The 288,358-nt window shown below is 45.5% G+C and overlaps 1 protein-coding gene and 1 long non-coding RNA gene across 2 annotated transcripts; one reads left to right on the top strand and one right to left on the bottom strand.

Moving 5' to 3' along the window:
• The first annotated feature begins 52,597 nt into the window (after window positions 1-52,597).
• On the top strand, window positions 52,598-163,275 carry HUNK (hormonally up-regulated Neu-associated kinase). The gene is made up of 11 exons (XM_059065651.2): window positions 52,598-52,873; window positions 96,821-97,113; window positions 108,478-108,533; window positions 114,037-114,172; window positions 126,865-126,992; window positions 135,377-135,512; window positions 140,566-140,728; window positions 144,856-144,939; window positions 150,632-150,679; window positions 156,646-156,826; window positions 159,950-163,275. Exons 1-11 carry the CDS (start codon window positions 52,613-52,615, stop codon window positions 160,606-160,608), a joined length of 2,145 nt encoding a protein of 714 aa, XP_058921634.1. The 5' UTR covers window positions 52,598-52,612; the 3' UTR covers window positions 160,609-163,275.
• LOC136794278 (uncharacterized) lies at window positions 120,493-136,753 on the bottom strand. Its single transcript, XR_010840831.1, has 3 exons — window positions 136,392-136,753; window positions 134,070-134,169; window positions 120,493-123,212 (listed from the first exon to the last, which is right to left on the bottom strand). It is a non-coding gene; the product is annotated as an uncharacterized lncRNA (long non-coding RNA).
• Window positions 163,276-288,358: the final 125,083 nt, after the last annotated feature.

Below are 288,358 nucleotides of genomic sequence, written 5' to 3' on the forward strand. Positions count from 1 at the left end.
ATGTTCATTGCAGAAATATTTACAGTATCATGAAAATTCAGAGGCAGATTAAATGTACCATAATAGGAGTAGGTAAAGTAAGTTGTTGTTCTACATAATAAAAATAAGTATAACACATTTATGTAATATGAGATTTGTGATAGATTTTTACTGACCTGGGGAAAGGCACACAATGTTAACAAAGAAAAGCAGGATATAAAACCTTGAAGTATAATCACAATTTAAATATCCTCTCCCCCTCACACCCACCTATAGATAAAATTCCTGAAGGAGATGCACTAAAATTGTCTCTGGGTAGCAATATTGCGGATGGTTTTTGCTTTCCTGTTTATTCTTTTACCCCCAAATTTTCCTAACTTTTTACAATAACCACAATTAGCTTTTTAACCCCCCAAAGAATACCTTTTTAAAAGACCGTTACCCAGATTGGTGAAAATACTGATTCACTAATCATCAGCTACTAGATGTCTGCTCTTGCATGGTACTGGTCTCCTGCTTGTTCATATGTTCACACATTTGTCCGGTGTATGTTTAGTTTTGGTCACAACTCTTTGCTCCCTCCCTGGAGGTGGAGGATACGGACAGACTCAGCCATGCGACTTGCTGTAGCTAGTGGAATGTGAGCAGACAAGATGGAGGCCACTTCAGAGCAGAAGCTTTAGATGCAATTGTGTGGTTTGGCTTGGCCACTGGTGCCCTGCCTTCTGCAAGAGAACAGCATGATGCGTGGGACCGTTTCTCCATTCTGGGTCCCAGAGTGAGAAGACATGTGAAGCAAACCTGAAGTCATCCTGCCTGAACTGCAGCCCTCCTACAACAGGAGTGAGAAATAAAGGTTTGATGCTGGAAGCCTCTGAAATTTGGGAGATTGTTTGTTATGCAGCAAAAGCTGACCACTTCATATTGTCTATATAGATTGTAAGCTCTCAGACAGCAGGGACCAAAGTATAGCATAGCATAGCAGTGTGTGTGCCACAAAATCTAGAATCCAAGTCAAGAGTCTCTGATGCCTTAAACTCCACATGATGGGGTAGAGATATGTGGATGAGGGGTAAGGGTTTAGGCGGGGTGTAGCAATACTTAAAGATGCCTCTAAAAGGGAGAAGGAAAAAGAAAAGAGAGAAAGAAACCAAAATTTTGGAAATGGGGTCGTGGGAGGACAGAAGGAAGTGAGATTGTAGAGATGGAAAGAAGTGGGTGAAGATGAAGAGGAAAGGGAGATACATATAATCAACAAGTGGTCAAGAAATTCTTTCCATCTCGGCCACCACAGGTATTCTTTCTCTGCTTAAAAATGGTGCTGGGATCATTTCCTCCTCAAATGCACCTTTCACCTCATTTTCTCAGCCAGAAAGTGGAAAATGCTCCAATGTAGGTTTTGATGAAAGTGTCTGCTGTCCTAGCAGCTCAGGGTACCAAGGGACCTATGTTTCTTTTCTTTCCAAATGAGAGCTTCCTTTTAGGTTCTCTTGTGTACAGTGCTTTTTCTGGGTACCTGCCTCTGAATTTTCCTTTTTTCTTAACCTGCAGGTCTCCAGTTCAGGTCTACTCTGTGTGCTTAACTTCTCCCAGGAAGATATCACATCTTCATCTTCATACATGGCACCTGTCCGCCTTTCTTGGAGGACAGGATTATTTGATGTTGAGCGCCCAAGAAACTTCACTGAACATTGAGATGTAGGTGGCAAGAATTTAAATTTTCGTATTTAATAACCAGCTCATCTTTTTTTAATACCTAAAGACTTTTTTTTCCAAAAGAAAAAATATCCTAATTATGCACAAAAGAAATTCACTGGGAATTAAATTGAAAAAAAGGTAAAGATGTTAACTATCCTTTAAAAAAAATAATTCAAATTAGAAACACTAATTATAGGAACTCCTTTATATAACATGAAACCTCAGTTCTCTGAGGCATGGGAAAGAGGGATGGTTGTAAAGCAGACTTGAAGAAAACAAAGTTTCTGATTTATGGGGGAATTTGTGTGAATGAGGAATAAAATTTCCCTTGAGGAAGTACTGCCCCATTCTGCTGATAATCTGTATGATTTCTTCTGGGGAGACTAAAGGATATAGAAGGACCAACATTTAATTCTGGAATCAGGATCTAAGGGTTCACCATCTTGGACTTACAAAACCAGGAAGGAAGGAAGCCAGAATATTTCAGTGGTCCCTCTGGTCAGATCAGGACCACGCAGTGAGTGAGTGGTAAAGCTGGGATTTCTAACTGGGTGTGACTCACCCAAAGCTTTCGCTGTTTTCACTTCTCCCTAAGGATGGGCGAGGATCACGATCAGGATCTGAGGGCTGTGTTTTCTGACTCTTTATCAAGGTTTTATTTGCCAATCATCAGACCACAGAGTAACGCCAAGATGTTAAATGGTGTTTTTCAAACTCTGGGTTGTGTCCCGTTATTGAGTCATGAAATCAAATTTTAGAGCATCTCACCACGTAGTTTTGAAAAACAGAACAGAATACAAAATAACAGACTGCACTGGATGCATACAGAAAGAGTGTTGCGGGCCGAACTGTGTCCCTCCAAAATTCATGTGTTGAAGTCCTAACCCCCAGCACTTCAGAAAGTGACTATATTCAGAGACAGAGTGTATTTTTTTCTTTTTTTTTTTGGCCGCACAGCATATGGGATCATAGCTCCCCGACCAGGGATGGAACCCATGCCCCAGGCAATAGAAGCATAGAGTCTTAACCATTGGACCACCAGGGAAGTCCTGGAGATAATCTTTAAAGTGGTAATTAAGATAACACACCACCATTAGAGTGTGTCCTAGTCCAATATTTGGGTATACTTAGAAGAAACCAACTCTGTCAACATCTTGATGTTAACTTCTAGGCTCCAGAACTGTGGAGAAAATAAATTTCTTTTGTTTAAACCACCCAGTCTGTGGAACTTTGTTATGGCAGACCTAACAAATTAATACAAGGGTTAAGAATTATTTTGTGGTATTTTAATTTCAGTCACCCTCCCCCCCCCCCCCACACAGTCACACTCTTAATATAGATTTATAGCCTAAAATTCTTGAAGAACGCTGAGTTAGAGTGAGGCAACATTTCCATAACCAGGGAGTCAGCCATGGAGAACATCTGCGGCCATGCTGTGACGATAGGGCACAGACCCAGTGCCCAAGCAAGCAAAGGCTGCCTGGATCCTCACGAGCAAGAGAGAGAAGCCCTTGGCTTGGCAGAGGGAAATCTCCTACCCCTAACTGAAATTTTACCATGGCAAAAGAATGTGTGTTAGAACAAAGCAGTGCTCTCTAAGTGCAAATTATTTACATCGATTTTTTTTTTTTTCCCTTAAGGGAGCCACTCATCACCCTGTGAGCTCAGCCATTTGGAATTAACCCAGAATCCTTGAAGAAAGCTGGACACTTTATAAGTCAGTAAGCTTCAATCTCACAAAATCCATGCCCAGAAGTTTACCAGCTGTGTTCACAGGAAAGCTCCTCTGGTTCTCATTCCGTCTCTCCCTTCTTATTTTAGACCCTAATAGTTGAAAAATAAGCGTTATTTTAACTTTCAAACATTAAAAAGGCCCTGCATTTGTTGACCAAAATCAAGAGTGGATCTTCTCCTTTGATTCAAGTCTAATTCTTGGTGATGACATCAATCAATATTTCAGGACACCTAGGATCCTCAAAGAGTCATTTTGCTTTCCCCTTATTTTCTATTCAAAAAATATAATACATCTTTTAGATATAATCAAGCAGTCTTCTGTTCTGTTGGTGAGATGATTTATGTTTGCACGGGTCTGAGCAGAGCAGGACCGTCCTACTTGCAGAGGACCCTACAACTGCTCAGCAGGAGGAGAAAGTGTGGGACCTTTCACGGCCTCTCTTGGTGCAAATGTGACTGACAGCAAAAACGTCCAATCACATCTCCATTGCCTGATTGGGGCAGGCCTAATGGGCCCTCCCCTTTCAGTTCTTTGGAGCAGTTCTCTTGCAAAAGGTTTGCAAGCATCCATGTATTTAATTTGTTGCAATGCTGTGAAATTTACAACTCTGAAGGAGATAACGCCCAGCTTTTATTTCTTGAATATAACACTTATGGATATTGGGTTTTTTTTTTTCTCCCAGAAGGAAGGAGTAAAATTATAAATGGAGAGGAGGAGTAGTGCCAGGTTTTTAAAAGGGATTTTGACCAGAGATCTCCCAGAACAATAAACCAGCATTCTAGCATTCTAGTCCCACTATTCTAATTAGAAATATTTCACTCAAAGCTGGCAGTCTGGCTCCCTAGTTTACAGCAGACTCGAAGCAGCAAATAGGAAGGGCAAGTGGGATGAGAAGCACAAAAATGACAGCTAACAGAATAATAAGGATAGTGACAATCAAAATATTAGAGGTAGACGTGAGAATTTGGAAGCCATCTCCTGGGCACACTTGGTGAAGGAACATCCCACCCAGCATAACTTAATAGCCCCTGGCTGTGTTTCAGACCAGATTGACACCACGGAGTAATCCTGAAGACAAACTATGATTCCGCTGAGGAATGACAAAGATTCTCGCTTTGACCAAACTTTAGTTGGGCTCCTCTGAGGCTTCTTCTCAGCTGGACCTCCACCTTGACCCCTCTCCCCTCAGGGTTTGCATAGCCTAGCTGTAGCAAGAATCCTGCTAAGTCAGTTTAAAGAGAATCTCTCTACTCGATATCTTGATATCACTCCTGATATGTGATCCAATTCTTCATCCCCCACCCTTGATATCTGATCACCTTGGTTACCTGCAGCAAGAACCCCTTACTCTTGATGTCTCCTTTTATAATTTCCCATCCACTGGCCCCCTTACCCTGGTCCTTGCCTGTAACTGGCCCCCTTACCCTGGCCCTTGCCTATAAGTTCCAGCCCATCTTTGCCTTCAGAGTTGAGCCCAGTCTCTCTCCCTTGTTGTGATAGTGTTGACACCTATTGCAATAACCCTAAATAAAGTCTTCCTTACTGTTTTAACAAGTGTCAGAGTGATTTGTTCTTTAACGGTCATCAAGAAGACAAGCCTTTCATAGCAGCTTGGATGTAGATGCCTCAGCTGTTTGCTGTCCTGCTCCCAGGAAGTTTAGGCACTAGCTCCTGCCCACTTTACTCTGGGGAGCCCAAAATCTGAGAGAAGGAGCTAAAATGATTATTATTTTGGTGGGTTTATACCAAAGGCAGGGGTGTGTAAGTTGCTTCCTTTCCCAGCTGAACCCCAGCCCACATCTGCTTGGCAAGTGTCTCACCCTTGTATGGGGTTGTATCCCCAGAGTAAGGGATGCCTTTTTCTACTCTTTACAGGGCCCCCTGTAAACTGTGTACCTGTTGGGCTCATCTACCTGGAGGGTTACATTGAAACACTTGTCAGAGGTGTGGTTTGGAAAAATAGTCTGAACACAGGTGTGGGATGGTAACAAGGCAAAAGATAATTTTGTCCGAATACATTCAGTAGCAAATCAGCTGTAACAGAAAGAAAAACAAATACGGTTGACCCTTGAACAACATGAGTTTGAACTGAGTGGGTCCACTTACACAGGGATTTTTTTTCAATAGTAAATACTACAGTACTGCATGATCCACTGGTTGGTTGAAACTGCAGAGGCCGAACTGTGGATATGGAGAACCATGTATATGGAGGGTTTACTATAAATGGAGGGTGGCACTCCTAACCCCCATGTTGTTCAAGTTTCAACTGTCTCTGCAGGTTGAGTCTCTACTTGAGAGGCCAGTGGTTCTCCAACCTCATTGGGCACCAGAATCATGGGGGAGGAGCTTCCCAGGCCACACCCACCAGCAACTGGATTCAGTAGCACTGGGCTGGGGGCCTGGGAATCTGTGTTTTAAATAAATGCTTATGTGATTCAGATCCTTGAGGTTCACAAGAATCTGCCCAAGGAAAGAATTGCTTTCATAGGCAGATGTTTGTTGTCTAAGGCAAAGTCTGAATAAAGTCTGGAAGAGGAGTTGTGAACAGTGATGGAGGTGTATCGTTATGTGTAATCAAATAGCAGGAATCTGGAAATTGCTAGAAGCCTGTAAGGGAAGAGGTTCTAGAAAGATGGAGAAGGCTTCTCTCATGAGAGGAGGGGTCCAGCGACTTGGTAAGAGCTAGGGCCTGAGGAGAAGATGGGCCGAGCAAAGTTCCCAGTGGTGAGAATAAACAAGGAACATTCCAGAACACTGATGTCAAGTATTTAATTTTAAGTTGCTTATACAGGTTATAATCCCTTTCTATTGCCCTTGAACCCTCAGTAATTCTGTTATGAAAACTGGTTTTGTGCCATTAGTCATTTGTGGATAAAGAAGAGGCCCAGCCCAAGGGCCAGCATGGGAAGGGGGTCAAGAGCTTCAGTTATGAAAAGGAAGCAGAACAAAATCCACTTTCCGTCTCTGTGAAGTTTCCTATTTTAGGTACCTCATATGAGTGGAATCATAAAATATGTGTCCATAGCAAACCCCAACTCAGAAGGCATGGGCCGCAAATCCTTCCCCCAAAGGTCCTAAAGCCTTGGTGTCCTACCCTTTTTGAGCAAATACGTTTATCACTAAGGAAAAATTGTAAGCATGCCCCTCTGATATATATGTATATTTATTTTTGTCAATAATATACATGTGCTACTATACTAATATATTATCAACATTACAAAACACATATAAAAATCGAGGTTAAAAAGGAAGAGATGGGAAATTAATACAAGAGTTCTAATAATTTACTCTCCCCTGTCTCCCTGCAACCATGGGCTAGGTCTAGTGGCCACTAGAGCACATGGGCTCCACGTCGGAAGGCCTGCTGAAAGGAAGGTGACATTTAAGTAAGGGAAGGACAGACCTTGCTGCTCTGTGGGTGAGGCCTATTTAGTTGGCAGTCACTTGGTTTACTCAGCCACCCGAATTATAGGAGAATGGTAAGGAAGGAGACAAGAATCTATGCTCAGGTAAAAGGAAGGTGCTTTATGTGCTTCTCAGACTGTGGTCAGTAAATCCTCTCTCAGAGAAAAGCCATGGGAAAAGATACCTTCGTTATAACCAGCTGTGGTCACTAATTAAAAGGGGGAGGGAAAAACCAACTTCCTCAAGGCAGTGACCTTGAACCAGTCAATTTTTGGTTGCTGAGCAGGTATTCCAGGGCTCTTGTTCAGGAATCTTTGGGTTCTCATAGGACCAAGAGGAAGATGAATGTGACTCCCTTCACCAGGGCTCTGGGCCCCAGCTCTTTTTGTGTGTGTGTGTGAAGGTAAGCTATCTACTTTTTTTTTTTTTTTTTTGCGTTACGCGGGCCTCTCACTGTTGTGGCCTCTCCCGTTGCGGAGCACAGGCTCCAGACGCGCAGGCTCAGCGGCCATGGCTCACGGGCCCAGCCGCTCCACGGCATGTGGGATCCTCCCGGACCGGGGCACGAACCCGCGTCCCCTGCATTGGCAGGCAGACTCTCAACCACTGCGCCACCAGGGAAGCCCTCTACTTTTCTTAAAAGAAATTTTTTTTATTGGAGTGTCGTTGATTTACAGTGTTGTGTTAGTTTCAGGTGTACAGCAAAGTGAATCAGTTGTATACATACATATATTCACTCTTTTTTTTTTTTTTATCCCCTCTTTTAAAGATTCTTTGACCGTATAGTGGGCCTCAGCTCTTGCTTCTTCAATTTAATTTAATTTTTAAAAATTGCGGTAAAATATATAAAACATAAAATTTGCCATTTAACCACTTTAAGGTTGCACGAGGTACATTCACAAAGTTGTGCAACCATGGCTAGCATCTGGCTCCAAAACTTTTTCATCACCCCACACAGAGACTCTGTACCCATTTGTTGGAGGAGGTCATTGAGAGCATGTGACCACCAGCTGAACCATGAGCTAGACCTGGGCAGTCAGAGGCATCTCACCTCCTCCCCTGTCCTCGGAAGGTACGTTCTGCCCACTGTTCTCAGCCTGGGAACTACTTTGAAGGATGCAGCCTTGAAAGAGCAATGTGTTGTTGGGACCATGTGGACGGTTTATATGTGACTGAACCCTGTTAAGTCCTCTCTATAAACTTTTAAGATTCTGGCAGATGGGTGCAGAGATCTACTGGTTTTGTAGTGGCCCAAGAAAAATCTCTTGCTTATTAAAACCGCCACCTACTGATCTGGAATGATCTGCCTCTTCCTTGGTTTCTCCCTGCCCTCTGTGTACAGGGGCCAGTTTTACCTGGGAAGCTCCTGAGATTTTGAACCAGTACCATTAAGCAATAACTTTCCATTCTGTCCTCCCAACGGTCCTCATTCACCTCTAAGAGTGGAATTGCTGGGTTAAATGGTAATTATATGCTTAGATTTTTGGAGAAACTACTAAACTGTTTTCCACGGTGGCCACACCAGTTTACATTTTCAACATCGATGTGTGGAGCTTCCAATTTCTCCACGTTTTTACCAACACTTGTTAATTTCTGTTTTTGTTTTTATAGTCATCCTATTAAGTGTGAAGTGGTATCTCATTATGGTTTTCATTTGCATTTCCCTCGTGACTAATGATGTTTGAGCATCTTTTCATGTGCTTATTGGCCATTTGTGTATCTTCTCTTGTTCATTGTAAAATTGGGTTGTTTGTTTTGTTGTTGAGTTGTAGGAGCTCTTTATATATTCTGGATATAAAATCCTTATCAGATATAGGATTGACAAATATTTTCTCTCATTCTGTAGGTCGTCTTTTTGTCTTTTGATGGAAAAAATGTTTTCATTTTAATCAAGTCCAGTTTATGTATGTTTTCTTTTGTGGATTGTGCTTTCGTGTTATATCTAAGAATCTGAGAATTGCCAAATCGAAGGTTATGAAGTTACCTCTACGTTTCCTTTTAAGACTTCTACGATTTTAATTATTATATTTAGGTCATTGATTCCTTTTGAGTTAATTTTTGTATATAGTATAAACTACATGTCCAACTTTATTCTTTTGCATATGAAAATCCAGTTGTCTCAGCACCATCGGTTGAAGAGACTGTTCTTTTCCCACTGAATGGTCTTGAACCCTGGTCAAGAGTCAGTTGATCCATATATGTATGGGTTTATTTCTGGACTCTCAATTCTTTTCTGTCTATCCTTATGCCAATACTACACTTTGGAGATTACTTTCTCTTTGTAGTAAGTTTTTTTTTTTTTTTTTTTTTTTTTTTTTTTTTTTTTTTTGCGGTACGTGGGCCTCTCACTGCTGTGGCCTCTCCCGTTGCGGAGCACAGGCTCTGGACGCGCAGGCTCAGCGGCCATGGCTCACGGGCCCAGCCACTCCGCGGCATGTGGGATCCTCCCGGACGGGGGCACGAACCCGTGTTCCCTGCATCGGCATGCGGACTCTCAACCACTGTGCCACCAGGGAAGCCCTGTTTTGAAATTGAGAAGTGTTGAGTTCTCCGACTTTGTTCTTTTTCAAGATTGCTTTGGCTATTCAGACTTCCCCCCAACCTTCACCAACTCTATAGGAATTTGAGAGTTGTCTTTCTCATTTTTCAAAAGAAAAAGTTGTTGGAATTTTGATAGGGATTGTGTTGAATTTGTAGATCACTTTGAGTCCAGCTCTGGCTTTTTTCTGGAACTATGAGGACTATTGAGAAGCTTCTCACCTGATTCCAGAGGGTTTAACCTTGGAACTTCTTAGCCAGGAGGCTCAGCAACTTCCCAGCACTCTGTCCATGGTGAGTTGGTGAGTCTGGAACAGTGAAACCAGTCAGAACATTCAGTGCCTGTCTTTCCTCCTAGTACTTGCTAAGTACATCACTCAAAACACCAACACATCTCTCTCTTGCATTTGTTCCAGCCTGGAGACCACACTTTAGAACCCACTGTCTTAGTGGGTTGATGAATCAGCACCCAACTGAGGAAGTGGAATTGGACCAGCTGGGTGTTCGGAGGCTAATTGAGACACAGACATTGAACTAACTCTGAGTTTTCCAGTAACTCTTCTCCTTTTATGAATGTATTTTAGTACTTTTGTACTTAAACATATTTTGTAACCTATATACATATTGGTTAGGAATGCATTCAGTTGCATGTAACAAAAGATTTACTTTTCTCATACAATAAGAAGTCCTTACGTAGGTGGTTCCTGGCATTAGTTCAGGCATTCAAAGATTGCAGGGCTGGCATCTTGGCAGTTCTTTTTGCCTTTCACTCACAATCTCAAGATGGCTTCACCACTCCAAATATCACATTTACATTCATAACAGGAAAGGGTGGGAGGGGTACCTCAGAGCTTATATCAAGGAGACAGAAGCTTTTCTAGAAGCCCACAGAAGTCTTCCTATTATATTTGTTAGCTAGAATTGTGTCCCATGGCTCTCTGTAGTTGCAAGAGATCTGGGAATTTAGGGAGCAGGATTGCCATGACTGGCTTCAATCCTGATCCATTGCTCAGAGCTGGGTACGTTACCTTCCTAAACAAAACTGGGATTCTGTGGGCAAGGAATGAGAAGGAGTAAGATATCAGTACAGTGTATACTCGTACATGCAAATACATAGTTGTAGTTATTTTATTATGTGTCCTTAATATGTTCTACCTCGTGTGAGCTTGTTCTCATCCCCAATATTCTAATACCAGAAGTCATCTCATCTTCTTTATTTCTCTGTTGGGCCTACACAGTGGTTTGATACATTGTGTTTACACAGTAAATAAGGGGTGATCTCACCAACAGACAAGCTGGAAAGTTACCCTGTTTAAGAGAATATGCACAAGAGAGGGCTGGAAGGTGCTGTTCCTTTTCTGTTGATGAAAGTCTGATAAGGTGAGTGTAGGGAAAGCAGGATGTGCTCATCTTGTCAGACTGTAAGCAAATTCACCAGAGTTACAGGCTCTGTGTCTTTAAGGCCATGAGTTCACACTGTCCATGATAGGCTTCCTAATTATATACTTTAAACGTTAAAAACACTTTCTTTTCTTGCCCTTTAGGGGAAAAAAAGCAATGTTTCCAAAAAAGCATCTCATCAATGATTCAATCAAAGAAATATCTTAATGAGAAGACAAATAGGAAAAAATTCCCAACATTGTATTTGGGTAGATTTTGATAGTTAATTTAGATTTCCCAATGTGAATGTAAATTAAGAGGCTAAATACTTGAAAGTCAAAAATTTCCCATATTTGAAATTAAAGTCAATGAATTGATCACATTCGTTGAATGTAGCTAGTAAAAAGTGTTAATTTATGGCTAAGTAATTAAACAGGGAGACAGATGGAGAATCAAATGAGTTTTCCTCACATCCAAATTTGCATACTGTTTCTGATGGTGCATACTCTTACTGCTCTATATGGTGCCCTCCAGTATTGGAAGCACGTGGAGAGCTATTCATGTCAGTTTTGCTCATGCATCCCCAAAGAAAGAAAAGGGACTTAGATAAAATGCAGAGCTCAGTTATGTTCTCTCCTGTTTCTCACTCATTCATCCCTTTTGCTTCCATTTCATGGTGGGGAGAATAAGCAACTGCGAAATCATGAAATTCTCTCTATTCTCCATTGTGTAATGGAAAATGCACTGGTTTAAGAATCAGAAGACTAGCTTATTCTACCTTTTTCAATAACTAGCTGTGTGACATTGGGCAACTCTCTTCTCTCTAGTCCCCAGTTGCCTCATTAGCCATTAGAGCTTGCTGTTGACTAGAATATCTCTAGAAAGTATGGCATCGTGGAGAAAGCGATGGTTCTTCTTTTGTTCTTGGATCAACCCCATACCAGCTGAGTCAACTTGGACAAGTTACCTTGACCACAGTGTGCTATATCCAATGCTTGGTAGAGAGGACCTAGGAGTCTATGTCCCTGGGATGGCACGAAGAAATACAACTCTGTGACATAGACTTGAGCTGTCAGACACCACTCCTCCCCCGCAGACATTAATGCAGAGCTGTGCAAAGGAGGGAAGCAATTTCTTTATCATTGTTTACAGAGATTCACTTTGAACCTTTCACTGGATTTTTAACCTCTCGCGGATGGCAAAGACCCAATGACCAGGTGCCAGTTAGTTTTACAGTCCATTTCATTTTCATTTTTGTGTTGTAGCCAGTTGTTTGGGATTACAAAAGTACTAAAGTCTTTTTTTTTTAAGGTTCTAAAAGATGTCCTTGGTGGGTATCACTCTCTGGAAACCAGGTTGCCTTATTTTCCTCAAAGTACCTTGATTTACTTCTTAATATCTTAATGTGATAGCAAATCAATATACTCTGCCCTTCCCTACCCAAGAGGTAAGAACCAGATCCAAACTGGGCAACTTGGATTCTCCTCTAACTTAAATCTTATGCAAAATGAATTAAGAATGGGTACTGTGCATTCTTCCTTTGTCTCTACGGTTCTGCTCCCCAGCCATCTACGCGGCTCAGTATCTTGGAAAGTTGATCCTTACAGAGTCCATCAGTGGATTTCCTTGACCTCTGGATTCCATTTGTGTTTGGCCATTGGAAGGCACTGGCGGGAGGCCAGAAGGTAGAAGAAGGGTGAACCTGGGGTCTCTTTTCATCTTCTTCCCTACCTGCCAGGCACTGTGGGCTGGCTCTTTTCCCTTTACTATTGCCTCAGCTCCATGTATCCGCCCTAGAAATTAATAATTTTTTTCCAGTTTAGTACCACCACAAGTGGCAGTCCTGTTCATTACTCTTTAAAAACTAGTATCAGTGTGAATTGAGAACTGGAAGCTCTGCAGTTGTGTGTGTGTGTGTATTTTTAAACATCAGAATTAATTTATAACCTCTTTCTTTTCTTGGCAAACATTTTTCAATCAAAGCATTATTGTATTTAACGTTGTCTGTTTCCTCATTCATAGTTGTTAATCATAAAAAAAATTAGATACAATTAACATATCATAAAATTCACCCTTTTAAAGTGTACAATTGAGTGGCTTTAGGTTTATTTACAAAATTGTGCAATTATCTCCACTATCTAACTTCAGAACATTTCTATCATTCCAACAAGAAATCCCATACCCATTAAGCATTCATTCCCCATTCCTCTCTGACAACCACTGATTTACTTTCTGTCTCTATGTATTTGCCTATTTTGGATATTTCATGTAAATAGAGTTATGGATTATGTGGTCTTTTGTGACTGGCTTCTTTCACATAGCATAATACTTTCAACATTCATCCAGGTTGTAGCATGTTTTAGTATTCCTTTTTATGGCCAGAAAAATATTCCATTGTATGAATATACTACATTTTGTTTATCCATTCATCAGTTGATGGACATTTTGGTTATTTCTACTTTTTTGGTTATTATGAATATTAGTGCTATGAGTATTCATGCACACATTTTTATTCAAACGTCTGTTTTCAGTTCTTTTGGGTGGATACCAAGAAGAGGAATTACTAGATCATATGGTAATTCTGTGCTTGTTTTTGAGGAATTATCAAACTGTTTTCGAAAGTGGCACTACCGTTTTACAATCCCATCAGCTATGTATGTGGATTCTAATTTCTCCACATCCTCACCAACACTTGTTATTGTCTGTCTTTTTGATTGTAGTCATCCTGGTGGGTGTATCTCACTGTGGTTTTGATTTGCATTCGCTAATGACTAATACTGTTGAACATCTTTTTATGTAGTTATTCTCCATTTTTATGTTTTCTTTGGAGAAATATCTACTCAGATCATTTGCTTACTTTTTAATTGGGTTGTCTTTTTATTGTTGAGTTGTAACTTTTTTACATTGTAGGTGCAAGCCACTTATCAGATATATGAATTACAAATATTTTCTCCCATTCTGTGGATGGTCTTTTCACATTCTTGATGGTGTTCTTTGAGACATAAAAGTTTTTAATTTTGATGAAGTCCAATTTATCTATTTTTTCTTGAGTTGCTTGTGCTTTTAGTGTCATATTTAAGACACCAAGATCCTAGAAAATATTTTATATTGCAATATTTCCTCTCTCCCATGAAATTCTGAGAAACTATATTAGATATTCTAACTTTATCCTACAAGTCTCTTTTAAAAAAATATTTATTTAATTAATTTATTATTTATTTATTTATTTTGACTGCACCAGGTCTTAGTTGTGGCAAATGGGATCTTCATTGCAGCATGCAAGATCTTTCTTAGTTGTGGCATGTCAACTTCTTAGTTGTGGCATGCAGACTTCTTAGTTGCGTCATGCATGCGGGATCTAGTTCCCCAGCCAGGAATCAAACCTGGGCCCCCTGCATTGGGAGCGTGGAGTCTTACCCCCTGGACCACCAGGGAAGCCCCCATCCTACAAGTCTCTTAACCACTCTTCCATCTGTTTTTCTTTCTTTCTTTCTTTCATTTCTTTTTCCAGTTTTACTGAGACATAATTGACATGCATCACTGTGTAAGTTTAAGGCATACAGCATGATGGGTTACATGACTTACATATATTGTGTAAATATTTACATATATCAATATTTAAAGATTTACAAATATTTATATATATTGATTTACATATTTTGTGAAATGATTACCACAATATAGTTAACTAACATCTATCTTATCATATGGATACAATAAAAAGAAAAAAAATGAAGAAAAAAGGACAAAAAATTCTCTTTGTGATGAGAACTCTTAGAATTTATTCTCTTAATGTCTTTCCTGTGTATCATACAGCAGTGTTAGCTATAGCCTTCATGTTGTACATTACATCCCTAGTATTTCCTTATGTTATAACTGAAGTTTGTACTTTTGACCACCTTCCTCTAATTCCCCCTTCCCCCACCCTCTGCCTCTGGTAGCCACAAGTCTGATCCCTTTTTCTATGTGTTTGACTTTTTAATTTTAGATTTCACGTATAAGTGAGATCATACAGTATTTGTCTTTCTCTGTCTGACTTATTTCACTCAGCGTAATGCCTTCATTGCTCATCCATGTTATCTCAAATGATAGGATTTCCTCATTTTCATGGCCAAATAATATTCTGTTATACATGTATATGTATAATTTCTTTACCCAATTTCTTTATCCATTCATCCATTGATGGACACTTAGGTTATTTCCATGTCTTGGCTACTATAAATAATGCTGTGAACATGGGGGTGCAGACATCTTTTGGAGTTAGTGTTTTCATTTCCTTTGGATATATTCCCAGAAGTGGAATTGCTGGATCATGTGGTAGTTCTATCTTTAATTTTTTGAGAATCCTCCATACTGTGTCCCATAGTGGCTGTAGTACTTTTTTTGTTTGTTTGTTTTCCTGTATTTCATTCTGAGTAATTTCACCATATCTATCTTCCATTGCATCAATTCTCTTTTTAGCTGTGTCTAACCTGCTGCTTTTCTGTTTATTGACATTTAATGTCATTTAATATATTTTGCATTTCTGGAATTTCTATTTGCTTTTTTTTTTTTTTTCAAATCTCCTTGTTCTCGTTTATAGTTATCTGTTCACTTTTTAGGGTTTCATATCCCCTATTTAATTCTACTTTTTTTAGGCATATTTAATTTGTATTATTTTCCAGATTATTGATTTTAAAAATCTTAAAGTTTTAGGGTCTCTAATCCTCTTATTTATATTGCAATATTTGTCTTATGTTTCCTGTGGATTGTATGTGTGTGTGTGTTTATATACATACGTATATATGAATATATGTATATATAATATATAATGTAATATATTTATAAGTTCGTCTTTAGCAAGGCTTCTATATTGTGGCAGTCGGCAGTCTAGTGTGGCTTTCTTTGCAGAGAATCTAAGAGATCATCTTGTATTTTCTTCTCCCCTGTTTTTTTTTCCCGGTCCAGGACCATTTTTTTTTTTTTTTTTTTCAGTACGTGGGCCTCTCACTGTTGTGGCCTCTCCCATTGTGGAGCACAGGCTCCAGATGTGCAGGCTCAGCGGCCATGGCTCACGGGCCCAGCCACTCTGTGGCATGTGGGATCTTCCCGGACTGGGGCACGAACCCGTGTCCCCTGCATTGGCAGGCGGACTCTCAACCACTGTGCCACCAGAGAAGCCCCGAGGACCAATTTTTATATTAATTTCCAATTTGATGTTTCCTAGACTCTACAATTAGTAAAATTATAATCTCAGATACGTGAAGCAATGGCTTAAAGTTTTAATTTTCTTTTCTTTTTTACCCAGAGCCCAAGCAGAAAACAGACGAGCTTTCTTCCCTAACTACTGGCTGTGCTGATGGATGAATTTTTCTGGTCCACTCTTTTGCTGAGGTTGCAGCTATTTGACAAGTAAACTCCATGTGGGGTTTTTCACTCTTCCTTCTTCATCTCACCCTGGGCCTCAACTCCTTTCCCCACATGAACATTGAAACTCAAGTCCTTTGGTCATTTAGACCAGACTTCACCCACCTGCCCTTGTATCTGCAGTGTCAGCTCACATAGCAGTTTTCAGTTCTCTCTTCTACATGGCCCTGGGACTTCTCCTTTCTTTCTGGTGAGCTCAACTATAACATTTAAAAAGGTTTTTAAAAACTATATTTTAGGGACTTCCCTGGTAGCACAGTGGTTAAGAATCTGCCTGCCAATGCAGGGGACATGGGTTTGATCCCTGGTCTGGGAAGATCCCACATGCCATGGAGCAACTAAGCCTGTGTGCCACAACTGCTGAGCCCGCGTTCTAGAGCCTGCAAGCCACAACTACTGAGCTCGTGTGCCACAACTACTGAAGCCCACATGCCTAGAGTCCACGCTCCACAGCAAGAGAAGCCACCCAGTGAGAAGCCCGCACACCACAAGTAAGAGTAACCCCTTCTTGCTGCAACTAGAGAAAGCTTACACACAGCAACGAAGACCCAACACAGCCATAAATAAATAAATAAATAAACAAAACAAAAAACCCATTAAAAACCCCTATATTTTAGGCAGCATATCTAGGAGGTTTTTTTTTTTTTTTTTTTTTTTTTTTTTTTTGTGTGTGTGTGTGTGTGTGTGAGATACGTTGGCCTCTCACCGTTGTGGCCTCTCCCGTTGTGGAGCACAGGCTCCGGACGCCCAGGCTCAGCGGCCATGGCTCACGGGCCCAGCCACTCCGTGGCATGTGGGATCTTCCCAGACCGGAGCACGAACTCGTGTCCCCTGCATCGGCAGGCGGACTCTCAACCACTGCGCCACCAGGGAAGCCCTCTAGGAGTTTTTTGAGGGGGGTTTATTTTATCTCAGCATGTCATCTTGACAGTACAGCTTGCCCCCTCCCATTGTTGTTTTTAAAAAGTCTTTTGCTGAGAGATCACTATTACTGGAATAATATGAGCATTAGGCTCGTATGTCTAGCAGGCTACCCTTATGGGAAGAGAGAGAAAGAGAGAGAGTTAGTAAGGAAAGAAATTCTTGTTACATTGAAAGTAGCATTTTGAGCCAGTTCACTAAACTTATCAGTTTTTTAGAGACTTCCCTAACATGCAGTCTGAACACAGGGTGTTGAATTATTGTTTTAGGACTAATTACTCAATGTGTGAATTATTAGTTTTTTTTTTTTATGTGGTACGTGGGCGTCTCACTGTTGTGGCCTCTCCTGTTGCGGAGCACAGGCTTCGGACGTGCAGGCTCAGCGGTCATGGCTCACGGGCCCACCTGCTCCGCGGCATGTGGGATCTTCCCAGACCGGGGCACGAACCTGTATCCCCTGCATCGGCAGGCGGACTCTCAACCACTGCACCACCAGGGAAGCCCTAGATATTTTTTATTTGTTTTTTTCCCTTCTATTTATTAGCATCTCTTCTGTTGGCTGGATCATAGAAAAGATGTCATAGAAAACCCTTAACAAAGCTATTTAATAACAATCATTAGCATCTCTGATAGAACTGTGATAGGAAAGGCATAGAAACAATTGGCTGAAATAAAATCAGAATTTTTACCATCTCTGCTCTTGTCCTGTTAGTCTGTATACAGGAATCTGACAACTAATTCTGAAACTTCCTATAAGACCATACTGTTACTATGGAAATTTTATACTCTACTCTATGGACCTATATAGAGTTCCCCAGAGAGTCCTCAAAGAATTCTGCAGGAAGCTGCTATAACAAATGACCCCCAAATCTCAGTGGCTTACAACACAAAAGATTTATTTCTTGCTTATATATATATTTAATTAAATTTTTATTGACGTATAGTTGATTTACAATGTTGTGTTAGTTTCAGGTGTACAGCAAAGCGAATCATTTAGACATATACACATATCCACACTTTTTTTAGATTCTTTTCCCATATAGGCCATTACAGAGTATTGAGGAGAGTTCTCTGTGTTACATAGTGGGTTCTTATTAGTTATCTATTTTATATATAGTAGCGTGTATATGTCAATCCCTCAGTTTATCCCTCCTCCCTTTCACCCTTGGTAACCGTAAGTTTGTTTTCTACATTTGTGACTCTATTTCTGTTTTGTAAATAAGTTCATTTGTACCATTTTTTTTAGATTCCACATATGCACACTATCATATGATATTTGTCTTTGTCTGTCTGACTTACCTCCCTCAGTATGACAATTGTGAGGTCCATTATTTCTTGCTGATATTGTATGTCCATTGCACATCTTTTGTGGCTCTGTTTACATATCCTCCTACTTCGAGACTCAAGCTGACAGAGCATGTTTAGCCTCAAGCTAAAACATTGCTGGCCCATGGCTGTGGTATAAACAGAACATGGCGAAACTTACATTGCTTCTTACAGCTTCTGCTTGGAAATGACATGTCACTGCTACAGACTTTTCACTGGCTAAAGCAAGTTATATGGCTTCACCTGATGTCACTGGCACAGGGAAATATAATCTTTCCATAGGGAGGGGCAGCAAATGTTTGAGAATGATCATGCAAAGTGCCATAGTATTCAGTAAATCTTTGTCAATTAAACAACTGCATACAATAAATAATCACATATTAATGCATTCTCAAATCCCAACCCTATAAGCCATTCTCTCTGAGTTGAAGTCCACGATTGTGTGCTTTTTTGAATTATGAGAAAAGCTGAAATGAGGTGAAAATAATCTTGAGACTTTTATTGCTGCAACTCAGTAAGAACTTCCCCCCATCGTTGGGTAAAGAAACCACAATATCCATTCCCTCAACCCCACATCTATTGTGTCTTTTCAAAATATATTCTATAGTATTAGAAGGAAAGATGTCTGGAACTTGTAAAGATTTAGAAGAAATTCACATCAGCAGAAAGCCAGGCTGTAAGTCCCAATGAACGGAGGAGCTTAGTCCCAGAGCCAGATTGTATAAGACGGGGCTTAAAAAGTAATCTGAAGCTATCCTATGTAAAACTCACTGTCTGCCAAGAGGAAGCCTCAAAGGGGGTTGCAGAGAATGAAGTAATGAAATGGATTCCAGACTGCCAGGAGGATTTTCTTCATTCAAACAAGACCAACTTACCAAACCTTGCTCTGTGTGAATCTATGATTTCCCTCTTTCTACAGAAAAATGAAGGAAGGCATATAGATATTCTTGCTGGAGCTGGAATACATAGAGAAAAGATGCTTATCTGTGCAAAAAGATAGATAAAGGAAAGCTATGACTGGACTCTGCAGTGCAAATGGCAGAAATTAGATTCAAACTACTTTTAGAGAAAGGGAATAATACTGGTTCTCAAAGCTGAAAAGCCCAGAGATGGATTTAGCTTTAGGTATGGCTGAATCCAGAGTCCCAGGTCATACTGTGTCATCTCTGTCTCTTGTCTCTCCTTGTTTCTGTTTGGCTTTATTCTACAGGCTGGGTTATCCCCATCTACAGGCTGGGTTACCACCTGCCTTGGCTGAGCATTCAGACATCTCTGGAGCTACGTGCAGCCGAATCAGGTCTTTAGCCTGCTGCTAGCCTGTGTCTATCCTTCCTTTGCAGCTGACCTGGGCCTCTTTGTGAGCGTCCACTGAGGTGCTCTAGCTCTCACGCTCTGCCATTTGCTGCTGGTTTCCAGCCATCTGTCTCTTCTTCTGCAGGGCCTCAGCGTGACTTAGCATAACTCAGCCAATGCTGCTGTCTCTGTAGGCTTTCCCCACAGGTTTTTCATATGCCTGCATCATTGCCCCTGCCAGAGCACGCCCGACCACCAGGATACTTTCCCAGGCCACCACCAGTGAAATCTTTAGCAACTGAGCTGCTGCTTTGTGACCTACCGACCCAGACAGCATCCTGTTTGCCCACCACGTGGTGGATGAGGTCATCGCAAAGCCCCATCTTTCGGCCTGTATTGTCTGACCTCCTTTGGCATCACTTGAGCTTCCTCCCAGAAGCAGACACTGAAATGGGCTTAAGCAGGCAAGGTTTTTATTAGGGCAGATGCCTGTGAGAAAATGGGGAAGGCAGCCAGGAAAATTCAGGAGAGCCAGCAGACCTCAAGAGAAGAAGGGAGGGAGGGTTGGGTGGAAAGGTCCCAGACCGACAAGCAGTTTAAGGAAGACTCTGCAAGGATGCCAGGTAGTTCTTGAGCCCACCTGGGGGTCACCCATCTCTCAGGCAAGACCAGCTACATCATATGTAGGGCCCGGTGTGAAACGAACATGCAGGACCTCTTGTTAACAAATTTTTAACAGCAGAGCGTTCAACCAAGTAGGGGGCCCTTATGAGCGGAAGGTTCTGTGTGACTGCGTGTGGGTCTTGTGCCGGGGAAGCCAGCCCTGCTCCCAGGCTGCTATAGTATCCCCACTGTGCTCAGTCACTGCCTGGGAGTAGCTCACGGGAAAAAGGGGGGCCTCAGTACCACACAGTGATAGATTTCAGAGCCCAGGGGGTGCGGCCCTTTCTGTGTATGTGTGGATTTTTACTCTTATCTCTTAAGAAGGCTGAGGATGAACGTGTTATCCTCTATTTCCAGCTAATACTTGAAAATGGAACTTTAATCCTGATGCAATTTATTTGTGTGAATGCTGTGAAGTGGGGATTTAAGTTTTGCCCTTAGTTGAAAACGATGTGTCCCATCATTATTTATTGAATGGCTGGTCTTTTCTGATTTAAATGCCCATTGTGTCAAATGTTAAATTCGCATCTATACGTGGGTGACAGGAAGTGATAATGGAGTTGTTTTCATCTTATTTTAGCTGGGTTCTCAAGAGATGCCATGTCCCACTTTCCAAGTGGGTGGACCAGGAAGGGTTGGCAGAAGGCTTTTAAGACTCTTAGTTTCTCGAAAATACAGGGTGCACGAAAGAACTAAGAGGGACTCTAGAGGAGGATTTTCCTTAGAGAGGGTGGTTGACGAATTCGGGGTCCCTTCACCCCAAAAGGGAGGTAGGGGTGCTTGCCCTTCTTCCTACGTCTAGGGAAAGGGGATCCCGTGGGACCACCCAGAGAGCTTGCTGTGCGTGTCCCACAGCTGGGGTGACGTGGTAGGCTGGTGTTTGACTCGTTCCAGAAAAATCTTAAGCTCAAGGATCTGCAGCTGCTCCGTGTGGCAAGGGCAGGTGGCCACCCTGCCCCGTTTCCCCCTCCTTCCCCTCCCAGGGCTGCCCTCAGCATCTCCACCCTCCTGGGCATCACAGAAGCCAACTTCTCAAACGGCCCCAACTTGGCTCCTTGGCCTCTGGATTCCCACTGGGTCTGGGCATCCGGAGGCCCCAGCAGAGGGGAGAGTGGACAGGCAGACACAGGTGGGAGCATGTACCCCCCGCCGCCTCGCTGCTGGGCACGGTTTGTGGAAGGGCTGCAGTTCACAGCTCCACACCCCTGCTGCCTCTCCCTCCTCCAGGCCCAGGGGTGAGAGGTGCTCCTGCTTTCCCGAGCTCAGAAGCCTTCCCTTCTCTGCTGGTTTCCCTCAACGCTGCCCACACTTTATTGGCTCTTCCTGCCTTCATTGAATCAGCTTGCATTTCCCTTCCGAGTGGGCCATCTGTGTCCCATGGGGAGGAACCTCGATGCCATGGCTTTTGATCTTTTGGAAGAAGATCTTTGTTCATTTCTTTTTCCTAATTCAACCTTTTTTATGCTGAGTGCAGAAAACTTGGAAATTAGAAGTGCATTGGAGAAAAGTTGGAGGGCTTAGCCTGACTGTTCTGTTTTCTCCATTCTACCCCAGTTCCTGGGTGATCTCATCCAGGCCCAGAGCTTCAATTCATCTGTATGCTATGGATCCCCCAATTTATATCCTCACCCATTCTTCTCCTCTGAGTTCCAGGTTTGTGTGTCCAAAAACCTATTTACTATGTCCACCTGGTGTCTGCCAGAGCTCCTGATCTTCCCGCGCACCCAGCCGCCTGCGCCCCAGATTTGGAGCCACTGAGGACTGTTTTCTCATTACTCCCCTCTCCTCCTTTCCTTCACCCCCCACTTTGAATCCATAATCAAGTCCTGCTGTCCAACTTCCAAAATAGACGTCAAATCCGTGCCCCTCTCTCCACATTGTGGCCATGCCACTTGCCCAAGAGACCTTTGTCACTTGTCTGCACAGTAGCTTTCGTAGGGTCTTCCTGCTTCCGTCTTCTTCCAAAAAGTCAGAGTTGTGTTACTAAAGTGCAAATCAACAGTCGTCACCCTCACGCGTCCCAGGATGAAGTCCAAACTCCTTACAGTGAGCTGGAAGCGGGCCCACTGGATCCAGTGGGGCAGTTTGCGTCCTGCTCTGGGCTCCCGGCCACCATGTCCGAGGGCTGATATATGGCCTGAGCCTGGGTCTGTGTCCTGCCACAGGAAGAAACTCTGCTCCGAGGAGAGGGTGCGTTTCTCCAATCTGTGCAAAGGTTCCCTGACTGCTGGGCTCTAATGGCCTGGTTTCTGCTGCCTGTCTAGCATCACATCTTATTGCTCTGCCCCTTGTTTCCGGGACTTCAGCCACAGCGAATTCCCTCCCTCTATGAACATGCTTGTCCCCAGATATGTGCAGTAGCAGGTGTGGGTCTCTGCTTCTTGACTGTCCTTCATTCTCAGTCTTTGGGTCTCTGTCCAAATATTGCTCCTTCAGAGAGGTCTTCCCTGACCACTTGAGTAAAGTGACAGCCCCAGTCAATTCACACACTTACCTAGTGATTCCATAAATATTTAACGAGTGCCTGCTAAGTGCCAGGCATTGTTCCATGTGTTGGAACGATGAGAATTCCTGCCCACATGGAGGTTATGTTCCAGTGGTGAGAATCAAAGATGAGATGAAACGGTGCATTTTTTGTGTTAACTTGGCTAGGTCATGGTAGCCAGTGTTTGGTCAAATGCCAGTCTAGATGTTGCCCTGAAGGTATTTTTTTGATGTAATTAAGATTTCAGTCAGTAGACTTTGAAAAAAGAGGATTGTCCTCTGCTGTGTCAGTGGGCCTTGATCAGTCAGTTGACAGCCTTAAGAGACAAGACTTGAGAGGTCTCCCGAGGAAGAAGGAATTCTGCTTCCTGCCTGCCTTAAGACTAGAGACTCCAACGTCTCCTCTTTCATGGGTCTCCAGCCTGCTGGCCTGCCTTACAGATGTAAGCCTTGCCAAGCACCCAGTCGCGTGAGCTAATTCCTTAAAATCACTCTCTCTCTCTTTCTAGGTATATCTCCTATTGGTTCTGTTTCTTTGGGGAACACTGATTAATACGATAGACAAGATAAAGAAGTAAAATAGATTACATATACAGCAGGTAGTAATAAAAAAGAAACAAAAAAAACAATGGAGAAAAACCCATAATCTTATTTATTATTCTTCACTGTCTCATGCTGTTCTGGTTATCTTTGCTGTGTAACAAAGCACCCCGAACTTAGTGGCATTAAACAGCAATTATTTTATTGTGCTAACACATTCTGAGGGTGAGGAATTTGGAAAGGGCGCCATGCGGATGAATATTCTCTACTCCAGGATGTCTTGGTCTCAGCTGGCAAGACTCGAGGTGGAAAGAGCAGAGGCTGCAGGAACCATATCTTGGGTGGCCCCTTCACTGACCTGCCTGGGGCCTAGGCTGGGCTGGCTGAGGGCCGGGCTCCACTGAGACTGTTGACCCCAGCACCTCCACGTGCCTCGCCTGTGAGTTGGGTGTCTCACTGCACAGTGATTGGGTTCAGGGTGGGAGCATCCAAGGGGAGTGTTTGGGCAATGAGCATTCTGAGAACTCCAGGTGGAAGAGGCTTGGTTAACTGGGTGGTTAGGGGAGGTGGGGTAAGGAAATGTGTGAAGGCGGTCAAAGGCTTCAATCTTCCAGTTATAAGATGCATGAGTTCTGAACCCCGAATGGACAGCACGGTGACTATAGTTAACAATACTGTATTGCATACTTGAAAGTTGCTAAGAGGGTACACCTTAAATGTTCTTACCACAGACACACACACACACACAGCACACAAAAGTTAACTATGTGAGAGAATAGATGTGCTAACTGACCGTATTGTGGTAATCATGTCACCATATATGCATATATGAAATCATCACGCTGTATACCTTAAATTTATACAATGTTATATGTCAAATATATCCCACTAAAACTGAAGAAAAAATTAAGACGATGTTTTCAAACCATCTCACACATTCAGCACCTAACACAGTTCCTAGCACACAGAAGATAATCAACGAGCGTTTATTGATTGCATAAACAGAAAAGCCCAAGCCAAACAAAAGAAATATCACACTTATTCTACTACCTAGAGATAATCACTATTAAAATAATGCTTCTGCTAATTTTTTTCAATGCAGGGACTGTATACACATATGTCCTTTTTACTCAACCATCACTTCTATAAGTACCCTTAACGTTATAATATTTTCCACTTAATATTAAAACTTTCCCATGCCCATAAATATTCTTCTGCACCACAATATGGCTGTGTAGTTGCACATTTTCAGAGGTACTGGACTTTACGTATTTGATCTTGTAGTATTAGGTAATCGGATGTTTCCCAGTATTTTGCTGTAAGTAAATACTGCAATAAACATATTTGTGTGTATGTCTTTACACATTTTTGTTAATAATTCTTTTAAGGATAAATTCCTAGAAGTAAAATTGTGGGTCAAAAGTATATACACTTTCAAGATCTTTCACACATATTCATTCATTATGATTTTCTCATTTCTGAGAAACCGAAACTGAACAGTCAACAAAATCTTTCTTGCATGTTTTAAATTAGATTTATTTTCTTTAGAACAATAAAGCATACTTTTTTTTTTTTTTTTTTGGTCTATTCTAAATGTAGATCTTTATGGCTTTTGCTGTTTTTTTTTTTTTTTTTTTTTTTTGCAGTACGCGGGCCTCTCACTGTTGTGGCCTCTCCCGTTGAGGAGCACAGGCTCCGGACGCGCAGGCCTAGTGGCCATGGCTCACGGGCCCAGCCGCTCTGCGGCACGTGGGATCTTCCCGGACCGGGGCACGAACCCGTGTCCCCTGCATCGGCAGGCGGACTCTCAACCACTGCGCCCCCAGGGAAGCCCAACTTTTGCTTTTTTGATTTCAATAAAATCAGTAGTGCTTCTGAAAAGAAGTATTAGGAGGCTTTCTAAAAATATTCATCTTTGCAAAAATGTTCAGATTTGAAAGTGAAATGTGTCCCTAGTAATTGAATCCCCCTGCAAACCAATTCATCTCAGTTCTATGTAGCAAAGAAAATTGCAGGGTGAGAGGCGTGACTATAGCACATTACTTGTGCTACATGACTTGCAAACTTGCTTGAACAAAAACCTGGAGCCTAGATGTACACAAAGAGAAGAGTTTAATTTTTAGTGATAATGATATGACATTTCATCTTTTAGAAACGATTGTTCTGTGAGTTTTAATCCTCTTAGCGACCATCTCGTCTCTTTCATTTTGGCACACCTTTAGTTATATTAATGATGGCTGTTATACTGATGCATAATCTAACTTTTATAGTCTCACTAAAGTTGCAGAGTAAAGAAACAGGCTATCATATCACATAATGCAGCCGTAGCTGCATTTACAATTTATCATCTATGTATAATCAAGCTCTCTCTGAGCTTGTATTGTAAGTTGTGCATATGCTTAAATGTTGCACATTCTATGAACCGGTTGGTTTCATGGTATCTCACATCTAGGTTAGCCAGTGTGATGGCCAACTACCTCAACCTTATCAGGAAGATGGCCTGTAAAACATACATTTATCTGTTTGTGTCTCTATCTCCCTCAGAGCAAATGCTATCAGTAGAATAAAATATTAAAGCTTCTAATTTTTAGATTAAAAATAAAGTGATTTGTAGTAATTTTCTCCCCCCCACTTTGATTGAAATATAACCAGCATATAATATTGTATTAGTTTAAACTGTACAACATAATGTTTTGATACTTGTATATATTGTTAAATGATTATCACGTTAAGTTTATTCAATATCCATTACCTCATACAATTACAATTTTTTAATCTTACAATGACAAGTTTTAAGATCTACTCTTTTAGCAATTTTCAAATATACAATACAGTATTGCAGTCATGATACTGTACATTACATCCTCAGAACTTATTTATCTGGTAAGTGGGATTTTGTACTTTTTGACCACCTCCACCCCTCCCTTCTACAACTCTGGCAACTACCAATGTAGTCTCTGTTTCTATAAATTTGGTTTCTGTCGATTCCACATAGGTGATGTCATACAGTATTTTCTTTCTCTGACTTATTTCCCTTACTATAATGTCTTCAAGGTCCATCCATGTTGTCCCAAATGGCAGGATTTCCTTCTTTTTATGACTGATTAATATTCCATTGCATATATACACACATTTTCTTTATCTATGCACCTGTTGATGGACACTTAGGTTGCTTCCATGTCTTGGCTATTGTAAGTAATGCTGCAATGAACATGGGGTGCAGATATCTCTTCAAGATAGTCTTTTTGTTTCCTTCAGATATATACTCAGAAGTGGAATTGCAGGGTTATACGGTAGTTCTATTTTTATTTTGAGGAATCTCCATACTGTTTTCCAAGGTGGCTGTACCAATTTACATTCTTACTACCAGTGCACAAGGGTTCCCGTTTCCCTCAAGCCTTGCCAACACTTGTTATCTCGTGTCTTTTTTTTTTTTTTTCGGTATGCGGGCCTCTCACTGCTGTGGCCTCTCCCGTTGCGGAGCACAGGCTCCGGATGTGCAGGCTCAGCGGCCATGGCTCACGGGCCCAGCCGCTCCGTGGCATGTGGGATCTTCCCGGACCAGGGCACGAACCCGTGTCCTCTGCATCAGCAGACGGACTCTCAACCACTGCACCACCAGGGAAGCCCTCTTGTCTTTATGATGATAGCCATTCTAACAGGCTTCAGGTGATACCTCACTGTGGTTTTGATTTGCATTTTCCTGAAGATTAGTGATGTTAAATATCTTTTCATGTACCTGTTGGCCTTGTATCTGTCTTCTATGAAAAACATCTATTCAGTTCCCCTGCCCATTTAAAAATCAGATTGTTTGTAGTTTTACTATTCAGTTGTATGAGTTCTTTATATATTTTGGATATTAACCTCTTAGCTGATGTATCATTTGCAAATATTTTCTCCCATTCTGTAGATATCTTTTCATTTTGTTGATGGCTTCCTTTGCTCTACAGAAGCTTTTTAGTTTTAGTTTGATGTAGTCCCACCTTTAATTTTGCTTGTGTTACCTTTGTTTTTGATGTCAAATCCAAAAACTAAATTGCCAAGATTGATGTTAAAGTTGTTATTGTCTATGTTTTCTTCTAGGAGTTTTATGATTTCAGGTCTTATGTTCAAGTCTTTAATCCATTTTGAGTTGACTGTTGTCTATGGTGTGAGATGGGGGTCCAGTTTCATTCTTTTGCATGTGCTGTCCAGTTTTCCCAACACTATTTATTGAAGCCATTATCCTTTCCCTATTGTATATTCTCCTTTGTCATAAATTGATTGACCATACATGCATGGGTTTATTTCTGGGCTCTCTATTCTGTTCCACTGATCAATGTGCCTGTTTTTATGCCAATATTGTACTGCTTTGATTACTATAGCTTTGTAATATAGTTTGAAATTAGGGAGTGTGATGCCTCCAGCTTTGTTCTTCTTTCTCAAGATTGCTTTAGCTATTCAAGGTCTTTGTGGTTACATACAAATTTTAGGACTGTTTTTCCATTTCTGTGAAAAATGCCATGGAATTCTGATAGGAATTACATTGAATCTATAGATTGCTTTGGGTGGTATGGGCATTTTAACAATATTAATTCTTCCAATCCACAAGCATGGGATATCTTTCCATTTATTTGTGTTTTATTTAATTTCCTTCAGCAAAGTGTTATAGTTTTCAGCGTACAAATCTTTCACTTCTTGGTTAAATTTATACCTTGGTATTTTATTATTTTTGGTGCACTTGAAAATGGGATTGTTTTCTTAATTTCTCTTGATGATTTTTCATTGTTAGTGTATAGAAGTGCAATTGATTTTTATAAATTTTGTATCCTGCAATTTTATTGAATTTATTAGTTCTAACAGTTTTTTAAGGGAGTCTTTAGTGTTTTATATATATAGGTTCATACCATTTGCAAATAGAAACAGTTTTACTTTTGCCTTTTTGATTTGGATGCTTTTTATTTCTTTTTCTTGCTTATTGCTCTGGCTAGGACTTTCAGTACTATGTTTAATAAAAGTGGTGAGAGTGGGGATCTTTGTTCCTTGTTCCTAATCTTAGAGGAAAAGTTTTCAGCTTTTCACCATTGAGTATGACGGTATCTGTGGGCTTATCATATATGGCCTTCATTATGTTAGTATGCTCTTTCTATACCCAGATTGTTGAGAGTTTTTATCATGAATGGATGTTGAATTTTGTCAAATGCTTTTTCTGCATCCATTGAGAGGAATTATAGTAATTTTCTTTGGCAATGTTATAGTAGCAGCAGATTACTATCCTGTAGCAGGGTTTATTTGCAATGACATTGTCACTATTACTGATGTTAGCTTCTAATGAACAATACTGAGATCTTTGTTAGCAGTGGTTTCCTACTATATCTTTCTAAGTTCTTGCCAATTTAACATATCCTCTTCCTATGTCTATTAAGTGACCTCCAGAATCATGAGGAATTCTTTGAAATTAGTTTGAATCTTGGTCCAGCCACAGCTTTACATCCTTGAGTATATGATGATGGGCTCAAACCTTGCTTCCTCATTAGGGATACTGGCACTTTCTCCCAGTTGCTTCTCTGTGCTCTGGGAAGAAGATGAACATTTGTACCTGAAGGGGGAACGCACTGAGTTTAAAAAGATAACATAACTAACCATTTAAGATTTTATTATTATTATTATTTTTGTGGTACACGGGCCTCTCACTGTAGTGGCCTCTCCCATTGCAGAGCACAGGCTCCGGACGTGCAGGCTCAGTGGCCATGGCTCATGGGCCCAGCCGCTCTGCAGCATGTGGGATCTTCCTGGACCAGGGCACGAACCTGTGTCCCCTGCATCGGCAGGCAGACTCTCAACCACTGAGCCACCAGGGAAGCCCTAAGATCTTTTTTTAAAAAGTTAATAAACAAATTTTTACAGATGTGAAATTAGCTCATATAAGTTCATTTAACAGATTCAGTCCACATTTTGTTTTCACTGGACCCAGAACATTTTTGTTATACCAAGGTATTTGTACTTTGTATTAGCTAAGATTTGGGGGGCTTAAATTATTCAAGAATTATGCATTTGTAACAGGAGTCCTAGTTGTGTAAGGTCAACAGGGTTCCAGAGATGTCTCAGCCCTGAAATATAACACTGGACACTTAAGACTGTCTGTATTATTTTCTGCCATTTTTATGAGGTCCAGAAGATCCTTGATAAAGGAGTTTACCCCTGTTGTTGGTGGTCTGTATCCATCATTCAGAGTGTCATGAGACGTTGCAACCTAGGGGGAAAGTTGTCAGCTTTTTACCATTGATTATGAGGGTGAAGAATTCCTGCCACCTGTGAAGAATTCCAGATATTTCCATAGTCCCCACACAAAGTCTCAGGTCCACATCAGAGTTGTCTGATTCTATTAGAGTTTGCAGAAATTGTGAAAAATATCCCCAAGATATTTTTATTCTTAATTAAAATCCAAGGAAGAGGAGTGGCCAAGATGGCGGAGTAGTTAGACCCTGAGCTCATCTCCTCCCATGGCCACACCAAGGTTACGACTATTTACAGAGCAACTATAAGTAAAATAAAATAACTAAATTTAGTTTTTTAACTAAAATAAAACCAGAAGATTAGCAGAAAAGATCTCTAACCAAAGACATAAAGAAGAAACCACAATGAGACAGGTAGGAGGGGTGGAGATGTGGTTTAGTCAAGATCCATACCCCCCCAAAGGTGACCTACAACAGAAGGATAATTACACCTGCAGAAGTTCTCCCCAAGGAGTGAGGGGTCTGAGCCCCACATCGGGTTCCACAGTCCAGGGGTCCTGCACCTGGAAGATAAGCCCTCAGAACATTCAGCTTTGAAGGCCAGTGGGGTTTATTTTCAGGAGATCTGGGGGCTGTGGGAAATAGAGACTCCACTCTTAAAGGGCGCACACAAAATCTCACGTGCTCTGAGATCCAGGGCAGAAGCAGTAATTTGAAAGGAACCGGGGTCAGACCCACCTGCTGATCCTGGAGAATCTCCTGGAGAGGCAGGAGGCAACTGCAGCGCACCCTGGGGACATAGACACTGGCAGCATCTCTTCTGGGAAGCTAGTTCTACCATGTGGACACTGATGTTGGCAAGGACAACTTTGGAATCCTCCCTCTAGCTTACTGGCACCAAAACCTGGCCCCATACACCAGCCTTTCTGCACTAGTACTGGGAGGCCTCAGGCCAAGATACTGGCTGGGCAGAGACATAGCCCCACCCACCAGCATGTCTGCTGTCCTAAGCACTCCCTGAGCCCACAACTGCCCCGGCATCCAGCCCTGTCCACCAGAGACTCAGGACCTGGCTCCACCCAACAGTGAGCCCTGGGATCCCCTGGGCCTCAGCCCTGTCCAGCAGGCTGATACCAGCACTGAGACACTCTGGACCCCTCAGCCAGCTGCCCCAGGATCCAACCCCACTCACCAACAGGCCAACACCTGATCTGGGACATCCCAGACACCACAGCCAGCTGTTTTCAGGAACTGGGCCCACTCACCAGTAGTCCTACACTAGTTCCGGGTTCCCTGGCCTCACAACCACCCTCCCCAGAGTCTAGTTCTGGCCACCATTGGGCCAGCACTAGCCCTGGGAACCCTAGGACCACACAACCCACAGCCGCATGACCTGGCCCCAGAAACCAGCCTCTGCACAAGGCAGGACCTGGCAACCAACCAGACTGGAGGCCAGTCATGCCTACCAGACCACCCGCGGTGGTCAGCCTGCAACAACAGAACGATAGCTCACGTAGGGGGCACTCCTAGAGTATATGGCTTTGGTGACCAGAGGGTAGTGCACTGTTGAGATGCACAGAACGTCTCCTACAAAAGAGGAGAATGCCACTTCTCCAGGGTTGGGAAACGTCACCAACCTACCAGATACGTAGAAATTAAAAAGATCAAATTAAGTAAAATGAGATGCCAGAGGAACATGTTCTAAACAAAGAAACAAGATAAAACCCCAGAAGGAGAACTTAGTGAAGTGGAGTAAGCAGTCTACCTGATAAAGACTTCAAGGTAATGATCATAAAGATTTTCAAAGAATTTGGGAGAAGAATGGCTGAAGAGAGTGAGAAGTTGGAAGGTTTTAACAATGAGTTGGAAAATATAAAGAAGAACCAAACAGAGATGAAGAATACAATAACTGAAATGAAAACTACACGGGAAGGAATCAACAGTAGAATAGATGATACAGAGGAACGGATCAGCAAGCTGAAAAACAGAGTAGTGGAAATCACTGATGCCGAACAGAAAAAAAATTTTTAAAGAATAAAAAGAAATGAGGACAGTTTAAGAGACCTTTGGGACAATATCAAGCACACTAACATTCACTTTATAGGGGTCCCAGAAGGAGAGGAGAGAGGGGTGTGGGCAGAGAACATTTTTGGAGATATAATAGCTGAAAACTTCCCTAACCTGGGAAAGGAAAAGACTTCCAGGTCCAGAAAGCAGAGAGAGTCCCAAACAGGATGAACCCAAAGAGGAACACACCAAAGCACATTGGAATTAAAATGGCAAAAATTAAAGAGACAGTATTAAGAGCAGCAAGGGGAAAGCAACAAGTTACATACAAAGGAACTCCCATAAAGCTGGCGGCTGACTTTTCAGCAGAAACTTTGGAGGCGAGTAGAGAGGGGCACAATATATTTAAAGTGATGAAAGGCAAAAACCTACAACCAAGAATACTCCACCTGGCAAGGCTTTCACTCAGATTTGAAGGAGTGATCAAAAGTTTCACAGAGGGGCTTCCCTGGTGGCGCAGTGGTTGAGAGTCTGCCTGCCGATGCAGGGGACACGGGTTCGTGCCCCCGTCCGGGAGGATCCCACATGCCGCGGAGCAGCTGGGCCTGTGACCCATGGCCGCTGAGCCTGTGCGTCCGGAGCCTGTGCTCCGCAACGGGAGGGGCCACAACAGTGAGGGGCCCGTGTACCTCAAAAAAAAAAAAAAAGTTTTACAGAGAAGCAAAAGCTAAGAGAGTTCAGCACCACAAAACCAGCTTTACAAGAAATGTTAGAGGGACTTCTCTATGCATAAAAGAAAGGGCCACGACTAGTAACATGAAAATTACAAGGCAAATATACAGTAAAGATAGTAAATCATTCGCGCCCAAAGCTAGTAGGGAAGGTTAAAGACAAAAGTAGTAAAATCATCTGTATCCACAAGAAGTAGTTAATGCATTCACAAAACAAAAAGATGTAAAATATGATGTCAAAAACAGTAAACATGGGTGGGGGGGTGAATAAAATGCAGGACTGTTATAATGAGTCTGAACTTAAGAGATCAGCAACTTGAGATACATAGATAGATAGAGGTATACATTGCTAGGTACAGTGTGGGGAATGTAGTCGATAGCTATGTTAATATCTTCGTATGGTGACATATCATGACTAAACTTATCATGGTGATCATTTTGATATGTACAGAAATATCAAATCACTATGTTGTATAACAGGGACCAACATAGAGTTGTAGGTCAGTTTTACTTCAAAAACAAGCAAACAAACTCATAGAAAAAGCGATCAGATTTGTGGTCACCAGAGGTGGGGGGTAGGGGTAGGAGGAATTGGATGAAGGCGGTCAAAAGGTACAAACTTCCAGTTATAAGATAAATAAGCACAAGGGATGTAATACACAACATGGTAAATATAATTAACACTGCCGTATGTTATATATATGAAAGTTAAGAGAGTAAATGCTGAGTTCTCATCACAAGGAAAAATATTTTCTATTTCTTTAATTTTATATGTATATGAGATGATGGTGTTCACTAAACTTACTGTCGTAATCATTGCATGATGTATGTTAAGTCAAATCACTATGTTGTACACTTTAAACTTATACAGTGCTCTATGTCGATTACATCTTAACAAAACGGGAAGAAAAAAAAATCCCAGGAAGTCCAGAAACTCATCGATAGCATAAGTAAATTGAAATAGAAATACTTCACTATCTCAGCTCATCAATGACATCTTACATTTCTTTTTTCCTGAGCATTAAATGGAAAAAAAAAAAAAAAGCCCAGTGGTTTCTCTTAGAATATTTCCATCGAGTTGTTGTTTTCACCTTGGTGCCTGGGTTTTTTCTTCCTTGGCAGTCTTCAGCATTCTCTTGGAAGTGAAGGCACACCATAAGTCAGTTGCCGAAGCTTTATTTTTATGCCTGTTTTCTTTTGCACAGTGTAATGTATCACCAAAAAAGCTATAATTTTGACTTTAATTAAGGTGGACCTCATTGAAACTTTTTACTACATTTTTGGTACAAGTCTGGACTCTGAGTTTGTTATTGTGCATTTAGATTTGTTTGTATAAGCTTAAATGTGCATATTCTTTATTGCTTTTCTTTTGAGATTGGTTTGTATTTTTTTTTCTTTTTTTGCGGTACGCAGGCTCCTCACTGTTTTGGCCTCTCCCGTTGCGGAGCACAGGCTCCGGACGCACAGGCTCAGCGGCCATGGCTCACGGGCCCAGGCGCTCCACGGCATGTGGGATCTTCCCAGACAGGGGCACGAACCCGTGTCCCCTGCATTGGCAGGCGGACTCTCAACCACTGCGCCACCAGGGAAGCCCCAAGATTGGTTTGTATTTTAAGTCTTATGCTTTTGACCTAAAAGTAGCATTTCGCTTTCACCTTTCTTTTACTTTGAAAATAATTTATTTTATTGAAGTATAGTTGATTTACAGTGTTGTGTTAATTTCTACTGTACAGTGATTCCGTTGTAGATATATATACATTCTTTTTCATATTCTTTTCCATTATGGTTTATCACAAGATATTGAATATAGTTCTCTGTGCTATGTAGTAGGACCTTGTTGTTTATCCATTCTACATATAATAGTTTGCATCGGCTAATCCCAAACTCCCAATCCATCCTTCCCCCACCCACCCCACCCCTTGGCAACCACAAGCCTGTTCTCTACATCTGTGAGTCTATTTCTGTTTCATAGATAAGTTCATTTGTGTCATATATTAGATTCCACATATAAGTGATATCATATGGTATTTGTCTTTCTCTTTCTGACCTACTTCACTTAGTATGATAATCTCTAAGTCCATCCATGTTGCTGCAAATGGCATTATTTCATTTTTTTATGGCTGAGTATTATTCCATTGTGTATATATATGCACACACCACATCTTCTTTATCCATTCATCTGTTATTCATTCAAATGTCATCTGACACTTAGGTTGCTTCCATGTCTTGGCTATTGTAAATAGTGCCACAATTAACACTGAAGTGAATGTATCTTTTCAAATTATAGTTTTCTCCATATATATTGCATTTCTTTTACTTTTCATGTCCATCTTGACAACGGAGAACTCACTTTTCTTTACTATTATAGTCTCATCTCCCTGTTAAGGGCTAGCACCTTCTTGCTTGGGCATGGTGCAGAGGTCTTGGTCCAACCTCCCCTCCTGGCCAAGAGGGCAATAGTTAGGATTAAGTCACAACATAACACAGCCGGTAAAGTGCTGGTCTGAATAAGGGAAGAATGCAACCATATGCTGCAGGACCCAGCCAACAAGTCCTGGCAGAAGTGGACAAAGAACAGAAGGAACTGAATTCTCAGATGCTGGATGAAGGGGTATGGAATATAAAGTTGGATAAAGGAGAGCCTATCAATTTGTGAGTATTCTCCTGGCATGTAGGATCTAACAAGCTGGGCAATATATATTTTTTAATCTGACACCAAAAGCAAAAATAGATAAGTGGCCGATGCAGGGGACACAGGTTCGTGCCCCGGTCCGGGAGGATCCCACATGCCGCGGAGCGGCTGGGCCCGTGAGCCATGGCCGCTGAGCCTGCGCGTCCGGAGCCTGTGCTCCGCAACGGGAGAGGCCACAACAGTGAGAGGCCCGCATACTGCAAAAATTTTAAAAAAAAAAAAAAAAAAAAAAAAAAAAAGATAAGTGGGATTGCATCAAAATGAAAATCTTCTTCACAGCAAAATAAACAACCAACAGAATGAAAAGGCAACCTACAGAATAGGAGAAGATATTTGCAAACCACACATCTGCTAAGGGGTTAATATCCAAAATATATAAGAAACTCATGTAACAATAGCAAAAAACCAGATAACCATATTGATAAATGGGCAAAGGACCTGAATAGACATTTCTCAAAAGAAGATACACAGATGGCCAGCAGGTACATGAAAAGGTGCTCAACTTCACCAACCATCAGGGAAGTGCACATAAAAACCACAATGAGAAGAGACCTTCAAGATGGCAGAGGAGTAAGACGTGGAGATCACCTCCCTCCCCACAAATACATCAGAAATACATCTATATGTGGAACAACTCCTACAGAACACCCACCGAACGCTGGCAGAAGACCTCAGACCTCCCAAAAGGCAAGAAACTCCCCACGTACCTGGGTAGGGCAAAAGAAAAAAGAAAAAACAAAGACAAAAGAATAGGGATGGGACCCGCACCAGTGGGAGGGAGCTGTGAAGTTGGAAAGGTTCCCACACACTAGAAGCCCCTTCGTGGGCGGAGACTGCGGGTGGCTGGGTGGAAGCTTCAGAGCCGCGGAGCAGTGCACAGCCACAGGGGTGCGGAGGGTAAAGTGGAGAGATTCCCGCAGAGGATTGGTGCCGACCGGCACTCACCAGCCCGAGAGGCTTGTCTGCTCACCCGCCGGGACGGGCGGGGCTGGGAGCTGAGCCTCGGGCTTTGGAGGTAGGATCCCAGGGAGAGGACTGGGGTTGGCGGCGTGAACACAGCCTGAAGGGGCTAGTGTGCCACGGCTAGCCGGGAGGGAGACCGGGAAAAACTCTGGACCTGCCTAAGAGGCAAGAGACCATTGTTTCGGGGTGCATGAGGAGAGGGGATTTGGAGCACTGCCCAAACGAGCTCCAGAGATGGGTGTGAGCCACAGCTATCAGCATGGAACCCAGAGACGGGCATGAGACGCTAAGGCTGCTGCTGAGCCACCAAGAAGCCTGTGTGTGAGCACAGGTCACTGTCCACACCTCCCCTGCTGGGAGCCTGTGCAGCCCGCCACTGCCAGGGTGCTGTGATCCAGGGACAACTTCCCCAGGAGAACGCACAGCACGCCTCCGGCTGGTGCAACATCACGCCAGCCTCTGCCACCGCAGGCTCACCCTGCATCCGTGCCCCTCCCTCCCCCCGGCCTGAGTGAGCCAGAGTTCCCGAATCAGCTGCTCTTTTAACCCCGTCCTGTCTGGGCGGGGAACAGACACCCTCAGGCAACCTACATGCCAAGGTTCAATCTAAAACTGAACCCCAAGAGCTGTGCGAACAAAGAAGAGAAAGGGAAATCTCTCCCAGCAGCCTCAGGAGCAGCAGATTAAATCTCCACAATCAACTTGCTGTACCCTGCATCTGTGGAATACCTGAATAGACAACGAATCATCCCAAATTGAGGTAGTGGACTTTGAGAGCAACTGTAGACTTGGGATTTGCTTTCTGCATCTAATTTGTTTCTAGTTTTATGTTTATCTTAGATTAATATTTACAGTTTATTATCATTGATACATTTGTTTTTTGTTTTGGTTGCTCTCTTCCTCTTCTTTTTTTAAATATATATAAATATATATATATTTTTCCTTTTTCTCTTTTTGTGAGTGTGTATGTGTATGCTTCTTTGTGTGATTTTGTCTGTATAGCTTTGCTTTTACCATTTGTCCTAGGGTCCTGTCTGTCCATTTTTTTTTTTTTTAGTATAATTTTTAGCTCTTGTTATCATTCGTGGATTTGTTTTTTGGTTTGGTTGCTCTCTTCTTTCTTTCTTTTTCTTTTTTAAATTACTTTTTAATTTTTTATAATTATTTTTTACTTAATACCTTTCTTTTCTTTCTTTCTTTCTTTCTTTCTTTCTTTCTTTCTTTCTTTCTTTCTTTCTTTCTTTCTTTCTTTCTTTCTTTCTTTCTTTCTCTCTCTCTTTCTTTTTCTTTCTTTCTCTCTCTCTCTCTCTCCCTCCTTCCCTCCCTCCCTCCCTCCCTCTCTCTCTCTCTCTCTCTCTCTCTCTCTCTCTCTCTCTCTCTCTCTCTGTCTCTCTCTTTCTTTCTTTTTCTCCCTTTTCTTCTGAGCCTTGTGGCTGACAGGGTCTTGGTGCTCTGGCCTGGTGTCCAGCCTGAGCCTTTGAGGTGAGAGAGCCGAGTTCAGGACATTGGTCCACCAGAGACCTTCTGGCTCTATGTAATATCAAACAGTGAAAGCTCTCCCAGAGATCTCCATCTCAATGCTAAGACCCAGCTCCACTCAATGACCATCCATCTACAGTGCTGGACACCCTATGCCAAACAACTAGCAAGACAGGAACACAACAACACATTATCAGAGAGGCTGCCTAAAATCATAATAAGGTCACAGACACCCCAAAACACACCACCGGACGTGGTCCTGCCCACCAGAAAGACAAGATCCAGCCTCATCCAACAGAACACAGGCACTAGTCCCCTCCACCAGGAAGCCTACACAACCCACTGAACCAACCTTAGCTACTGGGAGCAGACATCAAAACAATGGGAACTACAACCCTGCAGCCTGTGAAAAGGAGACCCCAAACACAGTAAGTTAACCAAAATGAAAAGACAGAGAAACACACACCAGATAGAGGAGAAAGGTAAAAACCCACCAGACCAAACAAATGAAGAGGAAATAGGCAGTCTACCTGAAAAACAATTCAGAGTAATGAGAGTAAAGATGATTCCCATATCTGGAAATACAATGAAGAAAAGACAATAAACGTTCAAAAAGGACCTAGAAGAACTAAAGAGTAAACAAACAACGATGAACAACACAATAAAGGAAATGAAAAATTCTCTAGAAAACCAGAATAACTGAGGCAGAAGGATGGATAAATGAGCTGGAAGATAAAATAGTGGAAATAACTACTGCAGAGCAGAATAAAGAAAAAACAATGAGAAGAATTGAAGACAGTCTCAGAGACCTCTGGGACCACATTAAATGCACCAATATTCGAATTATAGGGGTCCCAGAGAAAGAAGAGAAAAAGAAAGGGGCTGAGAAAATATTTGAAGAGATTATAGTTGAAAACTTCCCTAATATGGGAAAGGAAATAGTTAATCAAGTCCAGGAAGCACAGAGAGACCCATACAAGATAAATCCAAGGAGAAACACGCCCAGACACATATTCATCAAACTGTCAAAAATTAAATACAAAGAAAACATATTAAATGCAGCAAGGGAAAAACAACAAATAACACACAAGGGAATCCCCATAAGGTTAACAGCTGATCTTTCAGCAGAAACTCTGCAAGCCAGAAGGGAGTGGCAGGACATATTTAAAGAGATGAAAGGGAAACATACAACCAAGATTACTCTACCCAGCAAGGCTCTCATTCAGATTTGATGGAGAAATTAAAACCTTTACAGACAGGCAAAAGCTGAGAGAATTCAGCACCACCAAACCAGCTTTACAACAAATGCTAAAGGAACTTCTCTAGGCAGGAAACACAAGAGAAGGAAAAGACCTACAATAACAAACCCAAAACAATTAAGAAAATGTTAATAGGAACATACATATGGATAATTACCTTAAATGTAAATGGATTAAATGCTCCAAACAAAAGACACAGACTGGCTGAATGGATACAAAAACAAGACCCGTATATATGCTGTCTACAAGAGACCCGCTTCAGACCTAGGGACACATGCAGACTGAAAGTGAGGGGATGGAAAAATATATTCCATGTAAATGGAAATCAGAAAAAAGCTGGAGTAGCAATTCTCATATCAGACAAAATAGACTCTAAAATAAAGACTATTACAAGAGACAAAGAAGGACACTACATAATGATCAAGGGATCGATCCAAGAAGAAGATATAACAATTGTAAATATTTATGCACCCAACATAGGAGCACCTCAATACATAAGGCAAATACTAACAGCCATAAAAGGAGAAATCAACAGTAACACAATCATAGTAGGGGACCTTAACACCCCACTTTCACCAATGGACAGATAATCCACAATGAAAATAAATAAGGAAACACAAGCTTTAAATGATACATTAAACAAGATGGACTTAATTGATATTTATAGGACATTCCATCCAAAAACAACAGAATATACTTTCTTCTCAAGTCCTCATGGAACATTCTCCAGGATAGATCATATCTTGTGTCAGAAATCAAGCCTTGGGAAATTTAAAAAGCCTTGAAATCGTACCAAGTATCTTTTCTGACCACAATGCTATGAAGCTAGATATCAATTACAGGAAGAAATCTGTAAAAAATACAAACACATGGAGGCTAAGCAATACACTACTTAATAACCAAGAGGTCACTGAAGAAAACAAAGAGGAAATAAAAAAATACCTAGAAACAAATGACAATGAAAACCTGATGACCCAAAACCTATGGGATGCAGCAAAAGCAGTTCTAAGAGGGAAGTTTATAGCAATACAATCCTACCTCAAAGAACAAGAAACATCTCAAATAAACAACCTAACCTTACACCTAAAGCAATTAAAGAAGGAAGAACAAAAGAACCCAAAGTTACCAGAAGGAAAGAAATCATCAAGATCAGATCAGAAATAAATGAAAAAGAAATGAAGGAAACAATATCAAAGATCAATAAAACTAAAAGCTTGTTCTTTGAGAAGATAAACAAAATTGATAAACCATTAGCCAGACTCATCAAGAAAAACAGGGAGGAGACTCAAATCAATAGAATTAGAAATGAAAAAGGAGAAGTAACAACTGACACTGCAGAAATACAAAGGATCATGAGAGATTACTACAAGCAACTCTATGCCAATAAAATGGACAATCTGGAAGAGATGGACAAATTCTTAGAAAAGCACAATCTTCCAAGACTGAACCAGGAAGAAATAGAAAATATAAACAGACTGATCACAAGCACTGAAATTGAAAAATCAGTGATTAAAAATTAAAAATCTTCCAACAAACAAAAGCCCAGGACCAGATGGCTTCACAGGCAAATTCTATCAGACATTTAGAGAAGAGCTAACACCTGTCCTTCTCAAAATCTTCCAAAATATAGCAGAGGGAGGAACACTCCCAAACTCATTCTACAAGGCCACCATCACCCTAATACCAAAAGCAGACAAAGATGTCACAAAAAAAGAAAACTACTGGCCAATAGCACTGATGAACACAGATGCAAAAATCCTTAACAAAACACTAGAGAACAGAATCCAACATCACATTAAAAGGATCATACACGATGATCAAGTGGGATTTATCCCAGGAATGGAAGGATTCTTCAATATATGCAAATCAATCAATGTGATACACCATATTAACAAACTGAAGGATAAAAACCATATGATAATCTCAATAGATGCAGAAAAAGCTTTCGACGAAATTCAACACCCATTTATGATAAAAACTCTCCAGAAAGTAGGCATAGAGGGAACCTACCTCAACATAATAAAGGCCATATATGAGAAACCCACAGCCAACATCATTCTCAATGGTGAAAAACTGAAACCATTTCCTCTAAGATCTGGAACAAGACAAGGTTGCCCACTCTCACCACTATTATTCAACATAGTTTTGGAAGTCCTAGCCACGGCAATCAGAGAAGAAAAAGAAATAAAAGGAATCCAAATCGGAAAAGAAGAACTAAAGCTGTCACTGTTTGCAGATGACATGATACTATACATAGAGAATCCTAAAGATACTACCAAAAACCTACTAGAGCTAATCAATGAATTTGGTAAAGTATCAGGATACAAAATTAATGCACAGGAGTCTCTTGCATTCCTATACACTAAAGATGAAAATATGAAAGAGAAATTAAGGAAACGTTCCCATTTACCATTGCAACAAAAAGAATAAAGTACCTAGGAATAAACCTACCTAAGGAGACAAAAGACCTGTATGCAGAAAACTATAAGACACTGATGAAAGAAATTAAAGAGGATACAAACAGATGGAGAGATATAGCATGTTTTTAGATTTGAAGAATCAACACTTTGAAAATGACTACTACCCAAAGCAATCTATGATTCAATGCAATCCCTATCAAGCTACCAATGGCATTTTTCACAGAACTAGAGCAAGGAGTTTCACAATTTGTATGGAAACACAAAAGACCCCGAATAGCCAAGCAATCTTGAGAAAGAAAAACAGAGCTGGAGGAATCAGGCTCCCTGACTTCAGACTATACTACAAACTACAGTAATCAAGACAGTATGGTACTGGCACAAAAACAGAAATATCGATCAATGGAACAGGATAGAAAGCCCAGAGATAAACCCATGCACACATGGTCACGTTATCTTTGATAAAGAAGGCAAGAATATACAATGGAGAAAGGACAGCCTCTTCAATAAGTGGTGCTGGGAAAACTGGACAGCTACATGTAGAAGAATGAAAGTAGAACACACCCTAACACCATACACAAAAATAAACTCAAAATGGATTAAAGATCTAAATGTAAGGCCAGACACTATAAAAGTCTTAGAGGAAAACATAGGCAGAACACTCTATGACATAAATCACAGGAAGATCCATTTTGACCCACCTCCTAGAGTAAGGGAAAGCTTTTGCACAGCAAAGGAAACAATAAACAAGACGAAGACAACCTTCGGAATGAGAGAAATTATTTTCAAAGGAAGAAACTGACAAAGGATTAATCTCCAAAATATACAAGTAGCTCATACAGCTCAATATCAAAAAAACAAACAACCCAATCCAAAAATGGGCAGAAGAACTAAATAGACATTTCTCCAAAGAAGATATACAGATTGGCAACAAACTCATGAAAGAATGCTCAACATCACTAATCGTTAGAGAAATGCAAATCAAAACTACAGTGAGCTATCACCTTACACCAGTCAGAATGGCCATCATCAAAAAATCTACAAACAATAAATGCTGGAGAAGGTGTGGAGAAAAGGGAACCCTCTTGCACTGTTGGTAGGAATGTAAATGGATACAGCCACTATGGAGAACAGTATGGAGTTTCCTTAAAAAACTAAAAATAGAACTACTATACGACCCAGCAGTCCCACTACTGGGCATATACCCTGAGAAAACCATACTTCAAAAAGAGTCATGGGGCTTCCCTGGTGGTGCAGTGCTTGAGAATCTGCCTGCCAATGCAGGGGACACAGGTTCGTGCCCCGGTCCAGGAAGATCCCACATGCCGCCTAGTGGCTGGGCCCGAGAGCCATGGCTGCTGAGCCTGTTCATACAGAGCCTGTGCTTTGCAACGGGAGAGGCCACAACAGTGATAGGCCCACGTACTGCAAAAAAAAAAAAAAGAGTCATGTACCACAATGTTCATTGCGGCTCTATTTACATTAGCCAGGACATGGATGCAACCTAAGTGTCCATCGACAGATGAATGGATAAAGAAGATGTGGCACATATATACAGTGGAATATTACTCAGCCATAAAAAAGAAACGAAATTGAGTTATTTGTAGTGAGGTGGATGGACCTAGAGTCTGTCACACAGAGTGAACTAAGTCAGAAAGAGAAAAACCAATACCGTATGCTAACACATATATATGGAATCTTAAAAAAAAAAGATTCTAAAGAACCTAGGGGCAGGACAGGAATAAATACACAGATGTAGAAAATGGACTTGAGGACATGGGGAGGGTGAAGGGTAAGATGGGACTAAGTGAGAGAGTGGCATGGACATATATACACTACCAAATGTAAAACAGATAGCTAGTGGGAAGCAGCTGCATAGCACAGGGAGATCAGTTCCATGCTTTGTGACCACCTAGAGGGGTGGGATAGGGAGGGTGGGAGGGAGGGAGATGCAAGAGGGAGGAGATATGGGGATATATGTATATGTATATGTATAGCTGATTCACTTTGTTATACAGCAGAAACTGACACACCATTGTAAAGCAATTATACTCCAATAAAGATGTTAAAAATAAAACACCACAATGGCTTGGTAGAATGGCTTTTATCATAAAGACAAAAGATAAGGAATTCTGAAGAGGGTTTGCAGAAAAGGGAACCCTCTTGCACTATTGGTGGGAATGTAAATGAGGGCAGCCACTATGGAGAACAGTGTGGAGGTTCCTCAAAAAATTTAAACTAGAACTACCACGTGATCCAGCCCTTTCACTTGTGAATGTATATCTAAGGGAAATGAAATCAGTATCTTGAAGAGATATCTGTACTGTACTCCTATGTTCATTGAAGCAGTATTCACAATAGCCAAGGTATGGAAACAACTTAAATGTCTGTCCATGGTTGAATAATAAAGAAAATGTGGTGTATAGATACAATGGAGTATTATTCAGCCATGAACAAGAAGGAAATATGGCCATTTGTGAGAACATGGATGACCCTGGAAGACATTATGCTAAATGCAAGAAGCCAGACGCAGAAAGACAAATACTGCATGCTCTCAATTACATGTGGAATCTAAAATTGTCAAACTCATAGAAATGGAGAGTAGATGGGACTTCCCTGGCAGTCTAGTGGTTAAGACTCTGCGCTTCCACTGCAGGGGGTACAGGTTCGATCCCTGCTCGGGGAACTGAGATCCCATATGCCACAAGGCACGGCCAAAAATTTAAAAAATAAATAAAATTAAGAAATGGAGGGCTTCCCTGGTGGCGCAGTGGTTGAGAATCTGCCTGCCGATGCAGGAGACACGGGTTCGTGCCCTGGTCCGGGAAGATCCCACATGCCGCGGAGCAACTAAGCCCGTGAGCCATGGCCGCTAGGCCTGCGTGTCCGGAGCCTGTGCTCCGCAACGGGAGAGGCCACAACAGTGAGAGGCCCGCATACCGCAAAAAAAAAAAAAAAAAAAAAAAAAAAAAAAAGAAATGGAGAGTAGAATGGGGTTGGGAGAAGGGGATATGAGGAGATGTTGGTCAAAGGGTACAAAGTTTCAGTTACACAAGATAAATAAGTTCTGGAGACCTAATGTACAACCATGTGACTATAGTTAACTATATTCTATTGTATGGCTGAAACTCGCTGAAAGGGTAGATCTTAAGTGTTCTGAAACCATGCAGATAACAACTATGTGAGGTGGATATGTTAATGGATATGTTAACTGACTTGATTGTGGTGAATATTTTGCAATGTGTACATACACTATATCAAACCATCCAGTTGTATCTCTTAAATATAGAAACTGTTTCATTGTCCATTAAGACTCAATAAAATTCTCAAAAACAAAGTTATTGAGGCTTCTGCCTTGCCTTCTCTTACAGACTACTGCACTGGCGGGAAGCAAACTGCCTTGTCATGAGGACAGTCGAACCATTTGGAGAAGTCCATGTGGCAAGGAACTGAGGCCTCCTGAGAACCATAATGAAGTCTCCCATCCATGCCTCTTGGAACTGGATCATCCAGCCCAAGTCCAGCCTTCTGGGATGGGGCATGGGCAGTGCCTGATGGCCCAGCCAAGCAATATAAGCAGGTAGCTCAGACCTCCATAACCTGCACCCTTTTTGCACCCACAACTCTCCATCAGCTCACACTTATGGCCACGTTTGGAAGGGGCATCCCTGATGATACACTGATGGAGGAGGAAAAAGCTTACAAGCTTGGTTCTTGGTTGGTGTGTGAGGGTACTGGGCAAAAATACACAGTGGCACTACGGCTGCCCCCAGGATCGGCCTTAAAGACAAGAATGAGGCGAATGCCTTCTAATGGGTGGCTTCAGTGGTGTACCCGGTCTAGATGGAGAACATAGGTCATTCCTCTACTATCTCTACCCACAGACTCATCAGCGGTGACAAATGGCTTCGTCAGTTGATCAGAGGTCTGGAAGGAAAACATGGGAAGATCATCGTTAAAGGAGGTCTGAGGTAGGGGCATGTGGATGGACCTATGACAGTAGGTCCAAAGCATGAAGATGTCTCTACCCATGTCAATACTCCCCAGAAAGCCTCCACCTGGAAAGGAAGAGGCTCTGACTGACTACATCTTTTCAACCGTTCACTTTCTATTTTATTTTAAATTCATTGATTTCTAATGTATGCCCCAGACGCTTTCCATTTTGACTTAAGACAACAATGACCAAAATAGCTTCTATTTTCGCGGCAAATTCATGCATATTTGCCTCATTTTATCCAGGGGACATTCCTGGGAACTAGGAATGACAGAAAGGAGTTATTCCCTTTGCAGGTGGAGAAAACTGATGGTCAGAGATAATAAGTGCCCTGCTGAGGGTCACTAAGCCAGCGGGTGAGGGAGTTTCTTGTTTCCAGACTCGTGTTCTGTGTCTGTGGCTCCTTGGCCTGTGGAGGGAAAGCAGAGCTGAGTCAACCAGCAGGGGGCGCCTGATTCTTGTTGTCTCAGTCTGGCCACTGACCGCCCAGAGCAGGCTTCTGCCATGAGATGTGTGCGAGAGTGCCTGACACGTGACTGGTGAGCGGGCTCAGTTCCAGAACGCCCTTCCACTCTCCGACCCTCCACCTACAGGTCACATGTGAGAGTTGCCCCACTGTGTGCGCTCACTCTCCAGGTGCCACTGCAGACCTGATGACGCTGCAGGGCTCTGCCCAGTTCCCAGCAAGGAATGGACAGACGTTCGCACCTGTGTGTGGAGGCCACGTATTTCAAGCCTTAGTGCTGATAATAACCTTTCCTTTCCTGCCACGCTACAAATGTGGAGCTTGTTATGGAGGTTTATCTTTGCGGCATGAATATTGATTTTTTTTTTTCAATTCTTTCTTTTTGATGTAAGCTTTCTCTAACAGAACTCAGTTTTGCTGTGTTTCTCTTTTCAGCTTTCTCATTTATTATGGTCCCCTCTTCGGCAACGGGAGAACCTGTGAATTACAAATTCATTTAATCACGACAGATTTGTATTGAGTAGTTCCTGTGTGCCTGGCATAGAGCCCTGAACAAAAAATCCCAGCCCTCATGGAGCCTCCATTCTAGGGAGGGAGACAGATAGTAAACAAAATAAATAAGGAAAATATATGATCTGTCACATGGTGTTAAGTGCCAGAAAGAAAAATCAAGCAGAGAAGGGGAAGGGGGGTAGGGGAAGAGGTAGCCTGGGGGGGGATGTCTGTGCTGTAAATGAAGAGGTCAGACACAGGCTCACAGAGCCGGTGATCTCTGAGCCAAGACCAAAGACGGTGAGGGGGCCGGCTCTGCAGATACTTGGGAGAAAGCTATTCCAGGGAATAGATAACTTAAAGGGCCCACTGCAGGAGAAGTGTGGCTTCGCTGGAGTGAACAGAGAGAGACGGGTCAGAGAAGTAAAGGGAGGGGGAAGGGGTGTGGGTCAGGGAGGGAGAAGGGCCACAGAATCCACGGGGATGCTCTTGGTGTTGACTGCCAAGGAGAAGTGCAGGCAAGGAGAAACGGTCCAGAGGAGTAGATGTGATGATCACTTCCTGTAAAATAGTTTAACTTCCAATCCTTCTCAGTAGCCTCTCTCTGGAATTTGGAGGAAGGGACCAAACCTTAGACGTGCAATCCTAAAGCCCAGGCTCCCGTGTGGCTGTGAGGTGGGCGACACATTTTTCTTACTGAAATAGCCATGACATCTGGCTCTTGGGGCCTGATGGAGGCACAACCACGATAAGACTCGAGCCCTCCTGGGGGCCAGCCATCAGGATCTTGTTGGAAGAACGCACCTTCCTCTTCCTGACATCTGCTCAGTGCTGCTGGGAAGCAGTCGCAGGAGGGCAGGCTTGGTACCACCATCCAGACTCCATGCGTGGGCATATCAGGGGTTGAGATGGGGTTCCACAGGCGTTGCTGAGCTCCTACAATATGCTGGGTATGCACAGGGGATACAGCCAACGTGCTGGCTGCATGGATCTTGAAGTCTAGAGGGAGAGAGAGACGTGCACAAACGAACGAATGTGTACCCTTCTGTCAGCTACTGATCCAATGGCACAAGGAAATATGGAGTAGAGTTTGGGGGTAGAGGACGGCAATGAGGGGACCTGGGGAGGTCTCCCTGCTCTCTGATCCAGAGCGCGGAACCCTGAATGAAGGGAGGGACAGACCACACGCAGATCTAGGAGAAGCGTGTCGTTGGCAGAGAGAAGAGCAAGGGTAAGAGCTCTGAGGTGGGACAGAGCTGGGTGGCTTGCAGTGGGGGCAGGAGGGAGGCACAGCTAGTGAGTCTTGGGAGGCCAGATGCTGAAGACAGAAGCAGGGGCTGCACCAGGATAAGGCACGTGGGCATCTTTTCTGTGGTGGGGGATCTGTTGGACAGTTTGGGGAAGGGAAGTGGTGTTGTGATAGGATTCCCGTTTTTAGGGCATGGTTTGGGCTTTGGTATGGAAGCAAGGGATACTAGTTAGGAGGAGAGAGAGGATGGTCGCTTGAAGAAGGTGACAATGGTAAGAGTGGCCAGCAATGGTCACATGTGGGTGTGTTGTGAGAGTAGAACCCATAGCATTTGCTGAGGGACTGGATATGAGGCTCAGGAGGGAGAGGAAGCAAAGGATGATTCTTAGATTTGGGGGTGAGTTGGGGTGAAACCCTAGAATAGGAGTGGAGCAGGGTGTGTGTGTGTGTGTGTGAGTGTGTGTGTGTGTGTGTGTGTGTGTGTGTGTGTGTGTGTGTGTGTATTGAGCCCAGTTTAAGTCTGAGATCCTTTCAGACATCCTGGTGAAGAAGAGGGTTTGGTCACAGGACTCTGGATTCAGGGAAGTGATCCAACCTGGAGAAAATGCATCGGCTTCTTCAGTAATAAGTGTAGTTGTGTTTGTGGAATTCTGGGGCCTTCTTGAGTGACTTCTCCTAGTGTTGTGATGGTCACAGTATTGATTGAAGGAGTGAGAGCTAAAATTCACCGTGTGTTTCTAAGTGCCAGGTACTAGGCTGAATGCTTTCATCTCATTTAATTCTCACGCTTCCTTAATATCCCACTGTTACAGATGTTAGAGACTGAGGCACAGGGAGGTGGTGAGTCACGATTCATTTTCAGAGAAGGACATCACTGCGGGGTGTTGCACGTTTCCTGCTCTCCAGTGCCAGCCTAGGTTGCCTCCACACCCCGGTCTGTGACTGCGGGACCCCGCCTTCCTCAGCCTTTGCACTGTGCACATTCAAGAGCTGAGTGCTGTGAAAAGATAACGGTGCACATGAACTCTGGGGACACGTGTTCAAGTCCTGCCTCTGTGATTTACTGGAAGCTTTGTTTGGGGAGAATTAACACATAGAGTTCAGAGAATGTCTTCCAGGCAAAGTTTCTTCATGCCTGCTCTCTTTGCTTTGCTCTCCGTTCCTTCTCCAGTCACCAGCCAGCTTCTGCCACCCTAACCCCCTCCAGACAACTTTCATTTCCTGGCCGTGCCAGCCTGATTACTTCTAATTGTCTTTGACTGCTTCCAGCTGGGTCTCCTAGCTGGCGTTCTGTGGGAGCACATAGACAGTCTCCCAGCCATATGGAAGGAGGAGATGGAGAAGGAGACGGGAAGGAGGCAGCTGGTACAAGTCAACTGAGAAAGCTTTTCACGGCTTTCCAGCCCACTGTAATTGGCAATGTTTTTTAAAGGGTTAATGCATCTAAATTAGAGAATGGCCCATCTTTGACAAGACAAACAATTATATTTGTTGACTGCCCATAGGGAACCAACAATATAACTGCAAACACTTTTAGAAAGTTATTAAGTGTCTTCCACCAGGACAGAGGGGATCTTGCTGTCTGGAGCAATGAAGCTCCACTTATTCGAGAATCCGTGAACGATTGCTTTCATTTTTTTTTTTTCTAAATTTATTTTTTGGCTGCATTGGGTCTTCGTTGCTGTGCGCGGGCTGTCTCAAGTTGTGGCGAGCGGGGGCTACCTTTCATTGTGGTGCGTGGACTTCTTATTGCAGCGGCTTCTCTTGTTGAGGAGCATGGGCTCTAGGTGTGCGGGCTTCAGTAGTAGTGGCGCGTGGGCTTCAGCAGTTGCGGTGCGTGGGCTCAGTAATTGCAGCGTGTGGACTTTAGGGCAAGCAGGCCTCAGTAGTTGTGGCTCGTGGGCTCTAGAGTGCAGGCTCAGTAGTTGTGGCGCATGGGCTTAGTTGCTCTGTGGCATGTGGGATCTTCCTTGACCAGGGAACGAATCTGTGACATCTACATTGGCAGGCAGATTCTTAACCACTGCACCACCAGGGAAGTCCCACGATTGCTTTCATTTATGCAAATATATATTGAATGATGACCGTGTCTCAGGGCACTGTGCTAGGTGCTCTAGGGCAAATAGAATCTCTTGTTCTCAAAGAGTCTAAAAGAGAAGAAAGACATTCACAGGCAGTAATACAGGACTTAAGAAGAATGAGTGACATAGAGTAAGAGAGAAGGAGGAGTGATCAGCCTCTTGCAGCTCACTGTTGTTAAACTACAGTGCCCACATGCTCTGGAACCCACACGCCACAACTACAGAGCCCACATGCCCTGGAGCCTGTGCACCACAACTAGAGAAGAGAAAACCCGCACACCACAACTAGAGAGAAGCCCACGCATCACAACGAAGAGCCAGCGCTGCAATGAAAGATCCTGCGTGGCTCGACAAAGATCCCACGTGCCGCAAGGAAGATTCTGCGTGCCGCAACTAAAAGACCCTACGCAGCCAAAAAAAAAAAAAAAAAAAGAAGAAGAAAAAGAAAAAGAAAAAGGTGCAGAGGTGAGAAAGCCCCATCCTGGATAAAGACAGCTGAAATGTAGTGCTTAGAGGCATCCCACAGGAAGAGAAGACATATAGTTTGGAATAATTAGTAGAGAATCTTCAATGCTGGACTATGACTTTCAACAAGACATTTTCTATGTATCTATCGAACATGAGGGCAGTCCATTGTTTTGTGTACTAATTTGTCTTACATAAAGGAATTTCTGGGCTTACTCCTTATTAAACAAGGCCATTTCAGAGAACAGGACCTATAGTTCAAAAACCAGTTACTAAGCCCAGGAAGGGTAGGATTTGGACTTCTCTTTGGCATCCATCCCAGCTGATGGAATTAGCAGTGAACTTGTATCAAACCCAGGCATCAGGCTTGAAAAAGAATTAATGGGCCTGGATTTTCTCTCTTCTTCACCCCTTTCCTGACCTCCACCCCGAGAGGATAATTAAAAGGAAAGAAAAATCTCTATTTCATTGTAAATATCTTCCATCATTTTTGTGCCTGAATTGGCTTTTTTTTTTTTTTTAGGCCATAAAGGTAATTTGATGAACTATCTCTGACATTTGCCTTACTCTATAATAAAGTAATTTCTAAATTTTCATACAGAGCTACTTATCCTAACATTTAAAGAAATTCATACTCTATTAACACATAGGCTACTAACTGGGGAAACTCTAAAAGCTTTTCAGAAAGAAGATGCAGAATGGTTTTGATCCCAAAGTGAGCTCCATATTCCTCGTCCATCAGATCTTTGTTGAACATTCACTCAGTGCTGGTCACATAGCCCCCTTCTCCCGCCAGTTTACTGTCCTAAAATTTCATTATTGAATCGGAGACATTGTAGCCGTTGGATTGGCCTTGTGGAAATTATGGGGGTGGGGTGGTAGTAATGAAGTCCCTTAAGCACAGCAAGAAAAACATTTGAAAGTGTATTTTTAATATTGAGAAGAGGGAACAATGAGGAGACTGATGGAAAACAACCCCAGTCATAAGACGCGAGTAGTCGATCATAGCATATTTTAAATTAGATCTACTTAAAACAGGCGTTTCTCTGGGTCACTTTTCACATGGGTCAGAAAGCCCCCAAGACACTGGATTAACGACTGCTGTGCACCCCCTCCTCTTCCCGCCTCGCCCCGATCTCAGAGCACTGACGTGGATCGTGCCATAATTGTTTACAGCGGAGTCAGTAGTGAAAGGAACTTGAGGACCGAATCCTGCCTTGGAACTCTGATGCTGTAATATCAGGGGTTAAGTATGCTTGAAACGCTGGTGCCTTTTATCTGGCTGCTCAACAGGTAGCATTTTGTAAATGCCTCCCCCTCCCCCCCCCCCCCCACCTCCCTGCCACGAGATTCCTCATTTTTGGTTTGAGAAGACGCTGGGGACCCTGGAGAAGATCAGAGTCGTCAGGGCAGCTGCACTTGTTTACGAGGGATGAGGAGAGTCAGGGCGCGCACAGAACAAAAGCCTCCAGGAGCAGGGAGCGCTGGTCCATCGCATCCTGCAATCACCGGTATCATTTCAATGGAAAGCAGAGAAGGTGTAAACGTACGAGCCGAGGCAGCAAATGCCCTGGTTCCTACGTTGCTGCTGCTACTAGTATTGTTGCGGCTCCTCCTCCTCCAACACAGCATTCCCGTCTGGTGTGAGCCCGGGCAGACGCCCCGCCACCTCTCCATCCTTCCTTCCACCCATCCATCTATCCATCCATCCAGGGTCCTGAGGGTCCTACTATGTGCCACGCCCGGGCCTTGACACCGGGCACCTAACCCACAGTCCACCGGGTTCGAGAGAGCCTCCCTCCCTTCCTCCCGCCCGGGGTCCGGGGTGGGTGCGGCTGGTAGTGGGGGCTTTCTTCGCCGAAAGGTCCAGGAAAGCCCGAGCCCCGAATCCGGGCGAGAGGCGCCGCCGGAGGCGGCGCGACTTGGGCGGCCCGGGAGCGCGCGTCTCCGAGGCAGCGCGAGGTCCCCCCCGTCCGGCGCTCAGGTGGCTCCGCCGCCCGCTCCGCTGCTCCCCTCCCAGGGCCCTCCCCTCTCCGGCGAGGGTCGAGTTTGGCTGTTGCGCGCGGGGAAGGAGGGGCTACGAGGGATTTGAAAGTGTACAGGCTGCAGAGTGGAGCTCGCATCTGTTCCCGCCGCCCGCGACCGGATTAAATTTCTGCAAATTCAAACTGAATGGGGCTTTCTTCTGCTGCCTTCCAGAGGGCGCCTGCAGCCCGCCGCGCGCTGCTCTCGGGCGGGAGCGGCCGCCCGGCGCGCAGCTAGGAGCCAGCGAGCCGGTCCCGAGCCCGTGCGGGCCAGCCGGCGGCGGCTAGGGCGGAGGCTGCCGAGGCGCCCGGGCTCCGGGACCAGGCACCCCGGCTCCGGGGCCGGGCACCGGACCGCGCCCCCGCCCCTCCGCAGCCGGCTCGTTCCCCGCGCACCCGAGCGGGGCGACTGTCACTAGCCGCCCGGACGGGACCCCGAGCGGGGTCTCGGGGTCCCGAAAGGGGCCCGGGCGACCCCCCGAAGAAGAACTTCTTGTGGGCGGGTCCCCGGTACCCTGTGGCCGGGGCGCGACCGCTATTGTCTGCGCGCGGCGCTCGGCGGCGGCCCGGGGCGCGGGAGCCGCGGGCCGGGCGGGGCCGGGCCCGGGGTGGCGGCGGGAGGAGCCGGGGGAGTCGCGTGGGCCGGACTAGGAGGAGGAGCCGCGACCGCGGGAGCCGAGCCGGAGCGGCGCGGGCAGCGGGCAAGCGCGATGCCGGCGGCGGCGGGGGACGGGCTCCTGGGCGAGCCGGCGGCGCCCGGGGGCGGCGGCGGCGCCGAGGACGCGGCCAGGCCGGCGGCGGCCTGCGAGGGAAGTTTCCTGCCGGCCTGGGTGAGCGGCGTGCCCCGCGAGCGGCTCCGCGACTTCCAGCACCACAAGCGCGTGGGCAACTACCTCATCGGCAGCAGGAAGCTGGGCGAGGGCTCCTTCGCCAAGGTGCGCGAGGGGCTGCACGTGCTGACCGGAGAGAAGGTGAGCCGCCCGGGGCGCCGGCCCCCGGCCTCCGGGTTGGGGGTATCGGGGCGGCAGGGGCGGCGGGGACCCTGCGGAGAGCCCTGCGCTGCGAGTCTGGCTGCGGAGCCCCGGACGGGCGCCTCCCGCTCCGTCGGCTTTTCCTCTCGGGTTGAAAGCAGGGTTGAGCCAGACGCGCGCGCAGACCCTCGCAGCCGGGATACCGGCCTCTCCCGAGGGGCGATCTGGGGTCACTTTCCCCGGAGGGCGACTGGTTTCCCCCGCGAAGCCGCCCGCAGCCTTGTTTGCTCCTCGAAGGGCGCCGCCTGGCGGACACCAGCGCGGGGGTGGGGTGGGCTGGGGTCTGGGGGACTCTGATCTCCGGGCCGGTAGGGGCGGCAGATCAGAGGAGAGGCTGGAAGCAGGAATGGAGTGCGTGGGCCCTTACGCTGAGGGTGGGGGAGCCGATTAGCCAGCCCTTGGGGGAACTTAGAGTCTGATCCGCACCCTGGGGTCTGGGTAGGGGGTGAGGGAAGGACGAGAGCCCAGGGACGCACGTGCCCACCTGTGGGCTGCGGCAGCTAGGGGAAGTTTTGCGTGTTCACAGGAGGGTTTTCACGCGCCGCCCCTCCCTCCACACACCCTTCCCAGCCCTGCATCCCCATATCACCCCTCCCCACCCTCAACCATTCCACCCCCTCCTCCCTCCTCCCTCCTCCCTCCAGCCGCTGGGGTGGGAGCTGCAGTAAGGATCCTGCTCTGGCATATACAGAACTACACACCGCCCTCCCCAGATTTCAGAGGTTGGGAGACGCCTTCTTATCTTTCTAGAACAGGGGAAAGCAAAGGAAGAACCCCAGACACCTGCAAGGGCACCTCCTCCAGCCCTGTGAGAGGTTAGCAGGGTGTGAACCCTTGCCAGGCAGGCCTCAGCTAGACCTAAGTTGTAACTTAGATCTGTGAGAAGAAACCCATAATAGGATGACTTACTTTTGAGGTGAGGCTCCAGCCCGGAGGCTGCCCCAGCCTGGGAGTTATCCTAAGCTTGGAGCTACTTCAGGCTGGGGTTGCCCCAAGCTCATGATCATCTGAGACTCAAGGCTCCCCCCAGGCTGGGGCTTGCTCAGCACAGGTGGGGTAGTAGCCCCTTTTTGTGGCCCATTCACCAGGGAGGCATCAGCAGTGTGGGTGGAACCCGGAAGCTCCAGGCTTCCTACCTGCCCTTCCACCCTCTGCCCTGGGATCCTCTGTCCAGCCTGGGAGTTCCTGGGAATGCACTGCTGGGTGACCTCTGATTACTGGGCGAGCTGCCCTGCCCTCCAGTCCGCAGTCTCACCTGGCTTTAATCTCCCTCCTCGGTTCCCCAGTGTGTCCTGGAGCCCCTTGCATTTGAGTGCAGGTCTCCATCACCCTTGTCACTTGTCCTGTTCCTACAGCCGCTCTGGGTGAGGTGCCCTTTCTTGGGGGTAAGTGGGGTTAGAGTGAGCAGTTCTAAAAGTGCCTCTTGCTTGAATTTCCATGCAAAATGGGAGTGTTCAGGATGAACTCACCGAATTGAGTAACTCTTCGAAGAAGAATAAGAAAAACAAAAGCAAAACCAAAAAACTCCAAACCTCATTCCAGTCCAAAGGGAGCGCGACACCGATTACTCCTGGGTTCGCAGTGGGCTGGGAACTTACACATCCCGTCATGGCGCGGGGATGCCCGAGGCGGCCCCAGCTTGCTAACTACAGTCGGCTCACTTCTCCGTGCCCGGCACACGGGGGTAGAACTTTATTTTCATTCGAAATGTATAGGATTCAGTCTAGTTGTGTATGTTCCCTCTTGAAACTTAGCAAAAAGAGACGAGGCGCTATGCTGACAGCTGAATGGGCAACGTTAGGAGGACGCCCGCCTCCCCTGCCCTGTCGCTCAGCTGCTTCGGGCTGCCTTCCACTTCCCGGTCGGTGCTGTGGGTCCGGCTCCTCTCCGCTGCATTTTTACTCTGTAACATCAGGCTGTTAGTTTTGGCTGAACTGCCCGAGGATGCACTCAGAGCTCAGTCCCTAGCCGGATGCTTGGGTTCTGGAGCTCTGTGCTGGGCCCGAAGGCACCCTGGAATGTGAGGAATTCCTGCCCGGATGGGGTCCAGTGAGGATTCCCCATCACCCTTAGGTGCTCACGCCCGTTTATGTCATCTCATCTTTCTTAAATGATGCATCTCACTTCCTGTCCACACGGGGAGGAACAATTAATTGGACGTAAAATTATTGTGCTGGACTAATTGATTGGCTCTAGTTAAGGAGAGTGGTTCTTAGAGTGGAGCAGGAGGTTGAGAGATTCTTCCGTCGTGCCCTACTTCAGCCCTGAGAATCGGTGCTCAGGGAATGCAGGCATCGTGAGAAATCTGGATTTTAGTTCACTTAATGGCCAGCTTGAAAGAAACAATGGGTGTCATTCATAGCTTTTTATCTCCCAGATCCAACACCTTAATGCTTAACTAAAAGATTTGGTTTTTGGCAGATCGTAGAGATTAAAATGTTTCTGTGTGTGTGTGTGTGTGTGTGTGTGTGTGTGTGTACATGATTCTGCCTGGGAAGTATTGCTGAGTTCATGAGTCCCCAGCCCCACTCCTGTGCTGGATAATGTCTTACTAAGACCAAAACAAAGGTGAAGTCAACCTCACACTATTTGCAGCCTCCAGGTCTCTTTATAAGGTGACCTATTAAGAGGGTTTTCGCCCAGAGAGGGGTTGGTTTACTCCTGTGAGACCTCGAGGTGACAGGACCCAGAGGAAGGGAAACGAAGTGTCCCCAGAGTGGGTGACGTGAGTGTTCTGGAAGGGCCTCTCCCTTCGATAATTCCCCCTTTGCGGAGGTGCATACTTTCTGGAGAAAGCACTTCACTTTTCTCCATTCCTTTTTTTTGGGAAAGGACACAGACCACTGCAGGAGGGGAATTAAGTCATGAAGGCTGCCCTAAGGAATAGATGTATCCCCCCATGCCATCCCCTGAGTGGAAGGATCCAGGGCAGCCTGTCCTGAGGAATCAGTTCATGAAAAATCTGCAAAGGGGGACGGAGAAAGGGAAGAAGGGGAGGTGCCCCACGCCTGCAGTTGCAGTCTCAAACTGTGCACGTTGTGTTGGGTGATTTATGGCAACATCCAGAGTCTTGCTGGCTTAGGGTGTGTGTGTGTGTGTGTGTGTGTGTGTGTTTGTGTGTTGTGTTTTGACTTGGCGCACGTTTCCGAAAAGCTTTGGGTGCCATCCTACATGGCTCGCTGAGAATTACTGTCTGAGTCCCTCTGACAAAAGGAGCCGCTTTTTCCTGACTTTCGTTCAGGCTTCAATCCTATCTTATCAAGAGGCTCCTTTTCCCACCACTGCCTGCAGGACAGTATTTTTTTTTTTTTTTTTTTTTTGCCAGCCTCTCTCCAAAGTTGTTTGAAAGTCATTTGAATCTAGTCTGCCCTTTTACCGCTTGAAAAGAAAGGATGGCTTTGGGCAAGACCTAATTTTGTCCTCCTGTAGCTTTGAGTTGCTCCCATCCTCCGTTAAGGCGGCTTTGAAAATAAATCATTCACTCGATCATGTGAAACTCTTAACCAGCACGTTCTCAGTCTGTCTTTGACTCAGTTGATGATTAGACAAGGAAAAATGATCACAAAATCAGACTTTGAAAAAAAGGATTCTCAGTGGCTTTGAGACAAAGAGCAAAGTTGCTGTGCAGGAGTATTAAGTGATAACTTTCAAATACGCAGGAAGAGGTGTGCTTGTGGCCTCCGTATGGGTCCCCAATACCTATGAAATGCATAGTCTCTGGCACTTGATAGGTTACTCATTGTAAAAATGAAAGAATATAGTTGCAGAGGCTTAGAGAGAAGAGCAGAGGGGTATCTCAAGGATCGAGCAGGTTCCACAGGCAGGCAAAGCTGCAAAAAGCGGGGAAAATAGTCGAGGCCACAATTACTTTTTTTTTGTGATGAAGTCTCTCTGAGAGACAAAGTTAGGTACAGAACATGATTGGTTAAGATGTTTAACTACCTTGTTCTAACCCTTGGTTAAAAAAAAAGAGAGCCTGTTTATCACTTTCATTGGAGCTATTTTGGGGCTAAAAATAAGGGTTGCCTGCTTAGTAAGTTGCCAATAATTATGCTTCAATCATGACAGCGCCAGATACCTGGAGGGAAGGAGTTACTAAAAATACACTTTACTATATTTTTTGGAGCAGGAAATGTGACTAATTTTAGAGGTGGCCTTTTGGCAGATCTGTTTTTAGCAAGTGTTTCGGAAACAAACAGGTGCTAAATCCTGTAATTTTTTTTTTTAAGTGCTAGAAATTTAGGGGTAATAACTCTGAGGCTCAAGAAATGCCTAGGGAACTGGAAATTCCTATTAGTCCCCAGCAGGGGTTTCTCGGCAAGCGAAAGGCATTGGGCAAAAGCACCTGCTCAGTGTGTTGCTTGTGATAAGGCGGTGCCTATAATTTCCAAGATTGCGTGCTGCAGTTCACGGGCACAGTCTTTTTGAACTTCCTGCCCTGCCTCATCTTTTTGAAGTCCTTGTGAATGATGGAAATTGGCACTTAGGGCTCACTTCTCGGTGTTCATTGATACGCAGGTCCCATGGACTTCAAAGGGCGCTTTGAGTCAGCGCAAGAGTGCTGAACAGTGCCCACGAAGAGGAGCACAGCCTGACATTTCCTCTGCGGGTGTGGAGTCACCGGCACAGGCTGGGCTCAACGACAGCAGTCCGCACGCTGGCGGCTGTTCCAGTGCGGCGGGGCAGTCAGTCATCCATCCCAGGGGTTAACTTTCCCAGGAGGTGTGGGGAGTGGCAGCTGTGTCTGCCCAGAGAGAGAGGAGCAGACTGGGTGTCCTGTGGGAAGGTGGTTTGGACACCAAGTATCGTTTACCTTGGGATGTACGCCCCATCTCGATTATTCATGGTAACCCGGCGGCCTGCCCTCTTGGCTAATTGAAACCCGTAGATAATCCCCAAGCCTTACTTTTAGCAAACTGGCGAAACCTCTTCCTCCGCTCAGCCTGGGCCCTGGCCACTTTCAAGTGCTGACCTGAATTGAATTTCACGCTCTCTGATGAAATGGTGCTGGCTGGTATGTTGACCAGCGGGAAAGGGGTGAACCACGGGACCTGAACGGTACCCGAGGAGACAGATACTTCTACAAAGGCAGACAAGAGCTATTGCCTCTCCTGTCTCCTGAACACCAGCTCAGCGGGATAGCGCTTTGTGGCATGTTCAGGGTCTCCCGTGCGGTTTTCTCATTAGTTGCTAGAAGCAACCCTGGGCAGGTGAGAACCAATTCGCTGGTGTCCTTACCTTTGTTGGCTACGTGGAGGTATGCCCTGCGTAGATTTTTTCCTCTGACCTTCTCTTCTCTATTGCTAGGGCTGCCCCAACAAATGACCACGAACTGGGTGGCTTAAAACAACAGAAATTTATTCTCTTAGACTTCTGGAAGCCAGAAGTCCAAAATCAAGGTGTTGGCAGAAGCTCTGAAAGCTCTAAGGGGAGGATCTTTCCACGCCTCTTGCAGCTTCTGACCATCCCTGGCATCCCTTGGCTTGTGGATGCAACACCGCAATCTCTGCCTCTGCGTTCACGTGGCCTTCTTTCCCCTGTGTGTCTTCTCTGTCTCCAGAGAAGATCCTGTGAGGGCAGGATCCTTCCTTATAAGGAAGAGAGGGGAATGTGGTCTTAGGGTGTCTACTTGAGACCAACGCCTGTGAGGGGAGGAGAGGCCAGGCATTGGCAGCATTGGGCAGAGGCAGAAGCTCTGGTGCTTCTGCCCTGGCGCAGTCCTAGCTGAAGCCCCCCGCCCACGCCGTGCTGCACTCTGGAGCTGAGACGTCCTGTATGTATCTGCTGTATCTTTATATCTACTGAGGTGTCCAGGTTGGGGCGAGGGCACTGAGCCTTTGTAACTTCGGACCCTGGATCCGTCACTGGGTGAGGGCTGCCCTGGGAAGGGGGCGTGGCTTTGGACACTTGCTGAGGGTAGTTCCCGGAGGGAGCTCAGCAGCAGAGGTCAGCAGCTGGGGAGGAAGTTCTCAGTCCAGAAAGGGAAATGGGGCAGCGCGGCCAGGTGTCCACCGCTTACTGGGAGAGACAGGCCAGAGTCCAGCGTCTGGATCTGAGTCCAGGCCGGATCCATAAACGAAGTGGGCAGCTTTCCGCCCTACCTTGCCCCCCTCGTTATGGTGCTTCTGCACCTGAAATGAGGGGACAGCCAGAGTCTGCTTCCTGACGGTGAGCATCCTGGGAATATCCTGGCCTCGCGTTTCTTTTCACTTAGGATGCTCAGGGCTCACTGGTGGGTTTGTGGGTACCTTTGGGGGGTACTTGCATGTGTTCTGTGTGTCTTCTCTTGCGGACTTTATGTCCACAGAGTTGGGCTAACTTGTCCACCGGCGTGTCTAATCAGAGACAGTGGGAAAGTTCCTCCCTCCCCCCATCACCCCTGAGTTGTGGGAAATTGGATCGTTGCCAAACAGAGTCATGATTCGGGACATTCGGGTGACGGGGAAGGATTGCTCGGGTGGGAGCCATCTCTTAACACCCTCTTACCACCTCTACCTCCAGCGAACCGGCTCTTCCCTACAGCTATGCAGTTTCTAATTCCTGGATTCTTTCTGGTTTTTAATCACGTGCGTGTGTGTTTTAAGATTCTTCTGGCTGAAGTTTGGAATAGGAAATACAGACACGTGGTCTTTAATGGAAAGGTCTCAAGAGGCGACTCAGTGAAAGGTAATTCTGCCTTTACCTGTGCGCCTCAGTGATGGGTTCCTCTCCCCGGAGGTAACCCCATTTCTAGTTTCCTGTGTATCCTTGCAAACATACTCTATCTGCATACAAGTGTACATACATTTGATACTCCATATGCATGCATTTGTAAAGGTATATAGGGAAATATATTTTTACGCTATACACGCTGTTCAGTGTCTTGCTTTTTTCACTCAACAAGGTAGCTTGAACATCCTTCCCCCAAATTACTACAGAATTGCCTTATTCTTTTTAACGACTGCATAGTATTTATCGTATGGAGGTACCATGTTTACTTAGTCATTCTTTGATGAGTATGTCAATGGACATTACTTAAGGAATTAAGCACCATTAAAGAATGGACATTTAGGTTGTATACGATTTTTTCTTATTCCCCAATAGTGCAGCAGTAAATTTCTGTGCCTTTGTGTCATCTTGTAAATGTTTCAGCTATATCTGAGGGATAAATTCCTAGTCTTAGGCAAAAGGGTATGACTCTTGTTTTGTTTTGTTTGGCCACACTGTGCAGCTTGTGGAATCTTAGTTCCCCAACCAGGGATCGAACCTGGGCCCCTGCAGTGAAAGCTCTGAGTCCTAACCACTGGACTACCGGGGAATTCCCAAGGGAATGACTTTTAACCGTTGACGAATATTGCCAAATTGCCTGCCAAAGAGGTTGTCCTGGTTTATGCTTCCATCAGTCCGGTATGTGAGTTTCTTTCCACATCTTTATCAATATAAGGTACTCTCAAACTTTCTGATCTTTGCCTATCTGGTAGATTCAACATGGCATCTTTTCTATGTGTAGTTTATCATATCTGTAAGTGAATTGAACATATTTGTTCAATATGTCCAAAACCAATTTGAATTTCATTTCTGTGAATTGTTCATGTCCATTCTCCATCTTCCCTTGGGTTTTTGGTCTTTTTCTTATTGATTTATAGGCACTTTTTAATACTTTAAGGCAATCAGGCCTCTGTCAGTGATATATTTTGAAGCCTCCTCCACCTTGCTTGCTCCCTGCTTATTCTTTGTCTTTGTTTCTTGGTCATCCTCACCATTGCAGAGGTTATTTCCCTGGATTCTACAAACTAGCGAGGGGCCAAAAGGAGCTTTGCGGTTCCATGGACCCCTACAAATTGTATGTGTATAACTATATTTCTGGGACAAGGATCCATGACCTCATCAGATTCTACAAGGAATTATTTACCCCCAAAATGTTAAGAGCCACTGCTTTGTTGCCCAGCCGTGTCACCAATGCTGTCTGAATGGAGGTTTGTATGTTGGGATCAGGATTTGGATCACCTTGGTGTGTTAGCAGCTACTGTGCTAATTGGGCTGAAGTTGCAGATGACACTCGGGTTAGGCAGGTGATTCTATGACTGTGACCTTGGCTTGGCATGCCTAATTTCTGCCTTCCTGTCCCCCGCCATGCCTGGGTCACAGGGAAAGGGCATGATAGAGTGTAGACAGATTTTCGGAAGACCTTGACTCTTGCTAGGACATGTTTGATCGTGTCCCATTATTTCTTCCTGGCAAAGGTGATAGATAGAGTTTATGGTGGGTGGTTGAGAGGAAAGAGAAAGAGGGAGTATCAAGGGAAATGAAAACCTTTTTAGGAGCAATAGCTGCCTCTTAACTTGGACATAAAATGCACCGAGTCAAGTGTAAGCACGTGTGGAAAAATATTCCTGGGACCCTTTGGGGCTATTTTGTCCACCCTCGAAGCCTTGCGGCGGGTGGTACTGGTGGAGTGAACAGCTGGGCCTGTTCGGAGTCATGGAGGTCAGCATGGCCTCGCTCTGATGACCCTCTCTATTGCTCCTGTCCCCTGTCACTCTCTGCCCCCTCACCTTGCTTTGTCTTTCCTCAAAGTGCTTCTCACCACCTGTATTAGTTTGCTAGAGCTGCTATAACAAAGTACCATACGCTGGGCGGCTTAAACAGCAGAGACTTACTGCCACACCGTTTTGGAGGCCAGAGCCCCAAATCAAGGTGTTGGTAGGGTTGGTTCCTCCTGAGGGCTGTGAGGGCAGGATCTGCTCTAGGCCCCTCTCTTCGGTTTGGGGATAGCTTTCTTCTCCCTGTGTATTTTCACATTGTTTTCCTCTGTGTGTGTCTGTGCCTGTGTCCACGTTTCCCCTTTTTATGAGGACATCAGTCGTACTAGGGTCCATCCTAATAACCTCACCTGATGACCTCTGTCAAGATCATTATTGCCGAATGAGGTGAAATTCTGAGGTGCTGGGGGTTAGTCTGAATGTTTGTGTCCCCTGAAATTTCATAGGTTAAAACCTAATCCCCAAATGTGACAGTATTAAGAGGCAGGGCCTTTTGGAGGTGATCTGGCCATGTGGACAGAGCCCTTATGAATGGGATTTCTGGTCTTAAAAAAGAGACTCTAGAAAGCTCTTTGGCCTGTTCTTCCATGTGAGGATATAGCAAGAAGATGGCTGTCTAGGAACCAGAAGGAGAGATCTCACCAGATGCCACACCTGCCTTGATCTTGGACTCCCCAGCCTCCAGAACTGTGAGAAATAAATGTCTGTTATTTATAAGCTATTTGGCCTATGGTCTTTGTTATAGCAGCCTGAACAGACTCAAGAAAGGACTTAAACAGATGAATTTGGGGGGGGACTCCATTCAATTCATACCATCACCTGACCCTATGGTATATATTTCTGGGTTCATATGTGTATTATTTTTCTCCCCATTAGACCGTAAAGAGGAAGGGATCACTGCCTTATGCTTGGTGGCTAGAATAGTAGCTGGTACGGAGACGGTGCTCAGTAAATATTTTTTGAATGGATCAAAGAATGCTTTGATCTCCCCGGGCCATGAGGACGGTTAGCCGGAATGGTTTTGTTTTGTTTTGTTTTTTTCTTGGTCACGCCACGGAGCTTGCGGGATCTTAGTTCCCCGACCGGGGATCGAATCCGGGCTCCATCAGTGAAAGCACGGAGTCCTAACCACTGGACCACCCAGGGAATTCCCTGGCCGGGAATGGTTTGACGGCCCTGTCTCTCTCAATTCCTTGCGGCTCCTGGGTGCGCCCGTGTGAGCGGTGAGTCGATTGGACAGCTTGCTCAGCTGGTGCTCTTTGGGAAAAATCCCAGACCCAGGACAGCTGTGCCTTCTGCAGGCACTTGTTAAGGAAGTCACCGAGGTATCAGAGGGACCAGCCAGAGACAGCAAGATAATTCTGCAATGTCATGGGACTGTTCATGGACCCTCAGCTCTTTCCTGAGAAAATGTACCAACACTGCAGCAGATGGGCGACGTTGCTATTTGCAAACATACATTTCTTTGGATGTTTCCCATGGAGATATATGGAGCTTTGGATTCTGTCTCTTTAACTACAGTTTTTTTTTTATAAGTTTATCGGTCTCTTAGCCAAATTGCTGCCACAACATTTAGCAAACCTGCTTGCTTCTCTTGCCTGTTCTCTGAGCTATTTGATCCGTTCTCATCCCTTTCCTTGCATTATCTCTGTCATGGTTTTTTGTTTGTTTGTTTGTTTCTTTTGAAGTATAGTTGACTTACAATGTTGGTTAGTTTCTGCTGTATAGCAAAGTGATTCAGTTTTATATGTGTGTGTGTGTGTGTGTGTGTGTGTGTGTGTGTATATATTCTTTTTTTATATTCTTTTCCATTATGGTTTATCATAGGATATTGAATACAGTTCCCTGTGCTGCACAGAACCTTGCTGTTTATCCATCCTATATATAATAGCTTACATCTGCTCACCCCGAACTCCCACTCCATCCCTCCCCCATCCCCTCCCCCTTGGCAACCATCAGTCTGTTCTCTATGTCCATGATTCTGTTTCTGTTTCATAGATAGGTTCATTTGTGTCATACTTTAGATTCTACATATAAGCGATATCATATGGTGTTTGTCTTTCTCTTTCTGACTTAACTTCACTTAGTATGATCATCTCTAGTTGTATCCATGTTGCTGCAAAGGGCATTATTTCATTCTTTTTTATGGCTGAGTAGTATTCCATTATATATATGTACCACATCTTCTTCTTTTTTATTTTGGCTGTGCTTCGCGGCTTGCAGGATCTTAGTTCCCTGACCAGGGATTGAACCTGGGGCCATAGCAGTGAAAAGGCCAGGTCCTAACCACTGGACTGCCAGGGAGTTCTGTGTACCACATCTTCTTTATCCATTCATCTGTCGATGGATATTTAGATTGTTTCCCTGTCTTGGCTATTGTGAATAGTGCTGCTATGAACATAGGGGTGCGTGTATCTTTTTGAATTATAGTTTTGTCTGGATAGATGCCCAGGAGTGGGATTGCTGGATCATATGGTAGTTCTATTTTTAGTTTTCTGAGGAACCTCCATACTGTTCTCCATAGTGGCTGTATCAATTTACATTCCCACCAGCAGTGTGGGAGGGTTCCCTTTTCTCCACACCCTTTCCAGCAATTATTATTTGTAGACTTTTTGATGTTGGCCATTCTGACTGGTGTGAGGTGCTACCTCATTGTAGTTTTGATCTGCACTTCTCTAATAACTAGAGATGTTGTATCTCTGTCTTTTTTTTTTTTTTTTTGCGGTACATGGGCCTCTCACTGTTGTGGCCTCTCCCGCTGCGGAGCACAGGCTCCGGACGCGCAGGCTCAGCTGCCATGCCTCACGGGCCCAGCCGCTCCGCGGCACGTGGGATCCTCCCGGACCGGGGCGCGAACCCGTGTCCCCCGCATCGTCAGGCGGACTCTCAACCACTGCGCCACCAGGGAAGCCCAATCTCTGTCACTTTTCTCTCCTATTGAGTTTCTGTTGTCTTACATCTTGCCCCATGGCTTTTTGGTAAGGTGTCTGGTCATCCTTGTGACTCTGTTCCGATACTCTTGTTCCACGAATCTCCTCTCTTGGTCACGACTTGCTCTTTGCCAGAGCTCTGTGCACAGGGCGCAGGAAGGGTGAACAGCAGTGAGGGATGCTCCCTGGGCCCACAGCATGGTGCTGACGGACAAAGCAAGTGGAAAATGCAGCAGCCACCCACGGGGAGGCCTGCTCTCTCTGTTCCGGATGATGGGGTGAAGTTCCGAATCCCAGAGATTCTCTAGTCTACCTGGAGCAGGGCAGGGTTTTCGTGACCTTCTGAATCACCAAAATCCTAGAGGAGAGGATTGCGTGCTTGCTCTTTGCTTTGACCACGAGGATGTAATACTGATAACGATAGTAATAATTAACATTTATGGATCGCCTGCCATCTGCTAGGCCATGTCCTAGGTGCTTTGCTGCAGAATAGAATTTATTCCTTACAGTGGGTTTTGTAGTAGGTAGTGTTGTCCCAATTTTGTAGCTTAGGTTGACCAGCTATCCGGGGTGCCCAAGAGTCTCTAAGGTCCTGCATTTGGGGAAACTCCTAAGATAACAGCAAAACCAGGTGAACCCAAGAAGACATCTCATCAGTATTTGGAATCCTACTGAGGGTTTTCACATGAAACTCTTAAAGAGCAGTTAATCAGGGTCATGAATAAGGGATGAACGAACCAAACCCCAAAGCCCAAAGCCCTGAGAGTAACTGAGATGCTTGTTGGGGATGATGACCTCTACCCGTGGTCCTGGGTGGTGAGGGGGGCTTTTCCCACACCCTGGGCTCCAATATGCTAGGTTCACCGTGCACTCCAAGTCTCCAGTGTGGGCAGAGGTCCTGATCTGCCATCTTTTACAAGTTCACAATGAGATGAAGAGCTTGAGCCTGCTGTGTGTGTGTGTGTATTATTAAATAAAAATCATAATACCGAGCTAAATATAAACACATAACTTTTTTTTTCAAAGATGTTTTTGACGTGGACCATTTTGAAAGTCTTTATTGAATTTGTTACAATATTGCTTCTGTTTTATGTTTTGGTTTTTTTGGCCACGAGGCATGTGGGATCTTAGCTCCCCGACCAGGGATCGAGTCCACACCCCCTGCATTGGAAGGTGAAGTCTTAACCACTGGACCACCAAGGAAGTCCCCACACATAATTTTTTGGTAGCAGATTTTCTTAATGAAGGAAGCGAAAGGGACTGGGAGTTACCTTGAGTAGCTGTGATTAGCATTCAGTCTTAGTTTTAATACCTTTCTTTTGCACTGGAGGGAGAAAAATCTGTATGAGGGGAGAGAGGATTTTGAATAAAGGTGAGGCTGCAAATGCATGTCTTATGTAGCTCACTGAACAGTCCCTGAGAGTCTCCTTGTTAGACCACCCTCCTTCAAGAATGAACAGATTATTTATTAAAAACGATGCAGAACACCCAGTACCTTCGCCTAGTTTATTTATGCAGACGGTTGGAGCTAGACTAGCTTTTCTAAGCCTTTGCTCTGTCCCCATTTGGGCTAAGAAGGGACGCTGGAGCCAAACGGAAGGAAATGCCCAAGTGAAAATGAAGCTGCAAGGAAAGTGACTGTAAAGTCTGGGATCAGAATATTCTAGCAAGTTACCTGAGCCCTACTTTAGTGAAACCAAATGGATAGAGATAAGTGTTATCACTTACGTAATCTGCTCTTTCGGTGGAATTACTGCAGCTTTGATGTGGAAGTCGAGGTTTTTAAGTGTATTCTTTACTCCAGGTTAAAAATTTAATTAGAGAAACTAGTTGATGACTCGGTTCTCAGTTGAACATTTACATGTATAATACTAATGAAAAACTTGTTTTGAAAACACTTGTTCAGGTTTGTGAAGTGTCAGTCCCACGGAATGACATTTTATTCTATTAAAAACTAACATTTGTGAGCAGAGGTTGTAATTTCAAGCCAAGGCCGATTTGACATAATGAAACTTGAATTTCCCTCTGGAGGGAAGGTGCTTTATGGCTTGGTACTCCCACCCAATTCAGTACCCTGAGATGCTTCTTCCTAGATCAAAAATGAGCTTTTTGTCATAGAAGCCATTAAATTAAAGCACCTGAGAGCGCATAGAGTAACAAATGGTTTCTTTCCAATAATCAGACTTGGAAAAATGTGCTACAGATTTCAGCAGGGCATATTTATTTAAAATATACATGTAAATCATCTAGTATAAATCCGTGTTTTTCCTATGATCAGCTATAAATATTTTTAAAATATTTTTTAAAAGTATTTTGGACCAAGTACTTTGTGTTTTAGAATTTTTTTCAGCTAGTCTAGTCACTGGCACATTCTAGAATATTTGTGGGTTTTAAATAATCAAAATAAAACCTGGGCTAATATTTGTTAATTGCCATGTATTTTGTCTTTAATAGCCACTTACATATACTATTTTCATTATTTTTTTTAACGTCTTTATTGGAGTATAATACCTTTACAATGGTGTGTTCGTTTCTGCTTTATAACAAAGTGAATCAGTTATACATATACATATGTTCCCATATCTCTTCCCTCTTGCATCTCCCTCCCTCCCACCCTCCCTATCCCACCCCTCTAGGTGGTTACAAACCACCTAGCTGATCTCTCTGTTCTATGCAGCTACTTCCCACTAGCTATCTATTTTACATTTGGTAGTGTATATATGTCCATGCCACTCTCTCACTTTGTCACAGCTTACCCTTCCCCCTCCCCATATCCTCAAGTCCATAATCTAGTAGATCTGTGTCTTTATTCCCATCTTACCCCGAGGTGCTTCATGACCTTTTTTTTTTTTTTTTTTCTTAGATTCCATATATATGTGTTAGCATAAGGTGTTTGTTTTTCTCTTTCTGACTTAGTTCACTCTGTATGATAGACTCTAGGTCCATCCACCTCACTACAAATAACTCAATTTTGTTTCTTTTTATGGCTGAGTAATATTCCATTGTATATGCGTGCCACATCTTATTTATCCATTCATCTGTTGATGGACACTTAGGTTGCTTCCATGTCCTGGCTATTGTAAATAGAGCTGCAATGAACATTTTGGTACATGACTCTTTTTGAATTATGGTTTTCTCAGGGTATATATGCCCAGTAGTGGGATTGCTGGGTCGTATGGTAATTCTATTTGTGGTTTTTTAAGAAACCTCCACACTGTTTTCCATAGTGGCTGTATCAATTTACATTCCCACCAACAGTGCAAGAGTGTTCCCTTTTCTCCACACCCTCTCCAGCAGTGATTGTTTCTAGATTTTTTGATGATGGCCATTCTGACTGGTGTGGGATGATATCTCATTGTAGTTTTGATTTGCATTTCTCTAATGATTAATGATGTTGAGCATTCTTTCATGTGTTTGTTGGCAATCTGTATGTCTTCTTTGGAGAAATGTCTATTTAGTTCTTCTGCCCATTCTTGGATTGTGTTGTTTGTTTTTCTATTATTGAGCTGCATGAGCTGCTTGTAAATTTTGGAGATTAATCCTTTGTCAGTTGCTTCATTTGCAAATATTTTCTCCCATTCTGAGGGTTGTCTGTAGATCTTGTTTATGGTTTCCTTTGCTGTGCAAAAGCTTTTACGTTTCATTAGGTCCCATTTGTTTATTTTTGTTTTTATTTCCATTTCTCTAGGAGGTGGGTCAAAAAGGTTCTTGCTGTGATTTCTGTCATAGGGTGTTCTGCCTATGTTTTCTTCTAAGAGTTTTTTTAGTGTCTAGCATTACATTTAGGTCTTTAGTCATTTTGAGTTTATTTTTGTGTATGGTGTTAGGAAGTGTTCTAATTTCATTCTTTTACATGTAGCTGTCCAGTTTTCCCAGTACCACTTATTGAAGAGGCTGTCCTTTCTCCATCGTATATTCTTGCCTTCTTTATCAAAGATAATGTGACCATGTGTGCATGGGTTTATCTCTGGGCTTTCTATACTGTTCCATTGATCGATATTTCTGTTTTTGTGCCAGTACCATACTGTCTTGATTACTGTAGTTTGTAGTATAGTCTGAAGTCAGGGAGCCTGATTCCTCCAGCTCTGTTTTTCTTTCTCAAGATTGCTTGGCTATTCGGGGTCTTTTGTGTTTCCATACAAATTGTGAACGTTTTTGTTATAGTTCTGTGAAAAATGCCATTGGTAGTTTGATAGGGATTGCACTGAATCTGTAGATTCTTTGGGTAGTATAATCATTTTCACAATGTTGATTCTTGCAATTCAAGAATGTAGTATATCTCTCCATCTGTTTGTATCCTCTTTAATTTCTTTCACCAATGTCTTATAGTTTTCTGCATACAGGTCTTTTGTTTCCTTAGGTAGGCTTATTCCTAGGTATTCTTTTTGTTGCAGTGGTAAATGGGAGTGTTTCCTTAATTTCTCTTTCAGATTTTTCATCATCAGCGTGTAGGAATGCAAGAGATTTCTGTGCATTAATTTTGTATCCTGCTACTTTACCAAATTCACTGATTAGTTCTAGTAGCTTTCTGGTGGCATCTTTAGGATTCTCTATGTACAGTATCATGTCATCTGCAAACAGTGACAGCTTTACTTCTTCTTTTCCTATTTGGATTCCTTTTATTTCTTTTTCTTTTCTGATTGCTGTGGCTAGAAGTTCCAAAACTATGTTGAATAATAGTGGTGAGAGTGGGCAACCTTGTCTTGTTCCTGATCTTAGTGGAAATGGTTTCAGTTTTTCACCATTGAGAATGATGTTGGCTGTGGGTTTCTCATATATGACCTTTATTATGTTGAAGAAAATTCCCTCTGTGCCTACTTTCTGCAGGGTTTTTATCATAAATTGGTGTTGAATTTTGTCAAAAGCTTTCTCTGTATCTATTGAGATGATCATGTGGTTTTTCTCCTTCAGTTTGTTGATATGGTGTATCACGTTGAATGATTTGCATACATCGAAGAATCCTTGCATTCCTGGGATAAACCCCACTTGATCATGGTGTATGATCCTATTAATGTGCTGTTGGATTCTGTTCTCTAGTATTTTGTTAAGGATTTTTGCATCTGTGTTCATCAGTGCTATTGGCCGGTAGTTTTCCTTTTTTGTGACATCTTTGTCTGCTTTTGGTATCAGGGTGATGGTGGCCTCGTAGAATGAGTTTGGGAGTGTTCCTCCCTCTGCTATATTTTGGAAGATTTTGAGAAGGATAGGTGTTAGCTCTTCTCTAAATGTCTGATAGAATTTGCATGTAAAGCCATCTGGTCCTGGGCTTTTGTTTGTTGGAAGATTTTTAATCACAGTTTCAATTTCAGTGCTTGTGATTGGTCTGTTCATATTTTCTAGTTCTTCCTGGTTCAGTCTCGGCAGATTGTGCATTTCTAAGAATTTGTCTATTTCTTCCAGGTTGTCCATTTTATTGGCATAGAGTTGCTTGTAGTAATCTCTCATGATCCTTTGTATTTCTGCAGTGTCAGTTGTAACTTCTCCTTTATCATTTCTAATTCTATTGATTTGAGTCTTCTCCCTTTTTTTCTTGATGAGTCTGGCTAATGGTTTATCAGTTTTGTTTATCCTCTCAAAGAACCAGCTTTTAGTTATATTGATCTTTGCTATCATTTCCTTCATTTCTTTTTCATTTATTTCTGATCTGATCTTTATGATTTCTTTCCTTCTGCTAACTTTGGGGTTTTTTTGTTCTTCATTCTCTAATTGCTTTAGGTGCAAGGTTAGGTTGTTTATTTGAGATGTTTCCTGTTTCTTAAGGAAGGATTGTATTGCTATAAACTTCCCTCTTTGAACTGCTTTTGCTGCATCCCATAGGTTTTGGGTCCTCGTGTCTCCATTGTCATTTGTTTCTAGGTATTTTTTGATTTCCTCTTTGATTTCTTCAGTGATCACTTCGTTATTAAGTAGTGTATTGTTTAGCCTCCATGAGTTTGTATTTTTTACAGGTCTTTTCCTGTAATTGATATCTAGTCTCATAGCGTTGTGGTCGGAAAAGATACTTGATACGATTTCAATTTTCTTAAATTTACCAAGGCTAGATTTGTGACCCAAGATATGATCTATCCTGGAGAATCTTCCATGAGCACTTGAGAAAAATGTGTATTCTATAAATATCAATATATCAAATATATAAATATATAAATATCTAATATATTCTGTAAATATCAATTAAGTCCATCTTGTTTAATGTATCATTTAAAGCTTGTGTTTCCTTATTTATTTTCATTGTGGATTATCTGTCCATTGGTGAAAGTGGGGTGTTAAGGTCCCCTACTATGATTGTGTTACTGTTGATTTCTCCTTTTATGGCTGTTAGTATTTGCCTTATGTATTGAGGTGCTCCTATGTTGGGTGCATAAATATTTACAATTGTTATATCTTCTTCTTGGATCGATCCCTTGATCATTATGTAGTGTCCTTCTTTGTCTCTTGTAATAGTCTTTATTTTATAGTCTATTTTGTCTGATATGAGAATTGCTACTCCAGCTTTCTTTTGATTTCCATTTGCATGGAATATATTTTTCCATCCCCTCACTTTCAGTCTGTATGTGTCCCTAGGTCTGAAGTGGGTCTCTTTTAGACAGTATATATATATGGCTCTTGTTTTTGTATCCATTCAGCCAGTCTGTGTCTGTTGTTTGGAGCATTTAATCCATTTACATTTAAAGTAATTATCCATATGTATGTTCCTATTAACATTTTCTTAATTGATTTGGGTTTGTTATTGTAGGTCTTTTCCTTCTCTTGTGTTTCTTGCCTAGAGAAGTTCCTTTAGCATTTGTTGTAAAGCTGGTTTGGTGGTGCTGAACTCTCTCAGCTTTTGCCTGTCTGTAAAGGTTTTAATTTCTCCATCAAATCTGAATGAGATCCTTTCTGGGTAGAGTAATCTTGGTTGTAGGTTTTTCTCCTTCATCACTTTAAATATGTCCTGCCAATCCCTTCTGGCTTGCAGAGTTTCTGCAGAAAGATCAGCTGTTAACCTTATGGGGATTCCCTTGTATGTTATTTGTTGTTTCATTGTCATCTGCAGAAAAATCTTTGTGTTGGGTAGGGACTTTTGACTGAATTTTCTAGCCTGTTGCATGATTTAACTTAATGGGGTATGTACTAAAGCACAGGCTTAGGAACTGAAAACCTTGGGGTCCTATGGCCTTTCTGCTGCTACCTAGTATCTGTGTGATCTTGTGCAAGGTATTTAAATCCTCTAAACTTTAGTTTTTGTATTTGTAAAATAGTGATAATATCTCATGGGAATTCAATAGGAATTTGATTAAGTATATATGTGTGTATAAAATACACATGTATGTAAAATATATATATATATATCTATACTGTATATTTGATGTATATGTATGTGTATATATGTGTAAAGCACATAGTTAGCCTGAAAATGTATTCAATATTGTGTTAGTGAACAAATGGCAGTTGGTTATCTTCTTCTGTTATATTTTCACATTTATATTTAACCCTTAAAGATTTGTGTTAATTAGGCTCTTTCAGATAGCAAGTTAACAGACATCCACTCAGTTCATCATGGAAGATGGAGTTTATTTGAAGGATAAAGGGGAGGTGAGGAAGAAAGACTAGGGCTACATCTCTCACCTCTGCAGTCAGCACCTCCCTGAGGGCTGGAAGGGCTGCAGGACTTCCCAGGGCCCTGGATGTCTGCATTCCAAACATTCCACTTCCCTTCCCTGCCTCTGCCTGGAGCTTCCCAGCCTCCTAGGGAATATTCCTCCATCCGGCCCATTGTCTCTGCCTTTTGTCTTCTCTGCCTCCTGGTTTTCCCTTTCTACTCTTTCTAAGTATTATTTGGTTCCCTGACATTTTTTTTTTTTTTTTTTTTTTTTTTTGTGATACGCGGGCCTCTCACTGTTGTGGCCTCTCCCGTTGCGGGGCACAGGCTCCGGACGCGCAGGCTCAGCGGCCATGGCTCATGGGCCCAGCCGCTCCGCGGCACGTGGGATCCTCCCGGACCAGGGCACGAACCCGTGTCCCCTGCATCGGCAGGCGGACTCTCAACCACTGCGCCACCAGGGAAGCCCTCCTGACATTTTTTGAATTGGTGACATAGTGCTTGGAAAGTCTGATCGTTGAATCCATACTGCCCTGACCTTCTTGTCACCTTTTTGGCACTGAGCATCCTTTAATAGTAGAAGAGTCAATTTATAGGTGACTCCCCACGAGTTACCAGATTGGTATGGTTTAGAAAAATGTATTAGACAACTGAGTTCTCCATGTTTTTGATTTGGTAGCCAACTGTTTCCTCACCACTCAGTAAAACATTTTACTGTCTTTAGGGATTCTGAGTTCTCTACATTTGTGGTTTTGGGGATATGGCACTACATTTGTTAACTGGCCCTTTGCTAGAAGTTCCCATTATTTCCAGTGTGATCTAAGATCTCCTTAGAGTCCAGGATTGGATTGAGAATTTTTTATTGGATATTATTGCCAAAATATCTGTGTTTCCATTTCCTATAGTGCCTCCCAGACTTACTCCCCCCTTCAAAGGCAACTTTATTCTTGTACTTTTTCTGCTATATTTGACTGCCAGTTGCATCCTGTGATGTGAGAATAGAATATTGATTGTTTCCTGTTGCCTGTGGGACAGGAATGCTTCTTGAATTAGAGCTAATTTTGGAGTTTAAAGTACTCAATGTCAACTTTTGAAGATAGCCTGTTTAAGATCGCTTTGTTACACAAGGGAAGGTCATCCAAGGCCGAGGGGAAGGGAAAGGAAGAAAGAGAAGGGAAAAGAGAAAACAGCTGATGACTTCTCCCTCTTCTGAATCATTCCCTCTACACTCATGGAGAACTCTTTCCATTTTCATATTGTCCTTTTTAAAGATTTATTTCTTAATCTAAAGCCATTTGCTAGGTGTACTGTGAGGTCAGAACGTTCGTGGCTGGAGAAGTTTCCCGGTTGTGAATGGTTTTTAAAGAAAGCGTTACCTTTACTTGGCCGTTGGAGATGATCGTGTTTTTTCATGCAAATATTTATTGATTTCTTTCATTATGCACAGCTGCTGGCAACTTGTATGGGCTTTTGTACAAATTAGAAAAGGCATGTATGTCTAGACAGACTGGTTAGGAAAAGGTGTTGCCCTGGGCAGACTGTTTAGAAAAAGGAGTCTCCTTTGCTAGACCAGTTGGCAAAAGATGGCCCCCATGAGTGGCTGCAGCGCCATGGTACCTGGCACCTCCAGGGCACACGGGTTGGCAAGTCAAGTGGAGTCTGGGTTTCTGTCCCAAATGGCCCCTCCAATGGGTGTTTGTGTGTGTGTGTAAGGCACCAAATGCACTGTGAATAGGCAGAAGAAATCAGGTCTGCCCTCGGGAAACCTGGGTTCTAGAATCAGAACCAAGCCATGAACCACAAACACAGAGCTCATGGTATTACAGTGGAAGTGTTTCCTCAAACCCTACTGTGCAGCACAGGGAACTATATTCAATAGCTCGTGATAAACCATAATGGAAAAAATATGAAAGAGAATATATATGTGTATTACTGAATCACTTTTCTGTACGGCAGAAATTAACACCACGTTGTAAATCAACTATACTTCAATAAAATTAAGAAAAAAAGATTTCCTCAGAGAGTGACAGATGAAGAGTCCTAGGGTTTTAGGGAAGCTCCAGTAAAATTCTGCAGAATCAGTCCCGGTTCCTCTCTGGAAACGCGCACTGTGTTGCTTTGCTCTATACGAGAAAGACATGCAAGGTGAAGCATCCGGGTGAGAAATAAATTCAGTTGTGTTTGTGTTACCCACTGTCCGGGAGACATGAGACATACTCCGGCATATGTAATGTTGAGATCTTGGGGAAATGCCCTTCACTGGAGCCTCAAGGCCCGTGACCTGCCCCATCTCGAGTCATCATTCAAGCCCATGGAGAGGCCCAGGGCTCAGACTTCCTGTGTGTTAAGAGCTGCAGCAGCTGTTCAGCTGGGGTCCCATAGACCCTGCTCTATGAGTCTGAACAGAAAAATTCCCCCAAAGCATTGATTGCACCTCAGGCCCCTCAGCACAATACCTCCCTTGGATGGGTAAATAGAGTGACCACTTAATAAAGGGTCAGCGACAATGACATGCAAGCGGAGAGAGTGAGAAGCAGGAGTCTTTGAACAGAGTTGGGTTTTGTTGTTGTTTTTTCTGGGAGAGGAATGAGATCGTTTTGGGTTTCTCCGTGTATAATCTGAGAGGCTCATCCATCTCGGTGTGACAGAGGAAAATTTCAACATTAGGAAAGTAACTTTTTTTTGTTTTCTGCGGTACGCGGGCCTCTCACCGTTGTGGCCTCTCCCATTGCGGAGCACAGGCTCCGGACGCGCGGGCTCAGCGGCCACTGCTCACTGGGCCCAGCCGCTCCGCGGCACGTGGGATCTTCCCGGACCGGGGCACGAACCCGCGTCCCCCGCATCGGCAGGCGGACTCCCGACCACTGCGCCACCAGAGAAACCCGGAAAGTAACTTTTGATTTGTCACAAACAGCTGGGTGGGCTATGCCTCACTGGTGCCCGGGCATCAGCGACCTTTTCAATAGAGTTGCTCAGTGTGGCTTCTGCCCCTGAAAGGGTGTGTGAGCTGGTGCTTGGTGTTTGCAATGGTTGCAAGCCACTGTCATCCTTATCATCCTCACGTAGAGACCCAAGTCTTGCATCTCTTGGGGTTTTTGGTTATGGGCTGAATTGTGTCCCCCAACTCCCACCCCCTGCCCCAAATCCCATGTTGGCGTCCTAACCTCTAGGACCTCAGAATGTGGCTGTCTTTGGAGATGGGGACCTTAAAGAGGTAATTACAGTAAAACGAGGTTGTCCGGGTGGACTCTGATCCAGTAGGACTGGTGTCTCCCTAAGAAGAGGGGATCTGAGAAACTGCCCTGTGTTGCTCACCTCTCTGCCTTCCGTGGAAGCCTGCCCATCTGTGGGGCGCCCAGCTCACGTCTGGGTCCAGTATTTCTCAATCTTGATGTTCACCCACGTGCCCCTTGGTGAATCCCCACCTGAGAGAACCATTTTATGGTTCGTGATGACTGTCAGGGCCAACTTTGTATTTGGGGGTTTTATGAGGGCAAAAGTAAATGTATTGAGTATGCGTTTTGCCAGCTCTCTTTTCTTCCAGACTCTGGAGGCCTCTCCTCTGTCTCTGGGTCACCCCTTGGAGAGGCCCAGCGTTGAACTTTGCTGTGGACTGGGGTGGGGCGGAGGCTGATTAACGTGGGCCCAGCCCTGAGGGAAGTAAGGAGTTCGGGACGTTTTAGGGGAAAGGCAGTTTCTGCTGATACTCGAAGAGATGGATTTGAAAGTAAAGACTTTGATATCCGCTCAGCATCCCATCCGTACGCTTAAATAGTTTGTCGGGAGCCTCTTGAGAATACCATGAACTTGCTCTCCTTTATGGCTTAATGGTACAAACATTGATGATGGATGTTACAGGGAAATCAGTTTCAGTGATGGTAAGTTATCACCGTCTTCCACTGTTCTGATAGGTATATGAGTATAATGGGGGGTGAAGCTGAACCCCGTACTTAGCGCTACAGACGAAACGGCTTTAGGGCTGGCGGTGATTTCCCTATGAGCTAACCCTGCTCAGATCTTCTGTTTCCACATTCTGTATCCGTTTCCCCGGGCCCGCCGAAACAAAGTACCACGAACAGGGGGGCCTAAAAGAACAGAAATTCATTGCCTGACAGTTCTGGAGACGAGAAGGTCTGAAATCAAGGTGTCAGCAGGGCGAGGCTCCCTGTGAAACCCGTGGGGGAGTTTTTCCTTGCCCCTCTTCCAACTTCTGGTTTGCCAGCAAGCTTTGTGTTTCTTGGCTTGTAGCTGCATTACTCCATCTCGCCCTCTGTTTTCGCAAGGCATTCTCCCTGTATCCCTTCTCTTGCCATGGGGACACGAACCACCTTGGATAAGGGACCCTTCCTACTCCTGTAGGATCTCCTCTTGACTCAACTAGTTACACCTGCAATGACCCTGTTTCCGAGGAAGACCCCACTCCGAGGACCTCAGAGTTAGGATTTCAGTGTTATCATTTTGAGGGGACACCGTTCCACCCCAAACACACCTGTCTCATCTGTGCCTCCCCCGATCGCCTTTTTGCCTTCCCTGCCTCTTTCGCTTAGAGGCTTGGTGTCCTCTCCTCCAGCTGCCTCAGCCCCTCCCAGGTTATTTGCACCTCCTGTGCGTTGCACTTCCGCGTTGCATTTTGATTCTATCACCCACTGACAGGTCTCTTGGCTGCATTCAGGTTTAGTCCTTATTCGTCCTCCCCACCCTCAGTTCCTCAGGGCCAGAATCCATCCTAACCATCTAGAAACCAACTCTGTGCCACAGCGCTGCTTAAAACAAAAACAAAAACACCCTCAATTGGTTGGTTTTCTTATTACCTACAGAGCAGATTCCAAATTCCATCCCCTGCGTCCAGGGTCCTCAGTGTTCAGTCCCCAAGCTGTGTTCTGGTTTCTCCCCCATCAGCGTTTGTGTTCACCCAGGCCAGATGGGTTCTCCGTCCTTGGAGTGTCCTTTTCGGGGGCCTGTGGCATGCCTCTGCTCCCTGCTGGTGCCACCCGCAGGCCCACCCTTCCAGCCCCGTTGAGATGCCCCTTCTTCCACGAAGCCTGCCCTAAAGCAGTTTCTCCTGCTTCTGTGTCTTCCTGCCTCTGTCACCTCTCACACTCCATGTGACATCTTGGTCATGAGGGAGCATGTGTTAGCTTCCTCATCAATTCGTAGGATTGTTTAGGTAGAACCAGGTTCTAGTCACTCAAAATAAATACTCTTCTGTGCCTCTCCTGATGTTTTGCACATGGTGGGACTTGGCAGCTCGGGAGAACCAAGGTCTTCCTGTGGAGGCTCTGGCTGCACTTCTGAGGCTTTGTCACCGTCCAAGGGTTTCCTTCAGACAACATGACTGCCGGGCCCTGTGTGAGACCTCAATTAATCGGTACTCTGGAAGAAAGCTTTTATCCAAAGTCGGCCGCTGGTTTTATTGTGGTTTCTTTTTAACTTCCTGATGGACCGGATGTGGAGTGGTTGGAAAGGATTTTTCCAGAGGTTTCAGGATGAAATGGGTGCCAGTAACCCTAGTGTCCTGGATTCATTACCTGGGACTGTCCAACAAAGAACCACAACCTGGGTGGCTTAGAACAACAGAAAGTATTTTCTCGCAGTCCTGGAGGCCAGAAGTCCAAAATGAAGGTGTCGACAGGGCCAGGCTCCTTCTGAAGGCTCTAACTCAGATCCAATGGCCCCTCTACGTGGCAAGAAGGGCTTAGCTGTGGGTTGAGAGTCAAATTCAGGCTGTACCAGATCCCAGCTGGGTGACCTGTGAGCAAGTTTCTTAATCTGTGTAAACCAAGAGTCTCCCCTCTGGTAAAAAGGGGGAAAAGGGACTTCCCTGGTGGTCCATTGGTTAAGAGTTTGCGCTTCCACTGCAGGGCGCCCGGGTTCCATCCCTGGTTTGGGGAAGTAAGATCCTGCATGCCATGCAGCGTGGCTGGAAAAAAAAAAAAAAAGGGGAAAATAGTAGGATCTATGGCGGTTACATGAGACAATGCATGTAAAATGTCTTGGAGAATCTTGCTTGGCAAGTACTTAATAAATAGGACTAGTCCCAATGTGAGCTTTATATGGCTTGGTGTCTGTGGTCTGTGCATGTACTTTAATCTGTTTTCACACTATGCAGTTGACAAAGAAATGGCAATTGCCCAAATAGCTCATTAATTTTATGCTTATAGACGGCTAAACTAGACAATTTAGATCACTGAATGGATCTAAATGGATCCCTAGCCAGTTTGAATATTCACATAGCTTCAGTTATTCAGACAGTTGCCTACATTGATTGATTGATGGATTTATCTGGACCACAGAGACCCAATCCTAATTACAGCATGAATTTTTAATACTATTCACACTATGAATCTTTTCTTTATGTAATGATAAAAATGTGTTGCATATAATGAGATTATCACTACTGATCCACTTTAAAAACTCTGATAGTGATCAAAGTATTTTTTTAATCCTTTTTGAAAGGGGAGAGGTGGGGTTTACAACCAGTCAGTTTTGTCTCCTATGAAAGACACTATTAAAATCTTTCCATCCTGATTTTGACATAACAAAGCTCCATTAATTTTGATGGAAGAAATAGATAACTGGTACTTGGCCCAAATTCACAGTATGGGACCCAGTAGTGTAGGAAATCATAAACTGGGTAATAACTCCCATCACAGGGATACCTCCACCAAAACTTAAAACAAAAAAATCTCGGAATTTAAAATGTATTTTCATAGTTAGTGATCCCTTTCTTTTAAGTGGGAAACATCCTTTTGAAGTCTGTGATAGTCTGTTCTCTTGAAATGATTCTTTTATTGGACTTGACTATATAAATATTTATGTTGCTGTGTGTGTATATTTCATCAGTTACTTTTTTGCCATCAGAAAAACAAAAAATGTTTCCCAGGTACTGACGATACGGTTGAGTTGAGAAATAATTTTAATTCTTGGCCAGATTAGTCTATTCTTGCCACAAAAATTACCTTCGCAGCAGACCATTGACTAAATGATGACTAAAAAGTGTATATTTTAAAAGAATTCTGAACATTGGCGTCCTGGATAGAGTTGGAATAATTACATTCCAGTCAGGGAATCGCCACGTTGTCTGTGTCACCCTGGGCAAATCCCCAAATTCCCATTAAATACAATTTATCCTCTCCCATCAGTGGAAATAAAACTAAACTCCTCATACTTTCTTAAATGGTCACATTTTCAGAGGGACTGTGCTACGAAAAGTGCATTTTCACAAGATGAGAAAGATTTTAGGGAAAATAAGAGAAACGTTTGAAGTTAAGTCTTTCTGAAACATCAGATTGTATCTCATGGGATGAACAATATTGATTAAAAATGGTTCCCCCCACCCTTTTTTTTTTTTTGCGGTACGCGGACCTCTCACCGTTGTGGCCTCTCCCGTTGCGGAGCACAGGCTCCGGACGCGCAGGCTCAGCGGCCATGGTTCACGGGCCCAGCCGCTCCGCGGCACGTGGGATCTTCCCAGACCGGGGCACGAACCAGCGTCCCCTGCACCGGCAGGCGGACTCTCAACCACTGCGCCACCAGGGAAGCTCCCCCCCCCTTTTTTTTGATAGCTGATTTAGACTATGTGACTCTTAAGTCTTGATACCATTTAAGAAAACGAAATGGTATTAACAGAAAAGTAGTCCCGTTGGGGATGGGTGTGAATTTCTTATCTGACACTTGTAGTTACTACGAGAGTTTTAAAGACTTCTTTAAAGAGGATGGAGCCAAAAACCAATTCTGTTCCTTCCTAGAACCATCTCAAGAGCCCCCCTTTCCTGTACGCTAAGCAATTAGTCACGGCCCCCTGTCCAACATTCACATTTTGACTATTTACCACAAAGGACTGGATTTTTATGCGCACATATTGAAATCCTGGCAGGTTTTTGACCTGGACTTGCTTCAGGAAATCTTCTTTTGGAGTCCACCCTTGCAGCCCCTTTCTGTCTCTGTTTATTTTTTGCTAAACTTTAAATGGACGAATGATATAGAGTAGAAAGTATATTTATCTGGTGTCTCCTAAACTTTGTGTGTTGCTAAAAGCAGCTGAAAAAAAGAAAACCACGGTGACAAATGCATAGAAGACAGTGACCTCTTTTTTCAAAGATACGCAGGAAGTACAATACATGTCCAAAATTAAGATGCAAAAGATATGTTTATTTGTAGAAAAGTTAATAACTTAAACTAATCAGTATATTGAAATGCATAAGCAGGGAAAACAGGTGATAGATAAAAAGAAACTCAAAGCAGTGTGATTGTCGGAATTGAGTTTACTCAGGCCATATTGTTGGTGAGCCCCCTTCTCCTTTACATTCGTTGCTTCCTTTCTTCTAAAATTTGTGAGAAGTTTTCCTGGGTGTTACAGATTGAGTTGTCTCCCTGCCACATTCCTGTGTTGAAGTCCTAATCCCCAGTAGCTGAGAATATGACTGTATTTGGAGATAGGGTCTTTGTATTTATTTTAAATTAAAAAATTTTTTTATTTTTGGAAACTGTGATTTTTTTAATTGAAGTATAGTTGATTTACAGTGTTGTGCTAATTTCTGCTGTACAGCAAAGTGACTCCGTTATATACATATATACATTTATTTTTTATATTCTTTTCTATTATGGTTTACCCCAGGAGATTGGATATAGTTCTCTGTGCTATACAGTAGAACCTTGTTGTTTATGCATTCTAAATGTAATAGTTTGCATCTCCTAACCCCAACCTCCCAATCCATCCCTCTCCCTTCCCCCCTCCCCCTTGGCAACTACAAGTCTGTTCTCTATGACTGTGAGTCTGTTTTCTGTTGTGCCATATTTTTGATTCCACATATAAGTGATATCATATGATATTTGTCTTTGTCCGTCTGACTTACTTCACTTAGTATGATCATCTCTAGGTCCATCCGTGTTGCTGCAAATGACATTACTTCATTCTTTTTTATGGCTGAGTAGTATTCCATTGTGTACATGTACCACATCTTCTTTATCCATTCATCTGTTGATGGACGTTTCAGTTGTTTCCATGTCTTGGCTATTGTGAATAGTGCTGCTGTGAACACAGGGGTGCATGTTTGGAGATCGGGTCTTTAAAAGGTGATTAAGTTTAAATGAGGTCACTGGGGTGGGCCCTAACTTAATTTTAAAATAGGGCAGGACCCTATCTTCCTTGTCCTCCTCCATGTCCTCAGCCTGCCTTTTGTCTGTGGAAAAACTTTAGCCAAAGAAAAAGTTTAATCAGAGAAGTGAGAAAATGCAGAAACAAAAGAAAAGCAGTCAAACAGGACAAAACAATAATAGTTCAGTCAGTAAGTAAAGTCAAGGACCATGAGTTCCTTCTCAAGGGCTATAGATACTATTGTGAGCCATATCCTGTGAGCTGTCTGGTGGATACTGAAACCCCCACCAGGTGGGAGAAGTTAACTACATGATGACCAGACTGTAGCCATGACATAGGCTGCCAGAATTCCAAGAATTGGCCTCAAGAAAATGGGAACAAACCGACCCTGGAACTGAAGATTAACTGTACTAAAACAATCCAGGTGACGCTGGTCTGACCGCCGATGACCAATTTCAAGACGACCGTCAGAGCTGCCTGTGCTGTTTTCGCATGGAGCCCCCTTCCCTCGGCTGTAAAAGCTCTTGCGCTGATTGTCAGCAGGGGGGGAGTTGGCCTTTGGATAGGAGTCCGCCCTCCTTCCAGGTTGCCAGCCTCCAAAATAAAGCGCACTTTCCTTTCCACCAACCTTGCCTTTTTATTGGCTTTTGAGCGGCCAGCAGCCCAACCCCACTTTCGGTTACAACATGACTGGTGTCTTTAAAAGAAGAGGAAGTTAGGACACAGGCATGTACGGAGGGAGGACCACGTGAAGACTCAGGTAGAAGACAGCCACCCACAAGCCAAGGAGAGAGGCCTCACAAGAAACCAACCCTGTTGACACCTTGATCTCGGATTTCTCTCCTCTAGGACTGTGAGAAAATAAATTTCTGTTGTTGAAGCCGCCCGATCTGATGTCATCTGTTACCGCAGCCCTTGCAAACGAATACACTGGGAGACGTTAATTAAAATGATTGAAAGAACAACCTGTATTGAAAAGAAAAAAGAATCAAGTACTGGAGCATTCTGGTTTCGCCCAGGCCCTCTCCACGCAGCCTGCACCCTGTGCACAGATACCTGCGAACACGCACGCACTGCCTGCCGAGCCCCTTTGTTATCTGCTTGTGAATTCCTGGCCCTTCCTAAAAGCCATTATCTGCTGTCAGTGGAAGCGGAGCTTTCAGGATTCCCAGCAAGTGGAAGAGAGGCCAGGAGGATTTATGGTGTCATTGCAGGAACATAAATTCTCCTTTCACACAGACTGACACCATAAATGGATGCGTATAAATCAGAGCAAGAGTGGAAAAAAGGCCTAGTTTTCCCTTTCTGAAGAGCACAGCAGGCACTGGGACTAGCCCTGATGTTTAACATGTGATTTATGCGGAGAGGAAGGAAGCTTTGTGTGCATGCGGCGCGGGGAAGCCATTGCAGGCACTGATTGAGGACCTTGTGTGAAAGGGCAGCAGCCATTCCCGGGCGCTGGAGACGGGAGGGCTGATAAGGATTCCTGTGCTCGGTGGGTGCACAACTATTATTTTGACTTTTCTGGAACCACCGCATTTCTCCCTCCCCCGGGCCTTTGCCCTCCCTCATTTTCTGGGGGCTGGTGAACTCTTTTCCACCTAGAGCAGTACATCCCTCTTCTTGAAGGCTTCCATGAGACACACCCCTCTCCCACTGCAGTCTACCCTTCCTTCCTTCCTTCCTCCTTTCCTCCCTCCCTCTTTTCTTTCCTTCCTTGCATCCTTCTTTCCTCCCTCCCTTCCTCCCGTCCCTCCTTCCTTTTTCCCTCCCTTCCTTCCTTCCTTTCTTCATTCTTCCTTTTTTCCTCCCTCCCTTCTTTCCTCCCTCCCTTCCTCCCTTCTTTTTATCCTTCCTTCCCCTCCGCATTAGCGCGGTGTGATTAGAGCAGTAATATCCTTATCCCACTGTGTTGTCACCATAGTTTGCTCAGTTTTAACTCAACTAATGAACAGTCACTATGTGCCGAGCGCTTTACGCGGCGTATTCTGGCCACCACCATCACCCCCAGTCTACCGATCAACAATCTGAGGTTTACTGAGGTTAAGTTTCTTGCCTGGGATTTCTCAGTTCCGGAGCTTGACCTTGGTTTGGCTCCCAAAGGTGTGATTTTATTCTCACTACAAATCTTTGTGATTGGCGTTCTCCTACGCAATGTGCAGATGAAGACCAAGGAACATCTCTTCATTCCTTTCTTCATTCACCAGGCTTTTTGTTGAGTTCTCTGTCTCAGGCAGACAGCGTGCTGGGTCCTGTGCTCAGAGGGTGAGTGACTCGGTCAAAGTCATGGAACCAGGACTGCCTGTCTAACCCTGGCCACTCTCCACATCTGCCTGTGGAACACTGGAAGTGTGCCTGGTCTGAACTGAGGTGTGTTGTGAGTGTAAAATCCACATCAGATGTCAGAGACTTAGTATGAAAAAAGAGCATAAAACAGCTTGTTACGAATTAGTCACAATATGGAAACAAGTTAAATATCTGTTGGATGGGTGGCCAAAGAAAGTGTGGCATATATATAATAGAATATTATGTAATCATGAGAAAGAAGAAAATCCTGCCATTTGTAACAATATGGATAAACTTGGAGCACATTATGCTAAGTAAAATAAACCAAACACAGAAAAACAAATATTGCATGATCTCACTTATATGGACTCTTGAAAAATCAAACCCATGGAAACAAAGAGTAGAAAGGTGATTACCAAAGGAGGTGGGGGTCACAGGCAGCTATGGCTTAAAGAATAAGGAGCTTCGGTTTTGCAAGATGAAAAGAGTTCTGGAGATGGGTGGTGGTGACGGTTGCACAACAATAGGAGTGTACTTGATGTCACTGAATGGTATACTTAATACTGCTTGATTTAAACTACAATGAGGTATCACCTCACACCGCTCAGAATGGCCATCATCAAAAAATCTACAAACAATAAATGCTGGAGAGGGTGTGGAGAAAAGGGAACCCTCCTGCACTGTTGGTGGGAATGTAAATTGATACAGCCACTGTGGAGAACAGTATGGAGGTTCCTTAAAAACTAAAAATAGAACTGCCATACGACCCAGCAATCCCACTACTGGGCATATACCCTGAGAAAACCATAATCCAAAAAGAGTCATGTACCACAATGTTCATTGCAGCTCTGTTTACAATAGCCAGGACATGGAAGCAACCTAAGTGTCCATCGACAGATGAATGGATAAAGAAGATGAGGCACATATATACAATGGAATATTACTCAGCCATAGAAAGAAACGAAATTGAGTTATTTGTAGTGAGGTGGATGGACCTAGAGTCTGTCATACAGAGTAAAGTTAGAAAGAGAGAAACAAATACCGTATGCTAACACACATATATGGAATCTAAAAAAAAAAAAAAAAAGAGGTTCCGAAGAACCTAAGGGCAGGACAGGAATAAAGACGCAGACGTAGAGAATGGACTTGAGGACACGGGGAGGGGGAAGGGTAAGCTGGGACAAAGTGAGAGAGTGGCATGGACATATATACACTACCAAATGTAAAATAGATAGCTAGTGGGAAGCAGCCGCATAGCACAGGGAGATCAGCTCGGTGCTTTGTGACCACCTTGAGGGGTGGGATAGGGAGGAGGGGGAGGGAGATGCAAGAGGGAGGAGATATGGGGATGTATGTATACGTATAGCTGATTCACTTTGTCTTACAGCAGAAACTAACACAACACTGTAAAGCAATTATACTCCAGTAAAGATGTTAAAAAAAAATTTTTTTAATGCTTGATTTTATATTAGGTGTCTTTTATCAAAATAAAAATAAATAATAAAGAACAAACCAAAACTTCATGACTATATGTCTCACTGTGACTATTATGTGAAACCATTTAAAGAATGAAAACGTCATTTGGCTGACAGCAGTCAGGCTAAATGAAAGTTGATAGAATGTAAGCTAGTCAAAATTTTGCTCAAAAAAAAAAAAAAAATGCCGAGGGGGGAGGTAAGGGGGTGGGGTGGCTTGTGCCAGATCATGAAGGATGTTTAATTTCTCCTCAAGGGATCGAGTTTCTTTTAAAAGTTTCTGAGCACAGAAAATGATCATAACCATCCTTAGAAAGAAACCTCTGATGCCTCCGTGTGTAGAGAAGGAAGAAGGCGGAGACCTGAGGGAGCCCCAGGGAGCCCTTAGGAGGCTGGGCCAGCAGCAATGGGGGTGGCGAGGAAGGAAACTTCCAGAAGAGACTTGGTGACTGGTTGCCACGGGAATTGGGGACTGGGGGGAGAGGGGGAGGGAGTCACGTGCTCAGCCAATAGGTGGGGCTGATGATGGCCTCCGTGAGGGGAGCACAGAGAGCGATTCACTCAGAGGAGGAGCATGGCGGGTATGATCTTGGAGAGGTTGTGATGGGAGGGTTGGATGCCGGGTGTCCATGTGGGGTGTCCCGCGGGCAGCCGGGAGTTGCTGTTCCCAGACAGTTGACAGTGATGGCTGGCGAGGGGTAGTCAAGCCTAACCATCCCATTATCTTTTGGATTCCACGGATCGATTTGCTTCTAGATGATGTAATTTGTGGCTTCCTCCATTTTGGCCCCGAGTTACATTCTGGGTCATTAAAAAGTGGGGCGGAGTTAGAAGAGACTTGGAGCAGGAAGAGGGTGCTGGGGGGATCGGAGTATTTGAGACGGATGGACATTCAGTTTTGTAACCAATATATTTATCGATTTAATGTATTTGGTGCTTTCGGAGCCAGGCATTGTGGGGAATACCAAGATGAATTACCCATGGATGGTCTCAAAAAACTTGTAATCCGTTACTGAGCTGGGGCTTTTCGACCTTTCTCCAAATCCAAGGAGAAATGATTCTAGCATTACCTGTTTTAATTCATCATTTAATCCTCATCTCCCCTTAGGATTCCTGAGCTTTGGTGAATTCCAACTGGGCAGGGAATTGGGGGTTGCTTTTATCCTTGCGGATAATAAATACATTCTGACGACAAGTGAGGCATGCATCTTCTCACCAAGTAGGCGGGCTTTTGATAAGAATTCCGACAACTGCACAACTGCTGCCCTTTGTGGGCAGCCGGTCTGTCTACATAGCTCTCTGGAAGTCCTGTGCTTTGCATTTTTCCTCCTTGCAGGAACTAGTTTCTGGTTTCCCACCCACAGGATGTTTCTAGGGTGTCAGGACGTGATTTGCTTTCTGAATCGAGTCGGGGCGCAGAGAACCCCGGTGATGGTGGCTTCAGAACTTCCCAGGGTGGGTGGGGGAGGCTCTCCCAGCCCTGCACGGCGAGCTGGATTTCTGCTCACATCTGCCCAGCACTGGGCTCTGCTCTCATCACCAAGATCAGCCCTAATGAGCCCTGTTGTTTAAACTGGGGAAAGAAACTTTTCCACAAAGACAGCCGGCGGGGAGCCAGGGGTCAGAGCTGTTGTGTGCTCTGTGACATAAATAGCAGCAATTAATGGGCCCTCATAAGAGACAGCGATTTGTGTGTGCTGCCCAGCATTATTTCTCTGTGAATTGGAGCTACCCTGAAATTAATTACAAAGCCAGCAGAGGATAGTTTCTGCTTTCTGTTAAATAAGTATCCTCCGCACAGGCACACTCTCTACTCCAGTGCATTTACACATATACTGTTTCTACGGGAAGAAGGCGTGAAACCCGTTTATTTTCAAATCTGCCCACTGGGTCATGCTAATCACCACAGTTTTCAGCCCTTTTACACCGAATTCAGGCTTGGGATAGAGCCTCAGAGTCCTCAGTCCCTTGCTGTTTTCTTCGTGGCTTTTGCTATGTCCCCTCCAGCTCACCCCTGCTCAACTCACTTCAGCCAGCATGGTCACCTAGATATTACTGTTGTAATGAGATCTACCGAGCAAGCCAAGTTATCATTACTGATAACTTTCATGAAGATTCTGTATTAGTCTGCTCAGGCTGCCCTAACACAATAGCACAGCTAGGTAGCTTGAACACAAATTTATTGTCTCACAGTTCGGGAGGCTGGAAGTCCAAGCTCAAGGTTAGATTTCTCTTGAGGCCTCTCTCCTCGGCTTCCAGATGGCCATCCTCTTGCTGTGTCCTTGCATGGCTTTTTGTCTCTGTGAGTGGATTCCCTGATGTCTCTTCCTCTTCTTACAAGGACACCAGTCTTATTGGATCAGGGCCCCACCCTTATGGCCTCATTTAACCTTAATTACCTCTGTAAAGAGCCATCTCCAAGTAGTCACGTTACCGGTTAGGTCTTTTAACATGTGAATTTGAGGGGAGACACAATTTGGTCCATAACAGGTTCTGATATAGTGAATAGAATCTTTTGCTTCCAGCTGCACTTGCATTCATTCATTCATTCAAGAAATATTTATTGAGTGTTGTCTCTATGAGCCGGAGACTATTCTGGATGCTGAAAACATGACAGCAAAGGAGACCAAGAACTGTTTCTTCCCTTCTAGAGCTGCCATGGGTCAGGCAGATTCCACATTCCGTCAATGAGTTCTATAGGATTTAAGAGGTGATTGGGGAAAAATAGACTGGATTGAGGGGATGGTGAGTGCCAGGTGTGGCTGTAAATAGGGGGGTCACGGGAGCCTCTGTGAGCGGTGACATCACGGCAAGTCTTGGAGGTGAGGGAGAGAGCGTGTGGCCACGGCGGGAATACACCTGTCACATTCGTGGAACTACAGGAAGGCCCGCAAGTGAGCAGAACGGATGAGAGGAGATGGGTGGGAGATGCACGTCCAGGCTCTGTCCAGACTTTGGCTCTTTCTCTGGGAGAAATGGGGATTCTGGGTGCTTTGGGGTGGTCCTTGCTTTGGGGGAGCTCTCCTGCCCCTCTAGATTAGCTGTTCTAGAGAAGGTGACAGATGGTTCAGACAAGTTGGGGAGGGAGAAAGGGTACATGGCAGGGGCACAGGCCCGAATAAGATGTTGGGGTGGCACGGACTTAGCAGGCACGAGGAGGAAGAATGAGGCAGCTTCTGTGGTGGACACCAGGTCCCCAGATGGCACATTTCACCGCTGGTCATGGGTGTCCTCTCCAGCACCCCTTCTCCTCGGTGACTTCTCCCAGCTCTCAAGCAGACTCTCAGGAAGTAAGAAACTGCTTTCTGTAGCAGGACGGCTGGGCAGCTCCAGGCCCCATGTGTTGAGCAAGGACACCGTAATCCACCGCCTTTAGCTTAGCAGGGATTCTGAATTCCTCGGTCTGCCCTGGCTCACCCAGAGAGGGTCACCAAGGATACCGTTTGTTCCATTGTCATCTAATCTATTTTCTAGCGTGGGCATTTAGTGTACATCGTCCGGCTTCTATCCGGGAATCCACAAAGCTCACATGTAAGTGGGAAGGACCGGAGCCATCCGTCCGTCTTCTCTCTCCCCCGCCTTCCCTTTCTCTCTTCCTCTTCTCCTTAACCTGCACAATTGTTGGCTGTGTCACTGGCCCAGTACACGTTTCTTGAGCTTCTTCTCTGTTCCTGACACTTCTAGGCACAGGCCGTGGAAGGGTGAGCACTGTTTGAAGTGACAACGGGGATTGGGGCCCTGGAAGAGTATTCTACGAAAAGGATGAGGCTTGAAGAAGGGTGAGAAGGATCCAGCAGGGCTGATCCCCAAATCTGGGAGAATGTGATGCTGTGAAGGAGGAATGTCCTATTGGAGCCCAGTGGAAAACCAGAGTAAGGGGATTATATGAGTGTTGCTTTGGAGGGCGTGGGTGCAGCTCTCATTAGGCCGGTTGGGGAAGCCTCTGACGAGGTGACATCTCTCAAAGGGGGAAGGGTGTGTTTCCGCATCACCACCTCGCCCGAGCTGAAACCGCTCCACAGGTGGCATCACATTTTTTTTTTTTTTTTTGCGGTACGTGGGCCTCTCACTGTTGTGGCCTCCCCCGTTGCGGGGCGCAGGCTCAGCGGCCATGGTTCATGGGCCCAGGGGGATCTTCCCGGACCGGGGCTCGAACCCGTGTCGCCTGCATTGGCAGGCAGACTCTCAACCACTGCGCCACCAGGGAAACCCGGCATCACATTTTATAATTTTAATGGTTGAAGGGAAGGCTTTTGGTCTGCATGTGTTGTAGCTTAGCAAGGGGAGGGCTCGAGTGGCCAGCTTACCCAAGGCAGGCGTAGAGATGAGCCCCAGCTCACCATCCTGACCCGCTGTAGCAGACTGCTGGGACCTTTTGTTCTTTTTTTTTTTTTTTCTTTCTCTCACGTACTTGTCCTCAATGAGCCAAGCACAGTGTGGGAGCCAGGAACTCAAAAGTGAGGAGGCCGGGCAAGTCCTGCCTTCCTGGAAGTGACAGTGGAGGTGTCCCACACCGTTCAGAGTGTGTGTGATGGGTGTGACAGCTGGGGAATTGCAGGGTGGCCCGGAGCCAGTCTGGGATGGAGAAGCAAACAGTAAGCTGAGGCCGGAGAGAGGACTGGGAGTTGGGAGTTGGCCTGACCGAGACAGCCCTGTGTGGGAGGGAATTTCAGGCAGTGGTGGGGGTGGGGGTGGGGGAGGACGGTGGTGCAGCAGGCAGCGGATGGAACGGGGGAAGAGAGGGGGTGGGGAGATCTTAGGCGGTGGAGGTGACAGGCCCTGGTGATCAATTAGGTGGGGGACTAGGGGTGCGGGGGGTGGGGGAGGACGCACAGTTGGGGTGCAAGGACACCTGTGGAGGGAGGTGCTTCAGGCTGAGCTGGGGAGCCCCAGGGAGGACCAGGGGGGAGTGATGGGTTTGGAGAGCCAGTGGACCATCCAAATGGGAGGTGTCCACAGGGCCGTCAGAGCTCGGGGAAGAGGTGTAAGCAGGATGTAGGTGTTGGGACTGGTCAGCATGCGGACGGTTGTAGGGGTCCTGGAAGTGGAGGAGACGGACTGGACATCCCGGATGGGAGGAAGGACGGGGCCTGGGGCGGAACCTTGGGGAGACTGGGCTGGGAGGGAAAGCAGGAGACAAGCAGGGAGAGTGGCCTTGAGGACTGGGTGGTCGGGAGGCACCGGGGACCCTGCTGAGGACCACAGGGAGTGACGGGGATGGAAGCTGAGGGGCAGGGGCTTCCTGGCTTCTCTTCCTGCACGAAACGTGCAAATCCTGACAGTGGACCCTTAACCGAGGGCTTCCAAAAATGTTACCGGCGCTCACCGTCCTTCCTGGGTTTCCTCATTTATCTCCCCAGCATCCCCACGAGGTAGGCACTATTATCCCCCCTCCGTTTTTTATAACAGCGAGGAAACCAAGGTCCAAGCTACCAGGTGGCAGAGGCAGGCTTTGGAGTCAAGGCACCCAACCTTGGAATCTGTAAGACTGGCTGCTGTGCTGGTCCACCCTCCGAACTGCCCGGGCGTGGAAAACTGGGGGAGAGCAGGAAAGGAACTATCAGATCGGACCCCAGTCCTTGGAGAATGGACGCTAGCCCTTGGTTCTTACAGTTGCACTCTTCTGCCTGGTAGGATTGTACATCCATTAGTCTGCTAGGGTGGCCCTAACAAAAGACCACAGCCTGGATGGCTTAAGTGACAGACGTTTATTTTCTCACAGTGGCGGAGGCAGGAAGTCCAGGATCAAGGTGCCAGTAGGGTTACTTCCTAGTGAGGCTCCTCTCCTTGGTTTGTAGATGGCCGTCCTCTTGCTGTGTCCTCACATGGCCTTTCCTCTGTGCATGTGTGGAGAGAGAGATCTCTGGTATCTCTTCCTTTTCTCATATGGACACCAATCCTATTAGATTAGGTCCCCACCCTTATGACCTCATTTAACCTTTTTACCTCCTAAAAGCCCTGTCTCCAAATATAGTTACATTAGGGGTTAAGGCCTCAACTTGTGAATTTGGGGGCGGGATGTGTGGGCGGAGACAGTTCAGCCCATGACAGATGGTCATCTTAAACCACTATAAAAAAATCTGAATTATGGCCACAAATGGGCCTGAAGATCCGTATCTCTCTCATGGTGTACGCTTGGCATGTAGAACAGTGTCAAGTATATTTTAGGTGGTTAATAAATGTTTGCTGAAGAAGAAAAGATTCACTTGAGTTTAACATACAGTATTTATTAAGAAACCAACATGTTCTGGAAAGGAAGCTCTTTTTGGCTGATTTCCATGTAAAAAGAAAATCCTGCTGATGAGAGCCTCCTATTCTCTGTGCATTCTGATTATTTAAAACATCATGGTATAAAATTGCTTTAATTAAAGAAAGGCTGAACTTACACAGCATACATCGTATAATGGGTAAAACATATATATATGTATATTTCTGTGATATTAAAGAGCAGTTTCTTTGACCAGTGTTTCCCTCCCTCTCCGTTGTATGGAAGATCCATCCATTTTGCATCTGCCTTTTCATTTTGGAGATTGGATATGTGAACAGTCCTCGATGTGTTTCAGAGGAGTGCGTTTTTGTTTTTTTTTGTGTGTGTGGTACGTGGGCCTCTCACTGTTGCGGCCTCTCCCATTGCGGAGCACAGGCTCCGGACGCGCAGGCTCAGCGGCCGTGGCTCACGGGCCCAGCCGCTCCGCGGCACGTGGGATCTTCCCGGACCGGGGCACGAACCCGTGTGCCCTGCATCGGCAGGCGGATTCTCAACCACTGCGCCACCAGGGAAGCCCCCAGAGGAGTGCATTTTAAAGGCAGTGAACGGTGATCCAGGATGAAGGGATGAATTTTAAATCCTGTTAACTCTGATCCTACGTAGACAGTCTCAACTAAGTCAATATTTAAAGAAGATGAGAGACTAGACTGATATTAAACCTCCTCCTTGGGATTTAAAAGCAACTCTATTCCAGAGAGTTCGAAACACTGAAATGAGGTTCAGTCTCCTTTTTCTTTTTTGAAATAATGCTAAAGCGACAGGTCAAGGAAATGCACATTTTTTTTTCTTGGCTGCACTAAGCTTAAATGCTTTTCACCCTCTACAGGTTGCCTCAGTGAAAGTAAAATGATAATGATAATAAGAATGTCAATTTAGGGAGCTCTTACTATGTGCCAGACATTGTACTGCGTGCTTTACGAACGGTATCTTAGGTACCAATTGGTTTGTGGGAGTGCGTGCCGTGACTGCAGCCGTGGTGCTTTTATGCACCCCGCGTTCTAGGTACAATTCTATGTTGGAATTTTTCTCCTAACACGTCACAGGGGCCATTAAGCATGAATACCTTTCTGCAGCTGGCGCCTCTCCTGGAGAACTGGGATTCACATGCTTCGGTCCCTCCTCCTTCCTGTGTGGGAGGGAGCCGTGCTTCCCATCCCTGCAGAGCCCTCTGCCACCTCTTCCTTTCCTCCTTCCTCAGGATCCTTCCTTGCAGTCACCCCTTCTTTCCTGTATCTTCTGTTTCACTACCCCATAGCTGCCCTCTCCTCATCTTAGATCTACTCACCCTTTTTTTTTTTTTTTTTTCTTGGCCTTGGAGGATTTCCTTTTCTTTCGTGTGAGCTTAGTTATTTAAAAGTTTGCTGATTTTATCCATCACTGATAGGTATTTTTTTGGCGGGAGCCTAGGCGGTGGGGTGGGGTGGGAGTTGCCATATTGTGAGAAGCGCAACTTCTTGTCTTTGGTGGCGTTTGGTCTTCGTTGCTGCGCGCGGGCTTTCTCCGGTTGCGGCGAGCCGGGGCTTCTCTTCATTGCTGTGCTCCGGTTTCTCACTGCGGTGGCTTCTCTTGCTGCGGAGCACGGGCTCTAGGCACGCGGGCTTCAGTAGCTGTGGCACGTGGGCTCAGTAGCTGTGGCTCACGGGCTCTAGAGCGCAGGCTCAGTAGTTGCGGTACACGGGCTTAGTTGCTCCGCGGCGTGTGGGATCTTCCCGGACCAGGGCTCGAACCCGTATCCCCTAGCATCGGCAGGCGGATTCTTAACCACTGCGCCACCAGGGAAGTCACAGAAGTGCAACTTCTCGATAAGAAGTTGATGAGTGATCAGTTTCAGCTGTGTTAATCTCTGGCGCTGTGTTAATCTCTCTCTGGTAAGTTCCTAGCGCCCTAAGACTTTGCTACTTACTCGGAAATATGGGGGCAATCTTTGAAAACGGCTTCCTCTGTAATATTTCAGGGGGCTTTGCAGCTTGGATCTGTCGAAGGGTTGGAGTCTTCGTTTTATTGCCCTTTCACAGTTCCTGTCCCAATGGGCTCAGGATACAACTCAGAAACTCCCCTGACACCCTCCCCTCCCCTCCCTCCCACACTCGAGGACCAGCTTGGGAGTTCCAGTGCGGTCCTGGGACTTGGGGCCTCAGTGAGTCTGTGCAGATTTAATTTTACTCTTTAAAACTCTCCTGACTAAAGCAGTTTATCTTTTCAGCTAGACCCATCACCCCACTGGGCTCCCCCCCCCCCCCCCCCCCCGGTAGAATTAGTGCCTGTAAATCTCTGATTACTGTCAAATTCAATTAGATGCCTCTGTTTGCTGAGCATTGATCACTGCCTTTTCCTTAGCTTCCAATTCAGTTTTTCCCTTTTCAGTTGTTACAGATGAAGTTGATTAAATGGTTTTGTGTAATCAAGAACGGATTCCATTTTCAGTATTATCAACGCAGAGCTTATAAGTTTAAGGTCTCTTACAAGTAAGGGTGTTTAAAAATAGAGAGGGGGCTTTATAGGAAACCTTCTCCAGGTGAGGCTGCCTGAGGGTTCAGGGTTTTCACTGAGGGACTCTCAGACTCAGTAGAACTTGGGAACCAAGATGTCAAATGATGGTGGAACAGAGACACCTGGTGTGTTAGTTTCCTGCTGTAATGCATTATCACAAACTTGGTGGCTTAGAACAGCAGAAATTCATTCTCTCACAGTTCTGGAGGCCAGAAGTCCAAAATCGATTCCATTGGGCCAAAATCAAGGTGTCGACAGGGCCGTGTTCCCTCTGACGGCTCCAGGGGGATCTGTCCTTTGCCTCTCGCAGCTTCCGGTGGCTGCACTATTCCTTGGCTTGTGGCTCATCCCTGCCGGCTCTGCCCCACTTGCCACTTCTCTGTGTATTTGTGTGAAATCTCCCACTGCCTCTATTTTATAAGGACACTTGTGATGACGTGTAGGGCCCACCCAGATAATCTAGGTTAATCTCATCTCAACATCCTTCACTTTTTCCAAATAAGGTCACTTTCCCATGGTCCACAGATGGGGCCTTAATGTCTTTGGGTGGCCATTATATAACCTACTCCAGGCAATTAAAGAGCTAAATAAATTATCCTAATAATACTTGTGTGCTCTGTTAAGAAAGGCAGATCATTTTACTGCTGGGTTTTCAGACTGCTGTTTATTCAGAGTACATTTGAGAATTTCACTGCCAAAGGGTGTAATTTTTAAAACATTGCAACATAGACTCGAGCAAAGACAGAATCTAATTGTACTTTCCAGCATTCCTCTTTCTCTCCTCCTCCAGGAGATGATGGAGATATATACATACAAATATATGTATGTGTATAGGTATGTGTTATACATATATACACACAAATGAGTACGGTTTTTAAAGCTTTTAGTTTCATATATACTGGACTCGTAGGCCAAACTACAGCCCACTTCTCTGGGCTCACAGCACCAGCCTCTCATGGCCCAGGGACAGTACAGGCCCCCAGCTTGTCTCGTCCATTGGCTGATTGTGCCCTCTTAGTCATGTCTTTGGTTTAAGGGCCTGAAAACCTCCGTTAATATGGGTGAAGGTGGTCCAAAGATACACACTTCTGGTTATAAGTCCTGGGGATGTAATGTGCAGCCTGGTGACTGCAGTTAACAATACTGGATTGTATATTTGAAAGGTGCTAATACTGAAGATTTTGATGGTTCTCATCACACACACACACACACACACACACACACATTTGTAACTGTGGTGATGGATGTTAACTAAACTTACTGTGGTGACCATTTCCCAATATATACATATACCAAATCCTTATGTTGTACACCTAAAACTAATACAGTGTTATAGGTCAATTATATCACAATTAAAAAAAAAATTTTAAAAACTGTTCCCCAGAAGAGATAATAGATTAAGCTGTTACAGCTATTTTTGCCTGAATGGTTAAAAGTAAAAAAGGTGCACTGATTTGCTCAGTTAGTGACCTGTTGGTCACTCATTGTTTATAAAGTGCTATGTGTGGTGAGGGGGGAGCCGTCCCTGTTTTAAGGGAGGGGTGGGAGCCTTAAATGGTATCGCAGACAGTGGGTGTAGCGGGAGCGTAAGGAAGGAGGGTTGAAGAGACTTCCTGGAAGGGAGGTGGGCCTGGAGTTAGCGTCTGCAGGACCAGGCGGATTTGAAGGGGTGAAGTGGGCTTGTGAGTGCGAGCTTGGAGAGTAGCAGTGAGGAGACCTGCCCTGGGGGACTGGGGCTGGACAGTGGCGGGGCTGATGGGGAGGGAGCCTCAGGGCTGGGCTGAGGCTGTGGACCTTGCTCTGTGGGCAGCAGGGAGCCGCCGAAGAGCTTTAAGCAGGAAATCAGAGTTCCAGACCCACTGATCTCGCGTGTGAATTCACGGGGCCAGGATGAGCATCAGGGAAAAGAGGTGTGATGTCATCGTCCAGGCTAGTGGTGGATAGACTTTTATTTTATTTTATTACAAACTCCTGTCAAGAAAATAACGTTTGAGCCCCTTGCTGCAAACATGTATCTATCGATCTATGTATCTATCATTTGCTGATTGATCTATATCACACCTCTGCACATTGAGTGCATTATGAAGCCGTGAAAAAATATAATTACAAAAAAGGAAATAAATAGAAATGGAAGGTCCACTGTTTTTGTCCTGCAGCCCAGTGGCTTGGTAGCCTCGTATGAGAAGGTCCCTTAGGTTGCTGGAGTCTCACGTAGAGACAATGGGTCTGGGTGCTGCGAAGCAAGGTCCTAAATGAACCCGACACGTGGCATGGGAACAGAGAGGAAGGAAAAGTGAGGAAGGCAGTTAGCAGAAGACATCGGCATAATGTCACTGGCTGGTCACATTAGAGAGGAGCGAAGACATAGTAAGGAAAGAAGAGGGCCAAACGGTGGTGTGTTTTAAGGCCAGGTGAGTGGATTGGTGACAGCCATTGAAGGAAGGGAACGTGGGGAAGGGTGCAGACTTGGGGGGAAGGGTGCAGACTTGGGCAGAAGGGACAGCCTTCCCTTCCCCTCCCTCATGCCATCGTTCCTCCCATTCCCCTGTCCCTCCCTCCCCCCTTCCCTCCCTTTATACAAAGCTGGAGGGGCCACACATGTGACATGTTGGTTGTGGGGGAAGTGACCCAGGAGGAGCGGGCAGTTGAGATAGCTCTCTGGACTTGGGGCCAAGAGACAACGTGTACGGTGATTCACAGGGAAAGAGGTAACCATTGGACAGAGGTGGCCTGGCCTGAGGTCCTGGTACAGGGCAGAGACAGGGTGGGGAGGAAGGGCAGGGGTGCCACATTACCGAGCATTGCATGCCCCAGCTCCCTGAACACGCCCTAGAACTGAAGATGGGGCGGATTTGGCCGTTTCAGAAATGGAGTCGTGGGGGGACCCAACTTGGAGGGATGGGGACGAGGCCGGAGGCGGAGCGGGGAGGGGCCCTTTGCTGGAGGGGAACTTGGCGTTTCACCCTGCGGAGAACCAAGTTCAACGCTGACTCTTCGCGGAGGCTTCCGGACCACCGTTTGAGTTTGCTTGAGTAAATTTCATTCTCTTCCTTCATAATTGAATCTTCTGATCTTTGCTGATGTTACATCTTTCTTTTTCTCCCTTGATGCTATTTCAGATAAAGTTTTTCTCCTGGTGCAGACGAGCAGCTATGTATTTTCCTAAGGTTTTGTGAAGAGTCAGGGAATAAACTTTGCCTGCAGTGTCTGACAACAGCCATATTCTTGGTGTCTCCTTAGGTGGCCATAAAAGTCATCGACAAGAAGAGAGCCAAAAAAGACACCTATGTCACCAAAAACCTTCGGCGAGAGGGACAGATCCAGCAGATGATCCGTCACCCTAACATTACCCAGCTCCTTGATATCTTAGAGACAGAAAACAGCTACTACCTGGTCATGGAGCTGTGTCCTGGGGGCAACTTGATGCACAAGATATATGAGAAGAAGCGGCTGGAGGAATCCGAAGCCCGCAGGTACATCAGGCAGCTCATCTCGGCGGTGGAGCACCTGCACCGGGCCGGGGTGGTCCACAGGTAAGGGCCCCGCCATGATGCTGACTGCCCGTTCTGTGCCGAATGGATGGCACCGTTCTTCGGCGTGCTCCGGGCAAGGTTGAACCCTTGCAGCATGTGTGACAATTCTTCTGCAGTTTCGTTTCATGGACTTGTTTTGTGAGTCGGGTTAATGCTAACATGGGGTTACAAGAATAGTGTTTGAAGCCAGAGTTGCCTGGGTTTGCATCCTGGCTCTCTCCTTTCATTGCTGTGTGCCCCTGGGCTAGTTCGTTAACCTCTCTGAACCTCAGTTTCTTCTTCTGTAAAATGGGAATATTCATGAGACTTATCTCGTGGTTGGTATAAGGGGAAATGAGTTAATATACAGAAAGAGGGACTTCCCTGGTGGTCCGGTGGTTGAAACTCCACGCTCCCAATGGAGGGGGGCCTGGGTTCGATCCCTGGTCGGGGAACTAGATCCTGCATGCCGCACGGCATGGCCAAAAAAAAAAAGAAAGAAAGAAAGAAAAACTATATATATACGGAAAGAGCTTGGAACAGCGTTTGGTACATAGTAAGGGGCATGTTTAGTGTTGGCGGCTCTTATTATTATTATTTGCAAAGTAATGAGAACAGTTGCTCGGGTGCCTGAAAGAGGCATCAACGTTAAGGTGGCGTGAGATTGTTTTTCAGCAAGTGATGGTGCTTTCATTGTATTTGCTTTACATAGGGTAGTTGCTTAATAGCTGTTTCATTCAATGGAATGGAATCACCACGTGAAGTGTGAACTTGCCCTTGAAAGTTAGGTATGTTCTCCATAAGCCAAACCAACCTTGCAAATAATTATGAAAATCAAACTTTTCTTTTTAAACAGCCTGTTCCTTCCTGAGGAGGAGCTTTGCAAGCAAACTGAGCAGAAACAGGATTCTTAGCAGTGTTGCCGTTGGTGGTGGCTGCTGACTTTTTAGTGCTGGACTAAAAAGAAGGTCAATACGATACAATAAAATAAAAAAATGAGAGTGCCCTCTTCCCCTCCCAAGAAAGTGTTGACTTCACCAATAAATGCATAGTTCTTCCTTCGTGGAGTTATAATTCATAATTACTCTGGGTTGTTGAGAAAAATTAGGGCTCATGTTTGATTCTCATTTACAAAAGCAAGATCAAAGAATTATATATATATATGCACACACATACGTTTAAAATTGTCTGTATTGAGATACAACTCACATACCATAAAAGTCACCATTTTAAAGTGTACAATTCAGTCATGTTCAGTATATTCACAGAGTTGTGCAACTATCACCACTGTCTAATTTTGTAATATTTCCATCACCCCAAACAAGAAACCCTGTACCCGTTGGCAGTCACCCCCCCCCGCCCCATTCCCAGCCCTCCCAGCGGCCCCTGGTAATAACCACTAATCTGCTTTCTGTCTCTATGAACTTGCCTATTCTGGACTCTTCATATAAATGGAAACAATATATGGTCTTTTACGAGTGGCTTCTTTCGCTTAACTTTACCAATGGTGTTGGCACTGGGGGATGCTCTACCTTGTGTACCTGAATCTGGGACACGGTGGGGAGGTCCCGGGCTCAGGGGCAGAGGGGTGCCACTTGGGGGAAGGAGCCAGCCCTGGCCAGGCCCCATTCAGGCACATCATTTTCCCACTAAGGTAAGAAAACCTCTCCTTGTACATATTTTTAGTCACACACATTGTCACGAAATCACGATTCATTAGAACTCTTTGAGTTTCGATCAGCAAGGAAGGGAACATTCAGAAATTTTAAGTGAATAACCCTATTTTTGGCTCTTTCCAACAATACCCTTGTGTAACCTGCCGTGTCAGAGCTCTGCCGTTATTAGGAAAATGATGATCGTAGGTGCTCCTGATTCTGTCTTTGGTGATTAAGATGACAAAGGCAGAAACCTCACGAATGAATCAGCTTGGGTTACCCACTCGGCAGGTCATGGCGGAAAACAGAACCCGGGGAAGAGGTTTCCAAGAGCCTCAAGGTGTTAGTACAAGGGTTTCGTGCTGTCAAAAATCAGATGTGCACTGAGCTTGGAGCTTTGAGGGCGACGAAGGGAAAGCCAGCAAAGGCAGTGCATTGCTCGCTGGTCCCTCACGCAGGAGATTCTCAACAACCCTTTTAAAGTAATTTTAACAAAATCCAGTCCCTCTCAGTGCAATTACTGTCAGAATGTCAAAGGAATGAATTTAATAATGTTTTGATAGCAAAGACGGTGTGCTTTTTCTCTGATCTCCAGCGTTCTACTTCTTCCCCCCTCCCTGGAAATATATTCATCAGCCAATAGTGGCAAAGGCTCAGATCTTTTAAAGTTAGGGAAGATTGGAAATACAGGTGTTGTTACGGAGGAGTTCTTTATTTTCTTCTGTAGAAATCATGTTAATGAGTGTCACCTATGCACACATGGGCATGGGTGATTAGGTGGCTGAGACAGCACAGGAAAATGTTTGTTTAGAAAATATTCATGGGTGGCTGTACCTGGAATGTCTTGATTTTGAAAGGTTCTACCTACGTCTCATTTTTAGCAGCTGTAATCTGGCTGGTATCCTATATGCTGTCACCTTTTTCAGTGGTGGAGAATCTTCTCCTTTATGCTATGGAGGTGGAGTGAATTTCATAAATTATTCTGAGGTTAGATTTTTCAAATGAGTAAGAGAGTTTAGATAGCATTTCAGAGATGTCCCGGAGTCCCTAGCGGGAAGAGTTCTGAGCAAACAGATCGGATCATCCAAAAGACCTTTTAGGATGAATTTTGGTGGCTACATTATATGATTTAAAGGGCTTTTGGTTATGTGTTAGAGGATGCTTTAAAAAGCACAGTTCCGGGCTTCCCTGGTGGCGCAGTGGTTGAGAATCCGCCTGCCGATGCAGGAGACACGGGTTTGTGCCCTGGTCCGGGAAGATCCCACATGCCGCGGAGCAACTAAGCCCGTGAGCCATGGCCGCTAGGCCTGCGCGTCCGGAGCCTGTGCTCCGCAACGGGAGAGGCCACAACAGTGAGAGGCCCGCGTACCGCAAAAAAAAAAAAAAAAAAAAGCACAGTTCCTGATGAGGCTGGTACTATATCGTCATGTGATCATCAACTTAATACCTAGCAGAGCCCTCATTTCCTGTGAAATTAAATCTAAATATTTAATTATCTCTCCAGAACTATTTAAATGTCATTTAAAGGAAGCAAATCTTTAAACATCTTGTAACTATTACATGTAGAAGGGAAGAAAGGAAACTAAAGGTCTATAAAGCAGATTTCCTTAGCTGGCAGAGAACTTCATTTAAAACTGGACCTGCCGTAGCTTCTGTGTCTTCTAGAACAGAATGTTGTTCACTTTTGCAAAGTTAGAATATGGTCTTAACTTCTTCATTACACCATTTGAGGATTGCCCGAGATGCTTTCGGTTAAAAATCTAATGAGGGTTTTTGTTTTTTTTTTTCTTTTTTTTCCATTTTCTCTTCCGGGCTCACCCAGCAGGGTGCCAAAATCTGATGATTTTCCTATTGCAAAAAGAGCGTTGAGGGCTTCCCTGGTGGCGCAGTGGTTGAGAATCCGCCTGCCGATGCAGGAGACACGGGTTCGTGCCCTGGTCCGGGAAGATCCCACATGCCGCGGAGCAACTAAGCCCGTGAGCCATGGCCGCTGAGCCTGCGCGTCCAGAGCTTGTGCTCCGCAACGGGAGAGGCCACAACAGTGAGAGGCCCGCGTACCGCAAAAAAAAAAAAAAAAAAAAAAAAAAAGAGCGTTGACTCTTCACATCCATCATCAAGAATACTGATTCTGCCAAGAGGCTACTTTGAGATTCCTCTGTTCATTCAAAATAACAAAGTCCAATCAAACTGTACAGACGAAGCATACCTGGGTAACACAGTACCGCCATCCCCTAAGCAGGAAGAGACAAGCCATAGGGGCCCGAGGACCGGGAGAGAGACACAGACAATCAAAGTGAATGGGAGCCTGTGTGTCAACACGGCTGCTCCCAGAGCCGTGTCCTTATTCACTCATCAGTATTGGGGAAGGACTTTCTGCACTTGGGAGGACTGGGAGGCAAGAGAGGGGACGCTTCTTTGTTCTCATGGGCCTGACAAGAAGCAAGCCCCTCCTGTACCGGTGGGGGGGTTTTAAGAAGTTGTTCTAACTTTTAAGTTCCCTTGGAGAGGGGAGACAGGGCAAGGCAGACGAGAAGGGGGTGACTTCTGCTCGCATCGGGGTCTGTTGGAGATACCAGGGCCTGAGCACATATCTGGAGGTGCTGGTTATATAGATCAGAGGTTTCTTGTCTAATTGAGTTTCAAAAAACGTGACAACTTTGTGGACTGGGAGGCTCGGTGGTTGGCCGTGTGGATTTTAAAGCCAGACCGCCTGCGTCCACGTGCGGGGTCTACCACTTAAAAGCTGCACTGTTGCTGGGCTTCCCTGGTGGCGCAGTGGTTGAGAATCCGCCTGCCAATGCAGGGGACGCGGGTTCGTGCCCCGGTCTGGGAAGATCCCACATGCCGCGGAGCAACTAAGCCCATGCGCCACAACTATTTGAGCCTGTGCTCTAGAGCCTGTGAGCCACGACTACTGAACCCACGTGCCACAACTACTGAAGCCCATGAGCCACAACTACTGAAGCCCGCGTGCCTAGAGCCCATGCTCCGCAACAAGAGAAGCCACCGCAATGAGAAGCCCGCGCGCCACAACGAAGAGTAGCCCCTGCTCGCCGCAACTAGAGAAAAGCCCAGGTGCAGCAACGAAGACCCAATGCAGCCAAAAATAATAAATAATATATAAATTTATGAGGAAAAAAAAAAAAGCTGCACTGGGCAAATCACTTAGGCTTTTTTGCCTCGCTTTCCAGAGCTACACAATAGGTATAAGGGATTATCCACTTCATGCTGTTGTTGTGAGGATTAAATGAGTCAGTTCATGTAAAGTGCTTAACACCGAGACCCTTAGGAAGTACTGCGTACGTGTTTGCCATAACTACTACCGAGTCCACCTCATTCATTTTATCCACAGAGGCTGAGTTCTGTGTGCTCAAGCCTTCACAGCTGTTCTCTGCTTGTACTGCCCTTGCAATCTTTGGATGAATCGTATTCACCCTTCGGGTCCCAGCTAGGAAGCTCATGTCCTCCAGGATGCCCTCCAGGCTAGGACCCCTGGTCATAGATTCCCCGGCACCTTCTACTTGGATTTCCAAACACTTTTCACAAGATGACTGTCTGTTTGCCATCTGTCTTCTGCAAAGGCCACCATATAGCCCAGCACCCAGCCCAGTACTCACACAGAGAGACTTTGTAGGATAAACGAAGGGAAACTGAAGGGATACAGTTACTGTCAGAGTTAGCACTGGGATGGAAGCTTTTGGTCACCCCCTTCATGTTCTTTCTGGAATATTCCATATTCTCCCTGGAATTTTAAGGGAGTTTCTTCATTGACTTCATAACCGATTTGTTTATTTTTCAGGTCACAATCTGTAGAGTGGCATCTTTTTAGTGAATGACCAGCTCTTTCATTTTATAAGCAGAATTTGTTTCCAGAGCATTGTAGGAACTCAATAAAGGTTTCATTTTGAATAAATAACTCAGGTACATGCTTAACAAATTGTTCGTATGCCCAACTTGTAAATAAATCAAAGATTAAAAAATCACTTGGTTTTAATACAGTGCTTCTGAAGATAAAACCTAATCAAACACGAAAACAAAACCAGAAACACCTCTTGTTCACGGCAAAATGCTTATTGCCTTGGGGAGTTATGTGCTTTTCTTGAATGCTTTATTCTTAGCTTAGGACTGACATCCATCTTGTGGCCATCTCCACAGGTACAGTATTCTCCCCCAGACCTAATCCTCTGTGGGTCTGGTCCAGGCTCCCCACCTCCTGCCCGGGCCCCTTCTCTCTGACCTTTCCTTCGAGGGCTCGTGCCCCCCCAGTACTGTTTGCTTATCACCAAGAGAGCCGCTTAACTCTTTCCTGGAGTCTCCCCCTTCACTTTGTCTTAGAACCTTTAACTTCATATCCTCCCCTGGCCACACCAGCCTCTCACCTCTTACCTATTAGTGGTTGCTCAGCTGGGAGTGGCCCGTTTTCTCATTTCCTCTGTGAATGGCCCCGCCAGGTGGCCCTTCTCATGACGCCATTTTCCAAAGAAGAATCAGAAGCTCAGAGAGGTTAAGGAACTTGCCCAGGGCGGCCCAGCGGGTCAGTTAGCGAGACCCAGCCTCCAGAGCCCGTCTCCTTCCCTCCCCAGGCTGCTGTGTTGGACCAGGCCTTGCTCAGCCCCTCCACCCTGGGCCTTCCCCAGCTCTTACCCAGCAACCCCACGTCTCCCTTTGTCCTCTTCTCCCTTCCCTGGAAGCCTGGCAACCTCCATTGTATGCCCCTCAATTCCTCACTTTCATCTTGGGTCTCAGCCCTGAGTGGCCCCTGGAGGCTCTCGAGTTTCCTGCCCCTCAGTTTAGGCCGGGGGGGTTTGTTAGAGGCCTGACCTTCCGAGCTTCACTGCCTGGCCAGGTGAGACCCAGGGGAAAAACTCTTCCTTCATTCCTATCCCAGGATTCTGGAAGCGTGTCTGTGCAAGTGCACACAGACACACGCACACACGCGGGTGTGCGTGCAACACACATTCAGACACAGGCAGTCTCATACAGGTACCCATACACGGATGTGTGCTTTCCCCACAAGCAGGCACACGTGCATTCCCACCCGGGCCTCCGCTCTGTGGCGTCCTGGCACCCGCTGCTCCCCACCTCCCCCGGGGCCCCGGGGCCCTGTGCTTGTTATGGCAACAGCGTCCTCCCCTCCACCCCTCAGCCTGGGAGGGCAGAGTTCCCTGTGGCCAGTGTCCAAATCTGAGAGATTATCATCTTTAAAGAAATGCAAGGAACCTCTGGGGGGGTGGGGAGGGGGAGGGGTGCTTGGTAGCCTGTGGGTGAACCTTTAATGATTAGTTGCGGCCTGTTGGAGCTTGTTCTTTTGAAATAACCTAGAACAAAGGGCTGGTGATTAGGGCTGTCCCCTTGGGCCTTCTCTCAGCCTCTGGAAAGATGCCTACCCACCCCCAAACGCTGTAGGGAACGGGGACCCAGTGTTTGGTCTGCCGAGGGCCTCCAGGATGAGTCCCACTGGGCATTTTTCCTGGAACTGCCCAGTTAACTAGAGATGGGTCCAGAAGCCTGTGAGCCTGCACTCTGGGCTCGGCTCCCTCATGCTTTGCCAGAGGCCACTTCACTGGCTACTTTCATGTGTTCCTAAGACACACCATTGCCACTCCTGTCCCCAGCGCTGTCCTAGTCAGTGGATCCTCCACACGTGCTCCATCCCCTTTCCTGCTTGCCCTGACTCCTCTTGGAAGCCCCTTTGGCCAAGGAAAAGCTGTTTCCTCTCCATGCGGGGACCATTTTCTTTCCTTCCCTTTGGCTTTCAGTTACAAGTTCACAGCACCTCAAGTCTGCCAGCCACAGAGAGGAGCTTCTCACACTGCAGGACGGGAGGAAGAGCCCTCCACTTCTCTCTCGTCTCCACAAAGTGGTTAATCCGATCCAGGACCATAAATATGAAATTGAGCATTGCCCCATCCTCCAGTGCAAACCAGTCAACTGTCAGAACCTTCCTTCCCATCTGACAGATCTGCCACTTAACACAGACAAATATTTTGCTTTCGGGATGGAGCTAAAAACCATGCTTATCACATGGACCATGGGGAGGTTTTCTGGATTATAGAGGCCTGCCAGTGTATATGTGTGTGTGTGTGTGTGTGTGTGTGTGTGTGTGTGTGTGTGTGTGTGTGTTATATTTAAGGTACACTGTGATACACTAACACTAAAACCTTGTGAATAAATTCATCCTTCTTTTATTACGCATGTAGTTATCTTTGATTTTTTGGCCTTTTGGGTCATATGTTGAGTAGCTGGGCAGAGGGTCTGAGTGGCCCAACTGTGCCGAGTGGATTCATAATTAACTTCAGACGGTCCGGATGCTCCACAGTGAACATCCTGAATGAGGTACTTGGTGGGAGCCGTAGCATTCCTGGTACTGATCTCTTAGGAAGGGGGAAAATATCCAAGAGCTACTTAAAAAATTAATAGATTTTATTTTTAAAAGCAGTTTTAGGTTTACAGAAAAATTGTGCAGAACTGCAGACTTCCCACCTCCCTTCTACATTGTTTTCCCTGGTATTAGTATCTTAGGATAGTGTAGGACATCGGTTACAATTGGCGAACCAATACTGATACATTGTTATTCACTAACATCCACAGTTTACATTAGGGCTCATTAGGGTACGTAGTACATTACTCAGGATACTCTTTGTGTTATACATTCTATGGGTTTTGACAAATGCGTGATGTCATGTAGCCACCATTATAGCGGACAGAATAATTTTACCACCCTAAAAAAATGTGTTCCGCCTACTCATTCTAGCCCTCCTCCTGCAACCTCTGGCAACCAGTGATTTTTTTCTCTGTCTATAGTTTTGTCTTTTCCAGAATTTGGAATCATACAGTATGCAGTCTGTTCAGACTACTTTCTTTCATTTGAAAACGTGCATTTAGGGGTTCCTCCATGACTTGGTAACTCATTTCTTCTTGAGGCTGAATGATATTCCATTGTCTGAGATGTCCCCCAATTTGTTTACCCATTCACCTACTGAAGGATATCTTGGTTGCTTCCAAGTTTTGACAATTACGAATGAAGCTGCTGGAAACATTCGTGTCCATAAGTTTTCAACGCGTTTGGGTAAATACCTAGGCTGGAACGACTTTTTTAAATACGATTTTAGACCCTTTTTTCCTAAAGAGTCAGAAGGAAAGTCGTCTTCTCCTGTTTCTAGATAAATCTCCAAAGACAAAGCAGGAGGTGGAAATAAAGCCAAAAGAGGTTGAATGTTCCCTTCATTTGAGTAGACTAAGTACATTGATCTGGGCAGAGACTGATGTAGCTACCTTTCCATTAACTAGTCATGGAGGCAGTTAGATTGGTTATTGCTGAAATCCTTTAGAAACCTTGACAAAAGGCTATGGGTAAACAACCCATTAACCAGATTTGTTCTGAGCATTTTTCCTAGGGGTTGGGGTGGGTGGCTATGAGATGCAATGGGTGAAAAGAAAAACTGATTTCATTTTTCGCATTTTGCCTAATAATTACATTTTAATGCTTTCTCCCCTGGTTTTATGACATTTTCCCGATTTTAAAAAGTGGGCTTTTTTTTTTTCTTCTACATTTTTCTCTTAATTTTAGCCTTCTATTTATATCATTCTTCTAATCACTGTGGTTGTTCTCTGGGCTTTTGTGGCCCCAGAATTATCCAGCTCAGTCTTACTATTCTTGACAATTGCATTCTTTTACCTCACCTCTTTAAGCTGTTTTTCTTTATAGTATTTGTTCTGAATCAAATTTCTCCTTTAATGCCTTAGTGTGGCTTCCATGCTTCCCAGGGAAAGAGGTTTCATTTTGCTGGAAACAAACTGTGGCTCTCCTTTAGATTAAAATAATGCTGCTGCTTTATAATCAGTTTTCACAGAATCACAGTTTGGGCTATTGCTGGCACACTGTTTTTCTGAGTCTGTGCAAGAGGCTGGGAATTACCGTATATGCTTGAATATAAGGGTGTTGTCTTCTGTCCCCATCCTCTTCGGGAAAGAGGAAGTGCCTTACAGAGTGCTTGCAAAGTCTCTGATGGTACGGGGGCACAATCTCAATTACTTTATTTTCAACAACAAAGGACCAGTTAACCTTGACCTGACTCACTGATGACTTTGGGAACTCTAGAAGTCGCCGGAGGAAACCAATAGAAAGGGAGGCATTTTGCGTGGCTTTAATAATAACTTCTAAAGAGATATGACTCACAGTTGTGATAGTTTGGGAGATTTTACCCTCTCCCTGGGCATCTCATGTCCTTTCCAGGCTCAGCTTCTACCCATACTGAGGTTGAAAATCGGTAGTCTGCAGGCTGGATCTTGCCTGCAAGGTTGGCCCACGCACTGTGATTGTTATTGTTGTGTTCAATGTGAATTTGTTGCCAACATTTAAAAAAACTGGGATGGAATCTAGATTTCTGGCTTCTCTTGGGAAGCAGGATGAGGTGGCAGTGCTGGGACCAAGCTGGGGGCCACGGTCCCCGTTAAATGGGACACTTTTGCTCTCCTGGCTACCAGGGTCCTAGGACTGCTGCCCAGCTTGCCCCGGCGCTTTAAAGAAGTGCTATCAGCTGCCATTCTTGTTTATCATGACTGCACTATTCTAGTCCTAACAATAGAGATAAGAGGACAAAAATAATTCTATTGGCCACGTCTCTATTCAGAAGTGGGAAAATAAAAGCTGGACCAAGAATGCTGTGTTTCAGAACAATGGAAGAAATCGTTTTGTGTGTGTATAGAAGGGAAGAATATTCTTACATATTTAATGTTCATGGTGTGTCTGAATCGACAGGCTGCAACTTAAGAGGCTCAGAGTCGTTGACATAGATGGTTTATACTTTTGCCCGTGTTTCTTTCCTTCTGAAATCCCAAACGATCTCTTTGGTAATGTAGATTCATTGGTATTTGCTGAGGATGGAATGTGCAAAGGTACTGGGGCATAGTGGTAAGCAAGGCAGCCATGTTTCCTGCCTTCAAGGGGCTTACAGTCAGCTTGTACAGATACCACAGGCCCCTCACACTCAGCATGGCCCTGGGTGCATTGCTCCCTCCCACCTTCTGAATCATCTCAGTGTCCATGATCAAAGTCACCCATCTGATGAGCAATCTTCATTCCATCTGCAAACTTAATTTCCTTTGGTCATGTAATGTTAATAACATATCCTTGGGCATAATACCAAGGATTAGGACCCTGACATCTTTGGGGTCTACTTTTCTGCCCACCATAATAGCTGCTTGCTAAATAGATTAAGTTATTATCATTTGCCAATTTGTGGATTGGGCTCCAAGCATGGAGGTTGTAGGGCCATACTTATGTTAGCTTTCCTTTTTTTTTTTTTTTTTAACTGTTTCCCGGAATCTTCCTTACTCTGGCTGGTTTTGCTCACCGTCTCACAAACATGTGGCCACATTTGTATTTCCCTGACTGTTCTAACAGTGCCTGCCTTGAATGATGCTTCCACTGTCTCCTGGTCTTAGTAACTTCCAAGTTTCAGCTTTGGTCCCATTTCTTTTGGAAACTGATTTGTTTCTGCCCTTCTTGCTCGTGTCTTATCTGAAATCCTTCAGCTTTTTCAGTCTGCAGCAATTACTTATATCATGTTTTATAAATATTTACTTATTGATTGTGTGAGTTTTGGCAGAAAGCCTTATGGGTTGGTTCAAAGTGGCTCTAAAACAGTTTGTTTCCTTTCAGAAGCAAAATGTTATTCCACTATTTCAAGTGCTTATCTGAAATGTTGTATGGTTTTGTTTATTTCAGAGACTTGAAGATAGAAAACTTGCTGCTAGATGAAGACAATAATATCAAGCTGATTGGTATGACTTTTTTTTTAAAGCAAGATTATCCTTGAAGTGCTGTGTTATCAATTCTCAGTTATTTGTTTCTGACTTTGAAAATTATCATGGTCTATTTCTAATCCCCAGGCGATACTTCTAGTTCACCTCCTTTGACCTGCAACATTTAACAATGGTTTTGAAAAAGAAAATTAACTTTAATAATTTAGACATAAAACATGTTCTTAGGATTCTTCAAACTTCTGCTTCTCTGTTAAGTCAGATGGAGCTGAACGTTTATAGGGGTTCTTTTTATCTGAATTCACGAGAAAGCTTCTTAAAAATTGTGGAAAATAGTTTGGTTCAGAAATGCTGCCCTTAGCTTGGCCATGCCTTAGGTTACTTTTCAGTGAATGTGGAGGCCCTGAAATAAGGGGGAATGTGACCCACCTTCTCATTGTTTTGGTTTTTTTTTTTTTCTACCTTCTCATTTTATTATCTTTAGCCAAGCCCTGTAGTACACTGATGGTAGTGCAAAGAGAAATCCCCACAGAGGGATCCTTTAGAGGTCTGTCCCAATCAGAAGGAGGTTCCAGGATGGAGTGAATCATAATTGGTTCACAAGTCAGGGTCCAGAAGAGAATTCACTCCATGGCTTATTCTCTAGAATTCTGCTTTTGTTTGCCTGTTTTGTTGCTCTTGGCAAAATCTCAGGGCATCGTTTTTTCCACCCAGATGTTAGCATCATCTTTTATTCCTGTCTTTCTTTTCCCACCTCAAGTGCCAGAGGTGTCAAAAAACTTTATATTAGAAGAAAAGAGAAGGATCAATAGAACTTTGTGAATTTTAACTTTTGTACCCAAGAAGGAATTTTTGTTTGGCAAATACTGAAAACCATCTCAAGACTTTCTAAAACATATCGTTCAAGTGACCAATTATATTCTTTGGAAGCCCAGTTGGCTTCCAACCCAGTAACAGTCAAGCAGCTGCAAGGGACTCCAGACCCCTCGGCTGGGTGATTAGGCACCACTGACAGGTGTTGATAAATACACCCATTATTAGGAGATTAACGGTTAAGAGGAAACCAGTTTTTTTCCCCCAAAGATTTTATAGGAGGTATTGTTAAAAGATTCCTGGATGATTCAAAGAATTTGTTTTTTAATCAAATTGTTTGACTATTGCATTTGAGTTGTCCTGAGGGCCAAATGCACTAAACAAGGCAGACATCGAAATGCCTGCAGGATGTCTTTCTGGTCCTGGTTTCCGGGATCTGCCGCGTTAAACAAAGGCATGTCCTGGGGAGGTGGGTGGTGAGGAATGGAGGAAAGGAGATTGTTTTTTAGGTTCCCTGGCAGGGTGACCTGGAACTTGTCTTTGGAAAGTGTGTAGGTGACAGTCACAGAGTTGCCCTAAAGCCGCAGAGATGGTAAGAGAACACAGGCTGTTTGAAGGCTCGATGTCCCCGACCGTTCGAGTTAGAATAATTCACTTCCCCTGCGCACCGTCTATACTGAGGCTGGGAATTCCAGCAAAGTGCAGGCCACCCACCCAGCATCCCCAGCACTGTTTCTCCCCTTCACTTTGCCTCACTGTCTGCCCCTGTGCTTGCTTTCCCTTCTCGCTCTTCAAATGATAGCCCTAGATGACCATTTGTGAGAGTATGCAGTGTTGAAAAGCACAGATCTTTTCATTGCTGAGAAGATCCTCGTAGAACCAATCTCTGTCAACAGCAGATGCCTTTGATAAGTAGCTCACAGATGGACCACATAATAGACCCTCTTAGAGGAGACCTGTGCAAGACAAGACAGGATGGACCTAAGTTAGAGCCCACAGTTGCCTTCGGATGAGTGGTGGACCCTTTGGATACCAGGGACAATTTTATTCGGCCATCATCTCCCAGCTTGGCAACCGCTGGATTGGTACCCACACAGGGATTTCAAGCTCATCCAGACAAAATGGGCCATGTCAGAAACCAGGTGTCAGAAACTGGACTTCCCCAAATTGCTAGAAAGGAGGCTCTGATAATTAGATGTCCCTTTGTTAGAACTTTTCACTTGGCGCCTACTTCTCTCATGATCAGCTAAAACCAAAGAGCCCTAACGCACATCCTAATGGAAGGAGACATTATGCCATCCCAGAGGGCAGCTGGGAATTGCGATCTGTTTAGCAGAATCTGCATTTCCTCATTTTTTTCATAAAGAGGAGGCCGAAGGAGGGGAGGGAAGATGCTGGAGGCGAGGAAGGCCCAGTGTCTTGTGGGTTTTCTTGCCCCTGGGTTGGGCAATTTGGATCAAATGTCTCTACAACTGTCCTTTTGCACTTGAAAGTCCTTTGAACCTTTTCTTCAAAGGAATTACCTCTTGTTTATTCAAAGGTTGATTATAGCTATTACCATTTTCTCTTAATAGTTTCTCTTTGAAATAATCTGATTTAAATAAATTTACTTAAGTCATGTAAGCCATGTTTCAAGTTAACTAGAATTAGCTGGAATGAGATTTGATTTAATCAGGATCCTTCCCCCAACCCCCTTAAAAAAAAAAAAAAAGCAGTTTGATGTTTTTAGTTTAGTATAATCTTAAAACGTATCAGCCACAACTTAAAACGATTTTGCACGTCAGTTTTCCAAAACAGCGTTCATTTGGACGTCTTTTGAAATTCATTGTGTAGCTCCCAGAAAATTGAGTGATAATTGGCTTATGCATTTACCAAATCTAATTGAGGCAGACCCATGTGACATTACTGGGAGGTGAACTTCTCCCTAGTTTCACAATTCTAATTATAGGCATATGTGTAAAATGTTAATAATTACAGTTATGCATATGAAACATATTAGTTATTTCTCTACAATATATTTTAAATTAAACCCTTTCGGCTAGGTCAACATACGTCACTTAAAATGTAGATTTTATCTTCTCCATTCCCCAGATCCTCTGCTTATTTTATCTTCTTGAAACTTAAGACAAAGCAAGACGCTGTGTGCACAAGCTTGCCTGGGAGCAAAGGGGGGTGATCTGGTCTCTTATCTCCCCTCCCCTGCCTTCTTTTAAGATCAAGCACTTTGTTGTAGACCCCAAGTCAGGAGGTGAGGGAGTAATTGAAGGAGTTGATGGAACCCCATGGAGATTCAAAAGGGAGGCATGTAGTTTAGGGGCTCTTAGGAGATTGGGCCTCTAACATGACTGTTAAAGAAATTTTCCTTGAAATGTTGGCCCAGTTCATATGATGTGTATTCCATGGTGCTACCTCTCCATCTTACCATAGCGGGTGCTCTTTACACATTGGTGTTTCCTTAAATTTCCTTTGGGAATTTTAAATGGCCATTCAGTTTAAAGCTCAATATGATTTTTCTACTTATGATTCCCCCCCCCCCACTTCTCCTACTTCAGTGATACTACAGGGTGGGACCTGAGAGCAGGGACCCTCAGATCCTTTTGAACAGAGATCTCCTCCTAATCCAAGAGAGCCGTGGAGCCCCTGAAGGGCCTTTTTGGTCAGGTTATGTGCGGCCTGCTAGTGCAGGCTGGGCCGATGGGAAAAGAAATCGGGGCCTTTTGTCCCCCTATTTGTCAGGGTGGGAGTAGAAGAGTAGAGAGCAGAGGAAGAGAGGAGGAGGGAGATTAAGAGAAAGGAATAAAATCATATTTTAATAAACTCCCCCAAACAAAAGAAGAGTCACGTATGTGAACAGGCAGCCTTCCTGGTTGGTTTGCTCACCCCAATTTTGGTTCCGATTCTTCATTCCAATCTTGAGCTGAAGAGTTTGGGTGATCTTCAGAGCCTTGATGTGTTTCCAGAGCTCTGCTTGGATGGGGTTCTATTTATTTATTTATTTATTTATTTACTTATATTTATTTATTTTTGGCTGCTTTGGGTCTTCGTTGCTGCACGCGGGCTTTTTCTAGTTGTGGTGAGCAGGGGCTACTCTTCATTGCCGTGGGTGGGCCTCTCATCGTGGTGGCTTCTCTTGTTGCGGAGCATGGGCTCTAGGCATGCAGGCTTCGGTAGTTGTGGCACATGGGCTCAGTAGTTGTGGCTCATGGGCTCAGTAGTTGTGGCACATGGGCTCAGTATTTGTGGCACGTGGGCTTCAGTAGTTGTGGCACGCGGGCTTAGTAGTTGTGGCTCACGGGCTCTAGACCGCAGGCTCAGTAGTTGTGACGCATAAGCTTAGTTGCTCCGTGGCATGTGGGATCTTCCTGGACCAGGGCTCGAACTTGCGTGCACGGCATTGGCAGGCGGATTCCTACCCACTGCGCCACCAGAGAAATCCTGGGGTTCTGTTCAGAAGCACTCTTTCCTCACACAGCTTACGCCAGTGACTGTGGGGAGAATTTTTGGTGGTGCATCTTGACCTGTGGTGTGTGAGTAACTTCGTGGACTCGCAGCACTGACCCACCCTGTGTCTCTCCTTTCCGGAGCTTTTCTACAGCTTTCACCAGAGCCATGGCTTTGCAGGGGGAGACGTGTTAGCCTCAAGGAGAAAACAGTCAATGAAATTAGATGTATATCTTGGCAGTTGAGAAAGTGCAAGGGTTTTGTTCCGGATGTGGAGCCTGTCTCTGACCACAGCCCCTTTCTGGCTGAGCCCCGGAGGTGGGGTGGGGGTGGGGGTGGCTGAGCCTTCTGTTTGGGGACCAGAACCATAATATTTACATTGAAGTTCAGAGGAGGAGCTGTGTTCTTAATTTTGCAATCAACAAAGATTGAGGAAAGATATCAGATGAGAACCTAACACTAACAGCCCTCTAATGACCTGTCAGTTGCAGGATCTGTAAGATCAAAAGGAGACACAGCACAAAAGGCACAATGGACCCAGTATGGCTTTAGATGCACTGGGCACGCTCCCCGCTTCCCCCACCCCCACCTTAATTATCCAGGAACAAAGCAATGCTAGGAGGTCATTTAGTCTAACGCTATCTTTCTGGCGTTATTTTTCCGGCCAACACTCAGCGTTGTCTAAATTGTTGGGTGTATTTTTCCCCCCTCTTCAAATCACCATATGTTGCCTCATGCATTGGGAGCATTTTTAAGAGACTTGCATGAAATGAAAGCATTCAGCCAAAAAAGTCAACTCTTAACTGGTGGGATCGCATGTCACCTGGGGTGACACCAACACCAGCCAGAGAAAATCAATCTTCCTTCGGCGTGTTCCCACTTGGCCACTTGGAAGCCAGCGGGCTGACTCCAAGGACTTCTGTTCGTTTTCTCCTCTGCCTTAGTCCTAGAAAGCAAGCCTGTCTTTTTTCTGGATGACTCATTTCCAAGATTGGATGAAAATATGTTTTGGTTCAACATACTTTTTAGCTCTCGCTGGATTTGACTGTGAGGCCTGATAGAAAATGTTTCCAGTTCAGCAAGGGAACTTTTGTCTTGAGACCCATATCCAGAGGTTACGGTTCACAGCTGCTGGGTTTCCTTTTGGATGTGAAATGATGTGTTAGCCCGAGAGAATGTTTCCTTTCCTGCTGCTTCCCCCAACCCTCCCCCCTTTTTCATTTCCATGGTTTTCTAATTTAGGGCTGGTTTTGTCCTCCCCTCTTTGCAGACTTCGGTTTGAGCAACTGTGCCGGGATCCTGGGCCACTCCGATCCGTTCAGCACACAGTGTGGCAGCCCCGCATATGCCGCGCCCGAACTCCTTGCCAGGAAGAAATACGGCCCCAAAATCGATGTCTGGTCCATGTGAGTTATTGAGCTTCTAAGGCTGAATGCGCCCTCCTGCTGTCTCCACTGTTTCCTTCTTACGAAATAACCTTAGAGCATCCGATGAGCATGAATTATAATTATAGGCTCTGGGATATATATGCAGTGATTCTTTGGGGTCCTGATTTCCACCTCTGTTCTTTCTGTCTTTTCTCCACCAACTGCCCGAAAGGCCTTGATTAAAATTCATTAACGTGCTGGAAGGGAAGAAAGCAGAGCTGTGCCCTCGCCGAGATCATGGTCTGGTTTCACGAGTCACTCATGTGCTTGGAGTCTCCCAAAGCTTTCCATCAGCATCAGCATAACCCCCAGCCTTGGTGCCTGGCCCCACACCTCGCGAGTCTGCCCACCTCTCCTGCCTCTGCACCTATCACCCCACCCACTGCTCACGGCTCTTCACACGTGTCGGCTTCTGTTTTGTCTTCCCCACCTCTGGGCTTTGCACTCGCTATTTCTTTTCTTTTCTTGAAGTACAGCTGGCGTATAATGTCGTATCAGTTTCAGGTGTACAACATAGGGGTTCGACGTTGATGTGTATTACAAATTGATCACCACAATAAGTCTAGCGACCATCTGTCACTGTACAGAGTTATTGCCATATTATTGACTATGTTCCCTGTGCTGTAGATTACGTCTCAGTAACTTATTTATTTTACAACTGGAAGTTTGGGCCTCTTAATCCCTTTCACCTATTTTGCTCAGCCCCCTCCCCCCCACCTCCATCCCCCTCCCCCCTGGCCAGCACTCGCTGTTGCTTTTCCCTGGAATGCCATTTCCCAGCTCTTTGAATGGCCCGCCCACTCCCACATTCCAGTGTTAATCCAGTGTCACCACTGCAGGGTCCATCTCTTGTTCCAGGGATGCCTTAGCAGCCGGCACAGAGCCTGGGCTGGAGAGGGAGGGAGGGAAGGACAGGCACTTCATCCAGGTGAACAGAAGCCAGAGGGTCAGGGGCTAAAGCTGGCAGAGGAAGGAGACAAAGGGACGTGAGACAGTGACGGGATTTCAGGAAGTTCTGGTTGGAGATGATTCAGCGGAACCACAGACGAGAATGAGATTCTGAGGGCACCAGAATCCCCTGAACTTTTGCCCAGAAAGGGCCAGCTCTCCCTGGAACCGCAGCTCTGCTTGTTCAGCCAGCGGGTGAGACCACTTAGTGGGCGATCAGCCTCCCCCGCTGAGGGTTCGGAGCTGACTGTCCCCTTCGCTCCTCAGGACAACGTGTGAGGCCGGCTCTTACCCTCTTTTGCACAGACAGGAGGGCGGCTCTGTGGATAGCGCGGCCCAGAGCCACCCAGCCTGTAGGTGTGGGAGCTGCGCTTTGCACCCAGCGCTCTTCGTGCCTCAGCCTGAGCTCCGGGTTCCTTCCCTCTCCCCAGAGCACGTGTGAAGGCTGCAGGTGGAGAGGGTGCCATGTGCTGCTGACGTGCTGGGGGCCCCTGGGGTAGGGGGCGTGGCAGAAGGAGGTAGAGGCAGAGGGTACTTCCTCTTTGAGGTGCGCTGGGTGGTGTGACTGGCGTTGCTAATCACGGACTCTTTTTATACTGTGCCCAGACGGGCCTCAGAATCCTTCTCAACACAGCCCTCCAGGCAGCCGACACCAATGGATCAGAGTCAGTACGCAGTTGAAATCCATTCTTCGTGTCATAAGTGTCTGGCACGTAATCTGCCCCTAGTAAGTATTTGTTTATTAATGGGTGGATATGAAAGTTTGAGTCTATAATCATTCTCTCTCCTTAACAGTTAGGGAACGTATTTAGGCTAGATGGAAAGCTTTGAGAGAGATGATTTGTGTACCAAAAAAAAAAAAAAAATGTGGAGAATGGGGAAGTCTGAAAGACCAGGGGTTCGGGGTGTCACGTAACTGTGGTGACAGGCGGTGCGGTGGGTGACACAGTGATCAAAGGGAAAGAGAGGTTGGAGAAGAGGTGACAGTTTGCTCTTGAGATCCTGCTCTTGAGGGGACTGGACAATACAGTGTCATCCCTGGTTGTCATGGTGATGAAGCTCAGCCTGTGTGAGAGGGACCCTTTCTGGCCCATGACTAACAAAGCAGACATCTCCGCAAAGTCTAGAACTGCTGGTAGAAGGAAGGAAGGAAGGAAGGCAGGAAGGAAGGAGCCAGTGGATTGTCAGAGCTGTAGGAGAGCGCCTGGCCTTATAACCAGCCTGGGGTCACTCGTCCCCTTGTGCTAACACTAAGATGGGGACACATCATTTATCCTGTGTGGGGAAATACAAAGGAAAATGAAAAGCACAGGCTGCAAAAGGCAGCACCGTCCGAGGGTCAGTGTTAAGCTCGGACTTTGTTCCTCCCTCTTCTTCCAAGTCCCTTGACGTGGGAAAGGAATCCACATTTAGTGACCACAGATGCTCCGTTTCTTAGTTTTGAGGCCCCATGATTAAAATAAAGGGACTTGGGGCTTTCCTGGGGGCGCAGTGGTTGAGAATCCGCCTGCCAATGCAGGGGACACGGGTTCGAGCCCTGGTCCGGGAAGACCCCACGTTCCATGGAGCAACTAAGCCCGTGTGCCACAACTGCTGAACCTGAGCTCTAGAGACTGTGAGCCACAACTACGGAGACCGCGCGCCACAACTACTGAAGCCTGCATGCCTAGAGCCCGTGCCCCGCAACAGGAGAGGCCACCGCAATGAGAAGCCCGCGCACCGCAATGAAGAGTAGCCCCCGCTCGCCACAACTAGAGAAAGCCCGCGCGCAGCAACGAAGACCCAACGCAACCAAAGATAAATAAATTTAAAAATAAATAAACAAAATAAAATAAAGGGACTTGGTCCATTGCCACCTGCTGTGTCTCCATCCATCCAGTGACTGTACCCAGAAGTAATGGTGGCCTCGGAGGAGGGCAGGTAAAGGGGAAGCTGCAGGAGGAATGGAGGTGACCCGAGACCAGGATGCCCGGACTCTTGTCTCCCACCTCCACCCCTGGCTGCTGGCCTGGTAGGGCTGTGTCTGGGGCAGCTGGACACTTCTTTGCTAACCTCCACTTAATCACATTTTTTTCAAGATGATGATGTGCAGCTGAAAGTCTCCTGAAAGCTCTAATCGGGCCATATTCTTAGTCATGATACCATCAAGTAATGTATGTGAAAGCCTTTGATAAACGGTTATACACTTGGCAGACACTGGGCTTCAGCTGATCACGGCAAAGCTCTGGAGGCCCGTGTGGGATGCGTGCAGGTAGACCAGAAACCGCAGCCCGCCGCGTCCCTGTTCTGGTACCCTGAGGTGGGGAGTTGAGGTGGAGTAAATTCTTACCCTTGCTCAGCCACAAAGGGTCCTGTTTTATTCCTTCTTAGAAACGAGGTTTCCCTAGAGCAGCTCTGTGTTGGTTGACTCTCTGGAACATTCCCTAGGGGATGAGACCACATGACCCACACCTAATTCACAGGGATGGTATAAACTCAGCCCTTTTTAGAAGCTGTTGATAAAGCTTGAAAAACAAAAGCAAGCTATGTGAGCCCTATATTGGCTTACTAGAGATTTGTTTATTCGGCAGATATTTGTGGAGTCAGGCCCTGTGCCGAGTTCCGAGTGCACAGTGGTCCGTCCTGCTCCTGTAATGATCATTGTTAACCTTCACATACCTCCCACCGAGCGACGAGCAGCGTTCCAAGGGCTCTGCGGGTTTCAGCTCATCTCGTCTGCCTCACAGCGCTTCCAGGGAATGCTTTCTTGTCCCACTTTACAGATGAGGACACTGAGGCACGAAGAGCTCAAGGCACTTGCCCAGATAACACACACAGCTGGGGCGCGATCAAGCCAAGATGGACTGAGGTGGTTTGACTCTGGAGTCTGCCTTTAATCGTCACCCTCTGCTGCTTCTACTATGGTGTACTTCCTCTTGTAGGGCTTACAAACTAGTGGGGCAGGCGGACAAGTTTTTAAAAAGCTGTGAACTCAGTGCGGTAATGGCTGTGGAAGAAGTGGGCAGGATGCAGGGAACAAGGATGGGGGTGGCCTCTTGAGAAGACCTCAAAGCCAAATCCTAAGGATGTGAAGAATCAGCTATAGGAAGAAGGTGTGGGAGAAGGCTGTAGGCAGACAGAACAGGATGTGTGAAGGCTCTGGAGTGGGAAGGGGAGGGAAGGGGTTTGAATTTTGCCCTAAAGGTCGTGAGAGACTCTTGGACAATTTTAAGCAGGTGGGTAACAAAAAAGTTATGGATTGAATTGTGTCCCTCCAGAAAAAGGTATGCTGGAGTCCTCAACCCCAGGACCTCAGAATATGACCTTACTTAGAGATCGGGTCTTTAATGAGCTAACTGAGGTCATTAGGATGGACTGTAGTCCAATATGATTGTGTCCTCACATAAAGGGGAAATTTGGACACGGAGAGGAGACTATGTGACAATGAAAGCAGGGATCAGGATGATGCATCTAGAAGCCCAGGAACCCCAGATGGCCAGCAAACCACCAGAGGCTCGGGGAGCAGCAAGGAACAGATGCTCATTCACTGCCCTCAGGAGACACCAACACTGCCAACACCTTCATCACAGACTCTGCGCCTCCAGAATTGTGAGATTCCCTCTGTTTAAGCTCTGCAATCTCAGGAAAGGTGAGAGGTGAGTACAAACTCACCACTGCAGATCCCAAGAGCCATTCTCCTTCCCGGTGAATCAAGTGCACTAATTGACAAGTGAAACGGACCAGCTGAAGTCTTGGTCACCCCTCACAGCACCCCAGCAGAGGTCACCAAAAGGTCAGACCATATACCGAGGTCTCAGTCCTTGCTGTTCCCCATACGTTATTGGCTGAATGAAAACCAGAAACAAAAGAAAACCACCAACGTGTAGAATTTCATTCACATAATGGTGGGAGAGTCCCTGGAGCAAGAGAGGAAAAGCCTTGGTGCAGAAGTACTTTTCAAGAGGCCTCTGTGTCACCTTTTCTCATGTCTCTTTGGGCGAAGCAGAGTGCATGGCCAAGCCCAGGGTCAAGAGGAGAGATAGATTCCACCCCCTGATGGGGGAGTAGCAAGGAATCTGTGGCCTTTGTCTTTTTTTGTTTGTTTTGCAATTGAACATACTTATCTACTCCTATGGACAAGTGTGTTCCCCCTCAAATTCATATTTTGTAGCCCTAACCCCCAGTGTGATGGTATTTGGAGGTGGGGCCTTTGGGAGGTCATGAGGGTGGAGCCTTCATGATGGCATTGGTGTTCTCTTAAGAAGAGCTTGCTCACTCCCTGACATGTGAGGACACGGGGAGAAGGTGGCCGTCTACAAGCCAGGAAAAGAGACCTCCCCAGAACCTGGCCACGCTGGCACCCTGATCCAGACTTCCAGCCTCCAGAACTGTGAGAAAATAAATTTCTGGTGGTTAAACTACCCTGTCGGTGGTATTTTGTTATGGCAGCCCAAGCTGACCAAGATACCTGCTTATAGGTGACCTAGAAGTCTCACCTGAAAACAAATAGAGCATGTCAGGAGGCACGGTGCTGAGAACAAATGAGGCTGCCCAGCTGGGTTAAATTCAAGAAGGCATCAGAGAATCTGCTCTTGAGGGATGACGTGGAGTTTGCTAGATGGAGAAAAGGAGGGGAAACTTTCCAGGCAGAGGGAACAGCCTATGCAAAGGTGGGAAGTTGTGAAGAGTCTGATTCCTCTTGCTCTTAATCTTGGAGAAAACAAAACTTCAGAACCTTCTTTAAGAGATTAATTTTCCACTGCTTTGGGGTGTTGTGTCTGAGATACTGGTTAGGTTTCTGTTTGGTGCCCATGACTTTGCTGGCAGCATTGGAAATGGAAAAACCCAAAGAGAATTTTATTTTAAAGGCTGTTTAAAAAGAGAGTGAAAGTGGGGCCAATTTTCTCCCTGTGTCAGACACCAGTATTATAAAACATCCCTTTTATCGTTCTGAAACAATAAAATGAAGAGTTCGCTTCCAAAGTCAAAGCAAACTCTGGTCTCCAGAGGTTTTTTGTGGGCCTTGACAGATGGATGGGGCCTTTCTTCAAGACTTCTGACACTGACTCAGGAAGAAACCAGCTTGTCATTCAAGGAAACCTTGGGAAAGAAAGCTCTTCCCCACAAATGGAGCCCCCAGGATCCTCCTCCTCTAGTGAACCAGGAATTAACAATGGAGATGGAAAAAGGTGTGTGCTATCTTGGGGGATTCCCGTTATTTTCAATGGTCCTTGTTTTTGTATTTGAACTGTATATGAATACCTTTAAAATCCTTCACTGCTTTCCTTTAACGCCTATGAATGAAATATCTCTATCTCTATCTCCAGTGAATTTTGAAATTTTACACACAAAAATTAAATATTCATTCTGGTGCAGTGAACTTTTTTTATTGCAACTGACTTTTCCTCAGAGTGGCATATATGCTAATTTTAAAAACCCTTTAATGCAGATGTACTTTTTAAATGAAAAGAATCCAAATTAACTTAATTTTCAAAATATTACAGTGCTCTTGGGAGAACTTTGGTGAATCTCTAAGGGTAGGGAAAACAGAAATTGAGAGTTCTATCCCCAAAACATTGAGAATGCAACATTTTTTCACCAAAGCTGCTCTTTGCTCTCGTGGGGGCATCTGAGGGGAGGGAAGCATTTGTGTGAAGACATGGTACTTAGTGGAGTGTCCTGCACAATACACTCAGACCACCTTCCCAGGCTCACTGAGTCTGTTTTCACTTTGTGGGAAATCTCTGTTCCAGTGCTGGCCCTTTGGGTAGACAAGTTGGCCGAGGGGTGCCGTCTTGTTCCCAGCCCTACTATCCCCACATAGACCTAAGCATCCAGGAGGGAGAGCGGGAGAATTTGTTCCAGTTCTCAGACTCTGTTTTGTAAAAGTACTACCAGACACCATCAGCTACTTCCAGGGCTCAAATCTGGAAGGATAGCATTTTCTCTTCATTCAGGCCCCCTTAAAATGAAAGATGGCAGGAGAAGCAGGCAGAAAGAGGAGCCTGATGGCTTCTTTTGGGTAGTTTAGAGCTTTGGACTTTTAAAAGAGAAGGTTTCTTTAGCTTTTGAGCTTTTTCAGTTATAAACACAAGACTTTTTTGTTTTTGTAGCCAGCATGTGCATTTAAAATAGAAGAGGAAAAGGAAGAAAGGAAAAGTGTGGGAGGGGGGGAAGCCTTAAAATCCACAAGAAAATAATTTCTTGCTGAACACAGACCATTTAATGGAGCAGTTGTGAACTTTGAGATTTACCAAATGGATGGATCTGTTCCCGCTCTATTTTTAAGACCTTAAATCAGAAGTTGTACTGAAAGCTGATACCGAAAGATGGAAGGCTATTGCTTTTAGGCGGAGAGTTATTTTTAATTTCTCCAAGGCCGTTTCTTTCTTGAAGAATCACACAGAAGCAAGGTGTGTCCGCTGAAGGTTCTCCCAGCTTCGCTCTGGTATAAACTGGGCTGCCCACCGGCCCTGTGAGAACTCGTATCCACACCCTCCCCTGACACCATAGCTCTGCCAATTGCTTTGTCCCTTGTGTCTTGTTGAAGTTGCTGGCTGACTTCTCCAGGGAGCTGTGACTCTATGTCTTTCCCTTCAGAGATGCCAGGTGATACCCCAACTTTTCCTCCAGGGAATATTTTTGTGTTTCGGATTAATATCAGGACCACCATTTGGCTCCTGATTTAATCCCAAAGATTCCACATTTACATTTCCCAGGGCCCCTTCCTCTCTTCTTCCAGATTCCCTTCAGTGGCACTTTTTCCTTCTTTCTTGACATGAGAGTATTCCACCTGGCCAGTCTCTCTGGATTTGTTTCCATCCTTATTTCTTTCTGCTTGGAAAACCCTGCATTGTTTTTGCTAGTTGCCCTCCTTCATCCCAGCATCTCATTACTTTCTTTCTTAAAACTATCTGTGGTTCTTGGGGGCCCCATGTCTGCCATGGAGAAGCGAGAAAGTCCATGGGCCATGTTTCAAAAGACACATCAGGAAATTCTGAACATGTTTTGAAACTCCTCCTAATTCTATGGGATTACAGAGGTTTATAAACTGCATTCCACGTTTTTCCCTTGGTATTCTCACATCCTTCCGAAATGTCAAAGGGACTGGATTTCTCTTTATCCAGATATTAAACGTGTATGAAAACTCTAGGGGAGGGGAATTAAGATGCTAAATCTGGTTTCCCTTTTCAAATCTCCTGCGGCTGTAGGACTGTTAACCTACGTTTCCATTATTATTTGGCAATAAGGTACAAATATAATGGTAGCTTTTTATCTCTCGTTTTTAAAAGTTTTGTGATGAAATGACAGGTCACATTTATCAAGCAGTAAATTTATGCCAGGCACAGAGTTCAGCACTTTCTGTGGCTTAGTTCATTTGACCCTCATACAGCCTGAGAGGTAGGTACTATTATTATCCACATTTTATAGATGAGAGTCGCTGGACGAGAGAGCTGGGTCTTCTTTACAGATTTGTGACTGTTTTTCGTTGATGATAAACTCCTCCAAGAGAAATGGAAACCTGGAGTGAGTTTGGTGAAATAATCAGGTAGAATTACTATAAAACCCACTTGCTCCATCCTGGTCTGACCACAGAGTTCACGGGAACCATTTTTAAGACAAGCATCTGCTACCTTTATCTGTGGTCACCGCCAGATCATGGAGAGGGGCAGTGACTGGAGCAGATTTTTTTTTTTTTTTGGCTGCTTTGGATCTTTGTCGCTGCACGCGGGCTTCTCTAGTTGTGGTGAGCGAGGCTACTCTTTGTTGTGGTGCGCGGGCTTCTCATTGCAGTGGCTTCTCTTGTTGCAGAACACGGACTCTAGGTGCGTGGGCTTCAGTAGTTGTGGCACGCGGCCTCAGTAGTTGTGGATCGTGGGCTCTAGAATGCAGGCTCTGTAGTTGTGGCACACGGGCTTAGTTGCTCCAAGGCATGTGGGATCTTCTCGGACCGGGGCTCGAACCCGTGTCCCCTGCATCGGCAGGTAGATTCTTAACCACTGTGCCACCAGGGAAGCCCTGGAGGAGATTTCTGTCATCTTTTGCAGCCAGGGGTGACAAGGAGACAAGCAGTTTGATGTCTTAAGAACTCCTTGAAGGAAGAAAGTTCATAAAGCTTTTAGTGTCAGTTCTCTGACCCCATATTACACTCACCAAACTTCTTCAGTTGGATCACTGTCCCATGACCATAACATGCTACATTATGTAGCATTTTGCACTATCTCAGGCACCCCACCTGTCACAGGACGCTCTGTGTCCCCAAAGATAAAGGGAAATAGAAAAGGTCACAGGGCGATATTCATCAAACTTCAGTATCGTTCACTCTTCTTATACAGGAAGAACGTTCTTGGTAACCTGTCGTGTTGACTCGTGACTTTTATCTAAGTTTTACTTATTGTGCATGCGTGTAAAATTAAACTCCTTTTATTTAGGGTCCTGTAGACATGAAAAACCAAAACTCATTTACAAGTTAAATCTAACCATGACTAAAAGAACCCCCAAATATTCAAATTAGCAACATTCACTAAATGCCAAGGCTACAGTAGGTGGGAGCTGAATTGCTGTACGCAGTCTGAGTGTGGTTCTTACTGCTGGGCACAGGTTTTTTGAGCTGCTCAGTCCCAGCTTGTGATCACTGCACTCGCTCACCACTTTTCACTCTTTGAGTGGCTTTTAACCTTGAGTGTGCACGGGAAGGGCGTGGGGGGCGGATCCCCACCCCCAGAGTTTCTAACTCAGTAGGTCTGGCGCGGGGCCCAAGAATTTGCATTTCTAACGAGTTTCCAGGTGATGCTTCAGCTGCTGGTCTGAGGACCATACTTTGGGAACCACCCCACTCTTCAGATCATCAGGAGGCTTTCTTTCCCACAGATACAAGCATAGAGACATCGCTGACAAATTAAGTCCACCTCCGCTCCTTTCTCATTGGCTATGATAATAAAGGTGATATATTTTAGCACACACCTTTATAAAGGTGTGTGCTGGTAAACACAAATGCAAAAGCAGGCACTGCAGTCAAGTGTGTTCAGTTGGAGGGTGACTGGGTTATATGGCAGCCGTCCCATGTCCCTGGTTGGGCTTTGTCAAATGTTTTAGTATTGTCACAAGAAGAGCAAAAGTAGGACCGCTGAGCCCCTGAAGTTGTGTCCCTGGGCCTCAGTTTGAGAATCACTGTATGGGTTGGGTACCATAAAACGGCTGCGGGAAACATGATATTGTTTAAGTACCAGGCTGTTCAGCTTTAGGTGTGAGTGTCAGAGCCAGGGTTAAGGCACACAGAGGTGAGCAGGGACAGGATTGACTGGTCGTGTCCCACAGCCAATGGGTAGAAGTTGTAGACTTGGGCTGAGTCTTTTTCCATCCCTAAGAGCCAAGTGTCCAAGACCCCTTTGAATGCAAAAATGATAAAATTTGGAGGCCCTCTTAGTTTTCCCTCTCATCAGTCTCCAAGCATCCTCCAAGCAAGGATGGTTGGCTCTGCCTCAAGTAGACCCACAATGCAGCACTGCTTCCCAGTTTCTCAAACAGGTTGCATCCCCTAACACCCCTTTCCTCTGCCCCCAGACTGGCTCTCCTCCAAGCTTCCTGTCTTCTATCACGATCCCCACCATCATCCGGCTTTCCACGTTTGCCTCTTGCATCCCCTTCCAATGTCTCTATTGCTAATTTGCCTTTCTCTTTCCGCTGCACGCCATCCCTCCCATTCAGACTTGAATAACAATATGACACAGTCTCCTGCTCCCATTCTGAGCCCTCATCCACTTAATGCCAGGGGACTACTCCCCAGATTATCTGGCCACAGAAGGTTTATTCACCCAACATCTGTTCTTGGCCTGGGAAACGTGTTCCACTTAGCGCACACGGGAAAATGCTGCTCTAAACGGCTCTGCGTGTGCTTTGTTCATTCTTGTCTCCATTTCTTGGTCTACACAGTTTATCCTCATATCCAGCCGGCCAAGACAGACAAGCTCACACTCATATACTTAGCCCTCAGAGGCCTCCCATCTTCAAGTACTTATTATAGGCCTCTGTCTCCGTTACTTGAACTCCTCTGGGGTCGAGAGCAGCAGAGTTCGGCCTTTTCTTATCCCCTCTGCACTCACGATTTTAAAGAACTGTGCTTATTTATTTGTTGACTTGTTGGTTGGCAGCCTTCACCCAATTCTAAGTCCAAGATGGCGGCTCTTTGTCTGGTTCCCCACCCGCCCCAGAGCCAGCATCTATTCCACTGCCTGGGGCAGAGAGCCGACCTGCGAGCATTTGTGGAATGAATGTTGATGTATCAGTCTCCCTGACTCCACTGCGAGTTACAGAGCGGGAGCCGGGTCTTGGCATATGCCTGCAATTCGAGAATGATCTCTAGCTGGAGCCTGTGGGCTCTGTACCTGTCCTTCTCCGGAGCGCTGTGATTCAGAGGCACCTTGGTGGAATCGGACCCCAAGGGTCTTCATTTCATTCAGTCTCATTGGATTTGTTTTGACTGGAGATCTTGTTGCCTCTTTTTAAAACATTCCCTTGGGCGCTCTTGAACACTTCAGACCTCTTGGCAGGCAAGGCATTTCATCCCCATCAGGAAATCTCATCAAAATGATATTAGGATTGCATATCAGGAAAATAAAAATCCTCCAAGAGATGTTGCTGCTCTCTAGTTTGGCTTTGGATATAAGTATAGTTAAGCCCATTCGGAAGGTATTATGACCACATCTGAGATATTGGGCCAGAGCTGGGTGGCAGAATCTCACAATAAACAATAATATAGAAAATAAGAGTGGGAAAGAGACTTCCTTTCCCCACCCCACCCCCAAAGGAATTTCTCCAGTGACAGGCCAAAACAGAACTCAAGCGAAGAGCAAAACACCAGTTTGGGGTATGAGAGTTTTGTCTCAAAGGGCTGAGTGGTAACCAGGCATGCTGGCTATGCCGTGACTTGCCCTCCTCTGCGGGGTCTTGCTATGTAGTTTTTGGTCTGGCCTCCTCCAGGGTCCACCTTGTCAACTGTACTTGGAAAACCACATCATGGCAGACCCACTTTTATTCGAGGTTCCTATTTATATGAGGTTCCCCAGGTATTTTTCACATCATTTGGTCTGGACTTCCTTCCAGAAGGACGGGACATAGTTTCCCCTCCTTACTGGGATAGCTCTTGAAGCTCTTTATTTATTTATTTTTAATTAATTAATTAATTTTAAATTTAGTTTTATATTGGAGTAGAGTTGACTCACAATATCGTGTTAGTTTCAGGTATACAGCGAAGTGATTCAGTTATACATATACATATATCCATTCTTTTTCTGATTCTTTTCCCATAATAGTTTATTACAGAATATTGAGTAGAGTTCCCTGTGCTATACAGTAGGTCCTTGTTGTTTATCAATTTACTATATAGCAGTGTGTATCTGTTAACCCCAAACTCCTAATTTATCCCCCCCCTTCCCCTTTTGGTAACCGTAAGTTTCTATGTCTGTGAATCTGTTTCTGTTTTGTAAATAAGTTCATTTGTATCATCTTGAAGCTCTTTAAACTCTTCTCATTGCCTGTCCAAGTCGTCAGAGTTGTGCTTTCACCCACGCCTTTCACATTTGCTGTTTCAGAGCAGAGCTGAGTGTTCTAGAAAATGACCAAGAAGGAGCACTGAGGTGGACATGAAAGTGGCAGGACTGCAGCGTCCCCAAGCCCACGCCCTCTTTGTCATCCTCTCCCCGGGGTCTTCTTCTGGTCTCATGCTCTGGTGTCTCTCTTTTCAGAGGTGTGAACATGTATGCCATGCTGACCGGGACCCTGCCTTTCACGGTGGAACCTTTTAGCCTGAGGGCTTTGTACCAGAAGATGGTGGACAAGGAAATGAACCCCCTTCCCACCCAGCTCTCCACAGGTAACGCACCTGCCACTCCGATTCAGGGTCCAGGGCTGCACTCTAACCACCGGACGCAGTGTTTGTTTTGCCCCCAACTGGAGTTAGGACGACCCTCTGATTGTACTCGGTCTCTTCCTAGTATTAAAGCTAAGTCACAAAAAATGGTTGGGTTTCCCATCTCTAAGGAGGTACTCTCCTCAGTCCTTTCTTTTTCCGTTGTAATTCTGAACCCCTAACTTCCTCCTTCTGCACAAAATACACATATCAAAAGGATCGTATAGTCTCCCTTGGAAAAATACTTTCAGGCTGGTTTGTTTTAAAACTCACCATATTATAATGTTGACTTTGAAAAGAATGTTGATCATCACATATCTACTGTGTCTTCCTTAGTCAAGTCACTGTAAAGAAATGTTAGTTTCATTCAACTTTGGTCTGGGATTTGTTTAGCAATGTGAGTTTTTGAGCCTGTTGAGGAGCTTTTAAATATATATAGCTTTGGTTACCTGATTAGACTGAATCATCAGGTGTGTTTGGAAAGTACACTCAACTTTACCTGGTTCACGTTTCAGTAAACAGTTCGTATTAAGGTTTGGTTTCAGATACAGCAGATTAGTACAGTTTGTTCTTTGGTTTGTTTCACAATTCACTTCAAGTTCCTGGCCTTGGCTTGGCCTTGACAGTCATTTAATTGGCTCCTTAGAATAAACTCAGCTTCACTAAGATAAGGCATGTGGCCAAAAAAGAAAAAAGGAGCAATTATTTAATTTCAATGTGTGGAACATGGTTAAAATATAGCATTTTTGTTTGACTACTATCAGGTATTTTTTTCTTGAGTTAGAAAACATCCATGAGGCTGACCCGGAATTTAATACTTGCCAAATGGCACCCAAGCTGAAATGCATTCTTATAGGTAATTATCTAATTCGGTTCCTACTTTCACCTCTGCTGGGGAGGTTCGAATCTCTGGAGGCTGAAAGCAAGGCAGGCATTATGTACTTGGAAAGGTGAGTTACACAGTTCTGTCGTTGTAAAAGAAATAGTTCTGTACCAAGAGCCATAACTCCTGGAGTTAGAAAATGTGCAAAATGTTGATTGAATTGTTCTATTTATGTTTTAGAGCTTTCTGAAATGTTGAAAGTGCTGCAATGAAAGCACATTCATTCATTCATTCCATATTTCACATTCATTCACTTATTCCATGAATATGTCCTGGGCATCAACTCCGTGCTAGGAATGCTGTAGGCACCAGGAGGATAAAACAGTCTCTACCCATATAGAGCATACGTATCAGCAGGGGAGGCAAAAAAATAACATATAAACAAACACGTGTGACGTTTAATAGTTTAAGTGCTCTAAAGAAAATAAGATAAACCAGGATAAGGGGATAGAGAATAAAGATAGGTTTTTTGGGGTTGTTGTTGTGGTTTAACCAATTACAATTTTTAAACACCTTTTTGTTGTGGTGTAATTGTGGATTCACATGCAGCTGTGAGAAATCATACAGCGAGATGTGTTTACCCTTCACCCAGTTTCCCCCATTGGTAGGATCTTAAGTAACTGTAGTTTAATATCACCACCAGGACCTTGTTAGAATCCATAGAGCTTAATGAGATATGCCTGCACTTGTGTGTGTTGGTGTGTATTTAGTTCTGTGCAGTTTCATCACACCTGCAGAGTCATGTGACAGTTGCACAGTCAAGATAGGGAACAGTCCCATGACCAGGATTCCTCGTCCTACCCTTCTGTAGCCACAGCCACCTCCCTGCCTCCTAATTAACCCCTGGCAACCACTAACATGTTCTCCAACTCTATCATGTGTCCTCTCAAAAATGCTGTATATTTATATGTATCACTTTTTGTCACTCAGCATAATTCCTTTGGGATCCGTCCAAGTTGTTGCACGTATCAATCCTTTGTACCTTTTTCTTGCTGAGTAGTAGTCCATGGTATAGGTATACCATAGTGTAAATATTCACCCATTGAAGGACATTGGGTTGTTTCCAGTTTCCAGCTACTTTGAATAAATCTGCTGTCAACATTCATATACAGGTTTTTGTGTGAACATGTTTTCATTTCTCTGAGATGAATGCCTAGGAGTGAAATCGTTGGGTTGTATAGTAAGCACATATTTGGTTTGTAAGGAACTGTTACACTCCTGTTCGAAGTGGCTGTACCACTTGGCATTCTCTCCAGCAATGTGTGAGTGATCCAGTTTCTCTGTATCCTTGCCAGCATCTGATACTCTCACTACTTTTTATTTTAGCCATTCTGATAGGGTTCTAATGATACCTCATTGTGATAACAAAAAAGATTTAATGTTTATAAATAAATTCAATCTTTCAAGGTAGTCTCTTTAAGGGTTATATAGTCATAAGAACTGCCATCTTTCAGAGTGATTCTGAAGTTCCTCTTATGATTCAGAGCCTGTTTTGTCCTAAGTGGCCCGATACAAAGAACAATAGGAGGTTGTTTGTATCCTCATGCCTGGAAAAGGCAGACAGTGTTCACTTTGAATCCCAGTAAGACCCTAAAGAGCTGGAGCTGCTTCTCACTGTATTAGTCAGGATAGCCCAGGTTATGCTGCAGTAACAAACAGCCCCCAAATCTCGGTGGCATAAGACAACAAAGATTCTTTTTTTTTGGGTCACACCATGTGGCATGTGGGATCTTAGCTCCCCCACCAGGGATTGAGCCTGTGCCCCCTGCGTTGGAAGCACAGAGTCCTAACCACTGGACCACCAGGGAATTCAACAAAGATTCATTTCTCATTCCTGCTTTATGTCTATGGAGAGTTGGATCAAAGGTCAAAGGGTTCTGCTCCTTCTAGTTAGTCAGGGTCCCAGACCAATGGGGCAGCCACCATTTCAAATGTATCTGATCCATGCAGAGGGAAAGAGAAATCTAGAAGGTCTCTTGTCAGCAGTGAAATCTTCCACCAACATTCCACTCATAACTCCTAACTTTCTAAAACATGTCACATGGCTTCACCCAGCTAAAGGAACTGAGGAAGTGCAACCCTACCATATATCTGGAAGGCAGAAAGCCAGAAATATCCGTTGATCAAACAGCATTATTAGTGTGAGCCACAGGCTGTAGGAGGAGAAGCGGGGGTGGGGGATGGGGGGTGGGCAGTGGTCCCTGCCATCGTCACTGAGGAGGGTTGGGCAGCAGGGCAAGGAAAGGTAGAGTAAGAGCACGAGGAAATCAGTCTCATTACTTCTGAACCAAACTCGTTTTTAACCCAATACTATTATCTGGCCTTAGTAGGCTAGGCTCTAATTGTCTTCTGATTGTGACAATTAAATTTACCCTTAAAAAAGTAAAAGTTGCACCCCTGAAAATGTTAAAAAAAAAAATCCAAAGGAAATTCCACAGAAGAAAAATTAGAAATGTTCCAAGCAATGTCAGCATCCCTGGAGTTGGTGTCCAACCTCACATAGCTCCTGCGCTGAGCAGACAGTTTTGACTTTGGCCTTAAGCTCTGTGTGTGCTTGTTAAAGATCTTCACATTCCTACAGGATGTTGTGGTCTTGCTGGTCAGGCATGAGCAAGCATGAAGTGCATTTCTATATCTGATTTTACAATTAAGGAATTTGGACAGTGCCCTACCCCTTTTATTCTTTTACCATTGGGATATGTGTATATCTACTCATCTTGGGCTTTAACCCTTTGTGCCAGGTACCAAACATAGCGTTGGCACATAGTAGTTGCTCAGGAAATCTAAGTCTCTGGCGCTTGTGTGGTCTGCGAAGGCAGCCCATAGATTCATTTGACTACTCAGATATGGGATCTGGCTCGATGCGGTAGGGCCCAGAGCTGTGCCCCAGCTGCTGAGGGAGCTCAGGTCATCTTGTTTACAGAGGGAATGACTTCAGTTTTAGGGATCAGCCACTGCCCTTCCGTCAGCCCCCTGCTTCTCCAACCCTTTATTCTTTGCACCCCGAGTTTACCACTTCTCCCTTCTACCGTGCCTGGCCCACCTTCATTTGTGATGCTGTATGATACTGCCTTGCTTACATCCCAGAATATTAGCTTACAGTAACAAGAGTAGCTGCCATTTACTGAATGGCCATTGGTAAGTGCTTTTCATAGTACCTCCTGTTCTCAAAACAACTCTGTACGGTAAGTTCTATAATTCCCAATTTATTAAGGAGGAAACTGAGTCTCGGTGAGGTCATATAGCTTCTCTGGTTTTTAATTTGCATCTGCTTGACCCCCAAACCTGAACTTCCCTACTATACTGGGTTGCTTCCCTATCTTTCTTTACGTTATTCAGTATAAGATGCCTCCGCTCCCCTCCCCATCCCAGATTTGATGGTTTTATCTGTTGTCCTCATGTTTTGAGTAATATCAAAATTGAAACGTCCAAATCGAGGATATGCCATTTTATTGTGTCTCACTAACATATCTTCATTAATGATGATTCTATCATTCATCCTTTTTTTTGAGAATATTTATTTGGTCGCGCTGGGTCTCAGTTGCGGCAGGCGGGCTCCTTAGTTGCGGCTCACCAGCTCCTTTGTTGCGGCACGTGGCCTCCTTAGTTGCAGCATGCGAACTCTTAGGTGTGGCGTGCATGGGATCTAGTTCCCTGACCAGGGATCAAACCCGGGCCCCCTGCATTGGGAGCACAGAGTCTTACCCACTGTGCCACCAGGGAAGTCCCCTATCATTCACGCTTGCAATGATCTTTCCACGTCTGTTGTATAATAGCATTCTTTTTTTAGATTAAGTTGGAATAATTTTTGCCATATTTGAGCTGAAAAAGAGCACAGTGTTATTGTCCTTGTGAGTCTGTTCTGCACGCTTTTGAAGAATTGCCTCTCTTCTCCACCGTGTAGTTTGAAAGCTTAAGCTGTTGGGATCTTGCCAATTCTGGCTTCTAGACAGTTTCTCTTTCTGCTTGTTGGTGCTTGTACATCACAGAGTTGTGAATGCCTTTCATGGTTTTCACATTTACCTTTTCATCACTACACCTCAATGATGGCACTTAGAATACATTCCAGTGACACTCAGTTCAGATCTAGAGGGTTTTGCACTATGAAGTCACTGAAGCGATGCTGAAGGTGGGGTGTTAGCATTTGTGAGGGTTGAGCCAATGCCAGTTAAGATTTCTGAGATGGCCAACAGGCACATGAAAAGATGCCCCACATCACTAATTTTTAGAGAAATGCAAATCAAAACTACAATGACATAACACCTCACACTGGTCAGAATGGCCACCATCAAAAAGCCTACAAATAATAAATGCTGGAGAGGGTGTGGAGAAAAAGGAACCCTCCTACATTGTTGGTGGGAATGTAAATTGGTGCAGCCACTATGGAAAACAGTATGGAGGTTTCTTTAAAAACTAAAATAGAATTACCATATGATCCAGCAATCCAACTCCTGGGCATATATCTGGAGAAAACTCTAGTTTGAAAAGATATGTGCACCCCAATGTTTACAGCAGCACTATTTACAATAGCCAAGACATGGAAGCACCCTAAATGTCCAGCAACAGATGAATGGGTAAAGAAGATGTAGTATATATGTACAATGGAATATTACTCAGCCATAAAAAAGGATGAAATAATGCCATTTGCAGCAACTTGGATGGACCTAGAGATTGTCATGCTAAGTGAAGTTAGTCAGACAGAGAAAAACAAATATATGATATCACTTATATATGGAATCTAAAAAAAAAATGATTCAAATGAACTTATTTACAAAACAGAAATAGACTCACAGGCAGAGGAAACAAACTTACGGTTACCAAAGGGGAAGGGCAGTGGTGGTGGGAGATAAATGTGGAATTTGGGATTAATAGATACATAGTACTATACATAAAATAGATAAACAACAAGGCCCTACTGTATAGCACAGGGAGTTATATTCAGTACCTTGCATATAACCTATAATGAAAAAGAGTCTGAAAAAGAATACATATATTTTTATATGTATGTGTGTGTGTGTATATATATATATATATATACATATATACACACACACACACATACATATATATGAAAAAAAAGATTTCTGAGAAGCCTCGACTGTCCAATAATTGTTGTTGCTGCTTTCTCCTGGGAGGTGATGAGGAAGGGGCTTCAGGTGTGGGAGACCCCAGCTGGCGTCCCATGGGCTGCACTGGAGCAAAAAGTTTGATGGCTTCCTCTGTCTCCTGTGTCTCCCTGTGGCACAGGGTCAGGAGCTCACACAAGCCAGTCCAGACTTTGGAAAGCTGAAGCTCATGGAGGTAACAGGTTTTGCACTGGAGGAGTGTGTACCTTCTGTGACATGGAGCACAGAGAGGGAGTGTGTCCCGTGTGGGCCATCCCTACGCTTGAGCCCAAGTGGAGACCCCAAGTGCTAGCTTAGAAGACGGGCTGGGACGCATGGCTGTGGCCCCCATGGCTTTCCAGGACAGTGGAGAATATTTTAATCCCTTTTGCTCATGAGTCATAGGGATATTCAAGACCCTAACACAAACTTCAAAGAGCTCTAAGGATGTTTTCAAAGTCCTTTTGGATAGTAAGGCAATATTTGTGATGTCCACAGAAAGAAAATTCACCAGTAGAGATCTGAACTAAAATTACTTGTGCTCATCAGCGATTTGTGAAGGCGCAGAGCGCTTGTTCTGAAAATAGAACAAAAACACACATCCAGTCTGTTCTTAGCTCTGCTGGTTAATCATACTCTGAGAAAGCCTGGGTTGCTATTCAGGTCCTCTGAGGGTAAGCAATAGAGATGTCTGTAAAAGAAACATCATTTACTGAATAGCCTCCCCGTTTCAGCTCATTAAGCTCACATCGTTTTTTCTTTGACCAATAGATGCCCGTGATAAAGCAAATATAAATGACCTTACAATATAGGGGAGGTGAGAGAAGGGAGATAGAGGTTCCAACAAGAGGAACCCCTCTTTTGGAGCCCCACTTGCTTTTCAGAGCATTGAAGAACATTTTAGAAAAGTTTTATTTGGAGACCCAGCTACAAAACTTAGAATAGTAAATGTATCTCGTTGACTGTTCTGGCATCTACGCATGTATTTTTACCCACAACGATCTCAAAGGGAAATGACCTTCTGGTGACCTCATCAACTGTGTGGGAACCCACCTGGAGAGGTTACCTGGGGTCGTGAACTAGCAAAGGCTATTTCTTTTGGGTTGATTCTGGCATCAGAGGCAGCTCCTCTTTTGATGGCTTCATTTTTACCCTGCAAAAAATGGTTGACAATAACACCCATCATTCTGTAAAGGACAGTTTGTTTTGTTTTGTTTTGTTTTTTGTGGTACGCTGGCCTCCCACTGTTGTAGCCTCTCCCGTTGCGGAGCACAGGCTCCGGACGCGCAGGCTCAGCGGCCATGGCCCACGGGCCCAGCCGCTCTGCGGCATGTGGGATCCTCCTGGACCGGGGCACGAACCCGTGTCCCCTGCATCGGCAGGCGGACCCCCAACCACGGTGCCACCAGGGAAGCCCCTAAAGGACAGTTTCTGAAATGACAACTAAAGCCTGTGAGAAAGTGAGAATTTTTATGACTTATCACTGAAAAGCTAGATTATCTTAGAAAACTGAAAAATAGCTTTGGAGAGAAGATAGAAAAGTTTGGTGACCAAGCAAATTAAGATTATTTTCCGGAATCTATTACTTGGTATATTGGAAATTGGATATCATGTACAAAGCTACATAAAAGAGTATTTTTTTTCTCTTGCAAGGATAATATCACAATGCTTCATAAGATGAGTATAAATAAGAAAATATCCTGGTCCCAAAACTCAAGCAAGACAGACCATCTTCATTTTGAAGGAATCCCTGGCACTCCTTGTCCATACGAGGACCTGCATATTCTCCTGCTGAACAGTTTTGGAGCCTCTGACCTTCATGTGCATTATAAACATATTTTCCCATGTTGTGTAGTTGTCTCCACTGTTATAATCTTAAAGGATGCATGTATAGCACAGGGAACTATACTCAGTATTTTGTAATAACCTATAAAGAGAAAAGAATCTGAAAAGAATTTGTATATATATAATATATAAATATATAATTATATTATATATATATAATAATATATATATATTCCTCAAAAGCTACCTTGAGATCAAGCACTGTCTTTTTACTTTCTTTCATCCCTCTTTGGCTCACCTTTAGCCGTGGACCAGAGAAAAAACCACAGCGGTAGACCGTAAGATAAGACCACAGGTGGTTTGGGGACGTACAGGATGTGGGGAGACCCGCACTGGTTCGTGCCCTACCGTGTTCCAGGCGCACCTCTTGGACAGATATCTTAAACTCTTGACTTATGACACCCAGAGGTCCAGAAAATAGATCAGCAGTGGCTCGGGAGGTGTGGTGGGTCCCCTGCCCTGGGTCTTCCTTCAGCCTGTAACACATGCGTGTTCTCTGCTGTATGTCTTTGCAGGAGCCGTGAACTTCCTGCGTTCTCTCCTGGAACCAGATCCTGTGAAGAGGCCCAATATCCAGCAAGCACTGGCGAATCGCTGGCTTAATGAGAATTACATGGGCAAAGTGCCATGCAATGTCACCTATCCCAACAGGTAATCAAGTGCACACAGAGGGACTCCTCCTCCGGCAAGATGGGGCCTGTCTTACGAGCCCCTGAATAGTTCTGGACAGGCAGCTACACGTGATTCGAGGAAAGGCCACGTCTTCTCTTGGCTGCCCTTTCCCACTGCGCACGCAGGAGGAAGTGCAGGCGGGGCGGCCCGTGTGGCTGTGCACAGTGCGCCCTGCGGGGGGGGGCGCCCGGCGGAGGGCGTGCGGGTGCTGAAATCAGGCCGCACTCCCCTTATCAAGCCTGCTCCTGAGGGCCTGCGTTTCTCCAGAGCAGCACCTCTTTCTAATTCACACCAGGGGACCGTGTAGACTAGCTATGACCTGAGTGAGTGTGTGTGTGTGTCTGCGTGTGTATGTTTGTGTTTGGGTGTGTGCGCGTGTGTGCGTGTGTGTTCCACTCAAGAGCTATCCTGTGGGCATCGGGCGGAATCCGGTGGAATTGCCCTTTTCAAACCCTACCCTGGGCTCCTCTTCTGCCACTTCTTTTCTCTGATGTTTGTTTCAGCCCTAAGTCCCCTGCCCTGAAATGTTGGGAGCAGAAAGAAAAGTCAAGAGCAGGAGTCCTTTGCGTCAGGCCGTGTTTCCCTGTGCCATTTCCGTGAGGAGGACTCTTTAGGGAAGGCTTACAGGCAGGAGTCCACAGGGGTCCTCAGGTATCACTGAGGGACACTTCATGATGGCCCACACGTCCCCATGCACGGGTATCGAGTGTAGATTTGAAAACATTTCCTTGTACTTTTCCCTACTCATGTGACATATAGTTAACTAGCCCGAGTTGAGGAATGAGGACCCTCCCCTTGGTGACTTTAGAGCCGACGTGAGGACCTATGGGTCCAATACCCCCCAGGACTGGGACCTACCTTGAGTCCTTCTTCCTTCAGACCTGGAGTGGCCTGCGCATTCTAGATCTGAAGCTCAGATGAAGACAAGAGAACCACTGATGAAGCGGGACAGGTAGAGGTAGAGCACTGACAGGGCGGAGAAGAGGTGTCCTCTGTGATCATACCTTCAAAATGCCCAGGAAGGTCTGGGAACATCCACCAAGACTTATGAAAGTTGCAGCACTGACTTCTCCACATGAGATGGGCAGGCAGAGCTCCGTCTTGGGGGGGATGTTCTAGAAGAACTTCAGGGGGTGTGGGTGGACAGGCTGGGAGCTGCCTCCTGGCTCCTGGGCCACATTTGCACTCGCCATGGCCATCGAGAGCTGTCATCTACAATTCTAGCATTTGACTTGTGGGAGGTAATGTAAACAAAGTCTAGGTTACTTGGGTTACCAAGGGAACCTGGAAATAGACTGCTGGTTTCCAGTGCTGGCTGGGTTTGGGCTAGTACCTGAAATAGACACCGGGAATACTAGCCCAGTGTGAGACGGAAAGCAAAGCCGAGGGGCCGTGCCTCCTCACCAGGGCTCACGCGGCCTGGCACGCCCAGGTGTGCTCTCCGTAAAGGAGGAGGCGCTGGTGGCAGCCAAATGAGTCATTAACCTAATGTAATCACGGTCTAAATGAGCAGAATCAATCCACTCAATGCAGCAGCTGTTAAGGGAAGTGAAGCCACTGTTAAAAATACAGTCCCCCCCCCCCTCCTTGGTGACCACATCTTCATTCACAAAGATTCAGGCCCAGGCATCTCATTTTGTAGCTTATAAACAGGCTTTTGTAGATTAAAACTTAAATTCTAGTAACCTATACTGGCTTGGCCAGGTTGGTCATTTTTGCATTTGGACTTGGTCAAAAGCAATAAAGGCTGCACATGATCTAGTTGGGTAGATTGTAAAAATGGTTAAGAGCTTGTATGTTAAGGAAAACAGCAGCTCAGTATCTTCTGTTTAGGTAAGGTTCGTTACTCATTTTGTACTAGAGGCAAATCAATGTCCGGTTTTTAAGTAATGAAACCAGAAATCTCAACTGTTGGGAAAGACACTCATTATTTACAGTCTTTATTATGAAAAATATATAATGCAAAAAAAATGTGCTTTTGATGATTATTTTTCTGGTTTTACCAGCACACAGATAAAGGGAGTAAGAACATGTGACCAGGGAAAGGAATATTTTCTTTTTTATAAAGTCTATTTTATAGCTTCCCAACTTTCATAGCCCCAGATTTAATTATTTTAGATGTTGTCAGTGTTTTACTTCTGGGAAAGAGAGAAAATAAAGGTCCTGTGTTTTATATCACTCTTCTTTAAAGCCTTCTGTTAATTCATTTGGGCCTCCAAGTTGATATCCCCAAGAGGCAAGAGGAAAATGTCTTTAAATGTAAACTCTTTATAATAAATGTTCATGTCAGTCAGTCACAGATGTTTGCTGTGTGCCAGGGGCCCTTCCCTGTTCTGGGAGCAGACATTTTTCTTAGAGCCAACCTTGGCTACCTCCTTCCTGTCCTGCCTGGGCCTGGACACTCTCCCACACCTCCAGTTAGCTCTGGAGATGAGTGGGAGGGAAAGCAGGTCATTGGTTCACAGGACAGAATTAGACCAAAGTGGAATAAAATTGGATTTAATGCAAATTTACTCAAAATTATACCTAGTGTTCTGGAACATTTTTTACCATTGTCTATATCATCAAAACTTGGAGAGATACGTTTGTTCTCTACATCTGTGTCTCAATTTCTGCCCTGCAAACCAGTTCATTTGTACCATTTTCCTAGGTTCCACATATATGCGTTAATATACGATATTTGTTTCTCTCTTTCTGACTTACTTCACTCAGTATGACAGTCTCTAGATTCATCCACGTCTCTACAAATGACCCAATTTCGTTTCTTTTTATGGCTGAGTCATATTCCATTGTATCTATGTGCCACATCTTCTTTATCCAGCAAGGGGGGAAAGCGGCGGGGGGAAGGGGTTGTTGGTGGGATGAACTGGGAGATTGGGATTGACATGTGTACACTGATATGTATAAAATGGATAACTAATAAGAACCTGCTGTATAAAAAAATAAATAAAATTTTAAAAAAAGAAAGAAACTTGGAGAGATAACACAGGTTCAACAGCTGATACAGGAGAGCACTAAATACATGCATTGCTTATTGAAAATGTTTAAAATACTACTCTCAGTCAAGAGCCAGTCCACAGTCTACGTTTGGCAGAGTTCATCTGTTTTGGAAGACAGTGGGTACAAAGGTCAGAAACGGGATGTCTCGCCCTGCTCACTTTCCTCCTCTCTCCTCCACCCCCAGCCCGACCCTGGTGGCACCCCACACTCAGAGCACCCTCCCTTCCAGGGCCTGCTCCTGGTAGGGGGCGGGGCCATCCATGTGTAGCTGTGGGTGATTGGCCAGGGGTGGGGGGAGGGTCACAAAAATCATGATCTGATTGGCTGGGAGGTGAGGCCATGAGGCTGTCATCTGATTGGCCAATGTCAGTGATCTCATTGGCCAGGAGTGAGGTCAAGCTGCAGTGGTGTCATTGACCTAGGGCAGGGCTGCTGGCACGTGGTTGTTACCAGATAGTGTCAGACAGTTGTGCTTTCTGTGTTAAGTGCTTGTGGCAATCTTCACGTAATTATATCCTTTTTAAACAAACGTTATTATTTTTAACCATTAATCATACCAACCATACTCCAGCCTGCTTTCTAGAATTTGTGATTTTGTAGCCAACAGGAGTGAGGAAGGCAGATTTTGTGGTTTCTTGGGCACCTTTTCTTTGGACGGCACTTAGCCAAATAGAGGGAGAGCTGACCTAGGTTACACTGGTCAACAGAGCTAGGTCTGCCCTTGCTGCCCCTACCAACGGGCCTGTGAACTTGGCAAGTCGGTTTCCTCTTCTGCACCATTATGGGGTTATACTGTGTGGTTTTTCCTAGTGTTATGGTTCTGAGGTTCCACCAGAAATGTCTTCAGACTCTTTGGCGGTGGTTACAGAGCTCTCTAGCCAGATGTGCTCACCTTCTGCTCACAGAGTACTGTATTTGCATCTCTCTTAAGGACTGTAGCACGTTCTCTCTGATGACACACCTCCACTACCAACACACATACTCTCTATGCCCCTCAGCCTGTTTTTGTGCTCTCCATAGCTGCCACTTCTTGCCTATGTGTCCCTGGGCAAGTTACTTCCCTGTTGTGGGCCTCAGTTTCTCCATCTGTAAAATGGGGATAACAATGGTACCTACTCATAAGACTGTCATGAAGAATAAATGAATTTATTTTCTCTCTTCCCCACTGGAATGTAAACTCCGTGAGGCGGGGACTTGTTGAATGAACGAATGAGCGAATGAGTGGTTAAATGAATGCCTGGCATTCATTCTTTGGCATTTTATCCCAAGGAGTTTATCTTCATAATACTCCTGTGTAGAAGCTTTAACCTGTCCTCTGAGACCACTTTATTTTACAGCGGAGCCCCAGATCCCCTATTTGTGAACTTGTGAACTCAACATTGTTCCTTTAAACACTCTCCGGCTGGCTCCTGAATACCCCCCTTTCCCAACTCAGCTTCCACCCACCCTAAGCGTGGGCTCCACCCCATCTCCAACAAATAACATTTTAAGGAAAAAAATGTCAAATTGTAAAGAAATTTGGGGCAATTGGGGAAATATGAATACATTCTAGATAGCAGAGAATATTAAGAGATTACTAAAATTTTGTTGGGTGTGTTGATGGTATTGTGGTTCTACAGGAGATGTCCTTGGGTTTTAAAGATGCACGTCGAGGTGTCTAGGAAGAAAGATGTCATGATGTTTGTGATTTAAAATACGTTAGGAAAGAAAGGAAGGGAGGGAGAGATGGAGGAAGGAAGGAAGAAAGAAAGAAAGCCAAAGTGTTAACAACGGGTTCAACCAGGAATTGGGTACACACGTAGGCTATTAGACTATTCCCTTTACTTTTCTGTATATGTAACTTTTCATAATAAAAAGTCAAGTGAATGGATGCGTGAGTGAATGGCCTGATTGTCCATGAGGGGGCCCGTGTGTGTGTTGGGGGGAGGGGGCGGTTTCTGTGCCATCATGTTTGTGATCATCGCTAAGGAGGCCCTGGAGCCTCTCAGCGACGGTGGGGAAGTGACTGGTTCTCTGTTCCTCTGCCCCGCAGGATTTCCCTGGAAGACCTGAGCCCGAGTGTGGTGCTGCATATGACGGAGAAGCTGGGCTACAAGAACAGCGACGTGATCAACACCGTGCTCTCCAACCGCGCCTGCCACATCCTTGCCATCTACTTCCTCTTAAACAAGAAGCTCGAGCGCTATTTGTCAGGGGTGAGTGGAGCCCCGCGGTGGTTTTCTCTGCTCTCTGTGGAAAAAACGAGCTCTGACACTTGCACTGTTTCCCAGTTACTGACACTTGATCTGAGCTGTTAATTGAAACTAATGTGATGCTGAGTTTGCTGAAGGTGGGATAAAATAGTAGCAAAACCTGCTTCTCAGGGAGCGCTTTTTATCGGAGGTGTTTTAAAAATATTCTCCCACAGAGTTAAGCTCTGGGCAGACTCGTGAGAGATTCAAGCCTCTTTTCCTTTCAGCCTCTTGTTGCCTTTTTGGCTCTGTTTCTCTTGGCTCCTTGGGGTTCCCCACTTAGATGCACTGGGGCTTGTGTAATCATAAAAGTTGGGGAGCAGAGCCCCTCAAGCATTCACCTCTAAAGCATGGTTAGATGAGAAAGCCACTATTTACATTTACCTCTCTAGAAAACAAAAGTGAAACTGTGGCCCCTTCACTCAGTCTGGGCATCCCATAGTCCAGGTGTCACGTGCGTTGAAGATGAAGGAGGTAGAGCTAGGAGCCTGTGTTGGACCATGGACCGTGGTACCCTCATGCTTTGGTCACCTTCATCCTTCTTCCTCATGAAGTTCATACATGCCTGGGTGAGGGAATTTACATGCTTCAGTATCTAGTTTTGACTACATCAACTCTCTGCAAATGGACAGTGGTTAAAAAAGAATTCTGCAAAGAAAACTGGATCACAGGCAGTATGGATTCTGCATATCACCCCTGTTTCTCCTACTCAGAATGGTGAGGGCTGACCAGATCTACTGGGAAGTCAGCCAGAGAAATTTGGAATTGTCAGGAAGCCCATCTGAAGTTTGATTTCTTACGCATTCCTGAAGGATGATCTTCACCTTGCCTATATGGTGCCTTGAGGTCAGGTTGTATGGGGTCATCACTGTTAGGAAGACATTTAGAATCCAGAACGTAAAGAGGAACTTCTGGAGTTTTTCAGTGCTATTTAAAGTCACGTGATAGCCCAGTATCCCACAAAATTCCACTAAACAATAGGCTTACAAACCTTTTATGAGGTTTCGACATTAAAGCTGAAGATGAAAATTCACCGATAGTTGGGGAAATGATATTCTCCCTGATGAGGGAGAAAATGACCAAATGACACCCAGCAGACTGCATGATCAGAGTGTGTCTCTTATTAGCAAATGGATTTGGGAGACATCTAGAAAACATTGCCGAATAGATGAAGAAGCTTGACGGGAGATTTGTTAAACAATGGAACAAAAGTATAGATGTTTCTAAGCTGATTCAGCTTAGGGTATTTCCTAGATTTGGCTTCAACAGAAAATTATCCACAGAACAACTTTTTTTTTTTTTTTTTTTTTTTTTGCGGTATGCGGGCCTCTCACTGCCGTGGCCTCCGCCGTTGCGGAGCACAGGCTCCGGACGCGCAGCCCTAGCGGCCACGGCTCACGGGCCCAGCCGCTCCGCGGCACGTGGGATCCTCCCGGACCAGGGCACGAACCCGCGTCCCCCGCATCGGCAGGCGGACTCTCAACCACTGCGCCACCAGGGAAGCCCACAACTTTTTTTTTTTTGGTGAGCCACCAAGGGAATGGTGTACATGAGAAGAAACATTATAGTAAAAGGCATTTAAAAATAAGAGCAGTGTTTTACGGGGAAAAAAATCGTGCTCCAGAAGCAGTGATGGGACGAAACTTCGGAAGGGAACAGATATGCAGCTGGATTTCAGAGCCAGCGTCACGGTCACGGGAAAGCTACTGCAGGAGAGAAGTGGAGTTCGGAAAGACTGGACCTTTGATACATAGTATGTTATTTAAATCATTTTATTATGTGATAAGAGGGATTAAGAAATTCTCTCATACCAGAGAACAGAGGTCCTCTGTTCACCTATGATGATGAGCTTAAAAGACATGTTAGACTTGAAGCCGTTTCTCATTTCTCTTTTATAAGAAGACCATATGTCCTATATTTCTTTCTTATCCTTTTAAATTCCTATTTTATTGCCTATTTTATAATGTACGTGATATGTTAGTACAGTACATGCTTATAATTTATAAATAAATGTGCACATATTGCAGATGCCTGCTAACAACTTTTTTCACTCATATGGGCTCAAGGTCACACCATTTAGGAACCGCCATGCTAGGGACAAGTAGTTCTCAAGTAAAAGGAACAGAGGAGGGTCACACGCTGATTTTCTTTTAGAAATGATGAATGTTGTTCAAAAATTAGTTTTAGGGCTTCCCTGGTGGCGCAGTGGTTGAGAATCCGCCTGCCGATGCAGGGGACGCGGGTTCGTGCCCCGGTCCGGGAAGATCCCACATGCCGCGGAGCGGCTGGGCCCGTGAGCCATGGCCGCTGCGCCTGCGCGTCCGGAGCCTGTGCCCCACAACGGGAGAGGCCACGATAGTGAGAGGCCCGCGTACCACAAAAAAAAAAAAAAAAAAAAATTAGTTTAAAAAAATGTTTCCGTGAAACTGACTATAAAGTTTATGATTTCACATATTTAAAGGATGACATTGCTACTTTCCAGAGTAAGCTAGCAGATTCAAACATTCTTCTTTTGGAAGAACCAGTTTTCTGGATACCGATCAATAAGATAGAGGGACTTTTGTTTTAAAAATAGTTTCTTTCCTTATTTAAATTATATTTTTTATTTTTGTCTGTGTTGGGTCTTCGTTGCTACGCACGGGCTTTCTCTAGTTGCGGCAAGTGGGGGCTACTCTTCGTTGCGGTGCGAGGGCTTCTCTTATTGTGGAACACGGGCTCTAGGCATGCGGGCTTCAGCAGTTGCGGCACGCAGGCTCAGTAGTTGTGGCGCACGGGCTTAGTTGCTCCGCGGCACGTGAGATCTTTCCAGACCAGGGCTCAAACCCGCGTCCCCTGCATTGGCAGGCGGATTCCTAACCGGTGCCCCACCAGGGAAGCCCTAGTTTCTTTCTTATGTCTACCTCCACATCTACAGATGAAAACTTTGGTTGCTCACACTCTTAATCACACAGCTCATCCCAAGTAAGAGACATTTGTGTGAAGCTCTTAGGGTATGTCTTGCCTTCTCTGGATGTCTTGCCATCTGCTGTGTTTGCCCAGCATCAGGGTTACAAATGGTGCAGTGTTGCAAAGCTCTGTGGTTTTGTCTACTGGGAAGTTCCCTGGAAACTCAACTAACTTAGTTCTACCTGGAGAAGGTTCTTTCTTATTTTATTGTCTGTTTCATACTTAAACCTTAAATCATAGGACATAGCTGGTGTGAGAACCAGTGTCTAGGTGGATGGCTGCTTTTAAGAAAGAATTATTCCCCACAGACAGCCATAGCTGGTCCACTCAGTAATTTCCACACAAGGCTAATTTAATTGCACCTATGCACTGTTTCTGTTACGAATATCATTAACCGATTATTAACAACCGTGTATAATTTTGAAAGCAAAACTAGTGAACTAAAATGTAAAATATTGTATTGAGCGATTGGGATCGACATGTATACACTGATGTGTATAAAATTGATGACTAATAAGAACCTGCAAAAAAAAAAAAAGTAAAATATTGTAACAATTATTTGTCGTTTCTCCCCTTATCCCTTGATTCTTGTTTCCTCTTTCTAAAACCTAGAAGTGTGGATTTTAATTTGGAGAGTCTGTAAAGGCATTCTGTGAATATTTGTTGGCTGAAAAATTAATCAGTCATGTCATTTCACCTGTCTCCAGAGAGGATGGCACCTGGACAGTGCCCTTAGATCATCTTAGGTGTGGTTATCTGTCTTCTTCTTTAAGCTATATTATGAATTGTTGTGACATTTATTGGGGCCGGGGGCAGGAACCAGGGCTTTTTTTTTTTTTTTTATTGAAGTATAGTTGATGTGCAGTGTTGTGTTAGTTTCAGGTATCAAGGAGCAGTGATGTGCCCGGGGTCACCTGGCCCTTGCCTGGCAGAGCCAAGAACAGAAATAGGTCACCTGATTCTGGGTCCCAGGCTCTCCCCACACTCCGTCCTTGGATGAGGCTTTGCACTGCAATTAAGTGCCTTGCCAGCCCCTTTCTGCCCTTTCTCAGCCAAGTGCTGGTTTAAAAATTAATGAATGCTTAATGGACGTTTCTGTTTCCTGTGAGTTAAGCCAGGCTCTTTTTTCTCTTCTCCTCTGGTAGAAATCCGACATCCAGGACAGCGTCTGTTACAAGACCCAGCTCTACCAGATAGAAAAGTGCAGGCCCACCAAGGAGCCCTATGAGGTGAGTGGCCCCCAGAGCAAACCCCAGGATCTCTTAGGAAGAGTGGATTTCCATTTCGGGGGGGAAGAGGGGAAAGGAAACCAATTTTTGCGGGACACAGAAGTAGCCAAAGACAAATACTTACTTAACTGAGCCTTTGAGACATGGTTTACAGCGGGACCACCAACGTTCAGTCTCTAGACTATGGTTCTCAGCTGTGGCCACACAGTGGAATCCCTGAGGAGCATGTTAACATCTGGATGCCCCGGCCGTACCTCAGACGGATTCCATCGATCTATTCTCCATCTCCAATGAGATCGGGGGTCAGTATTTTTTACAGCTCCCTGGGTGGTTCCCAGTGGAATCAGGGTTGGAATCCGCTGTCAGATCTCCAAAAGGTAAAAACGAGGTGTTGGAAAATACAAGTGTATGTAACACTTGGTATCAGGAGAACAAAGTACAGTGAGGAACAGGAGAAAGTATCTGGAGCAAAGCCTTTCCAGTCAGCTGTCCCTGGTGACTTGATGCTACCTAGAACCTATCTGAGAGAAAATGCCAAGATTCTTAGATTTCAGAGTAAAAACTGGTATCATACCGTCCCAAATTTGGACCCCAAATACATGCTTGTTAAGAGACTGTGTCTGGGAACTTGAGATCCAAGGCCTGGAGCACGGAGTAGGGGTCCCCCCACCAGGACTCCTCATCGGCTGTTTTGTCCAGTGGGGCTCACCTGTCTTCTCAGTGCTTTTCCATGGAATATGGGACAAGCTGGGCTGCGCTCCATGGCGTCAGCAGAAGGCAAGTGGGACACGGCCCAGGCCAGTCCAGTGACGCCGCTGACGGGGCGGCTGAACCGCCGGCACCACGTGTAGATGCGTCCACCCCTGAGCATCGAGGCTGGGGTAGCTGCAGGAGGAGGGCGAGGCTGCTGCTCAATCTACACAGCCTGGGGGGTGGCGCCATTTAAGGAGGCAGAGAAAAGGAGACGCTGATGACAGAGAAGCTAGCGAAGATAACAGGGCAGCCGGAGACCCAGGAGGGAAGGATGCCAGGGAGGACGTGGGAAAGGTCAAGTATCAAGCAGCCGGTGGTGACAGCTGAGCAGTTTCTCGTCCTGGAGGAGGTGGAGAAGGCAGAAAGGAGGTTGCGTGGATTTGGGGACGTGAGGATGCCGCTGGCAGCGAAGAGGGGCTGGGGAGCAGGTGGGGTGGGAGGCAGAGGAAGGAACCCCAGTGATGGGTGGGGAAGGGCGTGCCTTCAGAGCAGCCAGGGTGGGCCCTAGCCTTGACCCCAGGCTGCAGGCCTCCTTCCTCTGCGACTGGCTGTGACAACATTGTCACTTCTCTAGTTTGAGAAGTTGAAGAATTGAAAGGCACAGAGGATCATAAGCTCCGTGTGGCCAAAATTAACAAATGTACAGGTTTTGAATTACGTATTTTAATTAAAGAGAAACACTGCAGAGAAAAAAAAAATGATGAGGACGGAGATAAGCTTTTGGAGGGGCAGCAGGGGGGCACGGACTGGGGCTGGGCGGGAAGCACACATGGCCTTTAGGGCTGGGAGCGGCAGAGCAGAGATGGTGTAGGGCCAGACTCCCCTGAGCTCCACACCCCTCCGGCCAGCGGCTTCCTGAACCTTCTGTGGCATGAATGAAGGCGTCTCAAATCCAGCACACCTGGAGCCAACCCCACCTCTCCTCCCCCATCTCCCCCCACCCCTGGCCCCTATTTTCTGTCTCCAAATGGCAGCCCCACCCTCACTACGGGGCAGAAACCCGGAAGACCTTTGTATCTCTTTCCCTCACCCCGAGAGCCAGTCTGTCTCCAAGTTCTGCTGGTTTGGCTTGTGAAGCTCTCCAACCCCCCCACTCTCCATCCGCCCCATCCTAGACACCATCACCTCTTGCGTGGACCTCAGCGGCAGCCTCCTTCCTAACTGGTCCTGCTCCTTCCCGGTGACTGCCTGGCTCTCTGTCCACACACCGGCCAGAGCAAGCCATTCACGCTCAAATCAGGCCACGTCACTTCCCCGCTTGAAACCTTCCAAGGCCTCCTTAACCTGGAAGGCAAACTCTGTGACATGGCCACCACGTCCCGGATTGAACTGGCTTTGCCAGCAGCTCCAGCCTCGCCTCCCAGGCCCCGCACACAGCCCAGCTTCTTGCTGTGTGCTCAGTCCCGTGGGCCTTGAGACTGTTGGCTGCCGGGGCTTGGGCACACCCTGTTCTCTCTTCCAGAATGTTCTCCCCACCCCTCTCTGCTGAGTTAATGTGTATCTTCAGACCCCACGGCAGGGTCATGTCCTCGTGGACCCCCGCCGTTCTCTGACCTCTGCCATTGGGTTGCAACCCTCCGGTACACACTGTCACACACATTCTGCTTCCTGGGGCTCGTCCCATTGGCGGGGTTCTGTTTGTTCAGGGATTATTTGATCGTCATCTCTTCCCCACTCTGGACTGTGAGTTCCTTCAGAGCGGGGACGGCGTCACTTTTGCTCCTTACCGTGTCCCTAGAGCCTACACAATGCCTGGCACCCAGTAGAGGATCAATAAATATTTGCTAAATGAACAAATGAAATAATCAAGTGGACCTTGGCCCTAGTCTCAGAAAATAGAATTGGGCCAGCATCTGGGGAAGGTCAAACATTCCAGGTGGGACACCTAGCTTGATTAAAGTCGGGAACTACCTGCACCATAGCATGCAAGTCGAATTATCGTCACCGGATGGCCATGCCCTGTGGCAGGGAGGGACCTCTTACAGTCCCTTGCAGGGAGGGTAGGCAACTCGCCTGGGGTCCAGGGGTTACTGAATTCACTGTTAGGCTCCCCTGCCTCTTGGTTTGACTGTTCAGGGCCTCAGGTAATAACACAAGCTTAGACGGACCGCATGCCCCTATGTGTGTGCCCTAGGCAGCCTCCAAGCCACCTGGCTGATGCCCATGTCCTTGGCTGCCCTCGTACCCGACGCTGCTTGTGTGTTAAGTGTCAGAAGCTTGATGGAAAAGGGGCCTCTTTTTTTCATCCAGATTATTATTCTCAGCTGATTATTTCATTTGTCCCGGAAAACACATAGTAAGCATTTTAAAACGTTTGTCGAAATATTTAATGGTTAGGGTTTCAATAGGAACGCTAATGAGAAGACAGCACTTCAATTTTCTGTGATCCATTTGTTTTCTCCAAACTGCAGCGATACTTGTGCTAATTAAATTACAGGCTCTGACTAGATGATGCAACTCCTCTCTGTTGGAGCCTAGAAAGTGGAATGGGGCCAGTTAGAAAAAGTGGTGAGAAAGTCTGAAAGAAGCCAGATTTTCCAGGTAAAGCCCACTCAGAGGCTCGGTGGGGTTCTTCCCAGTTACCATTTGCTGGTCCAGGAGGAGAAGCGGCCAAGTGGCGGGGGAGGGAGCTGTTGTGAGCAGGAGCCCTGGAATGAAGTTCAAGGTTGTACCCAAGCCGGCTGGGGAGCGGCTCCGGGGCCATGTCCGGGCATTGAGGGCACGCGATGGTCTCTTTCTTCTTCTCGATCCTGGTTCTTTTTCTCCAAGGAGACGGAGGAGCTGAATTAAGTGGAAAGAACTTCCCTCTTGGGACTACAGTGCCGTCATTTTATGACTTTGCCACTTTCTCCCCCTCTTCTTCCTGTAACAGGCAGAGATTATGTCTGGAAAAGTGGGACACTTGTCTCACCTTAGGCGTGTGCCCCAGAGATTCCTTTTCCTAAAACAGAGGCCCTGGGGGACCATGGGGGTCGTGGCAGAGCAGTTATCATTTCTAAACTGGTTTATTAAAGCTGTACCATACGACCCAGCAATCCCACTACTGGGCATATACACTGAGAAAACCGTAATTCAAAAAGACACATGCACCCCAATGTTCATTGCAGCTCTGTTGACAATAGCCAGGACATGGAAGCAACCTAAGTGTCCATCATTGGATGAATGGATAAAGAAGATGTGGCATGCATATACAATGGAATATTACTCAGCCATAAAAAGAAACGAAATTGAGTTATTTGTAGTGACGTGGATGGACCTAGAGTCTGTCATACAGAGTGAAGGAAGTCAGAAAGAGAAAGACAGATACCGTATGCTAACACATATATATGGAATCTAAGAAAAAAAATGTCATGAAGAACCTAGGGGTAAGACGGGAATAAAGACACAGACCTACTAGAGCATGGACTTGAGGACACGGGGAGGGGGCAGGGTAAGCTGGGACAAAGTGAGAGAGTGGCACGGACATATATACACTACCAAACGTAAAATAGATAGCTAGTGGGAAGCAGCCGCATAGCACAGGGAGATCAGCTGGGTACTTTGTGACCACTTAGAGGGGGTGGGATAGGGAGGGTGGGAGGGAGGGAGACACAAGAGGGAAGAGATATGGGAACATATGTATATGTATAACTGATTCACTTTGTTATAAAGCAGAAACTAACACACCATTGTAAAGCAGTTATACTCCAATAAAGATGTAAAAGAAAATTAGAATATAAGATACAGAAACAAAACAAAACAAAACAAAAAGCTGTAGAGAGCGAGGAGCCAAGTTTGTTTAGTCTTGAAGAATAATGCTAATTTGTAGCAAAATGTAAGTTAGAACTAGGAGGGCTTCTCTGTAGTGTCAGAGTAACATGGCAGTTTTGGAAGAGAAGTTGTGCAGGGGTGGTGGAGGGACTGTATTCGTTTGCTAGGGCTGCCATAACAAAGCCCCACAAATTGAGTGGCTTAAACAACAGAAGTGTATTGTCTCCCGGTTCTGGAGGCCAGAAGTCCAAGGTCGAGGTGTCTGCAGGATAGGTTCCCTCTGAGGGCTGTGAGGGAGAATCTTCCACGCCTTCTAGCTTCTGGTGGCTGCTGGCAATCTTTGGCATCCTTTGGCTTGTAGAAGCATCACCCCGATCTCTGCCTTCATCCTCACACGGCGTTCTGTGTGTGTGTGTGTGACCAATTTCCCTCTTTCTATTAGAATACTAGTCACATTGCACTAGAATGCTCCCTGATGGCCTCATCTTAACTTGCTTACCTCTGTCAAGGTAATACCAACACTCCTTCTCAAAGGCAAAGGAGAGCAAACTTTCACACTCTCCCCTCCCCCAAGCTTCAAAGGGGATGTGACGGGCCTGTCCTGACCCTGTCTTCAAGTAAGGCCCCATTCTGAGGTCTGGGGGTTAGGGCTCCAACATATGAATTTGGGGGCAATAAAATTAAACCCATAACAGGGACTATACGTTTAAAGGTAAAATATTACAATGATATTTCTTTGTGTCATTTTAAAATCTGTACGAATTTTTAAAATCAAGTATGGAATCAGGTCAAGCTGAATTGTTAGAACTCAGAACAGTGGTTACCTTTGGGGACAGGGAGAGGATGCTGGGAACGAGGGACTTCCAGGTGCCAGCTGGGTTCTGTGTCTCGATCAGGGTGCCATTTCGATGTGTTTTTGCTGTTTGAGGAAACGTATTGAACTCCTTACTCATCATCAGAGCACCCTTGTGTTATGTGTCCTAGACTTTAATGAAAATCTTACCTAGAAAATCTATCCAGGGCAGGCATTAGGACATCTGCTGCCTGCTTCCACGACAGTTTGGTTGCTTGTCTATAAACCTTGAAACGGAGAATCTTCAATCGGAGCTGCAAATGGGAGGGGGTAGAGTTTAGGAAATAAACAGCAAGTGCAGCTTCTTGATTTGTTGAAAAATGCTGCTTTTTACAGGCCTCCCTGGGCACCTGGACAAGAGACCTCGAATTTCACGCTGTGCAGGTAAGAACTTGGGGGGTTATGATGGATTAGTCAGAGCTCTCCAGAGAAACAGGACCAATAGTGTGTGTGTGTGTGTGTGTGTGTGTGTGTGTGTGTGTGTGTGTGTGTGTGTGTGTGATGCTTGGACAGCCAGGGAAGGGCTGATGTTTCAGCTTCATCCCCATGTCTTCTGGAGGCAGAATCCCTTCTTCCTCAGGACACCTCAGTCTTTTTCTCTTAAGGCCTTTAAATGATTGCATGAGGCCCACCCAGACGATAGAGGCTAATCTGCTTTACTCAAAGCCTACCAATTTAAATGTCATTCACATCTACCATATACCTTCACCGCAGCATCTAGACTGGTGTTTGACTAGACACAGGGTACCCTGGCCTAGCCAACTTGACACATGAAAGTAACCATCACATATGACCCTAAAGGTTGGCAGATCTCTGCCCAGGGCTCTGGAACCTGCACGCCTCCATCCTGTCCTGAATTCCACCATGCAGAATCCTGTTGTAAGTGGATTTGTCAGAATCCCTCAGATCAGATCAGTGCCGTCTAGGCGTAGTTGACCATTTTTTTATTGTCTTGCTAAAACTACACGCTTGGCTATGTGTTCGTGTTTCTACCTGTAAAGAAGTGGGGTTTGGCACAGTCGTTGAGAATCTGCCTGCTGATGCAGGGGACGCGGGTTCGAGCCCTGGTCTGGGTAGATCCCACATGCTGCGGAGCAACTAGGCCCGTGAGCCACAACTACTGAGCCTGCGCTCCGCAACAAGAGAGGCCGCGCTAGTGAGAGGCCCGCACGCCGTCATGAAGAGTGGCCCCCGTTTGCCGCAACTAGAGAGAGCCCTCGCACAGAAACGAAGACCCAAGGCAGTCATAAATTAATTAATTAACTAATGAGGACATACTTATTCAACATCATCCTCTATTTAAAAAAAAAAAAAAAAAAAAGAAGTGGGGTTTACAACAGTCCAAGGCTTCCTGGCTCAGTGGCCTAACTTATGAACCAAGCCCTCTTTTTTCTCAACTCAGTTGCTTGTTTGCTATGGCAAAATCCGGCCTCTGTGGCTTTCCCTTATGGGATGGGCAGCGAGGAACCCAAATCAACCAGCAGACAACACCTGGGCCCCTGGGCCATGCCAGGTGTCCACAATCTGCACCTGGTTCTGAGGTTCCAAACAGCCAGGTGAGGTGGTCTCATCATCAAGGGGACATCAGGCTCCAGAAAGCCCACGCTGAGCGGACTTGAGGGCTTCTCAAAGAGGACAGCGTTAGCTCGCCTCCAGTCCCCTGGCCCCTCCCCTGTGCCATCACTGACACCCTGTGGTCAGTTCTGCACTGCGTGAGGGGCAGGTGGCCCCACTGGGCAGCACTTCCTCCTGCAGCCCCGGGGGTGCGGGGCTGAGGGGGTGGGCTCAGGAGGCGTGGCCGCATCTGTCCTCGTTGAATGAATGCCTTTGCCTTTCTGACAGTGAAGCAGGCAAGATGTGGGGTTCATATTTATAACCGGAGAGCTTAGGAAGGACCCACCCTTTTGGTTATAGATGGGGAGGCCCGTCCCTCAAGGGGAAGTGACTTGCTGAAGGTCACCTGGCCATACCTTTAGGAGCAAAACGGGAAAGGCACGGGGAGGGCCGCGGCTCTTTGGAGCCAGGAGCCTGGAGTCGCAGGGAAGAGTCTAAGGGGACCCGCGCCCTGGAGCTCAGATCTCAGAAGCTGAGGACTGGCTCCCCCCTACCCCCAGGCCCGGCTGTCGAGCCTGCAGACACCTCCCTCCCGTAGCCAAGTGGATCCTCACTCACTGCTTTCTCCCTCTCCTCCATCAAACAATCCACGACATCCAAAGAGTCTTGGGTCACATTTTCAAAGTGTCCAGCTTTGTAAATGTCCACGCACACGTGTGGTGGTTGGAACATGGTTGAAAGAAGTCAAGAAGCTGTTTCGTGTGGGGCTTGCTTGCGGTGTCCTCTTGGCTCTGCCTTGGGGGTGCGGACTGAGCACGAGGGGGCAGCGAAGACCCCTGAAGCTTCAGCTCCATCGCCCACCCTTAGGCGTGCGCGGGGGAGGGGCGCACCGCCCTCCCACGAGAATCAGAGGGAAACCAAAGAGGCCTGAAGGCAGCCAGCGTTGCTGGGTGGGGTGCGCAGGAATGGGTGCAGGCATGTCAAAGGGGGAACATAATTAGTCCTTCTGAAGACCTGTTTCTGTTACATAAGGCAATTTAGCATTCTGCCCCCTGGGAAATCTCTTTTGGAGAAAATAGGCCATGCAAATGAAAAGGTAGAATTGGATGATCAGTTGTATTTGTAACCTGCGTCTGGAAGGCAGGAGGATGGCTGCTTGTAAACAAACTCGTTTCCTGGGGGCTGGTGACCCTTCCACCGGGACTGACGGACCCAGGGGATTGTCCCGCATAGGGAGTGTTCCGGTGACGAACTCTTGGTATCTCCCCAGAAACCAGTCACTGTGAAGTCACCCAGCCTTTTTGGCTGGAGAAAGGTGCTCTGGGGGTTGTGGAGGAAGCACCATGGTTCCGGATCCTGGGATTAAGTTCAACAGGGGGGCCTGAGCAGGGTTTCCAGCAATCTTTAGTCCTAAATCCATGTCCCTTTTCTTCTGCCCCCATCGCAGGCTTTCTGCTTGTTGCCAAATACCCCTTTGTCGGTTGTTGGAGAGATTTCTAGAGCCAACCTTGGTCTCTTCCTACAGAAAACTCTCATACCTTGTATACCTCTTGGTTCACGAACTCTCTCTGGGTGGTGATACTGGACCCCCGAAAGTTTGCATCTTGATCCTTTAGCTTTGAGAAGCCACGGAGAGTTAGAAAAGGGCTGAGCTGGACCCAGGAAGGCGTCGGCAGGAAGCCCTCTCAGTGTAGGGAACGCAGGGCAGCCCAAAGGAAGGTGTGCTCATCATTCTTAAAAAAAAATTCTTAAAGAGGGGCCGGGGGGGGCTTCCCTGGTGGCGCAGTGGTTGGGAGTCCGCCTGCCGATGCAGGGGACGCGGGTTCGTGCCCCGGTCTGGGAAGATCCCACGTGCCGCGGAGCGGCTGGGCTCGTGAGCTATGGCCACTGAGCCTGCGCGTCTGGAGCCTGTGCTCCGCAACCAGAGAGGCCACAACAGTGAGAGGCCCGCGTACCACGAAAAAAAAAAAAAAAAAAAAAAAAAAAAAAAAGGGGGGGGGGGCTCCAGTTTTGTTTTTTCTTCCAAATACTGTTTTACAATGTATCACGAAAGCGTGTTTGATTTCTTTTTTCCTGTTTAAGGTGTTATCAGGTAGAACTTAGGACTTTTCTCGTAAAAACAGAGATAGAACAGAGCAAAAGGATGGAATTCTGCCAGACTTTTGGGGACAGGCCCTTTGATGCTTGGGGGAGGCTGGGGAGTGTGAAAGCTCACTCTCCTTTGCCATGGAGATGGGCCCTGTTGGTGTTTGATAGAAACGGGGAAAGGGGGGCAGGGGAGAATTGTGCTTGGCCTTGACCTGGAGCGGATGCCCCCTTCCCCCTCCGTAGTGTCCTGCCCACGGCCTCCTCTGTAGCATTCCAGATAACGACCCGGAGCCCTGGGACTACATTGTGGTCCCCGATCCTGGCCAGTTGCTGTGCCCGGCCTTTCTCTATGCCACTGCAAACGCCTGGCCCTGCCCCAGGCTTCCGGAGGGCAGCGTGGAGTCAAGGGTTAAGAACACCGACTTTCAGGGAGGGCTGTGAAAAACTGAGTTGCCGTTCGGCTCCTGGATGAATTCTTTTTTTTTTAAATTGAAGTATAGTTGATTTACAATATTGTGCCAATCTCTGCTGTACAGCAAAGTGACTCCGTTATACACATGTAGACATTTTTTTAATATTCTTTTCCATTATGGTTTATCCCAGGATATTGAAGATATTTTTGTGTACTTTACAGTAGGACCTTGTTGTTTACCCATTCTAAATGGAATAGTTTGCATGTGCCAACCCCAAATCCCAGGCCATCCCTCTCCCTCCCCCGCCAAACCTTGGCAGACATCAGTCTGATCTCTACGTCTATGAGTCTGTTTCTGTTTTGTAGATAGGTTTATTTGTGCCGTATTTTAGATTCTACGTATAAGTGATATCACATGGTATTTATTTGTCTTTCTCTTTCTGACTCACTTCACTTAGTATGATCATCTCTAGTTGCATCCATGTTGCTGCAAATGGCGTGATTTCGTTCTTTTTTCATGGCTGAGTAGTATTCCATTGCATATATGTACCACATCTTCTTTATCCATTCCTCTGTTGGATATTTAGGTTGTTTCCATGTCTTGGCTATTGTGAATAGTGCTGCTATGAACATAGGGGTGCATGTATCTTTTTGAATTATAGTCTTGGCTGGGTATATTCTGGGTGAATTCGTTAACCAGCGCAGGCTCCTCTGCAAGAGGGGATAACGGTATTTGCCTCGTCATGGGTCGTGCTCTTAGAGTGGTGTCTTGCATTCCAGGCATCCTCAATAAGGGTGTCAGTGGCTGTCCAGAAGCTGGGGAGGGTGTTTGCAGAAGTTTCACCTCTGTTTTCATCCCACTTCGCCCCTCCCCAGGTGACAAGCCACCCCGGCCAAGGCGTAGGCCCCAGGGAGCTATTGTGCTCATGGTGACGCTCAAGGCGGGGCTGGGCGTCCCCACTTTCCATCTCTTCCCAGTCGTTCTTTCCCACTCAAAACCTGGACGTAAGGAACCCCAGTTCGTAAAGGCTCTGAAAATCCTCATTAGAAAGGGCTACCTGAGTGCAAGGGGATGTTTCCTTGAGAAGCTTTTCAACAACATCCATGAAAAATAGATGAGTTCTCTTGAATTGCAAATGCTCTTGAGGTTTAAGGCAAAAAATGTGAAAATCGGTCTCTTTTTCTCCCCACGTCCCTTGTGGTGAGGTCCGGATTCAGTTGCCTCTGTTTAACAGTAAACATCAAACATAATCTTTAGGGCCAGAAGAAAGCTTCCTCTTAGCAGCATCACCCTTCCCAGAAGCTTGAACTCAATTAATTTTAATTCAGTTCCGTTTCCACTGGCTTTTTTGTTTTTGCTTTTTAATATTTCAGTAACTATTTATTAAGCTTTCTCTCTGTGCCTGGCTTCATGCCCGAGGCTGTGGGGTGGAAGATAGATAAAACAGTCAAATTCACTCCTAGCAGAGGGATTATCATTGAGTTAAATAAAGGCAAGACTGACAGCACAAGTGGCTGAATCGGGCCAATTTAAGTACACAAGTAAGAGCCCACGTGCTCAGAGGGGGTAAAGGGGTCAGAAACTCGCCTAGACTGGCTCAGGGCTCCGTGGGCGGGTCGTCCACCTCCTCGGCTTGACTGAACACACGCGCACGGAGGAAGCCGTTACGTTTCCTTTGCAGAATTGCCTTTGCAAAACCACTGCCGTGGGCAGAATCTTAGGGCTCTGCTATAAATAAGACAGCAGGTTTCCGGGAGTCCTCACCTGCGTTGCCTCAGTTTGTTCGAGAATAATGGAATGCCCAGGGATGACCTTGCCCTTGTTGCAACACGTCAAAACGGCATAAGGAAGGGAGCTGGGGACCCCCGAAGCCTGCTGTGGCCCACGGGGAGGGAGGGGGGGGTTCCCTGGAGTATCCGCTGGGCCGCAGAGCTTCCATTGTTCAATGCGTAGCTGAGAGCCTAGCGTTTTGGAAAACTGGCGCTTCTTTTTTTTTTTTTTCGGTGCGCGGGCCTCTCACTGTTGTGACCTCTCCCGTCGCGGAGCACAGGCTCCGGACGCGCAGGCTCAGCGGCCATGGCTCACGAGCCCAGCCGCTCCGCGGCACGTGGGATCTTCCCGGACCGGGACACGAACCCGCGTCCCCCGCATCGGCAGGCGGACTCTCAACCGCTGCGCCACCAGGGAAGCCCCAAACTGGCGTTTCTTAACCCTACTTCGATAACTCTTCAAAGAGGGACCCCATTGTGTATTCTTGTGTGCGTCTGAGTACCTATGTTTGCTTCTGATTGGAAGGATAAAAAGCCCAAAGAACAAGAAAAAAGAGGGGATTTTCTTCATCGGCCATTTTCCAAGAAGTTGGATAAGAACATGCCATCGCACAAACAGCCCTCAGTCTCGCTCATCACACAGATTCAGAGCACCAGGGCCCTGCTGAAGGACCGGAAGGCCGCCAAGCCTGGCTTCCCCGACAAAGGTGGGTCAGCTCTGGGGGCTCTCCAGGCCATTTGTGTTCAGCTTCGTGGCCGCCGTGTGCCCCATGCTGGTGGCTGTGTAGGCCCCTGGGACAGACAGGACTCTCGTGCCCATGGGAAAGCAGGATTAATGCCTGCAAGGCAACCTGAGAATAAGCAAGTCCAGCCTGTCTGGTGTTGTCCACCGGTGTGGGCAGGATTTGAGCAAGCGGAGGTGGGGTGCATGGGATTGTGGGAGCAGAGATCAGGGTGTAAGGTGTTACAGGAGTAGAGATTTTGGTGCAGAGAAAGAGATGAGGATGAAGCAGCAGAGATTGGAGGGATGGTTTTGCAGGAGCAGATGTCAGGCCGTGTGGTACTGTGAGAGCAGATATCAGGGTGCGTGGCATTGCAGGAGCAGAGCTTGGGGTGCAAGGTATCATGGAACCAGGAATGGGTGTTCAGTACTGGAGGGGCAGAGATCGTGATGCGGGAGCAGTGATGGGGGTGTGCTCTCGTGGGAGCCTTCACCAGAAAAGTGCGCCCTGAGAGGCACTGATGTGGGCTTTGGGGTGGAGGTAGGGTGCTCAAACCCAGCTCTATAGTTGGTTGTGGCCCAAGTTCCTGAGGATCTTAATTGGTTCCCTTACTCGTGAGGCAATCTACCCATCAGAGCTATTGGGTGGATCAAATGAGATACATGTGTGGGCTACTCTGCCTCATTCATCATCCAGCACGTGAGATAACTGATCGATATGGGTCTCCTTCCTCTGAGGTAAGCATCCAGCGATGCAGAAGGGAGGCTTAACACCCACTGAGAGCCGGGAGGCGGGTACAAGGAGCCGGGGAGCATCCTGAAGCCAACTGTGGGGTAGAGGAGAGGTTCTCCTTACAGAGGACGGATGGGAGAGATTGTGGAGTCCAGTCTCTGATCTCTTTGTTTTTTGTGTTTTTTTTTTTTTTTTTTTATCTCTTTGTTTTAAATATGAAGAGACTGAGGTTCCAGGAGGGCCCTGGCTGTCTGAGATCAACCAGTGATCCCCTGGGGAAGCAGGAAAGTATCAGAGAGATTCAAACAGCACCAAGCAGCACGGTCCGTCTGACTCTGAGACGGGTTCTCACCCAGAGAAGAACAATTCCATTTAGTTCAGTTGCATTCTACAGGTTTCAGGAAGGCAGGGACCCCACTGGAGGGACTGTGCTTGTTCCTCCTTCGGGGATCCTCCTTTCTGGCTTGGGAACAGGCAGCAAATCCTGTTAGGACCCTTGGCAGGGGCGTCCTATGGATTCCCCAAGGAAAGTCTAGGTCAGGGCTGCATATGTGGGGGTAACTTTGCAGCCCCAGAAATGGAGTGCGTTCCTTGATACTTTTGTGGACAAACTGTCCTCTGTTTCTTTGCATTTTTTCCTTCCTCGTGGGATTTGAGAGCCCGTTGCTGAGAAGCACCCCGGAGCCTATATAATTGCTAGCGCTGACCGCTCACTGCGTGGTAGGCACTGTTTCAACTCTTAGCTCAAGCCAGGGAAATCACTCCCACCCCCATTTCTAGAGACGAGGAAATAGCCCAGAGAGTTGTGCAAAGTCAGAGAGCTGGTGAGGGACGACATCCAGATTTCTAAGCAGGCAGCCTGGCTCTAGAGCTTTCTCTCCTGACCAGTGTAGCCTACTGCCTCCCGGGCAGGAGGGGGTGAAGAGGAGCTGGCAGTCATGCTGAAGAGTCGGGGCTGGTGGCTGTGCCCGTCCTGCCGGGGACAATGCGGTGTCTGGCTCTGTGCCCCGGGGCTGACTGTCAGCTGGGTATCAGTAGCGCACGTGTGAGGGGCATCCTCCCAGGATCTGCACCTCTGGGGGGGGGGTGAAGGAAGCAGGATGGCGTGGAGGGAGAAACCGGGCTACAAGTTGGGAGCATGCAGCCATCTCAGGGAGGGACAGGGACCTCACATGCCAGCTGGAACACTGGGGACGTTAGCCGTCAATGAAATTTGCCTTCTCTCTGCCGGCGAATCTCAGGCGTCTTGTGCTGGCCCGAGGAGGAGGTTTGTTTCAGGATCTGTGTATTTATTTATGTAAGGCGAAGAGGATTCCCAGCGTCCTGGGCTGTCCCCGAAATCACTGCTGGGGGGCAGCAGCTTGCTCCTGCCTCTGGGCCCCGACGGGGCCTATAAAATATGATGGTAGGAAAAGGCATCTGAGACAGGGCCTGTTCCACAGGAACTTGGCTTTACTTCCCTCACCTCCAACCTCGTGGAGGTTTTTTCCCTTTCTTTTCTGGCAGAGTCTGCAAACTTGGATTCTAGTCTGGGCCACCTTGAGATAGAAGCCGTGGAGGTCAGCTGGTTGCCTTAAATATACAGAGGAAAAGTGTTTCACCCCTGTTCAGAATTAGGTGAGGCTCCGGTGAGACCAAAACGCACGAGGGAGCCTTAAAAAAAGGAAGGGAATTCTGACCCGTGCTACGCTGACACGGAGGAACCTTGAGGATGCTGTGCTCGGTGAAACAAGCCGTTCACAAAAGGACAGATATTGTGGATTCCGCTTATACAAGGGACCTAGAGTACTCAGATTCATAGGTTGCCCCTGGCAACCACTGTTAGATTTGCAAGGTGAAGAGTTCTGTTTCACAGCAGTGTGAATGTACTGAGCATTACTGAACTGTACACTTAAAAGTGGTTAAGTAATAAATAAACGCTTTAAAATTCACGTTATGTAATTTTTACCATAATTTGTTTTAAAAAAGTCACGAGGGAGACCCTCCTTCCAGCTTTGGTTATCTGAGGACCAAATGTGCAAGTCCTCGGAGAGCTGGTATCCATGTGCTTCACGGACCTTTTTATTCAAAGGCTCTTCGGCAGGGTCCAGAATTTTAAGCAACCGAAAGGAGAACAGATGTTAAGCTGGCGCCATGAGGCAAATCAGAATCCAGGAGGCCTCCCGTCACCAGCCTTCTGTCCCCTGCATTCTAGGAAGACCGTCTGATTCCCCATGGGGAGAATGGGATGCTGAGGTCGCTCACTTCTTGGTTCCATGGGACCTCCCTGGATAACGCACTGTCTCAGTGAAGCTGGAGGTCAGAGCAGGCGGGAGTGGGCCATTGGCACTGTTTGTGTGGCCGTCTTCATGTTTCCTTTGCTTTCTTGGTGTGCAGATTCCTTCGGCTGCCGCAATATTTTCCGCAAAACCTCGGACTCCAATTGTGTGGCTTCCTCCTCCATGGAGTTCATCCCTGTACCACCCCCCAGGACACCCAGGATTGTCAAGAAACCAGAGCCCCCTCAGCAGGGGCCCGGGAGCGCCGGCATCCCTGCCAAGGAAGACCCCCTGATGCTGGATATGGCGCGCTCCTTTGAGTCCGTGGATCGTGAAGACCAGACGGAACTGCTGTCCCCGTCCCATCACTATAGGATCCTGAGCTCCCCTGGGGGCCTGGCTCGAGGGAATCCCGGGGAGCGGACGCTCTCTCCCGTCCTGCTGCCGGGAAGCCCGTCACCTCTCCAAACTCCTATGCACCCCACTCTGGTCTCCTTTGCCCACGAAGACAAGAACAGCCCCCCCAAAGAGGAGGGCATGTGTCCTCCAGCCCCGGGGCCCGGCAACGGCACCACGCAGCCCCCGGGGAGCCCGAACTGTGTGAAGAGCCGAGGCAGGTTCCCCATGATGGGCATTGGACAGATGTTGAGGAAGCGACATCAGAGCCTGCAGCCCTCCGCAGACAGGCCCCTGGAGGCCAGCATGCCCCCGCTGCAGCCCCTGGCCCCCGTGAGCCTCTCCTTCGACATGGCTGATGGGGTCAAAGGCCAGTGTTAACCCGGGCCAGCAGTGGGGTTCTTGGCATTTCTAAGGAAAGCAGTGGAGCAGCTCCGTACATCTGTCAGGGCATGAAGACTCAAAGGCCCCTCACAGAGCATCCCTCACAGTCTCACCTCCTTCTGACACGCGATGTCCCCACAGCTGAAACCCACAGACCCAGAGCCTGTAGAGCCCAGTCCCGAGGAGGGCCCCCCGGAGATGCTGGGATACCCCAGGAGGGTTGCCTGGCTGTGCGTCCAGCTCCAACCGTGCACGGCTTCCTTCCTCCGACGCACTCACCAGCCCTCCACCCACCTCCCTGAACCGCGCCGGGGGTGAGAAGCCAGCATCGGGCTCTGGGCCACTCAGATGACAGACCCTTCCGAGCTGTCTCTCCACTTCGTGCTCTGTGTGTGCCTCTCAACAGACCGTTCTCTTTTCAGCGGTCGGATGGTGGCGTCACAAACTGTTTCACCCAGGCACGGCTTCCCCTCTTTTCATAGGGGTGGATCCCTGCAGGGGTGGCAAGAGTTGGCGACCTGGGGCGCCCAGTCCCATGAAGCCCTGGGGAGGGCAGGCGGGAACCTCCGAAACCAGCACCGTCCCCTCTGAGAAAAATGGGGCATCTGGTCAAAGACTGATCCGAACAGTGGAGACGCCAGTGGAAGGAAAGGGCCGATGGGGACACTCATTTGCCAAGCGGGGTCTTGACAGGTTTCATTTCTCTTTCGGTTGAAGCTTGCTAATGGTCGAATTATCTTCTCCGAAGATGATTTTTCTTTCTGTGATGTCGTTAAACCGAAACAACATAATTTTTAAAAACCTGGATGGAGAGATGAGAATTGATTTCACCAAACTCCTGTTCTCACGGGAGGATAAGCGTGGAGGGCACCAAAGCTCACCCAGGTGATGTTTTGAGTGGCTGGTGGCCAACGCTGGCCTGCGGGAGGGGCGAGATCATAGCCGGCCGTGTGTTCTTCCCATGGGATCAACAGAGCCCCGATCCTGCTGGAAAGTGTGACACAGAGTGACAGGTGGTTATTTGGAAAGAGAGCAGAGAATTAAGGTTGGATATGGACGTACTCAGAAGGCACCATTAGCTCCGTGCAGTGCGGTTTGCAAGCTGCCGAGGAAACGGGCATGATTTGGAATTCAGCCTGTTGGCCGTGGGCTGTGAGAGGCTCGTCCGGAGGGCATCCCGTTCAAAATACAGCAGCGTATCTTCTTTGAGGACAGCAGCATTCCTCACACAGGCTTTGAGTCCATGTTCTGTTTTCACTCCTTTTGCCAAGGATGGAACCAAAGACGCATCTCTGGGTCTGTGTCTGTGCCGTCCCTCCGTACGTGTTTTGTGGACCCCGGCGTCGTCTGACCGTGTGTCGCTTGGAGCCCACCGGGGGCTGTCTCCACTGGGGCCTGGGCCCTGGCACTTGGCGGGGACCCCTTGGTGGTGCACAGAACTGGCAAAAGAAGGAGAGTCCGCACAGGTTGGATAGAGGTTACACTACAGCCTGGACTCTTCAACTGTTGTCTGGTGCAGCTGCGGCCAGAAACCACGACTGTGGCCACCCCAGGGCTAGTCCTCTGAGCCCACTGATCCCGAATAAAGGCCACGGCCTTTGAGCATTTGCAAAAGCCTGCCTTCCCTTTTCCGCCGGCAGCCAGCCTGTGCCAGGGGATGGTCCTTCGTTTCTTCTCATTCAGCACTGGTGACCTCCTGCCCCCAACGTCTCTGACTCAGCAAGGAGAGAGCGGATACCTGGCTGTCCCCAGAAGCCACTGCCGTGCCCAGTCTTGGTTGACCTTGACAAGACCTGGGGCTGCTGCTTCCCCCTTGACGGGAATCACCCCAGCCCTAGGGCAAGGAGCAAGTCAGGCTCCCCGCCGTTGGTGGCACTCCTTTGGATGGCTCCAGACCGGGTTGCGGAACTTTCCGTTGAGAACAGGGCTTTTTAAGTCGAGGGAAGAAAAAGCATCTGAAAAAGTCCCTCTCTCCGTTTGACATGAAGTGTTTGGGTTTTGATCGCCGAAGAAGCCTTTTTGAAGATGGTTTCCAGCTGCAAGTGCCGGCTCTGCGGGCTTGCAGGCTACGTGCCTGTGAACTTGGTCTAGCTCTTTATGTCTCTCTCTTGTGTTTTACTTGCCTCGAGAACGTGAGCATTTCTGTGTCGCTGTTCGCTTGCTGGGACGTGTTCCCCAATCCTCACATGCTTCCAGAACAGCTGCAGACTCTCCTATGACTGACCAACTGCATCGCCACTGGCAACTTGAACTGTGAACTCAGGTTTATTCCAAACCCAGTGAGAGGTGAGGGGGGAGTAAGGAAGGGGGGAAACTGTATTTTGTGTGTGTGAGCACCTGACAAATCTATGGAATCGAGTGAGAGAAGAAATGTTAATCCTTTATTATTTTATTATATTTATATGGAGACCCTGGTTACCCCTTTGCTAAGTACAAAGCGTGTTGTCTCTTTGACCCATGCCTGTCTCTCAGCAGTAGTCTGCACCTGTGAGCTGAGTCAGCCTGTCGTTACTGCCGGAAGTGACATCTGTCATCGTGTGACATCCGGGAGGAAAAGTCGGCTCTCATTGTACCATCTGGTCATAAGTAAGGACTGTATTTATGTCACCATTATTAACTATATGTACTTTTATAACGACTGTGAAATACACTTTTCCCTCACTATGACTGCTTCATTTATTGGCCGATACATCTTAAAACTAAGAGCACGTTGCAAAATAGGGGTGTCATCTTCTTCGTAAAGTTCTCGGCCCAGGAACTGACAGGATACAAGAGGGGATCGAGGTGTGGGTATCAGAGGGCATTTCTGGCTTCGTTTCTCTTGCCACAGGGTGTCTGCCAATGTCTATCTGCCTGACGTACGGCAAATGGCGGTTCAAGACGAATCAGCATTTTTCTTTTTCGGGGGGCGGGGGGGTGGTCAGGATCTTCCTTGTCGACTCTGAAAATGGCACGTGAAGAATGCCATCTGTGAACATTACCTCTAGCTTTTGTCCTTGTTTGAGGGTTGGGGGAAGAGGAGTGATGAGTAGAATTGAAGCGCGGTCCAGACGGGGTGTTTGGATTGGCCCAGTTCTGACTTCATTCATAACTGTTCCCCAAACATTTTTCATATCTACAGCCTTGCTTAAGCCCTGCGTCTCCCTTACAGCGTGGCTCCCCTGTACGGTGTAGCGTGGTAGAAAGTGAGAGGCCCACAGTTTCCACTACGCAAAGCTCGCTCTGAAGTTTGATGGGGTGGGCATGGGGGAGGCAAGAAGATGTATCTAGTTTTGATGATGACGTTTTCTTTTAGGAATCAGAACAATTTAGAACAGAAGGGACCTGAGATCATGGGGTTCAACCCAAGCTTTTTTGAAGAAGGGAAAACTGGGGCCCCAAATGGTATAAGGACTCTCCAGGGGCCCTGAGCGAGCTGATCCTTGAGTGGGTCTGGGGGGGGGGCAGGGCACCTTCCTCAAAGAACACAGAGAAATCAGAGAGCATGGCCACCGTGGGCAGAGGGGAAAGTCAACAGCAGATCAAGCTGTCCTTACAGCACGTATCTTTGGGGTTTCCACGTGGGCCAGGTCTTTGCTGTTTTAAGTCGTTCTCAAAATTGTGCAGCTTCTTGAGATTCTGAGTATCACACGCTTTCCGTCTACCATCAACTCTTTTTTTTTTTAACTATTTTATATTGGAGTACAGTTGATTAACGATGTTGTGTTTCAGGTGTACAGCAAAGTGATTCAGTTATACATATACATGTATCTATTGTCTTTCAAATTCTTTTCCCATTTAGGTTGTTACATAATCTTGAGCAGAGTTCCCTGTGCTATAGAGGAGGTCCTCACTGGTTATCTATTTTAAATATAGCAGCGTGTACACGTCAATCCCAAACTCCCTAACTATCCCTCTCCCCTCCCTTTCCCCCTGGTAACCATAAGTTCGTTCTCTAAATCTGTGAGCCTGTTCCTGTTTTGTAAATAAGTTCATTTGTGTCATTTTATTTTAGATTCCACATATAAGTGATATCATACCATATTTCTCTTTCTCTTACTTCGCTCAGTATGACAACTCTTGAAGCTGGACAAAGACTCTCTTTCTCAACAGCTCTCTCAAGTAAGCAGCCACCCTGGACAGCCTTGTTATCTCTGTTAGCTGTTAAAAGGCTACTGGGTTTTACTAGATTAGGTCAATAAAATACTTTGTATATAGCCATATCATAACGTGAGACCAATTCAGAAAGAATGTGAGACTGATATTTTTAGGGGGTCTGGAAGCCTCTCGATTATTGTATTTGTTTTCTTTGTAAGACCCTCGGTGTGTTACAGGCACAATTAGAATAATTCAGAGCAGTGCTGGGAGCTGGTTCAATTTGATGTCATCACTTTTCAATGAAAGGAGCATATTTCCTGAGTAGTAAATGAGTGTATTATTTGTGGCAGGTTTTTTTTGGTCAAGGATGCTTTTTAGACACCTGGTTCCAAAGACAAATGGAGTCTGTATTTGCACTTTGTTTCTGTGGACCTGTTTTCAGGACACACAGTTACCTCTGAGAGCTGATGTCTGTGGCACCAAGGGCCTGGGGGTGGGAAAGGGTGGGGAGCATCTCAGCCTTTGCGATTTCCCTCTACATGTATATCCACGTTTGAGCTAGTGTGCGGATAGGGAGCTCTTTGGGGGCATGAGCTCTGGGAGCGTAGAGTAGACTGATGTGCAGTAAACTCAGGGACTAACCAGTGACACATCACAGAGTGGACAATGCCAGGACGCTGCATTATTTTAATAAATGGCTCCGATTTAAGGGCCTGAGTTAGTTACACAACATATTCCATGTTCAGAAGATGGCCCATAGCTGTTTTTTATTAACTTATTTACTTTATTTATTTATTTTTGGCTGCATTGGGTCTTCGTTGCTGCGCGCGGGCTTTCTCTAGTTGCGGCGAGCGGGGGCTACTCTTCGTTGCGGTGTGAGGGCTTCTCACTGCGGTGGCTTCTCCTGCTGCGGAGCACGGGATCTACGTGCGTGGGCTTCAGTAGTTGTGGCATGCGGGCTCTAGAGCACAGGCTCAGTAGTTGTGGCGCACGGGCTTAGTTGCTCCGCGGCGTGTGGGATCTTCCCGGACCAGGGATTGAACCCGTGTCCCCTGCATTGGCAGGCGGATTCTGAACCACTGCGCCACCAGGGAAGTCCCCGCATAGCTATTTTGAAAGGAAAGTCTTTGGCTGATATTATATATAAATCCTCAGGAATAACAAAATTTATTTTTTCTAGGCCTTGTTACCACAGTCAGCTAAGACGGGGCAGAGTGCAAGCCTGTGTCAGGAATAAGGCTTCGTGTCCAAGGTTAGGTGGTGAATTCACGGCAGGTCTGAAATGAGCGTGCCTTCTGTGATCCTTCACCAGCGTTTAGCTCTTCTCTGACAACCAGTGTGTTAGATAGAATCAGGCTTTGCTATGATAAATTAAACCCCAGATCTCTGTGATTTGAGCCATAAAGCTTTATTTCGTACTTACACAAACGTTTATGCACTTTGGCTGACTCCAGAGTAGCTGTCCTCTATGTGGTGACTCAGGGATCCAGGCTGCTTCCAGGTTCCAGTTCTGTCCACTCAAAATGAAGCTTCTCTGGCTGCTACAGCCAAGGAAGGGCGAGCTGGAGGGCTTCCACTGGCCCTTGAGATCTTCATGAGAGCTAGAACTAGTCCTATGGCCCTGCCTGTGAGCAAGAGGCCGAGAAATGTGTGGGACCATGTGGATATTTTGGGTGCAGTGAATGTTTCTGCCACAGGGGAAGTACAGATGCCTCTCACTTAAAGGTTCCCTAAAACTGGATTGGCCTTTCCCATGGTTACACAATTATGGCAGCTCTTCATGTGTAAGGACTATTTGTTCTAAATAAAGGGATAAGCATTGTTAATTATAGATACTTCCTTTAATTTAAGAGGAGTGTTATAAGCTGGATCGTATACCCTCAAAAATTCATATATTGAAGCCCTAACCCCCACGACCTCAGAATGTGGCTGTGTTTGGATACAGGGCCTTTAAAGAGGTGAGTTTGAAAAAGGCCACCATTAGGGTGGGCCCTAATTCAATCTGACTGGTGTCCTTATAAGAAGAGGAAATTTGGATACACAGAGGGGACACCAGACAGAGGAAAGACCATGTGAAAACACAATGAGAAGGCAGCATCTGCCAGCCAAGGAGAAAGGCCTCAGGAGAAACCCAGCGTGCTGACACCTGGATCTTGGACTTCTGGCCTCCAGAACTGTGAGGAAATAAATGTCTGTTGTTTAAGCCGCCCGATCTGTGGTATTTTGTTATGGCAGCCCCAGCAGACTTAACACGGTGGAGAGGCCAAATAGAAATATTTATATATTCTACAAATCCTACAGATTTTGTCCCATATGTTGAATCTCATTTACCCTTTTCTTGCAACTAAATTACTCCCAGAAAGTTGTCCCTTTTTTGGAGTGAAATTCCACCTTTTCCAAGTGTCCCCGGTATGCCAGACCCATGTGCCAATTGTTTTCTAGTATATTTCTTCCTTCAATCCAGAGACCCACGGATTTTTCTGTAAAGGGCCAGATAGAAAATACTTTACGCTTAGCGGATTATCATGCAATCTGTGGTACATTCTTCTTTGTGTTTTGTTTTTCTACAACCCTTTAAAAATGTCTGGTGGGCAGACAAAAACAGGCCACAGAGACTTTGGCCCTCAGGCCTCCCGCTTTAACCCTCACCGGAACCCTGTGGAGTGGTCAGATTGTCTCTATTTTACGGGGAAGTTGAGGTAGCTTTGCCCAGTTCACACAACCGGCACTAATGCAGTCACAGACCACAGATGTTCAAAATGTCCCACCACCTGTAAAGAAGAGAAAGAGAGGGGCTTCCCTGGTGGCGCAGTGGTTGAGAATCCGCCTGCCGATGCTGGGGACACGGGTTCGTGCCCCGGTCCGGGAAGATCCCACGTGCCACGGAGCGGCTGGGCCCGTGAGCCATGGTCGCTGCGCCTGCGCGTCCGGAGCCTGTGCTCCGCAACGGGAGAGGCCACAACAGTGAGAGGCCCGCATACCGCAAAAAAAAAAAAAAAAAAAGAAGAGAAGAGAAAGAGAGCTCCTTCCTGTATTGCTTTTGGTAGATTTCCAGCGCTGGTTCCATCCACAGGCGCGGCGATACTTCAGGAGAACGTCCTGGTCACCGGTCTGCCGCTGCCACTATTAGCCCCCATTCTTGGATACATCCTGCTTCATCCACGCAGAACAGAGCGTGGCCCTGGTGCTCCAATCACATCCCATTCAAGCCGTTCCCCACTCTCTTTGTGAATGGCCTCTCCCAAATGGGCCCTTGCTTGCTTACAAAAAGAGAGAGCTTAGTCAACATGTGAGGGGAAAAGTCTAAATCTAGAGCAGATGTGTAGCTGCGTGATGCCTTGTCGATGAATCATGACCATTACTCAAACCTGAATGACATGGTGTCGCCCCTGGCTGGACCAGCGTCCCCTCCACTGAAAGATGAATCGTGCCATCTGAGTCAGAGAGCCCCAGAGAGCCCATTCAGAGCCCTTCCCACCATGACCACTTCAATTATATGAGCCATTCTCACTTTCAGAGCCTTTGGATCCAAGTCACAGAATCACAAGGACCTTGGGGTCACCTAGTTCCTGGGCTTAGCCCCCCCCTCCCCCAGGAGTTTGGGCCAGTCCACAAAGAGCAACAGGAAACATGGGTTCTCAAGATATGCACAAAGCAGCTTCTTGGAGCAGAGATTTTGTAACTCACTGCTAATTAAAACAATTTTTTTTTTTTTTTTTTTTACTTAAAACTAACATAGGTCATGTATTCAGATGCAAAATTAGTGTGAATCCACCCCTGATTGTCCTCTCTGCTTTGGATATTTCAGGGGATAATTTTAAGAGGAAGAATCAGGGTCAACCTCCCTCATTTACAGATGATGCATTTGAGGCCAGAATGGAGAAATAAGTCATGAGGAACTCAAACGTGTCATTGGCACCATCTGCCTCCATGGTCAGTTCTCTTCCCACCACCCTGTGTGAAGAGCCCAGAATTAAAGGAGGGGCTGGGGATGCTTAGGAGTGTCACGATGTCTGGGGTCTCCTCATTCCCTCTTGCAAATTTTGGGCCACAGAGAGGGTGGATAATAGAAAGAAGGAAATTGATTTGTGAGGCGTATTTGAAGGAAGATGGTATGTGTAACTGCTCTCTCCACCTTCCCAAGCATGGTCTGTCTTGCCCTTCTCTGGGTCCTCCTGGTCCTCCATGAGTACGTCCAGCACAGGGATGGATGGGTGGGTGGATAGTAGATGGATGGGTGGGTAGATGGGTGGGTGGGTGGTGGATGGATGGGTGGGTGGTCGAACTGATGCATGAATAGTGTTAAGAGTAAATGTGGAGAGGAGTTAGATGACTTTGATTAGTGGATGGCGGAAGGGCACTTAAGGAAAAGGAAAATACTGCTCTAACCCGGAGTATAAGCCCACAGATATATCATAAACGTTCAAGCAGAGGGCCTGGGAAATAAATAGGGCTCTCAGTTTGGGTACCAACATCCTTCACAGAAGACGGCCAGAGTACTGCCTCCTCCTAATGTTGGTCCATTCGCCATCCTGGAAACAAGTAATCATGGGCCTTGGTTGTGTGGTGAAGCCATTGTCCCCATTTCTTAAAGGCATGTATGTCCACTTGACTGTTTTACTTTGGTGACTGTATAGAGATTTGGCAAGAAGGTGAGGCGATTATGAGAGAAGCTGGGACAGTTACCTGGCCTCCTCCTCCCCCCACATGGTTGCTTACTAGTCCGGTTTACTGAGGCCCAAACTCTTCCCTGTATCCTAACACTGACTCTGAAATGCTCCTTCTTATTTACTTTCATATCTTGTCACCCCAATCTTTCAGCTCTGTTGCACACAAATCATCTAAAAGCTACAAACAGGTAATGCATTTTTACAAGGGAGATGGAATGTCTCACCCCAGCTGACCTGGTCTCTTCCCCTCTGCTATGGGCTGAATTGTGTCCTCCCACAATTTGTATATTGAAGCCCTAATTTCCAGTATCTCAGGATATGAATATATTTGGAAAGAGGGCTTTTAAAGAGATAATTAAGTTAAAATGAGGCTGCTGTTAGGGTGGTCCCTAATCCAATGTGACTGATGTCCTTATAAGAAGAGGGAATTTGATCACACAGAGAAACACCAGGGATACACAAGCACAGAGGAACGACCGTGTGAGGACACGGGGAGAAGGCGGCCATCTGCAAGCCATGGAGAGAGAGGCCTCAGGAGAAATCAACCTGCCAGCCCCGTGATCTTGGACTTCCAACCTCCAGAGCCATGAGAAAATATATTTCTGTTGCTGAAGCTGCCAGTCTGTGGTATTTTGTTATGGTAACCCTTGCAAACTAATACACCCACATATTCCGGGTGAGGAAACAATGAAGACTGCCCAGTGAGAACAGACAGAGGCTATTTCTCAGAGCTTGCTGTAGCCAGGGAATCAGAACCATCTCAACAGCAGGCAGGGGAGTGGGAAAGCTTCGTAGTGGGATCAAGGGAAGGCTTCAGGTGTGCCCTGATTGGACGGGGTTGCCATGGAGAAGCTGGAGGCAGACTAACTAGAAGCAGGGCATCCTACGTGATTGGTTAGGGGAACACAGCTGGCTTCTTCTGGTTGGTTTGGAGTTGGACACAGAGACAAAACTTGGGAAATAGGCAATCGCTGACCAATTCCTGACCTGCTGGGCTGATTGTTGCAGAGGGTGTAGTTTGGCTTTGCAGGCTGGTTACAGCAGAGGTGGAAACTCAGAGTTCCTCTGAGAGCTTTATAGTGTCCCACTCCTGGGCATATAGCCAGAGAAAACCATAATTCAAAAAGACACATGCACCCCAATATTCATGGCAGCACTATTTACAGTAACCAGGACATGGAAGCAACCTAAGTGTCCATCGACAGAGGAATGGATAAAAAAGATGCGGTGCATATATACAATGGAATATCACTCAGCCATAAAAAAGAATGAAATTGGGTCATTTGTAGGAACCGTGGATGGACCTAGAGACTGTCATACAGAGTGAAGTAAGTCAGAAAGAGAAAAACAAATATTGTATATTAACGCATATATGTGGAATCTAAAAAAAAATAGTATGGATGATCTTATTTGCAAGGCAGAAATAGAGACACAGACGTAGAGAACAAATGTATGGATACCAAGGGGGAAGGAGGGGTGGAATGAACTGGGAGATGGGGATTGACATATATACACTACAGATACTATGTATAAAACAGATAACTAATGAGAACCTACTGTATAGCACAGGGAACTCTACTCGTTGCTCTGCAGTGACCTAAATGGGAAGGAAATCCAAAAACGAGGGGCTCTATGTATACATAGAGCTGATTCACTTTGCTGTACAGTAGAAACTAACACAACACTGTAAAGCAACTATACTCCAATAAAATTTTTTTTTAAATAAAGGGATGATTGAATTCAAAAAAAGAAAAAGGAAAAAGAAAATCAGAGTTCCATTTTCCATTTGTACAATATATCCTGTATCTCACTGGTCTTCTCATTCCATTTATCTGGCTGTGTTAGTCTCTGAGGACTGCTGTAAGAAATTACCACAAGTTTGGTGGCTTAAAACAACAGAAATGTATTCCCTCACTGTGCTCAAGAAGACAGTTTGAAATCAAGGTGTCAGCAGGGCTGTGCTCTCTCTGAAGGTTCTAGGGGAGGACCCTTCCTTGCCTGTTCCAGCTCCAGGTGGTTCTTGGCAATCCTTGGCATCCTTGGGCTATAGACTCATGACTCCAATGTCTGCCTCCATTGTCACTTGTCGTTCTTCCCTGTGTGTCTCTACATGGCCTTCTTACAAAGACACCAGTCATTGGGTTGGGGCCCTCTCTAATGCAGTGTGAACTCATTTTTAACTACATCTGCAGTACTCCTATTTCTAAATCAGGTCACATTCTAAGGCTCCAGGTAGAAGTGAATTTTAGGGGAGACACTATACAACATACTATACTGGTTAAGGACTCTCTTCTGCAGTCACCACGACCAGAGGCCTGGCAAGTCTGGACCTGACACAGGGCCTTGGGCACCACGGGGGAGTCAACTCTGTGACGTCTCGAGATGTTCAGAACTGAGTATGTTAGGAAGTGATGCTTTGGGTGGAAACTTTGGGATGCTCAGAGGCGGGGAGGAGAGGAAACCACATCTGACCATGTGGAGTGATTGGCAGGTCCACCCCAAGGAAGGTAGACACTGGGGCCAGGTTGATGATCTGGTCACCTCCTGACATAGACTTTCACAAAGAGAGAGACAACCCTGGGGGTTAGGGAGGATGCTGAATTGTGGGAATGCTGTGTCCAGGGGTTTATGAAGTCTCGATTCTCCACAAAATCCATGGATCAACATACTGTTTGTCCTAAAACTCTGTCTTCACATCAGAATATTCTCTGGAGTTTCAGGCATGTTTATCAAGTCCAGAGAAGGACCACATTCAGCTCAGAGTATCCAAGACAAATTATCTCATTCTTCAGACCAAATTCTCCTGGTCTCCCTCTTGCAGTGAAGGGCACCACAGATGCCTCCTTGGCCAAACCGCATCCTGAGCATCATCCTGGACCACACTCTCCCCTCACCTTCCACTTCTAGTCCATTCACAAATCCTGTTAGTTCCACCCTCCAAAGACGAAGGGCTACCAAGGGCTAGTATGAACTCCACATGGAGGTATGAAATCCACTCTCCCCTCATGCCACTTAGCATGGGGCAGTGGAAGATGCATCAAATCCAGAACCATCTGCAAAATAAGAATTTGGGGTAATAAGGTAAATGAGGATTAAATAGTTAATATATGCAAGACACAAAGCAAGTGCTATAGGTGTGTAAGCTATCTTGTGGCAGTTTGCTGTGCTGTTGTACAGAGTACCAGAGTCGAGGGGCCTGCGTCCTCAGCCTCGATCTGCGTTAAGGAACTCTGGACAAGTTGCCCCACTCTCTAGGGAGAGATTCCTCACTGAAATAAAGCAAAAACAGTTGAGTTCAGCCTCTTGAAAAACTGAACTCGTGTTCTAGCCTTCTTTCCATTTTTCAGAATGCTTTTGTGGAATTCTGTTTTAGTATTTCTCTTGGAATTCAAAATATTATTTTTTTAATTGACTTTTTATTTTGGAAAAATGTTAGATTTACAGAAAAATTACAAAGATAGTACAGAGAGTTCCCCTTACCTGGATATTCCTTACCCAGTTTCCCCCATTGTTAACATCTTACTTTATTAGAGTATATTTGTCACAACTAAGAAACTGACATTGGTGCATTTACTATTAACTAATCTCCAGACTTTATTTGGGTGTCATCAGTTTTCCCATTAATAGGACATTTTCTGTCCCAGGATCCAATCCAGGACACCACATTGCATTTAATTGTCATGACTCCCCCGTCTCCTCTGGCCTGTGGAAGTTTCTCAATCTTTTGTTGTTTTTCATGACCTTGCAGGTCTCAAGGAATACTGGCCAGGTGTCCTGTAGAATGTCTCCTAATCTGGGTTTTTCTATTGGTTTCCTCATGATTAGACTAGAGTATGGGTCTTTGTAAGGAACACCACGGAGGAGAAGTACCCTTCTCAACGCATTGTATCAGGGCGTACCTGGGAGCCACATGGCAACATGATGATATGAACCTCAATCATTTGGTTAAGGTAGAGTTGTCAGGTTTCTCCATTGTCAAGTTCCTGTTTTTCCCTTTCTCTAGTTTTTGAAGCCAGTGACTAAGTGAGAAGAGGGGAAAGCAAGCTCTACCTCCAGGAAGAGGGAGTATTACATACATTATTTGAAATTCTTCTTTAAGAAACATATGTCTCTTTTTGCCCATTTGTTCTCATGTCTTTGGACTTGGGCTAAATTATATCACCAGCTTTCCTGTGTCTCCAGCTTGCAGAGGGCAGACTGTGGGATTTCTCAGTCCCCAATTCCTCATGATAAATCTTTCTCCCTCTCTCTCCCCGTGTGTGTGTGTGTGTGTGTGTGTGTGTGTGTGTGTGTGTGTGTGTGTGTGTGTGTACACCTCTATAGGTATGTATGTTCTATTGCTTCTCTTTCTCTGGAGAACCCTGACTAATACACTCCCCTTAGAAGGACCACATGTCATCTGGCTAGGAACCACCACCAGAAGTTCCCCACCAAGCTGTCTTCTGTAGAGCCTCATACACCACAGCAAGGCCCTCCAGTACTGCCCTACCTTGACCCAACACAATTCCAACTTAGATCTGTTCCCTCTCTTCCCCTCTCATCCCAACATATCCAAACTTTTTGAAGATGTTCTCACATTTGCTGCTTCCGTTTCCTCATGCTGTTCCATCCACCAGGCACCACTGCCTTCTGGCACCTTCTCCCACTGTGTCATTGAAATTGCTCTCCAGCATCATTGGGAACTTCCTCATTGCCAAATATAATGAGTATTTTTCATTTATTTCACTGGACTGTCTCTGTTATGGACTGAATTGTGTCCCCCAGGCAAATTCATGCATTGATGCCCTAACCCCAATGTGACTATATTTGGAGATAGGACCTTTAAGGTGGTAATTAAGGATAAACGGGGTCCTAAGGGTGGATCCTAATAGGATAGAACTGGGGGAACTTATAAGAAGAGGAAGACACATCAGGGATGCACAAACACAAAGGAAAGAGCATGTAAGGACGCAGTGAGAAGACTGCCATCTATACAAGCCATGGAGAGAGGCCTCAGGAGAAACCAACCTTGCTGACACCTTGATCTTGGACTTCCAGCAGTATTTTGTCATGGCAGCCCTAGCTGACTCATACACTTTTTTTCCTGGAAACTCTCTACTCTCCCAGTCCCGTGATTCTCCTCTCATCTCTTTGACTCTTCCTTCTTTGTCTCCCTCTGGATTTCCTCTCCCCTCACTGCTTTCTAAATGCTGGTGTCCCCACCTCCCATCCCCAGCCACCTCACTCACTGTCATTGTTTCAGCTCCTCCCTCCAAGCCAAAGTTGTTAACATCTATATCTCCCTGAACTTCAGACATGAGCATTCAGTCTCTGGTTGGAAACCTCAGCAATCTCATAGGCACCTCAAAGTCAACATGTGCAAAGCAAGACTTACCAGTGTCCCCCATGAATCTGCTCTCTTTCCTCCATTCTGTTTTCTTCTGCCCCGAGTCCCCCAGGCCAGAATCCTGGCTCTCGCGCTTGATTCCTCTCCTTCAGCTCCCACATTCAACCAACCTCAGGACCTTGCTTCTCCCACCCCTTCATTGAAGCCACTTCCCTTCAATAGCCTTTACACCCGTCTTTATCATCGTGGGTCAAGCCTATTGCAACAACCATCTAACTGGTCTCCTGAAATCCACCCTTCATCCACTTGGTCACTGATCTTCCTAATATTAAACTCTGACCATGTCACTCCCCTTACTTACAGACTTTCATTAGTTCCCTAATAGCCACAGGCTACAACCCCCACTGCTTAGCAAGAACACAGGGCTCTGTGCAACCTGGTCCCTGCTTATCTTCCAAGCTCAACTCTCACCATTCCTTGTCTGCTTTAGCCATGCTCAGCTGCTCGTATTTCCACACACGTATCTGCCGTCTTCTCTGCTGGGCCCCTCTCTCCCACTTTTCCTGTCCATTTTGTAAGACTACGTCCAATGGTCTCTTATCAAGAAGACATCATTGTCCCCACTCCTACCATCCTGGAGTGGGTCATCATAAGCCTGTATTAGTTTCCTATTGCTGCTATAACAAATCACCACAAATTTAATGGCTTAAATAATACAAATGTATTCTCTTAAACCTCTAGAGGTCAGAAGTCTGAAATGAGTCTTATGGGGCTAAAATCAAGGTGCTGTCAGGACTGGTTTCTTCTGGAGGTGCTGTTTTCCTGCCTTTTCAGCTTCTAGCAGCTGCCTGGATTCCTTGGCTTGTGGCCACTGCAAAGTTGTATCACTCTTATCTCTGCTTCCTTCATCATACCTCTTTTTTCTGACTCTGACCCTCCCTTCCATTTTGTAAGGACCTCTGTGATTAGATAGGACCCACCTAGATAATCCAGGGCACTGCCCCCCTCCCCCACATGGTAACATCTTTATATCCTTAAGTTAATCACATCTGCAAAGTTCTTTTTGCCATAAAAAGTAATACTTATAGGTTCTGGGGATTAGGATGTGGATATTTGGTGGGGGGCATTATTCAGTCAAGCACAATGCCCCTCTCTGATTCTCCCATAACTATTGATGCATATCCTGATCGCTTCATTTATTACGTTAGTTTGTAATTGTTTATTTCTGCATCCATCTTGCCCCTTTTACCCCCAACTGCTCTTCAGGCTTCGGAATCATATCTTTCTCATCTTGTATTCCCAGTAACAGCCGTGCCTGGAGCACAGTGGGTGCTTAGCAAACATTTGTTGAATAATGAAATGAATAGAGATCTCATCCTGGTTTTAAGATCTGACCTTTGGCTGGACTTGATGTATGCTGAGATGGCCCAAGAATTTAGTAGTTCAGAGAGTAAAGAGCATGGCAAGTTGTTTTCCTCCCTTGTACCTAGTGCCCCTCCGCCCACCAAGCCAGGAGAAGCAACATGCACCACTTCCAAGGAGCTGGAGGTCAGGAGTGCACAGACAGAGCAGCCCTGCAGAATTTGGATGGGGAAGGCTCCCTGAGGGTCCTTTCTCCACACACAGGGGAGGTTTGAGGTTTGGAGATACTAGTATTGCCAGTTTTTCATGCTGCCAAACCACACAGAGTTGAAGCTCGTGATCCCATTTGGACCCACCAACCACCCTCCCCATTGTAGTGTGTGGGCTGTGAATTCCCTTGATTCTGGGCCAAGCCACAAGCTGTGGGTTTGGGGCCACCATCCAATCCTCCCATGGTGGGAACCTGGCACCCTGATCTGTGGCTGTGGCCATGCACCCACTGACCTGGAAAATGCAAGGCTGTATAACGGCTGTTTAGCAAGGTTACCACAGGGCCACATGTCCTGCCTTTAGCCTCCCACCAGTGTGGCTGGCATCTTGGGTCCTGAAGGTCATCAGGTCCTGTGGTCCTTGATCTGGGCTGTGGCAAGGTAGAATTGGGGGAGGGGTCTTCCAGGTGGGTATTAGTGTTATGAGTCAGTTTTTTGGTGAGCAATTCACCAGACTGGAAAATAACAAGGTAAAGGGGCTGGAGGGACACAGAAGACAAATTTGTGTCTTTGAGGTACACAGGGGAAAACAGCCATTGCAGATTTGGGTCTGGGAAGGAGAGTTTAACAACAGCTGATCCAAAGACAGAGCCTACCCTTCGGTGGCCTGATATGGGCTTGTCAGGAAAGTACCTGGCTTGGAAGATGAAATGAAGACCAGTGTGTTAGTTTCCAAGGGCTCCTGTGACAAAGTATCACAGGCTGGGAGGTTTAAACAACAGAAAAATATTGTCTTACAATTCTGGAGGCTACGAGTCTGAGATCATGGTGTCAGCAGGTTTAGTTTCTTTTGAGGGCTCTGAGGGAGAATCTGCTCCAGGCCTCTCTCCTAGTTTCTGGTGGTCTCAGGCTCTCCTTGACTTGTAGGTGACTGTCTTCTCCCTGCATCTTCACATCATCTTCTCTCTGTGCATGTCTGTCTCTCTATCCAAATTTCCCCTTTTTCTAAGGACACCAGTCATTTTGGATTAAGGCCCATCCTAATGACCTCATCTTAACTTATTTGTCTCTATAGAGACCCTATCTCCAAATAAGGTCACATTCTGACGTACTGGGGATTAGGACTCCAACTTATCTTTTTTGGGGGGGATACAATTTAACCTATAACAGCCAGTCATCTAGGAAATGAGAATTTTTGCTCAAAATGACGTTTCTTCTTGAGAAGAACTTTCTGGGCAGTTTGTGGGGTGGGTTATGATGGGAGAAGGGGTTAGAAAGGGACGGGGAGTCTGATGAAAGATACCAGAGCCCCCAGGTTATGACTGAACTTCGTAGAAAAGCTTCCTGATCATCAATGACAAGGTCACTAGTCTGTGACAATAACATTCTTTCCTGTTCAGAATAGAGCATCTCATCTTTAGCCTGGGCAGGGACTGACGCCTTTGTTGTCTTTTCAGCAATTGCTCTTCTGGTTTTCATCTCACCATTCATTATAGGGATGGTTATTATAATTCCTTCAATAAAAATTTATTCGTGTTTATAAATATAGATTTATAAATCTATAAATATTTGTCTATGAATAACTTTTTGTGAGTCTTTGGGGATCTAAAAATGAGACTTTGTTTTGGCCCTTGAATATCAAGAGACTCATGTTTCTATATTTGACTAGAAAATAGCAGAGGGTTTTTTTAAAGTGAGGGATTTTTTTTTCCCCTAATTGTAATAATACTGTTGCATTTTAGCAAATCTAGAAGGTTAGGAAAAAAGGAAAAACCGTTTACCCCAAATCCCATGCCTAAAAACATTTGTAATTCTTTCCCATGCATTTATAAATACAGTTTTACCCTTTACAGGGTTTGCTCATTTTACTATTATTTTATAACTTTTTATTTATGTATGGAGAGTATGGAGAGTTCCCATGTACCCTCCCCCAGTGATTATTTTATTTTATTTTATTTTATTTTTTGACTGCACCACGCAGCTTGCAGGACCTTAGTTCCCCAAACAAGGACTGACCCGGGGCCACGGCAGTGAAGGTGCCGAGTCCTCACCACTGGACCACCAGGGAATTCCCTTATTTTTTAAAATTGTGGTAAAATATACAAAACATAAATTTTAAGTGTCCCATTCAGTGTCAATAAGTACATTCACATTGTTGCGCAACCGTTACTACCATCCATCTCTAGAACTTTTTTCATCTTGCAAAACTAAAACACCTGACCCATTAAACAAGAATGCCCCATCATCCTTCCCCCAAGCCCCTGACCACCTCCATTCTACTTTCTGTCTCTGAATTTGACTGTGCTAGGCACCTCATATAAGTGGAAGCATACAGTATTTGTCCTTTCAAGCCTGGCTTATTTCACTTAGCATGTCTCAGAATTTCCTTCCTTTCTGAGGCTGTATAATAGTCCATTGTATGACTATACAATGTATACTATGTATAGTACATTTTCTTTATCTATTCATTCGTTGCTGGATACTTGAGTTGCTTTCACCTCTTGGCTATTGTGAATGATGCTGCCATTAACATGGGTGTACAAATATCTCTTTAAGATCCGGCTGTCACTTTTTGGGGGTCTATACCCAGAAGTGGAATTGCTGGATCACGTGGTAATTCTATGTTTAGTTCTTTGAGGAGCTGCCATAGTGTTTGCCACAGTGGCGGCACCATTTTACATTCCCACCAGTGAAGCACAAGTGTTCTAATTTCTCCACATCCTTGACAACACTTGCTATAGTCTGTCTTTTTGATAATAACCATCCTAATGGCTGTGCCTAGTGATAATACCTTCTATAACCATAGTGCGATTGTCAACATATATAAACTTTTAAACTTTATTTTTCTTTTTAATTGCGTATGCGATCTTTGTGGCCACCAGCTTTATTTACTTAACAAAATACAGATACATAACAAAAGCATTTGGCCGTGTCACTAAAACCTCTCCATAAATACCGTTTTACTTGGCAGCCTCCTACTCCACTGCAGGGCTATGGCTTCCCTGCCATGAGTGGACTTGTAAAGAGAAGGGAGGGTAGTGCTTACTCCTCCCAGGCTGTGAGGCTAGCAGGTCACTGGGTCTCCTGTGTCCTGGGTGACTCCCTGAACCTGATGACCTGGAGTGGGGACACCGAGTGGGAGAAAGAGACCTGGTGAGTGATGCTCCTTTTCAGCTTATTGGTGCACTAAGCCACCAGGCTTAGAAATCTCGCGATAACAGGTCCATAGGGAACCCTGATTTCTAACATGTGTTCTATTTTTTTTTTTTTTTTTTTTTTGGTACGCGGGCCTCTCACTGTCTTGGCCTCTCCCGTTGCAGAGCACAGGCTCCGGACGCGCAGGCCCAGGGGCCATGGCTCACGGGCCCAGCCGCTCCGCGGCACGTGGGATCCTCCCGGACCGGGGCACGAACCCGCGTCCCCTGCATCGGCAGGCGGACTCCCAACCACTGCGCCACCAGGGAAGCCCTAACATGTATTCTTGAGGCTCAGAAGGGAAAACAAAAGTTTGGGGTTTGCTTCGGTCCGGATGAGCGTCAAACTAGCAATGGCTGATTGCAGAGGCAGAGCTGCTCCAGTAGTGACTGTTTGGCCTGGGCATCGAATCCAGGGCCCTTGGACCTCAGGACCTCAGCAGCTGCCCTGGCTGTCCCCACTGGATAAAACACCCCTCAACTGTCCAGGGCCCTTACAACTGTTCCCCTGAGTCCATAATTACAGAGCCCTCCTGGCTTAGTTTCCTGTAGCTGCCATAACAAAGTTCCACAAACAGAGTGCCTTAGAACAGCAAAAACTTATCCTCCTACAGTTCTGGAGGCCAGAAGTCTGAAATCAAGGTGTCTCAAACAAAAGCTCGCTGGTCTTGGGCAAATTACTTAATTTCCCTGTACCTCAATTTGCTCATCTGTAAAATGGGAGGATATTCGCACCAGGGGACGCTCTTGATGTCCAGGTGTCCAGGAATCCCTTTTACCCATTCTGCGCGTGCATCCCCTAGTTTCCGTGTGCTTTGCTCCTATATGCTTGCACCCGTGTCCTTCAGATGCCTTCCACTGGATCTGCTTCACCTGCAAGGGCATGGAGTGGACGTGCCAGGGAGTTGACATCCCTGGGGATGGCTGGTAGCCCAGCACTGGCTTGTGCTCCTTGGAGATGAGGCAAAGAGCAATGACCCCCGCGGCGGTGGGAGCGGGGCTTGCAGTAAATACACTTGAGGCTTTCCAGGAAGGGTAATGAGGGCATGGGGACCTCTAGGTAGGGTAAGGGCCTTGTCTTGGTTTTCCCTGGACTTGCCCAGTTTTCATACAAAGTCTATTGTATTAGTCTACTCGGGCTGCCATAACAAAGCACCACAGAGTGGGTGGCTTGAACAACAGACATGTATTTTCTCACAGTTCTGGAGGCTGGAAAGTCCAAGATCAAGGTGCCGTCAGGGTTGGTTTCTGGTGAGACCTCTCTTGACGGTTTGCAGATGGTTGATTTCTAGCTGTGTCCTCACATGGCCTTTTCTCTGTTCAAGTGCAGAGAGAGAATCACTGGAGTCTCTTCTTCTTATAATGGCACCAGGCCTATAGGATTGGGGCCCCACCCTTATGACCTCATTTAACCTTACTTACCTCCTATAGGGCCTATCTCCAAATACAGCCACATGGGAGTTAGGGCTTCAACGTAAGAATTTGGGGGTGCGGGTGGGGAACACAAGCCGGTCTATAGCATCCTCCACAAAGGTTGGTCACCACTACATTAGCAAGACACACAAGCCTCAAAGACAGCCTATTGCCTCTGGCCTCCACTTGATGCTTCTGTGCTTACGTGGATGATGTGGGACCTTTGCCCTGGCAGCCACAGATGCACCTGGCACTGCTGCCAAGGGGATGGGGTTTTCCAGGGCCCCCTATGTTATTTCCCCCAGCCTGACCTTTCTTTTTGGCAGCTGACTGCAGCCTCAGAGAGTCTGAGCCAGGAGTATGAGTGGCAGGGACATCCCAGGCATTGCCCCCTTTCGGCATGATGGGTGGGGAGGTTCCCAGAGGGGTTCATGTTGGCAAAGGGCAGGGAAACTGTGGATGAAAGGCAGCCTCTCAGATAACCTCATCCGCTGCCTGGAATAGGCGTGCGGGTCTGGCGCCCAGCCTGTCGCGAGCCGTGGAATGCCAAACAGCTCCTGGGTGGACACAGACAGGAATTTCAAGGCCAGGCCTGTGTCAGTGGTCCTCCCTGACAGCCAGAAACCCCAGCTTGATAGTTTCAAAGGCTTGGGGCAAAACATACCTCCGTAGTGAGTTAGGCCAGTTTATAAAAGAAGCTCCAAATAGGAGGTTTTGCCAGCATTTCTGTTTCATGTCATCCTGCTCTTTGATTTAACTGTTTTGGTCAACTTTCTTGATGGTCACGATGGTGGTGGCCAGGGAAATGTTATCAAATCTTCTTGCATTAATTCTAGAAAATGGTTCTTAATGATCCCAGTGCAAGCGTTTCCATCTCTTCATCTCATTTGGAATGATTGCAGAACTTTCCAAGGGATCTGCCGGATTGCCTGCAGAAGGTGGCCCTCACTCATCCTGTATCCCTGACATTTTGCAGAGCTGTAACGTTTGGAGGTAGGCTATGGACAGACCAATTCACAGGAGAAAGAAACGCCTTATGGCGTTTCTGCAGTGCTGGAAGTTTCGAGTTCGCTTCTGCACTTTCCTCTTTCCTGATGGAATAGGCGGAAACTGAGAAGGGAAGGAGATAGGAAATGGCATTTGGTGTATGGAATAAAAATCTGTCCTTCTACAGGAGAAGGGGGGAGGGGACACGCAGACATTCCATCTTGTAAATGTCTGTTCACAGGTGAGGCTAGGTGGTTTCAGTTTCATTTCAGAGGGGAACCCAGCCAGAAAGCTCTTTGCTGAACTTCCAAATCTCTATTTTCTCTGGGCAGGGAAGGAAGAAGATCTGCTAATGAAGAAGGAACCCAGGTTTTGACAGCTTATTAGTTCTGTAGTTCTATTGCTCAGAATCCAGTGCACATGTGAACAGGCAGGACTGGGTCAGGGCATAGATGGGAGAGTCTTTTAGGAGGAAGAGAGAAGGGTCTGGGTAACACAGAGGTGGGATAAAAAAAAAAGCCTTAAAAGCCTTGCTTTCCTTTCTCCTCCTGAGGTGTAAAAGTAAGACCTTCACCCTTTGGACCTTACAATCATTGGGGTTCTCAATCTGGTGTTTGGGGAACTCAGGATGTCTGAAGAGGGGAGCTGCTAGTTGGTTGAACAGAGAACTCAGTGAGAGGAAAAGTTAAGGAATGTTTCCCAGGACCTAAAACACAAAGTCTCCACTCTGACCTCAGACTCTCAAATTTCCTTCTGAGAGGCCCCCGTGCTGCTTTTTAAATCCCTGAGAAGACAGCGTGATATCGTGAACGCCACGGTAAAAATGAGTTTATCAGGTTCCTGTCTTCGAGGGGGCAGGGTTTGCAGCAGGAGAGCTGGGGACCAGCCTGGGAGAGGAGGTAGGGAGGTTGAAAGGTACTCAGGGGGTTCTCCGATATTCTAGGCTTTCACCCAATCCCAGCAGAGGTCCCCGAAATTCTAAATTAAAGCACGAACTCAGAGGGCCCAGGCACCCCTGGGGACCTTCTCTAGAAAGAGTGTGAATTTGCCTGCATTTCCGCCTCCACATGGGGTAGAGTGGGAACTCCGGCCCCCTCTCCCTCCCAGGCCTCCTCTTCTCCTGGGGGGATCCTGGAGTTTAGCTGGGAAAATGACAATCTCAGAAATCACCTTCGCCAGCCAAAGTGTTCCCGAAACTAAACGTGAGGGCTTCGCACGTATTGTACAGGCCAGGTTTGCAATTTCTGGAAGGGCCAGTGTGGTAGCTTGACAATCAACTACACAGTGAAATCAGGGGAAAGAGACGGCAAGGGCAGTTTTCCTGGAAGTGAAACAAACAAACAAACAAAACAAGCCACCTTACAAGGTGGTGGGGAGACCGATCCAGACCTGGCATCCTCAGGTCCCCAGAGGATTCTGTCCACTGGCTGGCTTTGGGCCTTGGGTCTGGCTCAGCACGAGCCAGCCACACCACCTACTGATCTACTGCAACCAGCCCCCAAGTCACTGTCCTACCTGACTGGAGGTCCCACAAGCTTGGGACAGTTGCTCCAGTTTGTTCTTCTGGACCCTCTTTGTCTCACAGGCCACGTGAGGAGAGTTTCTTACAAGCTGTGCTTTGTCAGTTGAGAGATCTTTTCTCTGAGAAATGAAGGAAAGGATCTGAGTTGCCACCATGCACTTCAGTGGCTATCCCACCCCATGGACCAGAAGCCTGGCTACCACTACTCATCTCACCTTGATGCTACAGAACATGACCTTGAGGTGAGGACACCCCAGTCACACTGGCCTCTTTATCAAAGAATAACCTTGGAAATGGCATTTTTCATTCTTTTTTACAGCTGAGTAATATTCCATACCTATAGAGATTGTCATACTTAGTGAAGTAAGTCAGACAGAGAAAGACAAATATCATATGATATCGCTTCTATGTGGCATCTAAAAAAATGGTACAAATGAACTTATTTACAAAACAAAGATAGAATCACAGATGTAGAAAACAAACTTATGGTTACCAGGGAGAAAAGGTAGTGGGAGAGATAAATTGGGAGATTGGGATTGACATAGACACACTACTGTATATAAAATAGATAACCAATAAGGACCTACTGTATAGCACAGGGAACTCTACTCAATACTCTGTAATGGCCTATATGGGAAAAGAATCTAAAAAAGAGTGGATATATGTATATGTATAACCGATCCACTTTGTTGTACACCTGAAACTAACACAACATTGTAAATCAACTATAATCCAATAAAAATTAAAAAAGAAAAAAAGGAATAACCTTGCCCTTCTCACTGTGCAATGCTGCTGGCCTGTTGAGGAGCCGTAGACTAATTGTGAAGTATGAACAGGGTCTCCCTACTGACAGCGAACTGTTCATGCCAGTTTGTTTGTTAATCAGTGAAGATAATCTGGAGTCTAGTGTCTTAAGATTCCACCCTTTAAGAATATGACTCAGCCATAAAATGGATGAAATATTGCAGCATCATGGATGGACCTAGAGATGATCATACTAAGTGAAGTAAGCCAGACAGAGAAAGACAAATATCATATGATATCAGTTGTATGTGGAATCTAAAAAAATGGTACAAATGAGCTTATTTACAAAACAGAAACAGGCTCACAGACATAGAAACAAACTTATGGTTATCAAAGGGGAAGGTAGGGGAGAAGGATAAATTAAGAGTATGGGATTGACAGATACACACTACTGTATATAAAATAGATAAACAACAAGAATTTACTGTTTAGCGCAGGGAACTGTATTCAACAACTTGTAATAAAGTATAGTGGAAAAGAATTGGGAAAAAAGAATATCTGTATCTATATATCTGAATTACTTTGCGGTATACTTGAAACTAACACAGTATAGTAAATCAACTCTACTTCAAAAAAAAAAGATTCCACTCTTTAAAAATTTTTTTGTTTTCCAACATTTATTTCATCTTGACCGAAAAGAATCAAGAGGAAGCCTCCCTACTTGGTTGTCTACAGAGAAGAGTTTCTCAGAATCGGCTCTATTGAGTCCTGACCAGAACATTCTTTGTTATGGGGGACCATCCTGTGATTGTAGGGTGTTTTGCAGCATCCCTGGCCTCTCCTCACTAGATGCCAGTAGCAGCCCTCCCCTTGGCCAGTCATGACAACCAAAAATGTCTCCAGACATTGCCAAGCATCTCCTGGTGCCGGGAGTGGGGGTGGAGGACCAAGATCAGCCCCAACTGAGGACCATGGCTGTAGAATGATTTTATTCAAAGAGCAGACATGGGTTGCACATGTCTGTGATAACTCATTAAACATCTTACCTGAATCAACAACTGGAAGGGTAAAGCTATGACTAAGACATCTTACCTGTTCTCTGGAAGCTTGCCACGTGGAACTGGAGATGTCTCACAAATGACTGGAGGTAAGAGAGAAGGTGAGCCCCTAAGATAGAAGAGGGCCCCTCACCTGCCTCACTTTTGATCAGGGAGGAAATAACCTTCCCCCAAAGTCCCCAGCAGATCCCTCCTTACATCTCATTGGCCAGTATTAGGTCACATGCTCACTCCTAGGCCATCACTGGCCAAGGGGAACATGATTGAAAGACAGGCTGGGCCAATCGTGACTCATCCTCTAGGGTGGACGTTCTTACATGCCTACCCCCCACCCCTCACCCCAGAACACTTTTTGTTTTTTAATTGAGGAAGTAAATGGACGGAATGCGAATGCTGATGATTCAGCCAGCCGTGTCTGCCACACCATGTCCCAGGATTGGGTCCTCCTGACCTTCTTTTATTCTTTTATTACCACCTACAGAATATACTCTGCTCTTTGCGGTCACAGATGCTGTTTTTTATTTTATTTTTTTGGCTTTGCTTTTTATGAGAAGGCTAAGTTTGGGCTGCCTTTAGATAATGTCACGGTAGAGTTAAGTGCCTTGTGTCAAGAACAGACATTGAAAATGAGTTGAGCTGGTTCTGCCTCAGAATGTGAGCAGTTCTTCGTGGTTGCTAAGAGTTGATTCATCCTCTGGCCGAAAGGGCTTGGCAAAGCACAGCGGCCGCCATCTACTTTATTAATGAGCTCGCAGCCAGGCCACATAGAGAAACCACTGGCTATGCTTGTAATGCATGGGTGCTTGCATTGAAGAACTGTCAAATATTGCCCGGTGCCTGGTTGGTTGTGTGTCAGTCTTTCCTGCCCACACTTGGTGTATGTCTGGGCATGTACCGTGACAGCTGCCACTTGCTGCACACTTGCTATCTGTCCCTTTACGTACATCATTTCATTTAACCCTCACAGCGCTCCTGGGAGGCAGCTATCATGATCACGGATTTACTCATGAGAGAAATAGTAGCTTCCTGAGGTCACCCAGCCAGGACCGGTGCCCATGCAGTCCGCCTAATGCTTGTCTGCATGTCAGACCATCTCTCCAGAGGCCGAGCAGGCTTGTGAAGAGAAATAATGGGTCCTCTGTTCCAGTAAGGGGTAGAGAAAAGAAAGTAGCCACGGAAGGAAGATTCTGGGGGCTGTTAGACCCACCTTGGAGGGTGTGACACATAAGGATTGCTGTGCCCTTTTGGGCCACCGAGACTGCCTTTTGTCAAACATCACCCTGTATTGCCTTTTCAACCTCTCACACCCAACAGTGTAGGAGGGTTCACTTTTCTCCACACCCTCTCCAGCATTTATTGTTTGTACACTTTCTGATGATGGACATTCTGACCGGTGTGAGGTGATACCTCATTGAAGTTTTGGTTTGCATTGCTCTAATAATTAGCGATTTTGAGCATTTTTCGTGTGCTTTTTGGCCATCGGTATGTCTTCTTTGGAGAAATGTCTACAGTAAGTCCTTCATACAAATGAGTTCCGTTCTGAGAGCGTGTTTGTAAGTGCAATTTGTTCATAAGTCCAACAAAGTTAGCCTAGGTACTCAACTAACACAATCGGCTCTATAATACTGTACTGTAATAGGTTTATAATATTTTTCACAGAAACAATACATAAAAAACAAACACAGAAAATAAAGATTTTGTGTGTGTGTGGTACGCGGGCCTCTCACTGTTGTGGCCTCTCCCGTTGCGGAGCATAGGCTCCGGACGCGCAGGCTCAGCGGCCATGGCTCATGGGCCCAGCCGCTCCGCGGCACGTGGGATCTTCCCAGACCGGGACACGAACCCGTGTCCCCTGCATCGGCAGGCGGACGCTCAACCACTGAGCCACCAGGGAAGCCCAATAAAACATTTGTAATCTTACAGTACATACCTTGAAAAGTCCAGTAGTACAGTGAAACAGCTGGCGTGCAGGGGCTGGCATCGAGTGCACAGGCAAGAAGAGTTACTGACTGAGGAGGGAGAGGAGGTGGGAGATGGTAGAGCTGAAGATTCATCAGCAATAGGAGATGGAGGGCAGGCTGCAATGTCACTCACGCCTGACGTTGATGGCACAGGTTCTGGTTCCTCGCTGGAACTGGATGCACGTTCACATCTTTGAAAGCTCGAAAATTGAAGGCTCGTACTTAGGGCACTTGCTGTATTTAGATCTTCTGCCCATTTTTTAATTGGGTTGTTTGTGTTTTTTTGATATTGAGCCACCTGAGCTGTTTGTATATTTTGGAGATTAATCCCTTGTTGGTCGCTTCATTTGCAAAGAGTGATCCTTTTAAATGCACGAGGCTCCAGCTGTCCCTGGAGTTCCCATCCCAGCAGGAGTAAATCGCTAGGAACATCCCATCCCGACTCACACGTGTTCCCTCTGCACTTTATGTTTCTTTATAGCATTTACATTGTCATTTCTTTTATTTATATTTGGCCCCCTCCACCCCAACCCCACAACTGGAATACGCACCCCATGAGAGCAAAGCTCCCCTCTATTTTGTTCACTGCCGGATTCTCAGCACCTGAAGCACAGCCTCTCTCGTAGGAGGCACTCAATCGATGAGAGTTTATTTACTGAACGAAAGAAGGAATGAATGAGTAGGGAATGATAATAATTTGTCCTCCGGGATCTCCCAAATATTAGAAAGCCACCTCTGAGAGGCAGGGCAGAGCACCAGCACAGGAAAGGTGTGAAGAAGTCTGGGGTCCCCAGGATCAGGGCTTTGGAGGAAATGATTGGATCATCTGGGTGATAGTAACCAAGAGACAAGCAGAGGACCAAGGCTGCAGCAGGAGGGCTGCCCTAGAAAACACCCCTTCACACCGGCTTCCTCGGGCCAGTAGCAAACCGTGCCAAGCACTCCCACCATCCAGAGGAGCACTGGCACTCAGCAGCCCCGCCAGCCGTACGCATGCACACACACGCGCGTGCACACACACACACGCGTGCACACACACACAGGGGCCTCCCTCAGGGGGTCTCGTCTGATCTGTACTCTGTGAATTTGTCAACTGTCTACTGCATCCTGCCGGGTGGAGGGGCGAAGTTGACCCACAGAGCTTTGTCCAAGGCTGGTCAGTACCTCTTTAGATGCAGGGGAGGAAGGGGTGTGTGTGAGAGTGTGTGAGTGAGTGTGTGCATGTGTGTGAGTGAGTAAACGAGTGTGTCTGAGAGTGTGAGCTTGTGCATGAGGGAACATGAGAGGGTGCATGTGAGTAAGAGTGTATGAGTGTGTGAGCTTGAGCGTGCACACGTGTGTAAAAGTGGCTGAGTGTCCGGGAGTGTGAGTGAGCATGAGAGTGTGCACGTACCTGTCAGTAAGAACGTGTGTGTGTGCATGTGACTGTGGGGTATGCACATGTATGCACGTGTGCATGTACTTGAGTGATATGTACATGGGTGTGTGAGTGTTTATATGTGTGAGTGCTCACACACACACACACACACACACACACAGAGCTCTCCGTTCACGTGGAGAAGTCCAGCAGATGAAGGAAGGGCTATCAACTCACCTCCCTCTGACTGGCTAGTCATGGACTTTGTTCTACCCAGGATTCCCCTGGGGATGGAGGCATTGTTCCACAGGGCAGCCTGGACAGACCTTCTGCCAATGTTTAAAGGACACTGTTAAGGACAAGCCTTCCAGATCTTAAAATGAACGCCTGGGAGTGTCTGGCCTTGTCTGGGAGCACTTCAAGCCCCTCACAGAATGACTGGTAAATGCCAACTCCATCGTGAGAGGGCCCCAGACCCATTTCATGCAGCAGGAGACAGAAGGGGTGAGACACAGGGACCTCCACCGTGGGAGAGGGACAAAGACAAAGGCACCCTGTGTGGAAGCCAGTCACGTGAATGGGGGCCACTATTAAGGTCAGATGATCTCTGGTATCTTCCATGGTACCTAGGACACAGGTGTGACCCATGTCACTGTTTGGACACCCACACATGTGGTTCAATCAGAACATGGCTGGGACCGGGGTGGTTTTGTCCTCATCCATCCCTGTGCTGCAGACACTTGGGTTGAATTTCACATACTTTCCCCTGAATGATGGTTCATGTTCACACATGAACTTGCTTCCTAACCCACCCCCATTAGTCCAGCTGGAGGTTTCAGTGCCCCACCCCATCCCTGAGTTCAGACACTCAGCATTGTGATCCTCACCCTTCACCTTAACTCTTTGCACTGCACACAGGTACCACAACTGGGCCTTTCTCTGTGTGATCATCGCTCCTTCTCTGTATACTTTTCCCTTGAGAAGCATATGCTCATGCACATCTTTAGTTTTGGATTTCAACTTTCCACTAAAACCCAAAATACCACATAATTCAAGGTGTTTATTTGCCAGGCTGAGAGATAGACAGGATGGCTGAGGGTCACCTTGCTCATGTTTCCGGGATGCTGTAAAACATGGTTTAGGAACTTGTCCATGTAAAATGTAAGATTTATAGATTCTGAGGCACCCTCCTATTTGCTTGATTTAGAATTTCTTGACATGGTTCGGGGTGTGTGTGTGTGTGTGTGTGTGTGTGTGTGTGTGTGTGTGTGTCTGCAAGGGGAATTCCCCACTTTAATTCTGTGGGAACACAGTGATCGTAGAGCAGCACACACATGGTAGTAACACAACACCCAAGCATATCCTATTCAAACTGCAGAAAATCAAAGACAGAGGGAAAATCTTGAAAGAAGCTGGGGGAGGGAGGGGAAACACTTACCTATAGAGGAACAAGGATAAGAATTACATTAGATGTCTGTTCAGAAACCATGCAAGCAAAAAGATAGTGGATGGGACTTCCCTGGTGGCGCAGTGGTTGAGAGTCTGCCTGCCGATGCAGGGGATACGGGTTCGAGCCCTGGTCTGGGAAGATCACATGCCGCGGAGCAACAAAGCCCGTGAGCCACAACTACTGCACCTGCGCGTCTGGAGCCTGTGCTCCGCAACAAGAGAGGTTGCGACAGTGAGAGGCCCGCGCACCGCAATGAAGAGTGGCCCCCGCTCACTGCAACTAGAGAAAGCCCGCTCACAGAAACGAAGACCCAACACAGCCAAAAATAAATAAATAAATAAATAAATAAATAAATATTTTTTAAAAAAGAAAAGAATCAGATTTATATTTTTAAAAAAGATAGTGGAATGAAATAATTATAGTGTTGAAAGAAAACACCCACCAACCTAGAATTTTGTACTCTGCAAAATTATCCTTCGAAAGTGAAGAGGAAACAGAGTCTCTCAGACAAACAAAAAAATCAAGAGAATTTGATTTTTGAATCAAATAGACCTGCCTTGCAAGAATTAAAAGAATTTCTTCAGAGGGAAGGAAAATGATATAGGTTAGAAATCCATATCCACATGAAAAAGGAAGAGAATTAGAGATGAAATAAATGAAGGTAAAATAAAATATATTTTTTAAAATTCTTGATTGATCTAACAGATCACAGTTTGTTCAAAATTATAATAACAGTGATGTATTGTGTGATTATAGCTTATGGATAAGTGATATGAATGACAATAGTGTTATAAGAGATGGAAAGAGGAATTGGAAATACTCTGTTACTAAGGTGTTTGTACTACGCATAAAGTGGTATGATGTTATTTGAAAGTGGACCTGGATTAGTTGTAAATGCATATTGCAACTCAAGGGCAACTGGTAAATATCTTTTTAGAAGAAGTATAATTGATATGCTAAAAGAGGGGATAAAATGGCATCATGTAAAATGCTCAGCTAAAATCAGAGAAGGCAAAAAAGAGTGGAAGACCAAAAAAGTAGTAAAAGACCATGAACAGAAAACAGTAACAAATATATTAGTCCAAATATAGCAATGATCATTTTAAAATCAAAGGTCTAATTACATGAATTGAATGACAGACACCATCAGTGTGAATCAAAAAACAACACCCAACTCTATGTTGTCTACAACAAACCTACTTTAAAGACATAATTAGATGAAAAGTAAAGGGATGAAGGAAGATATACCATGCTAACACTAATTGAAAGAAAGTGAGAGTAGCTATATAAATATCAGACAAAGCGGACCTCAGAACAAGGAAGTTATCAGTGGTGTCCAGCAGTTCCAGAGGAGAAAGGGAGGGATGAATAGGTGGGGGACAGTGGATTTTTAGGGCTGTGACACTATTATGTATGATACATGACATTACCCATTTGTCAAAACTTATAGAACTGTACAGGACAAAGAGTGAGCCCTCAGGTAAGTGATAGACTTTAGTCAATAATAATGCATCGGGCTTCCCTGGTGGCGCAGCAGTTGAGAACCCGCCTGCCGATGCAGGGGACGCGGGTTCGTGCCCTGGTCTGGGAAGATCCCACATGCCGCGGAGCGGCTGGGCCGGTGAGCCATGGCTACTGAGCCTGTGCGTCCAGAGCCTGTGCTCCGCAATGGGAGAGGCCACAACAGTGAGAGGCCCGCGTAGCGAAAAAAAAAAAAAATAATAATAATAATAATGCATCAGTTTGGTTCACTAGTCACAAATGCACAACACTAATACAAGATAGTAATAGTAGGAGACATTTGCAGGGAGACAAAGGCATATATGTAAAATCTCTGTACTTTCTGCTCAATTTTTCTTTGACCTTAAATCTGCTCTTTAAAAATAGTCTAATTAAAAATTTAAAAAAGAAACAATGCTCACTGTGGGCACTTGGCCCCCTCCTCCCCTCACTACAAGACCTGGTCAGACCCTCGGCTCTCTCCATCCATACAGTCCCTGCAGCCTGAGCCCTGACACCCCTCAGGACCCCCAGACTGGCCTCTGCTGACAATTCTCTTGTTTCCTTCTCAGGTAGACAGACTGGGGATAAGAGGCTCATGGCGGAGTCCCAGGGGATGGACAAGGGGGCTCTGAGCCTGGTCTACCAAAGAGATAGTAGGAGAGTGAGATGTGGTTTAATGAAATAAAGGGGGCAATTCGGCCAGAAGAAGGACCCCTCCCTCCCCAGAGGCCCACTTCTGAAGAGGTCTCAGTGGATTAGAGACCCTCCGAGGGCCACCTTGGGCGGCATGGGCTGAAGATGGAGGAAGAACATGAAGGAAGAACTCCGGTCACTGTGTCACTCCTGGACCTGAGTCACCCCCTCCTAGGAATCTTTGGATTGAACAAAACTGGTTCCACGGAAAATCCTTGAAATTATAAGACCTTGCCAGTTCCAAATGATTTCTTCTGAGTTGTTAGGATTGGAATCTTTGTCTCTTCATAATCTTTGTAACTTCGGGGATACCTTTCAGTCTGGTGTCCCTGCCTGCCTGTCCACAGTGACCACACACAAAGAAGAGAGGGAGCCACAAAGAAGGGAGATCCCCAAGGCCTTTGAGGGCAAGACCAGGCTTCCCTGCAGCAGAAGGGAACTTTAAATCAGGAGAATGGGTCTCAGTTGGGGACAGAGCCCCACCAATCTGCCCCAGTGTGCTCTTGTATATGAAAAAGGACATAGCCTGGCCCTGCTTTGACCCCCTAGGTTGGCTGTAGGGCCAGGTGGGGCCTAGAGTGGCTGAGCTCCAGGCTGCGACCAGCCCTTTCCACCTCCCCAAGGGCCTGTATAACTGAGATCACTTTCTGTTTCAGAGCATTTAGGAGAACTGTTGCCTAGAAACTGGCTGGCCCCTCCCCCCCCAGCCCAACTGATCTACCCTGGTTAGGGAACAATTGTTTACCTTGGAGATGGAACACTCCACAGGGTTCTGAGCCATTAGCTGTGGCCAACAGGACACTGGCTCTCAGAGGCAGAGCTGTGGAGCCCTCACAGCCATGGAGAGCCTGCTGCCTGCCTCTGGATCCACTTTCCATTTGATCCTGGAGCATCTGCAGGGTGCTCTTGTGGTGGTTTCTGAAAGTTTGACAAACGTCCCAGGTCTCCCTGCCTTTCCCTGGGAGATCCTGGTATGTGCTGTGATGCTAGTTGTGATGGTAAAGAGACAGCACACTTTTAGAAGTGTGAAGTTGCTAGGCAAAAGGAGTTCTGCCCGTGATGAAGCCTGTAGTGAGAATGAGAATGTTGGACCAAGGCACAAGCTGATGAAGTCCTCAGGTCCCCTGGGGTGGAGGCCAGTCCTCCCACTTTACAAACCGTGTGCTTATTGGCAATGAATACAACGCTGAGCAAGTCCTCATTTCGGGGAAATGATGACTTTCTGGAAAAGGCACGGGAGAGCCAGCCTCCTCAGCTTTCCCAAGTCACGGATGGAAAACCCATCTTAAAAGCATCAATGAAGGGTGGAGAACAACCTCAGAAGAAAATGGATGATTTGATTAAGACCACTCGTTTTCCAGAAGGTTCAGAACTGCTCGCCCAAGAAATTGCCAGGTGGAAGCAGAGAGTCCAGAAAATGAAGGAGAAAGAAAGCCTGGAGCAGTCAAAGCCACAAACAGAGCACATCCTGAATGGTAACATCAGCCAACTGACATCAATGTCTGAGCACATGCTGAACACCATCCCCTTACCTGACCTCCTTGGAGATCGTGTGGTTGATGGGAACTCGAAAGTCCCACAAAAGAAGGAGGCAGAAAACAGCCCTCAATCCATCCATTGGTCAGAAGCTGATCTGAAGGGTGTCACTGGCGATGCTGACTTTGATGTGTCCCTTTGGAGTCCTAAAGAAATAGCCCAACCACTGTGGGAAGAAAAGCAAATGAATGAAGAGCTTCCAGGACAAATACCAAGTCTTGAAGTGGAAGAAGCATCTCTGTGGTACAAGAATTCACAGCTGGAAAGAGAGATTCAGCAGCTGAAGCTGCAGCTTCAAATTCTGCCTGAAATGTCTGAAGATCATTTAACACAACTTCAGAAAGAATTTCTTGAGGAGGAACTTCACTGCTTAGAAATGGAGAAGAAACTTCCCAGCGTGTGTAAAGTCGTGAAATCCGCAATTGAGGATCATGACCTCTATAAGAAGATGGTGGAAGACATGGGCAAAGAATTGAAGAGAACCAATTCCTACCATCGAAAGGAGATCTGCGTCCATGAGAAGAGCCCAAGCACGTGGGATGGTAGCTGAGTCAACTGAGAGAAAGCTCAAGGAGCTAAGGAAAGAAAATGAACGCAACAGGAAGATGCTGGCCAAGGTCGAGCCAAGTCCCAGCTGTTCCCAAGGGGCCCTGGGGGTGCGGCTGCCCCACTCACAGCCCACAGGGGCCCCAAAGTGTCAGGGGATGCCCTGGGTCATCAGGCTTCCCAGGAAGCAGAAGAGTCACACTTTAAGGGCTCAGGGATCTGAGGTCACCTGCAGGCTTGACTCAGTTTCCCCAGCAGCTGAGTTCTGAATACTCACAACCACAGCACAACATCTGCATATGTTTTCTCTTTGAAGTTATTTTGATGTATTTCTTTTTAGTTTAGCTACTGTTGTTTAACCGATGCCACAATTATTCAAGTAGATGTAACATTATTGTTTTAGGATAGTATTTTTAAATAAAGATTTATTTAATATGTCTTGTGAATTTTTATTCTTAATATATCCTTATGAATACATTATTTTCACACCATCTGACCCTCTAGAATTAGATAATATAAGCACTGTTGTAGTATTTCGATTTAAATAAAAGGTCTATTATTACTCTGACCACCACTGAAGTTTAACATGGATACAGACACTTAAAACAATAAAGACTGTTTTTGTATGCCACGAGCTGTTATTAGAAGTCTGTACAAGCAACATTTACCTAAATAAATGTTAATTAATTTTTTTTTAAAAATTGGAAAAAACCCTAAACAACAACACTCCATTCATACTTAACAATATCTTTATGAGATTAGTCCTAAATTCATAGGGGAGTTAAAATTTTGCGACCATTTTTTTTCTTATTTTACAATTTTTAAAGCTTTCCCGTTTTGTTCCAGATATTGTTTGTTCTTTAGATGGTTCTAAATTTTATACAGTTATAATAAAACTTTTCCCTTGATGGCAAACACACACATACACACACGCAACCACAGTGCAGATACAAGGCACTTTTCGTTTGTATGTCAGTAACAGAGAATGGTCTAAAAATAGAGTCGCAAAATTTAAAAAAAAATGTTTAAAGAAAAAAGAAAGATAATTCATGCCCACACTATTTTGTTTATACATAGAAAAGGAGAGTTGTCTGTTTTATCAGAGAGAATTCCAGCAAGAAATACTTCATCCCAAATGGTGCAGATAGAGAGACTGTGATGACGGCTCAGCTGTGGAGGCAGGAGGAAAGGACCAGGATGGAGGACTCCCAGGTGCTAACAGGAGGGGATGCTGTTCCCACCCCTGGGCCTGGGGGGAGGGGGAGGAAGTGGTGTCTTCTGGGCCCCATGAGGACCTGTCAAGGGCACGGCGAAAACTGTTCTCCCCCTCTTCCCTCCTGTTCTCCCGTTTACTGCTGGTGCAGCAGCAGCCATCCAGAGGGCCTGGGTAGCGCAGGCAGGGACTCAGCCTCCCGGCACAGAGCAGGCCAGAAAAGGGCCCAGATGAATCTGGAGAATGACCTGCAGGCCTGAGTCTATTCAATCGAAAGTCTGTGTGTGTTTTGTCGCATTTATTCCCACTCACTTCTTGAATAAACATCTATTGAGCTTCTACGATGCCTTCAGCACAGTTCTAGGTGCTCAGGATGCGGCGACGAAAAAACCACGCAATGAGACCCGTAGACCCACAGAGCTAACTAACATTCCAGCGAGAGGCAAGGTCAGATAATAGAAAGGAAGCAGAAGGGGTGATGTGGAAAAGGAGGAGAAGATGACAAGATCACGGGCTTGAAGCTGTAGCTGGGCTGGCTCTCTCCACCTTCTGCAGGGACCTTCGGGCTGTGGCCTCTGCAGCACCTGACCCACCACAGAGCCTTCCGGGGCAGCAGCTTCAGAGCCAAGCATGCAGCCTCTTGGCTCTGGGGCCGAGGCCGCTTTCCTTCTTCCCCGCTGGGGGCTGGAGCCCCAGCCTGGTGCAGAGAGGCTGTGCTCCTGTCAGCTGGCAGCAGTAGCCAGAGTGGAAGCATGACACCAGCTTCCCCTTTGGGAGTCCCTTGTCATTCTTGACGTATGTGATCCCTCCCATCTTGAGGGTGTTAGTTTGTGACCGGACCCGGCCTCCTCATTGCCCGACTCAGCATAGCATGGCGGTTAAGAGACTGACTCTTGGTACCATCACACGACAGCTGTGTGTCCTTGGCCAAGTTTCTTAACCTCTCTGTGCCTCAGCTTCTCACCTGTAAAATAAGAATGCTAACAAATAGTAGCATGAGGTCACATGAGAACACCAGGAAAGTGCGTAGAACGATGCTTGGCACGCAGCAGAACCTACGTACCTATCCGCCAGCGACAGCAGCAATGGCAGTCTTCCCCTGGACCAAGTGGAGCTCCGGGGTGGTGGGCTGAGCCAGGCCTGGAAATCAAACAGGCCATCCATGGTGAGGCAGCTGAGTGGGGATCCAGCAGCTGATGGGGTTGCAAGAGGTGCAGCCAGCCTGGTGTGGGCTGGCTGAGCAGAGCGTGATGGTAGTGGGTAGGCTAGGTGCTCGGGGTGCCTGGAGGGCAGGTCTACAGAGAGGGACGTGGCTGCAGGGACGCAGCTGTGGGCCTCAGCCCACCATGATCCTCTGAGCCTCGGGACCCCGGCTCCTCCAATAATCTTCCCTCAGGCCCTCAAGGGTAGTAGGGCAGGGCTGAGCCTGTAGGTTAAATCCATCTATGGGGCAGAGCTGGGCTGGGCATCACGCGGGTCGCCTGTAGAGAGGGGTGCCTGCAGCGCATTGTGAATGAAGTTTATTCTCTAATGGCCATCATGGGGGGTGGGGGGGGCAGGAAGGGTAAGCCCGAGACACAGGTGGGCAGACACTTGGCACGACCGCAGAGCTGGTGGGTTCCCTTTTCTGAGCTCTTGCATAGCTCTTTTTGCTGGTCCCCGTGCGCCTGGGTCTTCCCCGCTGCCCTCTGGCTGGCTTCTAACGATCATCCCTCTAAGCCTGACCTTTCCCCGCTGGGCCTATTTAAAAACCTCACTTTCTTCTCTTTCTTCCACTCAGATGGCCCCATTCCCGAGTACTCATCAGCTGGGCACAAGATTGAAGTCCATACTATACTGCTAGTGTCTGACGACACCCCCACCCCCACGCCCCGCCCCAAGAACATTTGCATTTTTCAAAATGTTGCCGGGTCGCCGAAGGGCTGGGATTTGAGGAGGAGTCAGGCAGTGTTTCTTTCTGACCCCAATACCTCCCGCTCATTTTCTCTCCCCATCTTTCCTTTCTCTCCCGCCCTCCCACGCCCTCCTCTCTCCCCATTGGAGGGGTTTCTGCTCCCTAAAGGTGTGCAAGAGGGAAACGAGGAAGAAAGTGGTGGATTCAGAGCACTTCTTTTAAAAAAAAATCGTACTGCCCTTTCATTTCTACCTCTTCCAGCAGTAACGTTTTTTCCCAAGCCTTTGAGATTTGTTTTGTTTTGCTTTGAATGTCTGAGCTTTTCTGGTCTTTTCTAAAGTTCCAAAAAGAAAATGTTAATTGCTCTCTAAGGGACATACATGAAAGTGTAGCTTACACACATAAACATCAGAAATGTACAACCCAATGAATGATCACAAATGGACACACGAATGTAACCCCACCCCAGGTCAAAAAAGGGGTCCTTAGCAAGACCTTCAGGTTTCCTCCTGACGCCCACGTCCCTCCCTCTACTCTGAATTCTACCCCCATAGGTTAGTGTTTAAACATTTTATATTTGTCTTCTTTTAAGGTGGGCTTCTTTCCCTCGCATTTTGTTTCTGCTTGTAGCTGTGCTGCCTTCATTTCATTGTTACTTAGTGCCATTGTATGAAGATATAATCTCTTTATCCATTCTCTTGTTAATGGACTTCTGGGTGGTTTCATTTTTGAGTGATTACTAATAATGAGGCTATGAACATTCTTGTTCATGTCTTTGGGTAAACATAGTATATATAGGTACAACTTTAGTAAATGCTGCCAACGTTTTCCAGAAACTGTGCAGCTTTACCTTCTACTTAGCGGTGTAATGAGAGTTGCACTTGCTCTGTATCTTTGCCACCAAATGGTTTGCTTCATCGCTTTCGCTTTTCTGATGGGTGTGTACGGTTTTTCTTTTGGCTTTAATCTGCGTTTCTCTGGTGACTAATGAGACTGAGCACCTTTTCATTTATTTTCACTGATTTAATTTTTTGATCTAATGGAAAATCTTCTGGCTGTGACCTCAGCAGGATCTGATCCATGGCAGACCCGTGGCAGAGAATTTCAGATCTAAACTCCTTTCCAAAATGTCTTGGGCATCTGCGTTAATTTCCCAAGGTTGCCATAACAAATTACCACAAACTTGTTTTTTTATTGATTTTATTTTCCCTGCTCATTAGGATAGGCTTTTCTATGAGGTTTTTCCTTTCCACTTTCTTAATAGCGTCTTTTGATGAACAGAAGTTCTCCGTTTTGGTGAAATACAGCAAATCAATATTTTCCACTATGGTTATTGTTTTACGTGTCTCGAAGAAACCTTTGGTGACTCCAAAGTCATGAAGACATTCCCCTGTTGTATTTCTAGAATTGTTATTGTTTTGTTGTTCACATTTAAACCTATAACTGATCTGAAATTGATTTCTATGTATGGTGTGAGGAGGCTGATAAGAGAAATATTTTTCCCTACAGACAGCCAATTGACCCAGAATCATTTACTGAAAAGCCCCCACTTCCCCTCCGTTCTGCAATACAAATCTTTTGTTATAAATCAAAAACCAAAGTGTTCCTTTGTGTGTAGTTCTGTTCCTGGGTGCTTTATTCTGTCCCATTGGTCTATTTTTCTGTCTTTTGGCCAATAACACACTATTTTAATGACTAGCTTGGTAATAAGTCTTGCTTTCCAGGAAGGGTAAGCGTTCTAGCTTTCTTGTCGGATTGTTTTGGCTGTTCCTGAACTTTTGGACTTTCACACACGTTTTAGAATCAGCTTATCAATTTTCACAAATATCTCCCTAGATTTTGATTGTGGTTGCATTTCATCTACCTTGTGACTGCATTAATCCGTTTGGGGAGAACTGATACCTTTACATTCCTGAAACTTCCAATCCATTAACTTAATATATACCTTCATTTATCAAACCTTTACTTTTTCTTAATAATGTTTTACTTTTTGTGTGTAGAGGTCCTGCATATCTTTTGTTATAAATTTATTCCTAGGTATTTAACATGGTTGATCCTATTATAAATGGCAGAGTTTAAATCTTTTATTTTCTAATTATTTGTTGATTATTGATTTTTTTTCATACGGACCTTGTATTCAATAAAAGCTAAATTAACTTCCAAAAATATTCTTATCAGTTAGTATCAGGATTTGTTTCCTAGGGCTGCCGTAACAGATGACCACAAACTTGGTGTCTTGAAACAAGGCAAATTTATTCTCTCGCGGTTCTGGAGGCCGGAAGTCCAAATACAAGGTGTCAGTAGGGCTCTTTTCCCTCTGAAATGTCTAGGGGAGAATCCTTCCTTGCCTCTTCCAGCTTCTGACAGCCCCAGGCGTTCTTTGGTTTGTGGCAACATAATTGCAATCTCTGCCTCCATTTTCATACATCTTCTCTCTATGTGTCTGAAAGCTCCCTCTCCAGGAATTCCCTGGCGGTCCAGCAGTTAGGACTCTGTGCTTTCACTGCCACAGGCCTGGGTTCAATCCCTGGTCGAGGAACTAAGATTTATGGCCCGTCCTGAATCCAGGATGGTCTTATCTCAAGATCCGTAACTTGAAAACATCTGCAAAGATCCTATTTCCAAATAAGTCACATTCACAGATACTGGGGGTTAGGACTTGGACGTATTTTTGGCGGGGATACAATTCAATCCAGTACAGCATCCAAGCAAATACATATGTTCAATCCTTTCTCCACCCGAGTGAGTTTCCACACTTGGCTTTTTTTTCAGTTTGCAGTGTGTCTTGAAGATTGTTTCCTATCAGTCCTTCAAGAGTCGCCTCGTTCTCTCGAGGGCTGCGTAGTTCTCCACTGTGGGGAAATACCACCGCTTATGGGACCCGCCCACTATTGCAGGGTGTCTGGGAGAAAGCAAAGCCTTAGAACGCACTCAATCCCATTCTAGCAGGTGACCCTCCCTGGTCGGGTGGTTTCCGTCCCTGGCCTCAGGCGCCTCCTCCATAGGATGGACGTTGGAGAGATAGTCTCAGCCTGCCCTCCCGCTGCCAGGTATCGAGGTCTGATACTCCCCAGTGCTTCCCCCTGTGCAATCTCCAGCCGGGGTCTGGGGGGTCCCTGCTTCCTTCCCCGGGCACAGATTGATGGTGGTTTGCACACGTGGGAGGGAAGTGCAGGAAGAGGCATAGGGTTCTGACTTAGGCGGAGGGAACTTCCTGAATGAGGTCCTCCCGTCGTGTCCAAACCAGGGGCTTGGAGTGTTGGATGGAGTAATATTGCCAGCTAGATGACCTTTGCCTGTGGCACTTCTCCCACTCAGAAACACAAGCAGGACTGTCCCCACACTCTGTAGGGTCCGGACCACTTGTCAATTTCTTGCCTTTGCTTTATAATCCTCTTGGCCACTTCCATGCCTTATTAAGGTTTGGGTTTCTGAAATACAAACCAGATGCTTGACGTCTCAGAGCCATGAATGCTTTTCTAAAGCTCCTTTTGAGCTGCTTGTCTCAGAGGGTACACGGCTGCTGCAAGCAGTGTGGCTGCCCGTGGCTCCGAGGTGCTCGAGAGCCTGCTGCAAAAATCATGTGTCATAATATTATTCTTTAGCAGGGGTTAATTATAGTAATTTTTCTCAGCTTGCAGCAGTTAGAAAATCCTCTGTGACAGGCAAGGATCCGGGTTCCTGGGATCTGGGTGCATCTTGTGTTTATGTTTCCATTTCCCTCAGCTCATTCAGCCTCCATGAGCCTTTAGGTCTCCTTGGTCTCAGTTTGTGCAGAGACCTGTCACATGCTGTAAGGCAGTGTGCCCTCACCCACTGGCACAGCTAGTGAATTCCAGGGGTTTAATAGCGCAGCAACACGTGTCTAAAATGTCTTCCCCCATTTATCCCTTTCACCAGAAATGGTTCCTGTTTATTTGTAAGAGCAAAGTCTTCAGATATCTAAACCGACAGTGGAGGCTCGGGGGTCGACATGGCAGGTTGAGGGTAGAGGGTTTGGGATTAGGACAGATGGGTCTTCTGGCTCTGGCTCTACCATGAAAATCCTTGATCCTGGGCTCTCCCATTATGGACGCCAGTTGTCCGAGCATCAGTTTACCAATTTATGCGTTCAACCATGTGCTGAGGCTACAGAGAGGAATCAGGCACGACCCAAGCTCTCAAGGAGCTTACAATCTAAGATGGGAGACAAACATGAAAATCAGGGCTTGAAGGCATTTTAGGGGGTTTGACGGAAGTATGTAGGGTTGACCATGAGGACGCAGTGGAGGAAAAACTCAAATCTCCCCATGATGTCAAGATGCATAAGACTGGGTGGCACCAAATGTTGAACCATAAGTCGGCATTTACCTCACTGGGCAGGAGGACAGGGCATTTGTGGAGGCAGCGGAGCAGGGGAAAGCCTGGTGTGCCCGGAGAACTACAAGTGGCCTGGCGTGGCTAGAGCATAGGCAGCAAACGAGGCAGGGCCGAGTCGGGGAGGACCTTGTGTGCTCTGCAGGGAGCTCAGGCTTTACTCCCAGGGCAGGGTTCTCAACAGAGGCCATTTCCCAGTATCTGAAGACACTTTTGAGTGTCATCACCAGGGAGGTAAGGATGCTACTAGCAACTGCTGGGTAGAAGCTAGGGATATGGTGATCATCCTGAATGCACAAGACAGCACCTCCCTCCCCCGCCCACCAAAGAATTATCCAGTCCCAAGTATCGATAATGCCAACGTTGAGAAATCCTACTCTTAGGTTCATGGGTAGCTGTTGGAGAGCTTAGGGCTGGAGAGTGGCGCGCCCAGCTTCCTGCTTAAGTAGATCGCTGTAGGAACACCGTGGGAAGCAGATCTGAGGAAGGAATCCTGGAGAAAGAAAGATTGTTTCGGGAAAGAGATGTGATGTCTTAAGCTAGAAGTTGACAAACTATGGCCCATGGTCCAAATCTGGCTTGCCATCTGTTTTTGTGTGGCCCAGGAGCTAAGAATGGATTTTACATTTTTAAATGGTTGAGAAAAATCAAAAGATGAATAATATGTTGTCACATGTAAAAATTATATAAAATGCAAACTTCAGTGTCCAAGAGTAGCTCTGTTGGGACACGGCACATTTATTTATCTCCTGATTATCTAGGACTGCCTTTGAGCTACAAGGAGAGAGTTGAGTAGTTGTGACAGAGACCACACAGCCCACAAAGCCTAAAATGTTTACTATTTGGCTCCTTATAGAAAAAGTTTATCAACTCCTGACTTAAACCAAGGCAATAAGGTGGAGATGGCAGAAAGATACAGGTCCAGTAACGACGTGAAAGGAATAGAATTAATGGGCTTGGCCACTGATTGAATATAGGGTCAGGAAAAGAGATGATTTTCTAGCTTGGGAGCTTTGGTAAGAGGGAAAAAGGGATCCAGGTTTCAGGGGAAGAAAATAAATTGGGTTTTGGATATATTGAGTTTGATCTGAGTGACATAAGAATAAATGTGAGACATCGAGGTTGAACACACACGACTGGGGCTTAAGAAAGATGTAGAGGCTGGACATGAAGATTCACAAATCGTCACCCTTCGGAGGATGGAGGAAGTCAGGACAGCAGGTGAAATGGCCTAAGACAACGGGTTTCCCCCTTTAATGGGTCATAGCACTATTGCGGAATCTACTAAAAGCTTTAGCCTCCTTGCCAGAAAAAGAACACACTCAAAAATCTTCATAGCATTTCTGGTTCCAGAATCACAATGAAGTCCCGGACTCAAGATTAAGAACCTCATCTGGTCTGGAACAAACTTAAGGACAAAAAGAGGGTCAAGCACAGCCTTTAGGGGGCACATCAACATTCACGGTGTGGGCAAAGAAAAAGGAGCCTGCGAAGGAGGCTGGTCTGAGAGATGGGAAGAGGAGGCTGATCTGAGAGATGGGAAGAGAACCAAGATGCTCTAAGAACTAAGCCAAGGAAGAGAATATCCCAAGAAGAACAGGTTGAAGGATCAACGTGTTCTGTGCTGTGGAGAAGTTCAGCCACATGGTTGAAGAGAATCTATCAGGGATTTGGTGGCAGTGGTCATGGGTGAGCTTTGTCTGGACCTCTCGGGAAAGTGGAGACTGGGTGAGGGCTGGAGGTGGGGAAGGGCAGGCAGTAGGTACAGGCTCTTCTGTCAGAGGTTGGGTATGAGAAAAGAAGAAAGCCACAGCAATAGTTTGACTTGGGTTTTACAGTATTTTGGCAATGAGCCAGAAGACAAGAAGAGTTTGAAAATTACAGAAGAGAGCAGAGGAAGCTGAGGAGCAAGATTCTGGTCCCTGGGGGAGATGGTGCAGATGAGTCGGGTGGGGAGGTCCAGAGATCTCGTGACTGACCCTCCAGGTCTCCATGCTCCCCTCCACCCACCAGACAACACCTCCCTGCTCATCACAGCTAGAGTGACTTCAGCTGAATGTCTGTAGCCTCCCTTAGCCCTTCCTGAAAATCTGGGAGAAACATTGATCTGGGTGGCAAAGTTTTTGGAACTCGTATCCAACGTACTTAGCCTAACTTGAATCTCAACAAAAAAAGTCTGGAGCCTAAGCAATACGCGAGCTCAAATGTACTGATGCCATTCGCTGCTTTTAAGGGAATGATAAGTAGATGTTGATATTTTAAGGACAGTTATCTTGTTGAGTGTATAAATAAAAGTAGTCAGTTTAAGATGTTTGAACTGATCAAATACACACTATGTCAATTCAGAGGTGCAAATTAGTAGTAAAATACATAACAAATTTTCCTTTCACAGTATTGCTGTTTAAGAATTTCTATATACGGAAATATAAATCATATTAGTAATCAACCAGTGTACATTTCCAGAGAACTTGCTAAAATATTCCTGTAAATGCTGAGTGTGGGAGGTTGCTTCTTTGGTGGCCTCCAGTGAAGACAGCCCCCCCCCCCCCAGTGTTCCCTTCCCCTGAATCTGGGTTGGCCTGGACCTTCTTTAAAGAATAAAGTGGGTCAGGAGTGATGCTGAGCCAGTTCTGTGTCTATACTTTTTAAAGGTCCAATAGCTTCAGCTTTTGTGCTCTGGGGAAGCCAGCTGCCATGGAAGAAGTCCAATCACCCAGAGATGAACATGCCAGGAGGAAGCCCAAGCTAACTGTATAAAGAAGCTGCGTGGAGAATAGTTGACAGGCCCCCACCCCCAATAGTGGTAGCTGAGACCCCAGACACATGAACCAAGCAGAACCATGTCAGACAGCCCCAGCCGCTCAAGCTACCAAGTTGGTACCATGTGGAGCAGAGATAAGCTCTCCCCACCAAACTATCTAATTTGCAACGTCTTGACCACATAATAAAATGGTGGCTCTTTTAGGCCACTAAATTTTGGGTATATTATTTTGCAGCAAAAGCCAATAGAAACATGGACCTTTCTGGTACAGTTAAGATACACAGAATGGGAGGAATACATGCACATTAAACGTTTGCAAAGGATCAGATCAGTTGGTTGGCCTCGGGTGGCGAGGAGAGGGATAAAGTTAGATCCTTCACTTCAACCTAGACGAAAATTAATTCCAAATAGTATTTGTACAACACTGCTGTAAGATGTTATAGGACATGTCGGTAAGATTCTATTGTTACTGAACCAAACTTGGGTCTGCTTACCTGCATGCAGTAAAGCCAGTCTACTGACACTGGGTTGTGCTGAAGGAAAGTGCAGCATTTGTTGCTGGGTGCCAAGCAAGGAGTCCAGGCAGCTAGTGCTTAGAAGGCCTGAACTCCCTGATGGCTTTCAGGGAAAGGTTTTTAAAGACGGGGTGAGGGAGGGGTGTTGTGAGGTGTGTGATCAGCTCATGGACATTCTTCTGATTGGTTGGTGGTGAGGTAATCAGGAGTCAACATTATCAACCTTCTGGTTCCAACTGGTCTGGGGTCTACATGCTTGTGAGCAGCATGCCATTAACTTCTTCCCCCTGGTGGGGGCTTCAGTATCTGCAAAGCAGCTCAAAGGACGTGGCTCAGAATATTATCTATAGTCCTTGACTTTGTTTAGTGGCTAAACTCTTATTATTTTGTCTTGCTTGACTGTTTTCCTTTCCTTCTGCATTTTCTCACTTCTCTGATCAAATGTACTCTTTGGAACTCGGAAACAGCCTAGGAGGCTAAAGTTTTTCTACAGACAAGAGGCAGGTAGAGGACATGGTGGGTAGGTTGGGGCGAGGGTCGGGTCTGTTCCAGGACAGCCCTATAAGGTCTTGCTCGGTTACAGTATGTTTATGAGCTTTTGGTCTACTTTGTCAGGTTGTGTGGGTGGGAAGGGAACAGAGGCAAAAATAATCTATGTTCCTTGTATAAAAGTCCTAAAGGCCAGAGAAACAGAAAAGGCGAAAATAAAAATTATCCACAATCCCATCACACAGAGATATCCACTGCTGGCATTTTTGTTTATGTTTTTCTAGAGGATTTTCTACGCCTGCTAATAATCATATTGTATAATTGTCATAATCTATTTTGTTTTACTCTACTCTTTATCATGAACGTATGTTCATGTCTATCAATAATGTTAGTATTAGGGCCACATAATATTACATCGATGGATGTCCAACAAGTTTCTGGTCGCTGGACATTGAAGCTGGTTGCAATTTTTCAGTTCCACGGTGAATGCGTCAGTGAGCACTGGTATAGCTAGATCTTTGTGCACATATATAACATTTCTTAGAATAAGTTCTGAAAAGTGGAATTGCCAAGTAAATAAGTTTGCATTAATGAAGCCTTTTTGATATGTAATTTCCAATTATTGCAAAGAAAGAGATGAAAATGGTCCTCCCTTCCCAGCAGTACCAGAGAATGTTTCCTTGCATATATGTTCTCCCAAACCATAGCTAATATCACCATTGTTAGTTCTCAAAAAAGCACTACTGTTTGAAAATTGCTACTAGTATTTGACTGAAGTGCACATACATTCCAACTGAAAATAAGCCAAACACCAAGGTGGAGGTGAGGGTGTGGGAAAGAGCCAGCTAGTGAATATTTTAGGCTTTGTGGTTCGAGAATCAAACCTGAGGACGTTACCGAGGTACTTACAGAATCATCGAAAAATATAAAAATGGTTCTTAGCTTGTGGATATACCAAACATGAGGTGGGCTGGATTTGGCCCTTGGGCCAGAGTTTGCTGACTGCTGCTCTATACTGTTGCCCCCTCACCCCGAGCCTGAGGCACTTCCTCTGACCGTTTTTTCAGAAGTTGGGGAGGTGAGTCCACATTGGGTAACTCTCAGGGTGGAATTTTCCACAGAAGTCCCCTGTGGAAGAATTTACTAGAATCCTAGGTTGCCATCATTTTCTGTGGTCTATTAAAATACACCAACCATGGCTCCAGTATCTGTAGCCATGGCTACAGTCATGCAGGTGTGCACTCAACGAGCTAGCAAAGCTCGTGCCATGAACCCACTGCTATGAGATGGGGCTCGTCTCACCGTGTAATTTATAGTATGAACGTGGGTTTATTTTTCTGGTCATAGAAGTATTATATACTTGTTTTAAAAAGAACATGGGCTTCCCTGCTGGCGCAATGGTTGAGAGTCCGCCTGCCGATGCAGGGGGCGCGGGTTCGTGCTCCGGTCCGGGAAGATCCCACATGCCGCAGAGCGGCTGGGCCCGTGAGCCATGGCCGCTGAGCCTGCGCGTCCGGAGCCTGTGCTCCGCAACGGGAGAGGCCACAACAGTGAGAGGCCCGCATACCACAAAAAAAAAGTACAAAAAATTATTAATATACTCACCTATCAGAGATAACCTCTATTAATATTTTGGTTAATTTCCTTGTAGTTGTGTGTGTTTGCATCTGTGTGTGTGTGAGAGAGAGAGAAACGGAGAGACAGAGAGATAAAAAGAGAGGTAGAGAGCTAGAGACAGAGAGAGGAATGGGGGAGAGAGAGACAGAAAGAAAGAGAAAGAGAGATTGAGAGGGGAAGAGAGACAGAGATAGAGAGACAGAGACAAAGAGAGAAATGAGGGAGAAGAGAGAGACACTCCAAAACTGGGATTATATTTGTGTATAGTTTTCTAGTGGTATAGTCTTAGTCATTTAGCATTGAGCTATGGGTGTCATTGGTTAGTTGATACAGAATCACACGGATGTATCTTTTTCAAATGAATTCCCAGCTGATGGACATTTGGGCTTTTCCCAATTTTCCAGTGTTATAAATAATGCTGCATGAAATGTCTTTAAATGTAAGTCCTCATCCATGTCTTTATGTCTTTTATTATTTCCTTAGAATAGATTCCAAAAGTAGGAATTGCCTTTCAAAGAGTGGGAATGTATTTAATATCTTTTATACTCATTGCCACTTGCTTTTCCAGAAAAGTTGCACTAATTTATAACAATGTACTCATGTGATTAGAATCACATACTTAGAATGACAGAATTTTCCACATTTTTGCTAATTTTGATAAGTAAAATACAATTTTTTGTTGGCTTAAATATTTATTTTTTTCCAGCTGTTTTTACCATCTTCCTATGTACGTTATCCATTTGTATTTGTTTTATGAAATATATTTGCATTTCTTAGCCATTTTGCTAATTTTTCCACTTTTTAATCGTTTTATAAGAATTCTTTAAATGTTAACAATATTAACTCTATTGTACACGTTGCAAATATTTTGTGACTTGCCCTTTAATTTTTTTAGGGTGTCTTTTTGCTGTGAAGAAGCTTTGTATCTCTACGTATTCATATCTAACAAGCTTTCTTTGTGACTCCCTCCCTTGCTTTTATGTTTGGGAAATTCATCTGTGGGATCATCCTCTAACCCGCTGCACCTTTGAAGATTTTTTTTTGATGGCTCCTTGTTTTATATTTAATTTTTTAAGCCATCTGGAATTAATTTTAGTCTAGGTTAAAGTGAAGGATCTAACTTTATCCTCCTTCTCCTGCCCCAAAGCTAACCATCTGATCTGGCTTTATGGACTAATCCTTTCCAAGCACTTAATGCATGACTTTCTCCCCCCTGTAGCCTTGGGGGTCGGGGAGAGGGAAGGGGAAGGGAGAAGGGAGAGAAAGAGATGGAGATTCTCTGAGTTACCCTCCAAAGCTGCCAATAAGACCTGGGATGGAGGTGGGGAGCTTTTGTCCCCAGCAGCCTGTGATCCTCTGCAATGCACTGAAAGTTCCTGTGCAGAGAGCAGCAATCTTCAGCAAGGAGTAACAGAGGCCATCTCCAACCGTGGCCCCAAATCGGAGGGCTCTGACACAACTTTGGTGCTGAAGCTATCAGCCCAAGTCTGGGAGGTGATATCTCCACCTCAGGCACTCACGTGGGCGAGGCGTGCTTTGCTGAAGCATCCAGGTGAAGATCTCCCTCCAGGCTCCTCTCCCAGGTGTGTATACACGTGTCCCATTACTCAGGGATTTTCAGAGACTCCTCTGTCTGGTCATCTGTCTCCTGGAGACCACACCCTTAGCCACACCTTTAGCTAGTCCTGAGCTGCGCTTGCTGGTTTCTGCTCTGCCATGTTATTTGTCTACATATTTACCAGGTGGACAGTGCAGGACATTGGTCACCTTCCCTGCCCTCTAGGAACTCACAGTCTGAATGGCATGTGACCAACAAATGTTTCACTACTACCTGATCCAGAGGATGACTGGCTGGGGGCTTCCTGCTTTGGACTGTGACCCTAAATCACCACCAGACCTACTAACATTAACTCAACCAGTGTTTCCAAAGTGCCTCCAATGTACCTGGGCACTAGGCATTGGAGGAAAGCAGTGCAGATGCATTTTAAGTAAACATATTCATATGGGTACAAACATCATTCTAATTACGAATACATTTGTTTATATTCTCAGTACATATAAACATGAAACAGTTGACCCTTGAACAACCTGAGGGTCAGGGTCACGGCCGAAATTCCACATATAACTTTTGACCCCCCTCAAACTTAACTACTAATGGCCTTCTGCTGAATGGAAGCCTTACCAATAACATAGTCAATTATGTACAAACATAATCAGTACATTATATACGTTATATAATGTATTCTTACGATAAAGTAAGCTAGAGAAAAGAAAATATTGTTCAGAAAATCATAAGAGAATAGATATCTAATGAGGACCTACTGTATAGCACAGGGAGCTCTACTCAATACTCTGTAATGGCCTATATGGGAAAAGAATGTGAAACAGAGTGCATATATGTACATGTGTGACTGATTCACTTTGCTGTACACCTGAAACTAACACAACATTGTAAATCAACTATACTCCAATGAAAGTTTTTTTTTAAAGTGGAAAATAAAGAAAATCGTAAGGAAGAGAAAATACATTTACAATCATGTGCTGTATTTATCCATATCGCAAATTTACATCATCTGCTTATAAGATGAATTGTCTGTCAGTACCCACAGCAGTATTATCGTATATGGTACAAAACAATGTAGATGTCATACGCATTACTAACACTAGACATCGAAAATGAAAAGATAATGTGAAAAAGAAATTCATATTTATTTACAAGTATAATGATTCATGCATTGATAACAAAGAAGCAGCACTATGATTGTTTTATGCTCGCCTCATGTAATCACGACAATTGCTTCACGGTAGCCAAGCCAAGCCACTAATGAATGAATCATTATAAAATTTTCATGGCACAGAGTGTTACGGTCATCTTCATAATATAATATTGGAAACATTGTTACATTTTTTAAAAACCACTTACCTGTGATGATAGGCTGATATGCAGCTTCTCCAATTACCAGGGAGAGAGGCATACGGTACAGTAATGTAATTCTTTGAAAGCAAAGTTGTGAAACAGTAAGAAAACTAACACAGTATTAATTTTATATCCAATAGCACTCACTCTATGCCTATGTAAGGATAGATTCCTATCTATAGTTTATGCATATATTTTATTATATCTGCATATATACAAATATATATACATATCTTTTATTCTTGACATTCTTAACTTTTTCTTCCTTTTTTTTGCTATTTCTTTCTAGGCTATGCAGTTCATCTGAGAGTTTTTTTCAATTGACAAAAATCTCAAAATCTTTTCCAATATATTAACTGAAAAAAAATCCGCATATCAGTGGACCCACACAGTTCAAACCCGTGTTGTTCAAGGGTCAGCTGCAGCTCATGAAGTCTTTCCCAGCTAGCTTCCCACTGCCATGGCTGGAATAACCAGACACTGGATTAGGACCACCCCAGGATCACCCCAGGACACGGCAGCCCTGGGAGTCAACCCCGAGGCAGCCTGTTCGGGTCCTGCCTCAGTTTCCCCTCTCAGGTTCACGGCCCTTGATCACGATGGGTCAGTGCATCACCACCCATCATCTTTCCCCCTTTCGCCCCATCCCCAAACGTATGCATCTCCATGCGCCTCGTCTTGGCCTTTTCTCATCCTAACTCTAAGGGCCCATCTGGGTTACTTCTCTTTCCTTTCAGTCCCGTGCTTCCTGCTTACGTCCTCTAGCACATCTGTCTGTCCCCGTGCCCAGATGGCGCCTACTCTTTCTACAGCTACACTTGCAAAACGATGACCTTTCTATAGGACGCTCTTGGCCCCCAGTCCAGAAGTCTGCAAACAGAGTACGTGTAAAATTGGGTGTGGTGGCTTTTATCCTAAGGCTCGATCAACGTGTGCAGACAACACGCCAGGCGAGAGAGGTCACATGTGCAAAGATTTGCACATTAGTATCATGATAAGCCTTGAAGGATTTTGCTTTGATTTCTCCCTGATTTTCCTCCCTCCCTCAATATAAATATTATTGACATTCCTAATGGATGATTTTTTTTTGTTCACCAAAGAAAGACCTTTGTCTTCGGCAGACAGTCTTTCTGCAAGAATATCTGAGGAAAGTTTGGGTGCTTCTACTCCGTGGTTTGACGTCTGCATTTCCAAGGTCACGTGGAAAGTGGTTTGTGGTCGGTTCATATGTCTCTGAAGTGTGTGCGGGGGAAACAGATGTAGAGCACATTTTAGAAAGCATGTTCTTTTTTAGGTAGACCCAGATCCCTTTGTTCAGGGAGTGTCAATCTGCCTACCTGCCTACCTCTTCCGCCCCTGTTGCAGCCACGTGAGCCCAGCTCACAGAGCCCACCTAAAGAGAATAATAAGCACAACAGTGACATTGTGACATCAGCTGCCATTCCAGTCCCCGGGTGCCAGGCACTTTGCTTGGTCCTTTAAGGGGATCACTCCATTTAACCTTCACAGCAGCTCGCTGAAGCAGAAACTCTTTTTGTCGTACCCATTTACAGATTGGGAAACAGAGGATCAGAGAAATTAAGAAATTCGTTCAAAGCCACATAGCTAGTCGGTGGCAGAGCTGAGCTTTGAACCAGGCTGCCTGGCTCCAGAGTCCCCACTCCTGGCCTTCGGAGCCTCTAACACGAAGGCTTAGTTTACAGGGCTGTGGTAGAGCATCCCCATGCATGCCTGGCCCCTACAAAGGGCACTGAATTGTAGTAGTGGTGGTGGCTCGTGCTGGGGTTTGTGACTTATTGTATGGCTGTCCCCAGGCCATGTCCCGATGGGGTCCTGGTGCCTCCCCCTCACAGCTGGAGTCACTTGATGTCCCCCTGTGGACTCGGGCCCTGTTCTCAAGAGCAAGGCTGAGCTGTGGGCAGGCCCTCCAGAAGGACAAAGACTTGAGTTCTTCACCTTTGACTTAATCTGACATGGGCCCCCCTCTCCTCTTTCTGCTTGTCTCTGTCCTCCCAGCTGGGTGCCACCTTGGGCCCAGTTCTCCAACTCCCACCATGTCACCACCTGGTGCAGGGGCTTCCCGGACTTGGGGCCACACTCTTGCTAGCCCGGGCCCTGAGGTGCTGCTTCCTGTGCACTTAGCCCCCTGCTGGCAGCGCTCCTGTGCACCATGTGGGTGACTGGGCCTGGGTCTGGCTGATTTGTCTGGAAGCATCACCTGCCTACAGGCCTGCATAACCAGAGCTGAGGCCGTCGGCTTCTAGGGTAATTGGGACTCTAAATGCCCCCTGGGTCCTCTGTAACTTTGGCAGAGAAGGGGAGACCACAGTGCAGAGCGAAAGAGAGAGAAGCTGGGGAGCAGAGGGTGGGAGAAGGCTCCTAGGGAAAGTGTCTTTGAACAGGTGAGAGGGTGGGCGCTGCCACATCAATGGCTCCCGTGTGGCCTTGGGTGGGGCCGGAGGGAACCACTGGCTGTGCTCCGTGCCTTCGTTGGGATGCTCTACACATCATCTTGGTTCCCTCCCGGTTGCCAGGAAACATTTGGGTTGCATCCGGCATCACCGCAGCCCCTGGGTCCAGAAGCAGCCTCTGCAGCTGTAACAGGCACCTGGCACACCTCCCCAGCCGAGGGGCCCCGTCTGAGCCAGGGCCGTGCCCAGCTGGCTCACCAGCCAGCACCGGCACGAGGGCTCAGAAGCTCACCAGGTATTCCTGTGCATTGTGAGCGGTGATTTGCAAAACAGGGCCTGCACTGTGAATAGGCACGTTCAGTTTAGTCCCGTGTCCACAGCGAACTGTACCTGCAAACAGAATCTCCAGGGGAGCTTGTTAAAAAGGTTGATCCCTGGGCCGACCCCAGGTACCCAGAAGCTTGATCAAATCCAACACTTACTCTGTGCCAAGAACTACCCTATGCCCCTTACACATGTTAATTCACTTAGCCTTCACAGCCCTATGAGGTGGGTGCTGCTGTTATCGTTGCCATCTTACACATGACGAAACTGGCACAGAGAAGGTGGGTAACCTGCCCAGTCAAGCAGCTCTTAAGTGGCAGAGCCGAACCCAGCTCTGAACCCAGATTGCATAGCTCTAGAACCCTCTGTCTGGTCAGTTTGAGAATGTGCTGTCTCAAACAGAGAAGCCTTTCCACTCCCAGGACTGGCTTCCCAATCTGCTGGGCTGATTAGTGCACAAGTCACAAGATTAAAGAAAACCTCATTGATCGATAAAATTCATATTAATCCAACAATCGTACTCCTTTCACCCACAGGGGTTGAAAAGTTATGTCTATACAAAAAAGTTGCACATGGATGTTTAGAGCAGCTTCATTCATAATTGCCCAAACTTGGAAGCAACCAAGATGTCCCTCGATAGGTGAATGAATAAATAAACTGTGGTACATCAGACAATGGAATATTATCCAGCACTAGAGAGAAATGAGCTATCAAGCCATGAAAAGACATGAAGGAAACGTAAATGCATGTTACTAAGTGAAAGAAGCCCATCTGAAAAGGCTACGTACTGTGTGATTCCAACTGTATGACGCTGTGAAAGGGGCAAAACTATAGAGACAGTAAACAGATCAGTGGTTACTGGAGCTTAGAAGGGAAGGAGCGATGAATTGGCAGAGCACAGGATTCTTAGAGCAGTGAAACTAATCCGTATGTTACTATAATGGTGGATACACGTCCTACATTTGTCCAAATGGGCTTTGAGTGATAATCATTTGTCAATGTAGGTTCATCGATTGTAATAGAAGTACCACAGTGCTGGGGCATGTTGATAATGGGAGATGCTGTGTATTCATGGGGGTGGGGAGTATATGGGGGGAGTAGATGGGGGGAGTAGATGGGGGGAGTATATGGAGGGAGTATATGGGAAATCTCTGTACCTTCCGCTCAATTTTGCAGTGAACATAAAACTGCTCTAAAAAATACAGTTTTATTTTTTTTTAAAAATCACAGTATGTGCTTCTTGGTTCTTGGTTGATCAGCCACCACACTGTCCTCTAAGTGGGATGGAATTATCGTTCCAAACTGTGTAACAAGGTTCTGAACCTACGGGGGAATCATTTACCATTTTGAGAATCTGATGAAAGTATCGATTCTCTCCTCATACAAAGGCACTTACACACAAACACAAATGCACATTTTATATGTAATAGCAGGGATCCCCAGGAAACCTACGAACCCCATGTTAAGAACCCCAACCTAGAAAAACATGTTAATCTTCCCCTCAGCCCTGCTCCCCTGTTCCTACCTTTATGCTGGTCTCTTTTAAAACTCTTGGTAAGAAAGAAGGAATATTTAGGAAAATTATTTGGTTGGAGGAAAAGTAATTAAGGCACAATTTTACTTTTCCTTGATACTTATAAACATTCATCTCAATTAAAGTGCTCATGATGAGACCAGGACTTGGGGCTGCCGGGAGACAGGATGACACAGGGATTAGGAAAGGTCAATGCTTGCTGAACCCGGGCTGCTTAGTACTGAAGTGACCCTCTGCCTTGAGTAGCTTAAAAAGACTCTCTCTGGCAGTAGATGTTTTTTTGCCTTTGAAGTCAGCTTTTGCCATAAACTGTGGAGTTATATTACTGTGTGTTATTCAACAAATGTTCTTTTCCTCCAGTCCTACCTTGGGTAAGTATAAATAAATTAAGAAATAGCCTGTGATGGTTAGTTTTATATGTCAGCTTGGCCAGGCTATAGTGCCCAGTTATTTAATCAAACACTAGTCTAGGTGTTTCTGGGATGGTATTTGTAGAAGCGGTTTAACATTTACATAGGTTGCCTTTAAGTAAAGGAGATTACCCTCAGTAAGGTAGATGGGCCCCATCCAGTGAGTTGAAAGGCCTTAGGAGCAAAGAACTGAGGTTTCCCGGAGAAGAAATTCTGCCTCGAGACTGTAGCCTCAACTCTAAACCAGAATATTCAACCTCCCAGCCCGACCTATAAATTTGGGACTTGACAGGCCTCACAACTGCATAAGCCTATTTTTCAAAAGAAATCCCTTAGATGGATAGACGGATAGATCCATTGATCAATTGATAGATAGATCTAGATCTAGATCTATCTCCCTATCTATCTCCCGATGGATCTCTCGATCCATCCATCTTTCACCTAATCTATCCATCCATCCATTTGCCTGTATCTCCTATTTGTTCTATTCCTCTGGAGAACCCTGACTGATGCGTGACCCCAAAACCCAGCGATGCATGTGGATGACAATTGCTCCTTAACAAATGGAAGACCTATATGTCATCAAATGCCACCTGCTTATCCACACGGCAGGCTCAGAGCTCCCGGCCCCTGGGAGGAGAGACGTGAACTCAGAACGGTCAGCTGGGAGTCACCTGGGTGCTCCTGCACCTTTCCTGTGCGGTGGTATCACTGAGGCCAGTGTGGGAGGTGAGGGGTGAGTTGGGGTTTGTTTAAAATGCAAACTCTCAGAGTCCCATCTCCCAAAGTGCTAAATCTATGCGTCTGGGATCAGACCTCTGCATTTTTTATTTTTTATTTATTTATTTATTTTTGCCGTGCGCGGGCCTCTCACTGTTGTGGCCTCTCCCGTTGCGGAGCGCAGGCTCCGGACGCGCAGGCTCAGCGGCCACGGCTCACGGGCCCAGCCGCTCCGCGGCATGTGGGATCCTCCTGGACCGGGGCACGAACCCGTGTCCCCTGCATCGGCAGGCAGATTCTCAACCACTGCACCATCAGGGAAGCCCCAGACCTCTGCATTTTAACAGCCCCTCAGATTGATGCTACCACAGGTGAGCCTTTGAGAAACAGAGCTTACAGGATAGCCTCCAAGCCCCGGACCAGACTGAAGCCTGCTCTCCACCCCCAGGCCTTCCCCGTCAGTCCCTCAAGTTCCAAAGCTGGGAGCAGGGGGTCCAGTTTCTACCCTCTGGGTCTCTTGATGAGATTAGTGGCCTGACACCCAAAGGCTTAACACCAGGGAAGGCAGATGCCAGGCGCTGTGGCTTCCACGGTGCAGCAGTTACGCTTATGGACTCACAGATGAGACTGCCTAGGATTCAGATCCCAACTTGGTCTCTTACAGATTCTTCTTCTCCTTCTCCCTTTCCCCCTCCCCCTCCTCTTTCTTCTTCTTTTTAACTGACTATTTTTATCACTGCACGTCACACGATTTCTCTTCCCCTGCAGCTGTGATACTGGCAGAGGGCGGACTTGCTGAACTTGCCAATCCAATAGCACTTCTGATTTTCCCGCCACAATCCAAAGTTTAAACAGTAGAATGTGGATGTTTTGGTCTCGATACCCTGGTGGTGTCACAGTTGGATACTGATCTGCGGCCTCATTTTATGTTGCAAACCTTACTGAGTAAGGCAGAAAGGAAGCCAGGACTCACACCAGGCACGAGCCCTACAACGACCCCCAGCCTGGGGCTTCCCTTCCCCTGACCGGCCTCTCCGGGTGCCTGTGGCTGAGCTTTGTCCCTCCCCCAGCCCGTCCCTGCCCAGCCTCAGGGTGTGTGTTCTCAGCAGATGATGGGAATGTTGTTGGCCTGCGTTTGCAAGCGATGAATCGGGCTGACCTAACTTTGCCCTGGAGCTGAATGAAAGTCTTTCCGGGTTGGAGAGCAGTCAGGATGCAGGGTGGGGTTCCGGGGCAGATGAAGGAGGAGGGTCGGGGGAGAGGTGGTCATAAAACAAGAAGATACTATGGAGAACAGTATGGAGGTTCCTTAAAAAACTACAAATAGAACTACCATATGACCCAGCAATCCCACTACTGGGCATATACCCTGAGAAAACCATAATTCAAAAAGAGTCATGTACCAAAATGTTCACTGCAGCACTATTTACGATAGCCAGGACATGGAAGCTACCTAAGTGTCCATCAACAGATGAATGGATAAGGAAGATGTGGCACATATATACAATGGAATATTACTCAGCCATAAAAAGAAATGAAACTGAGTTATTTGTAATGAGGTGGATAGACCTGGAATCTGTCATACAGAGTGAAGTAAGTCAGAAGGATAAAAACAAATACCGTATGCTAACACATATATATGGAATCTAAGGAAAAAAAAAAAAAGTCATGAAGAGATTAGTGGTAGGATGGGAATAAAACACAGACCTACTAGAGCATGGACTTGAGGATATGGGGAGGGGGAAGGGTAAGCTGTGACGATGTGAGAGAGTGGCAGGGACATATACACACTACCATATGTAAATTAGATAGCTAGTGGGAAGCTGCAGCATAGCACAGGGAGTTCACCTCTGTACTTAGTGACCACCTAGAGGGGTGGGATAGGGAGGGTGGGAGGGAGGGTGACACAAGAGGGAAGAGTTATGGGAACATATGTATATGTATAACTGATTCACTTTGTTGTAAAAGAGAAACTAACACACTATTGTAAAACAGTTATACTCAAATAAAGATGTTAAAAAATAAAAAAAACAAGAAGATAAGGAGGCACAGTGTTTGTTCGGTGACGCCGCTCTCCTGGCCCTCGGATGGTACTGAGGCCCCTCGTCCTTCCAGCACACGCTTTCTCCCGGCACTCCTTACCTCTGGCCTCTCCTAGAAATGGGCTGGGAAAACATCTGGAAAAACAGTACTGGGCTGTGCTGGCCAGTGAAAGAGGCCTTGTGGAGTCTGTTTAGTTTTTAGGTTCTGATTTTTATCTTGTTTATAAAATCCATCTGCAGAGAGGAGGGAAAGGGGAGTGGGTGCTGAGGAACAAATAACTGCAGGCTGCTACGAGACTGGGTGTGTTTCTGGCAGACTTGGCATCTCTCCTGGGTCTGGGGCTTGCTTTGCCCATAACGCTGCTCCCAGCATCTCCTCGGGGCAGCCTGTCGGCTTATCTGAGAGCAACTCATAAGGAAGCCTTTATTCGAAGAAGAAGCTGGAACTCATCGGGTGAGTTCCAGCATCGGGTGCATCTAACCTGGGCTGGGCTCGTTTCGGAAGACCTGGTCCAGATCGCTGCCACCTGCTAGTGTGTGAGTTCATTAACCTCTCTAAGTCCCAGTTTTCTCATCTGGAAAGTAGAGGTGATGCCTTAAGGATTGCTTGCGAGAGCCTGGCATGGAGTGAGGGCTCAGAAGATGCTAGCTGATGACATTCTTTGTGACTCTGAACAGCTGCTCATTTTCCTTTCCTGGCATCACCCTCCCAACCTTACAGGGTCGCTGGAGAATTGATTGTGACAAAAGCTGTGAACACACCTTGCAGATATGACTTGAACTCCACTCTAACGCAAGGATTACCATGATTACCTGCCTAACCCACACCTTGCTGTTGTTCTTCTTTGCCTCTCTATCTGGAATGCCCTCCCCCTCCCCCATTTCCTGCTTAACGAATCCCTACTCAACTAAATGTCATTCCCTCCGAGAAGCTCTCTCCTGCCTCCTCAGGTTTTTGACTATTTCCCTCACTGAATACAAAGAGTTGTAGTTACAGGTTTACAGCATGACTCCACCACTAGAATCTAAGCTCTTCTGAGGGCAGGAACTAAGTCTTTACTTTTGTAAATCCTAAGGTCTAGCAGAATACTTTTCACAGAGTGAGGAACAGCGAATCAATGGATGATTGGATAGACGGATGGATAAATGGACAGATGAATAGGTAGATGGATGGATGTGTGGATGGGTGGATGGACGGAAAAGTGGTTGAATGGATGGAAAATTTGGTAAACGTGCCTCCAGAACTACCAACTGTTGCTATCTCTCTCAGCCGTCTCAGAATGTTGTGCTAAAATTATCCCCTTGTCTTCAGCTAACATTAATCAGTGATCTGTACAATAAGCTTAGGAGGACTGATGGAGTTTTAGCGAAAGGTTAGTTCACTCAACTTCTCACCTAAAATATGGTCCTGGGAGATTCCAGGCTGCATTTGTTCCCCCCCTCAGGGGAGTCTGCCTACAGCAGGTTGGGTACCTGTCCCAGTTGGGAGTTACGGCATCTGCCCCATTTTTTAAATATTTATTTATTTATTTTTGGCTGCGTTGGGTCTTCGTTGCTGAGCGCGGGCTTTCCTAGTTGCGGCGAGCGGGGGCTACTCTTCGTTGCGGTGCGCGGGCTTCTCATTGCGGTGGCTTCTCTTGTTGCAGAGCACAGGCTTCAGACGCATGGGCTTCAGAAGTTGTGGCTCGTGGGCTTAGTTGCTCCGCGGCATGTGGGATCTTCCTGGACCAGGGCTCAAACCTGTGTCCCCTGCGCTGGCAGGTGGATTCTTAACCACTGTGCCACCAGGGAAGCCCCTCTGCCCCATTTTTTAAACTCTCATGGAAGATCTACCATGGAAAACCTGACCAAATACATCATGGCCTTAGGAATCACAAAGCATCCCCTCAGCATCCTTTATGAATCTCTCAGGCGGTGGAAGAAAATTACCCCCTCTTGCTAAGATGGAACATGGTATTTAACAACGATTGCTGGATCGGAAACCAGGACCTCTGCTCTTGGCCTGGTTCTGCCACTGATTTGCCCTGGGATTTGGGGCCAGTCACTTCACCTCACTAGACCTCAGCCTCTTTGTGAAAAAACGGGAACTGTATGAATGTCAAGGTCCCGTTCAGCTCTACAGGGTGTGATTTTACATTCATCAGGGCCAGCAGGCTCCGGAGGGAGACACAATGCCTGGACCAGGACCTCAACCTTGTCCTTCACGACTTTGGGGGCTCTATCAGCCCTCCTGGCCTGCCCACGGTCTGCCTGAGGACGCCCCCAGCCGGGAGGACACAGCCAAGGTGGACACTGTTTAGCACAGTGGTTACTAACACAGAGCTCAGCTCCACCATCTATAGCGCTGCAGCCTCGGGCAAGTTTCTTAATCCATCTGTGCCTTACTTTCCTCGTGTGTGAGATGGGCTAATGAAAGGATCCCCCCCACCCCCAAAGCAGGTAGAGGATGAAAGACGCAGCACACGTGAAGTGCCTCCCACAGAGTGAGGGCTGCATGGATGTGAGCTATTATCATGGGGTCTCTGGGATATGGTGGTGGAAGCCATGGCTCCTGGTCTTCCACCCTGGGTCCTCCCTGAGGGCTCAACCCCAGGAGGCTGAGGTCCGTAGATTCTGGTTTCTAAAGATGCATTCGCCTACCTGTGCACTGCTGGCATGAAATTGGGCCGAGGACGGAGCCCTACTGACTTGAATGAAACCCTCGTCTGGATAAAGGGAGCCCAGCTCTGAAAGCCGGTCATTCGGACGTAGCAGAGCAGGGCTTCTGGCTGCCCAGGCGCCTCTTTCTCTATTTCCTCCTTCTGTCCTTGTAGCCCTGTGGATGCTTTTATCCGAACAGAGGGGCTCTGACCACTGACCAAGAGATGGCCGCCCTCTGCCTGCCTGGCGATCATGCAAAAGTGCAGCAGAGCTAGAGCCTCCTGGGCCCAGGGGGTCGCCCCACGCCTGATCATTTCAAGACCAGCTTTGTCTCCCAGCAGCAACGTTTCAGCTGCCAGGCCCCTGCATGCACCCAAGTAACAGGGCAGCAAAGTGGGCCGTCGCCCACAGAGAAGGTAACAAACGCGGCTGTCCCTGGCCGGCCAGGAAAGGAGCCCTGAGTTGGAATTGCGGTCTGTTCGGGTACCACACGCTGGGGGCTGAGACAATACACATGTGTTGTCCCGCAGGTCTGGAGGCCGGGAGGCTGAGGTCAAGGTGTCAGCAGGGTTGCTGCCTCCGTAGGACTGGGAGTGAGAAGTTGTTCCAGGCCTCTCCTTTAGCTTCTGGTGCTTTCCACGCACTCTTCCCTGTTCCTTGGCTTGGAGATGCAAAAGCCCCATCTCTGCTTTCATCTTGACACGGCCTTCTCTCCACGTGCGTGCCTGCATCATAATTTCCCCCTTTTATAAAGACACGGTCATTGGATCTGGGACCACTTCGCTGCAGTGAGACCTCATCGTAACTAATTACATCTGCAACGACCCTGTGTCCAAATGTTGGTCATATTCTGAGGTACTGGGGGTTAGGACTTCAACATGTGAATTTGGGGGGAACAGAAACAATTTAACCCATAACAGCTGGTTTTTCCCTAGGGAGAGGGCAGTATTGGGTCCACATATGCCTGTGTTTCAAAGCTCGTGGGAGACCATCGTGGAGTGTTTCCTAGGCCTCTGTGTAGAAAGGAGCTTGGAGGTCAAGATGATCTAGCCTCTGCTGATGGGTCACCTCTCTGACACCCATGCTGGTGACTGTCCTTTCTGAGTGTGAATACCTCTAGCAAGGGGAACTTACTCCTACCTCCCCGCTCCTTGGGCTGCTCTTAAATACAGCTGAAATCTGTCTCGGTAGCTCCATCCAATTTATCCCTTGTCTACAGCTAACATTAATCAGTGATCAGTACAATAAACACAGGAGGACTAGCTATCGTCACTGTAACCCAGACCAAGCCGAGTGTGGCACCAGGCCCTGTGGGTGGGAAAGGTGCCTCGGGCTGGCACTGGAAGATCCCGAAGGGATCCTGTCTTTGTGATCCACTCCAAGAACTTGATGCATGAGCTTGGACCAGCCGCCTGGCCTTGACAAAATGCTACATTGTAAGCAGTCAATCAAATAAGACACGTGAGGGAGGAGGGGCCCATAGTGGTCTCTCAGAGGAGTGAGCTGAGCCGCGGCAGAGCCTGGGAGGGAGGGCTCACAGGCTCCCACCACCCAGCTGGGGGACCACGGGGAGGTTACTCACCCACTCTGGGCTCCCGAGTCCTGGGTGTAGGTATAACAGCACCTGCCCGAGGGGTCCTTGAGGATGATGCGTGGTGGGCCCAGCACTGGAAGGGGCGTGGGCAGGAAGTAGGAGGCCCAAGTCGGCGTCCTCTCGCAGACGCTGGGCACCCTGACCTGGGCCAAGTCGCCAGATCCGCTTGTGTCCCTCTTTCCTCCTCAAAGTGGAGTTGATGAGAGCTGGGTCTGAATTGAGCAAACACTTGTGATGCGATCTGAAAACGAGAAACTGCTATTCGATGCGTTATTATCTCATTGGATTCCACAGCTCGGGAGGTGAAAGTCCTTCTCCATGCTCTGTGGGTTGCCTCCCCAGCACACTGTATCCCCACTGAAGAAGGGGGAAGGGCAGGCGGAGGTCAAGCAGAGGTCAAGGGTCATGAGGGAAGGATGGGAAGGCAGTCAGGCGAGTCCCTTGCATGAGCTCCCAGGATGAGCCCATGGCCCAGCTCACTGGTCTCTGCGGGGCTCCAAGCTCAGAGAGCCCTGGACCAGAGCCTCCCCCCAGGCTCTCCATCCTCTCCCCACCCACCTCCACGGGGAAACTGTCTCCCGCCGGCTGCTTCCCGCTTGGCCGGCAGTGAATGCACCACCATGTAACACTGGAGCTGAAAGACCAGTTTCTCACTTGAGATCTCTGCAGGTGGGCAGGGTTGGGCCAAAAAAAATTTTTTTGTTTTAAATCAGTATTAGCTTTGCAACTTTCTTACAGTAAATTTGCTTTAAACTAAGAATATTAAATCATTTACAAGGGCCCTCCAGAAATGCTATACTATCTATTCTTCCAAGGAAGGCAAGCAGTTTGAAAGACTTTTTTTTAAAGAAAGGATAAAAGAACAATATAATATGCCAGAAGAGAAGGCTAAAAAACATATATTTCTAGAAAAACAAGAGATATTCTCGTTATAGTGTCTGGCTAATGGATATCAAAACCTTTTCAGGAAAATCTATGGCGATGAAGAGCCATCCCTTCGTTTGAGAGCTGTTAACTCTGGGAGGAGGGTGGCTCACAGAGAGTGGAGATGGCTGGGACCGTCAGGTCTGCCCCACCAACTCTTGCATTTTTCCTGAAGAAGAGACTGCGGTCCAAGTGGTAACTGATGTATGTTTATGGAGCACCTCTTATCTCCCAGGTCTTTTACCTGAATTAACTCGGTTCTCTAATAGTTCTGCATGGAGACATTAGCATCTCCACCCTAGAGAGACAGAAGCCGCAACGCTGAGCACAGCACAGACACGGTAGGGTTCCCCGGGCCTTGTCCCTTCTGTGCCAGAGACGCAGGCGTCACAGACAGAGCTCAGGGCGGCCTTTCTCCCAAGCTTGTGCCCCGGTGCTCCAGGAGGCTTGGGCCAAGCCTGCCTCCATCTGGAAGGCAACAAGAGCTTGGGTGTGAGCCAGTGGTGGGAGCGCAGAAGAAAAGGCAAAGAGGGGGCTGACAGGAGGGCCGGGGTCAGCCTCTGGGAGTGGCCCCCCTCCCCGCCCTTGCTGTGATCACAGGAGAGAGGCTGGAGGACAATCTTTGTGACGCCTCCCTGAGAGGCTGGCAAGGCAGGCCCCAGGGAAGCATCGGGCTCCGTGGACCGAAGGCGCCATTCCCCTCAGGTGTCAACCCTCTTTGAAACTCTGTGGCTCCCCAAGGCTTATGGTCACTCTCACGGGCTGTATTTAGGCCTCCACCATCTCCTTTGGAGACAGCATTATAATCTGATCACGTTCTCTCTCTCCCACGGACTGTGGCCTCTTCACAGTGACCCACAAATGTTGACCTAATGAGGGACCCCTGCCCCCATCCACCCTACCCCAATAAAGGAGGAAGGAAACGGCCCCGAATCTATTGCTAAAGGAGGTGCACAGAATGCACAGCAAGGACTAGCAAAATACCTTGAACGTTTCAGCTGTGGGGCAGCCCCAGGGCCCCGTCTAGAGCCCGTGAGGACGCTGCCGTTCTTCGTGACACTGGGCAGGTCACTTGCCCTTTTGGGGGTTCGCCCTCTCGTCTTTAACAAGGGCTGAGCACCTCCAGGCACTTTCGGGGTAGCCAAGAAAACCAAGAGGACAGATGCCTGAAGATCAAATATTTTAGAATCTACAGCATTCTTGCAAATATACGGCGTTGTCAACGGTACCTAGTTATTCGGAGATGGGACCAGGCCTGTGGACTGACTGCTCTATATTTTTAAAAAATTAAAGAACTAATTTACACTCTGCCTTGTTCCAGAAAGTATTATAACTGGGCGGCTACAAATTTCCATTAACTTCTTTTCTGTATCCCCAAAGTAACTCATTTTTATTGTAGAAAATTTAGAAAACACAGATTTAAAAAAATGCTAACCATCATCTGCCCTCACACTCACTGTATCTATTTCAGTATTTATTCTTCTGGGCTTTTATTCTGGGCAGCGAGACACTTTGAAATATTTACTTAACGAAAACAGGATCTTACTAGATGATTGTTTTTGAACTTGTTTTGAACTTTCTCATCAATTGGGAATATCTAACCATGTCAATACAGAGAAATTTGCAATTATAATTTTGAGTGGCTCCTAGTATTCCATTATAAGACGGTGCATACATTTGAAACAAACCATTGAGTGTTTCATCTACTGTTTTTGCTACTTTCTCATTACTATCAGTATTAATAGTAGATTACATATCTTTATGCAGAGTGTGGATCAAGATCTAAAGATAAGAAGCATGGTTCCCTTGGCCTGGTGGAGGGCCCTGTGGATGGGAGTTGAACTTGAGAGACGCTCTTCCCAACAGAACCACATAGAACAATGAGGCACTGCAGCCAGGGTGCTAACCCCTTCCAGAATGACCAACCAGTGTCTTCATTCCCAAGCAAGCTGGTCACCGCTCACTACTGAGAGGAGGTAAAATATATTGCTTCTGCTACACTAGTGGGAAATGTCTAGCCAAATATTTTTTTTTTGCAGACAAAGAGTTTTAGAATGTGATTTGTCTCAAATTTGTGGATTTTTTTTCATCTTGTAGCAGTTTTTATTTTTTATGTTTTTTAATCTTTTGATTCCCTTGCTGGCTCCTGGCTCAGTCCTCTCCCGCCACAGAACATTCTAGCGATGACCTTCACCTTTATACTGCTAAGGATGAGTCTGACAGCCTCTCCTTCCCTGATGTCCCAAGGACTAAGGCCCATCCGCTGCATGGATCTTTTAACATATTTTCTCTTGGCTTGAGGGAGGTGTCTGACGACTCTCTCATAAGAAATGCAGCCTCTCTCAAAAAAAAAAAAAAAAAAAAGATCTAAAGATAAATGAAATAGTGAAAAGAAATCATGGTTTCTCCCACTGGATTCCCTTGTCTAGTTCAGATTAGAAAATAAAAATAGTAAAATCATAAAAAAGGTTCAGCAAGATTCTGGTTTATCTAAGAGCATACTCCTCCGGTCCTTTTTTGAATATCAAATATATAAGTCTTTTCTTTTTTATTTTTATTGAAGTAAAGTTGATGTATAATATTACATAAGTTACAGGTGTACAATATAGTGATTCACAATTTTTTTTTTTTTTTTTTTTTTTTTTTGTGGTACGCGGGCCTCTCACTGCTGCGGCCTCTCCCGCTGCGGAGCACAGGCTCCGGACGCGCAGGCCCAGCGGCCACGGCTCATGGGCCCAGCCGCTCCGCGGCACGTGGGATCCTCCCGGACCGGGGCACGAACCCGTGTCCCCTGCATCGGCAGGCAGACTCCCAACCACTGCGCCACCAGGGAAGCCCGTGATTCACAATTTTTAAAGGTTATACTCCTTTTCCAGTTATTATAAAATACTGGTTGTATTCCCCATGTGTGCAATATATCCTTGTAGCTTATTTTATACATAATAGTTTGTACCTCTTTACCGCCTACCCCTATGTTGCACCTCCCCACTTCCCTCTCTCCTACCCCTACAATTCTTTTGTTTTAAAAGAAAAAGCTTTCTTTGCTCTGCTGATGCCTAAGCATGTGCTTAACTTTCTCTCTTTGTGCTTCTACACCAGCTGTTCTTAGAACGACTTCGCCAAAGGGGATGAATCTTTGCAAGACTGTGAAGACTTAATACCTAATTGTCTTCCAGAAACATGTTACCAGTTTATATTTTTTGGAGATGAACCTATTTCTCCACACCTTCTTTGCTAATCTTTTAGGCCAAAAGTGGCTTTGTTTTCGTGTGCATTCTATTGACTAAGGAGGTTGAATGCTTTTTTTCATATCGGCTGTGTGCGCTTATTGTAAGAATGGTTAGTTCTTATTTCATCTCATCTATTTTACACTGAACTATTTGCCTCTTTCTTTTGTCTGTCAGTATAGCTTTGTATTTTAAGATCTTAAATCCTATGTATGTCACATGTGTCATAGCTATTTTCCCAGATGTAATTTGCCTTTCATGTTTCTTCGTTTTTTAGATTTATAAGACTAAATTTTTTTTTATGATCATTTCTTCCAGCATGTTACTTTATTGATATTTCCTTTGGTGTTATGCTTACAATGCTTTTCCTACTACAAGTTTACATAAAATTTTACCTCTTTTTCCTTCTGGTACCTTTACATTTAAAAAAAAATATATAGGGCTTCCCTGGTGGTGCAGTGGTTTAGAGTCCGCCTGCCGATGCAGGGGACGCGGGTTCGTGCCCCGGTCCGGGAAGATCCCATGTGCCGCGGAGCGGCTGGGCCCGTGAGCCGTGGCCGCTGGGCCTGCGCATCCGGAGCCTGTGCTCCGCAACGGGAGAGGCCACAGCAGTGAGAGGCCCGCGTACCACAAAAAAAACAAAAAAAAATAAAAAAATATATAAACCATGTGCAAATTATTACCATGGATGTTATGAGGAGGAAATCCAGCTTGATTTTTTTCCAAATGGTGAGCCAGTTATTCCAAAATGATGTATTGGGCTTCCCTGGTGGCGCAGTGGTTGAGAATCCGCCTGCCGATGCAGGGGACACGGGTTCGTGCCCTGGTCCGGGAAGATCCCACATGCCGCGGAGCGACTGGGCCCGTGAGCCATGGCCGCTAGGCCTGCGCGTCCGGAGCCTGTGCTCCGCAACGGGAGAGGCCACAGCAGTGAGAGGCCCGCATACCAAAAAAAAAAAAAAAAAAAAAATGATGTATTGACTGGTTCATTCTTCCCCACTTAATTAGAATTCCATCTTTATCATATCTGATCATTTACTATAAGTAGAGCTCTTTCTTTACTTTTCATTCTGTTCCTTATCTGTTTGTTCCTAAGACAGTATCATTCTGTTTATATTTTTGTCACTTAAAAAAAATATGTTTTAATATCCGGTAAAATCAATGCTCCTCCTTTTTTTAAAAAAATAAAATAAAACTTGACCGGTTTCACACATTCTGCCAGTTCAACTTTAATATCACTGTCAAGTTCCAAAAATAATTTCATTGGGATAGAGACCGGAATTCTAATGAATGTATATCGTTAGTTTGGGATGAATAAATGTGTTTACGATGTTAAGCTTTCCCAATTCTATTTTTTCTAGTAAGTTTTAAAAAACGTATTCAGTAAAGTTTGTAGTTTTCTGACTTCAGATCCTATATACCACTTGTTTCCTCCGTATTTTATATTTTTGTTGCTATTGTGAGCAGCCTTTCTCTTTCTCTCTCTTCCTTCATGTTTTCTTAACAACCACAGAATGTTGTTAGTAGGGTCTCCAAGAAGGCAGGGGCTCAGGACCCACAGCCCCTCTGAGATCATCTTTTCCCTCATTAATGTCAAAGCGGAGAGTTCTGGCGGAAGGTTCTACATGGACTTAAATTTGTTGGACGCTTCTGGGAATTCATAGAACACTCCTTCAGAATCTCTCACTACCCCAGATGTGATAAAGCAAAACACAGCTCTCCTGGACATTTTCATTTGCTCCTCTCTCCAGGCAGTGTGTACTCAGTTTTCTCTTCAGATGCTTCTGAAAGGGAACTCCAGACACCCCAACCTCACTCTGGGATGTCCAGACTGAGGGGTCCTTGATGGTCTGTTTCACCCTTCCGTGCATCTGTCACTCCTAGAACAGTAATGGGCACAAAATTAGGACTCATAACATGAATAGTTGACTTGGACCACTTGGAAACCAGACTATATTCAATGGTCCTCAAGTCTGGCTGAATATTAGAATAATCTAGGGAATTTTTAAAACTACTGATGCCTAAGCCCTAGCCTTGGAAGGGCTGGTTCAACATCAGGGATTGGGCATCAGTATATTTTAACTCCCTCCTCCCCACCCCTGCCCCAGGGGACTCTAGTGTACAGCCAGGGCTTAAAACCACTGCTTTAAATTATGCCCAAATTATTCATCAAATTCTCATTTACAAGCAGTAGAAACAAACTATGGATAATTTATGCAATAAAAAGGAATTTATTTAAACAATATTTAACCAAGTATCTTTGGCCTTTGGGTAGGCCAAAGAACAGTACATATGTCCCACAGCATATTATAGACTGGTACCGTGTAAACACTATTGCCCATGGCTGTACACATATACCCAGGGGCAGATCTGGATTTTGAGGGGCTGTTCTTTAACAAAAAATCATGAACAGAAAATTAGGCACAAAAGTAAATATTTCGAATGAGAGAAAATACATCACAAAAATTAAATATTTAAAAAACTGATAAATACCGTAAACATCACAAAATCTAGAATATTACATAACAGTTTAATTATTTTCCTGACACACTTCACATTACATTTTTCCATTTCGTTTTTGGACTATGTAAGAATAGCGTTATAAAATGTAATTTATAATATTTTCTATAGAGAGCATAGATAATTCAGTCTTTCTTTTAGTATGATTGATCCAAATTTCTTTTCTAAGCAACTTTTAAAATATAGAAGAGTTTTAGATTTACAGAAAATGTGAGGATAGTGAAAAGAGTTCCTGTATACTCCTCATCCATTTTTCTCTATCATCTATTTGTTATGAATGAATCAATACTGACACATCATTATTAAATAACTCCATACTTTATTTGAATTTCGTTAGTTCTTCCCTAAGCTCTCTTTTCTGTTCCAGGATAATACACCACATTCATTTAGTCACCACGTCTCCTTAGGCTCCTCTGGGCTATGATAGTTTCTCAGACTCTCCTTCTTTTTGGTAACCTGGACAGTTTTGAGTTTTATAGGTATTTTGTAGAATGTCCATCAATTTGGGTTTGTCTGTTTTTCTCATGGTTTGATAGAGATTCTAGGTTTGGGAGAGGAAGACCACACAGACAAAGGACCACTTTCATCCCATCTCAGCCCACCTGGCTGAGATCCAAGTTTGTTTCATATTTTTTATAATTCAGAAAAGTTTCTTTCAGCTTCCTACTCATTATTGGCAACGTCGTGTAAAGTTGTTGCATTGTTGTCAGATTTGGGAAAACCTCTATCAAGTTTCATTTGTGATCCTGAAGGTTTAGAAGGATTTCCCATAGACGAGCTTCTGGCTCTGTGCATTTGTATCTTATTTCTCCTCTGCTCTCCACATAGTTCAGGACCTGGCGCTAAGGACGTATCCTTTGGCAATACAAACTCTGACCCTGCACCTTCATGACCAGAGGCTGGGTGAATTGGCACAGTGAGAGGTTGAAATGTTCCTGGCAGCCATTCTGACCTCAGGATGGATAGCAAAGACTATGGAAATAATCATGAACCACATAAACGTGTCACACTGAGCCCAAACTAACTGTACCCTAACTCAGCTTCCCCCTAATTAGCTTGTTCACCCAAAATGCTGCAGCCACACCAACACCACCTAGTCCAAAAGGAAGTGTGACAAAGGGTTAGTTGGAGAGGAAAGAGTCTTAACCAATTGTAATCAAAATATCTGGCTTCTGCAGATTTTACAAAAATGTGTCAACATGTTGGTGGAACCCGCTTCCAGGCTTTGGAAGAAGCTCATTCAAGTGAGGAGGCCTGCAGGTAAAGTCATTGGATTCGCTGTTAATCTGGCTTTGCAAATGCCTCAGTGGGCACTGCTGACCCCGTTGGCCATGGACCCCAAATGCAGCTGTTTGAACCACTAGCCTCACTCTCTCTGAAAATGAGATGAGAAGATTCTTCCCTGTGCTTGCTCTGGGATGTCACCTCCTTCCAAGTCACACTTTGGGCAGGTGTTTTTGATTGGCTGAGCCTAGATCATATGACTACGCCCGAGCTGTGGGGAAGGCTGGGGATGTATCTGTTAATTTGAGAGAGGACAAGCTCTTCTCGTGTGGGATCCCCCAAACTAAAGAGGAAGTTTCATCACTTGTATTTGCATAAAGAAACATAAAATGATACAAATCTGATACAAACCTCTGGGGGAAGGGTATGTACAGGAAGATGAGGAGCACGACTTCTCAATGTGTACACTTGCATGTCATTTTGAGTTTTAAAACACTTGCATATATTATCTAGTCAAAAATAAAAATTTTTAAAGGGTAATATAATCATATTACCAAATGTCACAAATCTAGGTAACTTCTGTCTTTAATCAACATTCTCAGCAAGGATTAAAAACACAACTCTACAAAGTGCACCACATTTAAATCTGTGTGATTTAATGCCACCAAATCCATCAGTCTGATCTGCTACCTCCTTTCTTTGCCTATTTTGGATCCCCTCCAAATAACTCATTTTCACAAAAGCATCATGAATTGGCAGTGATTACCCTCACTAGGGAGGAGGAGAATTGTGTGGATTTCCCATACAGTGCAGTATAATATGACTTGGTTTCTTGTTAGCAGATTTCAGAAGAGTTTCTCACACACAAAGAAACCCTATCAGAATCAAATACCACACTGGGTCCTGAGATAGAATGAAACACTGAAATGATTCTGAAGATTTGCTCATTGCCCAGAGATGAATCCTTAGGGCTTATGAAGTTGGGGGGTGGGGTGGAGGGGAAATCACCATTCAAGGAGAAAAGTGGAAGTTTCCAGAAAGTGCCCTCTAAGACAATCTTTGTCCATCAGATCAGGATTCCTCTTGGAGAAGAGAAAGCCCTTGATGGGGAGGAGCCCTGGAAGGAGAGGACACAGCCAAGGTGATATTCAGAATTAGCAGCTTGTATGGGACAAACCTGACCAATCAGAATGTACTCCAGCCATTACTTCAGTACCAGGTGTACAGCTGATTTCCTCAGCCTTTCCCCTAATCATTCACACCAGTAGTTTCCTTCTCTTGGTCACCAGGGATTCTAGAGCTTCTCCAAAGCTCAGAAACCCATGGGTATTCAGGAAGAGGAGGTAGAGAGACAACTAGATCCTAACTACTACCTTTCATGGAGCAGTCAGATGTCACCATCACATAATCTATGCAGACCCTGGACAAATAAGAGAATGCACACCTTACACTCAGTGGGCGTTCAATAAATGTCTGACTTAGGGTGGAACGTAAGCTCCTTTTGAGTGAGCTTTATGGTGATATCCCTGGAACTGAATCCATTGACAGGTACATAGGAGGTGTTCAATAAATATTAAGGATAAGTTGATTAAGTGAACGCGTTGGCTGCAGGCTCTGCCAAAGTCTTTCTATAAGGACCCTCCCTCTGATTTTTAGAAATGCTTCATGCTTGGTAATCCCTTTCCAGTCCGACATGACCTAGTCTAAGAAATGGTGGAGAAGCTTGGTTTTGGATTGTCTCTTCACCTGGCAGGACAGGCATGGGAACAGACTCTACTATTCATGAGCTTGTGAAGAATCTTCTTCAGGAAGCTTGTATTCACCTGGGATCACTGCTGCTTCCCTCCCCAAGGAGAAGGGAAGCTTGCCCTCTTTGGATGCCATTTGGAGCCTAGTATCTACTCCCATACCCAGGCCCCGTGCGTGTCCATCAGCACAATTGGAGTGTCAGTTATTCTGTATATAATTATCTACTCTACAACCAGGTCAAGCTATAGAGAGATGGAAAATTTCAGGTGTCCATATTAGTCATCACAACCAATGTGATTTGGTTGGATTTTTTTTTTTTTTAAGTTTTTCAGTTGGACCACTCCGGCCCTAGATTTTTTAATGAGAGACTCACCCAAGCATCATAGGATATAAACACCCAATAAGAACAAGATCCTGGTATCTCAGCCCTGGGTATGACTCCCTTATTCATGTCTGCTCATCTTCCCTGTCCAGACTTTGGGGCTTTATTTTCTGTGATAACTCTGAGGTTGCCCCTTGGATACAAGGACAGTTAAGTTTCTATCTGATGCTCTGCCACAGATTTGATCTTTTGACCTGCCCTGGGCATAGGGCCACTAATCAAGAATGACCCTTGTGTGCAGTACAGGATTTGCCTTCCCAAAGAAAAGTTTGGCCTTTGCCTCAGCTCCTGAAGTAGCTTCTAAGCCCTTGGAATGCCCTGCCTGATAAGAGTGCCTTTGTTTATCTGGAGGCCTTGGGCCACGAGAGAAAGTCTATGCTAACAGAGTGATTTATGGTGGGGGAACTTGGACTACATGGTATCAACTTGACTTTTGGAGAAGCTGGAGACAAAGGTCCACCATGCAGATCCCCAACCATGTCTACATGACTGACCCCCAATAAAAACTCTGGACACCAAGGCTTGAGCTCCCCTGCTTAATAACACTCCATGGATGTTGCTGCACATCATATTATATCATGGAGAAGTAGGTGTTCTTGGGACAACTTGCATCTGGTGCCTCCTGGACCCTGCCCTATACTCTCTCTTTCCTTGGCTGATTTTAATCAGAATCCTTTTATCAATACTTTAATGAACTGTAGCCATGAGTATAATGACTTTCCTGAGCTCTGTGAGCCCTTCTAACAAATTATTGAACCCAAAGGTGGTCTTTTTTTAAAAATTTATTTTATTGAAGTATAGATTCACAATGTTGTGTTAATGCTGAAGGTGGTCTTGTAAGTAGACAGGGTAGGGAGGATCCCTGGAGGAAGAGAACCAGGCATGGCTTTCTTGACATGAGAGAAGCCATTTTTAGCCTAAGCCACTTTGTGATCTAAGCCTGGCCACAATGCTTGTCCTTGAATAGGTCTCAGTAATTAATAATCTTAAGGGATTGGGATTGACATATATACACTAATATGTATAAAATGGATAACTAATAAGAACCTGCTGTATAAAAAAAATAAATTAAATAAAATAAAAAATAATAATCTTAAGGGAACAAAAAATGCAAGAACAAACAATTGTCATCAGGCAAGATAATTAACAATAGCAAAGATAATAAATCAGTTGTAAAGGCTCTCAGTTCTGTTTCGATGGTAAAGATTAGCCTGAAGCTCAACCACCACATCAACTGGAACCTAAGGGAGGATGATGACGACCTTTTCTGACCCTCGTGACTTCCATCACCTAAAGCTTGTACTCTGTCAACAGCCCAGGCACCTTCATGAATATGCAGTGTACCCATAGCTTAAAACTTCCCCAATTTTGCTGTTTGGGGAGATACTGCTTTGGGAAAGATCCCTGGTGTTCTCCTTACTTGCTGCAAGTAATAAATCCTTCCTTCTCCTGATCTTTGACTTGGTTGTTTCTTTTAGCTCAACACCCACCAAGAGGTGAACCTAGTTTTCAGGTAACAGTCTTGGCTCAAACTTGCAATTTGTGTCAGAATGAAAGTGGTCTTGAAGACCCCCAACTTATCTGTGGCAAAATTGATGGTGGTCCTGAAATTTGCAACCCTAAAAGTGGAACTCCACCTGGCCAAATTCCCATGAGAAGTAATCAGTATCTTCATCTTAGACCTTGCAGACATTCTAGTCTTACTCACGTCCAGGTTGACAGGTCTCTTCTCAGTCATGCCAGGCTGCTCACAGCAGCCGCTTTCCACCACTTTTGATCTCCTAGTTGCCCTTTGCAGCCTTCACTGCTTCATCCCCAAGCCAGGGTAAGCCATCCTTCTTTCTGCTTATCCTCTTGTCGAAAAGTCTCCCTTTCCCATATCACTGCTTTCTCTTACCAGGCACAAACCCAGGCTCATACCTATCCAAACAAGATCCTTTTTCTGACAATCAATTCCTGAACCATCCAAATTCACTGTATCTTCTGGGCTAGCATATGCATATCATACCAGCTTGCTGAAAATAATTTCCAATATATAGACACAGGAGATCCAGTTAAAATAACCTGGAAAAGTCACTATTTACAACAAAGGTATATGTGGAGATCTTGATGTGAATGCAGAAAAGCAGGAGGTCCTTGAATTGAACAGAAAGAAATGACATGAGAATTGGAAAGGACAGTTCTGTATCTTGTATAAGGCAAACCCATCAAAATCGAGAAAGAAAATTAGATTTCCTATTCTATTTTTTTCAATAGTCATCCAAATAATACTTGAGCTAAATGCCATCTATAATAGTATCATGTTTCTTTAAATCTCAGATTAAATGTTGGAGAAGTGCAGTAAAAGCACAATAATTTGGATCAATTGGCAAAGAATTCAATATGAGTTAATGAAAGTTAGACTTACAGAATATAATGGAAGAAACACATTACTTCTAAGCACCTACATAGATTTTTTTTTAATGGTAACCAAGTAGAAGTCTTATGGGTCGATTGTAATAAGTAGACAATTTTCATATGCCATTTCACATTATTTTAATACAAACTGGTGTTACTCAAGTGCTTTAATAACGTGGAAAGGAGTTTCCATCCTTAATCAGGTTAAATATTTTTCTTCCAAGGCATGTAAGTTGCTTGGTAAACTCTGTAAAAGAGTAATTCTTATCCCTCATGAAGATAAAATTGAGGAAAGAGGAGGGATGGGAAAGAGGCCTAAATTAATAAAGACTTACTTGATTTGAATGAGTTGGCATATTATAGATCTACAGTATCAAGAGATGGCTTGCTTTCCACAAATCAAAGTAGATACATACTGAGAAATGTATGGTCCAAAAAGTACTATTAATTCTTCATTTCACTTATTTATGCATTTTTATTTTCCTGCACTAATTCATTTAGCAAACATTTCTTCAACATCTTTCTCATTTCAGGCCTCGTGTTCGGTTTTGATTGGTGTTTGATTCCTAGATGTGCAAAACACTGCTTCTGCCTGTAAGGAGTCTGCAAATGACTACAGGGTGATAAATGGCTGTCTGGTGTGTTCTCAGAGAGCGCAGGGGAGGGGATACTCTCCTTCTTCCTAAGCATGGTGCTACTTATTTCCCAGCCTTCTTTGTGGTCACATGTGGCCATATGACTCAGTTCTTGCAATGGAGTGTTGACAGAAGTCATGCTGTCTATAGCTGGGTCTAGGCCTTGAGAGATGGGCATGCCTCCTGCAGTCTTTCTTTCTTTTGGGACTGGGACAGAGTGGTCCAGCTTTGGCCACAGATGAGGACAATATCCTCGGGTCTAAAGGATAATGGAGCAATGACTTGATAACTTGGAAAAAAATTGAGTCCCTGCCCACAAGCCTGGCACCCCTAAATGAACAGATGGAACAGAACTGCCCACAAACCTGGCACAATCACTTTGGAACTGTTACTTGAGGGAGAACAAAAAAACTAAACATTTAAAACCACTTTGTGATGGGGTCTTTTTCTTTATTTTTATTACAAAAGATATCAAACTTATAGCAAAGTTTAAAAAAATTGTACAGTGGACAGCCATATGCCCACAGCTTGAATCTACCATTAACATTTTACTACACTTAAAAAAAAAAAAAAAAAAACCTATCCATCTTTCCACCCAACTATCCATCCATCAGACTTTCTCACTTTTTTGGACACAATTCAAAGTATATTGCAGTATCCGTATACATTTCCTTAGTACACTGAAGACTGAGTTCACCTGAAGGACAAAGCAGAGATGGGCCTTCCAGGCAAAAGAAACATCATATACAAGGGCAATGAAACACTGCACACAAGTGGGAGGTTGTAGCATTTTGAGAATTGCTATTGTCTCCATCTGCCTACAGCTTAGGGTAATGATGTGAGGGCAGCTGAAGATGAGCATTAAAAGTTGACCGGGGTTCCAGTGCTTTGCTAAGTGCATTGGACTTGGTCCTCTAGACAGTGGGGAGCCATCAAAAGGCTTTAAGCAGGGAATTGACATAATTAGATTTGAATTTTAGAATGCAGTTTAGAATACGGGTGGTGATGTAGAAAATTATACGGGAAAGAAACAGGAACTAAAAAGACCCATTACGAAACAGGTGAAATAGTCCAGAGGCTGAGGACCCAAACTAGAGCAGTCACTGTGAAGACCAAGACCACAAATTGGGGAAACAGATCGGAGAGTCCTGATTCTGGTTATTCCCACTTCCGGGACCAACTTCCATCTCTTCTGCATGTGCTCTGGTTCAGGGAATCTCCTCTATTAATTTTGTGATAAGGACTGCCATCGTCTTCCACAATAACCTTTATTCCCTTCCATAGGAATAGAAGTTTCAGCTTGGTTAATCCAGCTAAAAAGATGATGATTCCCAGCCTCCCTTGCAGCTAAATATGACCGAAGGTATGGTCAGATTCAGGCCACTGGGATGTGAGCGGGAACAGAGTACGCAACTTCTGGGGTGTTCCTGTAAAAGAAAAGACGCCTGTGCTCCCTTCCTTCCTTGTCTCTTTCTCATGGGCTGGAATGTGGAGGTGGTGGAGAGCTATCCCTGACAATTTGTTCAAGAAGAGGACTCGATGGATGGGAAAGCAAGGAGGTGGAAAGGTCCTGCGTCCACACACAGTTGAGCTGTGACCCTGCACTACTTGTCTGGACTGTTTCATGAGACAGAAACAAATCTTTATCTCACTTGAGCCACTGTATTTGGCGGAATATTATTACTGGAATCCAGCGTGTAACAATGAGATAGTCCAGAGTAGCTAAAGAGATGGATTCTCCCCATGTAAGTTCTAATCTTGATGACTCCTTAAGTGCAAAATGCCGTTATGCCCCTGGCGGTCCAGTGGTTGGGGCTTGGCACTTTCACTGTCGTGGGCCTGAGTTCAATCCCTGGTCGGGGAACTAAGATCCTGAAAGCCACGTGGCACGGCCAAAAGAAAAAGGAGAGAGAGAGAACTGGTTCAGAGAATACAATCAGGGCTTCCCCGGTGGCGCGGTGGTTGAGAGTCCACCTGCCGATGTAGGGGACACGGGTTCGTGCCCCGGTCCGGGAGGATCCCACGTGCCGCGGAGCGGCTGGGCCCGTGAGCCATGGCCGCTGAGCCTGCGCGTCCGGAGCCTGTGCTCCGCAACGGGAGAGGCCACAACAGTGAGAGGCCCGCGTACCGCAAAAACAGAAAAGACTACAATCATACAATCCTTGGAGTTAGAAAGACTGGGGTCTGAATACAAGCATGCCATTGGCTGGGTGGCCTCAAAAAAGCTATTTAACTTCTCTGGAACTTGCTTTATTGTCGGTACCTTATTGTTTTCTTCGGTAGAAGGGGAGAAATGGTCATGTTACTGTGAAAAGTAGTAAGTGTCTTTTGCCTTGAGAAAAGTTTGTGCCCAGTGCCTGGCACGCGGTGGGCCTCCCACATGATGGTATTGTCGTTATGAATAACTGGGGGGAAGAACGCAGAGACGGTGCCAACATTTGCTTTTCTCGCTGGCCCGCACCGTACCTGCTTTCTGATTTTTTAAAAGACTTCGTTTGTTAAAGAGAAGTTTTAGGTTTACCACAAAACTGAGAAGGCGGCACAGGGATTTTCAATGCACCCCTACTTCCACACATGTATATCCTCCTGCATTATAACGTCAGTCATAAAAAAAAAATTTTTTTTTAACCAGGGATGAACATACGTTGACACATCATAATCCCCCAGAGTTCACCTTAGGGTGAACTCTTGGTATTGTACATTCTATGGTCTAGACAAATGTATAGTGTCATGTATCCATCATTATAATATCATACAAAGCATTGTCACTGCCCTAAAAATCATCGGTGCTTTGTCTAGTCACTCTCTGTTCCCCCACACCAAGGGCCACTACTGATCTTTGAAAATTTTCTCCATAATTTTGCCTTTACTCGACGTCATAGAGCTGAAATCACACAGTACGTATTTCAGATTGGTTTCTCCGGTGTGACCTCATCTTAACTAATTTCATCTGCAATGACCCTATTTCCGAATAAGGTCAAATTCTGAGGTCAGCACATCTTTTGGGTGGCGGAAGGGGTAGGGGTGGAGGGGGAGGGAGGAATTCAGTTTAACTGGCAACACCTGGGATGAGGAGGTGCTTGAATTAGAAATGCCTGGGCCCCTCAGCTGAGCTCCGGGAGCTCCCTCCCTAGCTCCCTCCCTGCCTCCCTCCTTCTTTCCCCCCTTTCCCTCCCCTCCCACAGCTTCTCTTGCTTCTTCCCCTCCCTCTCTCCTGTCCCCTCTGTTTCTTCTTCCCATTCCCCTCCCCACACCCCCCCCTCCTCCATCATCTGTCCATCTCCTTAAGAGGCCCCAGTGAGATGCACAGATCAGGAATGTCAGGCTGCCCACAATGGCAGCAGCCCCGAAGCAGCTCCCAGACAGCTCCCCGGCCCTAGGGAAGGAGAGGAGGCCAGGCTCATCTGCATGTCCTTCTGCTTTGCAAACCTTGTCTCTGCGGCCATTTTTTAGCAGTGGCTTAACTCACAGGGACCCTGCCGCGGCCCTCACGCTGTCATCCCAGACCTGCAGGCCACGTCGCAGCTCTCCCTCCCTGCTGTCACGGGGACACCCGCTGCCCCGCTGACAGCCAGCCCGCTTTCCTGACATTGTGACGCATCTGCCTGGACAGCCGAGGAGAGTGCTGCAGTTTCCATGGAAACCTGAGTGCCTGTGGGGACTCTAATAGGACTCTGACCACTGGAAGGGCCCTGAACGAGATGCCAAGAGTTTAGGGACAGGGGTCAGCCAGCTTGCTTCTCTGGCGAAGAATTACAAAACCTGGCTACCCGCTTGAAGTGAGGATGAGGGGCTATGTAAGAAGGACAAATACAAACTAGCCTTTAAATGGATTATCTTGCCAGTTGCACGAGGCTTTCGTTTGGCTGTCCGTGGGGGCTTGGGGTTATACCCGAAGGAAGAGAGGGATGGAGAAAGAAGGTGGAAGAAGATGGAAGAAGATGGAAGGAGAGGAAGGTGTCTTGTTCCTCTGTAGAGAGAGAGGTGCAGGAAAGAAGCAGGAGGCTCGGTTTTGATGAGAGACATGTTGAATCTTGCAGCCCCAGCAGGACCACCCGGAGTCCAGGAGATGCAGTGGAGGAGGGGGTCCCATCTCAAGTTCTGTCTTCCCCTCAGTTTTTCCCGGATCATGGTGCAGCTCAGGACCTCTGAAAGCTTAGCCGTCCTGAATGGAGGACTTTGGGACCAGACAACATGTGGCCAATGGGCCAGTTCACCAAGAGCATCTCCCTTCTGGATCTGCTACACTAATGAGTGGCTGTGCAGCCCTTGGAGGTGCCAAAGAGAGGCCCCAAGGCTGAAGACGATGAATGAGGTCTTTTAACTTTGAGAAATATTCACAATTGTAGTTATTAGCAATAGCATCCTATTCAGCGATTTTTGACGACATACAATTTTTGTTTATTGACTCCTAGGGGTGTATTTCATTTACTGTTGACTGAGCATGGGTCCCCAGGATCTACCCTCCCTTTCTCTTGGTAGGTATAGAATTGTCCAGCTGGACTACATTTCCCACCTTCCCCTGCAGCCAGCCATGCCCACGTGACTAAGTTCCAGAAAATGGGATGCTGTGGAAGTGAGATGTGCCCTCCCAGGGTCCTGCCCTTCAGGGAAGCTGCTTGCCTTCCAAACCTCTTACCCGGCCTGGAAGGCACACTTAGGGATAGTGAACCAGGTCCAATGAGGGTGAGACCACAGGGAGCAGTGGAGCAGCAAGAAGGAAGGAACCTGGATCCCTGGCAGACCCAGTGGATCCGAACTGCTGCACTCTCCAGCCCTTGGACTGCCCTGGATAACTCGAACCTCAAATGAGAGGAAAACGAGCCTTCTCTCTTATCTAAGTTGCTCCTACTTTCATCTCTGTTAAAGCAGCTGAACAAATACGTCCTAACCGCATCAACAAGTAATTTGCTCTTCAACATGCACACTTATTGGTGTTCGGAAAACATGACAGTTAAACTTGAACCTACTCTTTCCTGTTGAAATGACTGCTCACACATCACCTGTTTTTGCCTGTTAATCAACACAATCCACCACTTTCACCCAGAGGGCTTCTTATCTCAGGAAGTTGGCCCAGAACCCTTTAGAAAATATTCAGGTTCTCAAAGAGCCAATGGAAAGGTCAAATCATATGGTTCCACTCCAGAGAGGGAACCTTGGTTTTAGGAGTTGTAGGAAAGCCCGGGGGGCCCCGTGACCTTATATTCCAGATCTTGATGACAATTTTAATTTAAAAGATTCTGGGCCAGTTCACATAAATGTATCTGTAAGTGTGTGTGCTGTGGGTTTTGCGAAGAAATGTGGTCATAATCCCTTTGGGCACCTCAGCTGAATGTCATCCCTTTATGCTATTTTGCCTTCTCACCCTCCGACTGTCAACCCCAGAGGATATGAACTCAGAAGACCGAGCCAGTCATCCTGACCTGCTGTCCTCTCTGATTTCCTTTTTCTATTCTGACTTGAACTGAACTGTACTTATCTGTAGAGAAGTGCTTTTTTTTTTTAAGAAATTAAGCTCCTTTAGAGATTAAAGTTTGGCTCCCTCAGCTTCCTTACAAACTCACAGTATTAAAACTGGGTCATAGAAAAATAGTTGTTCCATTTTCTAACCAGATAATAGCTTCGGGCAGTGCCAGATTCTCCTCCTCTGGGCCCGCCTTCTTCATGGGCCTCTTTGCAACCCCCGCCCCCTCCCTGGGCCAAGGGCACTCACCCTTGTCACTTACCAGCTGATGCCGCACTGTACCCTTTTCCTTGTCATCACTACTTGATGCTATTGGCCTTCAGGGGCCCCTCTCTGCTTCCCCTTCCTTTTCACACACCTCCCTCCTCCCCCCAGGATGCATTTTGATCAGGGGCAAGGACACTTTACTGGGTCATGGTGCTGAGAGTAGAATTTTTGGTCTGTCCTCAAGGGTTTAAGGCTCCGAGACTGTCGTAGATGGTGTTATTATTCAAAAATATGTGCTGGCCCTTCCTGAAGGAGATGATACTCTGCTGTCCCCCTCCCAACCCCCAGCATCAGGCTTGACCACGTGACTTGCTCTCGCTAACAAAGTCATGTGACATGCATCCCGTCCAGGCAAAAGCTTTAAGAACCAGACCACGTTTTGCTGTGTGTTTTTTCCCCTCTTCCATAAGCTGGAAAATGGGCCAGAAAAAGGCTGCTTCATCAGCCTAGATCCCAAAGAAGATGGCACGAAGCTGGATGTAGTCTACCCATGATGGACGTGTAACTTATGCAAGAAATAAACTTCTGTGGCTGTAAGTCATTGTGGGATGGGGACTGTTGTTACCGCAGCACACTTAGCCTTTTCTGAGTGTTCCAGAACATATGTGGAAATGGGCTTAGACCTCTTTCTATGAAGCTGTGGTTGGGCTTGGACTGGGCATGCCAAGACATTGCTTCATCAGGAGAGGATGTTGTGGAGAGATTAAATCTACCTCTGCTCGAGGTCTTAGAAATAATTTTTCTTTCCCCTTGTTCAAGACTTGTTGTGACCTTGATGTCATCTGTTCCCATACGTGCCCTCATTTTCATCCCTGGTCCATCTCAAGGCAGGACATAACCTGTCTTCCTGAGCCCCAGCAAGAGACCATTACACAGAAAGAACTAGAGAGCGATGTTGATTTTACTGACGATTTCATAGGGAGGATAGAGAGGTTTTCATCACACATTTTAATGCTAACTGCCTGTTCATGCTCTACGTGATACAGTGTACTCTGGAGCCAAAACTGTTGAGTTGAAATACTGGCTCTTCCACTTACTGTGTGACCTTGGGCAAGTTACTTAAATTCTACGAATTTTCTCTCCCGTAAACTGTGGACAAAACATTCCCGTGTACCAGGGTTTGTGAAATAAAGTTCATATGTTATGGCAAGACAAGATAATTTTTAACATAAGTTCTTCTCTGCCCTTTGGCCTCCTCTCTCTCCCCTCCTGTGCATTGTGTATCTATCTGTCTTATGCGTTGACCAGACCGCCTCCATTGGCAGAAATACCTGCTCAACCAGAAAGAGCTACATTCTTGTAGCATCAAAAAGACAACTCCTTAAAAGATAACATTCCTTCTTGATCTCGTAAGGGGTCACCACGGTGCTTAGATCTGGATTGTACAAACTGTCAATTATACGTCATTGAATGTACAGCCTTCCATCTCAAAAAAACTTTGGAAGCTCTGAGATCTGTTCTGCCTGTTAGAAGTCAAAACACAGTTATCTGAGATGCTCTTCCCGGGTTATAATCCTCAAATCTGGCTCGAATAAAATTTTCCACTTCTTTCATAGATTGACTATTGACTACTTTTCATCGACAGGTTGCTATTATCGGTCTCTGAAAAGTATGAAAGTTTGACTTGACCTGACCTCTTCCTGTTGACAGCCTGTTCATCCTTTACCTGTTTTTTCCTGGTAACGTGAGCTATCTATGTAAACTGAGGCTGGGAGGGAATACAATACCTGACTCAATAAATGTACAACAACTTTAGTTATTACTAGTGTTCTTTCTGTTACTTAAGTCTCCATCAATATGCTTGCTTTCCTGAGTCACTTCCTCCCACCCTGTCTTTCCTTCAACCTTCCCCTGCAGGACACCCAGGCTCGTGGGCTCCAGTCTCCTCCCTGCTAGACTTCAAGTCTTCCACCCTAATTGATCCCCTTGTGTATTTGGGATCCTGGCCTTTGTGCTTGCGTTTGCGCTCTCTCTCTCTCTCTCTCTCTCTCTCTCTCATTTCCCATTTTCTCCTCCCACCCCCCACCCTTCTGTCAGCTGTTCCCCCTTGGAGAAATGACTTGCAGGAACAGCCTGGAACTTAACACTGAGGCTCTTGAGGGATTACACCTCACAGCCCTAGGCACCAAGGATGGAAGCTGGACCCCCCTCAAAACCCCCAACCTCCCAAGTTGGGTCTTCTCACCTCGTCTGCCATTGCAGGCAGTCAGACGAGGACCCCTCTGCAGAGGAAAGGATGCTGGCAATTTGTCCCCAGTATCAGTGAGCTTCAGTTAAGGTACTATCCAGACCTAGAGTGTTTACCTTTCAAAGATTATCTCTCCTTGAAGAAAACTCCCCTTAAAGGCATTCCAGGACAATGGAAATTTCTAGTTAAATCAGGCCAACCAAACGTGGCTGTATTTGAACATCCAGAGCCAGGCCCAGCTGGGGCAGATGACAATGAGATGACGATGAGAACAGGCCCAGAAATGTCTGTCTGATCACATTGTGTGAAATGAGCATGTTTGCTGGTTTTAGTAGCTATGTCACAGTTTTGGCTCATTTAGTCTTGTGTTCCATTAAGACCCTCAGATTTTCCTCATGGGTCCCTTAGGTTCTGCTGAAATTTAGTCTCTAGTGGCTCCAAGTCCGTGTGCCTGGTGGTTCAGAGCGTGGGTGTGGGGTGGGCAGACATCCTTTCCAATCCGAGTTTTACTGTGTGAGCAAGTTATGCTGAGGCTCACTTTCTTCATCTGTAAAGTGGTCATGATGATGCTCGTCACTCTCCTCATCCCGGCCTCGCAGACTTTTTAAGGTTCAACAGGATAAAGTATGTGAAGTGTTTGGTCCAGGGCCTGGGACACAGTAAATTCCCGCTGCTGCTGCTGTTGCTGTTGTTACTGTTACTATTACTGCAGGTCATCTGGCCTTCCAGGCCCCCCTTGCAGCTCTTAAAAAGTGATCTCTGACTCTCTGAGCTTGTTTTTATTGGAATCTTTCCGGGAAATAGTATCATGAAGCCAAGCCACTCTTGCTTGTCCTCAGCATCTTGCTTATTAACCAGTGTTGGTGACAGATGCCGGGGCCCCACTTAGTTTACACACGCTGCCCTGCACGGCCCTATGGGGTTGGCATTACCATTCCCATTTCATGGATGGAAAAGAGGCCCAGGGAGGTTGAGACACTTTCTTGATGTCACACAGCCGGAAAGCAGCAGAACCAAGGTATGAACCAGAGACTATACAAACTTAATTTTTTTTTTAACAACTACTTTTTTTTTTTAGCCCTATCTATGCTCCTGGCACTGTTTCAACTACTTTACAAGTACTACCTCATTTCATCCTAACAGTTCTATGAAGTAGGTACCATTACTGCCTCCATCGTGTGGATGAGGAAACTGAGGCACACAGAGGCTAAGTCACTTGCCTGAGCTCATAGGTGTGAGTAGCAGAGATGGAATTCAGACCCAGGCAACCTGGTCCCAGCCGCCTCATGAAGATGTTCTTTCCCATACGCCTCACCGCCTCTCTTGAGGTTCTGGTTTTCTCAGCGGGCAAACTGGCCGCCTTCCTGGTACATTCATGGCCTCCCCTTCCCTCATGTCCTCAGCCACTTAGAGGAGATGCACTCTGTGTGCATCTCACCAGGACCACAGAGGACAACCAAGTCCCTCTACCCTTCCCTCCTCCTCGGAAGCCCATGGGCTTGGGTAGCACACTGGTAGAGCCAGAGGCAGCTGATGATTGGGTAGGCTGCCAGTGTGGACAGCTTGTCTGTAAGTCCCCCAAGAGAACCAACTTGTCAGAGCTGTCCCAGGTCCTGGACCAGAGCCAGAGCCCAGTGGCCTGTCTCCCTGCCAATCCCACCGCAGGGAGGTCCATCCTTAGCAGGACTCCCTAGGACATCATTTGACAGCATGCAAACAAACAAACAAACAAACAAGAATTCTTGGAACGACAACCTGCCCTGCCAAGCACTGTAAAATCCAACTCCTATAGGCCTGGATCCTGTAGGTAGATGCATACCATCTCTGCCTAAAGAAACTCCCTGAGCATCTGCCAGAGCTCTCCAGCAGGAAAAGGGGGTGCTTACTCCATTTTTTACCAACGTGAGTTATTAGGAAGTGTCTCGTTCTGAGTCAAAGCTACTCCCTTAAAAATTCTTCCCATTCTCCTAGTGCATCTTCTGAAGTAACAAGATCAAGACTGCTTCCTCCTCCACATGACAACCCTTTAATATTTAAAAGCAGCTGTTCTTTTTTTCTCTTTTTTTTAATCTCCAGTTCCCTGGGCTAAGTATAACCAATTCTTCCATCCAGTATTCCTGCAGGGTGGTTCCAAATTCCTCACTAATCAGAAAGCCTTGACTGGAGTGCTCTCAAATCGTCAATGCCCCCTTAAAATGAGGCCCCAGGAACCGAACTCACTGTTAGAACTGGAGCAAGCAGCAGGCACCCCTGGGATCGGATATCCCTAACTCTGGCCTGGTCTTCCACACGTGGGCTGCATGCACTTTCCTTAGGAGCTGGGTTGCCCTGTGGTTTACTTTGATCTTGACTTTGCACGTAAGTTGCTGCCAGCTATGTTTTCCCCACCTTCTAAACTTGGACAAGATAATTTTTTAACCTAAATGCCTGCTTTTTGTATTAATTGCTGTTTAAACTCATCTGAATCCCTTCAAACCAAAATTGTAGTCAAATTCAACATGTTCCCTTAGCAAAGAATACTATCTTACACTTTGCATTCACATCATCTTCAAAACTGAAAAAAAAAAAAACTTTCTTAATACATTTGTCCAAGAAAAATACTGAAAAGACATTCTGCCAGAGGCAAATAAACAAAAACAAAAACCACTGGGGGGACTTCCCTGCCAATCCAGTGGTTAAGATGCTGTGCTTCAAATGTAGGGGGTGCTGGTTCGATCCCTGGTCAGGAAACTAAAATCCCACATGCCACGCAATACAGCCAAAAAAAAAAAAAAAAAAAAAAGCATTGGGTTACCCATTAAAGAGAATTCTCCAGAAGAATGTCGATTGAAGAGACATCCTGTCACACTGATAGTCAACAAGTTTTAAGCAGGTGGCTTGGAAATTAGTTAGAAAAAGGATGACGCGATCATCGTTACTCAAACAGCTATAAATGCACTGAGTAAGATTCTGTCTCATCCACCACAGAAATATCACAATAGACTGGCAAATACTTAATGGAAATCAAATCTTGGGAAGGAGAAGCATCTTGAATTAAAAAACAAAACAAAAACGAATGAGGTTGGTTTGTTTTTTAAGAGTACATGCTGATTCCTAGTGATAACATTTTTAAATGTCCACAAATCATCTGCTTCATATTCAAATCCAGTGGGACTCCAAAGGCCACGTTGATTGGTTTGGAGGTGGGCATGTGACCCAAGCCTGACGAATCAGAGTCAATGGAGAAACCTTTGCTGGAGCTGTTTAGAACTATTTATTCCTCTTTTCACTGAACTATCCTCCTGCCCAACTTGGAAGATATAAACCTGGGGTGTCTTCATCATCACATGAACAGAACCTACCTGAGAAAAAAGTCAACACAGAGGCAAGCAGGGAGACAGGGTAGGCAGCTACTAACTCATTTTATATATATATATATACACACACATATATATACATATATATATATATATATATATATATATTTTTTTTTTTTTTTTTTTTTTTTTTTTTTTTGCGGTATGCGGGCCTCTCGTTGTGGCCTCTCCCATTGCGGAGCACAGGCTCCGGACGCACAGGCCCAGCGGCCATGGCTCACGGGCCCAGCCGCTCCGCGGCACGTGGGATCTTCCCGGACCGGGGCACGAACCCGTGTCCCCTGCATCGGCAGGCGGACTCTCAACCACTGCTCCACCAGGGAAGACCTCATGATATTTTTTGATACCTTGATTTAGATGTGCCTGAAAAACAGAAACTCACTTGGACTTCTCAGTTACAGGAGCCAATAATTCCTTCATTTTGGCTAAGCCCTAACTTTCTTTTATTTTTGTCATTGTTTTGCTTTTTGGTTTTTGTTATTCCACTCTTTATTTTTTCACTGAAGTATAGTTGCTATACATTATTATATAAGTTACAGTTGTACAATATAGTGATTCACAGTTTTAAAGGTTATACTTTACTTATTGTAAAATATTGGATATATTCCCTGTGTTGTACAATATATCCTTATAGTTTATTTTACACCTAATAGTTTGTACCTCTTAATTCCCTGCCCCTAAATTGCCCTTCTCCCATTCTCTCTCCCCACTGGTAACCACTAGTTTGTTTTTTATATTTGTGAGTCTGCTTCTTTTTTGTTATATTCACTAGTTTGCAGTTTGTTGTATTTTTTAGGGCCCACATATAAGTGAGATCATACAGTATTTGTCTTTCTCTGTCTGACTTATTTCACTTAGCATAATGCACTCCAAGTCTGTCCATGTTGCTGCAACTGGCAAAATTTCACTCTTTTATATGGCTGAGTTGTATTTCTTTGTGTATATGTTCTTAATCCATTCATCTGTTGTTGGACACTTAGGTTGTTGCTTCCTTATCTTGTAAGCCCCTAACTTTTTGAAATTTATGTCTATCTCATCTTTTCAGCTCCCTCAAGCCCAACTAATATATGCATTTAAGTCTATAAATGTCCCTCTAAGTATGGCATTAGCTGCATTCTTACAGGCTTTAATATGTCACAGCTTACTTAGTATTCAGTTCAAAATATTTTTTAATATCCACTTTGATTTCTTACTGGACCCATAGGTTATTTAGAAGTGTGTTAATATTCAAACATTTGGGGCTTTTCTGGGAATCTTTTGTCATTATTTCTGGGTCCCACCAGTCTGTAAATATATACACAGGCTCTCATTTCCTATAAAATTTTCTTCCACAAGTATTTTGAGGTCTCCATATAGGCATCTTTCTTACATGGGGTCACAAGTAAGTTCTCCCCCTTCAGGTGCCACCCCGTTTCCACCATTTCCTGATGCAAGTTTGCAATGTAATGTGTTATCTGCTGATTTTATCTCATGGAAGCAGGGGCCTGGAGCCCTCTAGATGTAAAGTTGTGCTTCATTCAAGTAGTGGAGGCGGGAAAGAATGTCCTGTAGTAGACATATTTAGTTCGCCTACCAACATCACTTCCTCGCAGGAGGTATGCTTCCAGTCTTCCATGTAGTTCTAGTGGGTTTGTCAATCATTGTAAAGTCCCTCCTGCCACACTTCCCTCTGTAGAAATGGACATGTGACTCAGGATGGTCAATCAGAGTCATCCTTAGGAATTTTCTATAGTACTATCAACAGCTACCCCAGTCTTCTTCAACTGCAAGGTTATGAGTACAGGGCTTCCAGGGGCTATGTTCATAGCCCCATGGATAAGGCCTGCAGAAAGAATAAAGTCAAGCTGAGACAAGTAGAGCTGAGAAATGGAACAAAAGATAGAAAAGAACCCTGCTAACATCATTTTAACCCTTAGATCTATTGAAAGCTAGAACCTCCCCTATACTTTGCATTTTCATAAACCCACAGATTTCCTTTAGCTTATTGTAATTTGGGTAGTGGTGCTGTCACATAAAACCAAAAAAGCCCTATATTGCTTATAGTGGGTTGAATGGTGACTTCCCAAAAGGCATGTTTATATCCTAATCCTCAGAACCTGTGCATGTGACCTTATTTGGAGAAAAGGCCTTTGCAGATATAATTAAATTAAGGATCTCAAGATGAGATCATCCTGAATTATATGGGTTGGTCTCCAATTCAATGGCAAGTATCCTTATAAGAGACATACCAGAGAGAGGAGAAGATGGCCACATGAAGATGGAGACAGTGATTGAAGTAGTGCAGGCACAAGCCTAGGAATGCTGGCAGCCACCAGAAGCTGGAACAGGCAATAGAATCTCCCCTAGAGCTTCTGGGTGGAACGCAGCTCTGGCAACACCTTGATTTGGGACTTCTGGCCTCCAAAACTGTGAGAATAAATTTCTATTAAGTCATCCAATTTTTTTCCACTTTTGTATCAACTCAGAGAGGTAGCCAAGGAGTGTAATTTGGGCCCTGATGTCTTATAATGTTTCAGACAACAGGGACTGAGCCAACAGATTCCATGCTATATTCCAGATTGTTCATTCCCTCCGACCAACAAAGTATTTTCAATGGCTTAGACTGGGTGTACCTGCCTCATTCTTCACTGAGAATGAGTTGTCTCCCAGGACTCTCCTTAAAAATAGGTTACTGGTAAATCTGTCCTCCCTTCCCCCTACTTTACATAGGGAAGTCTTAATAGTTCAAGCATTAGAGTTGGCTAGAACAAGATTTTAATTCCCTATTTCTATGAGCCCATGGACAAATTGCTTTACATTTCAGAGCTCCAATTCCCTCAGTTGCAAAAAGGAGATCGCTAACTCACTGTGTATTATAAAGATTAGATAGTACATGCAAAGCATAGAGCAAGTGACCTGGTCCATGGTCCATGGTCCATTTACTCAGTAAATATAAACTGTGTATTAGTCGGGTTGGGCTGCTGCAAGAAAAAGAGACAAGGCTAAGGGGCTTCATGATAGAAACTTATTTCTCATGGTTCTGGAGGCTGGAAGTCTGAGATCAGGGTACCAGCATGGTCAGATTTTTGCTGAGGGCCCTCTTCCTGGCTTGCAGACAGCTGCCTTCTGCTGTGTGCTCATATGGCAGGGAGAATGAGAGAGTCCTCTGACCTCTTCTTACAACAGCACTAATCCCGTGATGAGGGCTCTACCTTTATGACCCAAAGGCCCCATTTCCTAATACCATCACATTGGGGTTTAAGGCTTCCACATATGAATTGGGGGAGAGGAAGACACAAACATTCTGTCTATAGAACTATGGCATGTTGCTAGATATATTTGAAACCCAGCTTAGGACTTTGTACAGATATTGAGCTGCAATATACTCAGAGATGGTACACCCAACGTTATGGAGGTAATTCATAATTTGCCAGGGATGGTTTAGGAATAAGCATGCGACCCAGTTTTGGCCAATGAGATGAGAAGAGTTAAGTCTGCTATGGGTTGTTTGGGAAAGATTTCTTCCTTTATCAAAATTGGCACACAAAAATGTATCCAGTCACACTTTGTGCTTTCTGACACTGTGATGTAAACCTACATTGCGTAGAGTGCTAGCAGCCATCTTGTGGCCAAAAGGCAAGAGCCCAGAAAAATCTCAGTGAGCAGACATAGAGCCATGAGGTCAACAGACTGTTGAGTTTACCGACTCTGCACATGCCAACCTCCAACCTCTTGAGATGTGAGATAAGAAGACCCTGAATGTCTAAGCCATTTGTAGTTGGAAACCTCCTTAATGTTACCCAAGGATTTTGCATCTTGGTATAGTTGTTCTTGCTAGTGACACACTACTTTTAGGCTTAACAGGCTACACCTTAAAGCAGTTCTATGACAGCTGTTACTATCTATGACTCTCTCCTCAATGCCAAAACCAAATAGTTTCGTCCTCAGTGCTCTGTGTTCCTTTGAAACATTTTCCCATCACTTGGGGGTGGGGGGAGAAAAACCTTTCTCCACCAAAATCAATGACCCTATAAATCTCAACACATGGTGATCAATGTATGTAGTGGAAATATTTCTCCCGTTAAAATCTAATCACAGCATGCACTTCATCTGGGGACTGGGTGTGCAGGACAGCAACTTGCTAAAACAGTGTGCCGAATTAGACACGGTTAGGAGCTGTGCTGTCTGAATGCTGAATTTTATTTGACGGTAAACTTTGTCTTGTTTCTTTTCTGTCTTCCCTACATTCGTTCTCTTGAATGGAGGCCAGATTCTTCCCTCCTCCCCTAAGCAACGGACAGGCCTCCCTGAAAGGGGCTCAAGAGTTCAGGCTGCTGGGTGACTGATGGTGACTAATTTAAGGGAGGCTGAGGGGAAGCCCCTGCTCTTCCGCGCATAAATCTTCTCCACCCTGCCTGATACAGGCACCACCGGGTCATTCGCCTGCCTTCTAGGAAAGCCCAAGAGAATGCCTTCTGATAGAATAAGAGTTAACCCTTAACTGCCCGGTTTAGTACTAAGAGGGTCTGGATGCTACGGGACCAAGTCTCATCTCTTCTGCCTCATCTTTTTCCCCCTTCCATCGTCATCTCCTTCTCACCTTCCCCCTCCCCAGCCCCATCCTATTCCTTAGACTACTGCCATGGCCTCCCAACTGGTGTCCATCTTTCTCCTTTTGTTTTCTACAACCATTTACGCATTTAAAGCACAGAAAGCCTTTAAAACCAGAAATTACCCGAAATTATCTGGTCACCCTCTTGCTCAAAATGCTCCAGTGCTTCCTCTCTTGCCTGGGATAGAATTCAAAGTGCCCACTACAGTGCACACGGCCCCGGCCAGCTCTCCTTCCAGCCCCCTTTCGCCATCTTGCTCCTCACCTAGCCCCACATCTGTGGTAGAGTGTCAGGAGACCAGCAGGGCACACTTCTGCTCTCCTGTGGAAGAAGGAGGCCAGGAGACAAAAGAGGGAGGCGATGCTGATTCCCAGGCGCAGGGACACTCTCTAGGAATGCTTGGGTTTCTCGGGTGAAAGCTGAAGCAGAGAGGGACTTCCCTTGTGGTGCCGTGGTTAAGAATCCGCCTGCCAAAGCAGGGGACACGGGTTCGAGCCCTGGTCCGGGAAGATCCCACATGCTGCGGAGCACCTAAGCCTGTGAGCCACGACTACTGAGCCTGAGTGCCACAACTACCGAAGCCCGCACGCCTAGAGCCCATGCTCCACAACAAGAGAAGCCACCGCAATGAGAAGCCAGTTCATCGCAACAAAGAGCAGCCCCCGTTGGCTGCAACTAGAGGAAGCCCGTGTGCAGCAAGGAAGACCCAACGCAGCCCAAAATAATAAATTAATTAATTTTTAAAAATAAAATAAAACACACACACACACACACAAAAGCTGAAACAGAGAAAGTTGGAATCTAGGAAATCCGAGCCAAGTATTGGGTCATAGTTACCCTCCAAGTCCCGACTGAAGTCAAATGCCTACGAGAGAAACCTGGATCAAGGGCTAGACAAGAACATTCTTCCATCCTGGGATCTCGAATGGGTGTGAAGGAGGACATGTGTTATGGAGAGAGAATGCAGGAGATAGTAAAAATCCACAAGTGCCCCCGCAGGATTCTGTGAAATGCTATGTATGGCTCCTTGGTGCTATGGCTCCTGAAGCTCAAGAGCCCAGGCTAAGCTCCTGTGACACCATGCTGTCCTGCCACCAGCTGTCACAGGGGGACCCCATCCTGGCCCTTCCCCTCAGTGCTCTTGGCCTTGGCCCCTGTGCCAGAGCACACACTTCTTTGCCATGATCCCTATCGATACAAGTAAAGACCAGCTCTAGCACAGAATGTCGGGTGGTCATGGCACTTTTTGGTTTGATGGAAACACCGAAATGACTTCTCTGAACAAATTTGGCTGTAAGGTAAGTAACAACTATTTCCCATGAGCAAAAGTCCAACTAAAAGTCAACATCACACTAGGTCCTTTTAATTTCAGAAGGTGTTAATTTTCCCTCCTAGGCCAAGCAGTATTTTTTTAAATTTTGTTTTATTATGTACACATGAGGAAAAATAAGAAACTAGAGGTAACCTGAGGTTTCTGTAAGCGACAGGGCTTTCTCTCATCTGAAAGGTGGATTGTATTGCTGGCTGGACTTATTCTGTTCTCTGAGTGTGAAATGAGAACCTTGGGAGATGCTTGTCCATTTGAGGGTAAAGCACGATTCAGCTGGGTCTGCTGGAACGGGCAGACTCACTGTTCATTCACGGATGATACTGGAGCTGCCCGGCCCCTTGGGTAAGAAATGCCATGCACCCTAACTCACTCTCATCTCTGATGCATGTGTATGCCGGACTGGGCTCCTGGGTCCCATCCCATCCCAACTTTGTCCAAGTAAGACGTGTCTTGCCTTGTGTCATGTACACCTTTGCCTCTTCGATAATTTCTGACTGTGTGCAGGGATGTTTGACGCTTTGACTTGTACAGAGGAGACTATAAATAAGGTTATTGAAAACAAAAAGGATTTTGGAGGGTCATATGTGGTTTAGTCATTTTTCCCCTTACGTTTTAATATTACATTACGCTCATCACATCTCAGACCATCACCTTAAATAATTTTCCATTATCTTTGGCAATACTTTCCAGATCTCTTGTATATAAGCAGTGGAATTTGTTTTTCTCAAGTGAAATTTTACACAGATCTGCCATTTATAAGACAGATAAAAATACAGCTTAAACTAAGCTCTTCACAGAGGAGAGACTGGGACCTTGACCGATTCAAGCCTTGCTGACTACTCCTCTAGAACTGAATATATGTAGGCATAGGCACCCTGAGTTGAGTGTGGTGGCTTCCGTGTTTAAATGATTAGAAGGCCAGTGGGCAAGGAGAAAGGGGGGTTGAGAGGAAGGCCAATGCATTTCCTGCTGCAGAGTCCCTTCCCCACCCTGTGCTGAGGGACCCCCGGCACCCAAGACACCAAAGAGCCTTCACAAAGCCACCGCCGCCCTTCCAGGCTTCGTCACCCTGTGGTGAGACAGAGAGGCCCAGACACATCTGGTTCTGATGACTGAACCCATCCATGTGGGAGTGGGTTAAGTTTCTCAGAACAGCAGCAGCCCCCCTTTCCTCCTCCTCCTCCCCCTCTTTCTCCTCTTCCTTCTCTTCCCAAGAGGAAGGGAAGCAGGTCTGTTCTCCACAGGAGACGTGCTCTCAAAAATATTCGCCATCAAATGGAAACATGACCATCCCTTGTTCAGGAGAATGGGAGCCAGTCGCAGCGTAGTTGAGATTCTGTTGAAACACAGTATTTCCTTCCCCACTTGGCCAGAGCCAATTATCATTTTGGAACCCATGACTGTCTCTAAGAAAGATAAGATATGTCACTAGGCAAGGGTTTGGCCACACGTTCATGGTGGGGCCTCTACAGCATGGGATAAGCTCTCTGTGTCTGTGTCCTCTCAGCTGTAAAGCTGGGAACAGAGTTGGGCTCAAACATTCTAGAATTTCTGGGACTTCCCTGGCAGTCCAGGGGTTAGGACTCCATGCTTCCACTGCAGGGGGCATGGATTCGATCCCTGATCAGGAAACTAAGGTCCCGCGTGCTGCGAGGTGTGGCCAAAAACAAACAAACAAAATTCTAGGACTTCCCTGGCGGTCCAGTGGTTAAGACTCCACAATTTCACTGCAGGGAGTGCGGGTTCCCCTGATTGGGGAACTAAGGTCCCACATGCTGCAAGGTGTGGTCAAAAAAAAAAAAAAAAAAGTCTGGAATTTCTGATAAAACAGCACAAGCCTCAGGCTTCAAATTCTATTCTCCTCAAGGCATTTGACTTTAACACTGTCAGAGAATGAGCTTATCTTCAAGGGGCTGCGGGACTAAGACGAACTGAGGTTGCTACAGGTTCAAATCCCTGCACATCGGGTGTGATGGTCACGCTTATGTGTCCACTTGGCTGGGCTGTAGCACCAGGGATTTAATCACATTCTAATCTAGCTGTTGCTCCGAAGGCATTTTATAGATGTGGTTCACAGCTGCAACCAGCTGACTTTAAGTAAGGAACTTAATGTGGGTGGGCCTCACTAATCAGTAGAAGGCCTTAAGAGCAAAAGCTGAGATTTCCCAAAGAAGAAGAAATTCTTCCTCAAGACTGTAACACAGCAACCCTGCCTGAGTTTCCAGCCTCGTGACCTTCCCTACAGATTGCAGACTTGCTGACCCTCACAGCTGTGTAAGCCCATCCCTTAACATAAATCTCTTTACGTCAGGTAAGTGGCCCTAGATCACGTCATTCCTAAAAAACAAAGACTGGAGCCCAAATCTCCCTGGACTCATAATTCACTCCTGTTCTTTCCATCAGGACACACAGCTCTTCAATTTTCTCCGCTACAACCTAAACCCTTATTTAAAAATGAACCTCCCTTTCTGAAAGAATTTATGGATTGTTCCAGCTGAGCAGTATTTTTCACTGTGGCCCCAGAAACAAAGACCTCTTATGTTACCACCCAATACATACACATGCATGCAGACACGTTAGCAAGGAACAAAACAAAAAATTCCCCAAATGATATTTTTCAGATGCCATCCCATTTGAGCATTTTTATTTTATTTTACTTCATTCAAAAAATGTCATATCTGAAAAGGGAACCCTCCTACATTGTTGGTGGGAATGTAAATTGGTACAACCACTATGGACAACAGTATGGAGGTTCCTTAAAAAACTAAAAATAGAGCTACCCTATGACCCAGCAGTCCCACTCTTGGGCACACATCTGGAGAAAACCATAATCTGAAAAGATTATTGCAGCCCAAAGTTCATTGCAGCTCCATTTACAATCGCCAAGACATGGAAGCAACCTAAATATCCACTGACAGAGGAATGGATAAAGAAGATGTGGTCCACACATACAGTGGAATATCACTCAGACGTTAAAAAAAAAACACCCAAATAATGCCATCTGCAGTAACATGGATGGACCTAGAAATTATCATACTAAGTGAAGTAAGTCAGACAGAGATAGATAAATATCATATGCTATCACTCATATGTGGAAACTAATTTTTAAAACATGATACAAATGAACTTATCCACAAAACAGAAACAGATTTACAGACACAGAAAACAAACGTATGGTTACCAAACGGGAAACGTGTGGAGGGAGGGATAAATCAGGAGCTTTGGATGAACATACACACACTACTATGAGGTAGATAACCAGCAAGAACCTACTGTATGGCACAGGGAACTCCACACAGTTTACTGTGATCACCCAGACGGGAAAACAAATCTAAAAAACGAGTGAATATATGTGAATGATAACTGAATCACTTTGCTGGACACCTGAAACTGACACAACGTTGTAAATCAACTCGACTCCAAGAAAAGAAAATAAAAAGTCATATCCATTCAGTTGCTTATGTGAACCCAAATTGCCCTTTGTGGTGGCTGCGTCTGGCACCCATAAGTCACCTCCTTGCGTCACCTCTGCGTTCAGTCTCAGCTGTGGAGGAAGGTTGTGTGTGAGCCCAGGCTCACCTCACTCTGCCATCTCACTCCAGGCTCGCTGTACGCAGCTTCCCTCCTTGAACTCCCAGGGGCTTGCGGTGGTCCCATCGTCTCCCATTCAAGTACAGGCTGGAAGGGTGGGATGGGGTGTGAACACACCCTGGGGACGGTCCTCAGCCAGTGAGGAGAGAAGGTGGTGGATGGGAAGCAGAACGTTTGGAGAAGCATGCTGTATGCTGCTCAGGAGGGTCCCACCCGTGGAGCGTTGGTCCCCTGCCTCGATAATGCACCTGACATTGCTCTTGACAATGCACCTGACATTGCTCTTGACAATGCACCTGACATTGCTCTTGCCAATGCTCCTGACATTGCTCTTGACGATGCACCTGACATTGCTCTTGACGATGCACCTGACATTGCTCTTGACGATACACCTGACATTGCTCTTGACAATGCACCTGACATTGCTCTTGACAATGCACCTGACCTTGCTCTTGACAATGCACCTGACATTGCTCTTGACAATGCACCTGACATTGCTCTTGATAATGCACCTGACCTTAGCTCTTTCCCTGACTCACTTGCCCTGCTCTTCACACTGGCTCCTGGGATCACCTCCCAGATCAACGACCTGCCCCAGGTCCAAGCCTCAGATGCTACTTTCAAGAAACTCCAAACCAAGATCCACCATCCCTCTCACTGCAAGAACTGTCTTTGTACCCGCTTCAGACGGTGACCCAGTATTTGCTGGTGTCTCCAGGGATGAAAGGAGTTCTCGTTGCCTCAGCTCAGTCTTCCCATTGCTAAACAAGACAAGGGAACAGAAGTGAGCCAGTTGTACCCAGGGCTTAACATGGGTTGAAGACAGTGCTAGTATATTCTTTCACTCTCCTTGTTAAAAAGTAGTTTCGTTTTTAAAAGTTAAAAACAGGCAAATTAACTTTTATTACAGCTTTTTGGGGGATATTTACGTACCATACAATTCACCCATTTATTTTTAAAATAAATTTATGTATATTTTGTTTATTTATTTTTGGCTGTGTTGGGTCTTCATTGCTGCGTGCGGGCTTTCTCTAGTTGCAGCACGCGGGCTTCTCACTGCGGTGCCCTCTCTTGTTGCGGAGCACAGGCTCTAGGTGCACGGGCTTCAATAGTTGTGGCACGCGGGCTCAGTAGTTGTGGCTCATGGGCTTAGCTGCTCCGTGGCATGTGGGATCTTCCCAGACCAGGGGTCGAACCCACGTCCCCTGCATCGCAGGCGGATTCTTAACCACTGTGCCACCAGGGAAGTCCCAATTCACCCTTTTAAAGTGCACAATCTGGGAATTCCCTGGCAGTCCAGTGGTTAGGACTCAGCGGGGTTCGATCCCTTGTTGGGGAGCTGGGATCCCACAAGCCGCATGGCGTTGTCAAAAATAAGAACATTAAAAACTAAAGTGTAGAACTCAGTGGTTTTTCATATATTCACAGAGTTGTGCAAACATCACCCCAATTAATTTTAGAACGTTTCCGTCACTCACACAAAAATTACTCCCCATTTCCCTCTGGTCAGCCAGCCCTAGACAATCACTAAACTACTTTGTGTCTGCATGAATTTGTCTGTTCTGGACATTTCGTACAAATGGATTCATACAATATATGGCCTCTTGTGACTGGCTTCTTTCACTGAGCATTATGTTTTCAAGGTTCATCCACGTTGTAGCAGGAGTCAGTGTTTCGTTCCTCTTTATTACTGAATAATATTTCATTGTATGGATATGCCACATCTTATGTATCTATTTCTCATTCACGGGACATTTTGGTTATTTCAAAAAGTAGTTCCTCATGTTGAACTAAAATTCTGTTGTGCTAATACTGCCTTAGAAATTCCGTCTTAGCTATGACCTTTGAGGTGAACCCGTGCCAAGCTTCCTCCTTCTGCAGTGAGAGCCCCTCTAATGTGTGGAGGTTCTTTCCCGTGCTAACCCCCCACAGGGGCAGCCCGGCTCCTAAGGAAAGTGCATGCAGCCTACATGTGGACGGTCTTGAGCACCTCCTTCTCCGCATACCGATCAGAGCCCTCTGACAAATCCCAGTGTACCACAGCCCTCCTAAAAGTGGGATGGTCAGAGTCAAATAGCACAGCAATCACCTACCCTTCTTTTAACCATTTATATACAGTTAATGATAAAATAACAAGTTGAATGGGAGTCCTACTAACAGGCTCTATCCAAAAGAAGACACATCTAATTTTTTATCCTTATCATTAATATGCTCTGAGAAAACCAAGTTAGGGCCCACGTACCACAGTGACATTCCTTGGGGTGAGTAGGAGGGCCCAGCTGCAGTAATAACACCGTTCACTCAGGAAGCCTTCGTGAAGTGGCTCCATAATGTTCTTTTCTCAGCTGTGTAAATGTGACCACATCATTACTTTCAGCTGAGGAAGGAGTCTGACAGGGATAGGCCTGCCACACAGGTGTCCAAGCGAATGAAGAGGACAGAGGGGAGGGGAGGGGTGAAGAGGGCCCCATGACTCCCTTGTACGTCTCTGTGCTGATAGTTCTAGCTGCATTATCTTTGCTTCAGGACTTTGTCTTCCCAAATCAAAAAAGGGCTCCCGTCTCCAACATGTCCTTTGTATCTCACAGAGGACCTTCCACAGCTCCAATGAACCAAGTTGTGTGCTCGGTAAATACTTTCGGAGAATGATAGATAGATGGGAGATGGGTGGCTAGATGGATGGATGATGGATGGATGGATGGATGGATGGATGGCTAGATGGATGGATGATGGATGGATGTGAAACTGCACAACTCAGATTGGGACTTGAACCCACTGTCTTTTCATTAAGATCTCACACCTGGCCTCAGGACTTAATGAAGCTTAGGTTCTTCATGCCTCGTTGCAGAGAGAATTCAGTGAGAGACAAAGTGATAGGCAAGAAGTGGATTTATTTAGAGAGATACACATTCCATAGACAGAATGCAATCCGTCTCAAAAGGCAAATGTGGCCATGGGAGAAACACACTCCACGGACAGAGCGTGGGCCATCGCAGAAAGGGAGAGGCCCCAACATATGAGGTAGTTAGTTTTTATGGGCTAGGTAATTTCATAAGCTAATAAATGGGAGGATTATTCCAAATATTTTGGGGAAGGGGTGGGGATTTCCAGGAATTTGGCCACCGGCCTCTTTTGGCTTCGGAACTGTCATGGCGCCTGTGGGTATGTTGTTTAGCATATGCTATTGTATTACAATGAGCATATAATGAGGCTCAAGGTCAACTGTAAGTCAAATCTTCTGCCATCTTGGACCTAGTGGGTTCTAGCCAGTTTATGTCATATCCTCAATGGCTATGTCATTCTTTTAAAGGTTGTGGCCTGCCCCCTTCCTCCTGTTTCAGATGGATGATAGGTAATGGATGGATGGGTGGGTGGATGGATGGATGGTTGGGTGGATGAAAGGAGGAAGGGGAGAAGGAGGGATAAAAACACACAACCACAAACAGAATCATCACCTCAGAGGCTGATCAAAAGCTTGTACTGAGAAGCAGCTGCTCTAGTTCTGAGTGTGGCCAGTGACTGGAGGCTCACCCTACCTCTTCCAATTGGTCAAGGAAGGTCCTTTTTCCATATACCTGTATCTGTGTCAGGCCTCCCAGCAGCCTGGGGAAAACTGGGTTGCTTATCTTAATAATTCAGATAATGTACATGGAAGGCTTTGTAACTGTAAATCCGCATTTGAATGTGCGTTGTGTGGGGCAGTGACACTATTATTTCCTTAGTAGGTTTGGGGACAGGGAGCTGGCAGGTACTCTCTCTGCCCAATCACAACAGCTACAGGCTGCCCTGATCCCTTTCCTCAGGGCTCTGTGGAAGCTGAGGCAGAAAACTGAGGGTTAAAGAATGTCAGATGGATATAAGAGGCTTAAAAAGTGGGATCACCTTACCCAACGACTTCTTTGTACAAATGAGGAATCTGAGGACAAGAGAGGAATGGTGACTTCTCCAAGGTCACACAGTAGTTAATATTTGGTCCAGAATTCAGACCCAGGTCACACGATTCCTGCTTTCTTTCCCCCAGGCTTCCTCTCTAACATCCTTGCTGGATCATTTCATAAAGAACAGCATTCATCTCAAACACACTGCCATTAACCTTTAATGACAACTTCCTAGCAATCCCTGCGGAGCAGAGATGAGTGCTACAAATTCTCTTCCGTTCCTTTTTTTTGAGCTTGTTGACTTAATGGTAGGATGTCTGGGCTCCTTTCAAATTTATTTCTTTCAGAGAGTCCTCTAGCTCCTGGTTTGGCCCGGTGGCAATGAGTCTGAGATTTGCTGGCGAGAATGGGAGGCTTGGAGAGCCTTTGAGAAGCACGTGATGTTTCTGATGACATACCACCTCATCACAGGGCTTCGTGGACTTAAAAAAGCTCTTTCAAATCACTCTGACTATTTCCCCTGGTAGACATCTGGCCCAAAATATCCAACAGACCATTCCCAGTGTACTTTTCAAAGCTTAGATGCTGCTAGGATAGTGATCTTCTTGGGAAATGCACCTGCTAGTTCATAAGGGTTGGCAATTTCCTGTTTTAGCAGATAAAACAGCCCCTGTTTATTGGGGTAGAGAATAAGATTTCATCAAAACTATACCCCGTACTCGGCACTGACACTAATACTTTTTGCTCCAAGAATTCTTCAAACTAGAGACGGACCCTCATTTCTGCCTGTGGTGGAAAGCAAATATGTGGATTTGGGAGTCAAAAGACTTGGTTCCCAGCTGTGTGAGGTTGAGTGAGTCACCTAACCTCTTTGAGGTTTTGTTCTTCATCTGTGAGGCAACAATAGTAATGATAACAGCTATGTCACAGGCTGATATTGTAAGTAGAAAAAGAATCATTGAAATAAAAAGAATACTGCTAAAGAACAAATTATTCAGTGACACTTGTGAAAGCATGGTAAGGAAGATTATTCAAGGGGGGCCGTGGCAATAGGTGTAGGACCACTGCAGTGGGGAGAAATTGGACTCATCTCTGAATACCACCTGCTAGCAATGGGATTTCAGAGCCAAGGAGCAGGGTGGGGGTCAGTGGATGGAAAACGACTAAGAGGAAACAGGAGGGGTAAGAGGGGATTCTTGCTAAACTGACCAAACCTGATTCTTGCAGTAGGCAGGCCAGGGTGATCAGACATCACCTGGGGCCTAGTGGAGGCTGAGGATCAAATATCAAAGGTGGGGATTCGGGTTAAAATGACTTAGCAGGATTCTTGCTAACATTGGACAAGGCAGAGATGAACATGAAAGTTCAAAAGTCAAAGCCTAGTTGAAGAGTTCAAAAGAACATGAGTAGACGTTAGTAGAGGAGAGAATCTTTGTCCATATGTGACAGGAGAGAAAAGGACAGGGCACAACCATTAAAAGAATGACACAGCCATTGAGAAGGACAGGATATGGCAAAAACCGGTTAGAGCCAATTAGGCCTGAGATGGCAGAAGATTTGACTTGCAGTAGACCTTGAGCCTCATTATATTCTCATTGTAATGCATTAGCATGCTAAATGACACACCACAGGCACCATGACACTTCCCAGGCTGACCGTAAATAGCCAAAAAGAGGGTAGTGGCCCAATTCCTGGAAATCCCCGCCCCTTCCTCACAATAGTTGGAATACTCCTCCCACTTATCAGCTTATGAAAGTACCCAGCCCATAAAAACTAACCACCCCATGTTTCGAGGCCACTCTCACCTTCTGAGACGGACTGCCTTCTGCCTGTGGAATGTATAACTCTCTCGGTGAACCTGCTTTCACTTTACTATGGCTTGCTCTTGAATTCTTTCCTGCACAAAGCCAAGGACCCTCATTTGGAGGCCCATCCCAAGGACTAGCCCGAGACCTGGGATGTGACCATGTTCCCATGCCCCATTCTCCTGCAACACATACAAATATTAAATGTCTTCCAGCCTGGTTGCTTGGGAAAGGTTGATAGCCAAAGGTGAGTGAATGGAGAAACCAAGGCACCACATCCTTAGAAACCAACCTAGCAACTGACTTTCTGGTCAATCCTACCTTGCCTAGGCATGATGCTATACACGGCAGAACACTTCTTCCTCAGACCCCGGATGCCATGAAAATTCATCTCAGGATTTATTTTATGCTTTCCGATTTTGCACATAAGGAAATAGTGGAGCAGAGACTAAGGGTTCAAAATTGCACAGTAAATCAGCAGGGAAACATTTGTGGATCCGTTGGCCTCCCAGTGTTTCCCCACCTGAACCATAGGAACTCAGGATGCCACGTAATCTTTCCCTGGAGACCCCAGCTGGGATCTCCTATTTCTCCCCTGGGCTCAGGATTTCGCATCACTTTTGACAGGTACTTCGGGAACCTTTGGAATGTGGGTATGTTTAAAAATACACTTCTTTTTTTTTTTAACATCTTTATTTGAGTATAACTGTTTTACAATAGTGTGTTAGTTTCTCCTTTACAACAAAGTGAATCAGTTATACATATACATATGATCCCATATCTCTTCCCTCTTGTGTTACCCTTCCTCCCACCCTCCCTATCCCACCCCTCTAGGTGGTCCCAAAGCACAGAGGTGAACTCCCTGTGCTATGCAGCAGCTTCCCACCAGCTATCTAACTTACATTTGGTAGTGTGTATATGTCCCTGCCACTCTCTCACATCATCACAGCTTACCCTTCCCCCTCCCCATATCCTCAAGTCCATGCTCTAGTAGGTCTGTGTTTTATTCCTGTCCTACCACTAATCTCTTCATGACATTTTTTTTCTTAGATTCCATATATATGTGTTAGCATACGGTATTTGTTTTTCTCCTTCTGACTTACTTCACTCTGTATGACAGACTCCAGGTCTATCCACCTCATTACAAATAACTCAGTTTCATTTCTTTTTATGGCTGAGTAATATTCCATTGTATATATGTGCCACATCTTCTATATCCATTCATCTGTTGATGGACACTTAGGTTGCTTCCATGTCCTGGCTATCGTAAAGCCTAGCACAGGGAGATCAGCTTGGTACTTTGTGACCACCTAGAGGGGTGGGATAGGGAGGGTGGGAGGGAGATGCAAGAGGGAGGAGATATGGGGATATCTGTATATGTAGAGCTGATTCACTTTGTTATAAAGCAGAAACTATCACACCATCGTAAAGCAATTATACTCCAATAAAGATGTTAAAAAAAAAAAAAGCAAGCTCTTGAACCCACTCATTTATCAAGGAGGCAAAAAAGATGGACTCGATTTAACACATCAAAGGAAACTGTTTCCCCTCTCACCTTTCTGGCCACTTCCAATAAGTCAGACCCAAACACAAAGGTTTCACTAGGATGCAGCAGAACAATGGAATGGTACCTTGTGAGTATCTTTCTTAGCCAGTGTGCTCCTGCAGCTCTTCTCAGTTAAAACAGACATAAGGAATTGAAGAATTTGCAACAAAGAGAAAAAAGTGAGAGTCAGGCAAAAGTGGGATGAGAAGAAATTTAGATTTCAGAGAAGAAATGAGCAGACAAGACTGCACACGTAGCGAGAGCTGGCAGCTCTCACATGCTGGTGAGTCGCCAGTGGGCACAGCCTCGCTGGGTGTTGAACCCTGAGTGGCCCCTCAGTGGGTATTGGACGTTGTCCTGTTGGTCGGGCAGAATCTATCACATCCGCCCTCCCCTGCTCGGCCTCCAAGGCCCCACTTTGGGTTGCAATTGAACTTTTCAACTTGGAAGATAAACATTGGGGACTCGAAGGGATTGATTCAGAGGCCCCGTGGAGAGGGCTAAGAGGTTGGCCTGGCATCAGGGAGGAGAGGCCATGGGATGGAGAAAAAGGCAGTCAGAGGAGGGAGGTCTGCATGCCTCCCACCTCCCCCAAGCTTGGGGCGGGGCCTCAGCCGTATTTGGGCAAACAGGGAGAGAGAGAGACAGCGAGGGGGCTTTAAGGAGAGAAGGAAGTGAGAGGAGATGAGAAAGCCAGGTACAGAAAAGGAGGGAGGAGTGAAAGATGGAGGCAGGGGAGGAAGGAATCATTTGAGATGCACAAGTAAGAGGGAAGTTTCTCTCAAGACTTATGAAACCAAAACCACACAAACTTGCCTCCAATACTTATTTTCTAAAATTAATAACAGCAGAGTTTCAGAAGTAGCCTAGACTCTGAATACAGCTGTAAAGGGCTCTGCATTAAAAAAAATATATCTGAAGGGGGATCCTACAGCTAGCTTCCTGTATCTCCCTCTGTATCCTGAACCTACTCCCCCCAAATACCTTTGGCTTCCCCCATCTCCAAAGTTGTATCTGCATGTACACGAGGCTGCCTTTTATCTTTTTAGAATATTAATGTTTGTTCTTCATCCTTGGCTTGTTTTGGCTTTTCTAATGTGCTGATGAGCCACTCTGGCATGAGTTCTGCAGACCCCCCCAGTTTCAACTGCAATTTGGAAAGTCAGCGTGAAGGCAGAAAGAGCCAGAATTTGATCTAAGGAAGGAGAAGGGTCATTGAGTGGAGGAATGTAAGGCCAAACTAATAGCCATCCTTTATGCATGAAAATTTAAAGTATATCCATTTCAGCCAACAGGCTAAGCTCTAGTCACCTGTTCTATTCAACAGTTCTATCCCCTGGGGATTAACTTGCATTGCCAGTATTCTCTTACTTTTAAAGCGCTTTATACCTCTAGTTGAAAATGTTGCTCCAAAGGTAGCAACAGGATTAAATGACAGCTCGAGGTTTCAAAGGGACTCCCAGTCATGCTCAGCTCCCAAAGGGGCCGACACCGGATCTTCCAAAGGCCTCTGCCCAAGCACTGGCTTTGAGGACAGCCCACCATTGGACAGATCAGGAAATAGTCACGAAACTGGAATGCAGAGTAGCCCCTCAGCACATTCAAATGCAAACAGCCAGTTAGTGCCAAAGGGAAGGCTCGGCCCTAAGAAGCTCAGCCCCCATCTGTGTTCACACATGTCACCACGCTGCCCTCCTTCAGAGAGTGAAACTTCGGTAGCAATCTCTCAGAGGAACATCTTAGGCCAAAAAGATGGCATCTTTGTGCTTGGGAAAAAAAAAAAATAGACTCAATCTGGAGAGCAGTGTGAAGAAACCTGTGTCTGGGGGTTAGCTAAAGACAGCTGAGTATCAAGAAGGAAACCGAAATTTGGAAAGTCTCAAGATTTGGAGGCCCCAGAACCCAGGACAGTAGTGATATGGATGGGATAAAATCAGAATCGGTGTGAGGAAAAGCTCTCAGATTGACACAGCCAGAGGACTGTCCCTCCCTAACCTGGCAGCGAACTGCATCAGTTGACGCTCTGGAGAGGTTGAACCCAGGTGCCTTTGACCTCAGAGATGTCAGGATTAGCTCAGTGGGGTGACAGCCACACTGAGAAAAAGGAGATTAGGTGAAAGTCAACATGTCCTTTACCCCAGTCTTGATTTCCCAGACAGGGGGGTTCCAGACTTATACGCCTACCCAGGCCGGAAATTGAAGATTCCTCACCAGAGAAACAGTACAGCCTCTCTCTCTTTTTATTTCTTCAATTATTGTTGTGGTGAAATTCACATAATATAAAATTAACCATTTTAAAGTGAACAATTCAGTGGCAGTTAGTACATTCACAATATTGTACAACTAGCACCTCTATCTAGTTCCAAAACATTTCATCACCCCAAAAGGAAATCCCTTTGCTTCGCTTTTGACTGAAAATGGACAACCAGGGTGTCACCAGGCATCTGAGGGAAAACTTCTGGCATGAATGACAGACAGAAAAAAAACAACACACAAGAAGAACTCAAAGGAGACAGAGAGTGACAAGAGCAGAAGGAAATTTTTTAAATGAAAAATTTTAAAGTTCTCCTCAGAAAGATGAAAAGGTATTAAAAATTTAATACAAAAAGCTGGTGCTAAGAAAAATAGGTAATACTGTATCTGTAGAATGTATAGAATGAGAAAGAGCTCTTGGAAATTCAAAGTATGAGAACAGATACTTTTTTTAGTTAATAGGAAAAAAAATCAAAGAGTTAGAACATAAAGTTGAAAATATCACCCAGAGAGAAGACAAAGAATGTAAAATAGGAAAGAGAAGAGAAGACAATGAAAATCTATGAGTTAGTCTAACAGACATAGAGAATGGACTTGAGGACACGGGGAGAGGGAAGGGTAAGCTGGGACGAAGTGAGAGAGTGCATGGACTTATATACACTACCAAATGTGAAATAGATAGCTAGTGGGAAGCAGCCGCATAGCACAGGGAGATCAACTCCATGCTTTGTGACCACCTAGAGGGGTGGGATAGGGAGGGTGGGAGGGAGGGAGATGCAAGAGGGAAGAGATATGGGAACATACGTATATATATAACTGATTCACTTTGTTATACAGCAGAAACTAACACACCATTGTAAAGCAATTATACTCCAATAAAGATGTGAAGAAAAAAAAAGAAAATCTATGAATTAGTCTAAGTTTGCCAACAAAATAATAGGAGTTGAATAATAGGGGTTTTAGAAAAAGAGAAAAGAGCATATAGAGGGAAGAATGTTATTAAAGAACAAATACAGAAAAAAAATTCCAACTGAAAGCATTTGTCTCCAGATTGAAAGGACTATCTTGAGTCTCCCTCACAAAGAATGAAAAAGAGACCCACATGAAAGCAAACCATTGTAAGATTTTAGAAGAGCTGGCACAGGAAAATATCCGAAAAATTCCAGGGAGGAAAGAAAAAAAAATAGGTCATATATAGAGGATTTGGAATTAGAATGGTATTAGACTTTTCAATAGTAATAATAGAATCTGGAAAAGAATGGAACAGTGCTTTTAAAACTGAGTGAAAATTACATGTAAACTAAAATTGTATACCCAGCTATGTTAGTCAGAGTTCTCCAGAAAAGCACAACCAATAGGAGATATGGATAATATAGCTATAGATGATATAGATACAGGTATAGATAAGAGGAGATTTACTCTTGCACTTATGGAGGCTGAGAAGTCCCACAGTCTGCCATCTGCAAGGTGAATAACCAGGAAAGTCAGTGGCATAATTCAATCTGAGATTGAAGACCTGGGAACTGAGCAGCCACTGGTATAAGTCCCAGAATTTAAAGGCCTGAGAACCAGGAGCTCTGATATCCAAGGGCAAGAGAAGATGGATGCCCAGCTCAAGAAGAAAGAGGTGAGTTGCCATTCCTTCCCTTTCTTGTTCTATTTGGGCTTGCCCACAATGGTGAGGGTGGATCTTCTTTACTCAGTCTATTGAATCAAATGCTAATCTCATCTGGAAACACCCTCACAGACACACCGGGAAATAATGTTTTACCAGCTCTCTGGGCATCCCTTAGTCCAGGCAAGCTGACACATAAAATTAAACATCACACCAGCCAGTCTAGCCATCAGACTGGTGGTAGAATGAAGTTATTTTCAGACATTCCTGGGCTCCACCTACTAAGATGTTCCACCAAAACAAGGAAGTGATTTTTTTAAAGGAAGACCATGTGAAGTTAAGGAAATAAAGGATCCAACATGGGAAAGAGTTGAAGTGAACATTCATGGTGGTAAGGAAAGGAAATCCTGCTATGAGTGTAAAGGGAAGTGACAGAATTGGTGTCTGGAGGCAAGTCCAGAAATTATCCAAAAGAGATGTATCTAAGATAAAAATGGAGCTGGATGTGCTAGTATTCAAAGGGATTTAAGCTCTGATAGAGACAGTGGATTAATGGTAAGCACAGAGAAAATTAAGCAAATTTTTAAATGAGGCAATTACTAACCCTAGGAAAACAAAAACTCTGTATGAGAGAGGAAAAAGTAATCATGGTCAACTCTGTGGTTCAGCTGCGATTGTATCTCCACGGTCAAAAAAATACAAACCTTATACTATTTGACCAAACATAGTTATATATATATATTAAAAAATTAGAAGGCTGGGGAGGCAGAGAAGTGTAGGTGAGTACTGGGGGAGGGGCAGGGTACAAAAACATTCAAAGAAGAGAAATCAAGAAATAGTAATATACACATATTTATTTAGAAACACAGAGGCAAACCATAAGAAACATCTTAAAAGACTTGGAAGTGTTTCCCTTGGGGGAAGAGAGATTAAGTAGAAGGGGAGGCATTGGTCAGGGGACTGCTGTTTTCAATAGAAGCCTTTTAATACTGTTTGACTTTTTAAACTAGGACCATGGATTTCTTTATTAGAAATACAGATTAAATTTTTTAAAAACTCCATTACTGGAACAAGTTGGTCCACCAGCCTAGCTGTAACATACCAAGTTACACCATACACAGGGCCATGTGACGGTCCTCCTCCCTATAAGCAATTCACGGAGAAGAAATGTTACTCACTGTCAAGTCCCATTCCTGAAAGATGTGACCTCATTTTCAACCCTGAGGAAATGGAGCCACTAAATACAAGTCAAATCCAGTTACAGTCAAAATCCAAGTGAAGTGCAGCCAAGATATTTGCAAGCCTCAGGTAATGGCCCAGTTATCCCAGCATAATTTATTGTAACAGCATTTTAGAACACTACAAAAAAAGTTGTAGTAGTTGCTTCCACTCTGGGATCCTATAGCATCCTGCTGCCCTTACCAAAGCCTTTATCACACTTCCTTGTACTTTCTTGCTGTTGGGATTTTTAAAGCATTTGCTTAATGGACTCTCTTCACAAGGACGAAGACTGTAGCTGAATTGATTTTTTTGTCCCCTGTGTCTAGCAAAGTGATTAATATATGGAAGGCAGGCAGGCAGTGTTTGAGTAAATGAAGAAAAGGGGAAAGATTGAATGAATGTACAAAAACAATAATAATTAAAGCAGCAGCCAGTATTAATGCTACATAATAAAAGTGTGGGGTGAAGAGGACCAAAAAGAGGGGTCCATTAATAGTGGCAAATGCTACAGAGCCGAAGTAATAACAGGAATGACTGACTCAGTGCCTGCTGTGTGCCAGGCACTGTTCTAGGAGTGGCAGTTGTATTAGCACAGTTAATCCTCAGGATAACCCACGAGGTAGGTTATCACTATTCCCATTTTATAGAGAAGAAATTGGCCCCCAATCACAAGTCATCAAGCAACAGATGAGCCAGGGTTAGGACCCAGGCCACCTGTCTCTAAAGTCTGCACTCATAAACACCTCACACCTGAGGAATGAAGAAATGAAGCCCTTTGGGGTGAACACCTAACAATGTGGCCCCAGGGATCTGACCTGGCTGGGTATGTGCAGCTGGTTTGGAGTTGTAGGAAAGCTCCAGGGATTGGAAGAATTAATATTGTTAAAATGGCTATACTACCAAAGCAATCTACAGATTTAGTATGATCCCTATCAAATTATCTATGACACTTTTCACAGAACTAGAGCAAATAATCTTAAAATTTATATAAAACCACAAAAGACCCAGGATTGCTAAAGCAATCCTGAAGAAAAAGAACAAAGCTCCCAGACTTCAGACAATGCTACAAAGCTACAGTAATCAAAACTGTATTGTATGTTATTGGCACAAAAACAGACATATGGATCAATGGAACAGAATAGAGAGCCCAGAAATAAACCCACACACCTATGGTCAATTACTCTTTGACAAAGGAGGCAAGACTATACAATGGAGAAAAGACAGTCTCTTCAGCAAGTGGAGTTGGGAAAGCTGGACAGCTGCATGTAAATCAATGAAGTTAGAACACACCCTCACACCATACACAAAAATAAACTCAAAATGTCTTAAAGACTTAAATATAAGATAAGACACCATAAAACTCCTAGAAGAGAACATAGGCAAAACATTCTCCAACATAAATCATAGCAGTATCTTCTTAGATCAGTCTCCGAAGGCAAAATAAGTAAAAGCAAAAATAAACAAATGGTACCTAATCAAACTTAAAAGCTTTTGCACAACAAAGGAAACCATAAACAAAACTAAAAGACAACCTATGGAATGGGAGAAAATATTTGCAAATGATTCGGCCAGCAAGGGCTTAATTTCCAAAATATACAAACAGCTCATACAACTCACTATCCAAAAAAAAAAAACCAAACAAACAACCCAATCAAAAAATGGGCAGAAGACCTACATAGACACTTCTCCAAAGAAGACATACAGATAGCCAATAAGCACATGAAAAGATGTTTCACATTGCTAATTATTAGAGAAATGCAAATCAAAACCACAATGAGGTTTCACCTCACACCAGTCAGAACGGCCATCATCAAAAAGTCTACAAATAATAAATGCTGGAGAGGGTGTGGAGAAAAAGCAACCCTCCTACACTGTTGGTGGGAATGTAAATTGGTGCAGTCACTATGGAAAACAGTATGGAAGTTCTTTAAAAACCTAAAAATAGGGGCTTCCATGGTGGCGCAGTGGTTGAGAATCCGCCTGTGGATGCAGGGCACACGGGTTCGTGCCCCGGTCCGGGAAGAACCCACATGCCGCGGAGCGGCTGGGCCGTGAGCCATGGTCGCTGAGCCTGCGCGTCTGGAGCCTGTGCTCCGCAACGGGAGAGGCCGCAGCAGTGAGAGGCCCGCATACCGGAAAAAAAAAAAAAAAAAAAAAAAAACCTAAAAATAAAACTACTAAAACTAGAACTACCATATGATCCTGCAATCCCACTCCTGAACATATACCTGGAAGAAATGAAAACTAATTTGAAAACATACATGCACCCCAATGTTCATAGCAGCACTCTTTACAGTAGCCAAGACATGGAAGCAACCTAAATGTCTATCTATGGTGGATAGAGAAGATGAGGTACACACACACACACACACACACACACACACACACACACACACACACACCCTGGAATATTACTCAGCCATAAAAAAAGAATGAAATATTGCCATTTGCAGCAACATGGATGGACTTAGAGATTATCATACTGAGTGAAGTAAGTCAGGCAGAGAAAGACAAATATTATATGAAGTCACATATATGTGGAATCTAAAAAAATAATACAAATGAATTTATTTATAAAACAGAGACAGACTCACAGATATAGAAAATAAACTTGTGGTTACCAAAAGGGAAAGGGGGTGGGAGGAATAAATTAAAATTTTGGGATTAACAGATACATACCAATCTGAATTGTAGAATTCTGAACAAGTATATGGTTGTTAATTTAAGCCACTAAGAATTGCAGTGGTTTGTTACACAGCAATATGTAACTGCTACAACTAGCTAGTAAATGGCAAAAGCAGAATTTGAAATTAGATCTGTTCGATACCACAGGCCAAGTTCTTAACCACTACACGCCACCATCATACTCCTATTTTCCTCACTGAGTACTTCTTCCTGGCCTAGAGAAAGACTTGCATTGCTCGGACGGTGTAAAACCCCTTTATCACATTTGCACTTCTCCTTTCTACTGTAAGCTCTGGATTCCATGTTGACAGAGTCCATGTCAAATACAAAAAGGGTCTGATGCTGATTGAAACTCCAGATCCAACTTTCCTCTGATCTCTGTCTTCACGGTCTCCAAAGTGCAGAATTAAATCACACCGGAATTACAGAGATAGAGCAATTCACAGGGAACATTTTATTCACCCTAGTAATAAAATGGCTGTCCCTCTCCACTCCTAGCCCCGTCTACAATTTAACTGGGAGCATTTTCCATTCAGGGTGTGACCTCCATGACTAAAGCTCCAAAACGCTTGACAAGCCTGGATAAACTCTTCCACTGCAAAGACCTGCATCTCATTCCAATCCCTGGCACCCAACACGCCCTGGAGAAGACCTCAAAATGTGTACGTGGCATGGGAATACCTTTTCCAAAAGAGCTGTCTCTGAGGAAGTCTTTTTAACATCTACATTCCATGGTGCTAGTCAAGTTTACTTAGGGACACAGACTACATGAGTGGGTGAGAATTTATTAGAAGCAGTTAGTACTAGCGTCACCTCAGCTCACCCCATGGCCCCTTATCTTCCAGCAGGTTAGACCAGCTTCCTTACGTGACGTCCTCATGAGAGTGTTCTGGTTCTGGAAGTCAGACAAGATTACTTTGACTGCATCTTATTAGTCAAAGGAAGTCACAAGGCCAGCCCAGTTTCAAAAGGTGGACAAATAGACTCCACTTCTTGAGCTGCAAAATTTGGGGCCGTATTTAATTGGCCACACTATATGTGGGCTTATTTTTTCTTGTTGAATGTTATTTATGTTGAAGAGGACTGGTCTCTGTAAGAGGAATGCTTAGCCATCCACTCGGCTTCAGCCTGAAGAGGGAACTAAACCTGACAGAAGATGATGGGGTCAGTGCAGATACATGCAGTTTAGGTCAGGGCTGCTGAGAGAGAGACCAGGTGAGGCCTGCCCTTGGACAGACACCTGAGAACGTGTTCATAGGTGAGAATCAGGGAGAAGTTGAGGATGCTGGCAGGGGGGCACGGAAGGAGTTAGGGGAGGGGGAATAGGTTGGACAAGGACCTCCCACGTGCAAAGTGCTTGACGTACATACGTCGTCTCATTCATTCAGTCCATACAACCACCCATTATAATCCTGATAGCAAACCCTCACATCATGCTTGCCATGTGCCAGGCACAGAGCTATTCGCTTTACACATAGTAACTCAGTAGCAGCAACAACCCTGAAACAGATATCAGTGTTTATCCCATTTCACAGATAAAAGAAAACTAAGGCCCAGAGAGGTTAAGTAACTAGCCCCAGGTCACACAGCTAGTAGGCAACGAAGTTAGGTTCGACCATTGTACAAATAAGAAAACCAAGGCTCAGAGAGATGAAATCACTTGTTGAAGGACACAGAGCTGAACAAAGATTCACATCTAAATCTGTCTGACTTCCAGTTCTGTGCTTTTTCCTTGAATACACTGTGTTTCCGCAGGGAAGGATTTGCTTCACGAGGAAGATGATTCCAGGCTCTTCCAGAAAGAGGAGATTGGCCACCTTGGAAAGAGGCAAACCAAGGGACTCAGACCTTCTTAGTGAAACAAAATCACAGGAAACCAACAGTAGCCATTTGTTTGAAATCAGCTAAGCATAGACCATGTGAGCTGGGCCCCTAATGATACAAGTGAAGTAAGAAAAGATGGTATGTGCCTGGTACTAATGTTGGTTTTCTTTTCTTTCTATTTTGATTTTTAATGTCTTGTCAGTAAAGAGAATTAACTGCTTCCTGTCTTAAAAAGATGTGAACATCTTTATGGGAAGCTGGGCACAGACACAGCCAGCGTTTCACTGGGACATCGTTTGCGGGTGATTCTCCTGTCCCCCATAAATTCCCAGCTGGCAAGCCTAGTCAAAAAGCAGCACCCACTCCTGCAATGGCCCAGAACAGAGCAAAGGGCCTGGTCCAAAAACACCCCTCCTTAGGATGCCTAGTCATAGGCAGTGGGGGATCTTCCCCAGGACCCCAAGCCTACTAGGGCAGAGGCAACATCTGCAGGTTCCAGAAAAGGAAGAGCGGGGAGATGGGTTGGAGGGCCACCACTCTAGAAGGTGCCACCAGGAAGGCAGCTTGAACCCTAACCAAACTCAACATATACCTGACTAGAAAAAGCCGAGGGACTGGCTAAGGATCCGTCTAGGTCTGTGCTTGGAGAAACATCTCCTGAGGCTTTTTCAGTCTGTGTGCTGTATTCCAGAAAATTCCACATGACCCTGAGGCACAAGGCCATTCTGGGATGGAGTTGGAAAGCACAAAGTGACTGCAGAGAGAAGGGACCCCGGTGGGGAACTTGTGGATGGAGACGGGGCAGAATCAGCCTCTCTGGAAAGGAGCCTGCAGTCCCACTCTCAGCCCAGCTCCTGAGTTACCCGTTTAGCCAATGACTTTTTAATGAAATACCTCTCTTGCGGGGAGGGGGGAGCTTGCAGTTCTAACGAGGACTGGAGTAGAGAGCAAGATGGATAAGAATAGGTGCTGGTGGGAAGATGGCAAGATTGTGTAAAAATCCATCCGAGTGAAAGGGTTTCCCTCAGCAGAACAGCAGATGCTGGCATTGAAGGCTGATGGGTCCATTAGCATGTCCCCTTTCAAGTCTCCCTTCCCGCCTGTCCTCATGCCCGCAGCACACACAGGGTCCCCGGGGGGCCAGTGTGGCACCAAGGCTCCTCCTTGCTGAGCTGAGCTCGCACCTGGCCCTCAGAGCCCCTCCCTCCTTCCCCGAGGCTCCACTTAACAGGCATTTCTTCAGTACATCCAGGCCTTGTCTACACGCATCCTTCATTCGCCTTTGGTAGCCCGAGTGCAGAGGAGTGAAATTTTTGTAGACTCACAGCAAGAGTCTCCTCGTATCTCCGTCCTCCCCCACACCTCCTCCTCTCCTCTGCGTGTCCAAACTCTTTCAGCCTTTGCCATCACCCCATCCTCACCAGCATTGACCCTCCCTCTGGCTTTGTTTGCACGGGCCCTTGACTGCATCTCACGCCCTCCCAGTAGGCGCAACCCCGAGAGTCTCATACATTTCATGCCCTCAGAGGGAGGTGTCCCCAGAGGCCTCCTGCCTCCTGAGTTTGGACTCTGGTCAAATCAATCCATTTTTGTCTTTCTCCTCCTGAGTTCCTACAGCAGCTGGGGGCTTTGGCACCTTTGGGGATCCCCTGGGACCTGGCAGATTGCGAACCATCCCAGGTTGGCCCCAGGGGGTTGAGTGGCTTTGACCCAAACCTGGAGGGTCGTGGAGGAGTGTGGTCCCAGCAGATACCACATTTGATTCTGTCTAATTTCCAGAATCTCTCCAAACCCCCATAAAAGTCTTGGAGTCCCCAAAGTATAATCCAGACGAGGTCAGCTCTCTTCACTTGCAATGGATAGGGAGAACGGACCTCTGTGCACATGAAACGCCGCTTCTGTACTTGAACTTGGCCATTATGAATCAGTTTTCTGTTCGGATTGTGATTTTGGAAAAGCTAGGAGTGACTCACTTCATTAAAAGCCAACACGCACTGTGACACCCAGCTCACTGTTTTCTACACGACCCCAGTGTCTCCCCAGTGCACAGGGGAGGGCTGCCAGACACATTTGTTGATGGAAGGAATGAACTCACCCTCTCACCCTCTCACAGGACTGCCACCCGCCACAGGGAGTTTTCAGGAAAAGGGTATGGAAGCTCCCTGTGGTGGGGAAATGGTCTGATGATCATCTTTTAGTTCGTTTCTCTTATGTCCTCACGGTGGGGACCGACTGTATTCACTGTTCATCTTTTACTGCAAAAAATATCCATAACCTCCTTCCCAGAAAATCAAACACTGCTTTACATGTTGCAGAAGCAGCGTGATTTAAAACTCCCCAGAGTGGAGCCAGGGGGAGTGATTCATAATCTCTCTTCGGAGGCAAGCCTGACATATGCTGTACACGTGTGCCCAGCGTAGACCTTAGCGGCTGGGCTGGATTCTGAGAGGGGCCCACTCAGGGGAGAAATCTTTATTTTTACCCTTTGCCAAAAATGGAACCTCACCCCAATTCTCCCTCATAAATAGCACACCCAGAAGCCTTGCCATTTCAGAAAGCTGCATAGAAACACAAGGCGCTCAGTCTAAGTTAAACCACAGAAGGACCACTGGGGTTTATAGGAATCGAATTAGACTCATTACCTAAAAATGAAAGAACCCAGCCTTCTAAAAATACAGTAGCATTTATTTCTGGCCAGGCCCCTATGTTGGCACACTTTTAATGGTTTTAGAAGCTACACCTTTTAAAAGATCTTCTAAGTCCTGACCACAGAGGACCTGTTTCTCAGTGCAGTCTGAGATAGCTGATGACTCTTGGATACTTCAAGGAAATGTTGAAGGGGACACCTTCTGAAAGCTGAAAAGACCCAAGCGTGCGGTGACTGAGAGGTGTCGGGGAGGATCTGTGTTGTTATTTTTAAAGGCAGCTCGAGAGTTCGCAGCTGAAGGAAGTAGCCTTGAGAGTAAGAGTCAGTCCTTGCAAGGAACTAGAACAGTAAACAGAACGATGCTTTATATTAACACTACTGTCCCAGGACACATGAGAAACGGCAAGAAAAATCCCAATCGCTCCCTTGGAAAGAGTGAACTTGACTTATCATTGGGGAAACTGAAGCTATCTGAGATGAAGCTTTCTGTCCCACATTACGGAGCAAATGTGAGTTCCGGCGTCTTTCCACGGACTCGTCAGGCATGAATCTCAACAACTGGACAGGAACTGGCTCTCATCTGAGCCCTCTGCCTGGAGAAGCGATCTTTGTTTGTGGACAGAGAAGATAAGAGTATGGAAAAGACAACAATGGTGCCTGTTCTGACCCTGGTGGGAAACATCTTAAGGGTATTTCTCCCCCATGGTCACCGAAATCTATTCTGTCTTCTAGTTTGCAGAGCTTTTCATCCTGAATTTCCCCAAGACAGATCTTTTTTTCCTGGGCCACAGGAAATGTTAGGCCATATCTAGTCCTATGTCCCCATGGTAGCTGGAAATGCTCTCCCACCTCCTCCCCCGCCCCCGCCACAGAGATATGTCCACATCCTAATCCTTGGAACCTGTCCATATGACCATATTAGGGAAAAGGGTCTTTGCAGATGTAGTTAAGTTGAGGAGTTTGAGATGAGGAGATTGTCTGGTGGGCCCTCGGTACCATCACGAGTGCCCTTATAAGAACTTCTAGAAGAGGGGGTTTTGACACGTAAGGGGAGAAGGTGATGTGACGGTGTAGGCAGAGATGGCAGTGATGTGGCTACAAGCCGGGGAAAGCCTGCAGCCACCAGAAACGGGCAGAGATTCTCCCTTGGAGCGCCCACCAGCGCTGCTGACGTCTTGATTTCAGGCCTCCAGAACAGTGAGAAAAGACATTTCTGTTGTTGTAAGTGACCAAGTTTATGGTAGTTTGTTACAGTAGCCACAGAAAACTAGCACAGTCTCCATAGCGGCTAAATTGAGACTCTCGTTCTCCAGTACCATGGAGGCTTGCTGTCCTGTTCCATCATCCTTTAGACAGCTATTTGTCAAGTGTGAATATGCGCTAGCATTGAGTGAGGTGCTGAAGTGTAACAGTGAGCAAAGAGACATGAACTCCACCTTCGGGCAGCTTGTGGTGTGGGATATGGTCAGTAAGCGAATAACCACAGGGCTATGATTACATTCTGCAATAAGTGCCATGAGGGCAAAAGTAGAGGGTGCATGACAGGTGATGACGTGGTAATGGCCTCGTGTGGACAGTGAGGGAGTGAGATTTAAACAGAGACGTGAACTCCACTGGGGGGAGGAGCTTTCCAGCTACAGGGAACAATCTGTAGGAAGACCCAGAAGGCTCTGGAAGCTTTCAAGCGTTACCTAAAGGTACAAAGAAAGAAGGTCATTGGATGGGGGCAGAAGGCAGCCTATGTAGGCCTTAGGGTCCAGGCGTGAGGACTTTATCTCTGTCCTAAAGACATGGGGAGACCACTTGCTTTGCACACAGGCGTAGCCCAATCAGACCGATGTTTCAGAGGAATCAGTCTGGCTGCTGTGCAGCAAGGAGGTGGGAGGGGCTGAAGCCAGTGGGTCAGTGTGGAGGCTCTTGAGAAGCCCAAACAAGATATGGTAGCTGTTTGGACTTGGATGTAGCAGCAAAGCTGGGTGAGAAGTGGGTGGATTCCAAAGAGTGTAGGAAGTAGGAGTTGGTGATGGATTGGAGGTGGGCAGTGAGGGAGAAGGTGGTGTAAAGGATATGTCCTGGGTTTCCTATCTGTACCACATGCAAGATGCTGATGCCAGAGCCACTGGGGGCTATTGAGAAGGACCCAGGTTTGGGGAAAGAAGATAAATAGTGTTTTCATCTAAAATGACCCTACTTCTCAGTTTTTCTGGCACAATCCAAGTTATGCCTATTATCTCGAAGTCCTGTCCAGAATTTGTTATTCCCCCAAATGCCCTGGTTTGGACCGATCAATTATATGGTCACCCTAGGCTAACAAATGTGTGATCTGAAAGGTCTTTGAGACATCCAAGAGAAGGTTTTGAGAATATAGAATGACAAGAGGAGGGGCTGAGGAGCAAAGCTTGATGAACTTTATTTTTTCATTTTTTTAAATTGAAGTATAGTTGATTGACAAGGTTGCATTAGTTTTGGGTGTACAGCAAATTGATTCAGTTATACATACATATATATGTATGTATGTATACATTCTTTATCAGAGTCTTTTGCATTATAGATTATTACAAGATATTGAATATAGTTCCCTGTGCTATATAGTATAGGTCCTTGTTGATTACCTATTTTATATTTAGTAGTGTGTATCAGTTAATCCCAAACTCCTGATTTATCCCTCCCCCCCACCTTTCACCTTTGGTAACCATAAGTTTGTTTTTCATGTCTGTGAATCTATTTCTCTTTTATAAATAAGTTCATTTATATCATTTTTTTAGATTCGACATGTAAGTGACATCATATGATATTTGTCTTTCTCTGTCTGACTTACTTCACTTAGTATGATAATGTCTAGGTCCATCCATATTGCTGCAAATGGCATTATTTCATTCTTTTTTATGGCTGAGTAATATTCCATGGTACATATGTACCACATCTTTATCCATTCGTCTGTTGATGGACACTTAGGTTGTTTCCATGTCTTGGCTATGGTGAATGGTGCTGCTGTGAACATTGGGGTACATGTATCTTGATGACCTTTAATATCCAAGGACTGACACTTGAAATCAAGCAGCATGGTCCAGAGAGGGGAGGACAACCAGGAGAGTGTGTGTCCCAGAATAGACGAAAGTGTCCCTCTTCTTTCGAGACATCCTGTAGAGCAGAGGTCAGCAATATTTGGCTTTCTGGGCCATATGGTTCCTGTCACTACTCTTCAGCTATGCTCTTGGAGCATGACAGCAGCCTTAGATGATACATATATGAACGCACGTGGCTGTGTTCCAATAAAACTCATTTACAGAAACAGGCAGGGAGCCGAATGCTGCCCAGGGGAGTGGTTTGCTGACCCTTTACTTTAGAATAACACTCTGGGCCTTTCTCCTTCTTAATCCTCCCCTGAGGAGGTGTTGGGACTGACGGATGTGTTTTACTGGAGAACTCAGACCACCCCCACTTCGGGGGGCTCTGCGAGACTGCAGGGAACTCTGGGATGCTGGGAGCCATACAGGGCAGGACATCACAGGGATGCCTGGAGCTGTTCCGGGTGGCGACTGACAGAGCTGCGGTCCAGCCTCATTCTGGGGTGAAGGATTAGCGGCACCGCTTGGCTAAGAGAACTAACCGCGGTCTCCAAAGCTCGTTTTCCCATAGAGGAGAGTGATACTGTGACTCCCTCCACATGACGCTTATCTCCTATCACAATTGCTCCAAACCTGGGAGCCACCCTGCCCAGCCGCAACGGGAAAGGAAGTGTGTATCCTCAGTTCAACTGTCTTTGGGGTTGGGTAGCTTTGCATTGAAGGTTTACAGCTCTTTGAGGCAACCTCAGACAGAGAGTAGCCACCGTGGAGGCTGGTTCTACCTGTTTTCTCTTCTGGTTCATTAAAAACATATGAAGGGCTTGCTGGTAAGTAATGCATGTCACGCCTGTCAACGTCCGTGGTGGCTGCAAAGTGGAGTTGGTGTAACATGTGAATGGGGACACGGCCTTTATGCCTTTGGAGATCGTGTAGGGGGGCCTGTGTTCCCTCTCCTTTCTGCCTCACTTTCAATCCTGTCCTCGCTCGATACCAGCATTAGATTTGGACCAGCTGAACAAGGACTATTCATTCTTTATTATTATTTTTAGGAAATACAGACACACCAAGGAGGGGGAAAGAAAAACCACCTTCAATCCCCACCCAGAGATAGTGATTATTAATAGCTTGGTATGCATTTTTTCCAGATGCAAAAATGAGATCATAGTGTCCATATTGTTTTGTGACCTACTTTTGGCACTTAAAATATAATAAATAACCTTCCATGCTCCAGAGCAGGAATGTACACCCTGGTTTTCGGTAGTGACGTGATTCATTTATCTAATCCTCTCTAATTGGCAATTTGGGTTGTTTCCAAGTTTTCTCAGTAAAATCAATGTTACAGTGAACATTCATAACTAGTTGTGGGGGCACACCCTTAATTATTTACATAAGCTGAGTTCCAAGAAGACAATCACTGCTGTAAAGACGTTTTTTGGAAAATCACACATTCCACATCCTTCTAAGGGGACCTAGGCTTGAAGTAAGTTTACCCAGAGAGGAAGAGTGGGTTTGTGTCTGCTTTTAGAAGCTCAGCTCCAGCGGTACCTGGCTTCCGTGGTGTAGGGGGTTAGAGCCTGAGGAATCCCCCAACCGCAGAAAATCACATTAGCTTAGAGGCTCTGCCTACCCCACCTCCCCTTGCAGGTTGGACCCTGTCAATATTCAGCGGAATGGAGACATCAACAAAATGGAAAGATGGGTGACTCTCAAGTTTTCTCCTTTTTACCTCCATATTTTAAACACTGTGTCATTAGGGCTTAGCTAGTTTCCCATAGGAATGGGGAAAGACTTCTTGGGAGGCCTCTTCAGGTCCTCAGAACTAATAGGAGTGGAAGACAGAAAGGAGGGACAGAAACCTGGCCCGAGGATTTAAGGAGGATGGACATGGACCGCAAGGTTTCCTGTTGAACTACCCGGCCAACTCAGAAGGTCAGGAAAGAGCTAGGCTAGGGTCAGAAGACCTGCCAGGGTTGAGGAGCATGACTTTGCCTCAGTCTCGCTGATTAATTTCTCAGACCATGTGAGAGGCAATGAGTGGGTGGGCTTCAGTACCCATCGCAGAGCGGAGGGCTCCCTGAAAGGGGGTCAGCTTTCAAATCGCCCCTTAAACCTCACATCACCTAAGATGCTCCTGCAGTGCCTCTTAGCCCCCACTGTGCCTCCGAATCACAGTGAGCGGATTTAAGACACACATGCTTAGACCCCAGAGGCTCTGACCTAATAGGTCCAGGGTAGAGCCCCAACCTTGGTAAGATTTCCAAAAGGGTTAAAAACCACTGAGCAATCTCTTTATACCACGTCACAGGCTACTTATGATTAGACAGGGCAGACTGTAGGGGAAGATTATCGGCTTTGGAACTAGCTGGTCAATTTAAGGGTCTGGAGAATGGGAGTAATAACACGTACCTCTGTAAGGTGACCAGCACAGCATAGGTACTCAGTGGATGGCAGCTCAACGTGTCGAGGAGTAATTACTTGCATGGTTGCAAGAGGAAAACATAAAAGACAATGAGAGAGCAGGCGGTGAGAGAAGGAGGGAGACAGCCTGTACTGCTCATCAAGACTGACCTGAGTTTTGGCATCAAAAGAGAACTTGAACTATTTGGTTTGCTAGGAACAAGAGGTAAGAGGCCAGTCTGAAATTTTAGCACTGGGGTCCAGAATTCCTCTCTGTACCAGTATGCTGTGCAAATCATGTCAGGATGGAGTGGCCGTTTATTTAGCTTTATCTTCCCATCCTGGCCTGCTTGAGATTGGTGGCGGGGGTGGGGGGGGGCGGGGGGCGGCTAGGATCTGCTTTGTGTTAAAGATGATCTCCCTGGAGAGAGTGTAATCTGCTATTATTATGTCTTATAGTGGAGGCCAAGTGCTTTCCCACAGTCTAAATCCGAATCCGACTTTCCCCACTGTTCCATTTTGTAACAGCAATTGGCCAAAGGAAGAATGAAGCTTTCCAAACGATCTAAATTGAAATAGGTGTTTCCTCCTGCATGTTCAGGAAGATCTCTTTGTCTAACTCACGAGGATTCCAATTCCAAGTATGGCTCGGAGTCAGGTCTTCACACGATGGCTTTCAAGTTCTCCTGAAAAGTTGGGTGTTGTACAAACGAGTTCCTGGTCATTCAAGCATTCTTTCTTCTTAAGATCACTTTATATTTCAAGATTCTGGTCTCTTGGTTTTTTAAATTGATCTTCGCTTGGTACTTCACATTTGGAACATCGGCTGGAAGTTTCTTTGTCCCCTTCCGCAAAAATTAATGATGTGTGGGGAAACTTTTAGGTGCACCAAGGGAGCTGCAATTAAAAGAGTCGGGTGTACGGCCTTCTGCAAAACAATCACCCTTTGAATGCCTGGCTGCTCTCCCCACCCAAATCTATCTGCTTTGCAAGTTTGGGTTTCATGTATTAGAGTTTCTTAAAATAGGACTCACAGTTGAACCTCATTCAGGCTCTGAGATAAAGCCTGGAGCTGGGTCCGCAGGGAGCAGTGTGGCCAAGCTGGTGTGCAGTGATGACGGCCACAGCCTCAAGCGGGGCTCTAAATCACAGCTAAAGCCCCAGAGCTAAAAGCATCATTCCTCTCTGGCACTTTCAATTTAAAAGCCATGCTATATTTTTGTTTCCAATTATAGAAGGAGAAAAATAAAAGCATCTGGAACTTATTACTGTCCCTTTATTCCCTGCCATAACTTTGAGAAAGCAAGACAAGCTCTCTCGAAAATGCACAGGAAAGGAGAGGAAGCGATGCCTCCAGAGCTAAGCCCTCACACCCCAGCCCCCGATCCCATGTGCATCTCTGTGGCTACACTGAGAACACGTGGAGTGTGGGGTTTATGATGGAATCTTTGACAGCTCATCAGCGACTTCAGGGAGGGAGCTCAAGGGAGCCTGGGAGTCACCCAGGTTCTCAAGCTGCTTAGCTTCCTCTCTCTGGCCATTCCTGTTGTGCAAGACTTGACCCCCCGCCCAAGAACCCAAGCTCATAAGATCAGACCTTCTCCCAAAACATCTACATGAATGGCAAGGATCCTGGTTCCAGAAAATCAAGATTCCAGTAGATGTTATGAAGAAACCAACTTGGAGAGCGTGCAAGCCCCTATGGCCTTTAATGCCACATAGAAGGAGATTGACACATGACTCCCTGTGGTGTTCCGGACTCACATTCAACTACTGAGCATGTCAACCAAGGCCCCTCCGCTTCTGCTCCCTGGCACTGCCCTGGCTTAGTTATCACTCACCCTCCTTGAGCACACTGTCTTCTGCCAGAGAATCATTTATTTCTCCGAACACACCATAAGCATTGATGTCTTTGCTCAAAGAGCTCCCCCATCTTCGGAGCCCTTCCTCAATCTATTTCCATGCATAGTAAACTTCAATCCATTCTTTTTTAAAAAATTTTTTATTGGAGTATAGTTGATTTACAATGTTATGTTAGTTTCAGGTGTACGGCAAAGTGGATCAGTTATACATATACATATATCCACCCTTTTTTAGCTTCTTTTCCCATATAGGCCATTACAGAGTACTGAGTAGAGTTCCCTGTGCTATACAGTAGGTCCTTCTTAGTTATCTATTTTATATATAGTAGTATGTATATGTCAATCCCAATATCTCAATTTATCCGATCCACTCTTGATCAACTGGTTCAAATAGTGCCTTCCTTCAAAATGCACTCAAAATAGTCATTGACCTGCAACTATTTTCTAAATGTGATTGCAGCTAGTAGGTCTACAACGGACAAAAAGATGAGGTCCATGTCCTTAAAGAAATTAGAGAGGCGACCCCATTCAGTTTGGTTTATCTTTAGCCAATGTCTAAGATGCATCTGGCACTGTGGGGTTGTATTAGTTTCCTATGGCTGCTATAACAAATGATCACAAACTTTAGTGACTTAAAACAACACAAAATATCTTAGACTTCTGTAGGCTAGAAATCCAACATGGGTTACTGGGCTAGTATCAAGGCTGCATGACTTTCTGGAGAATGTGTTTTCTTGCCTTTTCCGGGTTCTAGAGGCCACATGATTTCCTTGGCTCATGGACCCTTCCTTCATCTTTACAGCCAGCAGTAGCAGTAGAGTCCTTTTCACATCTAATCATTCTGACTCTCTTCCACCTCTCTCTTCTGCTTTTAAGGTCCTCTTTGATTTCATTGAGCCCATCTAGATCATTCAGCTTAATTTCTTTATCTTAAACCCAGCTGATTAGAAAGTTGAATTTCATCTGCAAAGGACTTACAATTTAGTAGAGGAAAAGCCCACACTTAAACCTATTGTTGTCATACAATTAAAAGAGCTATATCAGGAATTACAATATGGCTTGGGAGCATTAAAGGTGAGTTTGTAGTTTGAGTTCAACTAAATTAATTAGATGCTAAAACAAAGAAAGCAAAAAGTAAATCAACTCTCTGTGAAAGAATATAGCAGAATCCAGAATTCCACAACAGAAATTTTATAATATCCAGGGTATAATTAAAAAAAAACTACTCCACATATGAAGAACCAAGGAAATGTCATCCATTCTCAAGAGAAAAGGCAATCAATAGGAACCAAACTGATGTTGAAATTAGCAGTCTTGGATTTTAAAATGGCTTTTGAACTCCATTCATTGACTTAAAGAGAAACAGAGAACTAGAAACCATGAAAAGGAGCCAAATAGAAATTCTAGAACTGAAAAACACAATATCTGAAATTAAAAGTTCACTGCATGTGCTTGAAAGCAGAATGGAAATAATAAAGAATCAATGAACTTGAAGATAGATCCGTAGAAATTGTTCAATCTAAAAAGAAAACAACAACACACAAAAAAACAAGATTGAAAAATTAACAGAGCCTCAGGAACCAGTTAAAAAAGCTATCAAAGATTTAACATACAGAAAATAGTTACAATCTTGGGAGAGTTGAGAGAAATTGGGACAGAGAAATATTTTAATAAATAATGGATGACATTTTCCCAAATTTGGTGAAAGACATAAATTTATAGATTTAAGAAGCTGTAAATATGGAGAAAACCATACCTAGGCACATCACTGCTAAATGCCAAAAATAAAAATAAAGAGAAAATCTTAAAAGCAGCGAGAAGAAAATGACACATTACAGATATGGGAACAAAACTTGAATAATATCTGATTTTTCAACAAAAACTCTGGAGACTTTGTGTATCCTCTTCGGGGGAGAAGTTAGGATATTTTTGGTTGTACACAGATAGTTGTTCATCATGTTAGGTGGATGAGTTATCTTTCTATTGCTCTTATCTGGAATTAATGGTTAAAAGGTATGTGTGGAGATTCCAAGCTAGTAAACTGTGCTGGATTTCTCTGTGGACAACTTGGTTAAATTGGAAATTTCACTTCCAGAATTCTCTTCCCTGTATGGTTCTGGGTTAACATGGGAATTTGAAAAAAGGTTTGAGAGGCAAAAGTGAAGCAGCACAATTTCTCTCTAAAGGGTATCATCAGATACAGAAATGGCAAACACAGAGATGCCCAGGGGATCTCAGCTTGTCCTTGCTTCCTCTGTTCCATATCCAGCTCATCTTCCAGACTATAGATCCTGATCACCAACAGTGGTCCCAGGCTCACTGCCCGACTTAGTGACAGATGCACCAGGCAGCAACTTTCCATGGATACCTCCAGAAGCTTCCTGTTCGTGGTCCCACTTCAGTGGCTGGATGTAACAGGCCTCTCAGATTCCCCTGAAAGTTCCAACTTGTCCACTCACACCAGTGTGTCAGGAAGACTGGCTAATAACTTCATCTCTACGCCTCTAACTCTCTTTTCCAGACCTTCACTTCCCCAGTTCCTCCCACCATTGTGTAAGATCTAATTCCTGAAATCAATCCCTTATCCCATAACATTCATAGTGATTCCACTTCCCTGGATATATTTTGGCTGACATCCCAGTGAGGAAAATGTTAAGTGGTGACGGGCACACTTGTACAGAAACCTCCCACCCATCAGGATGCAATTCATTTCTTCTTGGCTTCCATTGGCCAAAGCAGATCCATGGCCATACCTAACTTCAAACATGGCAGGGAAATGCAATCCTTCCATGCGTCTAGGAGTAAACTTGAACCAGAATGTTTGCAAATATACTACACACATGACTACCACACATAGGATAATATGTAAATGATCAATGGATATTTGCATATGTAGATGAATGTATGGATGTGAGATTTTAAATATTTATGAAGATCGGTGGAAATCAGAGGAGAATGAACTTTTAGCCATCAACTCATGTGCACTAACCTTGTGTGAACTCATTTATAAGCTTGTCATTAGATCTCAAGACCTCCCTATGAGTCAGTTTTCTTATTCTCACTTTACAGAGTAATTCTGTGAGGTCAGGGACCATGCCAGTTTTTAATGGATTTTATTTTTTAGAGCATGTTTATAGAGTTACAGAAAAATTGAGAAGCTAATACAGTTTCCATATAACCCCCTGCCCCCCCTACACAATTCTCTCTATTAGTGACATCTTACATTAGTAGGGTATATTTGTTCCAATTAATGAATCAATACTGATACATTATTATTAAAGTCGATACTTATTTAGGTTTCCTTGATTTTTACCTAATGTCCTTTCTCTCTTCAAGTATCTCATCCAGGAGACCACATTACATTTCATCATCATGTCTCCTTTGGTTCCTCTCAGCTGTGACAGTTTCTGAGTTTTTCTTATTTTTGATGACATTGACAGTTTTGAGGAGTACTGGTCAGGTATCTTGTAGGCTGCCCCACTGTTGGAACTTTCTGATTTTTTTTCCCATATTAGACTGGAGTTATGGGTTTGGAGAGAAATTGTGGCTAGTTGTTCACTGATGTTAACTCCACGGCTAGCACAGGGCTGCACACATAGGATCCTTAATAAGTGTTTATTGAATAAATAGATGTCTACCAGTACGAAAATGGGTTCAGAAAGGTTAAGAAATAGGCGAAAAGATACCCATCTAGTCAGAAGCAAAACTAGGATCAGAACCCAGGACTCTTTGACTCAGAACCTTTTCTACTTTCCAATCCATTACATTAATCCTGCAATAATTATAATGACAAACTTCAGATACTGTTCTAGGTAGTTTATAGATGTCATTTCTAATTCTCTCAACAATATTTCAAGGAATGTGTTATTATGCTATTTTCTTTAAACTCAGTGGTATCTAGGAACTTCCTCAAAGCTACTGTGAAAAAGTGGCCCTGCCTCTTGGACCTCCCTCCCACCCCACCTGTCCATCCTACCGATGTAGCTCATCACGGAGCACCGAGCTGAGCTTCCTGTGCTTTATAGCATGTTCCCACTAGCTGTCTACTTCATGCATGGTAGTGTACATAAGGCAATCCTAATCTCCCTATTCGTCCCACCCTCCCCTTCCCCCCTCCACCCCGTGTCCACATGACCGTTCTCGTATACATAGAGCTGATTCACTTCCTTGTACAGCAGAAACTAACACAACATTGTAAAGCAATTACACTCCAATAAATTATAAAAAAGGAAAACAACCCAGTTTTTTAAATGGGCAAAATATTTGAACAAACACTTTACCAGAAAAGATAAATGAACAGCAAATAAGCACATGAAAAGATGTCCAGCATCATTAGTCAAAAATGCAAACAACTCAAATGTCTTTTGACTGGTGAATGAATAAAGAAACTGGTACATCCATATGATGGGAGGCTATTTGACAATAAAAAGGAAGGACTTACTGATACCTGTAACAACATGGACAAAAATCAAACGCATTACGTTAAGTAAAAGAAGCCAGACTCAAAAGGCTACATAATGCATGGTTCTATTTATATGACATTCTGTAAAAGCAAAATTGTAATAAAGACAGAAAACAGATCAGTGGTTGCGGAGGGCTAGGTTGGGGGAGGGGCGGTTAAAACGGAATACAAAGGAATCTTAGAGGGTGATGACACAGTCCTGACTGTGATGGTGATTACATGATTGTATAAGTGTCAAAACTAAAAAACGGGGCTTCCCTGGTGGCGCAGTGGTTGAGAATCCGCCTGCCGATGCGGGAGACACGGGTTCGTGCCCTGGTCCGGGAAGATCCCACATGCCGCGGAGCAACTAAGCCCGTGAGCCATGGCCGCTGAGCCTGTGCGTCCGGAGCCGGTGAGAGGCCCGCATACCGCAAAAAAAAAAAAAAAAAAAACCTAAAAAACGAAAAAGGGTGAATTTTACTGTATAAAAAGTAGATGTTAATCTAAAAAAGAGTGGATATATGTACATGTATAACTTTGCTGTACACCTGAAGCTAACACAACATTGAAATCAACGATACTCCAATAAAAATTTTTTAAAAAGAAAAGTAGATGTTAATAAACCTGACTAAAACTAAAAAAAAAAAAAAAGTGAGCCTGGCCTTGAATCATCTCCTGCTGCTTCCAGAGTCTCTGCTCATCCGGTTACAGTGATCTTTCCAAAGATGGCCAAATGATTTTTCCTCTTTAAAACTCTCCAAGGACTCCCCGAGCACTGCATGAGAGTCCCCACTTTCCAGCCTGCACCCCAAGCTCCAGGCTCAGTGGGCACCCGGCAGCTCCCCTAAAGAACACGCTGCTCCATGTGTCTTCACATGTGCTGTTGTCATGCTTAGAACTCTTTCCTCTTCAACCTCTGCCCCTCCAGGTGGGGAGGGATCTTATTTACATTTCACTTATCAGTTTTAACTTCTAACTCTGAAACAAACCTTCTCTGACCCACTCAAGCAGACTCCATCTTCCCTACTCCATGCCTCAACTTCGTAGTTCACACCTCCCCTATTATTTTGCTCATCCATAGTAATGCCACTGACTTACAGCCCACCCCCGCTCTCTATCCAGATGTCGAATTCCTCTGGACAAGGATCCTGTCTCATTCATCTTTGCATCTGCCATACCTAGTATAGTGCCTGGCACATTACCCATGTTCAATAATGAATGAATGAATGAATGAATGAATGAATATGGAAGAGTATATAATAATCTTCAATGCAGGGACATTAAATTGCTGAAAATGAACTGAATGCTGCCTCCACACTCTCTTCTCCAAGGCCAGGGGCACATGGCCAGCCTCTACAGAAGTTTTCCATCTTGCTCTTAAGTGCATCTTGTTGGATCCATGACTGAATAATGTCTGCAACCTGGGAGTGAAAAATTGGCCTAATCTCAGTATCTAAGTCAGTTAATGGGCTGGAAATCCAGCTGAGCCTCTTCTGTTATTTTTCAAAGAAAATGCAAGAAAAGCCTCATCATAAAGTATCTTAAAGGCCAAATAGCTATTCCCTAAAGACGTTTTCATCAGCTACATAGAAAAGCATCAGATGCATGGTT

Source organism: Kogia breviceps, chromosome 5, assembly GCF_026419965.1.
Source record: "Kogia breviceps isolate mKogBre1 chromosome 5, mKogBre1 haplotype 1, whole genome shotgun sequence".
Classification (NCBI taxonomy): Eukaryota; Metazoa; Chordata; class Mammalia; order Artiodactyla; family Physeteridae; genus Kogia; species Kogia breviceps.

What these genes read in the sequence shown, in the direction of transcription:
- HUNK (XM_059065651.2), top strand. Translation starts at nt 52,613, where the DNA reads ATGCCGGCGGCGGCGGGGGACGGGCTCCTGGGCGAGCCGGCGGCGCCC. An exon ending in CGGGCCGGGGTGGTCCACAG is followed by an intron (nt 97,114 to 108,477) that starts GTAAGGGCCCCG and finishes TGTTTATTTCAG; the next exon opens with AGACTTGAAGATAGAAAACT. An exon ending in GCCTGGCTTCCCCGACAAAG is followed by an intron (nt 156,827 to 159,949) that starts GTGGGTCAGCTC and finishes CTTGGTGTGCAG; the next exon opens with ATTCCTTCGGCTGCCGCAAT.